This window comes from Chamaea fasciata, unplaced genomic scaffold, assembly GCF_029207755.1.
Source record: "Chamaea fasciata isolate MVZ Bird 193981 ecotype frontalis unplaced genomic scaffold, bChaFas1.0.hap1 SCAF_3, whole genome shotgun sequence".
In the NCBI taxonomy this organism is placed as follows: domain Eukaryota; kingdom Metazoa; phylum Chordata; class Aves; order Passeriformes; family Sylviidae; genus Chamaea; species Chamaea fasciata.
In genome coordinates this window covers 90,125,358-90,368,516 of record NW_027094088.1, presented here as the reverse complement: position 1 = coordinate 90,368,516, position 243,159 = coordinate 90,125,358, and the positions used below count along the sequence as shown (strand labels likewise).

The 243,159-nt window shown below is 37.8% G+C and overlaps 2 protein-coding genes across 3 annotated transcripts; both read left to right on the top strand.

The window, feature by feature from the left end:
- Positions 1–4,459: 4,459 nt before the first annotated feature.
- On the top strand, positions 4,460–108,651 carry MLIP (muscular LMNA interacting protein). Of its 2 annotated transcripts, XM_066179770.1 has the most exons (14): positions 4,460–4,599; positions 47,533–47,691; positions 49,667–50,035; positions 55,947–57,578; positions 63,098–63,169; positions 72,395–72,460; positions 72,543–72,626; positions 72,722–72,781; positions 74,483–74,527; positions 77,026–77,070; positions 83,063–83,188; positions 98,717–98,770; positions 106,214–106,248; positions 108,340–108,651. In XM_066179770.1, exons 1-13 carry the CDS (start codon positions 4,537–4,539, stop codon positions 106,238–106,240), a joined length of 2,802 nt encoding a protein of 933 aa, XP_066035867.1. In that variant the 5' UTR covers positions 4,460–4,536; the 3' UTR covers positions 106,241–106,248; positions 108,340–108,651. The 2 variants fall into 2 exon arrangements, with proteins under 2 accessions (XP_066035867.1, XP_066035866.1); XM_066179769.1 differs by lacking the exon at positions 55,947–57,578 and having other exon boundaries at positions 4,464–4,599.
- Positions 108,652–116,248: 7,597 nt separating this feature from the next.
- TINAG (tubulointerstitial nephritis antigen) lies at positions 116,249–155,002 on the top strand. Its single transcript, XM_066179768.1, has 11 exons — positions 116,249–116,692; positions 120,902–120,965; positions 121,986–122,075; positions 123,553–123,667; positions 129,177–129,300; positions 131,044–131,194; positions 136,670–136,850; positions 137,300–137,345; positions 141,677–141,782; positions 152,555–152,600; positions 153,723–155,002. Exons 1-11 carry the CDS (start codon positions 116,323–116,325, stop codon positions 153,837–153,839), a joined length of 1,410 nt encoding a protein of 469 aa, XP_066035865.1. The 5' UTR covers positions 116,249–116,322; the 3' UTR covers positions 153,840–155,002.
- Positions 155,003–243,159: the final 88,157 nt, after the last annotated feature.

The following is a 243,159-nucleotide window of genomic DNA, read 5'->3' as shown; positions in this document are numbered from 1 at the left end:
CATCCATCGTTGTGGAGGAAGGCATGGCAAACTGTACCAATCGATATGGGAGGGAAGATTTTTTTTTGTGTGTGTTACTAATCTATTGATGTATACTTTACAGCCCAGGATAATTTGGTTTGCAGGGATATAGCAGTAATATTAAGGGACATCATGTATATAGCTGAAACAATGACTATCTGACAGAAAAGAAGTCTGTTGTTCTATTCCTATCTATACTCCTGGAGGACGGTAGATGTAGGACCTTGCCAGCAGAAGGATTGTCCACTTCAAAACAACTGACTTAAAAGACCTGCAAAGAGAAGAATGCACGTACAGCTTCCATGGACTGCCATGTCAGAAAAGGCTCTGAGCTCTTGGAATCAATTTATTATAATGTTGAAATAACCCTCTTTGTTTTCATCCTCAGACAAACAAACAAACTTCTCCCTTTGGAGAATATTTGTCAAGGAGCCTTCTGCTCCCTGTACATGACATGAAGGACTCTGCTTCCTCACGTGCAAAGCAGAGACTTGTGGTGCCTGTGCTGTTTTCCTTTTTCCACGCCTGTTATCTCCCGCTCCGTGAGTGTTTGCAGAGCCAGCGGGGTGGACCAGGGAGTGACAGCAGCAGCTGTCGGGTGCTGCGGCAGGAATGTGGACCCATCTCTCTTAAGGATCAGCTTCCCGCCCTTGGCTCCTGGCTGCCTGGAAGGTAAGCCTGCTTCATATGCTCTCTCTGTAGCTCTGACATGCTCTTTGCTTCTGCAGGGATCCTGCCACGGAATACCAGCTAGAAACGCTGCTGGCGTCCTGTCGTTTCCAGGCGTGTGCATGTGACCTTGGGTGCATGTGACCTGGGGTAACATGGGGAATGCTTGCTGGCACGGCAAGTGGGCTGGGAGAGCACCAGAAATAACCTGGAAAGCTCGGCTTGTGCCACCTGCTGGACTGGCACTTACAAGTGAGGCAATCTGCCGAGTTTTGTGCTTGTTGTTCCTTTCAACTTTTTGATTGAAGTGTGGGACAGAAATGCTTATCACATTAGAGCTTTAAAAATCACTGTGAGAGTAATTTCTGTATCAGTCTCAGGGTTTTAACTGGTAAATGTGATTAAGTAAATTAAGTAGATGGTTTTCAGCTGAGTGTAGTCTCATTTACCACATCAGGGGCAGAATTAATACTTCTGTCGAATTCCTGTGATGTGTCTGATACTGAGCAAATAAAAGCTACAGGCTTAGGAGAGCAGTAGTGCAGATGGGTGATGTGTGCTGCAGCCATTGGCTGGCAGCCCTGGGCTACTGCTGAGCCAGGCTGAAAATGAAAATGTGCAAATTTAAAGAATTGCAGGAGCCACGAGAGTGAAAACAGAGCTGAGAGTGACACACAAACATGTTACTCACCTGCTTCCTTCTCCAGGAACAGCAGATCACATGAGCACAGAAAACCCATCTGTTTCAATGCCTTATTTACACAATACTGTTATTTGGGATATTCAGCACTTGCAAGAAAGTCCACAGCCTCTCTCCTCCATCAGCTTCTTCTCTTGGTCTCTTGTTTCTCTTCTCCTGCTCTGAGAAGAGAAACAGATGTCAGGAGATGAGTAACTGTAATAAAAAGAAGCAATTGGAAATAGCACAGTAATTTAGGCAATGTCTAGAACATGCTTTTTACTTAGCACCTGTTTGCTATGTTTCCCCTTGTGAAGTAAAACAGGAAATATAGAGTTACTAACAGAGTCTTAGAAAGTTCTTGGAGTAGAATAACCATTTTTTCTCTGTAGGAATAAGAAATGTACTCTCATGGTTATATAAAACCAAATTCTCAGATGGTTAGGATCATGGTCTTTCCTCAGGTTTGGTGATGAAATGTCATGCTGAGCAAGGTGTGGTAGATAATAAGGTGATGTCAGCTTTTCTATGCTATCTCCAGAGTCCTTATATAATAGCATACAGTCTACAGAAGAGCTCTGCATCCAGTGTTTCCTGGGCTTCTTGAATTTAGTGTGATGGCATGAAGTTTGGTGTCATACTCTCTTGCATGCATAGCCTTTTTTTCGTGTTCCCATCTCCAATGCAGTTTGCTCCAACTGTGTTGCAGTTGCACAGTCAGCAGCATGATGCATCCAGAATATAAATTTCCATTCATGAGAAGTGGAGATTCTCAAGTGAATGCTGTTAGATGCTGTTACAAGAATGTTAATGGGAAACCCACTTGTGAAACTACATACTCTCAGCACTATCATATGTTAAAATTATTGAGTACAGTTTACTCCATAATCAATTCTTTGTGTCTTTCTCTGGTGATTGTTTTTGATGTCAAAGGGTGAGCTGACACATGAAAACAGTATGAGACCCTGCAAGTAAATACTATAAACATGATTGAAGATTAAGTTTTGGGGTAGTTAGGATGAGTGCTAAGTTGCATGCAGTATAAACACCAGATACAAATCTGCCATTGCTTGCTTTATATATCTCGAGTCCTGCATTGCTGGTTTCTTGCACCACTGAGAGCCTGCTCTTTCAGTGACATGGATGTCTGTTCCCCAGCCCAAGGAGGAAGTGACTCCTCTGGGAGCTGCTGTTTGGAAGCCTGCTGACATCCAGGGTATCCCAGCCACCAGAGGGACAGGGCTGAGAGGGCACCGAGCCACACAGCTGAATTTACCCACCTGAGGTGCTCGTGTCCTTGTCTGCCATTTAAAACCATTGCAAATGGACAGATTAAGGGGACTGCAGGGGCTTCAGGTTCTTCACCTGCACCACAGGAATGGTCAGTAATGTAAGCAGCAGCATAGTGCAAGCTACTGTTTGGAGCCTACTGAAGACCTCCTTTGAGGTTTTTAAGTGGTGCAAAGCCATAATGAAGTCCCTTGCCACAGGGATAAGTTTCAGCCTCACAAAAAAGATCATGGAGATATGAACTTATTACTGTTTGCCTTCCTACTGAAGAGTGGAGAACTGCAGCTTTCCTCTGGGTATTATGTCACTTACTCTTGCTGCTTTTGTCCCAGCATTTCCAGGAGAGACAGTGGGGTGTATTTTTACTTCATGACATCAAGCTCATATTTATTTCCTCTGCTACATCCGCCCTTGCAGTTTTGACTGGTTCTTTGCATTTGCCTTGCCATATTTACTCTTCTGATGGCTGTCGTGCACTTCTAAAAACACAGGTAAAAAAAGAATAAAGAAAAACAGTTGTCACTGAAGTAACTTTTTGTTTGGTCTGAAGAATGTCTCACGACAGGAACAATCTAAGGTTTTATCAGCTTTTCATATATAAGGTATATAGACTGTTGGGAGATGACTGGCTACCTTTTCTTCCTGTCCAAGGCTCTAAAGATCACGTGAGTATAGCATGTATCAAAAGAGTGTGCAGAAAGAGTGTGCCTAGTTAGGGATGTTGAAAAATGATAGATGAAAAAGGGTTTGATATTTATTTATTCATTTATCCTATCTGCTTATTTATCTACTTAATGAGAGTCTTCTTTTACCAATGCGTTGACAGGAAGAGGTGGAATGGATGTGTGTTTACTGGGGATTTAGTGAGGTGCTTAAACAGCCAGTTTTATAGCATGTCTAATGAACCACACATTACCAGAGAGCACATTCTTATTTAACAGTAACAAACATTTTCTGTGTCACTCTGTGTCTTCATGCTTCCCCTTCCCTTGCTGGTACGTGCAGAGCCAGCCCTGTGTGAATCACACCTTAGAGAACATGAGCCCAGTTGATGTGGCAACAGAAGGGTGTGTTGTAAACCTTGGCATCCTCAGGAGAGCCGCTGAGAGGTTCCTCCAGCCCTGCAGTTTCTAATATTGGCCTCCTGACTTTATCGCTGTGAACCAGAGACAGGGTATTCTTCAACAGTCAACTCACAAACTCCACAAACACCCTTGTGTGGCTGTCAGCTCCGTGTTAGTTGTTCACTGGTCATTTCTTCACAGTGCCTGCTGGAAGTTTAGCAATTCTTCCTGCATTTCAAAAGTGCAGGATGTTATCCTGACATTAGGATAGGAGAGTACTCTCTGCTTGAGGGAATATGGGGATAGCTCAGTCCCAAACACTCAACAGGGAAAGACCAACAGTTATTGTCAAGCACTGTTTTAGTGTTTTTCTGTACACTTTCGTCTCAACATAGCACGTGTGGTGTCAGTGAATTATGTTCATTATTTTGCTTGCTTAATAATCCGTGTGAACTCAGGTTAGTGCTACTGAGACATAGCTATTAATTTTCATGGACTTTTTCTGTATAAGCTTTTGGGATAGAGGGGAACAAGGAGAGAGTGAATGAGGCTGGTAACCAAAATCCATCCTGAACAATTTGCTGTGATACCAAACCAATGTTTATTGTTATCAGAGGCAGCTGTCTGCCCTCTCTCCACGCTTCTATTTGTGGATTTTCGATGGCTATAAATGGAAACACATGCTGACTAGAAATCACCACAGTGCTCCTGATACTTTTTTCTCCTGACTCCAAAAGTACAGGGATATCTAATATGTAGTCAGGTTGAATCACTTCTGCTCAGGATATTAGGTGATTTTTATTCCCCTGGGAAATGGAGTTAGGAAAAAATGAAAGCAAAGCCTCACGAAAAGAAGCTTTAGAGGACAATCAAATGGTAAGATCTGTTGAGAAATGTTGATATTTTAAATTTTTTAAATGTAATTATAAGCAGGAAAAAGAAATAATCCATTGTACTTTATAGGAGTATTTCCTGGCTTCCTTTAACCACTGACCTTGTAGATTAAAAGTTCATTAACGTATATTAAGTTAATTATGACAGTACATTTCTGTGGAAATTATGGAAATTTGTGAATGCATTTTGTGTGCATGTGAAATGCAAAATTTGAAATCTGGTTAAACTTTGTTGTCATAACCCAAGCTGATAGATAATATCAGTGATTTTCTTGTATTTTTCTTAAGGGACTATATCTTTTGCACATTATATTCCATAACTTTAGATCAGTAAATGGCAGAGGAAATTGTTTGTGTCTAGAATGAGTCTGAAACCTACTGAAAAGAGGTATGACCATAACAAATTATTAAGAGAAAGTGAAAACAGTCAAAACACAGCTTATTCCTAATTAGCTGAGGCTTGCAATGCAATTTATAATTTGCCTTGCATTAATGAAGTTTATTTCTTGATATCACAGAAAAGGGCAGTTTATTCTTGGATTTGCAAAGTTGTGAAGAAAAGTGGTCATCACTCTTGCTAAGAAACAAATTAGCACTGAATTTTTTAGCACTTAAATGGTGATGTTGCGTTGATTTGGTTCCATAGTGGGCCAACTTTTACTCCTGTTTAATTGCAATGTTGGTCTCTACTAACCTCAATTAAGTTAGTTTCGGCAAGCTTTTGTGTTAGTTAACAAGTTTTCAATACAACTTCACCAAGGCAAGGTGCATTGGGTAGGAAATAAGGAAAGCACTCAAACTGAAAGTAATGACCTGGTCTTACAGCACTTTTTCTTTTAAAAAAAAGCAGTATTTATCTAAAGAGTAATATCTGAAAGATCATTGCTAAAGCTTCAGCGTTAAGTTCTAATGGGAATATTGTTTATTGTTTTAATTTTTCATTTTCTCATTAATTAATGAATTAATTCTTTAGACAGCGACCTCATTTTCAGTTTGTGGTTGATATATACAACATAAGGAAAGCTTTTTAAAATTAAAAACAACTATAAAATCCACTTGATCTTCAGGGAAGGTTTCAAAGGAAACCTTTGAAATTTTACTCTAGCTCATGCAATTTTACTCTAGCTCATAGCAGTGTAATCAGCCAGTATGATTATCTAATTGCAGACCATATCCTCATGCACAAAGAATTGAACAGCCAACCTTAAGTAAGGCTTTTCCAAAATGCAGAGTGCTTCATTTGGAACACTGATGATCTGCTGATGACCTTCTCTGTGTGCATCATTTACTAATTTTAAGAATAGCAAACTGGAGCAAACAGGGTCCCCACTGATGGGAGCCATGCTAACACCCATGTCAAGTCACACACTGTTCAGTAGTTTCAAAACTAAATCCTCTCAACACGCTGAGTGAGGGTGTCCCTTAGCATTCACATTCCTGTGGATGCTCAGTGAGGGAATAGAGACGCTTTGGCTCAGGGGGTTTCACAGCACTCTGTTGACAGTGGAGGAATGCCTTGGCTCTGTACTGGGCCTCCCAGCCCTGTCCCTGTCCCCTTCCTGCTGAGCCCCAGCCTCCTCTGTGTCCTACCTCAAACTGTCTCTGCCTGTTTAGTCTTAATGCCTTTTTTTCTGTTTGCTAGATTGATTTCCCTTTGCCCCCACATTTTTCCCCTAGTTTTGTATCTCCTGGATTTTTATCAATTCTGCCCCTTAATCTTTGTTACATGCAGGTCAGGTCAACTGACTGCATGGAGCAGTGTCAATCTGTGGTATGGATACTATCTGTACAGCTGTTGTTGATGTCTGTTCACATATTTAACTTCTGTAGAGAAAATACATACATTATTTCATATTCTGCTCCCACCTCCTGTGCTGCCTTTTTGCACTTCACCTCAGTTGCAAACTCTCTGTTTTGCCACACTGGTGTCCTGATTAGTCTGCTTGTATTCCTGAATCATGAACAGTCTTGCATGTGTTGTTTTCAAGGACATGATGGCTTTCCAAGGTTCTTTGTTTTTCCAAACTGCCTTCTACAGTATCCTGCTTATCAGCTCCTGCACAGGCTGAAGTCAGTTTTCCTAAAGCCCCGGGTGTGTGTTTTGGTACTTGTCTTCCTCAGTTCCCCACAAGGTCTTAGGCCTCACTATTTCAGTCACTACAGCCAAGCCTGCCACTAAGTATAACATCCACAGGCCCTTCTTCCTTGTTTATGAATAACAGATTCAGCAGTGTATGACCCTGCTTGGCCCATCCTGTGCCTGCATCAAGAAGCAGTCCTTGACACCCTGCAGAAATTGTCTGCATTGCTTGTGCTGTGCCATTTTGTTCTCTGCAGGTGTCACAAAAGCTTACGTCTCATGTGAAAAAACCCAAACAAACAGGGCATGCAGTCCAGATACTTCCCTGAGTTGTTTAAAGAAATTGTTGTGAGGAGCACTCTCCACTTCCTTACCCCTACCATGCTGTCTGTAGCCCATTCCCGCTGCAATGTCACGCTCACTGACCTCTCATCTGATCCTGACCCACAAGCACTCAACAAGCCCTGTTGTTCAGCCTATACAAATGTTCTCCACATTTTAGCTGCTGCTTCACACAGACAATTTCTTCTTTTCCCTGCCTTTCTGAAGAGCCTGTGTCCCTTGCAGCACTATATCCATGTGAGCTATCCCACTGCATCTCTTATTTCTGTACCGTTGTAGTTCCATGACCTGTATATATTTGTGTGTGTAAGACCAATCTTGGATTTGTATGCCTTGTTACAAATATTTTCTAGCTATTTTCAAAAGAACAAAGTCTGTGCCATCCTGAAAATACTTATTGTAGCATGTCAATCAAATAGAGAACGGTTCATGCTCAGAGTCTAACACAGAAGACAACCTCAAAGGGAGTTTTATGAAGTGGTGTTGTACCTCTACATTCACTGCTTACTGTGGATGAGATAAATAAAATTCTCTACCGCTTCAGGCTCTTTCACATAATATTTGTGAAATTTATTGTTAAAGAATTCTTGTCCTTGCTTCCTGGAGGAAGACTGCTCGGCAGCCAGAATCCTGAAGAGAGTCTTTGTGTGGAGCTGACTGTGAGAATGGAAGATAATGGAGGGCCCATTTTGTGATGGGAAAATAGAATGACTCACTATAAAATAGATTGGACTAAGTAGATCGACATACTTTTCCTTTTCCTAGCTTTGATAGCTCAGAAGAACACAGTAATTCCAAAGTTTCCCAACTGAAATGATTTTGAGGCTTACCTCAAAATAGTCTGTGTGCATTCTGAAGTCCTCATCCGTTAATGCATATTGCCTTATTTGAATTTATTTTAATTATATTTCACACTTGTCTCTTTCCTATTTGATCTGTTCTCTCCCCATGAAAAAAAGCACATAAATAATGGCATTTAAAATAATGTTTACATTTGTAGGTTTAATGGGGAACATTTAATCTTTGTACTTAAGTTTGCATTTTAAGGGTTTTTCTTTACTTTCTTCTTACATGGAGTAGCAATAAAGAGCAGTTCTATAGATAAAACAACCTAAATGGATATATGAATCAGAAAGGATGCCATGCACTCGTTGAAATGGTACTAAGGTTAGGTTTTGAATGACAGGGTTGCAGACTTCATTCAGAGAATTAGCATTTGCTTTTCACAAACTGTATGTGGGTACAGCTTATACAGAGCAAGGCAATTTGGATCAAGCTCACCCGAGTGAAACAATGGTTAATCTTCACACTCTGGTAGCGGCATCAAGAGTCCTGTCAATGTCAGGCCTTCTCCATGGGAAGTATGGGACGTAGAGATTCCTTGAAGAAGGCAGCCTGTTTCCTGAAGTTTGCCACCTAAGGGAGCCCAGACAGAATGGAGGATGGTGACTAATGAGGTGGTGGCAGGTCCTGCTTGCAGGTTTTGTTATTGATTTAACAACGCGTAAACCAGGTGAGAAGCGAGAATGAGATGGGAAGGGTTGTTTGAAAAGCAGAAGATAAGAGAGCTGGGTGGAGGCTGGTGGGAGTGGCAGGGCAGGAAGCACTGGGCACAGCCATGCCTCCATGACCTCTGCCTGGTCACCCTCACTCTTGTGCTGTGAGAGCTGGTGTCAGAGATGGCAGCGGTCCTTCTGGGCTTGGGCTGTCACTTCTTTCCCAGGAGCAGGACGGCACAGCCAGTGCTCTGACACGCTCCCTCTGGGAATGGCCAGGCAGTCCTGCTGGCTGCCTGGCGGTGCAGTGGCCCCAAAGGTGTGGTAAGGCCTCCGTGGGTTGCCACAAGGAAGGAAGAGGAACCGAGGGAAGAACGAGTGTTTCTTTGTGCAGATACAGAGAGTCAAGTGCCTGGACAACAGGATCATCTTTGGTACAGCAAAATCTCCGTGGCTGAGTAACAACAGAATCGCTCCATCTGCTCGCTGAGATGAGCCCAGCCTGTGTGACACACCGGCCCCTGAGCCGCTCCTCCTGGTGGAGGGAGTGAACCTGGAAAGGTCGAGGTGGGGGGGATGCAGTTGCTGCTCCAGGGAAGAAACTTGGAATCTCTGAGAGGGGCAGATCTGTGGGTTCCTTGTGTATCAGGTATCTGGTGTCCGTGTGGAGCTCAGGGTGCCCGCTCATACTCATCCAGCCAGGATGGTGGTGTAGGATCACAGAACAGCACTGCTAAGGTCATATCTTTCTTATGGGAGAGAGGAGGTGACGATCACGGCGTGTGAGGATGGCAGGTTTTCCGAGCGGAAGGAGCACGGTGGTGCAGCCCAGAGTGCAGGATGTGCAGGTGCCTCAGCAGGTTACACGCTCTGAGGAAGCTGATGGCACGTACACAGGCCTCCTCCTCTCTGCCTGCTCTCTCCCCTAGCAAAGAACAGGCTGTGGTCTGCTAGACTGCCAATTCACATTCAAGTGAGAGAGTAAAGGTGAGAGGTAAATGAGTTTTTGTTTATTTTGCACCTTGACTTTTCTACTTCTGTCTCCTGTAAGAACACACCTACCCATAAAATAAAGTCTTAAAAATACATTGCCTGCCTGAATCCTTTCCTCAATTTGATAATTCAGTGCTGAAGTTTGAGTATTATGCTCATCTCATGACATAGGAAATTAAATAAACACAAAAGTATAGAATCAGAGAAGGGTTTATATGTGTATATATTTAAATGATTCCTGTTTATCTAAGAGGAAGGTTTTAGTTCTTGCTGTGGAGGGTGTGTTTGGCCTCCGCTGGGAGATTTTTCATGTACCTGAGTTCAGGTAGGTGAGTTGACACAGTTAAGGCATTTTGTGCTGCTTTGTCCCGAATTACAGCAGCTTTGGCAAAAAGGGTTGTTTCAGAAGAGCCACTTTCAAATAACCCAGAGCTTTGTAGATTAGGATTGAGGCTTTGTAGTTACTACCATAATAAGGTCCTAACATGGTGGCAATTGCATCTTGTGTGCAGGTATGGGAAAGTGACCAAGGCAGAGCTCCAGCCAGAAGATCAGCATTTCCTCTTGCATACCTAGACTTGCATTCCAGCCTAACTGTGTGGAGGCATGGATTACTTTAGCAAGCAATCACCCAGAAGGAGGAGGAGGGAATAAACATGCAGCCTGCATTTAGCAGCATATTTTTAGCACTGTTGATGTGACATTAAACAGGACAAAAGAAAGTGGGAAGCCCTGAATCTTGGTCTGCCCTTCTTTCTAATCCTGTCACAGAACATAAATGCAATGAGGCAGGAGCTGCCTTTTCTTTAGGCAAATACCAATCTTACAGAGGCGTTGCTGGAACACGTGAGATAGGCTTTGTTGTATCAGTGGGAAAAGAGCTGTCTTGGAGAGGTGTCATCAGTGCGTTTTTGGTTGGAGGTTATGTGAAACAATACCATACAATAATCACACAGGGTTTCAGAAGGGGAGTGTAGCAGATTCCTGTAGGGTCTTGGATGTTGTAGTAAAACATGCTTTTCATGAACAGGTAGCAATTGCCTGTTTTAATGTTTTGGGATGAGGAAAGATAAGAACCCCTGTAACAGTTGGATCAAATCCTGCCACAAAGTTATGCAGGGCAATTCAAGTGATTGAATTTTGGGTGAGGCATCAAGAAAAAGAATGTTGGTATGGAGAGACAGCCCTTGTTAATTAATTAAAGCAGTTCTGGGAAACAGTTCCAGGAATGAAACTCACTAGTAATCAGTTAAATGGAAAGATTTTTCTGTTGTATACTTTTGGTTTGATACTTCCCTGAGTGATACCCAGGTATAACCTGAGAGTTAAAATGAGTGAGAGACCATTTCCAGAAATAAGTTTGGCTGTGGAGACTACTATTTAGAAAAAAACATATTTATATTCCTCAGGAATGTGTGAGTTATGCATGATACTTGTGAAGATGTTCACTGTCCACTGCTGCTGCTCACACTGAAATTCAGAATGAATTCTAGAAAAATTCCTTCATTAGAAGTATAGGGCAGCACTGGAACAACCAGAGAATTTGTGTACTATCCACTCTGGGAATTTTTCAGGACTTTACCATATGAAATCATGGCCTTGCTTTGGCAATAGTCTGAACATGAATCCATAAGGTGGAGTGGATGATTTTTGGAGGTCCCTTCCAAACATTTCTCAATTTAATTTTGAAGCTACACTACAGCATTTGTCATGAAACATGCTAATAGCTTTTCCCATCTGCAAATCTTTTACACATTTAGTATGGATACACGAGACAGTGCTTATCATTAAGGCATCCCCATTTTAAGCCTAATGTTTTCAATTCACTGTTCTTTGAATTCTGAAAGCACTCAATAATAGAGTTGCAGCATTAAATCTTTTGCTTTTGTATAAATTCCTGGAAACACAGATTTTTGTGGTTTAACCCTGGACAGCAATTAAGTACCACACAGTTGCACCCTTCTTCCCCTTCCCCACCCCACACTGTGGAGGAGAATAAAAAAAATAAATTAAAACTTGTGGGTTGAGATAAGAAGAGTTTAATAATTGAAACAAAATGAAACAAGAATAGTAATTATAATGACAATAATGAAACAGAGAAAGACAGAGGAATAAAAGCTAACAAAGACGTGTGATGCACAATACAATTGCTCATCACCTGCTGACCAATGCACAGACTGTACCTGAACAGCGATCAGCTCCTCCTGACCAACTCCTTCCTCCCAGTTCATATAGTGAGCGTGCTGTTCCATGATATGGCTCATAGCTTTGGCTGGTTCAGGTCAGTTCTCCTGACCATGCTCACTCCCAGGTTCTTGTGCATCTACTCCCTGGCAAAGCAAGGGAAACTGAAAAGTCCTTGATTTGGAATAAACACTAATTAGGAAAAACTGAAACATCAGTGTGTTACTAAGAAGAACTGTATCCCACCTGAAACCAAGACAAACTACTTGACAATGCACAGAATAAAAAGAGAGAAGTGGTTAATGAAAGGGATAAAGAAGGTGGATGTTAATGAAGCTGGACTTGGAGAGCAACGTGCATGTGGTGTCCCACCCTTAAGGGGAAGGGAGCACCCAAGATTCACAGGATGCCTGTGGTCAAAAAGGAATGACAAAAGTTAGAAGGTCTACAAAAACTTGCAAGGTTTTGTTAGTAAATTATACACGTGGCATGGCAAGTAGAGTGTTAGTCCCTTGTGGCGTAAACACACTGCAGTGGATTTTGAGTAAGGAGTAGGGTGAAAGAGGAAGGAGAGATTAAAGAGAGGGAGAAAAAAGGAGAGAGAAAAATATCACCAATCCTGGCTCCAGCATCAGTCCTGCTGATGGGGTGTCCAGGGTCCTAGATCACGTGTGCCTGGGTTTTGTGGGAGTATGTTTTAATTGATAATTTTTGCCTGTTCTGGAGCTAATTGTCTCATAACAAATTAGTTGTCATATGCAGCCCATTCTTCTAATCCTTCTGGAAACAGGTTGGAGAGCATTGGGGGTCTTTGGTAGTCTTGATCCCCCATCTACTGGGTTGGCCTTTTGTTGGCAGCCCATTCCTGCTTCTAGCCCTAATTCCTGCACTTGTGCTGTGTTGTGTTCGCTTATCTCCAGAAACCAGAACAATGATGTTTATCCCAGAAAAGTGCTGCCCTACCTCAGTATGACCTGCTTCTCCAGTCACATTAAGTGAGGCATCAAGCCTTCCTCAAGTAATGGTTGCTTATTTTCATCTCTCCTTGAGAAGAAGATTCCACTGGATGAGGAGAAGCGGGAGTAGGGTAGCTTATATTTCACTTTTTAGGCATATTATGCTGCACTGAGGTTAGCAAAGACAGGCTGAAGAAACACAAACTGTGTGTGGAATGAGTTTGTGCCACAGACAAATGATGAGGCACTGGTGAGTACCTGCCACTTCCTAAGAGGATGGAGAATGGAGAAATGCCTGGTGGTCCTTAGTTTCTAGGAGCATCCAAAATTTTTCGTTCCTGTTGCTTCTCCTTTAGAGGGAAGCACTACTCTAACCCTAAAGTTCTGTGTATGAAGGGAGCAAAGCTTCAGCTCTTAATTGAACATGAAGGTCATCAAGGAAACCTTTCTGCATTTAATACTTCATTTTTGAGAGTTAACTGTTACCTTTTTTGAAAGAACTGATGGTGACCTGTAGTACATATTGCAAAATAATTTCTGATGGAAATTTTGCTTCCTGGTAAAAAAGATCCATTCTTGAGGAAAAGGAACAAAAGCAGATTTTCTGAATGTAGGTGAAAAATTCATTTTTCTCAACTACTTTTAATTTGTTCAGGATTCTTAAAAGTTGAAAGTAACTGGTTGAAGATTTTCATATCTTGAATTGTACACAGATGAATGCATTCATACCCCAGAACTGACAGAAATCCCCAAAGCAATTTCATATTTTTCTCTATGAGACAGAAAGTGAATTATTGCCATACTCTCTTCACTGAATCATGTTTCTTGATCTTGAAGAACATTTGGAAACCAAACATGGGAAAATTACAGTGTTTAATAAATGTTATGTTTTTTAAATGATTTGAAATGAACAACAGGATTTGCCTTCAGTATTTAAAACTGAAGATTCAGTGAAGAGCATCAAACATTTTTCCCCTGTTGAATAGGTTTAAAATGGTTTTCATAGAAACTCCATGCATCTCATAAAATGTTACTGACAGTACATTTATCACTATGTTACTGCTTCTTAAAAATACAGCTGTTGGTGATGATTTTATATAAAATGAATGTTCGAAAAAGATCATTAGATTTTTCAGCCTCAAGCAAGAATTAAATGGTTTAATATTCTTCTTAAGTAAATGCACTTTGAAATATATCCAGATCAACTCCGAAATATCAACTGAGCTAAGTGATAATCAGACAAAGAGTAATTCTTAGCAAAGCTCCTGAGCCAAAACTCAGTTCTTTCAGTCTGAGACAACAAAAGCAAAATGCAAAGAATTTGTATTTAAAATTCCAGCACAAGATTTGTCTTTCTCTCTGCTTTTCTTTAATAGATCATGTTTTCACTAATGGAATGAACAGATCTCAGTTAAAAATAGAGCAGCTTTCCCTATGGCAATCTTATTTACAATCTTTTAGGCGAATTGACACTGATACTTACATATTTAAAAAAAATCCAAAGAAAATGTCAGTGGGTTTTTTTTGGTTGTTATGGTGGGTTTTTTTGTTTTGTTTTGTTTCATTTTTTTGTTTTGTTTTTGTTTGGGTTTTTTTTTTTTTTGTTTGTTTGTTTTTTTCCCAGGAAAAAAGTAGCTAAATCAAGCAAGAAAGATTTTCCTTTTTTCATTTCATTTTTTTCTTAATAACAATATATTCTTGTTTACAGTGTCTTTTTCTGAGAAAGTGCATGTGCTGAAGGATTATAATGATAAATGATTCCTGTAATGACTTTCAGTTCCTTCCCAGTTTCTAAGGCTTAGAAGGCAGGAGTGTGAGCCTCCAACCTTGCCAATGACTTGTGGTGACACAGTGCTGCATTGTGTGATGGATTGCCTGGGGTTTTCAGAGGCTCCAGTGCACTTTAAAGTTTGGGAAATAGGATTATCAGAGCAAAATTTATTTTCACTTTGTTTTATTTGCTTTGTTTTATTCATGAGTGTTATGATAGAAGTGTCAGTAACAGGATTACAGGCTATTTGTTCTCCAGTGGTGATTTTGCTTAGGAATCACCATGACCAACTACACCAGGATACAATGGGATCTGGGAAAAAAAGTAGTTACCCCCAGTGGTATTATAAGTAAAATGTGGTAAAATAAAACCTAATATTTCATCCTTCTGCTTCCATTTGAATATTTCTTGCATTTTTTCAGAACATGTGCTTCTTGACATATGCAGAAAATCTAAGTCAAATGGTTGAGATGTCGAAAGAAAGGGAAAGCTGGCATTTTCACCCTTCCACATAATGGCAATCAAAGGGATGTGTCTAGAAAATGGTTCTGCATACTGCAAAGTGCTCTCAGAAAGTACCCCCTGGCAGCAAGTGTGTGAGTAACACTTTCCAAATTACTAGGGACAAGTTAAATCAGTTTCTTAAAAGCAACTAAATTTGTAGATATTAGTAATTTTTAAGAAGTGTGAATGATCAGACCACTTGACTTCTAGGAGCACTGCCTCTGTGAAGTGCTCAAGTACTGCAGATATGAGTGTCATATAAAAGTATGGAAATCATTTTCATGATGCTCTGGGCAGTGTAAGGCTTGGGAGAAATGTGAGGTTGGGCATTGCAGAATTAGGATGTGCTTTGACACATGATGTAGATTTTCAGAATGTACTCAAATTACATATTCCTCAAAATTCAAATCTTATTTGAAATGTTGACCCCCAGTATTTTGAAGAAATCTCCTTGCTGTTTCTATGTTGGGGTTTCTTGATAGGAAACTCTATTAAGAACAGATTTGCTTATATATTGTTATATTTATTGTGTATTGTAGATTTCTTGTAAAACATTTCTGTGTATGAAATTGTATCCTATAATGTTCTAATTAATGTTCTTTTGTTCTGTTTTTATTACTATTTTTCATACAAAACCTTACAGCTTTAGACGTTCCTTCATTAATTCAAGAGATAGTTGCCTTCTTTCAGACTCCTTAAACAAGAACAATTTGTTTCATTAATAGAATTGTATTTGAAATAATGGCTTTTGCATAAAACATAAATAGTTACAGTAGTTATCTCACTGAGCTATCTCAGGGTGGTAGTGGTTTGGTTTGATAGTTGCTTGTCTCCCTTTATAAGTACAGAGATTGTCTTATATTGTAGCTACTATTTTTGATGTCTGTGAGAGGGCACAATTTAAATGAATATCCAGCAGCTTACATGTGTAGTCCAATAATTTATCAAATTTTCATTGCATATTAATGATTTCTATGTCATATGAATGACATAAAATATATTTAGGTCCCTTCAAAAGCAGATAGCCACTTTCAGTCAATGCCTGAGTGAGCAGATGATGATTTTCCAGTAAATCTGTTGTTACTTACATGTATATGTCTTCCTGCAAATAGACTATATTATATGTAAAGTGGTGATCTGTGTGGCATGTCTGAAACACTGCCCTACAGTAGAACAGATGCCAAACAATGAAGAACAGTATTTTTGTATTTGCAGGTGTGGGACATGCAGGTATCAGACAGAATTTGCAGCATAAGTGTGAAGGGATTTTCTAAAACAAACTTTCACTTTTGAAGCAGAATGCAGAAGTATTTTTAGCATTATTGGATGCTTCTGAGTTCAGTGCACCACCTTTTGCTCTCAAAAGAAGAGACCAGAACTTGTTCAGAGTGTGAGTGTGCCTGGTTCTGAGAGAATTGGGCCATTCTGGGAAGTATCCTAACCAAATACTCTTTTTATTATCTGAGAAGTGGAGGAAATTGTGAGAGGGATTTTAGTCCTCCAGCTTAGTGAACATAAAAGGAATCAGATAATATTTAAATTCCAAATTATTGTTTTGGAAACCAGTGGAGAATCGAAATCATTGCATAAGTATAAATAACATTTGCATCATCATTAGTATTACTAATATTGTAATTTTCTATGATGTATGTTGCAATTTCACCCACTAATCATCTACATAGGGCCTTTTAGCTCAAGGTTAGGAGTAACCAATGACTACTTATCTGGAGAACACACTGCACATGCTATTGTATTCTAAATTCTTCATATGAATTCTTTGAAAATGTCTTTCAAGTTCAGATGTTTGTTTTAAGCTGCTGTTGAATATGTGGAAAAAGCATGAACTCAAATGACCTTGAAGCAATCTTCAGAAGACTGACCAACTTTTTTTTTCCCATCTGATGCATGAATAAACATCCCAAACTGTTCAATTCTTGAATTCAGTGAATAATTCTCCAATTAAATGTGTGTAATTTAAAATATGTAGGGTTCATAAACAGAAAATTATTTCCATAATTTACAATGGTTTTATGCTGGAAAATGAGGCATGTTTTAAAGCAGTTTTAATGAAGTTTCAAAACCATAATCGTATAATAAGTTTAAAGTGTTTTCTGTGCTGTTGCATTCATTTCTGAGGAATGAACGTATCTGACAGAAAAATCATCGGAAAGTACATTTGTGTCTATTAGCTGTGTGCTGAAATCAGTTATTTAGAATTCCGCTGGCTGGGTATTATGTGGAATGGCAAATACTCAAGGTGTTTGGGACTATTAACCCACAAAGAAATTGAAAGTCACTTTTTAACTTTTAAAATAGACACAGAACAATGAATTATATCTCAGTGAAGTTTACTTGCACTTGCCAGTTACTTTTCAACTTTGTTTTATTATGTTATCACCTCTTAATTTCACATTTTTGGCCCGTTATTGTGGTGTGTCATCCCTGACTGTCCTTTTCCAGCTGAACAGCAACACACCACTGTCAGAAATGCCCCTGGTGCCTGGTTTCGTAATGTGGCTTTTCCTGAGCATTGCTGCCTGCCAGGAGATGTGGTCTGTGATATCAGAGTTATAAATCCCAGTCTGGCTTTGGGTGGGAGATGAACATCCAGGTGGATGTTGAGCTGAGCTAAGGCAGTAACAGCTTTGGATAAGCAACAGTGGCAGCATGGGTTACTAAGGACGTTTTATCCCCATATTTAAGCACATGTGAGTTTACAGATGTGGAAGAGGGATGAGGATAGACGAGGAGTAGGGGTTGAAAAGTTGAGCCTGGGAGAACTTTTGAAGCATAAGTGCTATTTTGAGTTACTAAATGGGTTTTGGTGGGGAGCTTCAGCACTTCATTGTTTCCTGAAGCAACGGAACTTAGCAAAATCAGCTTACTCTTTACTGCATATGTCAGTAAAATCAGTGCTGCAGGGAAAAGTACTGGTGAAGTAAAAAGTGGGGTGAATCTGGGGGGCTGTTTGTACTCACTGGTGCTGTGGCAAAATGTGGCGTGCACCACAAACTTTTTTAGTACTGCACACCATAGATATGATTGTAATACACACATTAGGCAAGACTTGAGAAGAAAGCTTATAACAAGACAGGAGAGGCAGGGAGTCCTAAAAATTATTAAAGGAAGGTGGAAAAAAAGTAATAGGAGTCTAAAATGGGAGAAATGAAAGAAAAGGGAAAAAAGGTAATTATTTTTGAAAAATGAAGTAAAAAAGGACTACACGTTGGTGGGAGCGAGAATTAAATAGATATGTGTGAAATAAAAAAGTTCAAGAGACATGGGAATAGAGATGGAGAATGAAAAATAGGGGATGTGAGTAGCTGAATTTTCAGTAAACTTATCTTCTAATAATTGATGTGTGAGTAACTGTATTTTATTTGTCAATGTAATAATTCTATCATTTTTAACCTACTATTAAGTTTCCTCACACTTTTGTAAATAATTGTGTTCACAGATTACTTGGGAGAACACCTGTAAATAGCTTTTAAGTATGGCTCAATAGCAGAAACTCCCTCTGCTAATGTATTTATAGCAACCCTTCGCATTGGTGAAGTTGATTCTCCCAGCGTCTGTTATTTCCCCATTAGACACTTATTAGCCTCTTCCATGAAAAAGTTTAGTTGTGTTTTTTCGCGTATTACAGGATAAGGGATTTCAGTAAGGAGACTAAAACCTTGTTGCTGTTGCATTTTTCTTGCTGGCTTCCCCAGCACAGCTTTCTACGGGGGTTGATGCTGATATTAGGGAAAACTCTTTTCCCGCTGTACAAACACGTTTTGCCATTGATTTCCATATCCGAGCCTAGCTGAACCATAAACAAGATTTCCCTCCTTTCCCTTCGGCGCTTTGTATAAAAGCACTTGACTGCACTTGTAATTCAGTCTTAACCAATTGTTTTTGTGCTGATCTATAGAAATAGATGTAGATAGGTATAAAGAAGACTTTTATTCCTGGGACTGCTGTATAACTAGAAGATATATTTCTACTCAGAAAGCTGGGAGTGATACTTTGCATCGTATCTTCAAGTGAGAATGCTTCAGCTCTTTGCGTGATTTATTTTGCTATTATTATTTCAATGGTTAATATCTCTCCAGCATTGCAGACAGTCCTCCTTTGCTGCTACTCTTTCAGTGAAGTGGTTGCTTTCTCACTTGACAGCACTAGGCAATGTGTCACATTTTTGGTTGACCTCTTGTTCTCCTGTATTTTCTGAAGTGTTTACAGGATTTGTGGCACTCCTGCTCACTGCACTCCAGGCATGTGAAGCAGTTGCTGTGCTCCAGCCTGGCAGGAGCTTTGGGCATTAAAACAAGAATTGTCCTTTTACAGCTTTGCAGTACTCTGCAGTCCCATGGTTGGTTCTTTATCTGAGTCTAGGGATAACCTTGCATTTTTTCAGCATTAGGAAGCTTGAAGTAATATCAGATAACATAAATTAGATTGTGCGGTTGCCCTTGTTTGTGGGCTCTTACAAGGTTGTATTTTGGTTCCTTTCTTTTCATTTTGGTTGTTTTCTGTCACTTACAGGAACAACAGACTGACTGCTATTAATTTCTGACTTATTATTTATTTTTTGGGCATCTGTTTGGCACCTGTTCCTCTCTTATAATTACGTAGGGCTATGACTTTGTGTGGATCTGTGCACACACTTCATTAGCAGCACTCCTCCACTGATTCTGTTTGGATTGGTTCTGTGATTTAATATCCACAGAGACTGGAGTTTGCAGTTGAAAAATTTGATAACTCCATGAAAATGATTGTTGTAAGCACTGTGTGTCTGGTTGCTAATGCTGAGATGAATCTAAGCACTGATTGTATTTTCCTTTAGGAAAAGCACTTGCACTGTTAATTGCTAGTGCTCAGCTTCATGTTGCTCTTTTTCTACAAGTCCAGCCAGTTTTGATGATATACCATTTGTTTTGATTGGAAAAAAAAAACCAACCAAAACCAGCAATAAGGCCCCAAACACTACAAATATTTTTTTTAAAACTTACCACCACAGAGTGCAGATTTATCCAGACAGCTGGCTTTCATACTGATATAGACCCTATTCCTGCTTGCTATTATGGGCTCTCTATACAGGCTTGGCTGCAATGAACATAGGTAAAATTTGGGGGAAACCCCTCAGACACACACAAAGCTTTTTTTTTAAAAGGATTTTCTTGAAAACACTTTTAACCATTTCCTGTTTTTAACAGCATTTTAATATTCCTGTTAGGGTGTGTGTGTGGGGGGGTGTGTGTGTGTCTATGTCTATTTCTACCCAGTTTTGAAATAACTAATTTACACTGATTGTGTAAAACAGTAGTCCATTTTTCTCTGGAGTAGAATGGGATGTAGGGAATGGTAGTTAAGTAGTGCAAAAAATATTTATGATTCCTGTGATTGTTTGGATTTTTCACTTTTTTTTTTTTGTACAGTGGATTTAAAAGTGCTCAAAAGAAATTGACTTAGCATAATATGACAGTTTTTCTTCCCTAACATAATTCTTTCAGTCATGTAAGAGATGTATTTAATACAAGAGACATGTGTCTCCCTCAGCTTGGCACAAGAGTTCATATTTGGTAATGCATAGCAGCAATGACTGCTGAAATACAGTAGTTAGCCTGATGGCTAATTTAAAAGTAAAAGGAAAATGGGATGTTTGGACAAAAGGAAAAAAATGTCATATGTAAAATATTTTTTATCACAAACAGGTCAGAGCTTATTTTCTGTTGAATCATAGCTCACTTCTGAGCTCCAAAATATTATGGGGAAAACCCCATGTGCCTGATTCTTCAGAAAATAGTTGAGTTTAAGAAGAGGGTTTTGAGCCATAGTTTGGTGTTTCACTGCCATTAAAAAAGGGACAAGGGGCAATGTAGTAAAAAGAAATATTACAAAAAGCAACCTTATCTCTTACTGTTCATGTTCTCCACTGAAAAGATGAAGGCAAAAATCCAATTAGCAGCATTATTCACAGGCTAAGATTTGAGTTGCCCAGAAAAACACTCTGCAGTTAAATTCTGCTGCTATTCTTAGCAGTTTTTCAACTTTGCTCGAAAAGATGGAAGATGAGACCACTGCTGGTGAGTCACGTTGATGACAGAATGGATAATATCAAGTAGGTGTTTGGCTCCAACACTAACTCTCCTCACCAGTAAATATCTCTACTGAAATAATGTGTCAGGAATGGAGGATTGGACCAAGCACAAATGTTTTGAAGTAATATTGTGAAAGCAGGTAAGGTGATGGCTTGCATTTTTTGTTTGTGCTTTGGGTGATTCCTGGTGTAAAACTGAGGCTTAACCTGCATTTGTAAATCCTGGAAAAAAATGGGATGAGTGAGGGAGGACTATAATATTCCTTGCTTGGCTCACTGCTGTAGGAACATTGTTGGCAATATGAGGTCAGAATACAAGAATGGATGACTGAATTGGAGGTCCAGTCCACCTAGCTCAGTGTGCTGTCCTTGACTGTTACTTGAGGTTCATGTTTATGGAAATAAAGGGCATAGTGAAAAGGATAAGTATTCCTCTATCTTCCTATTCCCCCTCAGCTTAGTGTAAATAAGTGGATCTCTACACTGTGGACATATTTTCTTGGGTTTTGATCTGTTTTTCTTTTTGGCATCTGGAACCTCCTGACGCATCAAGTTTCATAATAATGTGTACTATGAACTGCCACTTTTGTTTGCGTGATAAATTCATGTGATGCCTCATGGCAATTTTGTTCTTGTCCCAAAAATCCATGACATTGTAGTAAAAACTTAGCTTTATACAAATCTGATTTTCTATACAAATTATAGTAGTCATAGTCTTGTTCTAGGTACCCACTGGCTCATATTTGCAGGGAATCTTGTGCATGAATGCTCCAACTAATGGTGCTTAGACAGGAATTATATCCCCTCTTTGAGATGTCTATAATGTACATCTGAGGAAGAAACTAATCTGATTATTTTTATATCAGTTAAAAAAATGAGACTATGATTAATCTGACCCGTATTAAACATTTACCTTTGAGTAGGATGGACATCTCAGAAGTGCCAATTCCTCTTTATTGCACGTAAAGAGAATGTGACTTAGATGCAGATTTCTGTTCTGGACACTTCTGCATTTGGGAAGACGAATATTGCTTTTGGAGAGGTCATTCACTAAGGAGAAGAAATATACATTATCCTGGGAAAAAGCTGCTTTATGAAATCATTCACCATATAATAGGCTGGTAAAATGCATTTTATTTGCTGTCCTTCCTCAGATACTCTTAAGGGCAAGTAGTAGCTGGACCCTTTGGGCACTAGCTAGGGTGCTTTTGCAGTACAGAAGGAAATGGCAAGGAGATTTTATACAACGAACACTCTTAAAGCAGGGGTTTTTTTTTCTTAACGCTTGACATCATGGTGTGCCCACATTTTTTTTTTTTTTTGTGAAATTGTCTGTAACCTCAAGAGATCCCATTCCTTGGATGATGTAAGTGTTTCATTTAGATTGTAAAGAGGGCTCCCAGCAGAGTTGTCTCTTCAAAGGTCACCCAGAACATTTTGATTAATGTTATCTTGTGTCTGGCAGCTAGCAAAAGGGAGGAAAAGAGAGCACACTAAACAGCAAAGCAAGGTAAAAACCCCACTTTGCTCCTTTAACTAAAGCAAAGTGGCAGATAAATGTTATCCTCACAAGCACACGGTGTTCAGTGGGTTGGGGAATAAGAGATGATTGCGGGGCCAAGGGAAGAGAAGAGCTGGTCTCTGAACCTGGGAGATAGTGAGCCTCAGCTTGCAAGGGCCTTGGTGGTGTGCCTTTAATTGAGAGCTTGCCATCTTAATCCATTCCAAAAATTTGATCTCCCTGAGGGCTGAGGAATCTGTCGCTGCCAAACCGAACATTGGCACAAACATGCTGCCTTGCGATTGATGTTGCCCTTCTGACGTCAAGTCTTTCCTGATCCTGATGCCAAATCCATAGAGTTTGATTCCACTAGGCAATTGGAAATTATATTCTGATTTTAATCATTTTCCAATAGGAAAATATGACAGAAAAAATTATTCAAAGACTTAACCCTTGACTGAGCCAATAAGTAAGCTTCAAGAACCTCTATCATTTGACTTACCCTGTTTACACAGTTTCTGTAACTAACAGCAAATGCCATTTAGTTCCTAGTTGTGCTTTCTGGCATTTTAGCACTATGCTTTCTTCAAAAAAAAACAAAAAAAAGACCTTCAGACCTATTTCTTGATTGTTCTGGCATTCCAGCATTCATTCCCACAAAAATTTCATGTGCCACCATGATATTTCAGTACAGAAATTGTAAAGAAAGTATCAGAGTATCATTTTAAGTTTATTCAGGACCTATGCTATGAACTTTGGATGTGGAAGGCAGGCTCTAGGTGTTTAAGACCTACAGAAGATTTTGATATTTTACTTGCTAGTCTTCAGAAATAATTGAAGAGGAGAGAGTGGGTAGGCCCTAGGTTACAGTCATTTTTCTTCTACTAATTCAGAGTCTGACCTCGCTTCAACTACCTGATTTTCATTCCCTAAAATCAGAAATTTAGAAATTCTTATTTTAGCTAACAGGGCTAATCAATAGGCTGTGATTAATCTCTCCTGAATTTAGACAGCTACTTTTACATCTGAAGAGGTTGTGCAGGCTCCTGTTGCAGTCAGCAGAAGTAAGTAGGGACTTCTTGGGCATTATCCTCTGATGTTGTTTAGATGCCTATCTGCACTCTAAGAAGGGTCTATTCTCTTTCCTTAGGCCATAATGGAGCCTTGAACAAGCTCACATGTAGATTTGGTGAATACTTACATTTCCTTAACTGTCTGTACAGGAAACGTCCCTTTAAGTTTGCAGAAACTTTGGCTTTTCATATTATTACAATGCTATTTTTTGTCTGTCAATTCTTTTAATTCATTGCTCAGAGTTATATTTGATGTGGAACAGAGGTATCAGCAAGCACAACAAAACTTTAGATGTGAATTTCAAGATATACACAAGTGAAAAGGCAGGGAAAATGTAAACTGAAATCTGGGCACAGTCCCAAGAAACAGCCATTGACATTCCTGCTCCTGTGGAAAGTGTTAGGCTATATTAAGAACCACTGTTTTTGATTGATAGCAGAGGGGATTCCAGTCTGAAAGAGTATTTTCAGCATGTTAAATATGTCAGGCATTTATTATCTTGCACACACTCTTCTTGATGTTTTCTGAAGCTATCTTTTCCCCACAACCGCTTTTAATATTCTACTACACCCTATATATCCTTTCGGGTACATTGGGCAAGCTAACAAGGCTCTTCTCGTGTTTCTTTCTTGAATGATAAAGGATTAAATGGTCAGAAGAGCATTGAATTTGTACTGTTAATTATGTGTATGTAAGTACAGCAATTTCCAGGTTGTAATAACCATAACTCCTTCCTCTTAGGGAATGTTGCCATTTAGACATCACCACTGGAGTGGGACTGATCCACAAGGCTTGTAGATGCCTTTATTGAATCGTCAGATAAAATAGTCCTGGAAAGTTACTCTCCTTGCTGTGTTTGTAAATTCAGGATGGTCTCTGATGTAGTAGTCTCTAGTCAGGAAAGAAAAAAATTTTGAAGGGACATCACATGCCCTGAGAGAGGGCAATTACACTTGCAGAAAAAAAATGGCTGTAGGATTGCCTGTATTTTCCTTGGCAACTCTATTGTGTTTTGGGAAAAAAGAAACGTGGAGAAAAAGAATCTACTCATAGAATGATTTACGTATATCTAATAATAAATGCTTTTCACCCAGTATTAATTTGTGAAAAGGAGATTGTTTAACTAGTATGTATTCACTGAGATCACAGATACAGTCAGTGTATCTGCCTTCAAATAATTAATGAAAGCTTCACTTAGACTGCAGAGAACTTTTCTATGCCTTTGTCATGAAAGTGCAAGACAGAAATATGTGGAAATATCCCACTTCCATTGCTTGAACTTTGTTTAATTTTAGAGTGTAAATACTCTGAGTATGAATTAAAGCAGTAAAATTATGCAGGAACTCTGCAAAAATTCTTGCAAGAATTAACTGAAATTATAGCAACAGATGAACCACTTGATTGTTCTCATCTAGTCTTCTGTTTATGTTAGAAAATCACAATGCAGAAAATTTCAATTCTAGGAAAAAAATGCCTCACAATAAAAATCTTCACCAACGAAACAGCTTTTCTCATTTAAACAAGAGTAACTTTACAAAGGACACTCTGTCTACTAATAAAGAAGGACATTTGTAGGAAGAAAGAGGGTTATATCTCACCTGATAGACCTAATTAATATACGTAGCCAAGCTGTGCTGCATCACCAAGAGCAATGTGCCCAATAACAAAATAATAATCAAACCTGGCTTTTGCAACAGTGAGCTGAAGTGTGATACATAGGTACCTATAGACACATAGTGACACAGACAGAAATGAAATCCATGAGATTTATCAAAGATAGTGACCATGGTACCCGCAGCAGGTAAACGCACTTAGCACCTGTATGACTGAACCAGATACTCTGACTCATTGCATGTGGTATTAGATTAACCTAATTTCCTTTGTGCTTGCACTTATTGGACTGAAATCAGAAGTCAATGGCAGTAGCTTTTTAAAATTATTTTTTCTTAGGCTGTTTTGTGCAGAGAAAACTTAATTCTCCAGGGAAAAATTCTACATTGCCTGAGGCAAAGCAAAAATCTGGACAGCTGAACTGAGGAGACAAAGAACATCACTTGCAGACAAGCAGTTGGGCTGGAGGAGAGCTGGAAAGGGTGCTGCTCTTTTTCTCAGTCATATTGCTCATTGGATTACAGCCTCTGCAAATCAAGCTGGCTTAACTGAGCAATTGCCTTCAAGTTAAGTAGTATGAAATGGAAAAAGGGATATATAAAACTGTTAGCCTCAGTCTGCTTTGATCAGAATTGACTACCAAAAAAAAGAAAAAAAGAAAAAGAAAAAAAAAAAGCTCAGTCAGTTTTACTGAAATTTGAGGTGGAGTTATTCCAGGCTCTCCAGAAGATTCTGTACCTCCACCTGACCCCAAACACACATGAGACCATGGAGCTGGTTGCCTTCTGTTTGTTTTGGGCCCCCACCCTGCATTTGTAAAAAGCTGTCCCCATTTGTTTACTTTACAGACCCAGAGGGGTGTCTTGGAAGGACAGCTGAGGTTTTGTCTCCCTTCCCACCACCAAGCCCACTGTTCTAAAGATACTGTATATCTTAAGAGAGAAGGTCCCATGTCAGCACTGGGAGAGCAGTCTAGTTTTCTGACATGTAGATTAGTCCAAGAGACAGTGCAATATTCTGGCGTGTAGATTATTTTCAGTCCGTTTAGTCTAAAACAAATCTGATCTCTTCCTATTTATTTTCCAGATTTATACCACAGTTCTTGAGCTGGAGATGACAGAAGACAAAAAAAATTAAATGGCTCTTACTGACCATATTTCCAGCTAGCTTACTACAGTGCAGGGCAAGGAAGAAGTCTCTTTTGAGATGAAAAGCTTTTTCCACTGAGAGTAAGGTTCAGACATAATTCAAATATCTCAGTTGAAATTCTGGAAAAGGGATTTTTAGTTCCCTTCAAGTCATGGGCTTTCAAGGTTTTTGTATATCAAAATTTTCCAAGCACACCTATTTCAGCTTCCATGGCTTCACTTTACAGTATACTCTGAGTATTTTGGTGCCAGAGTGAAACCATATCTCTATCATAAATGCAGAAAACAGAAGTTATTTTGGTAAGTCCTTTGGTCCTATGAATTTGATCTGAGTCCCCTCTCACAGAACAGAGTTCCACAGCATGGTCATTTCTGTTTAAGACAAAGGGAAAGGGAAAAGAAAAATCATTGTCCCCTTTTAAAAAGCATCCTGCTAGAGTGGGGCAGGGGAATGTGGGTGCCTCCAGCATCCTGGAGACCCAGTCGCTAAATAATTTATTTAAATCAACCTTTAGATGCATCCCAGCCCCCAAATCTCACTCTCTATTAATAACATCCCTTAAATTTTGTTGGCCAATAAGCAATCATAAATACTGAGTATTTTCTGAATATAAAGCAGTGTAATAGAAGAGGGAATGAGCATTACCTCTTGCAAGAATGGCCTCTTGCCTGGTGGTTGGGGAGTGCATGCGTTTAAGTTTCTTCAGGCAGACTTTATTCGGAAAGCTGGTTTGAAAAGGAAGAACAACTGCCTGTATTACACACCTGCCCTTGTTTGGTAGTGTAATCATCTTTATATTGCCAGCCTCTTCCTAGTGTAATAGAAAGAATATTTGAGCATTTCAAATACTTAATAAATCAAACAACTTATAAATAGTTTATGGAGGATATGAATTGGATGCTAAACAATATTTAAGAAGGTATTTAGAAATGAGCTATATGCTAATGGAAAACATTGTGAAAAATAGTCCTTACTATAGATTAATGATAATATTCTATATAGGAAATACTTTTTTGTGCCTTACCTATTTTCCTCTGCTCCTAAAAGCCTGATTGCTGAAGTTTGGTACAGAATTTGCATTACTGTCCTGAGAGTTATTTTAGAGTGCTATATGGCACTGGAAAATGTTTCCTGATACCCAGCTGAAATATCTTCTTGCTCTGGTTTTTTCCCCCATTGATTGTGTAGTGTGGATCAGTGAAGCCACAGGGAGATACAGGGAGTGCTGGCAGTTGATATCAGCTGAAGAGGAAACCCACAGTCCCTTAATTCACCTTCATATGAGTTTTACATCTTTAATGAACTCTTCCTCAGATACTTCAGATTTTTTATGGTTTCCTGAAGCAGCAGGATTCATTCTTTACTATTGTACAATTTTAGCTCTTTATAAAACTTTCTTCATCATTATTGTAATGCTTTCTCATAGGCACAGTGGTGTCAGATTTTTTTTGTTTTGCTTACTATTACCAACATATTTAGACAGCTTTAAAGAAAAAGAAGAGACCTGCAATTTTTTATATGATGCTGAAGTGCTGCTCTCCAGCAGAATGTTCTACAGGAATGCTGCAACATGGTATGTAGTGTTTTGTATGGAATTATGCATCAACAGATAGTACAGATGTTAAAAAGTCAGAAGTTGGTCACTAGGTGATCTCTGGTTTCACCAGGACCTGTGTTGATGCACAAAGCTTTGGGTTTTTTTAAGAGGTTCTCCACCCCAAAGGAACAAATATTGTGGTGATTTTGGTGATTAGAAAACTATTTTCTACTTTCTTTGTCACGTTTGAAGTACAGTTTAGGATTTGCCTGCAAGTTGTGGGGACTGTGTTAAAGAATATGGTATCATTAGCTTTCCCTTTCCTCAGTGTCATGTCCTTGTCAATTTTAAAGCTATTTGGTTTAATTTAAAATGGTGTTTCACTGCGGTACTTACTGCATGGATCAAGTAGGTTTTTTGGGAATGCTTTTAAAGAATTAGCGTTTGACAAGGTGCAGTGATGTTTATATAAGCATGAAATTGATTTGTTTTGAAGATAATGGATAGGCAGATCCCTGAGGCTATTGTCTTTGTACCATTGGTTTTCTCTGTCACTAGAAATGAATTTGGCTGGCTGTCATCAAAAAAACTTCACTTCCACAACACGCAGAGAAATGTGATTGCTTTTGTAGAATACCACACCATAAGCTCAAGGGCTCTCTGTATTTTATTACAGTTGCTGTTGACTGATGGATATTAAACTCATGCTAATCACTGTAGATGTAAAACCTTCTGTCTCAGATAATGTTTACTACAAAGATTACTGATGTAATTTATTCATAGAAACAATAAGAATTATTTTTTGGTTGTTTAAAAGCCATTTTAAAATCTAACAAACTAATACATTACTTCTGACCATCTATAATATTTATGGTGTACGTCCGGTCATACAAGATATACTGCTCCTGAATCTGAACAGCAGAGAAGAAATATCTTCCAAGCTGACAGCATTTAAACTCTTTAAAGAATCGACTTTGTGAAGTAATTTTTCTGAGTGATTCTTCAAGTATTTTGATCCCTATCACGTGTCTTGCTAATGAGATGACTATTCAAGCCAAAAAGAATAATAACACAAAGATTTTTGTTCTGGAGACTCATATAAGGAGTAAGATATAATGTATGTTTTATATTTAGTTCTGAATTTTGCACAGTAACAATACTTAGCCTTGTTAATGGTGTGGTCTTCTGTCTAATGTTTTAGCACAGGATTAGACTAGGTTTCCATGACAGAAGATAAACCAAGTCCACCCTGTGCTTTCTTTTCTCATTAGAGAAAGTAAGAGCAGCACATTTGACCTCACTTAAACATTTTGATTAAAGTACTCTGGACAAAATTTGACGATGTTTCTTCACTGAAATCAACAGTGAAAATCTCAGAGGCCCCTCTGGTCCTAAAATTCCCATCCCACCTCTCCCCACCTCAGTACTCATTAATTGGTTTGGGCATATACAACACTACATTGTCCCCCTTCGGTCTCAGTGAGCCATGGACACGCTGGTCAGTGGCTGTGACCTGAGCACCTGCTGCCACCACTGCAGGTAGTGTTTGCCAGAGCCTATGCGAGTAGGAGTGAGCTACAAAGGACTAACTCCCAAGTTGCTGGAGATTTAGGGATTAGTCTTTCCTGAGGGTGATACTTGGGCCCAGAAAAGTTGCTGTCATGCATATGAATGTTTCCAAGGAGTATTTTTATTTTATGAAGGCTGTCACAGCTGGGAAACAGTAATTAGGCTAAAATGATGCTTCAAAAGGTTTTTTTGTCTCCTTTATTGACTGTGGAAAATGTGACATATCTCTTGTATATGTGTGTGCTGTGGTCTCTAATGAAATCTTCACTGGGAAAAACCTGTAAAATGATTTTAAGGTCTTCTGTAGGTAATCAAGCATTTCTGTTATACTGCCATTATTGTATTACTAGATGGTATATGTGGTACTAAAAAACGAGGTATTTTCATTATATAAAAGCTATTAGAATGTCCAACTTCAATCACTGTTGGCCTTTTATAATATCTACATTGGCTAAACCTTAGTTTGCTTGTAATGCTTGAAAGTTTATTACTTATTCATCAGCATTTTAAATTAGACAGCCTCAGTATCTCAGCTCTCTGTAGCAGGGCATGTTAATTAGTGTTTCTAGAAAGATTTGGCATAAGTTAGGTTGATGCTGGCAGAGAGAGGTGGGGAGCATATGTAGTGCATTATCATTATACGTTTTCAGTGTTGACAGGAACAGAAGGAAGCTGACATAACACGTCTCGATAAGTAATACTGCTATTACCACTGTCACTTTTATCACCAGCTACACAAAACATTGACCTAGGACTCTGATTTGATATTAAAATAACATTGGCATGTATTGACATATATATCATATTGATTTTGTCATGATACTCCTTGGCAGGAGTAAGATTATTATATATTGCGTCAGTTTACTTGTTAGCATTGCCTTTAATATCTCCTTCAGAAGGCAGTAGTTATTTTTGTGCCTTTTTTTCCCCTAGCTGCAAGGATAGCACTTATTGGTTTAGATATGAAATGCTTATAGGTAAAATTTTCTTATTAGGAGCTGTCATACAATTAATTTCATTTCCAGCAATTCAAGTAGTGAACAGATTCAATGTAATTAAAAGATTTTTTTTTTCAGAATACAAATCCATTTTTGTGACTTCCATCAAAATTAGATATCTGGAGCAACATACTTTTTCTGTTCAAAAATGGAGTTTTACTATTACTTATGTAATGGTTGATGCATCTTTAAGATGTGCCAATCATTTGATTGCAATTGAAACTTGATTGGAGGTTGCTGACTTCTGAATGTGAATGACTGGTATCAAAATACCAGGCTGATCTAGTGGAGGTAGTCTGGAAAACTATGTGCTGCAAATTGCATAACCCTCCAAAGTACAGGAATTTTAGGGTGATATAACTGGCATGGACTCTGCATGGTGGAAACCTGAGCTGGGAGGCATTTACTTGCACAAATTCATGATGACTTAGCACTCTAGATCTCACTGGAGTTGATTTGGCCATAGACTTTTATTTTCACCATGTAGGTACTATGGAAGGGTACAGAAAGTGTGGGTTTTGTCTAGGGCTCAGCAGTGCACATTTGGACAAAAAAGATCTTTTGTGAGAACTGAGAGGTGCTGGCTGGAACCTGAAAGTCATGAGAAGTGGGACCACAATAGCTCTTAGTCCTGTGTTGCCTTTGCAGGACTCATCTGGAGGTGCTGTGTGGTGTTTTGTCCATGCACACAGGCACATCCCCTCTAAAGCCTGCAGGGCCATGTTAAAAGGAAAGGAGGCACCACCGTGCTATGTCCATCTGGATGGGAGCCACTTTGGTGTGGAGGATGAGTCATTCGGTTAGCACAGAGCCGTGCTCTGCTTATTAAATTAGGTGACGTGTTACACAATTAGCCTGTATGTGCGTGGCTGGTGACCCAGACTGGCTCAGGTCTCCCGAGCTCTGGAGCTTAAGGAGGGATAATTTGGATCTATCTGTAGTAATCACCCAAGAAAGTTACGACCCCGGAGTTGTGAAGCTGCCTCGGGGAGCCGTCAGGAAAAGCCGACTGTAGAAAAGAGCCCAAGCCCTGGCCCTTGGAAGCGGTAAGGATCTGACACAGAGCCATGGGGGAGCAGCTTGCCTTGCTCGGCATTCTCAGCTGTGTCTCTTTCCAAATTTAGGCCTCTCAACTAGGTATCAGTTTCTTACGAGAGTGAGACTATAAAAACTGGCATGCTGGATCAGTCAAAGTCCCAGCTTGTGCAGTGTCTGAGAGCTGACACCTAGAGAACCGTGTGAGAAAGGGGCCAGCATTATGAGCTGAACTCACATCTCTCCATTTGCGAGGCAATTACAATTCTTCATCATTAGGCACCGAGTATGTCAGTGAGTTTCTCCTAATGAAAGTCTTTCATGTTGTTTAACTAATTGAATATTCACTGGGCCAGAGCAAGGGACCTAAATTGTCCATTCCATTCCTGCGTCCTGATCAACAGCTAATCCTTAGTTCCTTCTGAATTGCCCTAAATATTAATTATTTGTATGGATTCTTTTTGTGGAATTTCTATGTATTTGTTAAATGAATCCCTCTTTGTTACCTTATATTAACTTAGTATTTTTTTTCCCTTAAATATTCTTATTATGGGCTTTTTTCTCCCCCCTCAATGATTCAATTGTCCTCAGAAAATTTCAAAAAGCTTTTAATGGTTCTCTGCATTCTGAACACAATTTAATTGATTGAAAATTCCTTACATTTGATGTCAAAACCTAACAGCAAACCAATTCTTGGTGACTTTTTTGTGCACCTTCCTTTGCTGCTACAGGAGTAAGTTACGTTCTTTGTATATTCTTCAAAGATATCATGCCTATTTTTAATTTTATTTTAGATTTAATTTTTCAATAATTATACTGTAATTTTATAATATTAATAATAATGAAAAAGCCTTTGCATTGAACTACATCTCATTAGGCTCTCAGAAGTTGTGTTTGATAATTTAGTGAGTGCATTTTTACAATTCCTAGAAAAATGTGCAGTCAATCTGAACAGAGAAGAAACATGAAACTTTACCAGAGGGTTTATCTTACTGATCAGTTGCAATGATGGATGCAGCATATAAGAATTCTTTTCCAGAATGTAGTTTTGTATTTGTGTACCAGGTGTTTTAAAGTGATGAAAAACAGCAAAAAAAAAAAAAACCCCCAAAAAAAACCCCCAAAAAACCCCCCCAAAAAACCCCCCAAAAAACAAAGGAAACAAAAAAAGGAAGATAAATATCTTAGAAGTGATGCAGAATTCAATGTTGCTGACTAAGAAATGCTGCAAAAGATTTTTTCATGATCTTTCAGGCTTGTTTTACCAGGTATGAAAGGCCACATGACTGCAAATGCTTGACTAACACATTTGAATGTGTTATCCCCTGTTAGCAGAGACACATTCTAATGCTACCCAGGGAAGAAGTAATGGTAAGCATTTAAATAAGTCCATTGCACCATAGTATTTTTTTTAATCTTGCAGTTGTGGATGTCCAGCAGTTCCTAGATAATTGGTTCACTGTCTGTACCTCCACTGACAGATAATAACCTTTAAAAATAGTCTTGCAATCAGGTGCACACGCTTCAGGAGAGATAAGCTAAGTTTGGATGAGAAAACAACTTCTGAAGGGTGCCGCATGGGTAATTAGGGTTGAAACAAGCTGATAATTTAGAATTTGGTTTTCTGAAGTGATATAGCATAATTCATATGGAACTGTTTCTTTCATTAGTCCTCATGGAATGAAGTGTATTTTTAAGTAGCAGGTACAAATGTATGAAAGCCTGTTTTATTTTTTATTTTGATGCAATCTCAAAAACATCATAAAATTTTGCTCAAGTCTAAATTTTTTCATTAAAAAAATTTCCATTAAAAACTCTTTTCATGTGAGCAAGGCCTAGTATATTGTAATAGGACAAGTCTGCTGACCTAGCTATTTGCAAAAGCAAATCCCAAATTCTTGACACTTCACCTCCACCCACACAGCATTCTCCTGTCTTTCATTTTATGAACACACACGCACAAAGACATGCACTTTTTACAGAAACCATGCCAAAGCCTCTTAATCCTGAATGCTCTATTGAATGTTTGAGGTTCTAGTAAATTGGAGGGAAAATGCAATGACTAAGAAATAGTTTGTGTCCTATGTAGCAGACAAGGAGTTCTTAAGCAGACCTGATCTGTTTTTTTTAGAACAAATTACTCTCCATAAACCTTTTTGCTGTTGAATTTTGCCAAGAACTGCTGTGGGTCCACACAGCCTTAAATCTTGTGTTTATTTAGCATTAGTGAGGAGCTAAACAAAAATGTCTGCCAATTGCTTCAAATCTATGACCATGTGCATTTTTCAGATGCATTGTTTTGGAAGAAGAATAAAGGCATCTGACAGACCAGATGTGCAGATCCTTCACTTGCAACCTTCTGGCTTGTTTGTGGCCATCAAGTGCTGCAGTGGCTTTTGGCTGCTTGCAGGCAAAAGGCAGGTTCCAGTGAGTGCTGCAGAACAAAACCTGTCCCCTCACAGTTACCAAAAACTCCTTTCTTGCTCCTCAAATCCTTCTTCAAAGGCCTTAGTGTCAGGATTTTTTGAGTCAAATACTTCCCCTTCTCTGGAAGGTTGTGACACCAGTATAACATTCAAGAATTGTGTCTAACAATTCTGACTAGGAAAAGACTTTATCAGAAGGAGGGTTTCAACCTTTGGCAATCTGTTTTCTGATGCTAATGGTGGAAGACATCTTTCAAAGCTTATGTTGAAAAACACATCTGAGAAAGAGACATCTGAAAATAGTCTGGTAGCTGGGTCATTCATCAGCACTGTAGGAAACATGGGGTGAGTTTCCTTCCTGTCATTCAAAGAGAGACATATTCAAAAGCAGTTCTGTTTCTCCTTTCTGGTGCTTCCACTAATCATTCCCTCCTTGATTCAAGGCACCATCCAGATCAAACGAATAAAGCCAAATATGTTCTGTTAAAAGGTTTCGTTCAAGCAAAATAACTTTTTTAATGTGGAAGAAAATACTTAAATGAAAAATTCCTGGTCCACTGCAGAACTGCAAAGGAGATGGGATTTCCTATGTACAGTGGCAATATAGAGTCTGTTGAGGCAACATACAACAAAACTGTTTTGCAACATGCAACAGAAAAGCCAGCATATGACTTCTACTGAAATTAAAGGCAACCTTTTAAATTAATGGAATTTAATTTTCTACTAGTATATTTGGTAGTTTTCTAAAAGAATCTTTCTTGGAAAGCAGAGAAAAAGTAATTTCTTGGTACAAGAGGGGTTTTAAGTTACTTCCAAAAATAACTTCATTCATTTCCTTAACTTTTAAATTCTTTTCTCCATGCCAGTTTCTGGGTATTTAACAAACAAGACCTAATAGGCAGGGCAGATGCAAAGCCAGAGATGAGCTGTGACAAATACTGCATGAGGGAACAACTTTTTGGGAGAACACATGTCACTGATTAAATTTGCTTTAAGAGTCAGAGAATGGGTGTTTTAAGGAAGAGGATTGGGCCTGTGGGTATATCTGCCTTTTGCTTTTCTTTGGCAGCTGAGCTCCCCCCTTGACCTGTAGTCTCTGCTGTAATCAAAACGTCACCTGGATAGCCATGGCAAGACTGAGCTCCTCATCACTTTTTCCTGAAGTAAAAGCTGTAGTCAATAGGTACATAAAGTCTAACACTATGAAAAAGAATTTGACATAAGTAGTACAGCAGTGCCTTTTTTTTTTTGTAAAAACTGAGTTAAGAATATTTTAAAATAATCCAAAGATTTAGTGAAAAGTGTCCATGCCTAAAATTTTATTGGATTGCCAATACATTGCTGTTAGGATGGTCTTGATATATGACTTAGAGTTTTAGGGTTTTTGATTAATTTTTTTTTTTTGAGACTAGATATGCTTCTGTGTTATGTAAACCAATTATGCTGTTCAGAAGACATTGATTCTGAAACTTTCACAGATTGCATGGTGCCTTGTGCAGGCAGATAGGAGAGCTTTATTAAAAATGCTTGTCATTTTTAATATTGTTCACAGGACATATAATCTCTGGGATAAAGAATACTTGCAAGAGTCATTTGCTGATGCAAAACAAGGACTTTTATTAAGTCCAAATCTGTTTATTATCTGTAAATCTTCTAACTTGTCAAAACATTGGATGAAAAAATAATGCATGAGTTATAGGGTCTTTTCTGTTGAATTTAAATGAAGGATATGTATTTGATGTCTGGTTAATAATCCCTGCTCTTGAAAATTAAAACTATGACTGATATCTCCAACTAACAAACTGATAACTTAAATGCTTTCATTTTTTTGGAACTATATATTAACCTCCTATTTTACTTAATTTGAATTTGAATTTGAATCTTCATCCAATATATATTTTTTCCCTTTTCAAAGCTAAGACCAAATACAGAAACTCAGAATCATACTCATTTTCACTCAGTTCTCAGGTAAAAATTGACTTATTTCAAGTAACTTTAAGAAAAAATGGTCCAAAGTGATGGAAAAAAAAAATCACCATTTCTTCTGAAATCTTGCAGGACTCTCCTCAATCCAGGCATTTTAGGGCACTGCAGTAAGCAAGCTGAATCTGTCAGCACTGCTTCTAGGAGACTGCAGATTCATCTCCCACTAAGGCAAAAGGAGCAAAGGTCTCTTTGAATGGCTGAAAAATTTTGGACTCTAAAACCTAGAGTTTGAAGAGGAGGACACGTGTCTTTAGCTAATAGAAAACACAGCACAAGAGAACCTTGACTTATGAACGCTCCTGACATCATCAAAGTGCTAAATGTCCTTTACAGGAGGAGAGACAGAATCCATCCCATGTAATGTATGTCAGGAATGTCACTTAATGCACAGCTTGAGGGTATTGGCTTCTCCCTGGTGATGAGGGTGGTTTAAGAATCTGTATGAAATACAGGGTCAACCTTGATTGTACTGAGTTTATTTTGGGGTATTATAGGAAATACAGGCTTTGAACTACTTTAGAGTGATAAAAATATTTATAAAATCTCTTATATTGCAGTTCTGTCAGTAAATTGATTCAATTGTTTCTTTAATCTAAAGCTATGATTTTTACATTCATGCCTTCCTCCAATTTCCTAGAATGAAGATACAACATGACAGTAGAAATGCATAGGAATTAAGTACTGAATCAACATTGTTTCTTACTACATGCGAAAGTGTTTTCCATTGCATTGTCACCTGTATTCTAATATTGGGAACTTCTGAAAAAAGTATCAGTAGATAACATGTAGATTTTTGTTCATTTCAATTAGGTTGTCGCCCCTTTTTTTCCTTATATTTTGATCCACTGATAATTTTAGATAGTTTGTAGCATCTATGGAAAGAGTGTTATTTGTACATTTTCAACTGAAACTCCAAAGTATTCTTTATAACAATGACAGAGTTTTGCTTAAATTTGGAAGATTCTTCTTTAGAAGCCTGACATTAGTAGCATATTTGGTCATGAAGTGTTTTCTCACTACCCAGATTTGTTGTCTAAAGAAGTTATGCTTGTTCTTGGTGCAAAATGTACAGTCTGCTGTTCTCCTACAGTTCTTCTATTCTTTCTCCTACACTCTAAAATATCTGAGGAATGGTACATGACTGTATTTAGTGAATTATTATGCCAAAGTGGAAAAACTAACTTTTTTTTTTTTTAATGAGACAAGTCAAGTTTGTGTGTATATAATGTAAAATCATTTAATAAGTTAAAGTTCTTTAATTGGAATGAGTGTAGCTATTTTTCCCAACAGATAAAGTCATATGAAAAAGACCCTGGTACTGTTAAACATGCAGTGTTCTTGATATCTGGGAAAGCTCAAGTCGAATGTTTAAAGACAGCTGCTTTTTAATGATTAGCACAGAGAAGAAAACAAGATTCTAAGTTTATTATTGTGCCCTCCTGTGAACGTGCAGAAGAAGCCAACAGCCATTCAGCTTTATCCTATTGTTTGCTAGTAGTTGAGTGCCAGAATAATTACTCTTTGTAGCCAGCATTCTTCTGGGCCCACACAGACCTACTCAGAAAATAGCTCATTAAAAGGACCTCTGAAAATCCTTGCTGAGAAGGGGAAAATATGACCTCTTCTTCAGTTTTATCACAGACATTTTGTCGCTGCTTTTTTAATGTTCATTTTTTATTTATCTTCCAAACTGTGCTCTACATACTACAGGCAGCAGTCTGCAGGAGACATCTGAATTATCAGACCTCTGAATTTTACTGGTAGGGGACAGGTAAGAATGCTTGTAGATAGGCTTGTATTGATTATTTGTTAAAAGCCTGGCATAGGTGACTGTAAAGAGTGCAGCTTCTGAAGGGAAGCCTATTGCTGATAATACAAGATGAAATAATCAATTTCTTAGAGATTAAAATACTAACTGTCTTCCCTTATGTGTACATTGTTTAAAAGCTGAAAATTTAGCAGCTGATATTTCCAAACTACTCTGTGTATCCCTAATGTGCCATCAATGAGAACTCTGTTCTTTCTTTATGGAAAGGAGCTGAGCAATATGGGCTAGCTGATATTACAAGACTTTCACTGCTTTCTGCTGGAATGAGTAGAAAAAGAATGGTGGCAGACTAATTAGAAGCCCTCAGTCTGGTCATACATGATTAGATAAAGACTCAGGTTGTAATTTGCTTGTGTTGAAATCTATGACAACGTTATTTTTCTTTTTTTCAAAATACCCTTTTGTGATGGATAAAATGGATTGTTAAATCCAGAGGCCAGATGGCTTTTTGAATATTGAAAAACATATTTGAGAGTATGTCGTGATCATTTAGTGAGATAACTCCAAAACATGAAAGATGTGCCATTATCTGTCATTGGCATGTAGGTGGCAGCTGTATGGCCTTTTGAAAATTTAACACAACTCTTTCTTAATATTCTTTGGATTCCTGCTCCAAGAATATAGTTCCTCAGCAGTACCACTGCCCAAACACAAGTTATAGCAGTTTGGGAAAGGAGATATCTATTGAAAATGTGATTCTTATTTTAAAATAATAGGAATAGCAGAGTCCAAACACAGGAAAGAACTTTACAGAATCTGTGCTGCCAGAACCAAATCACATTTGGTTTACTTTCCTTCTGCTAGATCCACTATTTTTAAATGAAAATTTATTTTCCAATTAAACAAAATTTGTCCAAAACATTTTAACGATCAAGATGCCTTACTTTTTACTCTTTTAAAAACTGAAAATATTTTTATAAACTAAACTGGTAAAGCCATCAAAAACTTAAAAGTACTTTTAACAAGTTTTGTTTAGCTGAGAACAGACAGCAGGAGTAAAAGAGGAAATTTAGAGGAAAAGGAAACTTTTAGGAAATCAGAAAATCAAAATGAGGAGGCAGCTGTCAGTGGAGATATGCAGGTAGTAGCTGCTGGTCGTGTATGAGCATATCACTGAATTTTGCTGTTTTGATGAGAGCAGTTGGAGCTGGTTGGTTGTATCAGGGGCAGGAGGTAATGACAGATCTGTTAACCTGGGGCATGAGAATGGGCACAATAAGTCTTACAGAAGTAGTCTCTGAGTGGGGGGTGTTGAAAACTGTCTTGTATCCTCTCCTGGAAAGAATTTTCTTTGCTGAAAGTGGTGGCAGTGAGAATGAATTTGAACCTGAAGCTGTAGCCCTTTAGGTTTGACAACAATTTTTCTTAGAGTAAATGCTACAATTAGCAGGTGACCATGGTACAAAGGGCCATGGTTGTTCATTTCTTCCTGTCAGACTTGGATGACTGGGTGTTCACACTGTGTTGAAGTGTTTTCAATAGAGTTATACCCAGGGAAACACCGAGAAAACGCTGTTGTGGAACAAATGATGTTGTGTTTGCCAAAATATTGCTAAAGCGCTCATGCTAACAGCAGACTTGCCCAGAAGCACTGAGAGCTCTGACATCCAGCATATCCTCATCAGGGTCCATGAGGGATTTCACACACAACTGTTAACCTGGAGAAGTTTGAAGTGTAACTCAGAGGCTGTACCAGTCCTCCTTCAGCTGCATCTAAGCAAACCAGCAAGACAGTGCTTCAACACTTTTTTTTCAAACCCCCCCCCCCCCTTTTTTTTTTTTACAGTTTTTTAAAAACTGTGCCTTGCCCAGGTGGGAAATGCTCAATCTCATCTGCTGCATGCAAATCACTACCAAACCTCAAGGGTGGTGAAACAAGATACCTTGTGCAACTTATGCAAGCTAGCGAAACACGTACAGAGATGAAAAAAATTGTAGTTACTCTAATTGAAAAATTAGCAGTCTAATCACAGAGTTATGATGTTATTAATTCCCTTTTCCCTGACAGGAACAAGTTGAAGGAAGCATTTCTCAAAAACAACATTTTAATGAACCCTTTTGCTATTCAAGATCTTATCATTAAGAGAATGAGGCTGTTGTTATTAAAGCAGATAATTTTTCACAGGGTGTGTTTGGTTACTCAAGCAGCTTTCTCAAGCCCTCATGCACTAACTCATGCCCAGCTGTCAGGACAGCCCTTTGTGCAGAAGGAGAAGGCTTTACTACTGTGCCTTTGGCTTCTAAGAGTGACCTGTATGTGTAATCCTGCAGTCTTTGTCTATGTGTGTACAGCAGATACAGCTGTCTTGGGTGGGGTTCAACTTGTTCATTGCTGATTCCAGTGTGCCCTGGTGGTCTTGTGCTGATGCTTGGTATTGTGAATTTATAATTTATTTTGTATTCAACTGGACAACTAATCCCCTGAATTTATCCATTTGAGAAAGACTTTTGTGTACTACCTCTCACACCCTCTCTTCAATCTGTTTTGTCCCAGCACTTCCTCATTGTACTGTTCACCCAAATGCACACAAGCTCTCACATACATGGGACTTATGATGTAGTCTAGGTACAGACATACTCACACTTAAAGTACAAATGGTGTTGCAGCTCATTCCCAATGATAACACCATGAAGGCAACCTAGACAACTTTTTCATTTCTACCACTTTTATTTTCTATGCATTATTATGGAAGCTGCCAGCATCTCCAGTTGCTTGCAGGAAGGTGGACAATGTTGATGGTGGGGCTTACCCTGTGCTTTGGGCCCACTTGAAGCTACTTTACTGTCTTTGTTAACAGTTAACTTGCTCCTCCTTCATCAGCCAGCATATCCTGTATCTAAATTTGATGGTGCTTGATGTTTTATGTATGCCAGATACTGGTTCTTTGCTTCCTCTGTTTTTCTTAATACCAGCACACAAAGTTGCATTTCTGTAGTGAGCAACATTATTAATGATTTTTACTTATAACCCTAGGGCTCCTATTCCACACTTGCATTTTCAAGGTTCCTGCTATTACCTTGTGCTTGTAGTTTTGGAAGCATCTTTAAAATCCCTTGTTTTTCTTCAACAGCCTTCAAGCTATGATAGCATGACATGTAGAATTAGCACATTTCTGGAGTCACTATGTGGTTAATCCGTTGTACAGAATCAATGGTCTGCTAGGATATTATCTCGACTGGTTAAAGCACATGCAAAGAATGGCAAGGTTGTGGGTTCGATCCCTGGCAACTCACTTGGAAGCTGGACTCGTTGACCCTTATGGGTCCCTTCCAACTCAGACTATTCTGTCATTCTATCAATAAGAGGGTGCAGTTTTCAATACATGCAGGGATATGTGCAGGCACAGCTGTGATGCTGGGCACCACCTGCTCCCAAAATGTATTGCTTGCAACAATGTCACTGGTGCGTTACCAAACTTTCTCTGGAATGTGTTTTTGAAAGGAGAACAGGGGAGATGCTCACCTGTGCTGGCAGCACCACTGGGCTTGAATCTCCTCTGGTGCCACAGGCAGGACTGGCAGTGCTCAGTGTGTGGTGGTGGAACCTCAGCCTCAGCTCTGTGGGGAGGGAGCTGCTCTGGCTGGAATCCCTCTGGCCCTCAACCCCTCAGACATTTTGTGACACCAAAAGGCAAATGCCTGATGTGTGATACTATAAAATTGAAGTTCCTTGCTAGCATCACCCACAAGACTGATGTCTCAGCTTTGACAGAAGTAAGCAGGGATCTATTTATCCTCCTGGTGCTTGATTTGAAAGCTACACTCTCTTATTGATAGGCACAGCTTTTGGGAAAAGACAATGAGAGGAATGATGTCATATAGATTAAAGAGAATGTGCTTCAAGGTTGCTGTGAGGGTGACAGCAGCATTTTGGGACTCTCTTGCAGGGCTGAAATTTCAAGAAACTCTTACAGGAAAAAGAATAAATTCTAAGTTTCAATTTCTCACTGAGTAATTAAGATGGAATTGTTCAAAAATGGACTGGGCCTCACTGCTATACTAATGTGACTAACCAGTGTGCAGCCTTTTTTGTTGGGCAGAGGTATCATGACATTGCATAATCGTATATTATGTATATCAGTTCTTAAATGTAACTATTAATGTGCTGGTATGGATGTTCTACATATCAAGTCCTATGACCTTGTAAGGACTCCAGTTTCAAGGCAGTTATTTTTCTTTATCTACAGTCTCACATTTCCCAAGGAGTCTTCTGACAATGAACAATATAAAAATATTTGATAAGCAGTCCATGTGCATGTTTGACAGCACCACCTTTTTGTTTTGTTTTGGTTTAAAAAAAATATTTTCAAACTTTTTCAGTCTACTTTTGTCAGTCCTTGACTGCCTCTATGGAAGGCAAGATGCCAAGCGTGGCCACACTAGTGCAAAATCAGCAACAGTATTTCAGCTTAATTTCTGGCTGATCCACACAGCAAAATGAACACAGGACAGCCAGAAGGAAGTGGTGATTACCTGCTGAGGGAGATGCTAGGGGCAGTCTGGGTATGGGACTGCCTAGCTGTGGTTTTATGCATGGGTGATGGACTAGAGCAGCTTGGGGTGTTACTACACAGTGTTTTAACTTGGGAGATGTTGCTTCTTAGCTAGTTTCAGAGACTGGAAGCAAATAAGGAGTTTAAGGGTGTCAGTGATACTATAAATATGATTTAAAGACCCAGGTCGTCCTAAGGTCTAATATTTTATGACCATTTAGTCACACTGCATTTAATTAAGTTGAGTAAGCATAACAGGCAAGGTATTTTACTTGCTCTTTGAAAAAGGAGGAAATTAAACGTTATTTTTACTTACTTTCCATCAAACTTAGCTGCATATGTGTAGAGCAGTATCAAAGAGCAATTATAGTTGTATAAAGTCTGCTGGGCTGAAGGGCTAATTAAAATGATGTTTGAAAAAAACCACTTAATCTGAATGAGCTCTTGCATTTTGATTAGTAGATTAAAATTTTTTACTATTATTCATTTGCTCTTTCTAGTGATTTACACACATCACACATTCATTTTCAAAAGATACTTGTCTGCATTTTGAGTGTGTGTTGATGTCATGAAAGAAACACAAATGATTTGCTGAAGGTGACAAAATAGGCACATCATAAAGCTTGGGGAACCTTCTGGACCACAGCTGTCCTTGGGAACTTTGGCACAAACTTCATCTTGACTGTAATTTCATTCTGGACTTTTGGAACAGGTTTAGCTTTTTCCTCTGAAGTTTCACAGAGAGAAAGTTGGTGTTCAGATGATCATCTGCTGCTGTTTGTAAAAGGTTTTAGAAAAGCCAGAGTTCATATTACACAATAAAAAGTTAATCCATATTAGGTTACTGTGATGGCTATAAGTCGTCCAGATATGAAGATAGGCTGAAGATTCTTACATCTCATTAACTGATAATTCCATCTGACTAGATTTTTTTTTTTTTCTCGAGGAGGAGACAATGTCTGTGGTTTGACTTTAGTCTGAACATAGAAAAGGAGTTTACGGAGAGATTACAGAATCTGGGCTGTATTTTTGGATGGCCCCTCTCCCTGGCTGGCTGAATGGTGTTAGCTGTGCTCTCTCTGACTGTCAGAGCTATATTTATCACTTTGGAATTGTAAGCATGTGAATTTGTGCTCTGACCAAAACAGTGCTTCAGTCAACACGTTTCCATTTCAATAACACTTGGTATTTTGCTACTATTTACTCATAATTTCCTTTTCTGTCCTTTAAACAAATAAATATCTTCAAAAGAAGAAGAAGATGTTTCAAGAATGAGGTTTTCTCAGGGTGTTGTTTTATTAATGGAATGACTTACGTTAGCAAATCAGTGGAAGAAGTGGTAACGTGAACCAGCATATTGAATTTCACTTTAGCAATCTGTATTCCAGAAGGAAGTCCCGAGAAGCAATCATTGACAATGGAACCTCAATTTAAATTACAAAATAAGCAGTATGCTGAATGCATATAGAGCATATGAGAGATTAAATGGAAGTGTTTGTTTGTGTTTGTAAGGTAACCAAGACAATAAAAATGGGCTCTACAAGTAAGGACTACAGAAGCTGTGGTAATGAAAGCAACAATTAATATAATTTAAGTTACTATCCCCAGGGCAGCTGTAAATTGATGGTATTAATTATAATTATAATACAACAAACCTGTTTGTAAATTGATGACATAGGAGCTCATGGAAATCATCTAGAATAAATTTTTTTGTTTTGAAGCTTTTTGTCAATATGTTATGCAGCTGCCAATAGCCACCAATGGATATTCAAAGGTTATTTGTATTAAACTCTATAATTTGTATTCTTCAAAGAAATAATTAATGCAAAGGCTGCATTATAAACAGTTATTATAAACAATCAGTTATTTCATGGGCATAAGACTGATTATATAATATAAACCAGAATTCCTTAGTTTTGAATTCAATAGATGTCACATTTGGTATTTTTTTGGTATTTTTCTGCCACTGTAACTGTATTGACTCAAGTGAATTCCAGCAGCAGGGAATGTATAGTATTGAGTTACCTCTACTGTTACTACTGATTATGGAGAAAAGATGATAAGTTTCATGTATTTTTTAATATCTATTTTAATTTTGAATTTTAAGCTTTTTTCTTTATTGTTTACCTCTACATATCAGAATGGCTATCAATAGATGTAATGAAGTGCTGGAAGTCCATTTCTTTTCAGTTCTTCAGGGTTAGAAACATCAGCCAGAGAGAGAGAGAGATGGTAAATTAGATGAGTATTTGAAAAAAGATGCAAAAATATTTTTTCTACCTTAAGAAAGGAAGTAGTATGTAGCAGTTCCTTCTGCTTCACATTGTTCAATTAAAATTTAAATTTTAAAATGTCGAAGTATTTTTACTTATTTTTTAAAAAATCTATAAAATTAAAATAAGCACTTAAAAAAAATTAAAGCAAGAAATACTTCTCTTTTGTTTTCTGCCAGTGTTGACTGGCTAGTCATGTGAGATTTGCTTCTCTAGGTTTCTGTGAAGCAGCTTAGATTGCATGACCAGTTTTACCAGCTGGATGTGCCTGTTTCTCAATTGCTATGACTGAAACTAAGAGGAGCACAGTCCTGTCACTGCTTACTGCAGTCTCTAGCAACTTAAAATTGTCAGAAATGCAGTAGTTTTATTTGCTTGTGTATGCTTTCTAAACTCTAAGAAAATAATCTACACTAGAGGAATATAAATAGTGCCATGATTTAATGACATTTCCCATCTGAAAAAAAATTCTTGTTTGTCCATTTTTATGTATTTTCCAATCATAGTTTTAGCTTGCAAGCAGTTTTGGTGATTATTTCCACAATGTCTTTAGGCCAAATACAGCAAGGTTTTTTTGTGTGTTCTGTAGTTGTTCCACCAAAGCAATAAAATTGGAAGTGCAAGGTAAGACACATACAAAATTAGGTGATGTCCAGATATCTCCATTACTATGCAACAGCCTGGAGTCTCTAGTCTGATTTCTTTGTATTTTCTCATTACAAATACGCAGATAAAAGAGTGGGAGTTTAGCAATGCTGCCACATTATATTGGAAGTTGCCATAAATCTGTTTGGGCTTGCTGTTTGCACGCTTATTCCATCTCTTCCTTTTTCATTTATAAGGAATATTTTGCTCCCTGACTCAAAAATGTTTAGTGATACAAAACAGCCTCTGTCGAGTGTCAAAACAAGAGCATGACTAGAGGGTGAGGTAGAGGGGGAAGAGGTTTTTAAAGACAACCAAGGTAGTCAAAGTCACCAGCTGCACTTCCTAATTAGATAGAGAAGACGAAAGCAAAGCTACAGGTCTTCAGGAAAGAAAAGGCCATCTCTAGCTGATTTTAGCGTAGACCCAGCTACTGTGTGAAACTGCAGTGAATTGTGTCAGCTGTACAGAAATCACTAATGCTGATGTGCTCCTGCCTCTGTGCAGGTAATCCTGCAGCTTGAAGGCACCTTTGGGTGCAGCAGGTGCTCAGTTGTAGGCTGTGTCCCTGGCTGGGTTGTAGCGTACTGCTCGCTGGAGAGTACGTCCTTGAGGACTGATGGTACTCTGCTGGCTTTTATCAGATGCAAGGACTAAGTGTTTAATGTGCTGGCTAATAATATTTAAAAATTGTGTTTCTCTTTCATGAAAAGCAATGATCAGACTCAAGTACCTTAGCTCCTGAGAGAAGGACAGAGCTGTTGTGTCTCCTTCGCATAAAATAACAACCCGAGCTCCTGGCAGGGTGCAGCAGTTAGCTGTTACTCTTTCACTGTTGATTCAGGCTATGCATTATATATTTCAGTGCTTGGTTACTTGTGTGAAATGGAGGGGGAAGTAGGGAAGCACCTTGTACCTGCACACCTGGACGTGTCTGAGAGCATAGTTCTTCCAAAATGTAGAGGAAAGAGCAGTTGACACCATTTCTACAAATAACCTGCCTCTGTTTTGCCGAAGCACTCCAGGAGGCAGCTGTTAGTAGAAGTAACTGATCTTTTCCTGGAGATTTTTAAAACTGGAAATCTGTGTCCATATTTTAATGTTCCAGCCACAAGAATGATGAAGTAATGTAGCCATAATTCCACTCTGTTCCATAATTGCTATTTACTTTTGGATGCAAATTACAAAGAAGCATAATGAGAGGCATAGCTCTTCAATTTGTTTCCCTTTAAATGAGCAAGCAAGCAGGCAAAAAAAAAAAAAGAAAAAAAAAAAAGGACCTAAAGCAATAAAGCAATAAGCCTGTTTTCCTGTATGATTCAATACAGTTCAAGCCTCTGCATATTAGGGTTCATTGAAAAGACAATTAAGAGTCGTAAGATTTACATCAGATGATATAACAAAGGAAAATCAATGTACTCCATAGTTTTGGATCAGAATAAAGAATTTTTTACACTGAAAAGTAGTGGGAAAGCCAGCATGTCAGGTTCAGTGGTTTGGGGTGTGGTTCCCTCTACTTACCTTGCGAAGGCATGTGCAGTTCCTCTTTCTAATAGCTGGCAAAGCAACTGAGAGTTTTGTGATTATATGGACTTCTTTCCCTGTTCCAACTCCTCTGAAGGGGATTCAAGTGAATGGAGAGCACTGTGATAAAATTGAACATTTAGGTGAAATTGTCTTTGTTTAGTCTCTTTTGTCTTTGGTGCATTCAGGCCCTATATACACAGACCTACTGAGGTTGGGCAACAGGGGGAGGGAGAAATAAGCAGACAGACAAGCAATTAGTTGGTGTATGTGGCTGGAAAGCCCAAAGAAAATGGAGAAGATACTTAAATCACAATTTATTTCAGATATTGCTTGGACTCAGCTGCATTTGCATTAGAAAATGTGAATTTTTTTTTTTTTTTTTTTTTTTTTTTTTGAGCCAAGGTTTTTCCAATTTGGTTTTTGTTATGCAAATACTCTAGGGGCTGTAATTTGCCCAGATACACTGGTATAATTGAATTGTTGTCCTACTAAAGTGGAGTTAAACAAAGATAAAAACAGCCTTGAAATGGATTGAATATGGTTTTCTGATTTTGTTATGGAAAATTGAAAGGATACCAAACTATCAAACAAAAGTTTTCCTGTCTGCTGTGCCACATCACTAGAATATAGAGAATGTTGATGAGTGTAACCAAGGCAGTATTTTATCTATTAAATAAGGCTTTAATATACAAGTAGCCAATTAAAAAACCCCACCAAAACAATGGCCAGTATAGTTAATAACAGATATGCAAGTTATGTAGATTAATTATTTCATGTTATTCATCTTATCTCAACTCTGATAAAAATATTCTTTATTTGGATAAAGAAGTTGAACTAATTTTGTGTTTTTTAGGTATCTTCTCAAGAACCTGGAACCAAACCATTGACCTTCACATTCGTACCATCCATTGGACAACTTCCAACTCATTTTGAGGTTGTGGATATCTCTAAGTTCCTTGTGACAATTCCAGAGGAACCAGAGGATCTGAGCAACCAAAAAATTTTAAATAAGGTAGATTTTTGTTTGCATTACTTTTTCCACTCCTTCAAAAGATAAAGAAAATTTTATTCTGAGCATTGCTGAACTGAAGTTCTTTCCCTTGAACGGTTTCTTGGCTCATGCTTGGTTTAATTACCAAGATGTGGAATCATTGTGCAAGAGAAAGCTCAATAGCTTGCTTTGCCTTTGGCAGACTTTATGTTATAAGGAAACCCTTGATCATTTCAATTTTGTCCTCTGTCAGTCATACAATGGCAGATGAGGGGGATTCCTTCTAGATCTTCATGACAGCAAGGGTGGTGTGTGAGGAATGTTATCACATGGAAATTGACCAGGAGTTGTTCACTGGATCCTGGTTTCAGCAAATGCCAGTGCTGTGGTTTCCAGAAAGGTGCCAGTTCCTTTCATAGCTGCATAGTAATGCATCAAAGTGGAAGTGAGCTTTTGATTTTTGAAAACTTGTCCCTGTGATTTCCTGCAACAGTGAAGCCAGCAGCACAACATTACTGGCTCTCCTTCCTTTAGTCAACCCTTTGTTCATCATTCCTTTCCTGCCTCTCAACACTTAATGCCCTTTTATTTTATTCCATGCTGCTTGAAAGGCTACCACAATCCTCAGGTTAATATTAATGCTTATGGCAATTCTGCTTTTGTGTAACAGCTCCTTCCCTGGGACATTGCTGGGGCTGCAGTTCTGGGTGCTTTTCCATGTAATAAACTTTTCACAGAAGTTCACAGCTGTCTGACCTGAACATGTTCTAGCATTTCATTGTCCTATCTGTCGAAAAAGGGGTTAGGTCTGGGCAAAGGATGGATGCAGTTGAAGAGACATTAACTGGAATATTATCCCCAGGCAGTTTAACTCATTAGTTGCATTCACAGCTGCTCAGTATTGGTTTTGTTATAAGTAATGCCCAGGGTAAAGCAGAATCAGGTCCTCCTGTCATCCATCCCCATATGTTTCCCTTTGGACAGAGGAAACTTTTCTGGCAATTCATGCAGTTGTGAGGCCTTCATAGCACAGATTAGTCCCTCTACTAAAATGTCTAGAACTTGAACAATATTTCAACAACCAACATTGGATAATCAAAATAACACTGTCAAACTCATAATGGTGATATCCCCCTTTGTGGTCCAAAATTTTTTCAGAGAACTGAACTCCAGGACTCATGAAGCTGCAGGTGAAGTGGAAATTTGTAATTACTGCGTTCCTCAAGCAGCATTCAAATATGAGCCCCATCTGGAGGCTTCCTCTTGCAGTACACAATATTTCTATTAATTTACCTGATTTTTCCTCTGAGAAAAATATGATTTACAATAGCAGTTTCGATAATGAATTATTTACTGATATGTGTGTCATATGTGCAGACAGCACTATTCCTGCTTTCATCTGAAGCATGCTTGAGAAGTGACATACTGGATGTGGAAATTGCAGAAAATATGAAGAACAATTGTGGTCTGTGCTGCGAAGCTTGAGCATACAGCAAAGCTATCTGACCTCTGCGTCTGTTTGCTCTCTTTGGAGAATGCCTTGTCTTAAGGGCCTTTGTTTCTTCATTAATATGTATAGGTTTTGTCCCAGATTTGTCTGTCAGACTCCTGTGAGGAGTATTGTGTGCTCCGTGGATCCCACGGTCGGGGTGCCTTCCCACCGTGTCTGGTGTAGTGTGGTCTGACAGCTCATTTGGCTTCACTGCACCCTCCTTTTGGGTTCTCGGCCATGTCTCGGGCCCTTGCTGTGCTCAGAGCCCCTGTTGCTCCCTGAGTTGCTGGGAAGGCAGCCCCCTCAGCACTGGCTGGGGGCTGGAAGCTGGGACTCCCTGGGGAAGTGGTTTCTGCTGTGTACTCATGCCTAAATCCTTCATTTGTCTACTGCGCTTTTGGTAGTGCAGAGACAGCCACTACCTAAAGCCAAGATTGCTTCATATTTTGGGGAACACAAATAAAATGCATTTGATTTGGATCTTTTTCCTTGTATCTTTTGCAGTCTGATGCAGTCTCTGATGAGCTGGTCTTAAAGAGTGGGACCAAACAAGACTGTGTGTCCACTGTCTGCACAGACAGCATCCGAACGGCTTTCCAGTCCCTGGGGTGTAATTCAAGCAAAGGAGAAATGCAGGAGAATGACCTTTTCAAGGCTGAGTTTATCCTGATTACGGACTCTGGTGATGAAGATGAAGTAGCTGCTACCTCCAACAACATTCATCAGCCTTCCAATGGCTACAGTCCCATCAGTGCTCAGCTGCTGACCACATCCCATGTTTCCCCTGGCACCGGGGCAGGGAAACCTCCTGGCGATGGGCACCTTCCAGGTGTTGCACTTTCCCACAGCACTACTGATCCACAAAAACATCAGGTAACAAGCTCTTTAGAGATAACCTTTGCCTTCTACACCGTTCAGGATATGGGGCCAGTTTATACAGCAGCTTGGTCAATTTCCTCTTTAACATTTTCATTGACCATTTCTGTGACATTTGATCCTTAAGGAGGTGGCCCAACCCTTCTGACTTGCTGCCTCTCCATATGATTCTGGTGAGTATGTGGAGCAGATGAGGCAGATATATTGTTTCCTTTAAGAGCAGCTCATCATGACAGCAAGTTAATGAAATGTTAGATTCCTATCTAGTCTAAATTGGGTAAGGGCATTGAAATCAATGGAGCCTTGAGATCATTTGAATTATTAGCATCAGACTTCCTGGACCTAGATTCCTTTTTCTCCTTGTCACCTCTTGCAGTCCTTTATGCAAGAGAAAGAGGCTGTAAAAATCCTATTATTCTGACTGTTGGTTGGTACACCTGACTTTGCACAGGTGTAAAGAACTAATGAAGATGAAATTTCTATTTTATGTGGCTCTTTTCTTTATAGGTGCATTTATTGACTTATAAAATTCTCAGTTCTCTCTGGGGCATTTCCAAAAAGAGTCTTTGAAATGGTTTCATTTACAAAATGCATCAATCCAAACTACTGCATGAAAAGTTAATGTCTCCCATCTTGGGAAGAACACTGATATATGTTGAAGGGTATATATGCAATGGAAAATTCCACCTTTAGCAAAATAGCAACATCATTCTCACATGAAATAAATTCATGTATTTCCTTTGACCTTGACTGTGTTACCATCACTTGAACATGCAATTCTTCATTGATAATTTAAAAACAAATGTTAAGCATGGCTACTTTGTTTCTGAAAATTAATAGGATTTCCTATCTTGTGTTGAAATACTTTTGCGACTCAATTTTTCATCGATTTCAGTGACAATTTTTGATTGAAGACATTGTGAATAAGAAATCCAGTCTGGTTTGGGATTAACAGTAGTATGAAATGTTCACTTCTTCTGAGAAACTTCCAGTAAAGTTAGTGAGAATTTTCCATGAGGAAGGTTAAAGTCATAGGTAAGCCTATATAGAGGAAGCAACCTGTAAGAGAATACTTGTCCTGAGGAAATACAAATTTACTTTAGCAATGTTCAGGCTTACTTGGGTATTTTTAAAAAAAGCTTTTACAGAAATTGGGTGAATTTTGGAATACTATACAGAAGAGTTCCTATGTTGGATCTTACTTAAGCTTCTGGTGACTTGAGAAGTAAGAGGGGTTTGGCTGGTGATGTCACAGAAGGTAAAGATTGCACAGAACAGGAAATTAAGCCCAACTTTGCTAACTATTCACTGGAACAGGAAGAAAGGCAGTATGTAATATGGGTAAAATGGGTAATGTCATTATTCTTTACTCACAAGTTTTCAAGACTGTACTTCCTCAGTCTTCATTATCTGAGTGTCTTTAGCCATCTCTATTGCTTCATAAAAAGGTGTTTTTACTAAGCTGCCTTTTACCGTTGTTCTGGTTCCAAGGTGTTTCCTTAGGCATAATTCTTTCTGACTTGTTATCTAATGAAGGATCATCACTTTCTGAAATGAAAAGTACGAAAAGATTAAAGAGAGGGCATGGTTTGTCTGTTGGTACATTTCCTTTTTACAGAGGATTCCATATACAGGCTACCTTTTCAGTTCTTAGATTATAAGGGCGGTATCATGTCCCTTTTAAGAGTTATTGCATATAACATAATGTTAACTTAAAAGCATAATTAGATGATGAGTCTCCTGTTAGATGTGAAAAAAACAAGGACCAGTATTGTGTTGCAGAAGAGATCACTTTAACTGACCCAGAGGCCTCATTCAGCTTCATTCATTTCTGACTTTGTTTAAACAGAAGGAAAAAGGGAAAGCATTTTTAAAAAAGGAGATTTCTGTTCTGTGAGACATAGAGGTCCTGACTGATGTTGGAAAATGCCACGCTATATTCAAAGTCTGAAAAAATAATCTGTTATTCTGGTCACATTTGGAATGCTTTGTAAATAGTTTAATGTTTATATATTGTATTGGGGATTTTTTCTGCCTTTTTTTTTTTTTTTTTTTAAATTTTAGAGAGAGTCTAGCCATGCAAGAGAGTCAGACTGACTCCTGCCTTTGGGAATTTACCCTTTGGGTTGAGCGGGATGTCTCTGTTCCTGAATGTCAGGGCACAAGCCCAACTTGGAGAAGTTTCTTGACTCGCTGTGAGGGGTCAGTAGCTGGAAGGATTTTTAGTTACTCAAAGTCACTTGGTGTTCCTCTGTCCAGTGAGTGCCATCTGGTTTGGCTTTTTCAGACAAATAAGTCAGGAGTCCCTACAAACTCCTGCCACTGCTTTGAGAGAATTCAATTCCTTGTTGGGAGAAACTGGACTGTTCTAAATAGCATTTATATTAATTGGGTCTCAGCTCACAGTCTGATTTACTGTGTTGTCTCCAGGGATTTTTTCAAGTTTTCTGCAGTTCCCAGTGTTTTCTTCTGACTTTCTGGTTCTCAGGTTGCAGTATTTGTAGGCAATTTGTTTTTATTTTTTTCTATCTATAAGCTGATTCTACTGAGATCAAGGCATGATTAACAGGGCCCAAGATCAGGTCTAAATTTAGGACATGATTCACTCAGACATGATTTCTGCCTTTTGGGCTCTCATTTTGCATACTCTTTCCCTTTTCCTGTTTGACCAGCACATCTTTCAGGGTCTTGCTGGTATAACTAACCACATCTTTTGTGCCCTTCCAAAACAATGTGACCTCACCAGAATGAGCATTTGCCTTTTGTCCAGCTCAGTTCTGCCATTTCAAATGTGCTGAAGGTCTCCTGGGCAAGGCTCAATACTAGTATTATGTTCACTTTGATAACTCTGGAATGATTAACTACAAGGCATCAAGATATTTTTCAAGTGCCTTTATCCCTTTGTGCTAATGTAACCTTGCCACCTCTTTCCACTTTCTTTACACATTTTTGGGACATGTATGAGGTGCTCGCGAGAAGAGAAAAAGGCTTGCAGTTGAATCACGGACCAAAGAAACACAAATCTACTTTGGTCACTCACTTCTTCTGTAGTAATCCAATTCACCTACAGGAGGGTTTTAAACCAGTAGAGAAACTGAACAGAAAAAAAATCCAGTGACTGAAGGAAGTTATTATATCTCACCCGGCACTCTTGAGGTTGCAACTGTAAAGCCATACTCAGTTTGGTGGGCAGCAACCCTCAAATTCAAGAGAGATGTGAGGAAGGGAATGGAGTCCAGCACAAAAGTGTAAATATGTCTGGGACACATGTGAGCTGAGGCTGAAGGAGGTGGCTTTGTTGACTCCCACCAAGAGACAGCCAAGGAGGCATCTGGGTACTGCCCAGAACCACTTTGCAGGGCGGTTATGGACAAGACAGAGCCCAACTCTTCCCTGCAGGGGCAGGTGAGGCAGCAATGGCTGCAAATTGCATCGTGGGAGATCCCACTGGGACACCAGAAGCAGCTTCCTCAGTGGGAGGTGGTGCAGCACTGGCACAGGCTGCCTGGGGGTGCTGAATCTCCATCAGAGCTCTGGGGACTGAGGAGACACAGCCACAGCTGACCTGAGCCACTGGTGCCATTAAAAGCCCTGCTTTGCGTAGGAGGCTGGACTAGATGACCTCTGGAAGTCACTTCCAACCCACTTTGATTATGATTTCCTGATCCTGTAAATAAGAAGTTGATCATCTATAGATGTGGTTATTAATACTGTGTTTCAATAGCAAAATCATTTCTGAAGACTTGATTAATAGCTCAATTAGCTCAGCATGTAAATGTTCAGTGGCATTTAAACTGGAAGAATACTGAAAAATGTCCTTATCTTACTTGCAGGAGCATATTTTTCATCTGTTACCATGAACATTTTTGTAGCTGCTTATAAATCTGATTAAGTTTTAACCAATTAGAAGTCAGTGCAAATCCGGTGCTTTTTTTATGAAGTTTCATATTTGTTCCTCACTTTCTTTTAATCTGTTTTCTTTGTAAAAGAAATTTATCTATTCTATTTTGAAATATAGAGATTTCATACTGAAGTTCTGTTTTGGTAGTTGATTAACTTCCAGAATTCATTATTAAATTCAGGAGGCTGCTCCAAATTATCAGATTTATTACCACACTGCTTTTCAACTCGTTAAATAATTTTATTTTTCATGACATATTTAATAATATTTTTTCATAATGATTAAATACTGGTAAATTATTCTCAATTTCCAATATTTTTTGCTTCTTCTTAATTAGCAGCATTTTCAGCAAGAGTCCTAATTTCTCAATCCAACAGAATATAGGTACAATGATATAAACAACATTAATTTTTATATTCCAATATTTGCCCTGTATACATCAATTGAATTTCCACTTTGAAATGGGACCCCTTAACACATGTCTGAAACAAGGGGAAGTTAGTGTTGTTGTAAAGGCATTTGGATGTTTTGTGTTTATTCCTAAAAATCAAAGCATTAACCTGGTTTTTCTGAAGTTACCTTATACAGAAAGTGTCTTTGGTTTAAAAGGCTTGCTATTCACATGGTATCATTTAGCAGGAGGAGCTCACTGTTTTCACTATTAGCCCTTTAAGTTATAAGGGCTAATAGGGTTTTGAAGTGTGTGTTTAGCCTATATTTAGGCCTAGTTTCACCCTTGAAAGCTTTTAAGCCTTGCTTTTCTGTTGCAGCTTCTGCATGTTCTTTCCCTTAAAAATTAGCTGTTTTGTTCTTATTTTTGTTTTGTGATGTATCAATACTATATTGCATCATCCTCATCATCATCATTATTCCTCTCTGTTATGGGTATGACATATGAATTAAAAATATAATTCGTAGGCTGAGCCACAGCCACAAGCAAGTCGTGTGTTGAAACTGAATAGTATAATTGTCCTTTATAGAGCTGAATAATATTTTCAGGATATCTAACAGTAGTTAAATAGGTGTTCTTACATTTCCATCAAGTTTGATGAAATTAGAGTCAAATTCTCTGCTTTCAAATTGCTCAGTCAAATGTTAGGTGACAATTTGTATCCTTTTGATTTTACAGTTGACTTTAATCACTATTTCATGTTGGTATGTTTTATTCATATTGTGTATAACTCAGTTTTTAATTTCAGCATTATAATAACTTGGAAGATTTTGAGAATTCTTTCTTTAGAAGCATGAAACTGTGTAACAGGTTGATAATATACTTGTATGCTCTAATTAGTTTTGACAAATCCTAATTAGAATAGACCCAAGAAAAAAGACACTCATGAAAGAGTTCATTACTGTTTTATTATTGTATCAAAAGACTGTGGAGAAGGGGATAAGGACTCTTACATGCCTGCAAACTGTCAAAGGCTCTGCTCTGTGAATGACAGGAGAAGTGAAAAGAAGACTGGATGTCTGATTTAAGTAGTTCCAAGCAAATTTCTCATTCTGATATCACAGTGCTGCAGAAGGGGTTGTTTACTGAACAAGAAAAAGAACACTTGACTTGAATCCTATTTTTAGAAAGGTTGCTTTCCACTGAACTGGCAAAGTGAGATGGGACACTATTGCAATTTTCTTACCTTCCATTGTGTTTATATAATGTGGATGGCATCACATGATTGTAGACACTCAAAGCACTACTGTCTTGGGTTTTACCTAAAATGAAAAATACTGTAGCCTTGAGCCTTGTTAATATCAACAAAACAGAGGTGTCATAAACCCAAAGTATCACATAGCTTGTTTGCCTTAGTCACCTCCCCGTGAGGACCTTATCCATCAAGCAATATGTCCAAGCTTAAAACAGCCCTGTGCTTCTAACCCACACAGCAGTACTAATGGAAACCCTATACGCATGACTACAGGACTAAAATGTGGGGTGTTTAACAGTTCCACAAGTTCTACCTATTTTAACTATTCTGTTGTTTTTTTTGTTTTTGTTTTTCTCTCCAGTTAATTTCTACTCTTTCCACCTCTGATCATCTTTCCTCTAAACAACCTGCTGTCCACTTAATTTCTCCAATTAATCAGAAAGTAGTGTGCGGTACCATGGTTAACATGAAACAAGTCTCTTCGCTGGAAGATTCCTGTAACAGCTGGCAGTCAGCAACTGAGTTTTCTAAGCAAGATTCATCTCTCTACTTTCAGTCTGCTACCCATAGTTCATCTCCCTCAATATCTAAAATATCCTCTTCTGCATCAAAGAGTTGGTACTCCACTCCTCGATTGTCTGATAACCAACAAACACCAAGTCTCTATAGCCCTGGATGTGTTTGCAAAGTGGGAGCCTTCACCACATCCTCTGTTCTGGCAAGGAGTCCAAGTCTTTCCTCCAATCCTCCATGTTCAACTGAAATTCAAGGATCTTTAGCTCAGTCTGTATCCCCCAGTTCTTCCAAAAGCTGGAATGCTCTGTCTCCTCTCCCTGTAAATATAACAACACATTCATTATCTCCTAGCCCTAAACCTTTGTCTCCGCCCTCTCTTTACGGGTCCTCTTCGACCATATGTAGTATAAATGAGCCTTGCACACAAACATTATTCAGAGGAAATTCAGCCAAGTCAGGAGTCAAATCCCCTCTGCCAACCAGGCTGACTCTCTTAACTGCTATTTTGAGATCAGGCTCCTCTCAACGGAGACCACTTTCTCCTGCTTCTTGTCCCACATTTTCCCCTAGCTCCCTTAGTTCCTCAACACTTGCAATAGATCAAAAGTTTAAAACAACTCCCCCAACCCCCAAGAAATCTGTTTCAAGCCCTCCTATAAGGCCAGATTCTCCCAGCAAAGAGGATTATTGGCTTTCAGGATGGGCTCAGCATCTGTCTTTACCTTCCAAGCCTCATCTCACCCCTCGAGCAAGGTCCCTTTCTCCTAAAAAGCACCCTCCTGTTCAATCACTTCCTCCAGACTGCCGAAATTCTTTGTCATCCCCTGTCTCCTCCCATAGAAGATCAGTTGCCTCTCCAGATTTGCAGTCTTCACTGCCTCCTCCCTGTGCCCCAGCTCCCTCTTCTTTTCCTGCATACCCCACCTCTCCTTCTCCAGAAGGGCTTGGGCATTCTGTCTCCAGGTCCCGGGCACCTCAGAAGTCCCAGAGAGTACACACTTACTCGCCCATCTTTACTTGCCAGTCATATCCTTTGCTTTCTTCTACCAATCTTAGTGGTGCATTGTCTTCCACCATAGAAAAACACACATCTCCTTCCCCAAGTCTTCTGCACTCACCTTCTAGATCTAAATCAGATTCACCCCAAACATCTGTTCAGGAGATCAGTGCCTCCTCTCCTACCCCTTCCAGCATATCAAAGCAGTGGTCTCTCCCACGGCCTCACTGTACTCCACTGGTTCCACAAACTGGTAATATTAATTCCCATCCACTGCGATTTAATTCTTCATTGGTGCAAGAAAATTTTAGGTCTAAGTCCTCCTCTCCAAGACCTGAGCATTTTACCACCTCATCAGTGTTAAAGTGCAGATCTCCCATCTCAGACAAGTCACCAGGCACACTGCCATCAAGACCCAGAGAGCTGACTTCACCACAGTCTTTTTCCCTGCCTCCTGACCATGAAAACATCAAACCCAAGGTACTCTTGGTGCATGCTTATTTTATAATAGTTCTTTGTCCCTGCAGGAAAAAAATCACATCCATGTTGCAGAATACTAGTAAAATAAATGGGGTGTGGAAAAATGTGGAAAAGGAACAGGTTTTATATCAATAGTGAAGATAGTGAAAATGGAATCCTACCTTTCAATTTGCTAGCACTGTGTTCTGTATTATGGAGAAGATGTTTTAGGAATCCTTTAGCATAGAAAAGAAGATACTTTATTCTTGAATAACACGATTTACTACTAAAGATGGATTTATGTCCAGTGGCTCTGATGTACATTTGGTACACGTATTTGTGAAGCTCACCTGTATCAAAAATTGACCATGAAGGATGTTCTATTCACCCCATTCTAAAGTAAATCTGTTGAAGTCCGGGGCATTCCTCCGGATGCCCTGGCAGGTCACAGACCTCGGCATATGTGTTCCCAGGGAAAGTAATAGAAGTGTGGTGATCTTAGGTGCAGGGCTGAGCAAGAAGCAGTTTAATCTAATTGATACGAATTAGCTGTTCCACTGATAAGGGATTCCCAAGCACACTATCCTACCTGTCCTTCTCACTTCCCAGGAGGCTTTCCCCACCCCCGCCACCCTGGGACTAACCCAGAGGCGATAATGAACTCAGATGAGCAAAGACATTGTGGCCAAGAGCCAGCAGGGGAAGATGAGGACAGTCTCCTGGTTCTTCCCTTTCTTTTATACTCCTCTGATCTTGTTGTGCTAGACAGAGGATGAGGGGGAAAGAAAAGCCAAGCTTCCTACAGCCCGAACTACTGCAAATACAGAAGTCTCACACCTGGCAGATCAGCCATGCTCCTGCTGTTTGTCATCCCCCCAGAGGCGGGAGAACCATCGAAGAGTGAGAATGAGCAATGATGGCAATTGCTGCAGGAGGGCTTGGGAACCAGCACCACTGCAGATTTAAAGGGGAAGGGAAGGGTATCCAAAAACATGCAGCAGGTAGGTGAAAACAAGAGGAACTGCTATGCAAAAAGGAGGAGTTAGTTGCAGAAGGCAGCAGAGGTGCAGGAGGCTTTCCAACCTCTTTTATTTTGTCTTTGCACTCTGTGCTGTGTTCCCTTCCTCTACCTCATATCTGAGCTCTGTCCATCACACAAAGTCTATCACAGTTTATTGATTTATTTGCTCACAGCACAAAATTACAGCCTGGTCTGCCAGATCAAGTTGTGTCACTTTTGCTCCTAACAGCTTGGCCATGACAGGAATTACTTAAAAATGTTAATTAGAAATGAGAGGTTATAATCAGCACAAAGTAGCAATTGTCATGAATGGTTCTTTTAAAATCCAAACAAGCCAAGAGGAACCATTGTGCCTAGCAGAGCTGTACAGTGTTGTTACACCCTGTCAGTATTAGCTAATGAAACAAAAAAAAAGATGGAATTGTAGAAATAATAAAAAAATCCCATGAGACCAAACTGACACATGACCAAGCCTGCAGATTGCAAAAAATTTGCAGTTCCTGCTAGCTGGTGCATTGAGCACTGTGAGGTCTCTGACAGTAAGGAAATTCTCTGCTTGTGACAGAGCTATTGCCTGTGTTTGTATTTGCAGATGTTATTATACTCCTTCTGTCTTTCCTATTGTCCCTTTTCCTATTAGTTCTGCTTTATCATGCAATATGGTGGTACTTATGAAACTGCCCCAGCATCCCATGGAGACTGGGAGAGTGTCCACCAGTATAACAGACTTGGAACATTAGTCCAGTCTAATTTTTAATCATGTAGACAAAGCTGACTCAGCTGGAGATGTGGAAGACCTAAAATATCTAAATCTAGTGCAGATGGATGTTCAGTGTAGGGAAGGTCTCTCATGGCTTTAAAATGTGAGTCTGAGACTTCATCTACTGTTAATAATACTGTCCATTCAACCCCCCTCCTGCTCTCACTTATTTCCATCCCTAGATTATGGTATAGCTAAATGAACTTTGCTGATGTGTTAATGGTAGCAGGTTATTCTGTGACACTCCAGCCTCAAATCTCAGTATATTTCCAGAGGAAAAAAAGAGAAAAGTTTTGAGGAGACAACTTTAATATCCTAAGCAGAATTTAGGTCTATTTAGTAATGATCAGCTTAACTTTATAACTAGACAAAAAAGCAGATTGCTTCATCTGATGACCGTTGACACATGACAAAGTGTTTTCATGTATGGATGTGCTGAGCGAACATCAAGGGGAAAAAGAGAGCATCTAGCAGTGCTTGCCTTTGGTGGGTATAATCTGGCATGTGTAATTTTTCAGCCTTAATGTTGCTTCAACAGTCATTGCAGAAATATTAAGACACACATTAAATGAACATCTATTAAATCAGAATTCAGAAATGCACCAATTAATGCAAATTAAAGGATAACCTATTAATTTGTTTAACTGTTTGTATATGTCTACATAAGCATGTGCTTTCCCTTGGTTTATATTTGTTAATGATTTAAAAATGGGAATGGTTTGCAAAGTGAATATAAACATAAATCCACAGATCAGTGTGAAGTGTCAACTTTGGGTGACCACAGGAAATAAAAGCCCTCTCCCTAGACTTTGTAGATACTTTAATAGTGTCCTCATGGACCTGATATAGCAAAATGGACAGTGAAACAGAGTAGGGACAGATAAATTCTGCAGGAACAGTTGTTAGAATAACAACTTCTAGCTTTCTGGTTTGAAAAAACTTCGTAGTGGTTTCATGGGGTATCATTGTTCCATATTATTTGATTTTTCCTATTTGAATGTAGCTCAGGAATGCATATGGATCTACTCGAAACAGTTGGGGAACAAACTGACATTAGCAACATGGAGCTCAGCACAGCTGCAAAACCTATCATCAAGCAGGAAAGATTATTCATGAGAAGCTCTAGGCTACAATGCTTGGTCACTGATTTTAAGCTTTTATAGCACATCTAGCACATTTTTCAGTGCCCCATGGGTGTCTTAGGTGTTCATTTGAACAAAAAAACCCTAGGACATATTCCCCCAAAATTCCCAGACTGACATTTGCCCAAGTTCTGATGTTGAAATTGGTTTGCTTTTGGCTTTTTTGCCGTGGTGCAGACCAGCAGACTTAACTGTCCTTGGCTGCTCAAAATTACTGCTGGATTCTTATGAAGCAGATTATTAAATGTATTTAATAATGTACTTCAATAAATGTATTATTTTTGAAAAAATAATTTAAAAACCCATGAAATAATGTGTAAAGAAACATATTCACATAGATGAGAAACCGAATTTCTACTCATCTCAGACCTGCAAAAACAGCACATTGCTCACAGGTTCTACAGTATTTGGAAGTGATGAAGCATATGAAAGTAGTATATAAACTTCTACATTTTAACAGTCTGTTATGTCTTTGTTTAGTTGATACAATAGTACAACTAACCTCAAAATGATCAAAGTTCTCTTTTCATGTGGGATGCACATTTCATCATATGTAAAAGCCTTTGCATACAATGGAAGACATTGTATTTCACATGTTCAATTATACAATTTTAGTTGGATATCAATTATAATCAAAGAAGGATACATTTTGTGAATATGCCTATTTTAATATTTGGAATTTAGTCTTTCATCTCAGTGATCAGTATTTTATTTTTAGTTTAAAATAACTAAACATAGGTTTAGTTATGCATAACTAAACTTATGCATATAGATTTTATATGTGTGTATATGTATAAATATATCTATGGATATATATATATATATATATATATATATATATATATATATATATATATATATATATATTGCTGTCTAAATGTTCAAAGGGCAGGATTCAACTCACATGACTACTGACATTTGAAATTTACATATCCAAGCACAATTTAGGTGATTCTATTAGAGCTAGTAGAGTGCATATGGTGTATTGGGAAGATGATTTTATTTTACCTTTCTGTTTGTGTACTTTGGGATAAGATTAATTCTGTAGAAAAGCCTGTGATTATAAAAAAGCTTTAGTGTTGACTGAAGAAACTGAATTGTAGACATCCAAGTTAGAATCACTAAATCTCATATGAATTACTATCCCATGCTTTAAAGCCTTACCCACCAAAAAATAGAAAAAATCTCAGTTCCAGCATTTGCATTCATCTGCTTTGTGTAGCTGTTAATTCAATATGATTACTGTGATTACTGGCTTCTTGAATGACTCATCCTCCAGTTTCCAACTAAGAATGGGTGAAGTCAAAAGCAAATCATATTATGTATAGAAAGAATTAAAAGGTTGTGCCCTACACTATTTCAAGACAGGTGTGTGGATCAATTTTGTATCCGAGTTAAAAGTTTGCCTACTCTGCTGTCATAGAGACCTTTAGTCGATATAAAGAAAATAAAAAGTAAACAATGATCCAAAGGGCAACATGCTGTTTCAGACTGTTATCTCATAATCACCAGTATTTACTGTTGCAGGTAATAGTACATTAAAAAACCTGACCTGATTAACAAATAACTTTATTTCTGGCTGACTGTCACAGAAATAATCAATCACTAACTTAAAAATCTCTTGTTGTATGAATTGATGACTTTTTTGTCAGACTGTTGCTTAAAGGGGAACAATATAGCAAATATATATTTAAAATAATAATAATAATAATAGTAATAATAATAATAATAATAATAATTCTATCATTCATGTGATTAAGAATCCTACCTCTTGAACTCCTATAATTATAGAAGAATCTCATCAATCTTTTAAAAATTATTGAATTCAGCCTCTATATTTGCAAGGAAAATATAAAAAATATGGTTTGTAAAGATTTAAAAATAACTGGGCAAACTAATATAGTCTAAAATATAAATTATTTGAAAATAATAATTTTTAAAGTTGATCTTTGAGTTTTCATACCTAAACTCATACATTTTTTATGGTTTAGATTGCCAGTTCTGTTAGCTTTATTAGAGTGTGAAAGTTCCTATACTTAGTTTGTTTGGGTGGTAGAGTTAATTATTCAAGAGATGAAAAGCTGCATGAAGATTTAAATGATCTATCCACTCAAACAAGCAATTCAGCATTTAAGGACCATAATCAGTCTCATGAGAGCCAATCACAGAAATCCCTCTGATTTCATGGTTCAGGATCACACCACTCAGCAACAGTTGTTGAGGTGGATGTACTGACAGAAGTAGCTGTGCCTTTTCATATCAAGTCACAAGAAAACTTGGAAAAAACTTACAGCCTTTCCTGATATTCATTTAAGTGTGGTAGTCAGCAGAAAGTGGTTAAACTTTGGAAGCTATAAGGTAGAGGGAATTTGCTTTGTCCTACTTAATTCCTAAGAACAAAACATGTACATTACATTACCATAAAACCTTAACAGAAACTCTAGATTTTTAAAAGGAATAGCTTTTCTAGGAAATATGTAAGCATTGTTTTGTTGCAACGTGTCTGCAAGATGATTGTAATTGTCTTTCATTCTGTCGTACCTTTCCCCTGTCTTCCCCCCCCCCCCCTCTTCTACCTGTTTTACTTTTCTTCCTGCTTTCTGGTTTACCCTTTTAGCAGTACAAGATCAAGACAAGCTACAAGGCATTTGCAGCAATCCCTACAAACACATTGCTTATGGAACAGAAGGTTAGTGTTTGCTCAAAGACATGAGCATTGTATTGTATATTTGGGACCATTCAACTTCATGTACAAATTCTGACATTTCTGCAGAATGTAAATTCTGGGAACTACTCAGGGTTGTAATTCCAGACATTTTTCAGGGTCAACCACTTTTACTGAAGATCAAAGACTTCACTAATCTGAATTTCTGAAAATCAATTTACTATAATAAAGGAAAAAAATCCCAGTGTCCTAAAGGAATTGCCTTTTATGGCAACATCTCAAAATCTTTTTTGTTACTGGAAAGCATCTGAAGTGCTGCTCTTCTGGGACCTTACAATCAGTAGATCAGTTAACGATTATTGGGCAGCTGTGCTTATACCCCTAAATATACGATACCAAAATATGCAATTTTGACCAACTGTCTTGTTAAACGGTGAGAAACATCCTGGCCATTGTTCTGACCTCTGTTAACTTCCATTCTTCTGAACACTGTAAGAGCTAGCCAGGGGGGCATTCCCAGTATGCAGTTTGTGGTAACAATAGTTTTCTCTAGGAGAGGCAGAGAGATTCAAACTCAGACTTCAGTGAATCGATTTAGCACCAAAGTCACAGTCAACAAAGGCTGGGCTGTATAGTCTTATTTAGCCAATTCTACTTGGAAAGTCAATTGAAAATTTAAGCTTTGCATGAAGGGTTCAAAATACCCATGGATATTTATTTTAAAAATATTTTTCCCAAATTATTTCTGCTCAAAAGAATAGCTAAGTTTAACAAAAATGTTCTCTGATAATCTATGAGCTAAGTGTCTTGCATGTTTAAAGACATGCTTAATCATGCTAACATCCAGTTTGTAGCTTTATCAGAAAAAGCTTTCTGTTCAAGACCTAGTTGAGGAACTTAGCCTCTCATTAATTTCTTTAAGCATTCCTGATTACACACCTGAATATTTATTCACATATACAGCTCAGTTGATTTCACCAGTAGTTTACAAAGCCTCAAGTTATTGGTTAGGGTGAACTTAACTGTGTACAAAATTTGAAGATGATATTTTTTCCTTGAAATATTACTGATTGTGATCTAGTAATTATATGTTAGGTGCTATAAATCAGATTCTTTTTCAGAAAAAAAGAGACATTCCTTTGTTTTTCAATGTTCTTTTAATCTTGAATGATTTTTTTTAATCCTTTGCACAAAACCTGATCCTTCCCTTACTTAAATCTTGAATGCACTAATGAAGGTTGTGTTTGCTTTAGCTTGCAATGTGGTGCAATAGAAACGGCTCTGTAAAGGAAAATAGCTGATGCAGGAGATTCTACACCCCTACAGAATGTATTTTGGGAGGGTTTTGTTTGAGCAGAAAGCCTGTTAGCGGGTGGAAGAATTTGGTGGACTCCTGAAGTACCATTTCATTGTTGACTTCACCTGAAAGGCACTGTTTGTGCACTCTGAGACTGCACCACTCTGCAACCCAAGCCAGGTAGGTGACTCCGAGCAGGGTACTACTCACTCTAAGATCACACTCCTGATGTGAACTACTGGGTTTATGTCAGCTGTCTGGTTGTACTTTTTCGTAAGAAAATGGATTTCTTTTGATGGTCTTGCTGGTGCTCTCTGAGGCATTGACTCACAACCTGCATGTCACTTATCCCCAGTACATAAAACTGAGTTGTGCAATCTAATGCCAGCATTAGTAGAATAAGTAACGACTCAAAAGAATCTTTGTTTAGCTAGACTTTTGGTTATCCACTGATTTACAGAAAATTGCAGCCTTGGTGTATCCTTCAGTAGTGAAAGCAGTCATGTAGTGCTAATAAGAAATCAATTCTCTGCTATAGGATTTGCCTTCAGGAGAGACTCTTGACTAAGTAACTTTGTAAGTGTATGTTTCAGCATTGCCTGAGTACAAGCTTTCTCCCACCTCGGGAATTATGGATAACAATCTCCTATCGATCTGTAGCAGCAGCTAATTGTAGTGCTCCTCAACTAGTCCCGTTGTGTTAGCTGATAAGAGTTTAGAGTATGACTCCTGTGAGAAAGCATGAAGTAGTCACATGGCACACTTGGGCCCCATTTTACCAAGCCTTAATATCCAAGTATTCTCCTTAAAAGTGTTGGGTGGGGAACTCATGATACATTCTAGCTCAACGACAATAATTATGTTGTTCCTATTTTATGCAAAGCATTTTATACACAGCATTAAAAAGAGTGAGATTTAGGACAATAAGATTTTAACTGCATAAGTGAAGTTCTATAAACATTAAAATAATTATTATATGATTAGAAATACAACATAATTTTAGATACATTTTTTAGCCTAAGGTGCTAAAAAAGTGTTTTGTTCTGTGATTAAATTAGAAATGCACATTGTCAGAAGTCAACTTAGTCCCACTGTGTGAGTAATTATATTACTTAATTTAAGTGCTCATGAGAAATAAAATTAGTCAGAGTTGTGTTGTGGGTGATCTTAGTAACAATTCATCTGCAGTATTAACTAGGTCCCATGACAAAAAACTGCCACTCACGTGCCATGTGAGGTGCAATGATTTGCCTGCCTCTAAATTTTCTCTTGGTGTCTAACTTTCTTTCTCAAGTTTTCTTTTATGTTTGTGTAGCTTTAATTTAAACTGGCATTTTCCAACTTCTGCTCATGAAACCATTAGGCTGGCATCACCTTAATGTTTCTTATAGAACATGTTCTTCTTATCCTCCAGTACTCTAACTCAAAGAGAGTTGTTCAAGTATGTGCCCATTAGTAGAGAGAAAAAGGCTGATTGGCTATATATACATATACTTTGAGAAACCCAGAAGAGGCTTAACCTCATCAAATCTCCTCACTGGCAAACTTCCCAGCTGTTTGAGTTTGCATGAACCTGATATGTCTCACATCACCTGTTCTCTGCTCACAAAACACACTATCCAGGATATCTCTGGGAAGATTGGGCTGTAACTTCCTTCACAGCCAGAAGAACAAAACTTGATTTTGAGGGACTTACCCTCAGCGTGGTCAGGCTCTGTCAGGGAGCAGCAAGAGGAGGTTGCTCCACAGAGAGCTGAGATGGCAGCCAGGATGGCAAGACAATGTCCTCGCCAGCAAGTCCACAGCTCCACAGTGCCTGAGCAAGGATGACAGAAATGCTGGTAATGAGTTGGTGATAACCACGGTCAGTCAGCAGTGCCATCAAATCCACAAAAATCCAGAGCTTTGAGGCAGGTTCACAGGCTGTGATACTGAACTCTTCAGCCCAGTGGATGATAGGATCCACTGGCCAGAAGGGAGAGCTGAACAAACTTAATATAGGCTTAAGGCAAAAATTTGACAGAAAGAATTAATTAACCATTAGACAAAATTGCTGGAGACTGAAATAGGCTTTTTATCACAAAAATTGAAATATCAGGACAGGACCATTCTCTGGGTCCTCATATTCCAGATAGTCCTGAGGTTTAAAGACGTCATACTAAAGTGAGCACTGCCATTCCTTCTGGCCTTATTAACACTGAAACAGTGAGTCACCCTTCTGCAGACACTCACTCTTGTGTAGGTTCTACAATTAAATGGATGTGGTCACAGTATAATTCAAAATTCCCTTCTGAACTGGGTATTATTTAAAAAGTAATATGTCTGTTATTTAGCGGTTGCGTTTATCAAATATTTACTACAATGTCTTTCAGTCAAAGTGGATAGATGAAGAGTTTATTTCATCTACAGGAGCTACAGAAAAATTCATGACTTTAAATACCTCGTGTTAAGAGAAAAAGGCAATAATTTGTGCAGTTGTAGAGTGATAGAGGACTTGTTTGTCTGTAATAATAACCAAATGTGCCAATGTAGGAGAAGCCTATGAACTCCTTCTTTCTTTCAAGGGCCTTGAAAATTGTCTCTTAAAACAAGTCCAACTTCATCTTCAGGATGATGTAAAACTTGAGATGCAACCCAAAAACTATTGTAGGCTTTGGATTTATAAACCAAAAAAGTATTCTCTTAACAATTCAGTAGGTTTTGGTCTACGGCAAGGTCTATGCAGGAGAATATTTGTTTGCAGTATTTTTCCAGCTACATGTCCCCTCTACATACTGATTTGTGTGAATTTCCCTTGTCTGAGCATCATTTTGGTGGAAAAGAAACATGGGCATACAGACTTGGTGCCGCAAATATTCTGCTCAGACTTCCCTCAGCCTGAAATGGGGATGAGGTGTGGCACAAGATGATGGAATGTGTCATTAAAAAACTTGCTTCACTGCTCAGGCTGATCCCGCACTTCCCAAGTCTTCTGAAAAACAGTAGGTATGACTGGCTATGGATGGAAGAGGTGCAAATGTTGTCTCATCTGGATTGCATTTATCAACTAATTACAAGGAGACAACAATAATTTCAATTCTAAATGGAAAAAAATTCTAAATGTAAATGTAGAAAAAGTAAAACAGTCTTTCCATATTTTGCTACACTTCTTGGAAAACTCCAAAGACCTGGTAATTGCATCCCATTGTCTACAAAAACAGACTGTAGGCAGTGCAGCATATTCTCCTTGTGGAAGAAAAAAATAAAAAAAGGTATTTTCCTCTGTATGCAGAAGGAAAAAGACAGTATGTTGGGTTTTGGGTTTGGTTGGGTTTTGTTTGTTTATTTGTTTTTGTGGTTTTTTGTTGTTGTTGTTGTTGTTGTTGCGTTGTTTTGTTTTTAATGAAAAGGAAAAAATGCAACTGAGGAAATATGGCAGCATTCAGCTACACTGAAGACCCAGCTTTAAGTTCTTGCCTTTAGGAAACTACTAGTTATTGTCTTATCAAAAATCCAAATGCAGGTAAAGGTTGCTCCTTGAAATCATACAGCAGGAGCCTGGAAACCACTTTTTCTCACTCTCAGATGACTGACCCAGCTGCTGGACAATTGGCTATTATCAGGCCTGTCGGAACTTTCTAGACCTGTGTCTCAGTTTGAAGAAAGGCGTCTGCTAGGGAGGGGCAGGGCCTCCCTTCTGAATGGAGAATTCAAATCCCCTCCCTCCAAATTATTATAATCTAGAAAATTAAAGGGGTTTTCAGGCAGAGGTATGGGGGTAGGAATAACAGTTCTTTACTAGTATGTGTAGCGAGGCAAACAACAACAACTACAGCATTAATAATAACAGAACCAGGAACCTCGAGGGGCTCTGTTTCACAAAGCCCGGGGCAGTTTGGTCTCTCGGGACTCCGAGAACACCAGGCTGGAAAGCTGGAAAATCCCGGGCTGGTGGACAGGATCAGAAGCTCTGTGGTGGCGGCTGGAATGTCAGGGATGTCCCGGCAGGGCAGGGCAGGGCGGTGCGGGGCCACAGCGCAGCAAAAAGCCTCAAAGCAGCGCCGAAGAAACGGCGGCGGCGGGACAGGGCCGGCCCAGCAGGGCAGGAGGAGGCGAGCTCAGAATTCCGGGGCACACGAGCAGATGATGGCAGATTTCCCAGGGCCGGACCCGGTGGGGACAGCGAAGCCCTCCCGCGGCGAGCAGCAGCCTGGCCGTCCTCTCTCCGATGCCGAGAGCAAGAAGCGAGAAGCTGCCCCCTCATCTCCCTCTCCTGACTCTTGGCCACGTCTTTGTTTTGGTCAAACACCCATAAGCACCCAGCACGCAGTCTCCTAGCAATTTATGGGGAAAAATTCTATAGCTATAAAGGAACAAACCTAACCCCCAACAACCTGGAGAGCATTTTTGACAAGACTTCGTTGAGGATATTTTGATAAATATAGGTTTTAATTTTCCCCAAATATGTCTCTTGTGCACTTACTAGGTGAATTTCTTGCATCCAGATTATGTATTCACATCAAAGTGTTTCTCAAGGCTAGAGACAAATACAGCATGGTAAGAAAGAAAGGCAATAATTTGTGCAGTTGTAGGACTAAATAAAAGACCTAGTTTGTCTGTAATAATAATCAAATGTGCCAATGTAGGAGCAGCCTATGAGCTAATTTTTCATGGGTCTCCCAGTTTTCACTGTTAATTATTTTAGAGGGCAGAAAATTGTCAGTGTAATTTCAGTAAAATTTTCAGTATACTCCCCCTGAATCTTCAAGAAAGAAGATAAAGGTATCAATGATATGTGAAGTTCCATTATACAGTGGGATTTCTTTGCGTGTGCTGAGGGTTTAGGAAAAGATAATGATGGGAAAATTATGCTCAGTCCAGGGTTTTCACAATACAGTAAGAAGACAGCCATGGCAGATCTAGGTCACAAAATTATTTTTTCTCTTTCTGTTGGTATGGTCCATTGGTGGATGAAATTATGTTCTGTATTTCCTATATGTTGCCTGGACCTTTCAGTCTTCTAAGGAAATACTGGAGGTTGTGTTTGGGTGATTTACCAGTATCCTTTCAACTCTGATAGAATTTTAGCAATCAAAAAGGAAAAAAGAGAAGTGTTGTAGTCATCAGTGATGTCAATGGCACAAATGCATCACACCCCCAAAATTGCCCTTTTCAAGGAAAAAAAATTGTGGTTCAGCGACTGGTTATTTCATTTAAATTGCTTTACATTTTCATTATCTAAATTATAATGTTCTTTTAAATTGTGGTGCAACTGTTGTTTTATATATAATCAGAAATGTGAATGTCTAGATAAAAATGTTCTACTTCTAATATTGTTAGACCATCAGCATAGGAAGTGAATCTTGAATACTGTTGATAGTGCTAATCAGCAGTATGTAGATAGGAATTAATCATAGCATTTTTTGCATGATAACACCAGTAATTTTGATAAAAAGTAGTTTTACATTTTTATCTCAAATTTTCTATGTGGAAATGTGAAAATAAAAAGAAGGCATGCTGGAAAAAAAATTGAGATGTGTTTTGAAAATCTAACAACAGATAAAACAGAATCATTTACCTTTGTAGAGGTGATAGGGATAGTTTTGGAAGTGTAGTTTCCTGTTTCTACTCTTTCTTTGGAGAACTCAGCTGTTGAAATAAGAAAAAAATGAAAAATAGGAAAAAGAAAGAAAAAAAGAAGAATTAAAGAGGTGTAAGAGTGAATGAAATTAGATTAATTGGTTTGAACATTAAAATTTTCTCTTCCCAAAGGTACAGAAAGGGAGAACACTGCAGCTTTTTCTAGCATGGCTTGTGCATGATGGTTGTATCTCAGAGGGACTGTGGAGAGACCTTGGTGCTCTGCTCACCTGAATTCCTTAGTCACTGAAGGCTCCAAAATAGAAAGATATTTGGGAACTCAGTTTCTGAAACTGATAGATTCTTAAATTAACCAGTCTTGATTCTGAACAGAAACTTCTGGATATAGCTGTAATTCCTCTGGAAAGATTCCCCCAAATCTTCAGGGTAGTTGTTTCTTACCCTTGATTTTGTTCACCCACTATTCTGGTGAAGTGAATATGAAACAGAAACATGTAGTTTTTTTTCTTAACAATCCCTTGATAATGTTTATTATCTTACTGGTTTCTTGAGGGTTTTGAGAAGCTTAGATATTTCCCCATTCCAAACCGATGATTGATGAAAAGTTTTCTTTCTTCCTAACTCACATTCAAACTCATCATCCCTCTACATGAGGCTGCTTTGTCAATCCTGATGCAAATAGGTACTGAAATGACTCTTCTACTTAATTTTATTGAACCAGGGTCACTGTGTTTGAGTGCAGTGCAGAATTCTCTTTGACTGACCCCTCCTCTTCAACAGCACTATATGTCTTATTGAAACTCTAGCTGGGTGACTATGATGAGACTTCAGAGATGAAAAAGACTGTTTATCTTTTCGTGGTCTGTCTTGGGATAAGATTACATTAATTTCTGGATATCAAAGTGAATCACTTACTTTTTACATTTTGAACTACAACTACTCTAAGGCCAACACATTTCTCAAGAGATAGAAAGGAAGGAAGAAATGTTTGGGAATCAACTACTTTTAATTTTAGTAGAAAACATGGTGTTCCATAAATGTGCTTTTGTGCAAGATCATTTGTGGGTGGTATTATAATGATATTAAAAGTAAATTGTCATTAACTTTTCGCTTAGGTCTACACAGATGTATGTTGCCAGTAGCTGGACAAGGAAACATATCAAATGCACTCAGCAAAGTAAAACTCAGAAATAAGTATGCTTCTTTTCTAGTTTTTAAATATTCTGACATTTCCATCACAGGTCTACATATGGCTCCTGCATTTGGCAGCCCTCATATTCACTTCAGTGGGACAGTCCATTAACGCAGAATCCCACATGCATGAAAAAGGGCTTTATTGGAATGCTCTTTTTTTCTCTTATACTTAAAGCCCCTCAAAATTAACAAAATGAAACCTTACAAAAACATTATGTGTTAAACAAAAGGACTCCACAAATCCTGCAATTCCCTTCCCTGTAGATCAGCTTCAGCAGACACATCAGCAGGCTTCCAGAGTAATTTTTGGTCTCAGCACGGTGTCTATTTGAAAATCACTTCAAAGCAGAAACGGGTGATGGCAGGAAGAATGTGCTTCACAGATGCTGGATGAAGATGAAAAGAGAACTGAGCAGTGGATTTTGGCTTTTCAGGGTGTTTTGTGACCCTTATAAAGTGAAAGGTTCGGCAAAGTGATTTCCACTGTTCTCAAACCTGCTTCAGGTACTGGTATAGGAAAGTGAGTGATATAGCCAATCACAAGAAGCTTGTGTTTTCTTTTGGAGAAATTGCGTACCTGATTAGTGTGAGTAAATACATATATTTGTTCCATACAAATTGAGTATAGAACATATTTTGACTCATGCATTTTTGATTTCAAGCTAAAACTCAAGAATGGCAAACACTATTTTTGTTGCAAGGTGAAATCACCATCCTCTTTAAACAGGAGATACTTTTTACAGAAAACATCTATTGAAGGAAAAGACAGGGCCTTTTCTGTTTTTGGGTCTCTGCCTTGTTCACCTGCTGAGAGGTGGCTGTCTGTTGGCACACAGCAGGCAGCTGCCAACACCTCTGTGGTACACAGTGCACCCTCACCGTGTCACATTTACTGTGAAGGAGAAGGCAATTTGAACTGTAGTTTCTGATTTTTCAGAAGTGGAGATGATTCACCCTGCTTGAATACTCTCTTCTCTGTAAACCCTTATCTACATTCTGAATCAGGTTTTGGTAACCTAAAGAACATCACTAGACCTGTAATTTCTCTTTTTTTCCCCCATCTTTCCATCGTGAAAGAGAAAGTACTGCCTTTGGAAACAGTACTGGAAAAAAGTGTATGTTTGTTCAGTTTTCAAAAGTTTCAACACAGTGTCACACCAATACCTCTTGAATTGCAGGCATTAGAAGAGCCGACCAAACCTGCTAGTGGGACTGAAGGCACTGCTTTGGACACTCATTCAGAGGTAGTGATATTATTTAGCTTTCAGATCTGTATTTGAAAGCAAAAAGCAAAGTTTAACTGAGTGATCCATCCTCCCTTTTCAGATGTGCTCACCTGCCCAGCTCAGACAACAAACGGAAGAGTTGTGTGCTGTCATTGATCAAGTCCTGCAGGACCCCTTGACTATGGTAACCCATCACTATGTGGAATGGACTTATTCTCTTCCTTTCCTTTTGTCTCTTGTCATTAATATGTCCATTCTCTGTTGAAAATAATTTTCCAGCGCCGGTGTGAGTCTTCTCCAAGTTTTCTGCAGATGAACACAGAGTCAGATGTTGGCAAGGTAGGTGAATAAACCCACCTCTACGGCAAGGGCTCTCTTCAAGTAATTATAAAGGCAGGCAAAATCAGTAGAGACTGCTGCAACAGTAAGACCAATGGCAACTCAAAGCTGCAGCTGAGAGATGCAACAGAAGTGTTTGGTAGTTAAAAAAGCATGGAAAGACAGAACTGTAGCCCTGGAGCCAGTGCAGTCTTTGCTGCAGGACACTTTCCTGGAGTCAGAAGGAGATACATTGTGAAAGAGAAAGAGTATATTAAGGCTTCAGAGACTACAAATCTCTCATACCTTGCCTGCCATATGGCAGGGTCTCTGGCCTTCTCCCAGACTTCATCCCATCCATGTGTCCTTACTACAAAGCGATCAATGTTTCTAGCTTTGATGGCTGGAAGCATCTTTCAGAACATAAGGCTTTTTTCAAGTTCATTATCTTTTTTCAAATAATGGGAGTATTAAATTAATAGTTGGATTGCCCTGAAGTTCTGATTTCATTTTAAGTCTCACCACTCCTAGAAGGAGGATGTCTGCGACATCTCTTTCTCCTGCATAACTAAGAAATAGGTAGTGAGAGGCAGGATTAATTTTCTATTTCTAAACTTCTAGTTTCATTAAGTTATACTGATGTGCCTTCTGGGTTCAGAAGAATGGCTAAACTAGGAAAGAAGGTCATGTATTCAGTTTGCTCCAGGTAAATTTAGGTTACTCATCGTAGCTATAGGAAAGTAAAAATGGAAGAAATGCAACAAAAAATGGGAGGAAAAGAATTTCTGGCAGATGTACTCATCAAAATGTTAATCCATTCAAAATATCCTGCTGAATGTCCAGTCCACCATGCAAGAACAGGGCACAGGTCCAGAATTTCTCAGTGGCTGTATTGAATATACAATTCAAATTTAATTTTTGTTTTTGAAATTACTTCTGTCAATCAACATGCAGTGGTGAATTGAACTTCAAGAGGCTGAAAGACAGAAATGTGATAGCAAGAGAAGGACGGGCGGGCAGTGTTACTAAGTGTGTTTTCCAATTCCTGAAGAATCTGGAATGGTGAAAATGCTGCTATCAAGCTTAGTTAGAGTATCCAAAAACCACTTCCTTGGACAATTGAGAATGGAAGACATCTTTTAGCAGTCGTGAAATCAAATAAAGGGGAGAAAAAGGTGAGATTAACAGGATGTAGCATAGGGACCAAGCTAAAAGTGGTGAGGATCTCAGAATGATGTCAGAAAGTGCTTAACAGAGGGTAAAAGTAGGTCATAGACATGGAAGAAAAAGAGAGCTTGGTACCAAATGCCTTGGTATTGTCATGGGTTAGTCAAATTAAAGCAAATTCTTGCAAATGAAAGCATGGAGAAGTAATATTTTGTATTTTGTGAGCAAATATGACTTCAACTTCATGGGGCAATTATACCTATGGCTATCTCATAAATAAGAATTTTGTTATGAGAATTCTCATATTAAATGCCATTCTCAATAGAGCAGGATCAATGTTTTTGAGCAGTAAAATTAAGTAGTATTTTATATAATAAACATACAAGCAAAACTTAAATATGCCTTAGTCTCCTGTATGGTGTGAATCTTTCTGGAAAACATAAGTTTTCCTGAATTTGGGCAATTAATAAATTCTCAGAATGCTGAAAATCTCTTGGAGTTACTATTCAGAGTGTCTCAATATATTGATTATATATCTATTTGGTTTTTTACAAGATGTCAACAACACTGCAGCGAGCAACTGGGCGTGAAACCAGATATGTAAGTACATTTCCAATTGCTTGATATTTTGCATGCAAAACCGCTTACTTTGTTTGCTCCTAAACAATCCTGGGTGAGTCTGAACAAGCATCTACGTGTGATATCAGATATTGACTAGCACATAGACAGTGCATATATCAGATAGACAAGCATATACGTTACAATGCCAGTGCTGGCATTTGAGACTTCAGCTGTCTTCCCACTGTGGTAAATCCATCCCAGCTGGAGTCTCTTCACTGCTGTGTCTGTTGATAATTTTAACTGTGGGACTATGACACTAAAATTAATTTCCTCACACAGTTCTTTGTTGTTGTTTCCCTAAAGCCTGGGGCAAGAGTTCAGCTGTTTGGTAAACAGACTGTTATGGGTGCTGAAAGGTGCATTTCTTTGGACTCAGCCTGCACTGTAGAGGACTTGCTTTGGTAGAAGTCCTGTAGTTCTTGCTTATCCTTCAGAATCTGGGGTTGATCCAAACTTTGCTTTCCAAGATACAGAGCTGGCTGAAAACCCACAGTTTAGGTGACTTGAAGCTGTTTTGTCACATACACAAACATTCTAACACATGATGAAAATACCTATATTGAGCCATTTGTTCAATTATTGGAACATTAAACCAAATTAACATTTTAATTCTCTCTAGCATACACAATTACTGCAGGTTCCACATTTTACTTGCAACTCATTTAGTCATGTGATGAGAAATCTCAGCTTACGATTCATCATTCAGCATTTCTATTGAACCTCAAATCAAAGCAGTGCTGGCAAAGCAACAGAGGTCTCCCAGTTTTATGCGAGCACAATGCTTGACTGATCAATTCAATTCTGCTTCTCGAATGTGGCAGTATGCATATTTTATTGCATACTGTGATTTTTGCTTGACAGATTGTGCTGGCTCATACTAATTAGGAAGAATATCAGAGGAGAGCTTTTTAATGAAATAAGAGTGTGTACTTCAGAGGTAGTCTTTGAGAACAGAGTGTATTTAATAACACTCCAGTGCAGATCTCCAGCTCCCAAAACAGGAATATGGACACATACTATGAATTCAGGCATCCAGCTTAAGGAAGCCTAAGGCTGGCGTGGAAAATCACCCTTACAAACACTTTTTTTTTTCCATTTCCACCAGAATTTTCTAGATGAATGAAACAAATCAATATTTAAAAATATGTTTGGGAATATCACAGGGTTTATTGGAAGGCTAATTTTCCCTATAAATTGTACAGGTGTGTTGAATTTTTTGTGTGTCACGAGACAGACTGGGTCCCCAGGCTGGGCTGTGGTACCTGAACTTGATGGGTCCAGCCATTGCTGTACTCTGTGGCAGAGTCTCCTGAGGCACGTATCAGGTGTCTATAACAGCATAAGTGCATCACAGTTCTTTCCTCCTCTCTTGCTCTGCTTCCTTAGTAGGACATAAAAAGGCTATTTCTGCCCCAGTTAATAATCCAGGTGATGGTTTGTCCTCTGGCCATTAGGGAAAGGGCACACAGAAGTGGTTTTCCATAGAGTTATCTTCTATTTGTATTTACAATAACTAATATTGAGATACTTGTCAAAATGTTGCTTTGAGGGCATTTTTGGTTAAAAGAGGAACTTACATTTGTTTATGAGTAATGCTAAAGTAAAATTTATAACCACCACATGTAAAGCTATAATTATGCACATATGATAATATTGCTAATTAATTCAATAGGTTATACAGAGTAGTATAGAAGTATGTTGAAATAGCCTGCCATTTAAAAATTAAAATGTTATAGATTTGTCTTGGCCTCAGCTACCTTTTATCTTCTCATGAGCTTCAGAACCTTTTAAGGATGTACATGATTGTATAAACAACAAGGGAGTGTATTAAAAGTGTGAAAACTAACTTCAGTTTGTAACAGCTGACAACTAAATACTACAGTTGTAATTTAACAGCTTCTGTAACTGTATGGTCTTTGATATGATTCCATTCACCATTTAATAATAATGCATCTTTGTTGGCTTTAGGGATGATACTGCCGATTTTTAATAATAATACAATGATTCTCTAGATAGGAATTTCTCATGATTAACTGGAAAAATGAATGTCCATATTATTGACATATATGCTTAAGTAGGATTGTTCTGGTTCACCTACTGCAAAGTGAGAAAAGGTTGAGAAGGTACTCAACCCGGTACTATTTATGATGTTAATAACATTGATCCTGCAAATTAACAGATAATGGCAGACTCAGAAAAATAAGATTTAAATTTCAAGATTAGATCAAGATGAAAAAGGGAAATTTTGTTGCACTTGGGAAAAAAAAAAACCAACCCTAAAATCTTAACAGACATTTGATTATATCTAGAAATAAACTGGAAATGAGAATGTTTTATATTCTCTCATACCACTGCATCAGTGGGGAAAGCTTCTGTAGCTAAGGTAAGCCTAGTGCTGTACCTGGATTTTTTTTCTGTTATCAATATAATCACAAAGATATTGCATATAATACTATATATATTCATCTTTTTTGTAGGCCAACCTTTACAAGTCGGTGCCTATGGTAACTGAGAGTCAGCTGGTATGTATAGCACACTGTGATACACTGTTTTTCAAAATTTGCACAAGCACAAATTTTTATTACTTATTTGCTTTCTTAGTCCTTCGAAAAAATCTCCAGTCAATATCTTTTTACAAAGCTGCATTGCTTCTACAGGGCTGTATTGCGTTTTTTTTTCTACGCTGAATACACACCTGTTTTAAGTAGCTATAAATCCTGAGACTACTTGTAAACCCATGGGCCAAATGCCAAACTACAGAGTCATGCTGAATCTCGAGGTGTATGGCAGCAGTAGAGTCAGCTGCTGGTTCTTGGACTCTTTTAATATTCCACTTGTACAATTTTGTTTAAATACAAAAAAAATTCTAGCATGTTTCCTTCTTACACTCTTTTATACGTCAAAGCTGCTTTAATGAATGAAAAGCAAGGGTAAGATCAAATAAGAAAGGAAGGTTATATATCAGATGTTCATTTTAGATAGGAAGGGAGATTATATATCAGATGTTCATTTTAGCTCTGATCACAATTTCATCTTGTTGGAGCCAAAATTTCTGAGAAGAGACAGAAGAGAAATCATGGAGCCTGCACAACTGACAGTGACCACTAATGAATGCTTAGGGAAAAAAGGAGATGTGGATGGAAATTTTTTCCCTTGTATTTCAACTAATGGAGTCTTAAGGACTTCCTGCATCAATTTCTTCTCCTAGCAATCTTTGACTATATCTTTTTTCATGATTTTTTAAAATTATTTTTTGAATTTTGTTATATTTTGGTCTTTGTAACTTTCTCTAGCAATAGGCTTTACTTTTAAATTATGCATGGTGCAAAATAGTACTTTATTCCTTTGTTTTCAGCCTATGACTTGACCTCAGTTCTTGTACTGAAATAGCAAATAATTTTTCTTTCTTCACTTTCTAAATAACATCAATTTTTTTCTAGGTATTAACAAGAATACCTAGACCTAACACTACCAGTCATCTCCGTTTCATGTAGAAAATTAAAAATTACTTGGTCACTCTTTGAAAAGTGTGGGTACTGTCCCATGTCACTGATGATCCTTCTTGCCCTTTTTCATATCTTTTTCAGGTTTTTGTTTTTGAGACTGGGGGACTAAAACCATAAACTGCGCTTGTATAGCTCTGAATACAGAACCTTCTATTTTCATGAGGATGTGAGAAGGTCTTTATTGCTATTTCTATTCTTTTCTTAACGATTTATAGTATCTTATTTAGTTCTTCTTACTTATATTGAGCGGCAAGTCAATGTTTGCACAGAACAATACACAATAAAGTCAACATATATTTCCTGAGTAGTGAGAGCTGGTTTCACAGCTAATTAGTTCCTTGGTGCATGAGCAAATTGAGGATGTAGTTTAGTTTTTTGCTGTGAAATGTGTCAAGGCTGAATTCAGTTATGTTTCACCCGCCTTTTATCATTTATTCACTCAGTTTTGTAAGATCTCTCTGTAACTCTTTGCATCAATATTTTTAGTCCCCTAATTAATATTACCAGCAAACTTTTACACCTTACCAGACATTCTTTTCTATCTGACCTGCATCCATAATTCAAGGCCCAGATTCCCATTCTCTGAGGAACTGAGAGACTGTCTGTGACTTGTTCTACCCGGCTGCTGTGTGCAGGGACACCTTTAACTAGACCGTGTTGCTCAGAGCTCCATCCAACCTGACCGGGGCTGGGGCGTCCACAACTTCTCTGGGCAACCTGTTCTGGTGCCTCACCACTCTGACAGTAAATAATTTCTTCCTAATACCGATTCTAAACTTGTCCTCTTTCAGTTCCAAGCAAATCTCCCTTGTCACTAATGGAATGGGGTTGCAACTGGGACCTGACCCACCAGTTTCAGCAAGATCTCAGGGGCAACCAGTGTCATAATAACAGGGCAGAAAATTAGAGGTGAACGTGCCCATGCATCTGCCAATGTTCAGCCTTCTGACTTTTCAGACAGATATTATGCAAGGTTCATTTTCCTGCATAGTATTTTCTGTTCCTGAGGGAGAGTGGCCCTGTCCATACTGCCTATAGAGCAACACCTGGCCCAGCCTGTAGCTTATTTCTAATTGTGCACTTGCTGACCTGTGCCAAACCCATGCCAGAGGATGTCCTGGCACTGGGTCAGCATCACTGATTAAGAGTCAGCTCTGGAACTTGTGCTTTGGCCCTTTGTAATTTGCTGAAAGTTCTGTACACATATGATGACAGCCCAGCGCTACCACAGCAGCCTGTGCCATTTTTCGATATTGTTGTAGGAAGACCAACAGTTTCCTTGGCAAAACTTAGTTTTAGATCTCAGCATGTCAGCTGTGACATTTGTCATCAAAGAAAGAGTTCAAGTTCTTAGTTTTGGATCAAAGATTTTATGTAGCTTGTCAGGGTGCTAATAAAGTGTTTAGAATTCTGGTTGCTGGCTGATATCTGTCACTCTTTTAGCAGAGTCAGACATAAACATATGACTCAGTCAGCACTTGAGTACATGATGTTGTTTAGAAAACGCTTCCTTAAAAACTGCATGCTTTTGGAAGAGGTTTCTTACAAAAGGAGAGTAGCTTATCCTTGATGATTTCAGGTCACAATGGGCTTTTAATTGCATGGTTACATGGTGTGGAGGAGTGCCAGAAGGCCACATGTCCTTTGTCTGCATAATAATGACTTGATAACAACTGCACCTTTCTTTTTAAATTTGTACTTACCTTTATGCTGAAATCCAGACATTTTACCGATGCTTTTCAGAAATGTTGATAGAAAAATAAGTATCTTTTGGTGAATCCTACAAAGATATAGTCATGAACTATGGACCATAAATTCATTAAATACGCACTACATCTTTGAAAAGGTTGATCTTTAAATGAAAACATTTTTGATGCTGCTTTACAGTTGCTACTCTTAAAAAAAAAAATTGGTATCACTGCATGGCTGATTTTTTTTGCTCTCAGTTGAATATTTTTCTTGCTTGATGAGACAAATGAAAGGGCCCCAGTCTGTGGAGAGGAGGCAGAGTAGAAGACTCAAATCTAAGGGAAGATATTTTGCTCCCTGGGCCTTGCTCTGCCAGGGTGTGTTGGGCTCCTGCCTGCCTCTGCTGCCTTCACCTCAGATCCCAAGCTGTGCTCTGTCCTTTGCCAGGGCAGAAGCAGAGCACAAAGCATCCTCTGCACCCTCCCTCCAATGGACATCCCTCTTGCCTTGTCCTTATTGGATGACTGCAGATCTTGTTTTAAGGTGATCCATTACTCTGTTTACACACTATGTCCAGCAATCTCAGCTACATCATTTTAAGCTTACTTTCATAGTAAGCTTCTCTTTTTCCATACTGATAAAGTGTATTGCTCTTTTAAATAGGCAGAATGTTGTTATTAACTATACATATTTATATTTATAAGTAAGTCTAATAGTGGATCTAGTTTATTCTCTGCATTTTTATGTCTGGCTGGATACTGAGGATGGTGAGCTGTGACAACACTTATTTCTCAGTCCCGTCTGGGCAAGCTGCCCCTCTGTGCTGCAACCACAGAAGGAGCTCAGCAGCAGTCCTGTTACCTACATAAGTTGTGACAGAAACCACTTATTTTCTATGGGTTAGTCATAGCAGAGGAGAATACAACTGACTCATTTAAAAGTTTAAATTCAATCACAGATCTTTGAAGACTTGACTACTTTTAAAATTCGAGTAAGAAAGTATACTTTTTCTTCCTTTTTTGGCTCACTGAACATGTCTATTTTAAAATTATCCCTTAGCCTCCATTTGCAGTTTATGTCACAATCCATCTTGTCAGTTTTGCTGTAAGAATTAAAAAAAAATCACAGATATACTAAATTGAGAAGTTAATAGTCAAATTTTTTGGTTGACTGGTTGCTAACCAAGGATGTTTTTCTTGATTAAATAATCCAATTTGTCTGAAATGATGGGTATCACTTATCCATGCTGATCAGATTCTCTAAAATTGTACTTTTCCCACTGAACTCTTAAAGATACTGTCGCAGTCACTGAGGTGAATGGCTCTAGTGCTGGCATGATTGGCAGTGGAACGCTCCAGTGGGATGCAAGACAGGGGAACCTCAGAGGGAGCTGGAGAGTAAAACTGGCTGGATGGCCAGGCTCAGAGTGGTGGTGAATGGAGTTAAATCTGGCCAGTGGCAGTCACAAGGGGTGTTGCCCAAGGCTTAGTACTGAGACCTGTTCTGCTTAGTATCTTTATTGATGATCTGTATGAGAGGATTTAATGCACCCTCAGCCAGTTTGCAAGCTAAGTGTTGATCTTCTGGGCAGGAGAGTTCTGTGCAGGGGGATCTGGACAGGCTGGGTGGACAGGCTGAGTCCAATTGTATGAGATTCAACAGGGCCAAGTGCTGGGTCCTGCCCTTGGGTCACAACAACCCCATGCAGAGCTACAGGCTGGGGACAGAGTGGCTGGAATGGGGCCCAGTGGGGAAGGACCTGGGCATGCCAGTCAACAGCAGCTGTACGTGAGCCAATGTGTGCCCAGATGGCCAAAAAGGTCAGTGACATCCTGGCCTATATCAACAATAGTGTGGCCAGCAGGACCAGGGCAGGGATTGCCCCTCTGTTCTCAGCACTGCTGAGGCCACACCTGGAGAACTGGGTCCATTTATGGCCCCCTCACTACAAGAAAGACATTGAGGGGCTGCAGTGAGTCCAGGGAAGGGCAGTGGGGCTGGTGAAGGGTCTGGAACACAAGTCCTGTGAGGAGGGGCTAAGGGAGCTGGGGGTACTTAGCCTGGAGAAAAGGAAGGTCAGGGTAGACCTTATCACTCTCAAATGTCTGAAAGGAGATTGTAGTGAGATAGTGATAGGACAAGAGGAAATGGCCTCAAGTCATGTCAGGGAAGGTTTATACTGAACATTAAGAAAAATTTCTTCAGGCTGCACAGGGAAGTGGTTGAATCACCATCCCTGGAGGAATTTAAAAGATATGTAGATCTGGCTCTTAGTGAGCCACAGTCCTCTGCATGAAGCTGTAGGATCACTTTGCAAAAACACGTCTTGAACTGTGCTGACTTGTATGAGCCATTATCTCAGAGAAACTCCAGATAAATGGCTGTGACAGCCTTTCCTCATGCATTTGTGTTTGTGTGGATTTTTGGGAAAAAAAATTACTGGTGGACTTGGCAGTGGTAGGTCATTGGTGGGACTCTATTATATTAGAGGCATTTTCCAATCCAAACAATTCTATTCTACATTTGTATAATTTACAGTAACTGAAATCAATAGTATGTCTCCACTTTTGGTACTCTTGTCTTAAAATTTCCACTCATTGGACATAATATTCTGTAGGCATTTAATCTGAGTCCTCCGTACATGGTTTAATTGTGAACTTGGCAGTATTAGGTTTATGGTTGGACTCAATGATTGTAAGGGTCTTTTCCAACCTATGTGATTCAGTGACTCTATAAAATCCAGCATGGAATCACTGGTTTATTCCCCAGTAAGACTTTTCCTAACATGCCTCTGCCTGGGTGTAAGATAACAGCATCACAGGTTGTCCTTCCTTGTTTCACAGTTACTGTTTTGAGGAGCCCAGTGTGAAAGCAGATGTGTGGCTGTGCATAAAGTGTGACTTGAACTTATCAAGCTGCAGCTGAACAGCCAGAAATAATAAAAAACCAACATAAAACAAACAAACAAACAAACAAAACCAACAACAAAAAAAACCAAACCAGCCAGCAAAACCCACAAACCATGCTCTGACAGCTCGGTAGCTGTTTTTTTGTCAGTAATAAACACATGCCAATGATGAAGTTCTGTGCCTAAAAGCAGCTCTTGGCACTTTTGCCCACCATCTGTATTAGAAGTAGTCCAGTCAGCATGACACCTGAATAATTTTGGGGGTGAAACATGTCATTAATAAAATTTTTAAAAATGTAGTCAGTACAGCCCCACCAGAATTGACTAGTCTAACAAATATTCTGTAAATTGTAAGGTGTTTTATGTGATTCTTCTTCCATCTCTTTTCTCCTGGGTGTGCTATGGGTCAAGACAAAACCTGGTGTCATTCGTCCCGTGCTGGTGAAAGGAAAGAGTGCACAGCAAAAGGAGGAGCCCTATCAACCCAATCCTTTTAAAAAGTACCTTGAAGAAATCAGTGATCAAAATATTGAGCAGGTGAGTAGTTCTCACTCTGAAGGATTTTGCAGCCTTAGCTAGTTTCCTTAAAAATGAAGGAATAAAAATAGATCCTTTTTTCCTGGTCTCTCTCTCTTTTTTTTTTTTTTTTTTTTTTTTTTTTTTTTTTTTTTTTTTTTTTTTTTGCAAAGTTAGATGATTCCCCAGGGGGCACCTGGCTCCTAAAGGAAAGTCTTCAAGCTGAGATGAGCAGCTGGGGTTTCTACAGGGACATTTTTTTCTGGTGATGTAAAAACTTGTATGTTGAGGAGAGGACCTTTTCATGAAGTTTGCAAGAAACATTGTAAAAAAGAGGGTTGAAGTCCTGTGCTTCCCTGTCAAACAGATGCCTAGCTCATACCTCCTATAGAAAGTGCTTCCTTCATCTGGGCCCCAGACCTGGATCCTCTCTGAAGAGAAATGACAGCAAGGACTGGGCAAGGTTCACAAATTCCTCTCCAAGGGAGACTGCAGAGGAGCCCCAGAGTGTTTGTGTTCCACTTCCAGCACGTAGCTCCCCCGGGTCCGTATCTCCCCCCAGGTCTATGTCCATGTCCCTCCACAGACTGAGGGTACAGTTCCACCACATGCTGGGCAGCCCTTGGGGCAGCAAAGATGCTGTCTTCTCCCACAGCCCTCTGCATGAAGCTGTAGGATCGCTTTTCAAAAACACATCTTGAACAGTGCTGTCCTGGATGAGGCATTATCTCAGAGAAACTCCAGACAAATGGTTATGACAGCCTTTCCTCGTGCATTGTGTTTGTGCGCGTTTTTGGGAAAAAATCCTTAAATATGATACACAATCTGAATGTCCCTCTGAGAGTTTGTTATTAATCTATCCAGTATGTTCTGAATCTTCCATCTGGAGGGAAGTAAAATGAAGCCAATAGTCCTCTTGTCAGTCATGACGTGAATAAAATGCCTTACAAATTGAATTTCTCTTATTCCTGTACCCCTCTGCTCACATTAGACATTTAGCAATGGCAGCCCTATCTTCTTCCTTTTAAAACAGAATTTAATTAAGAATTTAATTTTAGCTCCTTCCATTCCTCTTCATAGCTCTGATTTGATGCAGAAATATCCAAAAACTCCTCAAAAGTACTGCAGCAGTAGAGAGGAAAATAATTGATGAGTGGGTTCCAGCAACACGTATGGGTGGCATCAAAAGGTTTCCACAGAATGTAGAGTTTATATAAAATACAAGAAAAAAATGAATAAAAATTGTGATTTACAATTTGACTTTGAACTTTTGAGGTTGACTGTGAATATTTGAGTTCAGTGACTACAGGAGAGTTGTCGGTGAGTTATTCATGCTTTAACTTACTGAAAACCTTCTGATACCAAGGTACTGTGCTGCCATTTTCCTGGCATGAAAGAGCAGGAGAGTTATATGGACATGTTGCTAGAGAGCTTTTGCCCTAGGCCAACTCAGCAGAGCCTTTCTGCAAAGGCAGGGGCAGTTTAGACCTCCCTTTCATCAGGGCTGGGCACTGATTATGCTGGCTATAGTTTTACTGATGAAAGGATTATGTAATCACCAAACTTCATCTTTTTAGACAAATACAACCTGGGGTTATTTCCAAAGCTTGAAGCATTATGACATTTGAAGCTAACTGTGGAAACCAATCAACTTACACTTCATAAATTACTTGTGGCACATATTACTGAAATACTGACAGCATAAAAAGTCTGACGTTGTTGTTGTTACAACAGAAGGCAAAATTGTTTTATATAAAAGCTACATATTAAAATGAACAAAACCAATACTGGTTTTTAATAGCTGGAAAAGTTAATTTCACAATTAATAGGTTCAGTTTTTTTTCTTTTATTTAAACGAATTATGCTGTATGCTTTATAGGACTGATAAATTGGTATTTTTGTCCTAAGTTAAGTAATATTACAAGTGGCTGTAAAATATTTGTTATTTTAGAAGATCCTTATTAAGACATCTTTATTCTGAAAAAAGAAGTAGTGACTTGTATTCAGATGGATTCACTTAACTAAAACTGTTTTTGTTTGTGAGGGAAATGACTATATGATTCTCATTATGGTCTCATAGAACAATTAATAGTATAATAATATGCGAATCTAGGGAAAACGCTATAGTGCTAAACAAGACAGCATATGCTCTTAATTTCAGCTCCTGCCTCTCAGAATAGGTTCATGGTGCTGATATTATATCCCTTGTGGGATATAATAGGAGGAGACTTGGATAGCCAAGTGAGGATGTTCACAATCTTACAGCACCTGTCAAACTTTCCTGAGGGGATTTAGTACCTGTAGGAAGGCTTCAGCACTGACTGTCAAACTGGGCTTGGTGCCAAGACAACAGCTTGAAAATAGCTCTGGTTGTCTCTAACCTTGGGTTTTTTAGCTTGTAAAGACTAATGACTCATTCTCCCCCTTCACCTGTTTTCAGTAAAAGCATTTTTTGCTGTACAGTGGCTGACTTCCAAAGTGGGAGAGTTCTTCCTACCAATATTCCCCCCAAATTGGGTAAATTTACTGCTTTCATGGGATATAAGAGCTGGGCATTAAAACTAGGAGACTGGGAGCTAGGCATTCTGCTCTCTATGGAAGAGCCTGTGCTAATCTCTCCTCAGATAAGAATTTAGCAGGCATTGACTCTGGCTGTGGGCCAAAGTGCTCATACTGTTACAGATTTTCCCTGTTTTTCTTTGAAGATTTTCCCAATCATGCTGGGAGGTTGAGCTCTTACATTTCTACTCTCTCTCTCTCTCTGAGTTTTCTTTTCCTTTCTTTCTAATACCGTTGCCAATAACAACCTCTCTAGGTAACGTTGCTGCCTCTCCTTCACGTAGCACATCTTGAAAGGACAGACCCTTTCAGACTGCATCTTCGAGGAGGGTAGAGAGGAGATGAGATTTCAAATGGCATCACTTTATTAATTTATCTCTTTTGATATTTCTTACACCTCTGCAGTACCACCCTGCCCTACCAAACCTCTCAGTGTGACACTGAGCACTGGTGACTGTGTGGGTGACATTCAGTTTGAGACATAATGATGCAGCCAGCTGTAACTGCTGACCTTCAGCTTCACATCCCTCTGTTGAATACACAGTGTTTTCTGCACACCAGCGAGTAGCTTGTTTGCTTTTCATTTCATTAAGAAACGTCGTTATGTGGAAAAGTCCATTTCCTTTAAAAATAAATAGTAGTTTTTCCCATAAGAGGTAGATGATCTCATGCAGATAATGCAAAGTAACTAACAGAAAAAACCCCGTCTAAATTAGTAAAGATCATCTGGAAAGGATATAGTTCAGCTCACAAATATCTTTCATCATCTGTGTTCTGGGTATAGTGTATATAGATTTACACTCATGTGCCAATAAAATTTAATAAACCAAGGAAAAACCCCAGTTTATTTGAGTTTATTTTTTTTTTTTAATGTTAGCATATGGTACCACCTATTCTTTTCCCCTGAGGGCCTATACAACTGGTATTACTGTTACCTAGTGGATATCCACCCCTCAAACACTTTTTACAGACAGAGTGTAATATTTTTGAGGTTCCAATCCAACAGCATTAAGCTTCCCACATTTTTAGATGCCTTTACTGGAGATTGTATTTTTCCCATCATGAGAAAGAATTTTTTTTCCTCTTAGTACATTTCAGTTCCAGGAATTTTCTAAGTGTGTTCCACTTTGTTCAAAAAAGAACCATGAAATACACTGGAACTGGATAAAAATCTGTAGCAGTGCTGATATGACGGCTTTATGAAGATTATAATTTGAAATTGGAGAAACAAAATTTTTTTGGAGGAAGATTAAGCATTTTGTTCCACAATTATATAAAATGACTCATAATGAATGTTAGAGAATTCATGTGCTTGCAAATATTTATTAGCAGGAATGTTTACAGACCCCTTTGTCATTTAAAAAATAAATTACTTTGGGCAATGGAAGAAGAAAGATAAGGACGAACTAAAGAGACATTAGCTACAATTGATGTGGACCTGTGTGACCAGTTTGCAAAGGTTTATCATTAATAGAAGCAGGTCTGGTGCCTTTGAAGAGGCACAGCAGGAGGCAAGGCTGGCCTGAAGTAGCTGGGCTGCTGCCGGGCTCTGATCTGCTGTTTGCTCATGCTCACTCGTTTGGTGGGTGATGTATTAGCTTCTGCTGGAACCAATCACAGCTCTTGTCGCAAATTTTCTGGTTCTTTGGCTCAAAGGCACAGCACAGTGGAGTTTCCAGTCTAGACAGCCAGCCAACTGGGTGAGAATCCAGGATGTATTGTATGAACAGCCTTGACAAAATCTAAGTGCAAGATGTGTGCCAAAACCTGGGTATGCCTCCTTGACTCTATCCCAAATATTTTGAAAATCTCCTTTTAAAAAGGATTTTATCCTTTAGTCACAAAAGGGTATATGTATTAGATTTTCTTAGCCAGAAACACTATTAACTACTGACAACTTAGAGCAGCAAAAAATATTGTGTATGCACCTTCACTGGTTTAACACTTAAACGTCTCAAAAATCTTGTTGGAATCTTGCTAAAAATCCTGGAGTGCTCCTGCTCAAATATAGCTGTCTTTTCTACCTTTCAGACGCTGTTTTTACATTAGTTTTGTTCCTGTTTCATTAAATCTCCCAAATACAATAATTTTATCCTAGCACAGGATCCTTTAGGGATTTCCTTTTCTGTCACTTGAGTACCTGTTGAGGTGCAGGAGGAGATGCACTGGACCCCAGTCAAAGTATAACTGGTTTACCGGGATATATACTGCAGGTTTTTGTGTGTACACTTCCATGCCAATGGAAATGCTTAGTGCAGATCAATTGTATTGGCATGAAAGTTCGGTGCCTTTCCTGGTTAACCATCAGGACTGATGACACAAAAAGGTGCAAGACAAGCACTTTGCTTTCTGCCCAAACTTCTTCTTTTGCACCCATTAATTTGTTTCTGTTACTTTTCTTTTTTTCTTAATTTTTTCTATTCTTCGTCTCCTACACCCTCTGTATCCGACTATACTGGTCCCTTCAACTAAGTCCCCTTTGTGTCCTCCATCCATCTCCCTCACTAACTCTATCCAAACCCTGGACCTTTCAGCCACTTCTCTTCCATTGTGTGTAATGTCCATGAGAATCCTTATAGTCCTTACAGACACAACTTTTTGTACAATGAGGTGAACATCAAGTATAGTGTGATTAAGGATCTTTGTAGGCTGTTATCCTTTTAATTCTAGGCAGAATTCAGCTGAGTCAGTAGGATTCAGTGCTGGCAAGTGCTGTGCATCTCAGATAAGCCTGTGTGTCCAACTTCCCTGGGGATATTACAGCTTTTCCTTTCCTTGATGCAGCTTGTGTTGGGTCTTTCTTTCTCTAGACCAGCTAGGACAGGCTCCACTCTTCATTCAAACTACTTCTTCTCTAAAGCAGAAATAATCTATTTCATCCCTCATGCTCAGATTAGTTTTAGCATTTACCCACACTAAAGTAATGGGGTATTTCTTTTTTTCTTGGTGATTGAGCGAAGGGAGAATAATCCAAGAGGAATACAGATTTTCCAGTGGCTCTGTCATCCTGACAAGCAGTTTTCTCTTGCCAGTTCAAAGTGAATGATGTTATTGCTGACATTTTTATTTTCTTTGAAACAGCGTAGGAGGGTTTGGACAAAAATCTCTGTATTCCAAGGTGTGTGGGAAACAGAGCTGGCTAATGAGCTTTGTAAGGTGAAAATTGTGTCCTGTGCCTTAACTGAAGTCTTTTTGATGAGCAGCTGACACAGGGTATTTACAGTACCTTAAGAGAGCCCCTGCCCTAGAAAAGTGTCAGTTGTGGAAGTTCATGAAAGATGCTGTTTGGAACATCTCTGATGCATCCCTTCTATTTCCTCTTTTTCTAACACAGAATCTGGCTGCAAATGATCAAACCTTGTTTCCAGGAGTGACTATCCCACTCTGAGGTCTACAGTGTACTTTGTTTGGGATGCAAGAGGTTAAAATGTAGCATTGGGTGCTGTTTCTTTAGGCTTTGCCATGGTTTTCTCTTCAGGGGAAGTACCAGGTTGAAATATGTGTCACTAGTTTCAGGCACACTTGACAGGGAGTCAAGACTGCTTTGGAAAAATGTATCATCTCTGCAGAGAATACATGTTGCTCGGCAGCCAGACTCTAAAGAAATATCTGGAAATGCCTTTCTCTCTCCATGCTAGAAGCCTAGTTTAGGTTAATAGGCAATGTCAACAGTGTTTGGTATTGACTCTTCCCATCCTGTGGGATTTACAGAATTTACAATTTTATCCACTTATGAGGATGAACCAGAACTAAAACTAAAATCAACCTTCCATTCTGTCTTTGAGACATCCTGAACAAAAGCAGCTTTTCACATCTGAGAGACTGGTTTAATCAGAACAAAAGTTCTGTTTAAATTTTTACTGAACTGGGCTGACATATTTACTTAGGCAGAAAAGATTTTATAATCAAATATTTTTGACAAGTTTCCTGGTTCATTGAAGGCATTCACATGAACAGGTAGTTCATATGACCAATAAACCCATTTTTAATAATGAAAATATGTATTTACTGTTGCTAATTAAAACAATGCTAAAACATCAGAAATTTGAATATAAAAGAGAATAAGTCAGGAAAAAGTTGTTTCAAGATAGCTAAGATAGTGTAATTTTTTGGTATGTCATGTCAGCTGTTCTTTGGCAAACAGAATAATCAGATGTCAATAGTGAGCTATTTTAAGACCAACAGAGGCTCTTTCACCCCTGAAGCAAATATTCACCAGTTATAATTTTTTAATGCTTCTGTTTTGGTTTGTAATATTAACATTCATTGAAAACCAAAGGAAGATTAATTTTGATTTTTTTCTCATGATCAATGTTTAACATTTGAATCAGTATATGCTGATAAAATTCCTAATAGTATTTGCCTATTATTTCCTGTACCACCCAACTGAAGTCTGAGGTATTAATTTTTTCAAAAAGAAATTATTTAATTTATTGTCATAAATACTTGTAGTAGCAAGTTAGACGCATTCTTTAAAAAAACATGGGAATTTATTTCTGTTCTCTACTAAACCTGGACTATTTTCTCTGTTAGTTCCCTGGAGTTTCCCCTTTCCACTTCTCATCTTTTAGGATAAGGAATAATATGCAGTGACTCCACTCACTGTCTCTCCAGCCACCCAGTAAACATGTGGTCAGTGTCCACAGGATCAATTGATGAATTAGTTTCTAATTATATGTTGTGTTTTGCTTCACCTTCCACTAGAGGGCAAAACCTGCTGGTATGAACTCATATAACCATTCTTAAAATACAGTATTGAAAAGGGACAGGAAGTCACAGTGAATGAAATTATTCTTCACCTGCACCATTGTTAAAAAATTATCTTAAACAAGTGTTCTCTCAGAAATGGGAAATGGAAACAATCGAAATGAATACCTATGTCTTATATTAGTGAGACTGGATATAGTTAAGACCTAAACCCAGGATCATGTCACAACCAGCAGTAGGAGAGAATTCATCTTGTTATACGAGATAATTTTTTTTTTGTGAGAGGGACCAATCACTGAAACAACTGCTGTAGGGATGTGTAGAGTCCCCACCACAGGTGGTTTTCGAGATGTGTTTGAACAGGGTGCTAGGTAACCTCACCTAGGCTCTCTTTCCCTCAAAAGGCTGGGCTCTTTTAAATCTGCTTTTCTAAAGATTCTATGATTTATAGGAGGCATAATAGATGTAAATACCCGTCAGGGCAGGGACCACTAGATTTTAGAAAATCAGCTATTTTTTGGAGGAGAAAGGAATTATCTGCCCAAGCAAAGAGCAAGAAATGAGTGGGTGTAGATCCCTCAGCCTCTGAGTCCCTAGTGACTTTCAAACTTTTCTTTCTGTCAGCAAGGCCTGAGTACACGATTTATGAACACCCCTGTGAAAATCTCCCTGTTAAATATTTAGCAGCACAGACTTTGAAAATGGATTGGAGGGAGCTGCCTCTTTGCAAGGGGTGTGAGAAACGTTTAAAAATTACCTTTTCTGTCTGGTCAGCCATTACTTATAATAGTAGCAAGCAGAGGACAAGTTCTCGTTAATCTCCAACTTTGTTCTTAAGACAATGAATTTTTTTTCCTAAATGGTCAAAATGGAATTTTCTTGAAACCACTAAATATAGTCACGCCGACAGTGTCAACTTTTCATAATCACTTGCAGATCTCCAGGCTCACAGGTAAGCAGAATATTTAAAGGGAATCTTCATTATTTTTTAAATGAAATCTGTGGTATTTACTTCATCATCCAATCTCCTACTCATTGGAGTTTGTATTTGATTAATAGTAGCATAGTGGGAACTGACGTTCTGTGGATACAGCAGCCTTTCAAGGTTGCTATGGAAAAGCACTTTCCTCCCAGACATCATCCCAACAGCTTTTATTTTCTAGAAGACAGTTTCTTTTTCTCTTTTGAACTTTAGTATTTAAACGTTGCACTTGTGTAGGTGTGTTGTGGTTGATCAATCTATCTGTGACCCAGAAAAATTGCTTTGGTGTGGAGAAAAATATCAGAGGTAAACAAATCAGTTCATTAGTGCTGATCAACAAATTGGACCTCCTCGTTGGGAAAATGTTAATGATTAATATTGCTGTATCTTCTTTATGTATTATTTTTATGGCATTTCTTGGCCTTAATTATTTATTTTAATGATATCACATTTAGATATTCCATCACTTTTGACTTGGTTTGATATCGCCTTCAGAAAATGCATCTAGAGCTCCTGCTCAGCTTGTCTTTAAAGAAAGGTTTCTCTTGAAGCACTTTTTTGAATGATCATAGCTTTCTAAACATAATCAATTGCTTTCTTCAAAGCCATTGAATTAGCAATAGAACTTGAAGGTATCTTAGGTTCAAAAGGAGACCCAGGAACATGGACTTAACATGGAGGTGTCCTGAGTCTGGCACCACCTGGAATGACCTCAGGTACACATTTCTCTGGAGACAGCTCTTCCAGTGAAAGAGAAGGGAATTGATTAATGTGTCACTGCTTTTGGCCTGGGCAGTTAGACAAGTTTGAGGGCCTTTCTGTCCTATTTCCAGTAGGACAAGGTGCTGCTGGCAGGACCCTGGCATTTCTTTGGTGTGCTTGTGTTCATTTAGAAAACGTGCGCACAATGCAATAGGATTAAGCCCCAGGAGGCACTTTCTGTGCCTGGAAACCAAAACGTGGTTCCCAGTGAGCACTCACAGGAGTGTTCAAGTTTCCTCTTGAAACATAGTTACAGCCACTTCTGTTTCTTTCTGCCTTTTCCTTTTTAGAGGCTGTCTCTGCTGGGACAGATTAAACTAGTCTTAAACGCCAAATAGTGCTTTAAGATGCTTTGTCTTCATTCTTAGAAGTCTCTACATAATAAAAATTTGAGTTCATCCTTATATCTGGCTTTCTAGGGTGATGACATCTAGTCTTCTGCATAGTGGATTTTAGTCCAAAATTTTTTATACAATAAACATTCCCAAATATAATAGAAATTCTGGCCCTGGTTAACAACTCGCTTCTAAAAACAGAAGCAACCCAGAGGTAAAGGCTGTTATTAAAAGCATTAGCAGAAATACGTAATTGAGTGAAGAATACCAAACCAGATTTGGTTCGTATGAAACCTCTATGAGAAACAAAAATTATACTTGTGCACTTTTTATTGAAGATAGTGAAAAAGCAGTAAGGAAAAAGAAAATCATAATTAATGGAAACAATCCCAAAACACCCGGAGCTATACAGACATTTTTTATTGCAAGTATTTCTATAGTGTATACTCTGAATACAGTCTTAATTCACTCCAATTTCAGTTATGTTAGATAAAAGCATAAAATATAACTAGTTCTGCTGAAATTCCAAGGATGTACTCAGATCTTGAATTCAAGAAGTCAATACTTACTGACTTAGATGTTGTGAACTAGCCTTTTCTTTTTCTCAGTTAAACACTAGATGTAATTTTAGTAGTTTTATTATGGGCAGAATATGATCTTAATGCAAATCTTTTAAATTATATACAGGTGACAGTTACAGATGTGCAGTCTTTAAGATTCATTCAAAGTTTCTGGTTTGAACTTAAAGTAGCTAAGGTAAAAGATCTCTTACATCAATAGCTTGCTCAGAAAACAGATTTTTTCAGTTTAACAACTTTAGTTTAACAGCTAATCTGGTAATAGAATATGTGGGGGAAAGTCAGCTCTGAAAATTAAATCCAATTCATTTCACAGTGTCACCTGGAAAGCAGTTAGAGTTCTTTGGGTGTTTTCATTCAATTAGAAAAAAGCCCCTTCCCTGGGCAGGAAGCATCTAAGTAATGACTCTATTTCCATGAGTCCATGAATAGTTCACAGTCAATATGCTGAGGGAAATTTCAAATACTTGTGTTGTTGGAAATTCTGACATTTTCTTTCCAATACAGATTAAATTTTGAAAATATTTGAATACTCCAGAAACCAATATGCATCCTTTGGGCTAAACGAACTAACTCAGAGCAGATGGCTCTGATCCATGTGATTAGAAGAGATTTGTCTCTGTTGCCTCACCTTATGGATGTGTAGGTTGTGGTTCTCATGCTGCAAGCCTTCATCGTGGACCTGGAATCCTTGCTGGCCACTAGCTCCCATAATCACCAATAGTGAAATTAGTCCTGCAAGGGACTGAAGCTCTTTATTAGCCCACAGCAGAAAATACATATTCTTAACATGATTGCCACAAAGTGGATAGTGAAATGCACCTTAGTATTTTATGGAAGTTATCCAAAATGAAACATTCAAGACAGAAAACACAATTTTATAGTTACCGATGGGCTTTCTTGCAACTGAATACTTGATTTTAATTTTCTAAATTATTAGCAAGAAAATTACTAGCAAGAATTTGCAAGAGAAATCAAAGTATTTTTCAGAAAGCTTCTTTTTTTGGGAGGGTTTTTTTGTTTGGTTTTTTTTTTTTTTTTTTTGGTTTGTTTCTCTTTTTTTGTTGTTGCTAGTATTTTTCAGTGAAAAATAATTTTGTCAGAAAATCCTCAGTCAAATCCATCATGGGCTGGCCCTGCATATGAAGTTGAACTCCATCTGGGAAAAAGCAGCTCAAGGAAAACTGGTGCACTGCTGGGCTTGCATGTGTCTCCCTCAAACTCCACTTATCGATAAGGAATCCTAACTGCAAAGCCCTGTAACTCTTCCAGTCTCTGATATTCTCTGGTATTAGGTTGCCCAGAGAAGCTGTGGATGCCCCCTACCTAGAAGTGTTCAAGGCCAGGCTGGATGGGGATTTGAGGAAGCTGGTCTAGTAGAAGGTGTTTCTGCCCATGGCAAAGAGGTTGGAACTAGGTGATTTTTAAGGTCCCTTCCGAACCAAATCATTCCATGGTTCTATGATTCATTCTATTTAGATTCAGATCTCTCAGTCTTTCTGCACTCTGGTGTCTTCTGTGCCTGTGTCTGGTAAGAACCTGTCAGGAAACCATGCTTGCTTGAGAATTGTTTCTTTTTTTCCAGGTACTTTCAGTACCTGGAAAGGATTTGCAGGTCTGCTGGGATGTTTTACTGCATAAGTCTCAAGGAACATTGTAAATCTATATTGTGATCGCTATTTCTACTTTACTTTTCCTTTTCACAGTGGTACAAGATGCAAAAGAATTTGGTGCTTAAGGATGGAATCTTTGAAATAGATTTTACGCTGTGTCACTTCAAAGAGACTAGAGACATTATAATCATAAATTGCCCCTTTAAATTATATTATTTTCTTTCCCCTTAGTTGAAAGTATTCTTTGCTCTGCTGCTGTGGGTGTTCTACCACTTATTGTACTGAGTATTTCATGTTTATTTTCACTCAGATAAAGTGAAGAGACATAAAACTAAAATAAAACTATTTGCTTGTTGTACATGCTTAAATAAATGTTTTTACTCTTTGAGAAATCAGCCATTTCTCCTATTGTGAAGGAATGTATCTGTGTTTAATAAAGGTCTAGAGTACCTTATTTATTTTCAAAGGGGATTAAAGACTTGACAGAGTAATGTAAATGTGAAGGTTCTCTGATGACTATAGTTGAATTAGTCTTACTTCTTATGTATGTTACCTCTCACTGGTTCCAGTTTTAAGCCAGTGCCTCAATTAGCAAAGGTTGCAGACCCTCCAGAGATTGACTTAGATTTATGAAAAATGTCTTATACTGAGAACAATTCAGAAAGCTTTATATTAGTTCAGAGGCAGCTGTGATTCATAGCACAATAAAGATCAACTGACCTTTTAAAGGCAAATATATCTTGCTCATAACAACTAAATGAGCAAAGATCTAATGAAGAAATTATATAACCACCTCTTTCTAAGCCTTGTCTCAATCTGTAGGAGGTTATTTTGGGCATGTGTAGAATTTTTCTTTGAAGTTACATGCTGCTAGTACTTATATATTGTAAAGATATTCTGCTCTCCTCAGAACAATTTTGCAGCCACAAATGCAAATTTGTCTAGTTTGCTTTTTCACTGTTCTTAGAAATAATAAAGAAAAAAATGCCACATTAAGAGAAATCTGAGTAACATCTGGAAAAGTTAAAAATTGTTGATTAACCTTGTAAGAGTAATGCAGAATTTTGTAACTGTCGAAAGAAAAAAAGAGTAGTAATTATAAAAGCAATATTCATCTCCCACCATCAACAGACCCAATATTTTCACATTTGCGTAGGAGGTAGGGCTTGCCAGCTGCTTTGACCTGGAGATTAAAGAATGTCAGTGACAGAGTTTGATGAGGTCTCACTGAAACTACACACCCATAAGAATTACAAAGTCGCAGTTGCATTCACACCTGAGATCTGATGGACACAAGTACATTCCTATATGACTCTAAGGGGTGATAGTCACACAATGTCTAGTAAAAAAGGGCTAATCCAGCCTCATTCTGTGTAGTTCATATTCTAGTACTTTTAAATTGACTGTGTAGTGTGCAGTCAAGAGCACAAAAAATCATATTTTTAAGGAAAAATCAGGAAGGAAAGAACAAGATTCTGTAGCCTTTTAGTTAAACTCAGGACAGGTATGAGATGTTTTCTACAGCAAGGCAGACACATTTTGGTTTACATGGACACTTGATGGAAATAACACAGATAATCAGCCTCTGGGTCTTTGGGGTGAAATTACCCAGGCCAACGGATTTGTTTCCTTTAGAGCTGGCAGAGGCAGAATGGCATGATTTCAGGCAAGATCCAAACACCCTCCTTTCAGGGAACTGCAAGACTAAGAGTTATTTCAGCAGAAAAAGGGTGCAGCACTTGATTTATAGGCTCTGTATTCACTAAAGTACTACTTAAAGTTCTTTATAAATGAGCCATATATGACTTCATTAAGACTAGACCCACCTGAGCAGTAGAAAGTATAGACTCTTCTATGATAACTTCAAGGGTTTTTGGTCAGAGAAGCCTTGTGGAAAAAGAGAGAACTCTATATTGTTGATTATTTTTCTTCATTATTAATTGGTGGATTCCTTTCCTTTCTTTAATTAAATCTCTCCAAAATAATATTGAGTGTCTCTCCAGAAAATAGAAATAATTTTCCTTTCTGTGGAGACTGTCACACAGTTTGGCTCTTTAGTTTGAAAAGAGGACGCTGTAAAAATAAGGGAAGCAAATGCATTTCTTGGACAAAAAAGGGTAATTACTTTTGTCAGGTCTAAGGACGGACTTGAGACCTCATACTCAAGAAAAAAGGTAAGGCAGAATCATGACTCAGAGGGGCATTTCAGGTTAACCTGCAGTGAATACCAGCAAGAAAGGCCAGGATGAGATAACACAATAGAAGTGTGTTCATTGATTTGCTCTCTGGGTAAATTTGGAAAAAGAGCTGTTGCATTCTCCGATCACTGTCTGACTAGGGAACTTTCCTTTCTTGTGAGCAGTGAAGAACTCTTCTCAGAGGGCTTAGCCATACATCAGAAAGCGAGCAGAATATGAACAGTACTTTCCTTCTTCTCTTTGTGGTTGACCCTTCTTACTTTGCCTGGGATACAGACGTGCCATATTCTGATGAGGCAGTGAATGTCTCAACTCTAGGGTTTCTTTCAGTGGAATACACTTGCCAAAATGCCACAGGTGTTGCTAGGACTTTCTACCTGTGTGTCATCAAGGACTGCCCAACCTTGGTAATCATGGGATGCTGGGTTTGGAAGCATAACTTCTCTTCCACGCAGACCATGAACCACCTCCTGTGTGTGCTGCAGCAGGTGAGGGTGTAAGGTCTGGGGGATGCTTTGGCCTGATTGACACTGGGAGCCACATAAGTGTCAGAGGGAGGGATGTTGCCACGGAGAGGATCTAGGTACCTTACCTCTTCCTTACCCTTCTTTTGCCTAAATTTATTCCTTTGTAAAATCTATAGAATAAATAAACTTGTTGCCTAAAGTTATTCCCTTGCCTTTTCATTTTTGGGAATAATAATCACAAAAAAAAAGAAGTTAAATGGTTCAAAGCTTCTGTTTTGCTAAAGTAGATTCCTTCTTCTCTGGAAAGGAATCAGGGCAAATTTAAAAAGGAAGAGAGAAATATCCATAAAGTAATTGCAGAAAATCAGAGTAAATTCCACTTCAGTGTATTTCTTTGTGTACAGGGTTGGTTTAGCAGATCAGTTTTGCTTCTCAAAAAGCACAGTGTAAAAATCATTTTTCTTAGAACAGCAATATTTTTAAGAAACACATAATTTACTGAGTTACTATTTGATCTAAATGCCAAACCAAATTAATACCTTTGATACACTGAAAATAGCAGGCTTCTACCAATCTTTTGGAGAATTCTCAAACACCCAAATCCCCAAACTTTCAGCAACCTTTTCTTTAAAGAAGTTTTCTCTGTGTCACTCAATAAGAAAATGTCACAAGCTTATGATCTTAACATTGCCTTTATAAACTCCAGCTGATCTATTTACCTGCATTCTAATTAAAATCTCATTGAAGTTGGTATGGTTCTTCACTCGAGTCACAGCCATCAAACTTCACTACTCAGATGCAAGATATATAATAATCAAAACACTGGAAAGTGACCAAGATTGAAAACAGTTTTCTGCACATGCTAATTACTGTTATACAGCATTTTTCAGTGAAGTGTTTGCATGATTTATGTCTATGAAATTTCAGATTAAGGAAAGCTCTTTTGGAGGGGATTTGAGAAGACAGATATTCAAAGTGACGGAAATATGGTTGCAGTTTTAGATAACTTTATGTGCATTATCTCATACTAAATTTATCATAAAGTAGGTGCTTTTGCTCTGATTTTTACTTGAGATGCCTCTTTCAAATTCGTAAGGTATTTATCCCTTCCCCACCCTTTTAATTATGGGAATATAATATAACAGAAAACAGGCCATTCCTTGAAATAGATTTTAATACAGAAAAGGAGTAATAAGAGTCTGCTGAACACAAATTAGTATGTCTGAGGTTATTGGCTTATATTTTAAATTTTAGTGATATTTTATATAGAAATTGAACTGATAATGGATTTCTTTTTCCTGTGTTTAACCTCATGCTCTCTCCAACCTCTGACATCATGGCTCGGCAGCCCAGTCTTTCCATGGTGCCTATTCCAGAAAATGAGGTGCTCATATCCAAGGAGGTAATCAGTTGACATTTAATGGGTTTAAGCATTTGCATGCTAGCTTTATCTTTTCTTTGCATAGCCTGTATTGTTGATCAGTAAAAATGTGCTGAGCTTCCAAACCTGCTTTTTTCCAGCGCAGAGACTACATAAACACTAATTGTTCTTAATGATAAATGAAGAAAAAAACCCAGAGCTGTTTTACCAACTGTCTTGCTTATGTGAATTTGAAATAACAGTAACATTTATGCTTCAGGTTCCTGATATGGGCTGTTGGGATGTTAGCAAGTGGGAATGGTTAAATTGTGCTCTTTGTTAAATTATGAAGCCATATTTAAATATCACATTCCACAATTTTCAGTCACTGATATGGCTTTTGTTTTAAATACCAGGTACTACAACAGCTATCAAAAGCACTCAGGATAATTAGTTATTGAGAATTTCATAAAAGACAGTCAAGAAAACACAATACTAGTTTGGCTAGTATCAAAATTTAGTGCCAGTTGTTTTTTTTTTACTTTGAAGAAGAATAAAAAATTTATTGAAGCCTAAATTCAGTGGCCAATTCCCTACTACATTTATATGTCTAAACTCTAGGACCATAGTGGTTACCACCCTAGACAATCCATTCAGTGAAAGCAGGTGCAATCTATTAGTCCTTATCAATTTTCTCTTGAGACAGAGCATATGGAAAATTAAAAAGGTTCAGCTGGCACTGGCAAGTCGTTTTTTCCAACAAAATCACGAGCAGGAAGATGAATTATAGCCTTTACATATGTAATTCAATTAATTATCACACTATTTACTCTGGCTTTGGAATGTAATAGGACATTGCTCATTACATTACATTTTCAATACTATTTTAGAAATTCACCTATGAAGGCATAACTTACTACCAATAATAGCAGTATGAGAACATTTATGACACAAGAATGAATTTTTTACTATTGAGACCTCTTTTACCAGGTGCATTCTCACAATTATTTCATTAGTTTTTAAATGAATGTGAAAATACAAATAGGAATGATAATTACATATTTATAAACAGTTTATTTTTAATTTACTATTTCAAAATTAGATTCTAGTTTGTCTGAAAGCGGCAATTGATAACTTAAATAAATGAATTTGATGTTTGCCAGTCATTTCTACCCAATGAGTAACTTCCTTTTAGTTTTGAAAAATATTGTGGGAGTCTTGGGGTCAAGCCCTTCGCATTTTGGAAGTGGAGGATTTGCCTGAATTCTGAATTTGTTGACAACATATCAATATATCATCACAGTTCATCTCAGTTTCAACTGGAAAAATAAAAAAAGGGGGGTGGGGGAAAGATAAAAATGAAAAGAGGTTGATATCTCACTTGTTGGGTGGATCAGCAGACTGCAGTTCTGCACCAGGGGTACACAGGCATGACCGTAGTCTCTTATTATCATGTGGATCTCTGGCCTCTCTGCACAGGGTGCCAGCGACTTGGAGCTCTTTCATAACTCTTTTTGCTTGAACCTCCATCACAGCCCTCCAAATCTCCTCCTTTGTTCCTTGCCTTTGACATTTCTGCTTGTTTCTACACCATCAATCCTCTTTGCCTCCCAGGAGCCACTTTTTGATTGTCTCAAAAGCAGGTGTTACAGTGTCTGCTGTGGAACTATTCAAAGAAAGACCCAAAATGCCCTCACAAAGTGAAGTTAGACCAAGAATACCTTTCAGATCTTCTCAGACAGGTTGTTTTTTTCCATCTCAGCAGTAAAGTTTTGGAAATATTATTGAAATAATGGTCTATCATTAGAAGGCAGTGAGGGAGACAACATAGTGCTGAGGATAAATTTGTTTTTGAGATTAATCAGATTTTCAGTACACCAGGAACTCTAAAATGTGTATATATACATATATGTATACATGTGTATTTGTGTAAGTGTGTGTGTATGTATTTTCAGCCTCTGATGATGCAGATGATTTTCATGTATTTGAAAACCGAGGGAAGCAAACAGCTAGATCCTTGTCTCTCATCCTTCTGCTTTACAATTTGCACATTGAGGAAGAATTTTGCAAGTCTAATGGAAAGACAGATATTTTCAAAGAGACAGCAGGCAATTCTGACACATAGTTTAACTAATGCGTTGTTAAGATCACTTCAGAAAGTGAAGGATCTTGTACTGACATAGTAAAGTCAGACACAAAAAAGTGCAAAATTTCTTTGGTTAGAGGCCAACTTGGTCTGTTCCAAGACAGGTAAAATATATTAGAACTGTCTTCTAAAAGTTCCCTTATATTTTAAATAAGCACTTTGAACAGGATTTCTGTCTACATTTTTTAAAAAAAGCTTAAATGTACTACAACAATGGGAGAATTTTTACCATGACCTGTAGAACAAGAACATGTATCTCATGAAACTGTGGTTGCATTTATGAGGACCAGAGACAATCAATGGGAAAGAAGATTTATAAGTGTTGTTATCAGTATACTTTGTATTTCCTTTGATTAATGTATTATTGGATGACTTAAAATAACATTAGCTAGAGACAAATCATTAGCTTTAAAGTTGAAAAAAAAAGTGTCAGATACTATTTTGTACAGCTGAGCAAGCTGACTGTGCTGGTTCCCTGGGCTCTGTCACTAAAATGTATTTTGCAGCTATGACTATGCAGGTGGACTCCAGTCCATGTAGAAATATCAACAAGAATTGTGTCAGGCTCACCACAAGCTGCTTGGAAAGTAACATCAAGAGATGACACATTTACTATTTTCTCTATTACAAATCAAAGAAAACATTTTTCATAGAACCGTTCAACTCACTTGTACAGAGCAAACAATCTAATATTTTCCCCAGTTTTTAATCTGATTTTCAGCAGGAGGAGGTGACCAGGGCACATCATGCTGGCCGCATGAAAGCTGAGAAATCTCTTTGTATGTTTAATGGGTGTCAGAGAAGACACAAATGCATCTGGAGATGATCCCCTTTTCTCATTGTCAATCAAAAAGGACTGAACAAAGGCATTTTGAGATCATTGAGATCTACTGCTGGAAATGGAAGTATACAGCACTGATACTCAGAAAGAGATCAACATATATGCTGCTTTGGAGATGGGCAGGAGAGCAACATAGAACTAGGAGCAGCTCAGGTTATTTGGAACAGCCTTAGCTGACCTGAGGGTAGTGGCTTCTTGGAGATAAGTCGTTGTCAAGCTGTCTCTGAAAAACAAACACATTTTGACCATTTTCTTCTTTATATGGTTGGGTTTTCAGAATTGCATGTTATAATACTTTCCCTTTCCAGTGCATTAAAAAAAGCAAGGTAGGTGTTGGTTGATGATTTTTAAAATCACAACATCTTTCAGACACCTGCATTGTTCCTTTTTATTTGGGAACATATCTTGACTCTAGGAACAGTTTATACCAAATTTCCACCTTATGAGTTTCATAACCCACAAATCCCCACCTAATTTAATATGCCTTTTTTTTATCAGTGAATTCTGTTTCGATGATGAACTGATTAGGAAAAAATCTGCCAAGTAATAAGCCAAATATTACTCTTACTGCTATCATAAGACCCTTAGATCACTCTCCTATATTATCTAAATTATTATCTGTTCTCTTTATCTCAAATTATATATAGGCTCATACTTAACTTCTCCTGCAATGTTCTTCCCTCAGAGTGAGAAAGTGTGATTTGTGCAATTTCAAAAAACCCCAAATGGATGGGCAGATGCTCTGTGAGATGTAAACACCTCTAAGAAGGAATGAGAGAGGAAATGAGGGAAACATGTTGCTAGCTTCTTCTTAGTAATTTGTGTTGTTTTCCTCAAAGTGAAGTATTCACTGGAAATAATAATAAAAAAACCAGCCAGCCAACCAACAAACAAACAGACAAAACAGAGGTACCTTTGTATTCAGATGAATAGCATTCATGTAATTTTAGCATCATTCTGTTACAGCATGTACCAAATAAGACCTGTGACTTCCCTGAGAAAGTAAGAAAATAAATAAGCAATATTCTGCTCCTTGAGAAATCCTCTTCTGCAACCAGTGCATTTTAAATGGAGGAGGTCTGAAGGATACTCTTTGAAACATAGACAAGCAATATACCAATAATTTCTGATACCTACTGTCTCCCTTTCAAGTAAAGCTAGTGTTTGCCCAGGCTATGATGTGTGAATGGTGTTATAATCAGTCTCAGAATTTTACTGAGTCAGAACCTTTAGAGAGAACATGGGGCATATGTACCTGTATAATCTGAAAAAAACCCATTGTGTGCAGGGGCTAAAAGTATGTCCTCATTGCCCTTATTTATTTGTGATTTACAAAATCCCAAGTCTACAATTAAAATTACTAATAAATGACTAATTACAGTTACCAATACAATTACTTCAGGTTCATGTAATCTTTTGCTGCAGTTGAGTAATTAGTCAGTTTTATCTGTTGTTGTTCATGAAAGATCTGCTATATTTACTTGAGAAATCAATAGCATTTCTAAAGTCAACATTCATAAAAAAAACCCATGAGAGAAAGCTGATTCTATCGACTTCAGTGGCGACAGGATTTTACTGACTTTTTTATGCAAAGTAACAAAAGTTCTTGAAATTTGAAATTCTATGAAAATGTCAATAAGGTCCAAAGTCTGTTATACATTGCTCTTAGTCTTTATTTACTTAAGGAGTGTTCCTGCTCAGAAGTCAACAATAGCATTAATCATTTATAGATTCTACATATAAGAGGAAAATGTACCCATTTTATGGAAGTGTCCTTGTACTAAAGAATTTATGTAAAGGGTTTAAACAAAAGTTCCAACCTAAATGGCATTATCGCAGCAAAGTGATGTTCTTCCAGTTAAACACCCTCCTCACTGGACCCTGAATTATTCTGTAATGATTCAGCTCTTGCATACTGCTCAATACCTCTTCAACTTATAAAGAAGATTCCAACTTGTCAAAACAAAGCAAGGACAGGAATGAGATAGATACCTAATGAAAGTAGGGGGAACTCTACTGGAAACACTCCCACTCAAAGGTCAGCCTTATGCAAGCACCGACTTTTTCCATTTGGCACTGGGATAGATCTTTCCATGCTGGGAACAAAGATGTTGTTGCTCCTTGTGCTTTGCTAGGAGACAGAAACATGGGCTCCTCATGTGACCCATCACGGGCATACTATTCACTTTCTGCTTTCCATCTTGCACAAGTTTGCAGCCTTGTTCCCCAGACAGTGGAGAGTTGGTGTGGCAGAACATTGCTGCCTATTTCTCTCTGGAGTTGTGGTCTCACTGCCCTTAGATTATTTTGACCAAGCCAAGGACCGCAACCCTAAGATCTCTCCACAGACTTATAGCAGTTCATTTAGCTGAAAATTTAATAACCCTGAAAATGAACATTAAAAGTAGGAATAACTACTGCTTTTTTTCTTTTACTAAAGGAGTAAGATTTTCAGGTGTTGGCTGTGACAAATTATTTAACCTCTAAATTGGATGGGCCACTGAAACAGTAAACTGTTGCCTTCTGATACTTATAAATAGAAGGGCAGGTCCAAACAATGCACACTTCTGAATTCTCAAATAAAAACTTTAAATATCAGCAGACAAACTTTCTAGTTACTTTATACACAACAATGCTTTAAATTTTTTTCTTTAAGATTTTTTATGTTCAATAGGAAATTTATATTGCAACAGATATTTGGGAAATACTTAAGTCAGCTTCAATTACATCTTCTTGTTTTAAGTAAAAAACTTTCAGTTATAGCCTACTGACTTGAAAGGGCATATTAGATCACCATGCTGTGACAAGGAAAAGTATTATATGAATTTATAGAATTTTATTTGTAGGTTGATGGCATAAAAATAGTTACTGTGAATATATTAGTTTTATAAGTTTACATTTAAAAGTCTGAAAGAGTAGTAATTTAAGAATAAAAAGAGAAAGTTTGAAATATCAATATATGATTCAAAATGCAATTTGAATCTAATTCTACCTGGCATTAAGAAACAGCTGTTGTTATTGGTTCCCTTCAAAGAATGGTAGGAGTTCTGAGAAATAGTTTTAAAGGAAAAGAATTTGCTGTGAATAGCTAGTCAGAACATAGATGTAGGCTACAGAAGGTTTTTTAAAATTATTCAATACTTAAGTAATGCATAAGTAATTAGAATCATAGAATCAGATTAAAATGAGCTATAGTGTTTGACCACTCACAATATAAAATATTCTTCCTTACACCTAATTAAAATTTCCCCACTTGCTGCCTTGTTTTCTTTCACCATGAAAATCTGAGCTTTCTCAGATGGCTAGAAAAGGAAAATAGATAACCCTTAACCTACTCTTTAGGTTTAACAAGTGCTATCTGTAGCCACCCCTCATCTGACACACATCTTTCCCAGAAATCAACAAACACTTGTAACCATCCTGGTAGTTGTCCAATGTTTTTTTTCTGCTTGCTTGATAAAGCAAAAAAACCTATTTTTATTGTGAGGGCTCAGAAATGGAAGCTATGTTACAAATGCAGCCTCGCTAGAGCCCAGCAGAGGGGAATAACTTCCTTCAACCTGCTGGCTATGCTCTAATTAATGCAACTGTATATGAGGTTATCCTTCATCACAAGAAAACTGGACTGATGTGCATTCAGTGTGGTGTCAGCTAGACCTTATGTCCTTCTCAGCAGAGCTGCTTCCCAGTCTGTCAGTCAGTCAGTCAGTCAGTCAGTTAGTCCTGTGCTATTGCATGGGTTCCTCCATCCCTCCTTGCCCCTGTGCCATGCAGGATTTTGTATTTGCCTTTGTTCATGAATCTTCTGCTAGCCCATTCCTCCAGTCTGGCAAAGTCCTCCAGAATGGGAGTCATACCCTTGGCGTATCAGTCTCTCTCGCCCTCCAAATTAGGAACATCCACAGATTTCCTGGATGTATAGGCTCTTCAGATCTCTGATGGAGGTATCACCCTAGCATCCTCTGAAATACCACCTGGGACAGAGATTTTGAACAGTTGAATACTATCTTTTTAGACCAGTGTCCCAGACAGTTATTGGTCCACCCTGAAGTCCATCCTGCTCCTTGGTTTGGTGCCAGGCTTTTATAGGAGACTGGCAAAATCCTTGCTGAGGGGGAGGCAAGCAACACCCATGTCATGTGAATGCAAGGGCGGCCACGTGCTCTATCCTCCCAGCATGAGGTTCAAAATAGAAGTGGAAAGTGGAAAACCAATGTAAATCTGACATGTCCTGTGATGTGCAGTTAGTCAAGGTGATGCTTGTCTTGAAATTTGCTCTGTGCAGAATTCCTCAAGAATGAGGAATCAATGCATGAAAAAACATTCTTGGTTCGGTAAACAGAGTTGTAAATTAAGAGTGCAGCAAACCAGTGATTAAAAAAAAAAAAGAGAAATGCTGTATGAAGTTCTCCCCCAGTTTTTACAACTGTTCCTATATAACATTTGGCAGTTTTTATTCTTCACTTTGTTTTTGCTTTTTATTTTCATTTTTCTGTAGGTTTCCAATGAAAGAGGTTCTGTTTAGATATGATGGTGAGTATTACTATTTTTTAAAATTTGATTACATTCAAAATTTGAATATGTAACTACTTTGGTGTCACTTTATCAAATTTTTATAATTTTATTTGAAAAGATGATAGGATGCCTTAGGTACACAATTCAGTGTTTGGATAATAAGATGGCTATATTTGGTGAATGATTTTCTATCAATAATTACCAATGCAGAATTCCAATTCTTAGCATGACAGAATAAAGTCAACAATAGAATTAATTTTAAGTGGGATGCAATCAAATGGTTGGAAGAAATTGAGGTATACTCTGTAATTAGATTGTGAAAGGATGGCAGGGAAATAAGATTAATTTTTTAATATTTGCGCACATAACCACATACTGCCATTGAATGAATGGTTTGTTAGAGTTAAATAATACCACCTTGCAAACAATGTACTGTGCTGAGAGCTGATTTAATGTAGTACTTAGCAAGAGAGGTCAGCAAACAGGTGATACTGAAAAAGCTGAAAGGTTCAATGCATTTTTTTTTCTCTTTCCTTGTTTCAGTCTTCACGAAAAAAAGAGATTAATTATGACTAAAAGTTTATTTCAATTATTATTAAGAATTTGAGAGTAGGATCATAGGGAGAAATTGAAAATAACACCTGAACGAATACTGAGGTAAATTGGAGTATTCAGGATGGAACAGCCTAATGAAATTTACCATTAAAATATTTAGCCTAAGCAATTTCTCAAACAGTAGTGATTAGCAGGATGGGTAAGTTCCCAGAAAACTGGAGAAAGGTAAACACAGTGTTCCATCTAAGCAAAAGAGGAAAGGAAAATCTAAAGAACTACAGAAAATTCAGTCCTAACAGCATTTCTAAGACACTGGAAACAAGGTATTAAACTACATGTTTGTGGGCATCTAGAGAATGGTAAGAAGATAAGATTATTTGCACAGGGACACGTCAGAAACAAATCCTATCAAGTTGATCTCATTTCCTTCTGTGACAGCAAAGCAGATACAAGGATGTGTTTTATACAGTGTATCTTTAATGTAGTCTCACACAACATCCCTAAGCAAGCAAAGCAGATATGGACTAAATTAAATTCACATAAGGTAGATAGATACTTGATTGGAAAGCAGGACTCTTAGAAGAGTTATCTGCTGCCTAAGTGAGAGAACATCTCACAGACTTTCAGAATGCTGTCTTCTAGCTCTAGCACTATAAGATTTTACCTTTAATTACTTTCTCAATGACATGGACAATTGGCTTACCCCAATTTACAGATAATGCTCACTTGGGAGGACTTGCAAGCAGCATGGAAGCCAGGATTTTAATTTAAAAAAAATTACTTTCATTACAGAGTGGCTTGAAATAAATATGATAGAATTAATTGAAGAAAAATGCAAAGAAATATGAAGGGTACAGACAGAAAAAGAATGACAGTAATACTGCAAGTGAGAACCTGAGGATTATAGGGGAGGAAAAATTAAGTCTGAGTAGAAGAGATGATGCTTTCAGGGAGATGTTGGAAGGAGTGCTTCTAATATGATGAAGATAATTACTCTTTTTTCCACTATTAGTGCAAAATCAGTGGCATAGGATGTGGGAAACAAATGGGAGATTTAGAAAAGATGTAAAGGCTTCAGTGTCTTCACACAGAAGATAAGAAATAAGGACAGAGTAGAGGCACAGCAGCTTCTCTCTTCATAATGGACTGCTATAAAGGGATATTAGTCACTTTTCCATCTTTCCTGTGAAGAGAAAAAGAAATGGGTTTAAATTTCAGAGAGAGATATTTAGTTTGAATTTGAACAGTCACAGCTCTGTGAAAATTTAAGTTCTGAAAGGAGTTTGCCTCAGGCTGCTGCAAAGGCGGGCAAGCTTCTCACAAGACATATCTGATCTGCCAGCTCTCATCTTCTCCCACAGCTATAGAACAAAGGAGGTGGCTGAATGTATCTTTAGGGTTGTTTTTCTTTTTCTGTAAAAATATGAATTCTATTTGTTAGCTGGATCATCAGGTTGTATAAATTAGGAAAACTAAGTGACCTCAGTATGTGCTATGCATCTTACTAATCTATTTTTGACAAATTGTGTTCATGCAAAAATCCTTCTTTTGCAGCCCCAAATTAGGATCAAGAGCTAAAACTGAATTTTGAAGCCTGTTTCTATATTAAGAAGGAATCCACAGCACCAGTCTTATTTAAAGCACCATTTAAAAAAATATTGCTTCTTATATGCTAGTTGCAAGGCAGTGATAACAATCGAATATTCTTTCAAGAAATAATCTTATGTAATAGCATAATTAACCATGGAGATACACACATGAATACACCATTTCTTGAAGTGCTTGGCAGTTTAAGAGATGCCCAATATAACACAGCATATTTTCTTTAGAAATAATATAAATGTTGAAATCAAATAAAGCTGTATTTTTGTTGCAAAGTGGTTTTTGTGATTCTTGATTTTCACTCATATAAATATGGCTCCATGTGTTTCAAAGAGCTGAGAACAAATGGCAGCATTGCTGGGAAAAGAATGCTCCTGTGTGCTTAAACTTGGTCACATCTTGCCACCACACAGACACTTGTATTTTGTGAAGTAGTCCAGGAATTATTCATGTTTGTGTCAGCACCCACAGCAGTGAACATGCACAGTGATTTTCCCCTGTCATGCAATATTCAAAGTCCTTTTGACCAGGTGGAGAGCACAGGCAGAATTGCTGTCTGCGCTCCTGGCACACCAGGAAGAAATGCTGCTTTCCAGTATATGCTGCTTCGTTTTTGATCTTAGGCTGCTTCCACATGATGCTGTCCGAGCCTGGATCTTAAAGATTTTGCTTCAAAATGCATTATGAAAGTGGGAAACTGGTTGTCTATGTTTGCCTGAGCTACCTCAGTTCTCCCCAGTGTCTTGGTCCTTTGAACCACAAGTCATCCCTCAGGTGACTCTGACAACCTGTTCAGGACCTTTGCATTGCAGTCCTGTCCCAGAGTGCAGTAGCATTTTATCTCATGTGTTGTGATTAAGACTGATATTTTAATGAGAATCCCTGCTGTTTTAATTAAAATTAATGTGATTAACTATTTTATGAAATACCACCATAAGGAAAAACATTAAAATTAAAACCAGCTCAACTGGAATAGTCCATAGGCTACTTAGCCTTTTGCCCTATTGGACCTGGTGTAACTTCAATCCAGCCTGCTTTTAAGCTGTTGAACTCTGTAGTTGTGAAAACAGAAGGTCAGCAATCAGTAAGTCTTTCTCTCTGTAGGTAATACATAAAATTTTAAGAATATTGTGAAAAGATTGCTACACATTTAAGGGTGGTGTTTTTTGTATTAGTTTCTTTCTCAATAGAAAAATAACAGAAGTTAACTGTATAAATCTTGTGAATGGCATACCTATTAGCCAGGTGGTGGAAAAAAAAAACTGAAAAAGCATTTCAGTGAGTTTAAGAGTGATTTTGTGGGGACAGAAATCAAAACATACAAATAGAACAAGAAAGTATAGAAAAATTTTAAAAATAGATAAAAATTCATACATATAAAAACATCTATAACTATAAATGTGTTAAAAATACTGTAGAAGCTGTAATAGATCACCCACCAAGGATCTAATAGTATTTCTTGGTTTCAGGAAAGCACTGAAGTGGGAAAAAAATAATATTTAAAGCCATGTGATCTGTGTGATTCTCAAAAGCCTTAGTCTGTTTTCCTGCCCTTTTTTTTCAAGGCATTTGTTTTGTTCTGAATTTGTTCCAACCCCAGATTTCTTTTCCTCTTGATTTTCATTTTTGTAGAAACCAAATCCATTCTAGCATGTCTAGCTGAGACAATTGTTCACATGGCTTAAGTTTAAGTTAACCCATGAGATAGACTGAAGCCCATATGTGAAAGGAACACATGCAAGAGAAAGAACTACTGGGATTAGAGGAAGGACAAAGGAGAAAATCTTTTGTTTACCTCTGACTTTGTGATTTTGTTCATCTGTGCATACTTTAAGAAACAGTTTCCCGCTCTGTTCAAACACCTTTCATCTATGAGATTATATTGGCAATTACTGCCTAGAAATTCTGTCCTGGGTAACCAGTGGAAAAAGTAATAATAGAAAAAAATCTTTAAGGAGAGATTATAAAGAGCAAAACAACATGAAAGTGATTGCTTTTTCTGTAGTAATAGAAAATAAATGGATGCTGCTTATTCAGTAGTGTAATATATTTAGCCCAGGTTCTGATGCCTGTACCCTGATTTTAGTAATGATTTTCTGGTAAAATACACATTCCCATCAGGATCAAAATGGCTGTGTATCTTCGGTGAGGGCTTATGATGCCCTTTTTTGCCTCAATTCTCTTGCAGTCTGATATGCCATGTTCATTCCCTTCTGTGCATACTTGTGGTGTTTCTTTTGTGGCTATGTGCTACAACTCAGGTTATCAAGAAAATGACTTATTAAAATTGGCCCAAGTGGTCAGAAGGGAAATGTGTCCAGCACAATTGGTGTATTTGGGCAGTGACATACTTGAGAAAATCTGGATGCTGCATCAGAATGACAGCCCTTGGCCCCAGAGTTCAACTGGCTGGCATCCAAAGCCTGGTTTGGTAAGGCACAGATCTGTGGCCTTGACTCAGTTTTAATGAGAAAATTGCTTAAATTTCAGGGAGTTCACAAGCTAAAGCTATGCAAAATGAGAAAAGTCAAAGCACAGAGAGAAGGATTTTGTTAGGATGGTAAGAGTAGCAACTCAGGGATAGAAAAGGAAAGAAAAATCTGTACCTTAAGGTATAAAAAAATCCTTGTAAACAGAGAATCAGAAAGTGGCAACTAGGCAACACTGAGGACCAGCCTGTTAAAAGGATTAAGATACACACTTACTAGAAGCATCTGAAGGAGCTGAGGGTGTTTAGCCTGGAGAAAAGGAGGCTCAGAGGGGACCTTGTCATTCTCTATGAATACCTGAAAGAAGGTTGTAGCCAGGCAGGAGATCAGTCTCTCCTTCCAAGTAGCAAGTGATAGCATAAGAATGGCCTCAGTTTGTACCAGAGGAGGTTTAGATTGGATGTTAGGAAGACATTTCTTCACTCAAAGGGTGGCGAAGCATTGAAATAGGCTGCTGAGGTTAGTGGTGGATTTACCATGCCAGGTACTGTTCAGTAGATGTGTGGATGTAACAGTTGGGGACGTGGTTTAGTGGGGAACACAGTGATGGACTCAGTGATCTTGAATGTCTTTTCCAAAATTAATGATCTTATAATTTTAAGATTCACTTGTGGAGAGTGTGACTGATAACTGGCTAGCTGCAAAAGGTCACGCAGACATGAGAGAGCTTTGCTGAGCACACAGGCACTCTCATGAAAACCAGCAAGGCAGTAAGCTTCGCATGTCCTTGAGCACAGCTGCTATACGATAACAAGACCTTGTAGCTGAAAGATATGAGGGAGAAGCACGGTAAAACTAAAACTTACTCAAACTATGTAACCACAAAGAAATGTAGAAAGAGGCGTAGCTGACTTTTAGTCTGAGCACCAATCCTGAGCTTAACTTTTGCAATATGTATGAGCTGATTATAGAAGGTATAAAGTGTGTGTTACTTGAAATAAACGAGATTTGCTGACCATGAAAGCATGAGGCTCTTCTCCTGCGGCTCCGGTTAACCCAACATTCACTGGTAGAATCAGGTAGGGGCACACAATTGAGATGAACACCAATATGTGCATGACTTCCTTGCAAAACCAGCATAATACTTTCTGAGAGCTCATACTGTCAATGAAATACAGTATAATCCTTGTCTCCTTCATCTCTGACTGGTTGATGAGGTTTGGGATTGGCAAGTTCACAGTAAACATCACCTCTCTGAAGCTAAATGCAGCCATGCACAGGTTAATATGTTCAAAATAGTCTGCACTGATGGCATAATGAAGGTGGCATATGGTCCACCCTATTATGGGATCACTGCCAAAATTTCCACACCTGATGGTGTTTCATGAGAGGTTTCTGTTCAGGTATGATCCACAATGACTGCTGCTACCTGTTATGTAAGTCCTAGTGAAACACCCTTTCGGAAAGCAGCTGCAATTGTATGACTATATAGACACTGTGCTGGTTCATGCACAGAGTCCACCACTCTCCACAGGCTTCCCTGGGCCGAGCCCAGAGTGGGCTGACCTTGGCACAGTACAAGAGCATGGCTGGCAAGAAGAATGAGATGGCATCTACTTCCTCCCGGTTGACCAAGTGATGCAGCTGGCACAGGAAATATGCATGGTCAATTACTGTGGTGGGTAGAGCAAAAAGGCTGTGAGGCCATAGCAACCACATATTGATAATGATGATGGTGATGATGATGATGATGATGATGATGATGATGATGATAATAATAATAATAGTAATAATAATAATAATCCATGTAATCTATATATGTAACACCTATAAAGTAATTTCCTTTTACCTGTGGCTGGTGACTCTGAACTCTTGGGCATTAGTGTGTGTGTGAGGAATGGGATTTCTTTGCCATGAACAGTTTGGGTCAGTGGCTCTTTGTCTACCTCTGGCCCTAAATCTGTTGATTCAAATATATGATGAACTGGGAGAACTGATGTCAGAGACTGTGAATAACAAGTCACACTGTGACAGGACTCTGACATCTGATGAAATTTGTCACATAAGTAACCATTATTCTGAGTCACATGTAACTTGGATTAAAATCATGAGACTCGAGATAAGCAGCCCTGAATTTTTGAATTAAAAGTGGCTCTGCTTGCTACCACAGCAACAGCCCACAGCAGTGGGCTGCCAGGCTCTTGTCAAACAGGGTGAAGGCACCCCCATTCTTATGCCTGCTTCAAACATACAAAAACTGAATTGACAGTGAGAAAATCACTTTAACACACAGGTTGTCTCTGCAAAAACACATCTAAGAGCTAGTCATTCACAAATTGGGAGGGAGAATCCTATTCTGCCATTAGTACAAAGTAGAGAGAACACATTGTGGGATAATACTTTTGTTGAAGTAATTTTGCACTGACAACTTTCACTGCATTGCAAGAATTAATAAAAAATATTAGTAAGCATAAAGTATTGTGGTCATAAAAATCAGTGATGTGTTCTGTGCCGGGGGTCACCAGTTAAATTTCCATCTGAATTCAATGAAAGAGATGGACCGTATCACTGCAGACTTTAAACTGGAGATAAGCAATTACTTGTATTCAATGATGCGCTGAGTCCTGGCAAATGACTGACCTGGGGTCTGGCATTGTGATTTCTTCCTTAACTGGCCGAGTGTCCCTTCATTTTCCTGGCATAAGGTCATAGTGCTGCAATTCCCCCTGCACAAGGCTTGGCTCCAGTCTGCTTGTGGCAGCCGGGGAAAGGAAGGGTGTTATGGTTGCCTGGTGGGGTGGGCTCTGCTGTCCATCCTGGGAGTCACCTTCAGCACCGAGTCACAGCCATTGCTATCCTACCCTTCTCTGAAGGTGATGAGATTTTTATTATACCCAGTAGAGTCAGTCCGACAAATTAGGACAGCTTTTGAAAGAAAGGCTGTGAGATAAGCCTGGTCCAGCTTTAAGGAGATCCTTAGACATTTTAACACTTTTGTTTGTTTGGTTGTTTGGTTGGTTGTGGGTTTTTTGGTTTTGGTTTTTGTTTTTTTGTTACTCCATCAGTCATTCAGTAGTATTAATATTTGAATTTCTGCAAAATGTGTGGTGTTTCCTGAAGTTCAAGTGTAAACATCAAGAACTACTGAGAGAGGAACTAGACAAACGTTTTTGCTCTTAACTGTGCCGACTAGAACTACTACCAGGACCCTAACTCAAAATCTTAGGGCAGCTGTTATGCTTGGAACAGGCTAATCTTCGACTGAGAAAAAGGATCACGTCAAGCTGTTTCTAAACTGTTACAGATAATTCAGTGCATGCTTTCACACAGTGAAGACAGAGCTGCTTGACTCACTGAAGAAAATACTAAAAACAAAAAAATCTATTTGCTGAAGCACAATGGAATAGTTTTGTGAGTTTTTTAAGGTTTGAACAGAAGCCATCAAGTGGGAAAAATGGGTTATATCAACTTTGCTGCAAAACAAAGGTGTTTAGAACACAAGTTGATTTTTGTGTTCCTTTAAAAGAAATCTAACTCCTGTGTAAATGATTTCCAAGCAAATTCCTTGCCTCTGGTTTATCATCAGCAGGTCTTTAAAGTTAAAAGGAGATATGTCTCTTCACTTAATCTGACTGACAGAGATTTACCACATAGTCTTTCTTATGCATCCAGAGCAAAGAGATATCTAGATAAAAGTATTTCTGAAGATTTGTAATACAAAGGGGATTTGAATTTAGCTAATGTCAGTGCAAATCAGAGGTCATTCTCTTGGAGCTAACAGAGCTGCACAGATGTAAGGAAAAGAAATGAATTATAATTTCCAGAGAGCACTTCACTGTTCCCATGAACACATCCTTTCTCATCTCCCTTATATTTGTTGCATCATTGCAGTCAGTGACAGAATTAAGGTGGTCCAGATTTTTAAATTATGAACAAAACGATAAAAAAATGCAGTGCAAATTTCAAGTATAGATTTATGTACTATTAATGTGATGGACAGTGATTGCCTGTTGCTGACCTTGGCCTATCTGTTATCTTTCACACAGGAAATTGCCTGCAAGAGAGAAAAATAAAAATTGTGTGGTCAGATGTAATTTTCCCTCATCTGCAGCTCCTTAGTTGCGACAAGGACAGTGTAGGAGGCAGGTCCAATAAAAGCACTGCTGGCAAGAAATTGTATTGAAGACTTCAATATTTGGAATATAAGCCCAAATATATAAAGATACACACTTTGCCTCTTAATGTCTCTATAATTCATGGCAATGCATCCACACCAGCTGTGCTTTCAGAAGTAGCTGCCCTTTGATACTGTGCCTTCCCAAGAAGCCCAGCTGAAGTCACAAAGGGAAAAATCCCCTTAACTCCCTAGGAAACAGCCCACCATCAGCTTCTCCAGGCTCCTCTCACTTACTGAGAAGTGGAGACAGAAGGATGACTGCTTTTTACCTCTGCTTGTTCAGCTTTGGAGAATTAAATTTTCTTGTTCAGATTTGAAATTGTGCGTGGTGTTTTTCATTTCACTTAAGCCTTATGTCCTATCTCTGATAGGAACTTCAAAGTTCTTTGGTACTTTTTTCTCAAACTTTTTTTGGGCAACAGTACCATGTATATTTCTTTAAGCCCTCTGTTCAAAAACCTGGAGACTACATATCAAGTAGCAAAGGATGTTAGACTTATCCTTGATATCTGCTTTTATTTTTTTTTCAGGTTATATAAATACATCCATTTACATTTTAAATAGCAATGACCACTTATCAGTGGGTATTCATTATGTTAATTAGAATGACTGCGAAGTTCATTTTGACTACAGAAATGCAGACCTTAAAACAATACCTTTGAGTAATAGTTTATACTGAGTATCACCTGATTTTTTTCTGATTTTGCCCATAGTAAAACCAGTGAAAAGACTGAAGTATGTAAGCTAAGCTAGATGACTGGAAATAAAATTGAAATGGGGGATGCAGGATAAGTTTACTGTGATAAACTTATGTCACTTATAAGTGATGTCACCCTGCTGATCAGAAAAGAAAATTTAGATGAGATTAAAATCTAAATGTTAAAGTTTTTCTAATTATGTGGAGAACACACTGGTTTACAGGTGCACGAAAAGAAAGAGAGTTTCCTTTGACACGTACTCATTCCTCACATTGTTTTGATTTTAGAAGTCTCAAGTATAGAACTAAAATACTGGATCATGTATATTTTGTGTATGTTGAAACTGCTATAAACTTTCTCACTTGCAAGAGGTCATCAGTTTCATAATGATAAATACATAGTTATGGCTCTGTTTCCAGTCCCTCTGTATCTTGGGCAAATAAATAAGTTTACAACATATCTGACTAATAATTAACATATGCAGAGTCTTCCTAGAAAACTGTAGTCAGCAGCTTTCTGTTCAGATTTCTTTCTGATTGCTAACTGGAGGTACTACATCTAGAGTTAAATGAATATTTGCTGAGAAAGTGAAGGACAACAAGCCCCCAAAAAGGCTCCTAGAGGCATAAGAATGTGGCGAAAAATTCAGATATTGCTCTTATATTGCATTGCCAATGAAGTTTTGATGGCAAAGCATCTTGATTCTAGAAGAAATGTCTCCCAAGGACTTTACTCTGTAGAAGTCAGTGGTTCTGCTAAGTGGAACAGGATTAAAAGGAGTCTGTATCATGGAAATTCCTGCAGGATACGAGGCTGTTGCACAGGAAGAGATGATGACTGCAGCTTTACCATTGTCTCCAGAGGAGCTATATGTTACTGTGACCAGTACTGCACCTCAGGCTCTCCTGGGCCTGTAGACTGTTGTGCTGACTACTGGGATGTCTGCAACCACCCTGTGGAGCCCACCAGGTCAGAGGAGCCTTGGCCTCCTCCAGCATGGGGTAAGTAGAGAGAAAATGATCAGTTCGAGTTAGTCCATAGCAGTGAAAATATAGGTAGAAGTGGAATTACTGATTAGAGTGTATAAAAGCTGAAAATGTGACTGAAGACATAGTGGACAAAGACACTAAGTATGAAACTGGAGTGAGAATTATATTTGCTGTTATTTCTTTGTCTCTAGGACATTAACGTTGATTTGATTGTATTTCTCTTGGACAGAACTTCTGTTTTACTTGAAACTTCTCAGAGAACAACCTCATCGGGTCAAAATTACTGTAAGCTGAAAAATTTCAATAGAGTTGCACAGATTAACATGAGGTGAACAGTAAGCTCTAAGTATTTGTGTCCATCAGTACAAACAAATCATCAACAAAACTGAGGGTTATCCTGAATGGTACTGAGGTGTTCTCTCAATGATTTTGATGCAGCATAGCTTTCCTGTGGGGCAATGTTTTTCTGATGACAGCTCACGTCTAGGACTAAATGAAGGGATGTGCTTAGAACAAGGAGTAGGTGAAGGGATGTGTCTAGAACAAGGATTTGTGGCATATTTTAGTTTCTTACTAGTTAGTTTGCAGTGGAAGTCCCTTCAGGACTACTCTAAGCTAAGCCTAATTGTTTTTAGCATTGAAGATTGAGAAAAAAAAACCTCAAAAAGCTGGCCCCTCCCTTGACTTTTGAGTAGGCCAAAGAAAATTTGGTGTTGTGGATTTTAGGACTATATAGCTTCTTACGGTCAGTACACCAAATCTGGCCAAAGATGTAGAGAATGTACCAAAGTTTCAAAAGCCTAAAATCAACTAAATACTACTGTGACTTTTTAAAATTACTGTCTCTTTGCAGTAACCTTGCTGCTTGCAGTGCAGCACTCAGAATACAAGCTCTTCACACGGCTGTACTCTTAAGCACACAGCCAAAGTCTGATAAGTGGGAGTGACAGAAATGCTGCAAAACAAATTTTATTTTCCAAAGTGTTTCTAACCATTTAAAAGTGTGTTCTAGGGCTCTTTGTAAATAAAGACTTTTTTTTTTCTCATTTTTATTTGGTGCAGTGGTATATATTATTTTCAACATGAGGTTTCTGTTGCAAGCTGTACATAAACATGCAGTTGTATTTGTGTCCAGAGCTGAGAGCTGGTGAGTCTACTTTGGCAAACTGTCTCATGGAATTGAATCACTACAAAACCTGCAGCAGTTTGCCACATGGTCACTGTCACAAGTCTACCTCTAAAAGATAGAAGTGTAACAGAAGGTTTAGATAAGGCAATAGGTGAGAGGTAATATTTTTACTGCTTTCTTAATCCAATTTTTTTGCATTTGTATTTGCTGTTTAGTAACTCCTAATATACCTGCCAGGGTTAGCAATTATATTTAGAGTACCTTTACTTGTCCTATAGATGAACTTATACTATTTTTAATATGTCATCTCACAAAAAGTCCTGATTCTCTTATCTTTAAAGTGATGGAAAGTCCGCCAGTTTTAAAAATCTCTTTATTGGATATTCATAATGTAAGTAATTTAGAGGATGAACACGCAAATAATAAAGCCAAAAATAAAGCAGGGGGAATAAAGTAACAAACAAAACCATGTCTAAAGAATCTTTCTAGAACTGGAATATCTGAGGAATTGGAATGAAAAAAAGGAGAAACAAGTAGGAATAAATGCCTGAAGATTAAGCAAATTAGGAAGCATAATTAGAAATGACATAAATATGTTAGCTGACTTTTAGCAACTGAACTAGACTTCTGCCTTAGGCAGACAATTATTTAAAGACCACATATGCCAAAGTACTTTTTACCTGGAAGATCTTAATCTTTTGGTTGCCAGAGGTTTTGCTCTCAGAGCCTCCTGAGTCATACTTCTTTAAAAAAACCAATAAACTGAAGCATTTTACATGGGCTAGAATGTACAGCAATAAAACTGCTCAGAGGTTTATTTCTGGATCCCCACATATTCACTGACAGTGTACAGCAGAAACAAGCTGCACTGTGACTTCTTCCATGGATATGCACCATGCTGGGGGTCAGTATTGATTTAAATGTGTGGAACTGCTTTGCCTCTGCCTTTATAAACCCAGCCTTGGGTTTTTTTCTATGGCTTTCATGTGTAGCTTCAGAAGAAACTGCACATTCCTGCCTTAGATACCAAATAGAAGTTCAGGGTCTTTTTATTATAGTGGTATTTTAAATTTTGTTGTTAAAATAACTTTCTGAGTTTTATCTCAGGACTTATTACTTATTTTATCTTTCTGTTTCAGTTATACTGATGGTGAAAAAAACCCTGTTAAAGTCCACACCAACAAGGTCTTACCTTGTTGGTGGTGTAAAAGTGACATCCAGTGAGTTTGCTGATTGCTTTTACAAGACAGATATGATCTGACCTACAAGGGAGTAAACCTAAAGATATTTCATTGACAGAAATATGCCAGTTCTGGAGACAAATTAAATAAGAACCATTAAGGGTATAGGAATATTGGACTGTGAAGGAAGTCTCCATTTCTCAAATTCTCTTCTTTCCATTAATGATTTTCACATCATAAAATCCCATTCACAAAGTCATCAAGCTGCATCTTCAAATTAATTCATTTCCCACTTAATGCATTAATATTCCAACCTAATACATTCAGAACCAGACAACCTTGATGTATTCTCATGTGTCTCTCAGATATCTCTGTTGTCTCACTGCTGCCTCAGACAGTACTCCCGGCCCGCAAAATATTAATTTGGCTAGGCTAAAGAAACTGCATGGTGTTAATCTTCAGCTCCTTAAGCATTCATCATTATAAAGCTGCTTCTGTACTAGTCCAGGTTTGCATTTTATCTTGGGCACAGGCAGTGTGCCCTGCCAGCAGAGCTCCAGTGAGGGTCTGTTCATCTCTCGAATGCTGCATCAATACTTCCTTCTCTTGATATTTTTAAAAAAACTTGCTTGATTCCCCCTTCTGGCTACTGTCTGATGCTGACTTTGTGACACACCGTGACAAACTGTGGCACTATGGCAATTTGCTTTGAGTATTCTGTGAAAAATACCTCAGCTCTTAGCTGAAGTTGGATTAGAGAAGACACTTGGGGCCTCAGACTACCTCGGTGGGATCTATTTTACCTGTGCTATTTCCCATGGCCTGCTGAACTAACAGGGAAATAAAGGCATTTATAGTTAATACATCACCTCTGCCTCACTTCTGCACCTTGTTATGAAATTATGTAGGGCTTGGGGTGCGTGTTTCTGTCCTGGAAACAAAGGAGGTGCAGGCAGCTGAGGCCTGGGTGTGTGTGGATCAGGGCAGACAAACTCCAGCCCACGCCATGAGAGGGTCATGGCCTTCCTCACACTTGTGCTGGGGAGAAAACCATGGTGCCATGCAAATTTGCAAGTCAACACTATACTAAAGCTTCTTGAAAACAGAGGAAAAGGGAGTGGGGGAAGAAACATGGTGTCTGTAGGCTTGACTATCAGAACAGGCAAAACACAGACTCGTGTGATAAATGTACAGTGTTTACTATTGACCAAATCCAACTTGTTGTGCAGGCATTCTGGATCATTTTTCCACCGAAGCTTTGACAATCAAATGCACCAATGAAACAATTTATGTGGAAGATGCTGAAACACACAGAAAATCTTTTCTCAGTCGAGTATTATCAAACAAAAAAAAAATAAGAGAGGAATGTATTTTTTTGAGAATTCATAGCTCAATTTACATTGTATAGTGGGTTCTGGAGGGTGCATGAAACATACATTTGCCTTGAAGTGCAATTGAACTGCCTGTTTCTCAAAGAGGAGCTAATCGGGCAAGGGAAAATAAAACAATTTATTACAATAGGTTTGGAGTATTTACTAGTTTTTTAAATTCTCTGCATGTAAAAAATTATTTCTATTTTAATTGCCAATTAGAAAATATTTTTATTAGAAGTATTTTCTTTTTACTAGTTGCCTTTATTTGAAGATTCCTTTTATTTATATGTAAGATAGTAATTTTTCAGTGGGTGTTTTGAATCTGACACTGAATTTATTTACTATGAATGATAATCTATTTCCTGAAAAAATAATATACCTTAAACTGCCTTCAGTACCTGGAAGAAACTGGAACCACATTCTTGACTTTCAACTAAATTATTCAAGCATACTGCATAAAACCAATTAATGCAAGAGTTTTCATTAATTCACTTATAGAATTATTTTATTTTCACACATCTATATGTTATGTTGGCAGGTTGTTATAAAGATGGCCGATATTACGGAGAAGGAACAATAATTAAAGACAACTGCAATTCCTGGTAATGTTTCAGAGAACAGCAAATTGAATTTTATTTAGCACATGTCATGAAACAGGAATTAAGGTAGAGAGCATCTTTATATTTATATTAAACTTGTAATCAAATCAAAATGGCTACAAAAGCAGTGCTAAGTATTAAGGTCTTGTAGAAGTAGATTGCAGTCAACTTAGAAGAACAGCAAGAGGGAAACTGGATTTCTAAACAAGATATGGATATTTGACTTTTAAAATCTCCTCCTCACTGGCCTAATTCTGTTCCTGCTCTGTTCCTGCTCAGTCAAACCTAAATTGAAATGGTTTCAGTCTAGACCTGGGCATTGACCTGAATCAGATCAAACAAATATCATTAAACTTTGTGGAATCCTTCCTCCTTCATTTTTATTTACATTTTTTTTTTAAATGATTAATGAGAACTTACATTAACCTGTAAGGAAAGTATATGTATATGTGAAAAGGGGTGAATTGTTTGAGCACTCCTTTCTCTGCCTTGGGGCAGAAGCAAACAGTGTGGGCAGGAGAGATTTGCTGTCAGCCCTGGAAGTCGGCTGCCTGAGATTTTCCTCTCCAAAAACCAGCCCTTCACTGGAGGGACTGGAATCCCAGAACTCCAGCCCCACTCAAATAGGGCTGGAGCTCTCACTGTGCTGATTTTAGCCCCAGGTCTTTGGAGCATGATATGTGGGGCCACAAAACCCTTTCCGGGTTTCCAGAGTAAAACTTCCTCAAAACATCACATGTTTTCAGGAGTTCAACATCAACATTACATTTCCTGGTTTGATCTCACAAAGATGGAAGCAAAATTTTACAGATATGACCTTTTTCACAAACTGTAAACCTTTCCACCTTGTTCCAAGTCATTAGATGGTGAAGCGGGAAGAAATGATACGATGTTTTCATAAACACTCTGTGACAATTGTATTGTTCACACTTTTTTCTTCCTCCATCTGCCTTCTGCTGTTAAAGTGCATATTTTTCCTTTGACAATTCCTTTTTTTGTTTAATGATATTCTTGTCCTTTCAGCAAATGTTTCAACAGTCTCTGGGAATGTTCAACAGACGTATGCCTTGTTCGCCAAGACTTAATTCAGCACATCAATTCTGGAGATTATGGGTGAGAACCCTTTTATTTTAGAGTTTTGTTATGCATCACAGTATTGTTCATTCTGTGTATGTGCAAATTACAAGGTACGCAGTCTTCCCCACCCCTTCCTTCTCCAGATACATTACAGGATTTTGACAGTAAGTGTGCATTTGTGAAACTTTCCTAAATCACTGGCAGATTATAAAGCTTTAAATGGAAAGATACTGAACATTTTGTGCTGGTAATAATCCCCAAATTCAAAACAATTTATTTTCCCTCAAAACATGATTTACATCATCTTCCCCTATTCTTCACTGTGTTTATTACTTGGGATAGATATTTAAATTATTTTTTTCTGCTCCTTTGAGAGCACTGTTCCATGTAACTGGACTCCAGGTAGCACTGGAAGAGGAGAAGATGGGCACAATGAGGATCAAGTTATCAGAACTTTGGGGGCTTGGTGTTTTTCTTGCTAACAATCTCATTTCCAAGGATAGTACACAGGGATTAGGGACCCCAGTACTGGATCTGTGCCTTGAGAGTCTGCTGGCTGTTTAAAGGCAGAGATACAGAAGCAGCCTCCCTAGGATCTAGGGTACCAATGAAGCTTGTCCGGGTTGCAAGCTGTCGTGAGTACTGAAACATTTTGTTTCATGGGAGACATTTAAACCAACTGAATTGGGATAAATAACCAAGTTAGGCCCCTGGAGCCTGAACCTGTCTCTTGTCAGTGGTGACTAAGTGAGACCAAGAGCAATGAGGCTTCTTTGGGCCTCATGAATCCCACTCCTTGTTCTTCATACAAAAGCAAGAAAGGAAGGAGTAAAGAGAATGCTTGCTTCCATCACTTAGTCCTTATTGAGTAGTAGATTTCAGTGTGTTCTAAGTGTGCATGGCTGCAAAGGTGGTTCTTTTGGTGTTGTGCATATAGTGTGCAGCAATCTGAGTTGAGGCCACCTGGGAGTAGCAAGGGAATACTTAGGGAACCATGGGGAGCCCTTTCTCTCACAGTGGCTATTGGTGTAAAACTTGGGCAGAAGGTGTCAGCTGGGCTTTTTGCTGGGTTTGCAGTATCTCTCTTCTGGTGCACCAGATCTTGAAGGTGTACTGTAACTCACTACACGAGGCTGCTAGTCCTCTGTGGGAATCTGGACTGGAGCACAACTTGAGCATAACTTCAAGAGAACAGTAATGTTTTGACTGAGTGTCTCATTTGCCAGCACTGCTCTGAAGTATTGCCCGCTCATGTCCTGCAAGCTGATGTCATGCTGACTCCAAATCACTACTATTCATATACTGCTGTGTTGCTCCATCCTGCACTTATCTGCAGTGGAAAAGCCCATAGCAAATATTTTCTCATGCATATTGAATGCGAGTTTTTGAAATGCAATTTCAAAAATTTATTTCTGCATGCATTTGCTAGTTGTACTCTTAAATGAGTAGTGTGTTAATGTGAGTGATATCTCTAACCTGGGTCTTGTATTTTTGATTTTCATCTGTGAGGAAGATGGAAAGCTGACAACTACAGTCAGTTCTGGGGAATGACAGTGGAAGAAGGTTTCAAAAAACGCCTGGGCACCTTCCCTCCATCTCATTCTTTGCTGAATATGAGAGAAGCTCCTGTAAGTGTCATGTACACTTGCTAATTTTCTTAATAACTTCATCACGTGGAAAAATAAATGTGGACAATTCTAAGAGTATGATTCAGGGTTTTGTCATTAAATGTTTCCATGTTGAATGTGATGTCCCTGGAACAGTTCTACAAGTCATAAAATGTCTGGCCTTATTGACAGAAATCAAACAAGAAGGAGCAAAAGAAAATCCTAATCACTGTGAAGCTCTACAGCAATATTAACTTATCATTGTAATTCACTTCCTTAAGAGGGCTCCATATTCTCTCCATTTGCTAATTATTGCACGCATAGCTGTAACCACAGAAAAATACATCTGGGCATAGCTCATTAAGGCTAACAGCTGAGACTAAACAGCAATCTTTGACAGAAGCTGTGAAAGCTTTTTTGGGTTTTGAACAAATGGACAGCAAAATTATGGGAATCATTGAAAAATGAAATGGTTCTCTACTAACAGATTTCCAAACCCCTTGTCCTTGGCAATTTTCATGACAGCTAAATTAAATTTCCTGTCATTTATTTATGCTGAAATTAGTTCTGCATCAAAGCAAATATACACTAACTTATGTATGTAGGTTAAGCAATTTAAGAAAAATACAAGTTATTGAATCCAGAGTGATTTTTCCAATGCTTTGGATCAGTAACTTAGCTTCTTTCTTAGAGAACACAATTAACAGAATCCATGGACCAAAAAACCCCCACGTAACTAGCTCACCAGAGTCAAATTAGAAGTGAAAGTATAAATAGATCCAAAGTTTGCAAAAACATTAAGTATAACAGGTATTTATCTTTGCCTTCAATATAGTTCAGGCAAGTGATGCCATGTGATTATCTATTAGAAGTCAATTGTTGATGCTTGTTTATGTGTTGTGGTGTTTCTACCATCAAAAGAAAACTTTCCAAAGAATATTAAAGGTGGTAATATAAAGAGCAGTCCTTTAATGAAAGCTTTCGGGTGCACCAAATATCTTTGCTCATGTCCAATATTGGATTTCCACAAATTTTATGAGTTGAATTAATTAATATATCTATCAAGTACCTCCTACCAGAGACCAGTTGCCCTGGTTAGCACCCTTGGGCCTGCTCCTTGGAGTCTCTCCAAGGGGTTCTCAGCACTATATTTTATTATGTCTCCTGTGTGCTGGTGTAAAACAGGGTGTTCTTGTTAGAAATGCTTTTCTTGAAAATAAGGCTATTTACTTAAACAGAATTTCAAGAAGGTGGCATAAATATGTGAGAAGGGGTAATCTAGCATTCTGAAGTGTGAGAAAGCATGAAAAATTATACAGCTGTATATTAAAAATCAATGAAGCTGCAAATATATAAATATATATATATATAAAGCTAAAAAATTTAGTTATCAGTGGCAGAAGGATTTCCACAAGATAGAAGGCCCTGTGGTGACAGTAGTGCAGAGCTGACACTTGAATGGGTTTTGGGGAAAGAGGGCATGGCCTCTGCAATAATTTTAGCAGTCCTAACCCTTTGGCTTGTTTCAGACAATGTCAGCTCCCTGCAGCAGCATGGCGAGTCATTGGGCTCAGGCCTGTACTGGCCAGCTCAATTAAAATTACACTCTGAAGGATTACCAGAGCAAGAAGTAGACAGGAATTAAGCTTTGGAGTTTTGCCTTGTACGATTTTCTGGACTACTATTTGCAGCCAAAGAAGGATCATTTTACTTGAAGATGGCAGGTCAAAATAAGACAATGGCATAAAAGAATTTATTCCAATATTTAGTAGGTGTCTGCCTTAAGTTACCGGTGAACTGCATTGAGGCTCAACAGAGTTGGATTGATTTGTTGTTTTTGGTTGTTTCCTTGAGGGATACAGTGTGAAGCTCATATAGCATCGGCAAAAAAAGGATGTCATGTACCCAGCCCAGAGACTGACACCTCCATTGCTAGGTATCTAGCTGGGTGATACAAATCCCACCTAGGAAAACAGGAAAGGGAAGGTTTCAAGAAATTCTATATATTTCCCTTCCTCCATCCAGTTTGTAGTAGCTGTTTACTCAGTAGGCCTGCATTATATCCAGCTTATTGAATTATTGTTTTTAAGATTCCTGCAGCTACTTTCACTGCTACACTTCTTACAGCCTTTTTTCCACAGATACATTTCTCAGTTATATTTTTTTGTCTGTTGTCTTCTGAAATTTGTGAGCCACAACCCAACTCCCTTTGGCACTGCCAGACACCCAAGGAGATTCAATGCATTTTTCTCCAGAAATCCAAGTTGGCACATTCATGCATTTAATCATCATGAGACTTCCTTACGTGTTGCTGGAATCACATACCTTTCACAGGATTCTAGGAAATCTTTCTACTTACAAAAGTTAAAAATATAAAATTATACTCTCTGTATGACTTTATCAGCTTCTACAAAATTCTTAGGGAAATCACAAACTTTCTGAAGTCACTCATAGAGCTTTTAAAAGTTCTGCTATTAATAAAAGACTTCACCTGCTCAACAAGGTGATGCTTTTGTCTGGAAGGGATGTTTGACATGATGACAGATTAGAATACCCAAAAGACAATGATCTGGAACAAGAACCAAATCTGAACTGAGGACCCTTTGTTGCACAGTATGGCTAGACCTGAGTATAGACCAACAGCTAAATGCACCACTAAAACTTTTTGACTCCTGACAAAGTTGAAGCTCTTGCATCTGAGAAGGCATTTTCAGTGCCGGAGACAGTGCAATAATTCTTGAAGTTCTATGTAGCACACGACTAATTGCAACACCTTTAAAACCATTGTGATACATCTGATGGTATTCTGTCAGCACAAGTCCTGGCAGGAGGTACATTACAATGGTAACGTGCACCCCCAGCAACAAGGTGCTCACCTAAGTGTCATCTTACAAGATAATGAAATACATAATTAAGTAATAAGGCACCATTTTTAAACTAAATATCAAGAAACTCATAAGAACAATTGGAAAGTAGACAAAGTAAACCCTCTGTTCCATCGATACATGGCTTTTCACAGTAAAAACCCTCAGCAGTTGTAGGTCTCTTGCAAATTGAAGATCATTCGTGCCCATTTGGTCTTCACAAAGCAAATGATGTCCAGAATCTTTTTGCTACATTAAAAAAAAATTGCTTTCCCTCAGGGAAACTATTTCCACATTTGCAAATTCACTTATCTTTGACCTTTTTACTCTTATTGGTCATCTATCTTTTCTGAAGAAGTCATTGTTGAAATTTGAGTGCACTTTCATATCCTCTTACCTTCCTGCTTTGGCCAGGCTGCTAACTTCGCTGTAGAGAGCACATATAAAGGTTTAAAAATAGTTCACCAGTCATTTTGCTGATTGCCTTGTGCTGTCTGGTGCTGGTCCATGGAGCATACATTGAGAAACAGTTGTCTAGACTTGATATTTGCCACAGACCAGCAGCACTCCTCAATATCAGGGTAACAATTTTTTTCAGAAAAAAAGCCGATGTTTCTGGCTACAGATCAGTCCTGGATTTCTATATGGCAAGGCTGAAGGTTAATGAGGAATTTGCTCTGGGATTTACAATATGAAGCAAATAAATACATTGGCAGTAGGTTAGGAATACATAAAGTAAGACATTGTCAAGACTGGAGATCTATTTAGAACTTTGCTTTTCTCAACTGCCTCATTTGTAATGAGAAATTATAATGAGCATTTTAAGCAGCCATTACCCACATAATTGGGCTAAACATTTGCCAAATTTTGCTTTTTTACTGGTTGGTACTGAACAGTCTCATCATATAAAAGAAATTCTATTCATCTGGGATTTCTCCCATATGTTTCATCTTCAAAGTATATCTTGAGCTAGTGCTTACTCACTAATAATGGACATAATGATAATTTGTCAAGGTATTCTTTAAATTAGTTGCTGCTTCCCGAGTGTCACTTGATGTTACAAGTCCCATGTATATAAAATTCTGAAAAACAGGCTTTTGAAACTGATTAATCAAAATATTAATATCAATATTTTAGCAAGGTTTAAAAAATTACTGGCCTTGTTCGTGTGGAGGTGAGAATTTCAAAATCATTGAAGTGACCTAGCAGCTTGCAGTATCCCTTAATGGATTCAGGACTTGCAGCCTGCATCTAACCTGCTCAACCTAGAACCACTGGGTCTGGGAATACACACAGACTGTATCAATTTGCCTGTTGGCGCTGTATCCCAACCTAAGGTCAGATATAAACCTGAGGTACATGATTCCTTTTTTCTTACCCACTTTTTCTCAGCTGGGGATTTTCTGTGCAAATCCAGGTGTACAAGCTGGATGAAGGCACTGCTGTTTCACAGTGTACACAACAAAGTGATCTTGATACAGTCAAAAGGCTAACATTTGGTTCTCCAAAGAGTCCTAAAATAGTTTGAAAGAACTGGCCTCAAATGTTTAAATCATCTCAGCAAAAGGCATGCTTTATGATTATAAATCAGAAAAACAATTTAGAAAAATGTTTTAGCAAGGGTACCCAGAATTAGAAGATAAGTAAATTGAAGTAAAATAAAAGAATTTAAACAGGATAGAAGCCATTTGGCTTCACAATTTCAGCCTACTTATAAGGAAGAAACATCAGTAAGTGTTTTGCTTAGGAACAGATTATCTTATTTTGTATATTGTATTTCTTTCTGGAACTGAGGTTATCTACAATTTTTTGAAACAGACTGATTGCATGGCCTAATATTGCAATTCTCTGTGGCCATTCCTATTTCCTTGCACAGCATAATCCGTCATTCCATGAAGTTCAAAAATAATAATAAAAAAGGGTCAATGCTTTTTATGTGTTGAACACACTCAGATTATTAGCAGTTGTACCAGATGGCTCTTGCATATTCAAATATCTGTTCAAAGCTTGGAGGACTTTGAAGGGGGACGTAAATTAAGGCTGAGAGATGAAGGTGCCAGAAATGGCTGGCCAAATTGCTTTAGAGACCAGACCATGAATTTTCATGAATTCACTATCAGATTGAAAAGCAGAAGAAAAATCACTGATTTTTACTCTGGAAAGGGAATAATTCCTTCAGATTGAATAATGTCTATGTAACAGACAAATCAGTGATTCACTGTACTGATTCCTTTCCCACAGTGACTAAAATTTCCTACCTACCGCCACGTCTTTGGGAGAACAGGGTAACAGGTATTTAACTTCACTGCTATTTGTAGCAGATGGCTTTTCTTTCCCAAAATGTCAGCTGGGTCATACTTAGCAAATTTAATAAGGAATTATTGTTTGAGTAAAAAATCAGAGAGGAAGTGGTCAGGTTATTCAGGTTGGCAGTCTTGAAGCTCAGCTTTTCAGCTCAACTAAGGGAGTGCCAGAACCCTCCTGCTCTCGGGGGTCTGCAGCACCCAGCCATGGGAAACCACCACAGAGTTGGTTGGGAAGACACAGGGGCCAATACTTTAGGTTTCCTCAATCTAAAAATTAAGAATTTTATGAACAAAATTATGGTAAAATTTATGATAAAATGGGAAATTGAGCATATACAGATTTTCTACATTTTCTTTTAGGGAAAGTCACTTCCAGAAGAAAACTTTCCTGCAATTTTTTCAGCCACTTATGAGTGGCCTGAGTGGATTCACGATCCTTTGGATCAGCGAAACTGTGGAGCATCCTGGGCTTTTTCTACAGCAAGTAATATTTCTTTTTACTCCCTTTGAAAGTATCAGTGATGTTAGATGTGTAATGAAAATTTTAGTGGTTAGTAACAAAATAATATCAGCTCGCTTTTCACCTTTTATTACCAAATAGGAACATTTTAAATTGCTACGACTTTTCCTCTATTTTGTCCCAAAATCTTTAAATGTCAGTCTAAGCTGCAGCACTTTGCTTTTCATAAAATTGTGCAACATAAGCATGCGATCAATCTTTATGACTTAATTTGGCCAGTGGGTCCTCACAGGTGCAGGTTTATGCAAATTCTTCTTCAAATCACAGCAGTAAGAGAAGGAAAAGAGTATTTAGGCCGGCTAATCCCAGCTCCCTGAAAAAAACAGACTGAACATCCTCTTTTTCTGATATATCTTATCCACTGCAGTTTTAAAAAGAGAAAACCAAGAGAGCTTTTAACAGATCTTTTGACAGATTACTGCAGAGATTTACAGAGATCACTGAGGGAAAGAGTTTGCAGATGTTGTGTCTAATTTTTCCTTTCCATAACAAATATTTTCATTTTAATGCACATAATTATTTTCAAAGCTGTGTAGAGTGAGATGCCTTCACATGTTCTTTAGGTGCATCTAACATTTTCAGTCTGAATTTTCAAGATTAATTGTTGCTCAATGAACTGACAAGCACTTCTATAATATAGAATAGCATTTTTTTAATAATTTTATAATTATAATAGTATAATTTTTTCTTGTTAATTACTTTCTGTAAGAATTCCAACACTTTACAATAAAAGGCTTTTATACCTATGAAAATAGATTCATTATCATGGGACACCTCACAAAAGCACAAAATATAGTTGTCACGTGACGTCAGCAAACTTTCTTTTTTGAAGCCCTCCTCAGAGTTCACCAAAGTTTGTATTGATTTTAATGGGGATTTAGATTTCAAGAGATTTTTAAAAAATTAATTTTAAAATCCAAAAATGTGGCCCTAAAAGTAATACAAAAAAATTTAATCACAAGTAATGACTGGCAGTGAGGGTTAATGATTTTTTCATTGTCATTCGATAAAGAAAGTAGAAGCACCTTAGTTTCACCCACAACTTAGTTAACCTAGTCAGCCATTAAATCAGTTCATAAATACATAAGTACTAAGAATCATGATTATCTGATTGAATTCAGATAAGGTTTCTATGTCTGATGAATAATTTTGTGTAATAAGGGAAGGAGGAGGTACGAAGAGTCCTACATTTACACTTCAATATAAACATCTCCAAATATTCTTTGCAATAAAACCAATATTTCAGTCTTTAATTTTCTTCTTCATAGGACTGCTCTTTTCACATTTTTTTCCCTCACATAAATGAAAGAAAGGTAGAAAAGAAAACAAAGAGATTTGGAGATTCAGCTGCAGAAAGCTGGGAAGCATTTGTTTCTTCTGCTGAAGACAACTAGATGTGAATATACATTTACAAATATGATAGAGACAATTATGCAAGTGTCTCATCTGATATTTAGATATTTGGGACTTTATAATAGCCAGTAAATCTAGGAATTTGTCATATAACGGCAAAGTTGCTCATGATGCTTTGCAGTTTCACAACCCTCTTCACAAAAGTCTGGACAGATGATATCAGTATTGTTTAGTGAAGATACTTGCACACTCAGAAAATATTGAGGTTGTATTTTTGTCCCTTTTTCACAAAAACAAATGCAAACTTGTGAGTAATTATTTGATTTTGGTAACAGAAAATTTATTTTCAAACAGGTGTTGCGGCAGACAGAATAGCCATTCAGTCAAAGGGTCAGATCACAGACAATCTTTCTGCTCAGAACTTGATCTCCTGTGATACCAGGAATCAACATGGATGTAATGGTGGAAGTATTGATGGTGCTTGGAGATATCTGAAAACGCATGGGTAAATATTTTATCTGACTGTTGAGGTTATTTTAAATTGAACCAGTTGCTTAAGTTTCAATAAGACAATATGGAAATGTCTTAAACATAAAATTTCTGTGTTTCTTGGGATACAGTAAGCAGCCAGTTGCATGAGGCAACACTGTGAATATTCAAATGAATCAAACATCTTTTCTCTATAAAGCAACTTGTAATCATCTCACCTCAAGGTGGTTTCAGAGTGAAACACTCTCTTAAGGACTGTATCTAGATCCTTCTTCCTTCAGATCAGACTAAGCAGAGTTAAGAGCTATCAAATTCCCCATGAACAGCTAGAAATTTTAAAATGGGATGTAATCATTTAAGGAATCACAAAATTATTTTGGTTGGAACTTTGGAACTGGTTCAACATTCTACTCTAAGCATGACTTTGAAATTAGATCAGGCTGTTTAGGCGATGTCCTTGGACACATTTTGAGCATCTTCAAGGATGGTGGTTCCACAACCTTTCTTGCAGCAGGTCAGTTTGTTTGGGTTGTGGTCAAACAATATTTTTCTTATATCAGCATTTTCCTTGGTAGGACTTGTGACTGGTACCTTCCAGCTTTTCACTCTGCATCTCCAAGAGTTTTGTTCTGTCTCCTCTATACCTCCCTTTATGTGGCTGAAGACAGGAACGATATACTCTTTTGGCTTTCTCTTCTCTAAACTGAACAAGTCCAGATGCCTCAGCTCCAGTCCCCTAAGTGCCTTCCACTGGACTTGCTCAGTTTGTCAGAATCTTTACCAAGGAATACATAACTGAAAATACAGCTCCATCTGCCGAGTAGAAATTTGAGGGGAATGTTAATTTTTCACAATGTCTTGGTTATGTTCTTGGTAATACGGCCCAGTTTTGACTGTCCACGTTTACCAAGAGGGTTCATCGCTCAACTCCATTCAACTTTCTGTTTCTCAGGACCTCATGTCCTTTGTGAAAGGACTTCCTACACCTGCAGTGCCCTGCCAGTACCTGGGCAGTTCTGGCTCAGAGGCAGGATTTGCCATCTGTCTTTGCTGAAATTTGGGATATTTCTGTCAGGCTCATTTCTTCAGCCTATTAACACTGCTCTGAACAGCAGCCATGCATACTAATCACTTCCTAAAAGTTTTACATTCTCCACAAACTTGCTAAGGGTGCCTTACATCTGGCTATCCAGATTGTTAATAGAGGTGCAAAAGTGTTGCTTTTGTGTTGTCTCTTGGGAAATGCCATTAATAAACAGACACCAGTCACTTTGTTCTGTCGACTTTGCAACATGCCAGTCCACAACTGACCTTGTAAGCAATTTACCTAATCCAATAAACTAGAGGAACACCACAGAAATCTATGCTGAAAATGTCATTAAAGACAAGGTAAATGATAGGTACTGCTTTACTTATTCTCTATGGAGCCAGTCATTTCATCATGGTCAGATTGTCTCATCATATCATCATTACTTGTCATGGTAAATCTGCACATCCTGCTTTCAGTCAGCTCCTTGAAGTTTGAATGCCTGGAAATGGCTTCCAGGAGAATTTCAGTAACTGCATTTTAGATACCATATAATTAAATCCTGCTGTTTCTCACATTACCAGATATTTTTGTCCTTTCTGTTCCATACCAAAATCTATTTCCTGTCTTGCTTTCATACCATCTCATCCCTTACTCTGATATATTTGAAACTGACAGACAGAGAGATCTCAGGTGTTCTCTCTGTCAACTTTTAATTTTATTTATTAAAAAACAAACAAACCATATCAAGAGCGAAAGAATGTCAGACGTGATGTGTCATAGTTGACATGGCACTCTGGGGATCCAGGAGAAGACCTGTCCCACTATAGAAGTGATAATTCTGCTTTCTGCAAGTGTATCAAACTATTTCTGATATGACAAGGATTTTGTAATGTTATGGGGAGAGTTTATTTTGAATGCTCCTCCTCTGTCTTTTCTCTCAGGGGTTTCAACACTAAACCAGCTTTCATTTAGGTTTTAAGCAGGAGAACCTTCAGCTGAGTGATTCTACCCAGCAAAGACCCCTCAGCATCTTGGGAACTAAGGGAAAAGGCTTAATTCATGAAGAAAATAAAGTTATAACTTGACATTTTAATTGTAAGCATTTTTAAATACAGTGTTTTTCTGTAACTAGTATATACTCGGTCCTATTACTGAGTATACTATTATACTCAGTAGTTCATGTTTTTGGGAAAGTAATTGAAACTTTTTCTCTCTGGACTGATTTCTTGCCTGTTAAAAACAGGATCACAAGGATTGCTGGTGTAGGTGAGAGAAGTGAGAAAATTTTTTATGAGCATTATCTCCACAACAGTTGGGGAGCATGTTATTTTTAGAGAAAAAGCTGTAAAGAATGCAGTGATAGCACTGCATAGAAATGATAGGACAATAGAAATCTCTTAGTTTTCTATTTCCTCTGACTGTTACCCCTGTACAGGCAGAACTACCATGAGTCCCATAATGATAAAATTCTTCCTATGCCAGCATGTAGTATTATTTTTTCCTTAGCAGTGTGGTTAGTGACATGGCCTGTTATGCAGAAGCAATTTAAGCATAAAAAAGTTATCTTATTTTTAAAAGGAAAGCAAGGCAGGCTGAAGCTCTGCAAGACACTTCATTATCAACCTAGCTGTACCCTCACAGGAGCCTGTTCTGGTGTGAATGCAATGTTTGACCTGACTGAGTAGCAGTGCTGAACAGGCTTTCTGACTGATGTGAGCCTGGAAACATAGAGCCACAGCACCTCAGCTCACACAGCACACCTGGTAACAGTCTTTTCACCTCCACACTCCCAAGTACTTGCTTATTTCTCAGCCTCCTGTATTCACCAGCCTCTTGCAGCTGATCATCTCCGTAAATAATCTGAAGGGCAATTGTGAAAACCATCATGAATTTTTTGTTCTCTACAAAATGATGTACATCACTGTGCTTTGACAGACCTTTGCTTGCTATACATTTTTATCCCGGATCATTGATTTGTCATCAAAGTACTATACATGAAAGCATCCCTACTTACCTATTTTTATAAACATTTCTTCATTCTGCTTTCCTTTCCTCAAGTTCAAATGATATTTCAAAACCCATTCTGACATTTCCAGGGACAAATAAACATATTAAGGCAAATATCCAAATATCTTTCGAACAGATACTGGAAGAACACAAGAACAGCACTTCTGGGTCTGAGGAAAGGTTCATCTAACTCAATGTCAAGTCTCTGACAGTAGCCAAGAGCAAATAATATCAAGAGCAACAATAAGAAAACCAACAAATTCAAAAACACAAAACCAAAAACCCACCAAAACCCCACCAAAAACCCACACAAACTCACTAAAAGGCCCCCCCCCCCCAAAAAAAAAAAAAAAAAACCAACCCCGTTTTCATTCACTGGACTCATAATTTAATCAGTTTTGTAGCTAAACCCCATAATCCATAACTTTTTGTCTGTGACAACGAAAAAAGTTGGAAATTTCTGGCATCCAAGTCAGAAGTGTCCTTTGAATGACCCTGTCAAATAGCCCTTGCTTCCTCATACTTTCAGGTGCCTTATATTTAGGAATCGTTATATTGCGATCATTGTTTCATTGTCTCCATGCCCTGCAATAGGGAGAAAACACATTGATTTTCTGTGGGGCCTTGTAAATTATCACAGCAGCTGTTCAATGCTGTTTAAAGTTTCTGCTGTTTTGATTCCTGGAGTGTGCTTAGTTCAGGTTTTTGACAGTTCTTAGTTTCTTAGTTCAGAAAAATCAAGTGCCGACCTAAACTATCCCCAGTGAAGTCAGAAAAAATTTCCATGAAGCTCCATGAATGTTGGCCAGTGCTGAGACCTGACTTTTCAGAATCACTAAACACCTAATTAACAGTGAAATCTGCTGTAAGTGGAGCTGAAACACTGTTTAAACATCACTTTCTCTTTGTCTTCCTCCATTAATTAAAGAATAAATATCTATTCTATTACTGATTATCATTAGTTTTAAGTATTTCAGTTAGAAGTCATAATTTGGGAGAAGTAAGTGTTCTTTGAAAGCATCTATTTTAACGAATAAGGAAAAAAATGTTATATTCATCAAGAACGAGGAAGAAATACTTCATTTTTGGGTGGTATAAAAGTTAGATATGAATGTAAATAGTGCTTATATTCCCAGTAGGGATTAATCTGATTTGTACCTTGGGCTCTTGGCAGTTGCAGGGTATGAGAAAGATGTTACTGTTATTAGCCAACTTGCAAATAACATAGTCTAATGTTTAGGATTATTTTCTTATCTCACAATTCAAACATGTAAATGAAATAAATCCACAAAAATTTTCATTAGATTGAGCATACAAATGTGACTTCAAATGAATTCTGTCAAGAAAGTATGAACACACCGCAGAGTTTCCCTGGTTGGCCCTGGATCCTGCTTGTTTCTAACATTATTTTTGCATGTATGTATCTATATTTGTGCATATAAACATATTCACATCTATTTCTGTTTTTCTTCTATAACTCTTTTGGAAGGGTCTTCTCCTTGAAGCGTTTTTAATATTTACTGTTGTGCTGATGCTTCAGCACATACAGAATCATGTCTCAGCAGAATGCTGTTCAATTGTGCTAATCAAGGCTGCAGAAACTGTGGTTGGTGAAAAGATTCTAAATGTGACTCTCAGCTCACAGTGAGAGATCTTATCTGGGTTACCATGCAGCTCCAGTGTGCTACTGTGTGTATGTGGTCTACATTGGGCAGAAATAAAAAGATGTTCTCAGGTTTTCTATCACCAACTGCTAATGGTAAAATGCCATCTCATATTCAAAACAGCTGAGGCACATAAGGGCTTATCTTGAAAAACTTCTGACAGCTAAGTATACACAGGCAAACATAGTTATACTCCATATTGTGTAGTAATATAGTTTTCAGTTCCTCAGGTTCATAAAGTCCAGTATAATTGATGAGCTATCTAAATAAAAATGCTTTTTATAGGACTGACTATTTTAAATATTCTGCTTCAGCAAAATATTTATTTGTACTCTGTAAAAGAAACCCTCTCATAGGCCTGTGTGGCATTAACACAGAAATGTGTATATTGTTTCAGAAATGTCTAAGTATTCCGTGTATTCCATTTCACAAGCCATTTTTGATAAATAAAGGCCATTGACAACATTGGAAATTTATTGATCTTTTCAGAGTGAACTTTCAAGCATCATTAATGAGATGAATGTACCAGGTGGCAAGTGCTAAACACATTTTTTACCCTCTCTCTTTGGAGAAGGGTGGGGAGAGGACTACTGTAATGGAAACTTAATAATAAATATCATGTATATTAGTTGAAGGAAATGCTATCCAGTGGAAGATGTGTCATTCACACTTCTGAAGAATATTACTTGAAATACCACTGTTGCAAATCAAAATCTTGAAGTAAAATGGCAAAAATGTTTAAGCAAGCTTCTTACCAACTTTTCTTTTTTTCTTTTTAATATATGAACAGGATTGTATCATATGCTTGTTATCCATCATTTTGGAACAAACACCTGGGGCCATCAGCTGAAAATCAGTGTTATGTGTCAAGTGAATATGGCAAAAACCATACAAATGGGCCATGTCCCAATGCTTTTGAAAAATCCAATCGGTTATACCGGTGTGCCTCTCACTACAGGGTGTCCTCAAAAGTAAGTTCATGAAATTCATCTGATGTCTCAACAATTTTACTCCTCTGTGGTTTGACTATTATCTGGCATATTAAAATACATTCACCTAACTCCAAGACTAGAGCTGTAAATTTTCATTTATGTTGCCTTGAATTTTCCTAAGAGTTGAAATTCCTTATAGTTTCTCTGTACAGTTGTACATCATCTCTTTAAAGCTGATACTTTTTGGTCCAATAGAAATTAGAGGTAGAAAAAAAGTATGCAGTCATAACAGTGCAGTTGGTCTTCTTAAACATGTTTCTGAAGGGTTTTTTTGGCAAACGAAATATTCTGCAGCAGAAATACAAGTACAAAGATATATTTATACTATATATATGTCCACACAATGATAAATTAGTATGAGTTTTAATTTTATTTAATAAATGTTATCTTCCCTTGCTCTCTCTGTTGCTGCTCTCACCTCCTCTCAGGAAACTGATATAATGAAAGAAATCAAGGACAGAGGACCAGTGCAAGGTACGGTAAGTTTAAAGGACCATAACATTGTTGAAGTAATTAGACTGTGCAATAACCTTGTATCAAAATATTAGAAAATGCAAATTATATGCCACAGTGAAGAAACTGGTCATATGCACTGTAATTCATCCAGGGACATTTGGTGGGTAAATAGTGGCCCCAAAGGCAGCATGACTGCATCAGAGCCTGTAAAGAGTAAAATGACCTTGGGCTGGATATGTTGAAATTTTGTGCAAAGTCTGTGTGCAGGAAATTTGTGTCCTTTTCTCATGACAGTTCTTTGGTCATTGGTGAAATGGCAATCTGTGGCTGTGCAAGTGGAATTAAATATTAGCCAAACTGGATTCTATTGGGCTGGGGTTGATTCCCCAACTGGCTAAGGCCAGCCCAGCAGACCTGCTCTTCTCTGAAGGTCCTCTGAAGGTAATGCTGAACTATATGGGCCTTCCAGAAAGTCATTCAGTACTGAAAGTACTGAAATACCCCAGATTTTCTCATTTCAGAGCCCAAATGCTCTTGTTGATGCCTATCAGTTTGGAATTTTTTTGCTGATCTCTGCAATGAAGATCCCTGACCTTGCAGAGGTCAGAAATAAAGAGACTTCAGCATTGAGTAAGGAACAGCAATATTTTTTTATTATTATTATTATTTTTTTCTTTCCCCTGGAATGGTGCTGGCAACAGCTGAAAATGCAGGTTCCTGCTCACAGCCCAGGCCAGTGTAACTAGAGAGATTGATGGATGTGAGGCTTGGGATGATGGAGGAAGGTTATAGTGCAGTATCTCCACCTGTCTTGCATGGCTGGCTGATGCAAAACCAAAGAATTTTACTTCAGGGGACTTCTGCATTTCTACTGCCTTTAATTATAAAAGGAATTACCATAATCTTCAATTTATTATTCAAATAGTTTTGATTATTAGATAGAATTAATTTTGGTGCATTGTGGAGTTGAAATTACTTCTTAAAGCTCTTTTAAGAAGTGGCAGCTGCAATTAATCTGAAGCTCAGACTTAACAAGATCCACATCATCAGTCTTTTTTTTTTTTTTTTTTTTTTGTTCTGTCCAAGTTTGTTTGCTCAAGGAAAATATTATTTCTCACACTGCACTTGTTCTAGATGTAAAGACAGTAATTTATGGTGTTTTTAGAAAATCATAAAAATTAGGATCCTCAAGATAGATTTTCAGACCTCAAATATTGCATTGATAGTCGTGTATACACAGATTTTGCTGGATTAATCTGCTAGTAATAAATTTTACACAATAAATAATCAATATTCAGCCATTTGTTAGGATTTAGCCACTCAACAATTATTATATTTTTAAAAAAATTTTAATGCTTTTTGTGTATCAGGTTAAGGTATTGCTGTTTGTAGAAAAATCAAGATCTCCATAAGGGCATATAACCAAGAGTGTGCATCACTGAGTGAAATCACTTGCTGTTTTCTCTTTTGGCTATAATACAAATTTTAAATGAATCACAGTTATGACCCTGTAATTTGTCACTGATCCTCTCTTCCATCTTCCCATATTACAAATGCAACCAGGGAAAAAGTCTAATTTTCAAACCATATCATACTTTTTTCTGCAAATGAGCTTCAAATACTGAGGGAGGTTTTCCATTATTCATTCACTTGTCATTCCTGAAGAACTTATGTAGTGCTTAGTGACAGCCTTATTTAATGTACTAAGTAATGTTTAATAGCTGGGAAACGTTGAAGATCCTTTCAAGATCAAACATGTTGATGAATGGACTTTGATTTTTGAGCATATCCAAAGTTAAGAAAGAAATATTTTTATAACAACTGTGAAGCAGTAGGTTTAGGAATGTAATTGAAGATTTCATGTTATACAGCTTTCAAGTTTGAATGACAATTTCTCTCTGACCTACATAATTGTCTTACATGGCACAAAAACTGAGCAATTAGCATTTTTGGATTCAAATGATGAAATACTAGTTTTTTAAGAAATCCATTTTCAAGTAAACATAGTGAAATTTCAGCAATGCCTTGAAAACATTCAGATGGACAATCTAATATTGCCCATTCATCTTTTTTTTTTTTTTTTTTCCCCCTTTGTGGACTTTAGGAAATACTCTGACAGTTATAATGCTGATGTAGGAAAATCATCCTCTCTGACACATTAGTCAGTCTTGATTAAAAGAAAGGCTCAAACATTGTTGGCAATACATCAGAGTTTTGACCCAAAAAACCTTATAATTTCAGTTGTTATGATCTTGAGAAAAATTTTTATATTAGCTAACACATGAAAATGATCTGTAGAAAGCACTTGGCTATATCAATGTATAGAGCTAAACTTTGTTTCCTTTTGTAGCAACTAGTCTTCATTTCTTGTGTCTTTGTATGATTAAAAAGACAAAAATCCCTTTTAAAGAATTTTATGCAAGGGAATTCATAGTGGCATCAATCTTTTAATCTTCTGCCTCTATGTGCATAGATCTGACAGTCTCAGCATTACTGAAGTAGCTCAGTCAGCCTCATGAAAATCTCTGCCTTTTCTGATTCATTAATAATTAATCCATTCATTTTGGGAAATGCAAAGTCTCTTCTCCTCTGTGTGAGGGAACAAAATTAGGTGGTGGACTGTGATCACCTTGTCCTGTCCAAGTCACAGTCTCTATCAGGGCCAAGTCACCGCATAAATAAAAATATCTCAGTACTAGATCTAGAATTGTCATCATCTTTGTCCATCTTGTACTACATGCACCCAGACCGCTCTTACTCCAAAGACTGTACCATTTTTTAGCTCCTGATTGCAAAGTATTTAATATATGTAGGTATATATATGTACACATATATACAAATATGTGTATACGCACTTGCACATGTGTGCAACGTATATATGATATCTAATAATGGATAAAATCCTATCACATAAACTAAAGTTATTTTGAAAATGCACTTCAAAAATTTCTACTTCGTTTCAATGGAACAAATTTAGGTATGATATCTCTTCACAGACAAGAATGTGTCTCATTTGGGGCACAAGGTATATTCTCCTCTGCTCAGGAACAGCAGGTCCCATTGGCAGAGCTTCAACCAAGATGTGATGGGGAAGGGCACAGTATCAGGCTTGTCCATGGCAAGGCAAATGGCCTCATTTCACCATGTTTTGAGAGTTCTCTCTCATCCCCTAAAATTTTTGACCGTTTTTTTATTTTCAGCCAAATATGATAGAGGTTGTTGTAAAGATAGTTAATTTCCTTCAAGTTTATGAAAATATTCAGGTAGGAAAACGAAATTTGTAAGTATGCCAGACAGAAAAAATGGCAGCATGACCTCAGCTTACTGGATATTGCAGATCTATACCAGGCACATATGCTGTAAATAATCCAACCACATAAAATATGGTCTGTGAAACTTGTACTTTATGGGACTGCCACGGTGCAAAACTTTAGGAAATTTGATTTCACTAATTCTCATGTTCCAAGATGTGTGGCACTTAAAATCATAAACTAAAAATAAGATGGAATAAAGCTTATATTTAATGCTTCTAATTCACTGGAATCTAAAGGTATCATAGACCTGAAAAGTATTTTCATTTCCCTGGATCTGGTAGACCACCGTAAAACAAATGGTACTAAGGTGGCAGAACATAAATGGAAAAGAAACCCAGAATTATTTTCTTAATAAACAAATGAATGATGCTCCTAAAAAAAAATAAAATAGGCACATTACTTTTAAAATGATACTTGTAATATTCATTCTCTTGCACAAAATTTTCAGTACATCAGCTCTTTCACCTTATATTTTTATGAAAAAAGAGGTGATTTTTTCCACACTTTTAACTATCAATCATGATTTATGCATATACAAACAATGTAGTTTTCTTTAAGGGGATTACTGTGTATTTGATGAACTTTAAGTTTCAGAAAAAGGCATGTCACTCCACCATATTTCACAGAATATACATTTTCTGTTAAATACTTTTCTTGAATATGAAGATCCTAGTCAGAACTGAGTAGTTTATATGAACCTTGGGGAAAATAATTTTATTGAATTAGATTTCAAAATTTATGGAAGCCTTCATGAGGCAATGTTTCTTCTTACTGTATTGGAAGTCAATGAGAGAGGGTGTCCATGACAAAGAAAACCAACAATCTTGATAAGAGACCTTAGAGAGAATTCTGCTGATGTATTTCTATTGGTTCACTCACAGCAGGGGACTTCTGAATTGATGTTTTTAGCAGAATTACAAAGTACGCTTAATGCAGTCCAACACACAACAAGAATATCAGTGGTAAAATGCAAGGAGCAAAGAATAATAGGAGTAATGTTTGCTGACTGTGGTGATTTTTCCTGTTGTTTTTCAGCTATAATGAAAGTGTATGACGATTTTTTCCTTTACAAAGAGGGAATATATCGACACTCCCAGAAAGCAGGATCTAAATGGAAAACTCATTCAGTCAAACTCCTTGGGTGAGTAAAGCACATTCTTTCACCCTTTTTCTCTGCCAGTTATGAGTGTAATAAAATGTCAATGACCACTTTGGAACACAAAGATTTGACTGTAACAGATGGAACATTGCTAGGTCCCAACATAAGACCGATGTTTCATTTTTGCCTTGTCTACAGATTTTAGAGAGAATTGAAAGGTGGTGTAGACCCATCATCTTTTGATCCAAGATTTGTTGAAAAACTTCAAATATAATGTTTATATAATAAGCCATTAAATCCTATATAAATATAATTAAACCCCCCCCCCCCCCCATACATACACACACACACACATATAAGCATGTGTATATGGTTGTATATGGTATGTCTCTACACGGATATATATATATACGTATATAGATACATACATGTATATATGGTATACATGTATATACGGTGTGTCTTTATGTATACCTATCTCTATATCTATCTATCTATCTATATATATACACATAAAGACACACCATATAAAAATACTTGGTTGGGTAATCACAAATATTCTAAGTAAATAAGTTGTGAACAAAATATATTATTTTCTTCAGATGTGCCACCAAACAGAATGCAAATAGGAACATGGAAATTGGCAGCGACCTGCCACTTAAATGTCATAGCTTACAGGCGCAGCAGTCTGGGCTCTCTGTGTCCTGAATAGAAACCAACTGCTGCTGAGATGCTGCTGGTTTTATTTGGGAAGCTTCAAATGCTTCAGAAGCATGTGTGCAGTACACCACTGGATTTCCTCTCAAATGTAGACCAGAGCCACTATGTTAAGAAGGCAACTATCTAATAATGCATATGCTTAAATTACTGAACACACCACAAGGCTTTATTCTTTGCCATGGAGGGAATATGCAAGGATGAATTTATTAAATCAGTGAGTGAATACACAGAAAAATGACTGTGTAATCCCAAGCAAATATTTTATTGGTAGTCTAGAATATCATATCAACAATAATTCAATGTGTGCTAAGAAGATTACTGAGACTATTTTCAACAAGTACTTCAAAAACATAAAATTGCAAAATAAGGTGCATTTTGTGTTTGTGATCTTAGTGAAGATGTCTTCATGAAGGGCCTGTGGTTGTGGAAACTGCTAGCTATGGATTACAAGAGTGTGCTTGATAGTAGCATAGGAGCAAAGAGAAGCAGCAGGCTTATGCAAGATCATCTTTGACACTGCTGCAAAAAGTACTGACTCAGGCTATTAGAGGAAAAACTCCCGAATTATCATTATAGAGAATATTGTGAAGCATAAAAAAGAGAAACTGGAATTTAGTGTAGAAAAATGGAGCACTGAATTACGAAGATGTTTATGGAGGACAGATGGTATGTGTTGGTTTTCGTGTGTGTATTTAAGGTAACAGCTGTGAGAAACCAATAACATTAAACAGTAAAATTTGCAGTGCAATTTGAGTACTTTAGCTCCAGGATGAGCTGCTGTGAGGCTGTGAGTTCAGGTGTTGGGAGGGCTGTGAAGTATGCTTGGTGCAAGCATAGGGTGATGACAACTATTCCCTGAGAAAAGCTGCTCCACATTTGTGCAGAATAACCTACCCAGATGAGTGATTCTGCAAGAATGGCACCAGGGGACAAAGTGATGGCTGAGGAGGGAGAGAGGAGGACATAACTAATGTGCCAACCATATGGACCAACCATATGAAGTTTAATAAGGGGAAGTGCCAGATTCTGGACCTGAGATGGGGCAACCCTAGATGTACAGACAGACTGGGAAATTAGATTCTGGAAAGCAGTGCCACAGAAAATATCCTGCAGATCCTGGCTGATTGAAAGTTGAATATGAGTCAGCAGTGCCCTGGCAGCCAGGAGGGCCAACCCTGTCCTGGGGGGCATCAGGCCCAACATGGCCAGCTGGGCAAGGGAAGGGATTGTCCCCTCTGCTCTGCACTGGGGCAGCCTCACCTCAAGTGCTGGGGGAAGTTTGGGGTGCCACAATATAAAAAGGACATTAAACTATTAAAGAGAGTCCAAAGGAGGGCAACAAAGACGGTGAAGGGCCTTGAGGGGAAGCTGTATGAGGAGCAGCTGAGGTCATTTTGTCTGTTCAGCCTGGAGGAGACTGAGGGGTGACCTCACTGCATTTACAACTTCTTGTGAGGGGAAGAGGAGGGGCAGATACTGATCTCTTCTCTGTGGTGACCAGTGACAAAATCCAAGGGAATGGCCTGAAGCTGTGTCAGGGGAGGTGTAGGTTGAATATTAGAAAGAGGTTCTTCACCCAGAGGCTGGGCACTGGAACAGGCTCCCCAGGGCAGTGGTCATAGCACCAAACCTGACAGAGTTTGAAAAGCATTTGGACAGCCTTCTCAGGCACATGGTGCGACTCTTGGGGTGTCCTGTGCAGGGTCAGGAGTTTGACTCAATGATCCTTGTGGGTCCTTTGCAAGTCAATATATTCTGTGATTTGGTATTTCTGTGCTCAAGTGCATGCTGATTTAAATGGGAACTGACAGGCTGTGCAAAGAAAAGATAGCAATCCTTAGGCAAGGGGCCACTGAGCAAAATCTGAGTGCCTTGACTGAGACACAGGTTTGTGTTAATTAGTCACTGCTAAATGCAGAGTAGGAGGAAAGACGAGTGGCCTCAGGTACTGAAAAAGGACATAAGAAGAAGGAGAAAGAAGAAAACTAAAGATGATATTAGGAAACCTCAGACTTGTTCAGAATTTAATGTGGGGAATGCATTTGCTTATTAAAACATTTATTAATTTGAATATTGCTGAAGTATCCAATGGATCTAACAATATAAAGAGTTACCAATCCTTGAATTGTTTAATGTACAAATGTTGTGGCCTTCACGTTAGTGCCACATAAAAACGTTTGCAGAGCTGTTTAACTGTAAAAAATGAATTAGATCTTGACAAAGTGGAGGCTGTTGGGAGACTTAAGCTAGGCTTCAATGATAAATCCAACCATAAAAAGTGATTGTGCATCATGAACTTTAAAGCACTTCTTTGTATAGATTTTAATGTCTTCAGGATTAAGCCATCACTTTTTAATTTAATTTATTAATTTCAATGAATTTGAATGCAAAATATGGGTCATGGATGTATGTTTTTTGTCACTCATATATAGCTTGGGAACAAAGGAAAAATTTAGACTCCTTGACCTCAATAAAAAACTCATGGGAATCTCATCATAGTTGTACTTCAGATAAAAATACTGATGAATATTTGCATTTTGCTTAGCTGAGATGGCTCCTGGAGAGACAAAAAGAAGCAGAGACATGCTGATAGACAGGATAAAAAATGGAGTTTTGTGTGGGTTGGTGCTTATTGTAGGCTCATTTTTTATTCATAATCCCTTCCGTAAAAGAGATTCAATACTTGTAAAAGGCAGCCATAATAATGACTGACCCTATTAAGCTGATGTTTGTAATATCTCAGAAATATTTTTGAAAATGCCTTAAATTGCCGGTGAATTGTGCAACATATAAGGCAATGGAGTGATAAAATGTGAATACCTTTTGGTGATGCTTGAAAGAGCTATTTGTACAAAACCAGAAATGCACATATAAACTGCCTAATTGATCACTGGACCGCAAGGATTTTAAATGTTTAGGCTGGCTTCCCTTGTTCTGCAACATGAAATTGCAAGTTATTTTCTATCATTCAAAGGCTTATTTATAAAATCAGCTGTGATAAGACTGGGAGTCTATCTCCAGTGAGGTACTGTGTGACCTCAGGCTCAGGGAGAGAATATAAAAGATGGAATAGCATGGAAGGAGGAGAGGAAAATGTGGAACAGCCAGGTGGAGGCTGTTGTGGGTAGCAGAGTGTTTGGGTTTAGTCACAGTCTCTCTAGTGAAATAGGACTTTCAGTAATCTGAAGGCAGGATGACAGACCCACTGACACTTAGAGAGAGCAGGGTCTCTTAGGCAGTTTCTGTTTCGGTATTCCAGACAGAGAGGTAAGCAGAAAAAGTGAATAATGGAGACTGGGATACACAACAGCTAAGTGTTGACATAGAGAAGTTAAATTCCCATGCCTCTGCACATTTCCCTTTATCTTTTATAGATATTCATCTGCTCTAGTTTAAGTGTCTAAAGGTGAACTGAATTGTTTTGTTGGATCTGATTTCTTCTTGTAGACTATAATAGAATTTGTGGGATAAAATCACACTTAAATAGCAAAAATGAAAAATTCTAGATTGGATTAGAGAAATCCCACGTGCAGGGGCATTTTAAAGTTGCTTAAAACCAAAATGACTGGTGCATAATATTCATAGTACGACAGTATTTCCAGAATGTCTTGCATATGTATGTGTGTATGTGTATATGTCCATACATGCATTCGTGGATCCATGCATACACAATTGCAGCTGTTAATGATACCAGAATGAACATCAGTTAAAGAGGCACAATGAAACAGCAAATGGCAAGTGGGACTAAAGAGGACAAACTATTAGTTTGGTAATTTTCACTTTCTTATCTGCACTCTCCTATTTTAAGAAGACTGAAAAATGACATACAAAACTGTCATTTTAACCTCAAGGTCTCTCAATTAAAAAAGGACTAAATTCACATCAAAGACGGACTTTGTGGTAGATTTCTTTCAGATCTGTACATTTAAGCTAGGATTTCTGATCAAACCTGTCATATTTATTCTATACCAGATTATCTGCAATTTTGATTATTTTTTGTGTGTGTGGTTTTCTTTTTTTTGTTGTTGTTGTTTGGGTTTTTTGTGTTAGTTGGTTGGCTGGGTCTCTTAAATCTTATTTTCTATTCTTTCTAGTTTTCTGGCTTTCTTAGTTCCATCTAGGAAAAGAAATGTAATGTCCATAGGAGAAGAAAACCTGGGGCAGATTTGTTGGTATAAAATGCCATAGTCTGTTTGGTAAGGAAAGTACAGTTCAGTCGAGGAAGTACACTGGATGGAATAGCTGTGGTTCTAGTTCAAACAAATTGCTTTTCAAAGTTAGTGAGGTATCCATCATGAATGCTTGCAGCTTGTTCAGACAATTCTCTCAGACTTTTATTTCTGAATCACTTTAGTATCAGTGCCATGCCACAGGATATGATCCATACCTCACTAAAAAGCTGCAACTGCTGAAGCCATGACACTGAAAAATCCAGGAAGGTTTCAAAAGCCCATGCCTTTGGCTGCAATTAAATCTATGTACTATCACTTTAAGGCTTGGAGGAAATAAGAAAATGTTATTCGAAGCCTTGATAATCTTTCATGAACAAGATAGATTTTCAGTGATTGGAAGGAGCTCAGAATGACAAAAGGCTTTAATAAGAAGACACTGAGATGTACATTAGCTGGAAATGTATTTCCCCTCTATTTTAATTAGCATTCACTGAAAGATTTAAATGCAAAAATTCAGCAGATTAAATGGCTTAGGCAACTACTAAACTGAAACTTCTATGCCCTAAAGAAACATTGGTTGAGTGTTTAACCCAAAAAGCCATACTAATGGAGATAAAATTGATATGTGAGGCAAAGAGCTTGTGGTTTGTTGTTGAGGAGACAGCCAGACAGAGCAACAGCATTCTAAGGTTTAATACCTAATTAAATGATTCACCTATCCAAAGTCTAAAGTCCAAAGTCTTGACTACTGTTAGTGATATCTGGAGTTTGGGCTTTGGAGACTGTTTTTCTCTATATTTTTCTGCTTAGTTGCCCTCACTCGAGCTTACACTCAGAATAACTACAAACAAGTAACTTGAACCACCAAAAGTCATAACCTCTTTTGTTCCTGAATGAAGAAACCTGGGCTTGAGTCCTCTTTTTCTTTCACGGGGAAAAAATAATTACTTTTTCATTGTCAGACAATCAACATCAGGTATTATAGTTAAAAATTAAACAGGAGCACAAACATTTTACAGCAAAGAGAAATACATGAGGAGATAATGATGAAAAGATACAGTGTCTGATGATTCATGCAGTTAAATCCATGAGACTGTCCCCCTTATAATTCATTACAGTAGATCTGTGGGATCTGTGGGAGTGATTTAACTGTTGGCTCACTGACTCAATTTGACTCACCTCTCATGTTGAAAGGTGTATGCAAAACTACAATTTCAAATTCCAGCAAACATTTTCTAAGAAGCTTTCTCTTGTGGTGAACATTAGTCAGTGACCCTAACCTTCTTATTTTTAAAACAAGATTAAGAATTAAACTTTTATCTATTTGAGTAGATAAAATTTCTAGTTTTTCTGATCCAGCACTAATAATAGGACATGACCCACAATAGTTACACCTTTTTTTTCTCTGGTAGCATCATGACAGTTAACAATCAAGTCCTGGGAAGAAATTGAGATGAGAAGTTTTGGATTGCATATATTTCTGTCCAGCAAGCAGTTTAAATCCTTGGTTAATGCAAAGCATTGACTTCTACTAATAACAACTAATCTGCAGAAATTAGCTCGAGACCTAAGACCTGCCATTCCTCTTAATTTTTAAGGTCGGTTTTTTTTCAGTTCGTATCTTTAGTCTTAAGGACACAGTTTGTATAACATTATTTAGCACACTCTTCAGAACTCTTCACTGTATTTGCTGTTAAGAGTATTTTACCTACAAAAGTGAGTGTAAGCACACTTGAATCAAGTTTCTGTTATCTGCCAAAACACCTTAGTTTTGAAGCCACTGCTGATAACCCTTTTTATTGTGTTAGGTCATATTTCACAATTTTTATTATTTTATTCAATAACTAATTATCAGCTTACTTTTTTCCTGATAGCTTTCTTTATGCTTTTCTTGTGAAGTCCACCCTCATTTTATTGGTGTAGCTTATTGAAAAACAAACTAGGAAATGTTCAAATAAAACCAATTTCCATTCTCTGTAACACTACTGAAACAGTCTCTGTATTCTAGTTTTTTTACCTGTCGGGCGGAGTTGTGTATTCAGGGCTTGCTCCTAGAGAGTTAATATCAAGGGAAAGTTATTACTGAAAAGGACAGTTAAGGTGCCTCTACTATATAAAATTGGACAGAAAATTATGAAAATCATTTCATATAAGACTACAAGTACTCATCCTTTTATCTAAAAGAGCAACAGAATTCTTTTTACAGAGTCATTTGGAGCAGGTTTCTTTGGAGTAAATGGAAACACATTGCTTAGTTTTTTTTTTTTCCTGAAGGGGACTGAATGCAGTTTTGTGAAATTACTTTTTTTTAATTCAAGGTTATTTTGATTGGAGATCATGATAGTTTCTTTTGGAAAAGCTAAGTGGAGTATTTCCGACAGAATATTCTTGCCAGAGAGAAAACTCCCTTTTAAAAGTAATTTTCAGTAATTGATAGACAGACCTTTTAAATGATTTCTTAAAATCTCATCTTTTTCTTCTGAACAAAAATGGAAAGTTTAGATATGAAATGGTGTCACGATTTAAGCCCAGTTGGAAATTAAAGAGTCGCTCTCTCAACTCCATCTCTCCCCGCACACACTCCAGTGGAATGGGGGATAAAGTCAAAATAAAACTTGTAGATTGATTTAGGAACAGTTTAATAATCAAAAATAATGTAAAATACATTAACAATGGCAAGTGATAATAAAAAAAAGGTAAAAGAAATGCTGTACAATGCAATTGCTTACCACCTGCTGACTGACACCAGAACCCCCCTTCCTGAACCCAGATTGGATGTGTTCCTGGGTAACTTCCCCCAGTTTATACACTGGGCATGAGTTCTATAGTGTGGAATATCCTTTTGGTCACTTCCAGCTACCTGTCCCAGCTAGGATGCCTCCTAGTTTATTTTGCATTCCTCCTCAGTGTTAGAACATGAGACAAAAGGAAAAAGTAAGTCCTTACTTAGCAAAACCCAAAACATCAGTGTATTATCAACACCACTGTCATTCCAAATCACAGAAATGTAACAGCTACTGAGAAAAATATTAACTGTATTCTAGCTGAAACCAGGACATAAGGTTGAAAGGTTTCCTTAAAAATACCAAAGGTAAGAACATTAGTGATCTAAGGCTTTGCAAAAATAACGCTGAGAAACTCCCTGTCTCTTCAAGTACAATGAGATCCAACATCTCTTTGCTTTTAAACTGGTATTCATTTGGAGCAAATATCAAGCTGGAGTAATACCAAAAGAAAACAAAAGAGTGTGATTAGATTATTTTGGTCATCTTCCAGAAAATACAATATTGCTATCTAATGGGTAGATTATTTTGATCATCTTCCAGAAAATACAATATTGCTATCTAATGGGTGTTGTCCAAGAATGTGTCAACTCACTCTAAAGTCTCTGTCAATTCCACTTGGGAAACTAATTCCTTTGGGAGTTTAGTTTCTTCATTAAACTCTTTCAGGATTATGCCTTTTGTTTTTACTGTCTTGAAGAATTTGAGGGACCAATCAACACCTTCTCTGAACTGCTACTCTGCAGGGAAAAAGATCTGGAAATCTGTCTAGAGTAAGCTGGATGCAGCCATCAGTACCTCCACTGGAGATTAAGGTTCAAGTAGGGGATGTGGAAGGGGAGCAGTGGAGGGACCACCAAAATGTATCAGGAGAGTCTGTTCTATCTTCTCTTTACCCACCCTTTGCAAAGAAGAAGACAACAAATATATCTGTCCTGTGCCTTTTCTCCTGAGGGCTGAAGAAAACCAGCTCCCTCTGCCTCTGCCCATACATCATGTGCTCCAGACCCCAGACATCTCAGTGGACCCCTGCTGTTCTTGTTTCAGACTGTTAATGCCTTTCCTCTTCTGGGAAGCTCAAGACTGGGCACTGGATACAGAATGGCAGTCCCCAAAAAAGGAAATCAGTCACTTCTCTTGAACTTCTGGCTGCACTCTATATTTTAATTTAATATACTTTAATTTAGAGTATTTGATGAATACTCATAAGCATTGGCTACTGAGAAACCAGCTCTTCTTTCTAAACTGTCAATAAAATGCATATGTCAAATGCATATGTATCTATGATGACACAAACTCTGGGAAATGAAATTCATAGTTATAGTTAAGAATACATTATAGTCAAGGATAAAAAATAAGTTCCTTTTCTACCTTGGCTTCCAAGTCTTCTTTCATTTAGAAACATTTCTGAGAATCAATAAATTCCTATCAAAGTATGAAACTCGAAGTTGACTCTTTTAGCAAATAACAAATGTTAGAAAAGAATTTAATCACGGAAATGTGACCCTGTGGGAACTGGTCATCATCATGCTCAAGCAAGTGGGATAAATTATGTGTAGTACAAAATGCAGGAATACATGAATATAAATTCAAGGCAATTTTTCCCTGTCTTTGAGACTGATGTAAGTATTGGACTTTCACAATACAGCAAATGTAAATTTTTTAGTAAAATGTCCATGAGTAAAGAAGTAAATCTGAATCTGATATGAAATTCAACTGCCTATAACTTTTTTTAAAATCTATGATCATGACAGATTGTATCAGAAATATATTTATCAAAGACATGGCAATTATTGGTTATCCCTGAACATTCATGTGGTAATGAAAAGAAAATGCATAATGAGGCCTCTTTAAAAAAAAAAACAATAATTGCATTCCAGGGTTATTATGGCAAACATAGTTTTATGATTCCTCAGACTTAATGATCAGTAGCTACAATTTGTGCTTGCAACTACAATCCACACTTCATCTCTCTGCTAGTCACGAATTTGTCTTCCTTTACTTTTTCCCTTTGGCTGAAAGTGCAGGTATTCCATATAAATGATGGCCCACTGTTAACCAAGGAGAGTTGATGCCACTGTTGCTGTTCAAATAAAAGGGCGACAAAAAAATCCCAATTTCCCCATTCACAGTGTGGGATTTGTCATCATATTTTAGCTGGTTGCCTTTGAGAATGACTGGAGCGCTGCAAATACAGCTGAAACATGTGGTGTTGATGGGATATACACCAGAAAACACTCTGTCAATGGCATTTGATATATCCTAGGATTAACTTTACACTGGGGAAAACCATCTAAAAGTTCACATCTTTGGTTTGCTGTTTATTTGTGCCCTTTTATAGGCACCCAAACATCATGACCTGTGAATAGTAACTATACAAGCATTTGTTGAATAAATTCAAAGCAAGACAGAGCTCTTTAAGCTCCAGCAGAAAAACCATGTGTACTTAACTACCTAATATGTGTAGTGCAACTCTTGCTCACTGAAATACATCCAGGTGATTGGGTTGGAACTGCCCTGTCTGTAAAGTGAAGCCTAAAAATCAGAGTACTAAGCAGTTCAGCTACAGCTATACCCCTATTAAAATCCTATTCCTTGGCAGATATTGCCAAAAAAACTAGCATGCCCTCAAAGATGACAAAAACATCAACTCCCACCCCCCCCCCCCCCCTTCCGCCACACACACACACCATGCAATAAAACAGATTAAGCTGTCAGCAGTTCGATTTGATCTGAGAAAGGCTAGGAATATTTTCAATCCCAGCTCACCAGCTATTTCTGTAAAGGTGCTGGATGAGACTTTTAGCAAAAATGTTCCTAGGGATCTTCAGATGAGTTGAAGAAAGATGTTCACGTTAGTTTCAGCACTCCTACAAAGTTCAGCTCACAGGCAAGCTCTCCTGAAGAGAGATTCTGTCAATGAAAACAGATTTTTGCAATGAAAAACTAAAACTAGATCTGTGTTAAATTTTTGTAATCAGTAATGGTGATTTGACTTGTGGCTAGCAAGTCAGCAGGTAACCTCATTGAATCATCAGGGTTTGTTACTCATGCTTTGTTCTCATCCTGGTAATTACAACAACTAATGCTTTTATTTTCTGATTGCTTGTTTCATCAAAGTACCATTTTTTTCTAAAAGGTGGGGAGCATTGCGTGACAAAAACGGACAGAAACAGAAGTTCTGGGTAAGTGAATACTTCGGACAGTGTTTTGAAGTAGAAGAAAAAAGATCTCAACAACACAGATAATCTAAAATCTGCTTCTTTACTTTCATTCACTCTCTCTGCATCTATTTTTTTCCTTCACCTAAAAGCGTCCTGCATAATTTTATTCCCTCTCTGGCAACTTTTATCACACTGACCCTCAAAGTATAGCATCACCTACATCAATTTCAAAGGCTGTTTCATTCCACTCATACCTGTGTTTTTTTCCTACACTGCCTTTTTTGTTTCAAATGTCACTAAGTTTTTCAAATGTCATTAAAAAATCATATGATGAGTCAATTCTTTTTGATGCCTGCAAATGAAAGTCAGTAAAATTACTCAATAATATTTGTTAAAATATTTCGAAAAGACAAATTTTCTGTTTGAACAGTGTTGGCAATTTTTATCCAGACATAAGAATAGGTCACCATAATTAAAACAAATCAAACCAAGAATATTTCCTTTAAGCCATTTAGAGTAAGTCAGATTTTATCCCTTGGATTATGACTAACAGCTCATCCCATTATTCCTGCAGTTGTCTGAAGGTACTTTGGTACATAGCTGATGGCAGGGCTTATGGTAGGCAGTTGCACTCATATCAAAGGCAAAACCTACTGAGACTACTGAGATTTCATCAGAAAATAAATAGCTCAATGTGTCAATAGCTACTTGAATAAAACTTCCTTTTTCAAAAGTCAGCTTTCTTTTTTTTTTTTTTTTTTAAGATATCTTTTGTGTGTCTTTAACAGGTTGGTTGTAATTGGAATTCTGACATTGTTGTTTCAATAACCACCTTTACCAGCAGAGAGCTGAATATTCATTTAATGATTTCTGCTTCAATTTATCAAACAGTCTTGTAGAAATACTGTTCTGTTTTTATTAACCCTGACTTTGGAACTGAAATTTTGATCAAACCAAATAAAGGAACAAATTATTAGAAATCAGAAAAAGATACATGCTAATTCTCAGTACACCCTGAGAGACTTTATTTCTTAAAAAGGAAACTAGCACAAAAGATTCATTTTGCAATTCGCACCCTGTGCTTTTAAATAATATTTTAAAATTAAAACTGATAATTTTTTTTTCTGTTTTGTTTACTTTTAGATAGCTGCAAATTCCTGGGGAAAATCCTGGGGAGAAAATGGTTATTTTAGGATTCTACGTGGACAAAATGAGTGTGATATTGAGAAGGTGATTTTAGCTACTTTGGGACAGCCATAGTTTAACTGTACCATACTCTGCTTGATGTATCTATTCTTTCCATTGTTGTATATCGAGTCTTTATGGGGAAATAATAATGTCTGCTCTCTAAGTTGCCTTTCTATTAGCCCTCGTGTGGTCTTCCTGGAAAACACTGCAGACATCACAGCACTCTTGGATCTCACCTAATAAAAGCACCCCTTCAGATTAAAAGCATGTTGTAACCAGGACTGCTGAAAACTTCGACGGCTCACAAAGTAGGAAGTTCCCTCCTTATTGAACAATGCCTGAAAAAAATGGAGTTATGCAGTTAGCATTAATCTCTTTACAATACATAGTCTGATCAGAAATTATTTCAGAAATATTCTGTGCTTTTCCAAACAAAATCAGCTCACACAGCTCATGGTCATACTGGATAATAAATTTCAAAGAAATGTATGTAGTTCTGATCCTGTAGCTGAAGAATATTTCTTATCCACCTTACTTACTACTAAGTAGATAAGTTGTATCTATGTATCAATATCTCATCCAGGAAATTAATTTTCTTCTAGTAGATCCCACAAGGTTGATGCATTCAGTGTAATACAAAAACAGCTTGCAGTGAAAGAGTGTATTCCTGTTCCTGCAACAACAACCAAAACTGTACAATTTTAATAATGTTTTATATAAAATAAAATAAAGAAGAAAATGTAATTTCTCCTCAATTCAGTCTAGACTAGACTAGTTCCTGAACTGCTTGCCTTCCACTCCCTGTTTAACCTGAAAACCCAAAAGCCTGTTGCAAACAGAGAAAAAGATGGAAAAGATATTCTGCTGTTTGTCTCGACTGCCACATCTGTAATCCAGGCACGATTCGTGGTGTTGCTGATCTGGATCCCTAGTGCAAATGAGACACCCAGAACTCCTAATGCTTCCATAGCTTCTCCTGTCTGAAGAAGCAGCTTTTTGACCCAAATCCCCTCCTATAAGCATTGCTGCAAATCTTGACAAGTTTGAGGACTGTTTTGCTTATTTTCTAAATGAAAGATCAATATTGAAACTACTGACATAAGAAGAAATTAAATACTTTCTAACCCTTTCAGTTTCAGTTAATCCAAAGGCCAAATGCCAACTGGAATAAAATTATCTATGAAAGAAAACATGGCATGTTAAATAAGTTGGGGGGGGGGGGGGGCGAAGCTGCCATGAAATATCAGTGAACAAAAAATTTCCAGGTATACCTATAGTGTATTTAAAAATTTTCATTCTTTCTAGAATAAGAACCTGTAGTCTAATGTCATCAGCAAATTCCTTCAAGAATTTTTCATGGCACTGGCATATAACAAATGCTCATGCCTCCGAAATAACCTCTCCTAAACTAAAGTTGGTTGACAATTTATGTTGCATCACTTAAAGGAGCTATTGTTAAAATGTCAGTACCATACTGCAGCAGTGTGGCCTTTTGTGTCATACAGTAAAGTGAATTTAGACACAAAAAAACCTTTATCACTTGAATTTGTAGCAAATTTTAACACAAGCAATTTTAGAAGCTCTAAATGTTCTGAGAGAAATGACTCTTCTACTTTTAGTGAGCTAAGCCAGTACTTGAGAGGAAAGTGTACTGAATCATCTGCACACCTATTTCCCAACCTCTTGCTGTATATTGATTCCATGAATGTCAAGATTTCAGAAGAGTATAATTTAACTTTGGAATGAATGACACTGTAATAATGTATTCATTAAACTCTGAGGGGGACTATCTATTTCAACTTCAAATTGGTTTGCACTGCTGTGGCTTTTACTTTTGCCAGTGGCTATTGCTGCTCCTGACTTCCTTCTGAGACCTTCCTAAGATCTGGTCTGTATGTTAAGCCTCTTATTTAGGATGTTTGCTCTGTCCTGGTTGCTCAGAGATTCCTCAAGGAAAGCTTCTCCTGGGCATGCTGAAATTAGGGAGGCTTCACAGCTTCAAGCTGGCAGCCAACACTGTGACTCAAAGCTGCAAAGCTTTATGTGCAGCTTAGTGCAACGTGTTTTATAGGTACACAACCTGAAACAAGAGGAAAGAGAGCTCCCAGGGACATATGGGATTTCCATCTAGAACAGGGATGAGACAAGTCCTGAGAACAACAAGAGAACTGTTTTCCTGTAGTTGTAGGGATCATGGAAAGTTGCGAGACTAAGAGCAATCCTGAAGAGAAGAGGTACACTTCTAGAAATCAGAATAAGAGAGAAATATGTTTGTAAATCTTTTCAGGGTAGTTTTTTACTAGAAAATGACAGGCACTTGCACTTGGGCACTTAATGCTACACTTACCATTTGGAAGCTGTTTCCTATATGAACTTGCATCTTTGCCCCCATTCCTCACTGCAAGGACCAAGCCTTTATCAGGATAGAGGCTGTGTCTTTGCCTCAGTAAACAGCAAATTATATCATTGCTTTATTCTAAAGATCTCCTGCATCCCCTCAGTCAAGATACACCTGTATCCACTTACCATGTTTATTTCTAGACAATGTGGAGAATCCCAGCTCTTAAAATTTTCTTGGTCCCATGTTGTTCAGCAGTCACCCCCAACCAGGGATGGTGGCAGAGGTCAGTGAGTGAGGGCCGCAGAGCAAGAACCTCTGACGCGAATAACTTTTAGTTAGGGCATATTAGAGACAGAATGAGTGCAGTGAAAGGAATAAATTTTCTCTTTTCTTTATAAGTCTAGCTGTCAAATACACACACCATAATACAGTGAATGTTATTGCTTCATCTATAACAATTTATTGTTTTGTCTGGAAATGTTTATCATGGAGCAGCGCTGGGCAAAGCTTTTCCTGGAGAAGTCAGCTAAGGAAGGAGCCTGAGGCAGGAGGTCAGACCCTGCTCACCATTGAAATCCTGTGTGCTTTAAAGACTTTGGGGTTCTTGAAGCTGTGGGTTGCCTCAGACTGTATGAAATATTTTAAGCTTATCTGGATGTTTCATTCAGCTCTTCCAACAGTGACAGCCACACAAACACATAGATAGAAACTCATTAATTTAAACTACTGCCTTAATATAAGCACAACTGCAATTCCATTGCAAAACTCTGGAGTCTATAATCTTTTATTTCTCACTGCAGAAAAATTAGCATAAAAACACAAGTATAGTCCATTATGTCTATCAAATCATGATACATAGCCCAGTCTGTTATCAAAGAAAAATTTCTAGAAAACATGAGTAGAAGACAAATATTTAGCCCTAGTGTGCTGTACTGTCATACTGTGAAGGACTCAGCTGTTAGGCCAAATTTAACAGCAATATTGCTATTGCATGTAGTTGTAATAATGTTCTCACTCAGAATCATAGAATTGGAAAAGACCTCTAAGATCATCAAGTCCAACCATTAACCTAGCACTGTCAAATCCCTATCATGCACCCTTAAGTGGCACGTCTACAGCTCATTGAAATACTTCCAGGAACAGGGACTCAACCACTTCTTTGGGCAGACTTTTCCAAGCCTTGAAAACCCGTTCTGTGAAAAAATTATTACTAATATCCAATATTAGAAATTATTCCTAATATCCAATCTAAACCTCCCCTAGGACAACTCGAGGCCATTTCCTTTTGTTCTGTCACTTGGCAGAACAGACTAACCCCCCAGATTTTCAATAAAGTGCCCCTCCAGCCTTTTTTTCTTCAGGCTAAACAACTCCAGTTTCCTCAGCCTTGTAAGATTTGTGCTCCAGCCGAAGGGCTTCGCTTCATCAAGAACTTGGAATCAGCAAAACTGGACAATCAAAGTTTTAGAAACTGGACATCTTCTTTTTTAGAAACTGCATGTCTAATTTTTTAAACTACACAAGAAGTTTTTTAAGAGCACTGTGTACTACTAGCTAGCAGGATCCACTACATGTGAAAAAGTGTATTAAGAGTGTGACCTCAACAGAACCCAAATTGTTCAAGTTTGTGAAAATTTTGACATCAGAAGAAAGGCAAAAAAGGGTAGAAGAGGAGGGAAGGGAGAAGTAGTTTAATAATTCTTTCTGGTTTCCACCAGGCATGGAAGCAAAAAGTAATTGTACTTTTGTCTCGGAAGCAAAATTCAGTACGTTTTTCTGGGCTTCAGCTCAATCTAAAGCAAAAAGTAAGGCCATACTTACAGATTTTTCAGCAAGTCTGGGCCAAGCTTTGACAAGGTCTAAAGCAACAATGTGTTTCAACTGGAATCATCATCTTCTTAATAGTTCCACTCCACCCAGTCTGGTGTGAAACTCACCCCTGTTTCACTTTGATTTCCTTCTTGGAAAGCTAACCAAAATCAAAATGGACTGTAACAGGAGGTTATCTCAACTGCCCTGAAGGAATGCACCAGAATTAAAATAAACAAAAAACAAAAAACAAACAAACAAAAAAAAAACCACAAAAAAACAAAACAAACAAAAAAACAACCCAAAAAAACCCAAACCAAACCAACCAACCAACCAACCAAACCCTCACCACCACAACAAAAAACAAAAACAACAATAACAAAAAATCTTTGATGTCTAGTAAGTATAGATCCTGCCAAATTTCGTACAACACTGCTACAAACAAAAAAAAATACTAGAGCACCATAGTGATGGCTGCCCTAGTGACATTTTCAAGGTAAATAACTGCATAGAGGAAAAAGTACAACTAATCACTCATTTTTTCCAAGTCCTGAAGAATTTATTGTTCCATTAAACAGAAAACCTTCCTTCTCTGAGTGAAGTTTGGATGAACAGATGGCATTTCACTAATTGGCTACTTTTAATGTGGATTTTCATTCACTGTTCTGATGCTTCTCTGTCCCTCATGGTGGGCTGCCTGTTAATATGTTTGCATTTCTTATGTTACCTTTGTTATTACTGACATGCTATTGTTTGGGACACGAAAGGTGATATTTAAATAAGGTTGCTGGCAAGCCATCTGTGTATACTTAAGAACCTGGGTTCCCATAAGTTTCCATGGTATTTTGGAAAGGCTGCTGGAATTTATTTCAGGAGAGCAGAAGAACGAGAAATTTAATGTCATTTCTGTGTACTGCATTTTCTCAATGGACAGACCTCCCAAGGGCTAATAGCAGAAAGGGAAAGAATATAAATGGACAAAACAGCAGCTTTGATTTCAGTCTGATTCTGTTCCACTCTTTCATAGAATCACAGGATCATAGAACCATCAAGGCTGAAAGAGACCTTTAAGATCATCAAGTCCAACAGTATACCCAGCACCAACACTGTGACCCCTAAATAACTAAACCATGTCACCTAGAGCACTATCCAGAGGCTTCTTAAACACCTCCAGGGTTGGTGACTCCACCACCTCCCTGGGCGACATAACAGTGAAAGTTTTTTCTAATATCTAATCTGAATCTCCCCCGTCTCAGTTTAAAGCCATTTTGCCTTGTCCTCACTGCAGACACACTAGAGGAGACCAGCCCTCACCTCACCACAACCTCCTTTCAGGTAGTGTAAACAGCAGTGAGGTCCCCCATGATCCTCCTCAACACTTAAAAATCCCAGCTCCCTCAGCCACTCTTCATAAGACATGTTTTCTAGACCTTTCCTTCATCTAAGTGTGCCACTTTTTCACAGAAGGAGATCAGGTTGGTCAAGCAAGACTTGCCTTTGTAAATCATGTTGGCTGGGCTTTATGCCCTGGTTGTCCTGCCTGTGCTGTGGGATGACACTCTGGATGATCTCTTCACTAACCTTGCCTGGAGTAGAGGTCAAGCTGGAAGGTCTGTAGTTCCCCTGATCATCCCTCTGACTCTTCTTGTTGATGGGCATTAAATTTGCTAATTACCAGAAAACTGGAGCTTCTCCAGTTAACCAGGACTGTTGGTAGATGATTGAGCATGGTTTGGAAAGTTCCTTGCCAGTTCCATCATTACTCTGGGATGGATTCCATCAGGGCCCATAGGACAGACAACAAGCAGGCAATCCTGGTGCAGGGCTCACAGCCCTGCCAGGCACAGGGCGTGGTAGCACACACTACCAAAGAGAGTATTAGTGTCAGAAATGGTACTACTTCACACCAAAACTGCTCCTGCAAAAGTCAGCTGACGAGTAAGAAAGGCCTTGAATGGTCTGTTTCTAAAACAGAACATAACACTGGGTGTGAAAGGTAAAACCTGTGAATTTATGTGAAAAACGTGGCAACAGAGTTCTGCTCAACAGCAGGACATCATGTGAGATGAGCTATCTGGGAAGTTTTTGTTCCTGAAGCTAGAGCTTGTGTCTTCTGGGTGTGGTCCCTAAAAGCCCCAGTCACCAGGGAGTCATTGTGACACCTGTGACAACAAGGCTTTTGGTTGCATAGGGCCAGCCTGAAGGGCCACAGTGCCTGGCCTCCTCCATCAGGGGCAGACATCCACTTGTGTGCTTTCTAAGGGCGCAGAGCAGATTTGCTGGACAAGGACACTGGCAGGGCCTGGGGCATGTCTGTGCCTCTTTGGAGAGGAGTGAACACCATCAAGGGGGACCACCACCTTTGTTCCATTGAACTGCAGGAGACAAGGAGCCAAACCCCAGGGTGGTCCCCCAGCATCTGGCACCAAACACCACAGGAGAAGCCAGGGAGGATGGATCGCAATGTGGATCAAGCTCTAAGGTCTGAAGCGGATATCCCGGCGTCAGGGAGGAGCAAACGCCGTCAGCGAGGACGCCGGGTCTCTTTCAGCGAACAGCAGATGTCAAGGAGCCGATCCCCACAGAAGTCCTGCAGCACCTGGCACCAAACACTGCGGGAGAAGCTCAGGAGGATGGAACGTGATGAGGGACGAGCTCTAAGACTCGAACGGGACATCCCAAGCTCCTCGGGGTGGAGTGAGCACCATCAGTGGGGGCGCCGGTTTCCTTCCACTGAACCACAGGTGGCAAGGAACTGATCCCTGTGGAGGTCCCGCAGCCACGCTGGGCACAAGCCTGGTAGCAGACCCTACCAACAAGGGAACTAGTGTATGCCCTGTTACCAGTGTCAGGAATGATACTACTTTAGACAAAACCAGCCCCTATTAACAATTGCAAAAATAAAGTCAGATCCAATGCTCAGGCTTGTGGCCAAGTATCTGTTCTCCATCAAAAAATGCATCTGAAAATCTAAAGACACCCTTGCAAGGCCTTTTTAAGTTAAGAAGATAGCAAACATGAAACTTGAGTGCTGGTTTGTCGTCACGTTCTATTTTACGCTGTTCTATAAAATGTGGTACTGAACATTTTGTATGGGACTGCCTTTGTTCCCTATATTCCATTTCCACAGTGTTATCAACTGAAGATGTTACCACTTTTTCTCCTTTCTGCCCTGATATCAACCACACCAATGGCTTATTAGAAGAAGTTCTTGTCCTTCCATACCTCTTTTCTCATGCTTCACTCCCAGTATCACCCAGAATAACTTTCCTGTTTTTTACCATTCTTCTCACAAGGTAGCAGTGAAAAGTGAAGTCAATTCACAATTACTCTGTCTCGCACTGCCTACAATACTAATCTAAATCTAATGGCATCAAGTCTCTGAAAAGCATTCTCTTCTGCTTCCTTAGAGACTTTAAAAATAACCCCCAAAGTCTTCAGAGAGAAATTTGCCCCCATTGTATGCCCTGTACAAAGCCTCAGGTTTAATGCCTGGAGTGGCAGTACAGGCTGCAGGCTCTTCTGACCATGGCCAAAGACTACCAAAGTCATCCAAAAACAGTGCTGTGCCAAGAACTGTTACTTTCAAGTAAGACTGGAGCAAAAAGAGGAGTCTTCTCAAAAGACAGGTGTTACAATATATTAATTACTGGACAAAAATACCCTGTATTCCATTTTTTATTTGATTGCAGTTGGCCTCTATTTTGTACACTCCTTGTGTCACTCCAAGACTAGTACCACCACAGAACAGAAGCTTTAAGATGCTGCTGTTGTAATAGATGTACTGTATAAAATTCGCGTATTAAATTTTGTATGTGGAAAATTATACATTGGGATTAAAAAACCTGGATTCTTGGAGACAGTCAGAGGGCATCTCCAGAATTCCAAAGTCTTTTTTTAGTTCGGAGGTGCCGCCACGACATCTGCAACATAAACAGAAGAGATAACGTGAAAATGGCTCATTAATCAGGGGCAGGCCACATCTTCGCAGCTACTCAAGGATCTGATATCGATTGCGATGGAAAATCTAGCAGAAAACTTCATCAAGTGCCCCAAAAGAAGATTCAATGACTCTTCTTGGACTTCTTTTCAATTCCTGAGGAAATCCTTTCAAAACATCCCTTGAGGAATGAAGGACATTGAAGCAGTCGTGCCTTTTACCTGCAGCAGTGCTTTTTGCCTCAGGGCAGAAAAACCTTATAAAGTTCCTACCCTGGGACTCCAAATTTGTGGCCATACCTGAGAGCACCATTGTTGCTGCCGGGTTGTCCACCCAGCATTCAATCGATGTTGTCCTGATTTATTGTGGCGTTTCGAAATTGATTTTTGAAATTGCTAAATAAATCTTTGGACTTTGAATTGGCTCATGATCATTTATAACACTGTAAAGGAATTCAGATGAAGATGAAGCTGCCAACTTCTGGCTCACGGATTTGAGGTGCAGCAAGTTGCTTCCATTATAAATTGTGATCTGCTAACCAACAGAGAAAATTATGGTCACCTGCTACACATGCTGTGATAACAGAGCCAATGATTTTAGAGAGATTTTCCTCCCATTGCAGCCCTCATAATTTTGTTTATCTTGTTAGTTGTCTATGCAGTCACTAATAAATTCCCTGAAGGGAAAAAGTTAGGATGTGTAGACCTCATGGATGACCAGTTTCCATGGTGCAGCTTCCAGCCTGGAAGCAGCAGTCTGAGCCCTTCCTCATAGGAGCTGCTCTAGCTCTTTCATTGTTTTTGTGGACTTTTGCTGGAGGCTCTCCAGTATGTCCATCTCTCCTTGTGTTGGGGAGCCCAGCACTGGTCAGAGTACTCCAGGTGTGGGTTCACCAGCACTAAGCAGAGGGGGAGGATAACAACTCCCCTCTGATCTGCAAAGCCTGCTGAGTAGTAAGAAATGCCTTGAGATTGTTTGTTTCTTAAACAGAGCAGAGTGCTGGGCATGAATGTGAAACCTGTGAATTTGTATTAAAAAATAGGACAAGAAACACTCCTTTTCCATACGTCTTCTTAAATACAAAGTACTGATGATACTTGTGGTGCCGTAATTTATTCACCAGCTTTTTTTCCCATCCAGAAATGCATGTAGAAATCCACAGAAGTAGTGTCAGCATACTGAGCATGCACAAAATTTATTCTTGGACTAGACTTCAGTGAGACAGATGACGGGACTTCAAACCTAGCTGAACCGGGAGAAAACGTTGCTTTCTCTTTTTTTTTAAACATCTTTTTCTTCAAGCCCTTGAAACACTTTTGATTAGTGCTGCTCAGTACTCATTTTGTTTTGAAAGGATTCAGTTATACTGCCTTAGAGCAGTGCCTTAGAACAGTGACAGTCTGGGCAATAATATTTGTCTTTATTCAGAGGAGACAAGCTCTGTATCAGAAGCAGCTGTAACAACCTCTAAAGTTTGTGTACATCTACACATGCAACAGCTGTCTCTAGGGGAATGCTTTAAAGATTTGTGTATCTGATCAAGGAAGTTAATAATTTTGTCCATTAAAAAAAAAGAAAAGAAAAAAAGAAAAAAAGAAAAAAAGAAAAATTCTTCATCTCTTCATTTTACATCCATCAGAGCAGAATGTACCAACTTCCCATATGCATTTAGCATCTTTGAAACAAGATGCAGCTTCCAAGGAAACATCAGCACTGTGTCATCTTTTAAACCCAGACAGAAATTAGGGTACCATGCAGCCATTCGCTCACCCTGCCCCTCCCACTCCCCCATCCTGGTGGGACAGGGAGAAGAATCAGAAAAAGGTAAAACCCATGGGTTGAGATAAGAACAGTTTAATTATTGAAATAATAATGACAACAACAACAATAATAACAATAACAACAATGATGACAAGGGAGATAACAAAGAGAGAGAGAGAGGAGTAAAATCCAATAAAGAGAACCAATGCAAAATGCAAGTGTTCTCTACCCACTGGCCAATGCCTATTTAGTTTCCAAGCAGTGACTGGCACCTCCTGATAAGTCTCCTTAGTTAATAAACTGAACATGATATTCCATGGTATGAAATCACTCTTTGGCCAGTTTGGATCAGGTACTGTGGTTATGTTGTGTATCAGCTTTTTTGTGCAGATCCTCACTGGCAGAGCATGACACACTGAAAAGTCCTTGACTTTATGCCAACACTGTTCAGCAACAATTAAAACATTAATGTGTTATCAACATTATTCTCATGATAAATCCAAAACACGGTACTACACCAGCTACTAGGAAGAATATGTCCCATGTGAAACCAGGACACAATATAGCAGTATGGCACAAGACACGTCAAACTGTAATTGTTGAATATGAAACTGTTCCTGACCCTTCTCTGAACAAGTAAGCTTCTCTGGATGTCAGTATGCTTTTCTTAGGCTGACCTGCTCTCCTGTAATTCTCCCCACCCTTCTCAGGGTTAGGTAATTGAACACAATTGTCAGAGATGCAGTAAAACTTTGGACCATTCCAAGAGTGAGGTAAGGAAGGAAGTACAATCGCCTTTTGTTAATTTGATTTCCAGGGCTGATATTTGCTCTGAATAGGGTGAAGTATTGCCTTTGCTCAGAGCCTGAGCTGGGAAAACTTGACCCTTGCTGTAGTGCCCCTTTGAGTTGTAAGGGATGGGCCCCCATTTCCATTTGTGTTTTGCACTGACCAGGTCTGTTGCACTCCCAGGTCTGATGTGTTGAAACACCTTTTGGAAGCTGGGGAGTGGTGCATCTGGCAGTGTAGACAGAGCTAGCAGACCCAGAGGCATCCCAAATGATTATCACATTTGTCAGATGGTCTTTTGTTATTCAAGTACATTTTCAAATCATCTGCTTTCAACAGAGAAGGTCTTTGTGAGTCATTGATTGTCCTTTTTTTTTTTTTTTTTTCCCACCACAATGCTGTTTTTCTTGCTCCTGTATTTAGAAACAAATGGGCTGTCTGTAGTATAACTCAGTCATCATTGATATATTCAGTACCAGACATGCAGGTAAGGTTTTTTGAAAGTGCTTAAGAAAGCTTCAAGTCAAGTTCTACTGATGCACAGGAAAGTTGGGTGAATTATTTATGAGTGCTTATGAAAAGCCCATTATGGTTATTAGAAAACTGATTTCTGTTCATAAAATTCCACTCTTTGCAGACACAATGTAACTTAAAAGAGCATTTTAATAGAGTCTAGCTAGAACCTAAGATCAATATTTCATTTATCCTAAAGAGAGCCTTTACTTTCCAAAAGGCACAAAAATAATGTCTAGAATAAGGAATTGAGAGGTTTTGCCTGATAACATCATGCAGTCTATCATCCACTGGAATTATCTGTGATATCACTCATTTTCTTTACTTTTTGATTTAAGTGAAAATTTTGATATCCACAAATTGATAAACATTTTCCAGCTTATAATTAAGCATCTGATTTGAACTTTGAGGTACACAGTTTTGTGTATGAATTTATGTAGAGGTTCTTGTTTTAGTGGTGGAAATTTAGATTGGGTTGTTCCATACTTGGTGAGTTTAACCTCAGATCTCCTGTGATCCACCAGAATAACTGTCATCTTCCACAGACAGTGGCAAGTAACCATTCATTTTGTATACTTGTGTGAAGGGGTATGTAGGACTGGTTAAAATGAGGGATAGTAAAGGAAATTTGTCCGCATAATGTTGACATTATTGTGTGTATAAAACTCCTCTTGGATTATGTGTCATCCCTGTTTACCAGGGGCACACAAGGCACACACTTTTTCTTTGTTTTTACTTTGACATTCCTAGGCACAGTAAATCTGTATGTCCTAGATTCTTTCACCTCTTTACTTGTGGTCTTTACTTTCCAGATACATACTTCTGAAAATTATGACTGTGCCTTTTGGAAATTCTTGTCCTGAGAAGGAGTGAGATTGATTTCAACACACATGTAGTGTGCATTCACCTAAGCTATGTGCGGCTGAGAGAGAAGACAGACATGTATGCAGAATCAGAAGGTCCTGAGTGTGATCTATGAGGTTGGAATTGTTTATTACCTGAGCCTGACAAAAGTAAATTGTTTAAGATTATAACCATTCAGAAAAAAAGTCGTCTCATGGAGGATTTCAGTTTCCAGAAGAAATGAAACTACACAAAATGAATAGTATGGAATAAATTATTAAAAAAAAAAAGAGAGAGAAAAAAAAAATCTGAGTCTAGAGTAGCACTTTGTTCCCTTTGCAATTCCTCATGTTAAGTCCCACATGTGCAAATCCCATAATGGCAACAAGACACACACAGGGATTTAACTTCCTTTTCTTCTTTCCAATAGATAAAGCTCCTTACCACAGAGAGGTATTGAGGGTCCTTCAAAATGGTTAATACAGATTTTTTGAATACCAGAAAACATTGTATTACATTGACGTCTTTCCAAAAAGTACTTGTAGCTACATTTCCATTTCCTTTAGCCTCCTCAGAGGCACAGGCATTACATTTGAAGCTGGGGTTTCTATTTTTAGAATGGCAGTAAGTTTTATTAGCCGTTTCTCCAGGCTGGCTGTCATTCTGTCTGAGCTAAATGGAACTGAGTGAATGAAGCTGTTCCATTCATCAGTTTCTTTGCATGCTCATCGTTTAAAATGGTGTTGGTTTGTTGGGCTTTATTTAGCTTCACTGCAGCCTGTACTCCATATAGCAGCCATGGAAAGACAATAATGAACGCCATGTTTCAAAGTAAATGCAACATTCACCCATTGCATTCTTACTCGGATATGTCTTGCAAAATCCTACAGCTAAATATTTGTAAGTCAGGTCTCATAGAATCAAAAGATCAACGTAAATAAGTCATCAATTTTAAAACTTTGAAGAGCTTTTTCAGTTTCAAGACTTTTGGTTTACATGCAGACAATATACTGAAACTCTTCCGCTCTGGATATGTGAGCTTTGTAATAAATTGAAAAATGGTAAAAAAATTATCTAAAACTCTCCCACAGACACGTAACTTCAGGAACATAAAACTCTTGCTAAGTCTCCAGGATGTAAAATAGAAAATGTAAAGCCATGTATCACTCCAGATGTCTGCATTTATTATATACATATTTATTTTTTAGATTCAGTAAAGATAGTATTTAGTGTTAGTGAATATAGTATACTCATTATTCCTAATATTGTAGTAGGCTGTGGCAAGTTGACTTCTGTCAATTGTTATTGGCATTTCCATTTATTCTATTACTAAAAGATTGAATAAATAGGATTTTTCAAATATATTTTTGCTTATTTTGAGTGGCATCACATTGCCCTTTCTTCAAGACAAATTAAAGATGAGGCACTGCTACTAGGAGTTCGTATATGCTTGGAGCTAGAGGAAGTCTTCTTACTGAATTAGAAAAAGGCTTTTTTAATCACCATGATCATATCTTCCCTATTAAAATATAATAATACTTTCCTATAAAAATATAATAATCAATTAGAGTTGGAAGCTTCATTCCCAACTCACCGTAATAAAATGATCCTGTGACAGCTGGCTTTAGGTGGCAAGGTGAGTTACATTTCAGTTTAGAAGCCAAATGTATAGTCCAGTTATCAGCCAGAAAAGCTTGGAATTCATTTCTGTCAGTGCTCCTTGTGTCATGCTGTGGAAGGTTCTGCATTCATTTCCAATATATGGGAAGAAATCCTTATTGTCTTACCTCACAGTGCACAGATACATCCCAGGTTATAATCCTTGCTCATAATAGTCCTGGTTTATTTGAGAGAGGTCTGAATGATTCTGCTGTCATCCAATTGAGCATAATTTCTCATTATTGTAATTTTGACTAAGTAGAAAAAATACTGTAACATATAAATCCAACAGCTCTGACATATAGGAACAAGTGGTGTTTCTTGTTTAATATATATTTTAATATTAAACATTTGACACTTCTGTTTCATCTTACATCAAGGTCTTACAATTCACACTTATAAAATATTCATCAAAATGAATGAAACAGGATCTTGCCAAAAGGCACTGGCTCATTAAGATGTATTTCCTTTAACTTTCAAAATTCTTAGTTAGGAATGTAAATAGAAAGTCCTGAAACATGAGGACATGTTATATGAAACATTTGTACTGGTTCAAATGAATTTCGTCTCTCATAAAGGTAACATTATGTGCCTCGGAGGGACATATACCTATATATATATATATATTTTAGCTATGTATTTTTGAAAATTTATTGATTGATATTTTTGGATGTAGAGCTGGATATCTAAGTATTCAATATTCTCAAGAGGAGTTCTTAATTCTGATTATTAAATGTATTGAATTGCAAAGTGTCAAGGATATATTCTTCAAAATATCTTGAAGATCTTAAAAAGTTTTGGTGAGTAAATGTTCATAAGGTACAGAAATATAAATGTTATTTCAAAATGGAGGAAAAAGTAATGAAAAGTGATTTCCTGTCACCCAGCACTTTGGTAGAAAATAGATGATTCTACTCTATTGATATGGGAAAGTACACTGTCAGTAGAACATCCCTGGAATTCATCTGGCAATTAAAAGAAAAATAGTTGTACCTTATAATGAATTCTTAATGTTCAGTTAGAGTTGTGTTTTCTTAAATAGTCCTTACTTCTTTAAAGTACCATTCTCCTGTAGCTGATTTTACCTTGGTTTCTTAAGTAATAAGCTTGAATCCTTCCTTAATAATTTCCTGCGAGCTGTAGCCTATTTTAATGGTAGAAGATCCACAGAGATATTCATTAAATATGTAGGAACTTAATCTAAAGATGTAAGCAGAAGCAGACCTTGCTTTACTTAGCTACTTTACTGTTAGGGTTGAAGAACCCCTTATTGCACAATGGATAAGTGGCACTGGGGGGAAATTATAGAAAATGCCTTGAGATCTTTCACTGAGTATTTGCTGGACCTCACACATACTTTAAGAACAACTTAAGACACACTCCCCTGCCACCCCCCCCCCAAAAAAAAAAAAAGGAATCCAAAGAAAAAAAATAAATGTCCTTAATTCGATTGTTTACACTGAGTCCACCTGCACAGATATTTAGTGAGTTTCTGACAAAAGAGCATGTGTCTAAGACACAGCTCACTGAGGTGCTACCTGGCATGTTAGCATTTGCATTTAAATAATAAACCATGGCACAGTAATTCTGTGGACAGAAGTCTACTGCTGGCTGAGGCCCAACTAGCTGCCTTTCTCCCTCTTATTATACTGTTTCAATCACTTCCCATCCTACCAGTCAGGCATTTGCAAAAAAATCCCAGAGTCATTTTAGATACCTGAGCAAAGTTATGTTCAGTGGACTTCTCTCAGATGTAATTTTCTGTTTCCAGCCACACACAGCTTCAGTTGCAGTGTTCCTTTTGCAAGCTCTGTTAATCCATTTTCATATAGTTACCCTTCTTACTGCATTTCCCGCCCCTCCCAGCCCTCCTTAGTTCTGAGTTCACTCCTAGGTGTTGATCACACTCTGCTTGGAAAGCCCAGTTGTGCAGTAAGATTGCTCTGTAGCCAACGGTATTTATTAAGGTTTATTCCTGTGTTAGAACCATTAATCTAGTGCAGCAGTTTCTAGAATACTAACGGCATGCTTTGCTTGTGCTCTGAGCTGTTTTCCCACCTTTCTTCTAAGAGAGGAGCTTCATAAAGTCTGTTCAGACGTGTGGGTGTGAGGTTTCCAAATTGTGTAAGGCTGGTCTGTGTTTCTGTGTGGGCACAGGTCAGTGTAGCTGAAGCACTAACTAGTGTGCATCAGCAGTGCAGCTGCTTCTTCCTAAACAGTTGACTCAGGTCTGAAAATTATTTGGATTTAGCTCTTTGTAGTTTTCCTTGTATCTGAACATTAGTTAGATCTGAATCACGAGTGTGAAAGTACAGATGTCTCTCTTCCAGGGTGCATCTGGAAGGAACTTTGAGGGTGCTTCAGAAATGTTTGTCTTTTCTCACAGACATGACCAAGCGACATTACTAGTCACTGCATTTCCTTCTTTCCTGTTCATTGATGTCTGACTTGTACTGTTGTATCTATGGAAAGTTCCCTAAGGAACCAAACATCCAAGTTTTATCCCTCTCTTGCTTTTACAAAGGAACTCTCCGGGCTGGTGACAGTAAGCAGAAGACTCTTCTTTTACATAGCACCTGTTGGAAAGTAGTCCTAAGCTAACCTGAGCATGTTACCACACCTTGGCTACTCTGAAAAGTACTACTGGTAATGTCAGAACCTTTCCCTTTTGATAATTTCAAAATCTAAATCTCCTGCAAGACAGTTTATGGCAAGTATAAAGGATGTAATTGAAAAACTAAATACAGACATCTACCTGGCTGGGAGATGGCAGCACTTTCCTCGTTCAGCTGGTGGCTCACGTTCCGGAGGCTCCAATTACAATACCCTAATTGTATTAAAACCACAAAAAAATGAAACTTTTGTTGTCTCTTCTTACACTGAGAAGTTTGACTTTAATTCAGATAATATTCCTCTCCTTTCCAGTAATGAGTAATATAAAAGATAAAGGTTTTCATGGGGCATTCCCTCCCACCCACTGCTTTGCAACAATTGTTTCTTTATAAAGGGTGTACTTGACAATCAATTATATAAAAAAAGAATATTTCTGAATATAACTATAATAAAATTAATAAGAGGAGAAAGTATACTAAGAGGAATATACTGTTTCTTATGCTTCTTCCTAATGCACCTGTATTGGAACCTGCCAGACAAGATGCTGCATTAGGCAATCTGCTGAGTCCATTAAGAATGTGGAAAAAAAAGCATATGGTATTGCTAAGTGATCTTCCATTATGCATTTCCTGTGGCTAAGTGAAGCACATACATTCATCCTGAGCATCATTTTCTTTTTATACCTATGAAGGCTGGAGTATTCTTTTGAATAAAAAGTGAAAGGGAAAATTTCATTGTCTTAGATCATGCCATTTTCTGCAGCATGAAACGTGAGTCAAATTATGTCAATGAATAATAGTCTAAAGGTTTTGAACAAATATGGAACACTATTCTTTCTAATTAAAAACCAAAACAATGTGAAGCTCTTTCTAATGAAATTTCCATGAAGACAAACACATTAGAGGTACAGAAACAGAATTCACAGTCAAAAAGCAGTAGCTGCCTGCATGCTATTGAGGTAACAAAATAATGTTTCCAGCTGAGTGACCATATTTCTTTGTAGAATATAGATCCATTAGACAAGCAGAATTTACAGCTCATTCCAAACTATGTGTACTTCCAGTAAAAAAAAGCAAAATATTATGTCAAACCCAGGAAGTCACAGATGGCCTTAGTCCAGCACAGGAAGAAGTTCAAGTGGAACTGACAGTAATAGAGAATATCACTTTAGACCTCAAGGATACTTAAAGCAAGTAGAAGTCTTTTTGAAAACATTTGGGATGACAGTGTGATTCATCAGTTACGCTGTATAAGCCCTATACTGTACTGTATGAGAAGTGTTATCAAACTTTCAGGACCACAAACTGGGTTGTGCTAAAAGGTTGGAGCTGAGCAGTTTGGAATATATGCTGTAGACCAAAAAATTAATGTTGAATTTTAAAATATGCATAAGAAAAGTAAAGCACACATATTTTAGCAGGAAACAAGTATTTCCTCTAATGACACTGACACAAGTTCTCCAATCTAGCCTACTGGTTTTAAATTGTGTGGGGTTTTTTGCCTTTTTTTTTTTTTTTTTTTTTTTTTTTTTCTTTAGAATTTTTCTCAGAATCACAGGAAGTGAGATGGGAATCAGAAAGTCCATCTTATTTTTACTCCCCAGTTTGAGGCAAGACTGGCTGTATCTATACTATTCCTGACAGATGTCTGGTAAGTTCTTAAAGCCTGCAGAGGAAGATGCAGTACATTACTGCTAAGCAATTTACCCTGGTACTTACCTGTCTTTCCCATTAGATATTTTTCCCCCTGCCTGATGTGACCTTCCACTGCTGCAATTCTAGTCCATACTACTTGCTTCATCCTCAGCAAACACGAAAAAAGCTTTTCCCCTTCCTTCTTTTTCAGCAGCTATTTAAGCTTGCCATTATGCTTCCCCACAGATTTCCCCTGAAAAACCAAATCACATTTTAATGTTTCCACATTTACTGTCTGATAATTCTTAACAGCTCATCTTTCTGAATATGTAACGTCCAAATTGGAAATGATAGTACCAGGGAGGTCATACCATTGCTGAGAAGACTAGAATGATTACTTCCTGTGATTCATTTTAAACAATTCTGTTTCTATTTTTCAGTATTTCAGTAATATTATTCAATTATGATTGATTTTTTTTTGTAAATTGTAATTATTTAAATTCTTATTTGCACTGATATGACATGCCATTGACTGCTATGTATACTTGATTTTGATTGTCACTATTTCCTGTCTAGGACAGGGTTTTTTGTAGGTTTTTTTTTTTCCTATTGTTTGTCTTGGTATTTTTGCTTGTTTGTTTTTGGTTTTGCTTGTTTTGATTGTTGCTGTTTGCTTTTAATTCTTTTATCAAGATCCTTCATTCTAATATTACACTTACAGTAAGCTCACTACCACTCATGGCTTGCACATTTAATGCACTGTACTTTGTTCATGTTCCTAATGAAAATATTTAAGAATATGGAACCATAAAATCCCCCTGTAGTACTTATATCCTTTAATTTTTGACCTATTAATTTTTTTTTCTCCAATTACTTATCCATTTTGTGAGAAGCTAATCAGGAGTGTGCTTTTGGAGAAAGTCAAGTGAATATCCTGTTGGACAGGGTCAAAAGTCCAATTCAAAATATCTGCTTTCACCCAACTCTCAGGTTTGCCATCATGTCAAAAAATTTAATTGTTTCATCAGGATTTCTTTTTGACAAACCCATATTGATTATTACTTATAAGTTTGGTGTCTTCTAGACGACAAGTTTTCAAGTTGTTTCTTTCTAATATTTCTTTGAAAATTGAAGTTACAATTTTTGCAGAACCTTTTAGGCCTCTCCTATTGTTTGGTCTCCCTTTTTCCCTAGGAATGAAACACTGCATGATGTTATGATTAATGCCTTCCATATTGCTAGTTCTCCAAAATTGTTCAGAACTGAAGAAAACTTTATTCTTTGACTGTGTCTTAACTTCCTGGATCTAAAGATATGTCCTGCTTGCCTGTTGTATAGTCTTATTCTCTTTCTTCAGTGTATCAGGAATTATAATCCTGCCATTGACATCAAATGATCAGATGATGGGGCTAACACTTTTTCCATTTTGTTTTTTTCTAAAGGTTTCTTCCACTTGATCTTGTCAATTTCGAAGCCATCAACAGACCATACCTGATGGAAAAATTCTTGGTTTTTCCCTTCTATTATCGTGTAGAGATTTAATGAGTCTAAATGTCATTGTACTTCGGATTCAGTGAAAATACAGATAACCTGGATTATAAAATTCTACCTCAAACTTCTTAATAAGTGGTATTATTCACAAGCATTCGTGTTATAGAAATAATCAGCTGAGTGATAGTTTTGGTGCTGAAATAATGTTGCTTACATTTGCATATGTGTTACATACACACATTTTTTGTTCTTAATAGTTTGCTATAGCTCTCTTTTCAATGTATTTGAATCTAAAATCCTGCTGATACTGCTGCATTTTTCCTGCCTAACCAATTCCCCCTTCACTAGAGATTTGTATGTTCATTATGTTGATAAGCTCCTGGTCTTCCTTGAAACTCATTAACCTAGAATCATTCAAGTTCTCCCAGTTGATCAGTCTAATAAGACACATCTATCATATCAGATGATCTTCCCAACAATTTTTCTTAGCAAAACAAAGGAAGACAAACTGTGTGAAATGTGGGCCAGGATACAGTCTGAGGATTCTCCCTCTGTCAGACAGAAGGCATTTTGACAATACAGCAGTACACAGCCGGTTTGCTTCTTCCTCCTGGAGTCCTTGCAAGCTTGAATGTTTGCTTCATGTGTTATTGTTTCAGGATCAATACACAGAAAAAAATTAAATGCATGTCCTCAAAAGTACTGTAAAGGAATTGAAGGCAGTGTATTAAGTACTTGTGTAACATCGTGAACCTCATTGGAACTGTTTTAATGAAAGTCTGTGTTGCATAATAGGCCAGAGGGGGAGAATAATCTTTTCTCAGGAAATTATGAATCCAGATCCACAGACAGTGTTAAATTATTTTTTTAGACCAAATAGTGTTAGAAACAATGTTCTAGCCAACAGTTCAAATCCCCATGCATAAGATTTAATTTCTGAAACTACAGAAAATCAAATGACAAGAATAACCAACAAATGTGTAATAACTGAGATGGATCGCCATTAACCATGATTTACTCTCAGCAAGAAAACCAGTCTCCTTATCAGTTGTAGCAGTTATAACTCATGGCATAAGAGACACCACCTCTTTACAAAGAGTATAATTACTCTTTTTTTTTTTTTCTGATTGTAGAAGGTCTCAATAAGATAATTTCCCTCGAAAGTCCCCCAAGAAAAGCACCTATAACAAATACGGTTTATTTTAATTTTGTTTTCTGAGGGATGTTTTAGTCTCTAAATTTATGGAAAATACCTTTAGGACTTCTCTGTAATTTTAAACTGTACAAATAAAATTTTATATTGGAGGGATGATTAGTGTTTCTTCATTGTAAATGCATTAAAGTAAATGCAGTAAATTTTGGTTTTGATAGTAAAATGGTGTAAACAAAATGTAACAGAACCTGTGGTCTGATTGTATTTAACCCCTCATTACAAAATAAGAGCAAAGGCATAAAATAAGAGCAGATCTGATTGCAAATTTTTATGTTCTAACAAATAACACAGATTATAACCAAGAAAAATGCATAGAAGAGCTGCTTGTAACTGATGAAGAGCACAATGTAAAACATCCATTGATGTTATAGCAGAGAGAAAACATGCTCCATTATTGGAAATAGAGGTCACTGAAGTAATAATTTCAAACAGGCTAATCTATGTCTTAAAACCTGTGGGATGTGCCATGCTTTCATTGATGCCAAGGTCAAAGATAAGAGCTATCCTCAGCAAGCATACATCAGAAGTAAAAATTACTGCAGCCACTTATTGGAGTGATTTCTGAATAACTGCCATCATCACTGTGTGATAGGTCAAAACAATTATCATTTTGAGCCCCTCAGATAGCTGTTATATTACTAAGTATGTCTTACATATCTAAGTGCCAGACTCAAAAACATACTTAAGTCTTAGAGGAAAAACAAGCAAGGAATATGGATCAGTGAATTAGTGGTTAAATCTTTTAGATGGCAAGGTTGAGTCTTGCATACAGGTTGAGCTCCCAAAGCCATTACTGTTTCTTGCTTTTCATCCACTGCTAATGTGAAATGTATCCTAAGGAGTCGACCAGGGCTCCTTGTTTCCTGCTTCCTCCCCCTGTTATCACTGCCATCCCCCTTTAACTCTCCAGAACAGGATCTGCAGTTGGGAGCAAAGATGTCTGGCTCCAGAAACTTCTTGATGCGTGCTGTAGGCCCCTGAGTGCTCTTCCCTTCTTTACCCAGGGACCACAACAAGAAGGATGGAATATGCACATCTTCCTATTAAAAGCCTGCATGCTCCCACTCCAGGAAAACCAGGTAACAAGTTATTGTGAAGTGTTAGTGCCTGAATCGTGAGTCTAATAGGGAAATCTGGATATAGAAGCTGTCCATGCACTGCAGTGAGTTGAAAAGCACTGGTTTGTTATATGCTCTAAGGGCAACATCTCAATTTTACAAGTAATGTTAATCAGGAAACTGTTAAGGGAAAGAGCTGAATTGTTATTAAAAGTCACTGAAGCCTATGTAATTGAATTTAGTTAAATCAATGAAAAGTCTTCTAACTAACTGTGGGCCTTTGAAACGAGCCCTTACAATGGTTACAAGCCGTGGCAATTTCTTTGTGTCTTCCCAGAGTGTTAAGGCAGAGTGAAGACTTTTCTCCACATCATGGAGAAGAATCAATGAAGCAAGAGGCCAAAATTAATACTGGATTTCAGATGAATTTGGAGTTAGGCTCCAAAACTGATCCTGAATATGTCTTGGGGTTTTTTTGGCTGCTGCTGGACCCTGAAGAGACCCTATATGAGACAAAAATGCTGACTTCTTTGGACAAACAAAACTGAACTTTTTAAAACAACCGCGAGAAGTTCTGTTTCTGGTCACTTGGGTATTTGCTGACAGGAGTTAGGAGTTTGGTGCCCAGATTCCAGACCTCATCCTGCTCTGCAGCTGTGAGAAGGGGCTTTCCACCCTGGCCCACCAGGTCACCAGTCTCAGCTGCTGCCAGAGCACTACTTGTTACAGACATTCATAGGACTGGCATTCAGAACAGAGTGGTATCTCCACTGGAGCACAGAAAGTTGACCTGACTGTAAGAGAATTGAACAGTCATTCAAAAACAAGCAATCCTAAAAATCAAAACCCCATTCCCTCAATTTTACATATCTTATCTGGTGACCTTTTCAGTCACTGGCCACTGGGTTTTATTCTAGCACATTGTTGTCCTGGCTCTCAAGGGTGGCAAACAAAATCTGCTATCTGTAAACTTCCATTTCTATCTATCACATAATGAAACCCTCAGTATTTCAGAGGCATTGTATGTAACTAAGTTTAATAAAACTGCTAAGGTATTTATATACATATTATATATATTTCTGTGGTTGAGGGAAGATAATTGTCAAAAGCAACAGGAATGGAATGGAATGGAATGGAATGGAATGGAATGGAATGGAATGGGATGGGATGGGATGGGATGGGATGGGATGGAATGGAATGGAATGGAATGGAATGGAATGGAATGGAATGGAATGGAATGGAATGGAATGGAATGGAATGGAATGGAATGGAATGGAATGGAGAGGGGTGAGTGAGAGCATGGGACGGCTGATAGAGTCACAGAGCAGTGTAATTTAGTGAAACAGATGAAGCAATAGAGACCAACCTACTCAGCTCAGGGAGCTGCTGGCAGCTTGCTTACCTCATGCTGAATGCTGCTCATTGTTTAATTAATCAAGATTTAACTCCCCTGACTGTGTTTGGGGAATCAAGGGAAGAAATATTGAAAACATATTTTGCTGCATTAATTCTAAGGCTGAATTTTGGCACTCCTTTAATACTGTTGGATGTGACTTCTATGTGTCAGATCAACAATAATGCACTGCCATTCAGTCTCAGTGTATTTTTTGACAGACTTACAAACTGAAAAGGGAGTGAAAATAAGGAATCAGTCATACGACTGACCAAGCAGCAGTTTTCCAGTAGTCTGACAAAAAATACACTGAGACTGAATAGCAGTGCTTTATTGTTTCAGGAATATGGTTGCACTGGCCAAGTCTTGTGTGCTGAGCGTGCAACCAACACTCCTAGCTCTTCTTGGGTTTGCACTTCCTGGTCTGAAACCCTATATACATTTTGCTGCCTCTGCATTGGAGTCGCGTACACAAAATACTGTGAGGGATATTAGAAAACTCTCTAACAGCAACCCAGCAGGAGAGGGGCTCCCACTCCTTTTGTTCATGCTCACAGGGAGGAAAAAAAGTGATCCATCAGTTGTGGGACATAAAGGAATGAATGGAGTGAGGAAAATGCCTTCATTTCATTCTAAAACTAAAACTCTGGATAACTTTGTTTCACCTCTGGTTAATTTAAGACTTTGATTAACCAGGCCTGGCTTTTCTTTAATAGAAACTGGATAATAAATAAGCTGGCAAGCCAAATGAATCAATGTGGGTTCTTAAGTCCAGGTCTTTACAGATCATGGCAAAAGAAATATTTATGCAGATTTCAGCCAATGTATTCCTATCCTAGTAAATTCTAATTACTTCACCTTTATGTCTTATCTGATTCTACTGACTGCTTTGTCTCACAAATGGAACAGACACATCTAGTTAAATCATAAATACTCTCACCCTGTGCTTTCAGTGCTCTTCCTCCCCCTCCAAAAAGAAAAGACCAAAGGCTCTTTCACTTAAAGGCTACAAAGATCCTAGGTGAAATCCCAGTTTTATTGAAGGCAATGTCAAAACTCCCACTGAGTCCAATCAGGTCAGGATTTCACTGCTTGGTTTTGTAAAGCTGATGAGTAAGAGGACGTGGGATATGGCTGTATAAACCAGTCACAAATCACGGAATGTGAATCATACACTGTAAGAGCTGAGCTTTTATAATACAAGAAATAGGCCATCCTGGGAACAGAAGAGTTGCAAATCTAAAGCTGATAAAAGTGAAGTGCTTTTATCTCACGCATAGTCACTTTTGGAACATTGTAGCACAACTTTCTCATTTCTGACTGAAGGGCTTAGATTAACCCAACATTAGCCATGGAATAAAATTGGGCCTAATTTAAAAGGGGCTATGTAGTAAAAAATAAGCACTATAAATGTGTACGATCAATAAAAGAAGATTAAGAAAAAAAAACCAGATGAGCTTTGGCAAAACATTTAGTTGCAATCACACACTTCTAAGCACCAGGGAAGGGACAATCATTGCAATACTTTCTCATAAGTTGTTCCTACTTGCTATCTTAACTGAAGGACGCATCATACAAAGAGATTCCATAAATTCTGTTGAAAATTACTGATGTTGTGAGAAGAGATGATTCTGTAGAATTAGTCAGTGTGTTATATGCCCCAGCAACAGCTACAAGAGTTTAACATTGAGTAATCTCATGTCTCTCTGTGTGGACAGGAACTGAACTCTGTGCCCTGCCTCTTACTGTCCCGTCTTTGCAGAGTGGCAGCAGCTTAAAGGAAAAAACAAATTTACTTGAGGTAAGCAAGAAGCAAAGTCCTAATCTGATAGCTTAGAAAGAAAATTAAAAAGAATGAACAAGGTGGGAGTAGGGGGGTGGAGAAGGTGACCAGAGATTCTTTCTGAACTGAATTGTATTTTTCTCCTGTGAAAACACAAGAATCTGCAAACTCAAAATGCACAAGATCTCGACCTGTTTTCAGTGCAGGAATGGATTTCTCTGATGCATTTATGGGCTGCAAGAACCCAATTTGATAATCCTGCTCCTTACATCCTATCTGCAGGACATCCTTATTCATCCGCTAGCTGGTACTGCTGCTCTTGTTCAGCTACCTAGCACTTGTGAAAAGTTTAGTGGTTGCTCTTCAGATCATCTGAAAATTAATGAGACCCTCCTTTCCTTAATGCTAATTTCTCTATCTATATAAACCTTTTTCTCCTAGGAAAAAAACTGAGTTGAAACTACAAATCCACAGCTGCAGTATTTTGGAAATTATATATCTGGGAGGTATGTTCTCTCTTCACAGTGGTCTTTCCATCTACTGGCTTTTGCACATGAATTCATATATTCTTTAGAGGCACCTTGTCACAATATAGTATTGGTCTCTAGATCAGTAATATGTTAAGAAATTCACAGTGCTAAAAGACAGATATTTGGAGGTTTGGACAAAACTCCCCCCCCCCCCCCCACCTCCTCCCCAAATAAAAATAACAGCAGCAACAACAACAGTATCAAAACATTTTCATTAAAATTTTCATATTTTTAAAAATTTGATAATTCCAGCATCTTGCAAAAGTCATTGATGAGTCCACATGATAATGTGCCAGTTACCTTAATCAGTAATTGCATTTATTGAGTAATAGCTCTCACCTTTCTTTTTCCATTCTTGCTGGATTATTTTCATTCTGTCAGAGGAGGAAACAAAAATGAAGACTTTCTCTCTGTTTTACCTTCACTTAGAAACTAAGATGTTTTTCCAAACTGGGCACTCTAGTGCTTGTTCCTGCCTTATAATATTCTACAAAGGAGTTCCAGCACTGGGGTTTTACCTAAAGACTTTGGGCCAGATCCTGGAACACAGAGCCTGTAATAGCAGACTTATTATATAACTGATGCAGCTTTGATTTAGTTCAGAGCATCTGGCTTTTAATTGCATAGAAATCCATAAGCCAGGAAGGAAGGAAAGAGAATAATTGTGACTCATCTAAAGGCTTAAATAGAAATAATTTTTGTGGATCTTTGGATCTTTTCCACATGAAATTAACCTTTACACATGTGAATTGATATAATCCTCTTGCCAAAGTAAGTCCTCCTCTTTTAACCCAGGGAGAACCATAACAAGTTATGGACAGCATCTCCACTGCAGATAAATTCAGTAATGGAAGCTATCAACCACAGTTATTTTAATGTTTAAGAAAGAAAATCCCAGAAGAGCCAACATGAAAGAGTACATAAATAAAATATCTCATTTGGCTACAGCCTCATTTTTGTATTTTTGCTTTAAAAACTTTGATGGAGAATATTCCTTTAGGATATCTCCCTCCTGCAGTCAGATTGAAATAATTTATTTTACAAATTAATGATGACCATTCTTTTAGTGTATTATGGATAGGGAAATATCATGTGAGGGTTGGGAAATTTTGCTTAGAATATTTATGGATCACTTGAGAGAATTTGTAAAAGAGAGAAGTATACTGATCTTACCTGAAATTATGACATCAAAGCAAGTATTAAAGAGATATTATTTAAAAGAACTCCACTGTTGACACTGCTCAGTAATAGGTAAGTCATTCATATAAAGAAATTAAAATCTGATTAATTTCTTCTTTTTCACAGAACCAGAAATAAGTTTTTGCATGCTTTTCTATAGTAATTAATGGCAAGGAACCTTGATTTAGCACCTTAGGCTAAAATTGGTAAGGACATTTTTATTCCAGAATATTTTTGAGCTATAATATAATGTCATATAGACCAAGGTTTTTACAATTTTATTTGTTATTGCTTAAGACATGACTAAAATTTATCATTTTGACATGCCATGCTCTCACAAAAGAAGCCCTAACCCTAAAACTACTGAATGATTCATTAATATCTCTTTGTAAAGAAAAAAGTAGTACATTTCATAATTTGTCAGATCCTTATAAGTTTATCTCCTCACAATGTCTTGAGCTAGATATCTCACATATGTCTAGTGTGGCATTGTCTTGGGACATGTACTTGCTGTCAGTTCACAACTGACCAAAAAATGTCCAAAACTCTACAAATAACCATTTGTATTGCTCTGCAATTTGCAGTGACAGATATATTAATTTGAATAACCCAAAGAGTAAAAGTAAGGTGAAATGAGAACTACAAAACCTTCTTTCTTGAGTTTTTATAAATGCATTTGCAAGTATTTATGTCCAAGAGTATTAACTCCTTTGAAACTTTAAATTGGATTAAGACATACCATGAGCCAGACAATATAATTGTAGTCTCATAAAATAAACAAATAAAATCCCAGTAACATCATCACCATTTTAGTCTCTCCCAGAATAGCTCTTATCATGAAAAATTCAAACAACAGTAGATACTAGCTGAATTTCAGTATAGGAACCAGCTAATTATAATAATCTAGTTTTATGAGAATAAATATTAAAATTTTATAAAATAGCCATTTATAATTACCTTGCTGGTAGCAACTATCCAAGTCAGATGCAAACAATCTTGGATATGTCATCTGATAAACAAGAGGTGGAAAGGGTTTTTTGGGAGTTACTGGTCTGACACTCATACCCCTATTTCCTGATGTAGCAAGGATGGTGCTCCCTTTTCTCACATCATGCAGTGTCAGACCAGCCTGAACTGGCTGAAACAAAACTTGCTGTGCTTTCTCTCACTTTTAAAATATTATTCTACTGTTGTTGAAATGTATAAAGCTCAGTATATGCAAGTTTAAAACAAATACAAACTACAAACAGTTATGGCAGAACAAAGCCAAACTTTCTCTTCACCATTTTATCTAGGCATTCATCTTTGCCTTCTGCAAAATTTCTTCAGCATTCACAAGTTATGGATGTGTTCAACAGGTACAGAAATGCTGGTCATCTCTTTTGTTTCTGCCTAAGCTCCTGAAGTCACTTTTCTTTCAGGAGAAAGAAACACCTTGGACACCTTGAAATTACTTATTTATCTCACATATTTTAGGTCATTTATCATGCTAATAACTAAAGATATTAATAGCATTGTAAGAAGATATTCAGCAGTTTATTCAAATGTTTCAAGATTCAGTGTTTAATCAAGATAATAAAAGTTCTTTGACATTCATGCAGCAAGAGGTTTGCAAAAGCAAGAAACTGACTTTTGAAGCTGTATAGGGACCCTGGGCAGCTCCTGGTCTTGCTCCAAATCTCCTTGGTGTTTACCCCTGTTGCTGCCAGACATTATTTGCCTCTGAAAGAAGCTAAGTGTATATTATCCCTTCAATTTCTATTTGAATGCCTTGTCAATTATGAGCAAACACATCTTTCAGCAAGGTTTTCTATCAATGTTTCTTTCCTTCCAGTGCAACCGACTTTTTTACCCATGCTTTCTAATAGGAAACTGAAGGGTCCCAGATACAGCAATAAACAAGAATCTAAGTGTGATGGTAGATGCAATCTGTTTTTTAATAATTTAATTTTCACCTTAAATCCTTTCTCTATGTGTTATTTCCACCGAAACCTGGTCACTTCTTGCTTCGAAGACTTTTTGCTGCTCTTTATTAATTTCTTTTAATTTTGCAGCACTACACAAGGTAAAATACTGATACCAGCTAAAATTGCAGCCATGAACACATTTCTGATATAACTGCATGGATCTGGTCTATACTTAAAAAAGAGAAATCTTATTAATTGTAAAAGTAATTATAAAGAGCAAAATTCTGCAAATTTCTATTTTCTTAGTTACTAAAATGAAAAGAATATGAATAATAATTTTTGATGAATTATTTTATCTTTTTCTGCAAAGAATGAAACTTTGCCCTCTAAGTGACTGTACCCTCTGAACTAATACCAGACCATTTTGATGTTCTAGTGGGTTTTTTGTTTGTTTGCTATTTTAGACATTTTCAAAGAAAAAAGTGACCCAAAATTTGGGTAAATAATAAGGGGTTTGTAATGTATAAATGCAGGTACAATTGTCATTCACTGAGGGGTATCAAATGTCCTTGAAGCTTTCTTTTTAAAACTCTGTTTTAGTGCATCTCTTTTATTAGGTATATCTTGAAAGCAAGCCCAGTTCTTTAAAAACACCTTTCTTCCTGCAGCTGGAGTTCCAAGACTCCCCATGCTTGTCAGTGGGCACACTGAAGCCCAATCTAGTAGAGATTTAAGCAAGGCAATGAGCGCGGGCAAATTGTTGTTTTCTAAGGTTCTGCCAGTCATCACTGCCTTAGCAAAATGAATATATTATCTTTTTCCCTTGCAAGTGCCCTTTTTCTCATGTGCATTGCATTTCAGATGTTTATACATTTAAAGGCCAAATTCTACCTTGACATGCAGCTCGTACAGCCGTGACTCGTGAGATCCATGTGTTTTGACACATTTACTACTGTTTGCCTCACTTGCTAAAGAATAATGACAAAAAGAGTCATCATTTTAAGGCAAAATATTGCATTAAAAACCCCCCAAATCTTATAATGTGCAGAGAACTCATGACTGGTATTTGGTCACTCATCAGAGAGCATTCAGCTGAAAAGCAGCAGTGCTGACTGAGTCTGTCTCTGCCAAAGAGCATAGAACCATGGGAAGCAGAGGCAACCTCTCCTGAAAGAAGATTATACCACAACATAAAAATCCATTTCCAGTGGCAGAAGCAGAAGGCCAGTCAAAGTAATCTATGCTTTTAACTTCAGCTTGTTTACAATGATGTGAAAGTTGAGATATTGAAATTCCCATGGCAGACTGGTAAGCATAATGAAACATCAAAACATCAAACAGGGGATTGAGCAGTCAAAAAAGGGTTGTGAGTGTCAGCTTTCCACTTGGAACTGAGATGGACATGGCCAGGCAGCTGGGGGGAATAATTCATGTCTGCCAGACTATCCAATAGGTGAGCACAGCACATGAAGACAAGATGGAAAGGCACAAATGCGGGAATGAATAAGACTCCTGAATAACACACTGGGTGGGCACTGATTGTAGGTTACACTCCCTGAACATGATTCAGAGACAAATATCTGAGCTTTGCAAACAGGACACTTTTTCAACATGTTGAGAATAATAAGGATTGAAATGTCTTTGTGCTGTTATACCTACTCAGCAAGGGCTAAGAAAAGCAAAAGGGAAATTTGTATGGTTTACTCTGAAATGGTTTACTCATTTATAAAAGCTTTTCTTACAATTTCTAGGCAAAATGAAGTACCACTGTATGCTGAAAGTCATTCTTACATGCATTGTGCTCCTCAGTCAAGTCTGGTGTCTTATTGAGAGTTGCTATTTAAATTTTTTAGTGTTAATGTACCACTAGGGATGCTATGATCACTTAAATTTTTTTCACTGTTCTCAATGGTATCCTTTTTACTTTAAGTAATTTTTATAATGAAGACTTTCCATTTGATTAAAAGGGATTAAAATTAAAGGTATTTCATTTACATTTTTGTACTTTATGACTATAGAACACACTTTAGGGATTGTATTACAGTGACAAACTTATAGCCTTTGTTTTCTACTTTGTCATCAAGTATCTTGGTTTTAGAACCAGTGATTTGTGCCCTCGTTTGTAACCCCAGAGAAAAGTAAGTCTCAAAAGAACAAGCTAATAATGAATATATATGAAACAAAGGTAATTCAAGTTTTCAAGGAAACAAAGGCTACCTTGTAAGTCTGATTTCCTACTGTAATAAAAGCAAGTGGAAAAAAGATTGCAAGCAATAAAAATCAATTATATCAGATTCTTAAATAGACCAGAACCTGTCAAATATTCTTTGATGACTGGTGACCTGGAAATCCTATAGCCTATTTTATCTCCATTGGTTTAGCTGCACAGTACTGGAAAGTCAATATCTGTGTTCTAATTCAGCTTCTCTATATTGTTCCTGTTTGTGCTCCTGGGTCTGCAATGAGCCACTGCATTTTACAGTAATTTATGAAAGAACATCCAGATCCTTAAGTATATCTGGTTGCTCTATATTATGTCAAAACAAAGCAGGTGTGGGGGCTGATTTTTTTCCAGATAATTTATTTGTAAAACCTGTCAAAGATGGAAAAATGAACAGTTTGGGGTTTGGGGTTTTTTTTAGAGTATTCAAAAAACAAATTTGCACAGAATTGACTCTCAGACAATGAAAAGACAAATAAATTGAATGAAGCAGAAAAAACATGTCATTCTTATATCACAGTACTGGAAAAAAACCTGTAGGTCGTTCCAAAGATTGGGATCTCACATTCTTAAAAATAACTGGATTATTTATTTGGGCTGTCAACCTGACTGATGATCTGCACAAAACCTTGTACTAAATTTTACATTAAACCTTTTATCAGCAATTCATTTGTTCTTCAGAAAGATATATTGATTTAATTCTTATTTTGTAAATGAAAATGTATTCAGAGAGATGCATTGAGATGAAAATGTTTATTGTTTTATTTTAAAGAATAACACTTTAAGTGGGATTTTTTAAAGAATAACACTTTAAGTGGGATTATCCTTTCAAAATCTCTTAATTTATTACTATTCTATTATTTTACCTTTCTGATTCCTTGTGACAGTATGGAATAGCACATCCATCAGTAGTAATTCACAATATTTAAAAAATATTGTTGGGCTTTCTCATGTCTCAAATTTTAAAGGGAAGCTGGTACTTAAAACTGGTTGAAACTACTGATTTTCTAGAACTTAATGTCTCCTGTGTTCTTGTGAGAAAACACTTTGGCTTTTCAAACCCAAAAGAAGATAAACTGAAAATATACCAATTACATGACCAGCAACTTTCAAAATCTTTTTTTTGGGGAGGATTTTTTTTTTAAATAATGAAAACAGTTCAGTGATTATTTCACTTCCTACGAGGTAACAGGAGTACTCATGCCATGTACCATTAAGCCTCTGAGTCTAGTATCTCTTTCTGTCAATATAGGTTATGGACAGACATGTTTAACCCCAGCCAGTAAGAAGACAAGATTAAAATTATCTAAAATGCTTCTATCTCCCTACTTGCTGAAAAGAAGTCACTGAGTATAGGATAAACAGGATAAATAGGCTGCTAGTTTAGGGATCGAAACTGAAATGCTTAATGTAGGCAGAGTGAATACCATCTTCAGCCAGTATTGACAAATACCTAGAAAAAATACTTTTAAAAAAATTAGTAAATAAAAATAATAACTATATTATGCCACAGTATATTATTGGAGTTATATTGGGTTATATGGCTCAGAACAGTGATATTTAAAAGGACACATTGTCCAGTCATATCAACTATAGACAGCCCAAGAAGGATTCAGAATAAAATATTCTGCTTAAAAATAACATCCATTAAATGCTAGGAGATGTTTTATAGGGACAGTGCAGTGGAGTCCTGGAGTAGAATAATTTCTTGTTGCTGTTTAAGAGTAGCACAAAAAAAAAACTGGTACTGCTGATCAGAAAATATAATCACAAATTAAAATCAGCTGGTGAAGTTATTTTAAACACCTTCATCAGCACAAATATCTGCTTTTAAGCTGCATTGTGGCTTTTGATGTTTCACAGGCACAATACACATTCAAATGCACTGCTACCCACAGTAGACCAACAGTGCTTTGCCAGGCAAAGGCCACACATCCTCTTTCACATCCTCTTTTAGAATAGAAATAGTCACCAAGGTATCTATTTCAAAAATAACTAATTTAATGTTTACATTTTTTGTGTACATTTGAGTGGGTGCTTCTGCTCTTCCAGTATTTGATGTGTCAGTGTAAAATGTGAGTTGTCAGAGAGAGGATGACAAACCAGCTCACATCTTAGTTACTATACTCTAGAGTCATGAACACAATCTTTACACTGCATTATGATTTTCACCCATAACCACCAGATTTCCCTGCTAGCTGTTCCTCAGTAGATGTTTTCTTGAATCATCATGGTTTATATGAAAATATGGAAGCATTTTTAAAAAAATTTGCAAGCACTAATTTCTTCTTAATGTAGCATGATGTTTGGAAGCTTTTTCTGCAGGCACTGAATTGTTTTGCCAGAAAATAATAAAATCTGTCTAAGTATTTAAAAGACCTATCAAGGAGTCAATAGGTGTGTACTTTTCATGTTTAAGAATAAAGAAAATTATTTTATTACCATTGTAACATACTGTTCTTTATACCACAAGACTGATGTGTACCAATTTGTAATTTAGGAAAAAAATTATTCCTTGTCAAGCATCTGAAAGACATGCGTTGTAAAGTGTAATATGAACAGGCATCTCTTTTTAATATGTTTGAAAAACAGAAACCATACATTATAGTATTATTAGATTGAATGGTTACTATTGTGTAGACAAGAATTTTGGCCAATATCTAGTGGAATTAAATGCTTTCAAACATGTCTCATCCCATCATTACTTCATATGATTTTCTTGAGTATTTTGTAATTCTTCTGTATATTTAACATGTCAATTTGTAAACCATTACATTTTTCAAACCTTGATAACTCTGAAAATGATCCCCACAGAACTTCTGAGTACCTTTAATTGTACACTGGCAAGTCCATTAGCATAAGTATTTCTTAGGAGCCATAGTCACTAATATTTTTTTCCACATTTAGCATCACATTGAGGATACAGTGGTTGTTGGTTAATGTACATTTTCTGCAGTGATGACTGGTTTTCTATCATAATCATAATTATGTCTTTTATGATCAGCAAGACTGATAGGTAAAGTCAGGTTGTGAATAATATCTCTCAATCCCAATTCAAACAGATGGTCATGGTTTATTGGAGATGTGTGAGATTGAATCAGGAAACACAAAGCAAATAATCCTTATACACAGTCAAGGCACTGAAAAAAGACTGTAGATATGGCTGTTAGATTGCAAAAGAAAGGAAAAAGAGGGTAAAGTGGTTTATCCCATTTAAGAAATAAACACAATACTGGGATCAGTACTTGTATATTGTCTTAATTAATGGCCTAGATAAATGGAATGTTCCCCTTTTGGCAATTTTGGGCAACACCAAGTTAGAAGAAATAGTCAATAAGTGGAGGCTGGAGAAATGGGCTGACAGGGTCCCATATCCTGCAGCTAGGTAGGGATAACCCCCACAGCACAGAAGGCTGGGAAGAAACTCTGTGGGAAAGGGCTGGAGGTCCTGGTGGGTTGCAAGGAAAGCCTGAGCCAGCAATGAACCCTGGCAGCAGATACGGCCAACAGCACTTGGGGCTACACCAGCAGGTCCACAGGATGATCTTTGCCCTCTGCTCAGCACTAACACCCTATTGTGATTCCTACCATAATTTCTCAGTAATCTTTAGCACTCTGAATTTGCTGTACAAACAAAAACCTCACATTTTTAGCAGACTTTTCTCCATTTATTTAAATGTTAAAATTCTTCTTCCTTCATAAATCCTTGTCTAGAATTCTGATATATTAATTGAGTTTTGGTTTAGGGTTTTTTTGCCTCTGTGTCATTACATTGTCACTCTATCTTGAGTTCTGAATTGGCTTATGTCACCTTGTATTCAGTCTCTGTTCTGCAGTCTGACAGCTGTCAAGAACTCTTTTTTTCCAGTGTTTTGAATATTTGTATTAATTTACTTGCTTTTTGTTTCCTGATTTTGCCTCCTACCACCACTCCTATAAAACATCATCACCTTCTCAGATTGGAAACAATCTCTCACAAACCATTAAATTTGGGGTCAGTCTTGCTGTTCAAGGAACAGGTTCAGGATAAAGTCCAAAATGTATGAACATAGAGATGAACTTCTCTGGCCAATATGCTCATTTAAAAAGTGACATATAATACTGCTAGTTAAAATGAAAAAACAAAAAGCTAGGAATTTGTATGAGGTTTGAATATCCTCACCTCTCTTTCCTTCCAGTTACTAACAGTTTCAGTTACTGAGATGCCTTAGGTAAAGCTCTCTTACACTGCAGTTCACTCCTTTAAAGCACAAAGCAAACAATACCCCATCCTTGCACAGAAAGGGAAAGATGACAACAGACCAGGATTTTCCAGTGACTGCTTAGAAATCTATCTGGTTAAAAGCAGTTAATTTTAGCATCATTCAGGTTAGGTTTCCATAGTTTTGACTGGAAATTACTTCTATGAAAAGTTCAAAGGGTTAAAAGATGCAATATAAATAAACTAGTACATAACTGTGTAGCACTGCTGAACCTAGAGACAAAATCTAAACCTAAATACTGTCCTAAGTACTTTTGCAAGATTTTATTATTTTGTTCTGGAAGGTATGTGTCCTGTAGAAATTAAAATTCACAACATAGTGGAGCAAGTGATTGCACAGTAGCAGCTACTAAAGTTATGGAAATATTTAAAAATGTATCTTTTGACATTTCCATCCTCCACTTTTTCTTCAGAGAGTCACACAAGGCAGTAACAATTTTTAATTTTCAAATCTTGCTTGATGTTGGCTGTCTAGTCCAGTGGAAGCTGAATTCCGCCTCCATTTTTGTGTTTACAAGGCAGTGATTTGCTCTGCTGTAGTGGATCAAGTGGAAAGCTTCATAGCTTAAACCTCATTGTTAATATTCAATAATTGATTACAGTCCAAAAGTATTAGAGATAGCTTTCAAATATATATAGGAACCAATTATGTACTAGTGACACAGTAGTAGTCATCTTTGAGTAAAATACCTTTGAAAGGCTGCCTCTAGACAGAGTATTTTGGATACACCAGACTAACCAAGACAGCCCCAAGATAGGAGATGGGTGACTCTTCCAAAGTGTTTGAATGAGAAGAACATGGATACTGATAGCAAAGATGCAGGAAAAAAACCCAAGAACAAACCCTGGCAGAAAAGTCCCAGCAGTGGAAGATGCTACTTACCACTCACTGTAGCTACTTATAACACATTTACTCAAACTATACCTTCATACTACTCTGTACAGATGTCACACAGTATTTGTTGATGTCATTTTGCTGGTATTACTCAGCTGTTGATAAAATTTAGAAGTTTGAAAAAAGCCTTGAAAGAAACAGCTGCAGTTGCACCTGTGATGGATGGAGCACTTCAGAGCCTGCAGGGCCATCAGGGACTACTGATATGAGCTAGGCTGACTCCTGAGGTGCTCAGCACAGGGCAGGAACCAGACCATGAGGCATCCCCAGAACTCAGTGCAACTGCAAAGGAGCCCAAAAAAACAACAGACCTCTCGTGATTCATTAACAACAAGAACACTGGGTTTGGGTGTATTTAGCATTGTTAAGAGCATTAGGACAGAGACAACAGAGAGAAATAAGAGATAGGGGTTTGGTACGTATTGAGCAGCCTTTTTTAAGGCTCTGTGATCAGTGGTACTCAGAGGGGCATTGGAGTAGCAGTGACATAAAACTGCTCCCAGCCAGGCTGATGCCAAGCCTGCCCTGCACCCTCTGTGGGCTGAATCATCCAGCCAGGAGAGCAAAGTTTACATGGGAATGGATTAAGTTTAAAAGGGATGGTTTTACACCTTGTGGAGAAGGACAAAACACCGTATTTCACACAGTGCCTGCTATGTCATGTAGCCGGAAAATGACAGCTGTTTGGATTGTAAAATGCCCATTTGAAAAGAGACCAGACTGGTATCAATCACAATAGATAATTTCCTTCATTCTTTGGGTAGACAATGCACATACGAATACTATAGAAACAGTCCAAATTTACCTGAAGACTTATCCAATTTAGTTTTATATATTAACCATACAATCATTTTTTATCACCCTTCCAAAGACACAAATCTGTCTAAAGGATAAAGGACCAGGTGAATATTACTCTGTTTTTCTGAAAGATGGAGTTTTCTGCCTTATTTTTAACACAAACACAAGGCAACTACTAGTTTTTCTATGCCCTCTATTTCAGTTCTGTAAATTACTTGACAGCAGTGTATCAAGATGAATGCAGAATCTTGTCTCAACTACAATATCCAGAAAACTGAAGAGCTAGACTTAAAAATGCATAGTAGACTTTCTTTTGAGGCAGTATAAGGGATTTAAATTACAGTGTTCCACTTAATGAATTTCTGAGGTAAGCCAATTTCTTCTGTAGTTTAAATGTTTCTCATTTTACCTAAATTTATTAGGAAAAAAAAAGTTATGTTTATAATTTCTTTATAACAATAAACTCAATATATATAAAAAGTCAACAATTAAAAAAATCTTAGAATATAAAAGTTCATAAATGTCAAAATTTAACATGCTTTGGGGGAATCCTGAGATAATTTTCATCTGAAAATACAAAACAACACATATGCAAGCTTCCTCCACCTCAAAATAATAGAACATTGTCGGCCTCTTGTCTTAAAAACAATTAATTAACCACCAGACTTCACCACAAATAATTGATACATATTAAATATGGTGGTCAGAATACAGATTAGAAGCTTTTTATTAAAACTCATGTTAGTGTTGCACTGAAAGCAGTGCCTTTCTCTTAATAAAGCATTTCAGTCAATATCTGAATATGCAATAAGCGCAGGAGTCTTGAATACTGATAACAAGAGTATTGATTAAATTTTTTTGGAAGGCTTATTTCCTACTGAGACAATGTTAATTTTATATGCCCCAATTCTTGCTGGAAACTTGAATCAAACAAGGGGCCAGATCCAAAGAAAGGCTTTCTTTAATTAAAACAGAACTTAAAATACTTTAGGAATTCATTTCTAAAATTATGTTACTGAATATAAGCTCATGAGCTGCTTAATTTAGAATGTACATTTTTTTTACACCAAAGTGAATGAAATTCTCCAGTGTTCATAAATGTATACAAGCTCAGACCAAGTCTGGCTTAAGAAATCAGTCTCATTAGATTTTATTAACTTAATGCACCTAAATTCTCAAGGGGCCAAATTCATCCAGCACACCCACAGAACCAGTACCCTTCTTCTCCTAGCACCACCAGTGTTTCTCTTTGCACAGCATAACGTTACACCTTTGCCAGAGAGGGGTGAGGTGCCCAGCCAGGAATCACCACCTCTTGCACCTGTGGGGCATTTGCGGAAGGAGAAGGTTGGATCTGGCTAAAGCAGGAAAAGCTGAGGACTTGCTCTTCCCTTCCCATGCAGCTAATTACACACACATTGCAAAATGGGACATCTCTGACCAGTTCTTTCAAAGAGCTGTTGATGATACTAATAGTTTTGACTGGCTTAGGGAATTTCAGGGGTCAAGTTCATGTGGATTTTATGCAGGAAACATTTCACTCTTTCACTGAACTCCAGAAGGGGGCAACAGCTCAGGTATATCACTGATGAGCATTTCCTAGCTACAGGAATATCAACGTGATCAAGGAAGAGATTTGGCATTGGTCTCCCATATTATAAACAAGAAACCTCACAGTGTTTTTCAACAAGGGTGAGGTTCTTGCACTGAAAATACTTAAAACCCCAGATCAGCCCCTAGAGCTTAACTAGAAGCAGAAAAAATGAGCACAAACCAATGGGATTCCAAACAGTATTTCAAACCACAGTAGCGGTGCGGCTTTTCTTTCCCTCTTTGTCTCAGGGACATGAGATCTTATGGACATATAGACAAGTTGGGGTGAATTTCATGTTTATTATCTTTGTCATGGACTCATGACCATATGATTTAAAGAGCTATCAATTAGGATTGACTTTAAATTTGGATAAGGAAGCTCCATTTTACATTATGATATATATATACTGCAGCTCCTATATACCAGACAATCCCACTGAAATTAATGTTTTAGCTTCATATCCATCTCACCAATGACAAAAATTACAATGTTTATTAATATTGCTTCTTCTTCCTCTTCTTCCTCTTCTTCCTCTTCTTCTTCTTCTTCCTCCTCTTCTTCTTCTTCTTCCTGTAGTTCATTTAATGTTTAGTTTTGTATGATTTAACAAAACAGAGTGGTTTTAAACTCAGCTGGTGAGGACAGACCCACTCAGAAAGAATAGTACATCCTCATGTATAACAGATCTCGAGAAGCTTCTGGCTCATTACCAACTCCCCACTATTAAATTACAATTGAAATGGGTGAGGTTAAACAAATAAGCGAAGAAAAAGCAAAACCACACAAACCCACATATTGTGTGAGAATTGTGCTAACAGGCCATTAGTAGCCCACTGTGAATGTTTACTTAGACACAAAATAAGGAGCTTAGGCTGCATCAATTAACATGAAACGACACGGATTTTCAGGATTTTGCAATATGGCAGAAAGCCTTTCTCTAGATTTTTCACCTTTCTCATTCCTCTGAGCACTGGTCAGTGAACATACTGCTTTGCACAAAATTACCTTAAAGGTTATTGCCTTACAAGAACATTAAATCAAAAGCTAAAATGCACCTGATACAATTTGGAAGATTTTTTGAAAATAAAGGGTAACATTCTCTTGTTTCTGTCTCCGAAACACGGTAGAAGTTGACCTTGACAATTACAGCATTCTGAAAACACTTGTGAAATTGAGAGCAGTTGGAAGCAATGCAGTACGAATACATGAAATGAAGAAAAACATGCTTTTCTTTACACACAGTGCTATTGGCATCATACCTTTCTTCGGTTTCTTCAAATCCATCATGAACTGCAATGCAGCAAATTGATAGAACCTCTGACACTCATTGCAATGCCTGTGAAATGGAAAGAGGATTTAGAGGCAAGCTTGGAATGCCCTTTAACTGAAAACTGATCTGATAGTTTACTAATTAGCTCTTTAAAAAGGGATTTGGGGAATGAAAGCAAAGGCCTTCATAGAAGATGAGAGAAAGCTATTCTATTCTATTCTATTCTATTCTATTCTATTCTATTCTATTCTATTCTATTCTATTCTATTCTATTCTATTCTATTCTATTCTCCCATTTTTCTAAGTTTACAGTCATTTATGCTTTTAAAAAGGTGCAATGAATATTAAAATTTGTATCTGTGAAGAGCATAATTTGTGAGCTGAAAAGTGCTGTTATTTGTACTCAAGACTTACGAACTTTCTTTATTGTGAGAAATGCACTAAGCAGGAGATTTTACTGACTCACTAATTGTCACTGCATTACCATAAGAAATTACTGGGATAAAGATTTAACGCAGATTATGATTCAAAATGAATGCAGCCAGATTTTCCCAGGTACATTAAAAACTTTGGAGAGAATTTGTTTTATTTTTTTATGCTTTTTGCTGCTGATGAGAGATAATTCTTGGAGTGAAGTAGGTGAGAGGGTGGAATAGAACACACATTCAAAGGGATTCAACAGAAATAACCCTGTCACATCTGCCTCATTATCATCTTTACTTCTGAAGCATCTGATGTCTGATTTATGTTCTAGGTGGAGAATCTCAGTGTTAAGTTAAATGGAATTTTAGTGAACAGCATAACAAAATCCATGTCTGTGTCAGTTCCTATAGTCATAGCAATCATCTCATAAGTAACTGCCAACAGTTTTGTTTTAACTGTGAGCTTGTCACAGTCTTTCATTCAAAAAAAAGCAATTAGCTGTTTGCATGCATTCTGTTTATAAGCTGACATGGTAATGATTCATAGCATGGATGTTAATGAAACCTGCCTTGTAAAAATAATTTGATGGAAGACTCTCAGCTGTCATCCCACCCTTTCCATAAATCTTGTGCAGTCTGTGCCATCATGAACATGATGATCTCACGTATCATGGAGTAAAATGAATAATGCAAAAACCCCCCAACCATGATTATAAGCAGAGATTTTACAACCCTAGGTTGTACTACTGTATCCCTTGATCAGCTGCAATGTTCAGGCACTAAATCAGGTCTCAGTTATGCTTTTGCTGTGTTAGCAACCATGTGAAATATCTGAATCTCCATCCCAATTTTTCTGTTTCATTGACATCTGATCAGGGAATCATAGAATGGTTTGGGTTGCAAGAGGCCTGGGAAGTCATCTGGTTTCAACCTTTGTGCCACAGGCAGGGACACACTGCACATATGTGAGAGGCAGCTCCTCCAGCAGCTGGGCTCAGATACGCAGTGTGACCCGGAGTTGCCCCTGTCCCCTGTCCCAGATCCCCAGCTGGTGACACACAGACCTGCAGGCTCCAGAGCCTGCAGCCCTGCTCCAGTTGCTGGTACCAACCATCACTCTGGTGGTGACTTCCTAGGTAAATAGGAAGAAGTAAGTAAGAAGGACATTACAGGGCAATAAAGGGAGGGTGATGAAAGCAGTTGAAACACTAGCATAATTCGAGTTTTTTAACAAGAAAATGTTGTTATTTGACAAGATAGCAAGGCTTTTCTGGCTAGTGTGATAGAGTGGTTGATGAATAGAGTTGGAAAATTGAGATCATGGGGATTGGGCAGCAGAAGTGTCAGAGTCACCACAGTGTTTTCTACACCACACTATGTAACACAACAATGTGGAAAGAACTTTTGGGAAATACTTTTGGTAAACTACTAGAAAAACCTAAAGCTGACCCAGAGCTGAGAGAAGGCAAGCCCAAGGCACACAGGCAGCCCTGATGGCTGATCTCCTAGAAGACTAAGTCCACCGAATCATTTATTTTTGTTATAGTCATATCTGAAAGGTCAAGATGTCCACAGGGAGTAAAATACAGACCTACTCAGAAGTATAGTCATTGTCTTCAAATATAAAGAAAGCAAGAGATTAAAATTTATCACAAGAGGGCAAAAAATCTAAAAATCTAGGACAAAATTTCTTTATTTAGGCCGACAGGTCTTTCACATCTGTCCCTGCCTGCATAACCCACACATGGAGAAGGAATAGCAAATAGCATGTTTTCCAAATAATGCAACTTCAGTAATTTTGAAATTGTTATGTGATATTAGTTACTATTGTTTATGTGGGAACTTAAAATACTATTTATCTAGATTTCTTTTCCTCAGTTAAGCATTGGTTACATAGATTCATAGTTTTATGTAAGGCATAACACTGTACTGAATTCATTTTTTTTGCATCATTTTGCCAGCACCCTTTCGTATTACCAATATTTGCTTCTCTGTATGTTTTTCCTTTTTCAAGGACCATTACTCTTGTCTAAGAGCCCAGAAGCTGATCTTGATAGGCATATAGAATGGTGTATTGTGTATAATGAAGGCCTGCAAAACCACTTTTTATTTTCTTTCTATTTTCTTTTTCTGTTGCTTACAGAAATAACAACTAAACTATTAGTTTATTGCTTTCAAAGGCATTCAGAATTAAATTTTTAAATACAAAAGAGGCCTAAACCCAAAATTAATTTATTATGAATATATTACTTATGCCAAGTATGCCTGTAGGATAAATGAATAGTTCAGACTGGGTGTGGATAAATGGTGGGTAGAGTTAATCAGAAGCAAATGGAAAAATCCTTAAGGATTTGAAATTCCCCAGTCCAGTCACAAGTCTTCAATGGTATTTATAGAATTCACATATCTGTTTTCTAGTTAGCTTTGAGAAATTACACTTAAGTGTCTGTTGAACCTACTTCTAGTCAAGAAAACCTATGTTTGTGTCCATAATCTAACCATAAAGGAAAACAATTTGGGATTAAGCAAAAATGGGGAGCTGCTGGGGGAGCAGAATGTATTCATGCATACTACACAGTTAAAGACTTGTGGAGAATACAAATAAATCATGGTGAACTAGAAAACTCCAAGGCATGATGACTTATAACCAAATTGTATTTAAAACCTCAGGTACTTTGAGAAAAAATGAGAGCGTTACCACACAGTTGTACAACTTCCATTGTGTGAGTGTAAAAAGATTGAGAGAAAAGAAGTGTGAGATCATACAAAAATAGTAGGTTAGAAGCTAACTTAAATGTGATAAACTAAATAAATCTTATTAGGAAATAAGCATCCTAAAAGCTTTTAATCACTATACAACACCTCCAATATAATGTACTAGAAGCAACATAAGTATCACAGTATTGTTAAGATTACCTGGCAACTTCTCTGTTTATTCCTACAAAAGATAATGAGATCCCTCTGCGATATTGCAGCCAGTATGCCTAAAATTCCATTTCTCTTGTAGGTATTTAGAATTGATAAAATCTATGTATGACATTGAAATAGAAAGGATTCAGAGCTTCCATATTTTGTATCTGTCTCTTCTGCTCTAGCACCCCCCATATTTGTGCAATAAATAATACACTACGCATTTGTTCTAAAGACCAATATTAAAATAATCAAGAAAAACCAAATCAGTCAAAAAGTGCACATTTTATGAATAAATCTAATTATGGGTAACAGTAGTAAATTATCAGCTAATAGGTCAACTGCTAGATTTCAGAATTAATATAATCATCATTGCTACCTTTTACTGTTTTCTCCAGCAAATGCATAGACAAACTTAGAGATCTTCACTCCTCCCAAAAAATACTTCTGTTTGAAAGGAATGGTATAGGTGAAGGGGGGAGGTTCCATTACAATGCTGAGTTTTAAAACTGAGGGAGACTTTTAGCATTTCAATATTCTAACTCCTTCATATGAAGGAGTTGTAATTTATAAATTAAGGTTGTATTTTATAAATTACTAGCTTTGTTTACTAGCACTATGATAAAATTCCTAGATTAGTGTGGCTCTGTTTTATTTAACTAAAGTACTCTCTCTACTTTCTTACCTGTGTCTTAATTTTAATGCAATACAATTCAATCAGGGATGTGTTGTTCTTCAATTCTTTGTCATTAAGAGAGTAGGATAGTATCTAAATTTGCTTCCCTTTATTGGTTTGGACTCACTGGAAGATGATGTCAATATTCACCTTTCTGATGTACCATAAATTTAAGAAATTGAATTGAAGATGGTCTACTTTTTTAAACTCTCACATCAATGTAGAAGATTTCAAAGAGCATCTGGTTTTATGATGCATTAGGGAATAAAAATATAATGGGACAAGCTGAGCCTGTGTAATTATACAAGACAAAAATTTCTTGTAGAAATTGTCTCATCTTGGTTAGCTATTATAAAAGTTGCCACAAACCCCACTCTTCCAAAGGCAATGACTCCTCTAGAGTCCTCCTCAGTCCTCTAGTCTTGTCCACTCCTTGTCCATCTTAGTAATGGTTCCTTTTGGGGTACCATCCTTGTACTCTGAAATGCTTTAGATCTCGCTATAAGATAAACAACTGGCTAAATATTCATTTATCTAGGCATGCATTCTAGTTTGTAATAGTTGTTATGTTAGCATTATAAATAAATGGATAACATATGACCATGGGTTGTATATATGAAGATATATTAATTTAATATCCATTAAGAAATATGGTATTTATTTGTTAATTGCCTTTCAGGAAACTGTTCTTTATTTCTTTTATCCTCATTTATGGAAGCCTTGCCACAATGAAGTGCTGTGATCTATATAGATCTATATAGCAAATATATTTCACTGCCCACACAGGAAAAAGTATAAGTGAAAATACCATTTCCCTTGAAATTTTCTTTTTTACATGATTTCAAATACAGAGTCTAGTAGACTAAATAAATTCACACTGGCTGAACAGTACAGTGTTGTTTGTTTAAACAATACTAAGCATGATAAAACACAATTTACTGTCATCCATACACACATAGAGTAAAGATTCCCTTGTTTCTTAAATCTGGTATACTTATCATTTAACAAATAAAAATTGATTAACCCATCTGTTGCTTGTTTTTCTGAAAACATTGGTGTCTGTTCTGACAGAAAATAGAATACCTTTAAGTATATCAGCAGTACCTATTTTTAAGGCTTTTGGGAAACTGAGATTTAAAGAACTTTGTTCCTAAAATTTGATATGGCCATTAGTGTGAAACTAGTTAGTGTTTGAAGAAAACATCACTTAGATTTACATGTTTTAACAAGTCTTTCTAAATGTGATAGTGCTGCAAAAGAATTAAAGATTTCTCATAATGGAGAAGATAAAGCAATAAAACCCCTAGTCAGAGTGTTGAGGGGCACAGATTCCATTCAGTGCCCGTATCTCGGTGAGCAGCTGCAGTGGGAGCTGCAGGTTGAGCTCTGGGAACCCAAAGCAAAAGACTGGGAAACACTGACCCTTTGCACAACAAAGGGCCTGGGGACCTGTGGCCTGGTCAGGGGACCAGACACTCAGAGACACGGCAGGAGCCAAGGACTTTCCTGTGTCTGTGAGGATTAGGATTGTGAGGGGATAAATGTCCGGAGTTTCTTTTTATTGAGGTCTCTCTTTGGAGGCACCAGCCTGAGCTGGTTTTGTGTTATTTAGTTATTGCGCCAAGACTAAATTATTTTAGGGAATGGTTCATCCGAGACTCTGCTGTGGGAAACCTGGGTTTGAGCCAGCTCAGAAGCCTGATGTGACTGTGTGTGGGGCTGTGGCTGCCAAGGCACCCCGGTCCCAGCTCAGGTGTGTGAGTGTGACTGACAGAGTGGCTCCTGGAGGGATGGGCAGGGATGTTTCCTTAACAAAATATCCTGCCTATTTAATAGATTGAATTAATATATTGAATCATGTATCATTCTGAAATAAACAGATGCCTTTTAATTACTAAACTCAGAGGGGCAAAGTTTCTGCTGTTTCTCCTGTTGCCAAGTAGTGAGTATCTAGACAGCATAGTTCATCTTCTATTCAGTAAAGATTTTTTTCTGGAAAGGTGGATGAAGAAATTAAATAGAAAAAACAGAGTAGAAAGAGAGAGTGAGAAAGATGGAGGAAAATGCAATCTGCAGAACCAATGAACACAGCCTTCCCTTGTGCCTGGCTTGTTCTTTATTTTTCTCTATCAATTACAGAGTACGTTCCTGTTGCAACAATGCCCTTCTGGATTCACTCTAGAAATATTTATGTAGAAAAGCTTATCTTTCAGGCATCCAGGCTAAAAGATAAGCATTGACAAAAATTCAGTTTAGTGAATAAAAAGTACAGGTTACAGCAATAACAAAAAATAATGATCTTAATCAAAACCATGAAATTGATGTTTGTGTCTCAGCTTTTGGGAATTTTAAATGATATAAAGGTACTTGTGAATAATATCCTTGTGTTCATAGAATCACACAATATCCTGAATTGAAGGGACTCACAAGTGTCATCTAGTCTGACTCCTGGCCTTGCTCTGGACACCCTAAAATCACACCATGTGCCTGGGAGCATTGTCCAAATGCTTCTCGAGCTCTGTCAGCCAGGGTGCCGTGACTACTTCCCTGGGGAGCCTGTTTCAGTGCACAAACACCCTCTGGTTAAAGAACATTTTTCTAATATTGAACCTAAACCTCCTCTGACACAACTCCAGGCCACTCCCCCATGTCCTGTCCCTCACTGGTCACCAGAGAGATCTGTGCCTGCCCCTACTCTTCCCCTTACGACGAAGTTGTTGTTTAAGATCGCCAGTATTTTTGTGCTTTCATAGAACACAGTTCTGATAATGTTACTGCTCCTTACTCCAGTTTAGGGGGGAAGGTTTTAGGCACATTCTGTAGAGGAACATTAACACATAGCAGTGTAGGAAAGGAAAGTGGTGCATTTTCATTCAGATAGCACATTTTCTATTTAATAAAGAGCTGTCAAATCCTAATACCTAACAATATCTACTTTCTGATCAAAATGTTTTGTCACAATTTCTTTGTGCTCTTGAATCTTAGTGCTTACAGCTTTTCTCTTTTTTGAAAGCTGCAAACATCAAACTGACAATTCAAGCTAGAATTTTATGTTTGTTTCAGTATTATTTGAATAAAAATTACAGTAAGTAGATATAAACAAGCAGCAAAATTGTCTGCAGTGTTTCTTACTTTAAAGGGACCCTTGCACAGTCAAGTGGATGATGGTTTTAAAAAAGAAGCAGCTCAAATCATAATTTTAGATTCTCACAGAACTGAAGTCTGCATAGAATTTAGGGGTTACCTATATGCAAGGCATAAGTAATAATGTTCATGTAAGTCTCCTAATATTTCCCATTTGTAAAAATCCAAGCAATCTTAGAAACATGTGACTGTTGTTCCCTCTGTCTATAGAGATGTACTCACAGTCACTGTGACTGTAGGACACAGCAAGCATCAGGCTGTATTATTTGATGTACTGGGCTGCTACAAAGTCTCCTAGTCAGCATGAAAAAAAGGTGCTGACCTGTTTACCAGGATGGCAGGAGTAAATGTCCTGTGTGAAATTCTGCTGTTGTCAGTGTTGATAGTAAGACCTCCATTGACTTAAGTAAGGCCAGATTTCACTTCTTTTCAATTAGTCTGCTTGGTGAACTTTTGACTAGTAATTAAGACCTTAAGGGGGAGGGAGTCATGGAAAGATTCAAAGTAGCTTTTTCTGTTAGCCTCTTTAAAGTTTTATTGGGCTGTGATTCTTCATCATTATAAACTCTTCCGAATCTGATGGGAAGATGGGAAGCAGAAATGTGGGTAAGAGGCTAGAGAGACACTAGGTTTGCCTTTGTTTCTTTGCTTTTACTTCAACCTTCTTCTCCTAGACTACATAGGGCATGGTGGGACACAGTTCTGCACAGAGCTTTTTTGAAAAAACTGGGCTTTAAAAGATGAACTTACTGCAGATTTTGGGTTTCATGTAGGAAAATTTTATTTCCTCTGGTATCCTTGAAATGTACAACATAAATAAACATATAGCCCTTCTGAACCATTAGAAAATATATTTTCTTATTATTATTTTAAAAAAATTGGCATCTTCAGTTGGCCATTTTTTCTTGAATTACTGCTTAGATGCTTTTTCTCTGAACAGCAGGACAGGCTGCGATCCTATGTCAATCAACATGGTGTGTCCTCAGAGAGCAGCAGCAGAAAAAGAGACTGCAGTTTAACATCTGCTCACTGTCTCTTCCATGCATCTGCAAACTCCTCCTTCTTCCTTTCCTTTCCATGAAACTCTTCTTGGTTCTTTGGGGATCTTAGAAGGAAGCTGTACATGAGCCCAACACAGGGAGGAGATAATTTATGGGAGGGAAAGGTTGTCTTCTCTGAGAGTGAAACCTTTTGCTAGATAAGCTCAGGAGACCAACTGTAAACAAGAAAGAGAAAGCTCATTTGTAGGTGACCTGGAACGTGAAAGAGAGACTGGATTTCTTGTCTGAGTAGATAAATAACATAATAACTTCAGCGAGGTTTGGGTTAGTCCTTGGTTTGTATTTAGCTCATTTAATAGGATTGGGAAGGTCTCATAACAACAATCATAACTAAATTCTAGACAGAATCTCTGTAGTAACTGTAAACACTGATTTCAAAGGATGTGCAAAAAAGAAATCTGTCATTGTTCATGTAATTTTATGAAATCTCTTCACCATAATGTGCTGCACCAAGTAAATAAAATACTCATCTCCCAAACCAGAACATTCTCCAAATATTTCCCAGCTTGTAATTTTTATTAAATACTTGCCACTTGTAAAAATAACACAGTGTAAAAAGAAAAGCTTTTTCTTCATCTAAATATCTAATCTATACTATTAGATTTAATGAACAGGAGTTTTCTGGTTTGGTTTGGTTAAATTTATTTTCCTGAAGGAAGAATCCGTTGATTTTAATGCTGTTATTTTCTAACTGGTTTTGCTGATAAACATTAATTTATTCCTCCTCTCCTTCTTTTTGCAAACTTGCCAGAGATTAAACAGATATACAGGAGATGGCAGAAGATGCACACAAAATTTGGATGGCGTGCTTGGCATCGGCTAAAACACATGGTGGAGCAGATGAGAGTTAAAAGAGAGTATCCTAATTATTAGTCAGTGGCAGATGCAGAAGAAGTTTGAAAACTGGAAACAGAGGAAATCTTTAGGAAACTTGGGTTAAAGAAACAGAACACTAACACTCAGACAGGCAAAATTCCCACAGAAGCTGAAGTCTGCATTGTAGCACAATGTATCTGCACCAAGTTTTCATGTTAACATGTAAAAACCCAATATGTTAAAGCATGGCTCTTTCAAATTTGTAACAACCTATTTTTAGAACGATGATGCTTTCACAGAACAGCAATGGAAAAACAAATAGCTTGCTTCTTTTGAAGAAAATGAGCTGCCATCATAGCTGCACCTTTGAGATCAACTTAGTTTGATACTTTGTTCCCTTTCTGCATATTTCTGAATTGAGACTCTTGCTTTCAACTGAAAACTTAATACCTCTGGGAATTCACCAATATTAAGCGCTATGGGCATTGTTTCAAATAGATGCAGGGATGTTTTAAAAACACTGACAAAGTACTTGATAGCAGAGTGGACAGTTTAAGACAAAGAAAGCATGGGGTTTTTTTGTCAAATAATGAACCAGAATCCAAATATAAACAAAAGAAAAAGTTGAAGGATATGCAAAAGATGGCCAAAAGCTTGCACAAGGAGGGAAGTGGGAAGCTCCTGCAAAGTCCATGGTGATGTTCTAAGCAGATAAGGAATGGTAGTTAACAATAATATGGTCGCATTCAAACCAAATGTATTATGCAAAAAGGGTCCAGTGGAATAAAGCAGGTCCATGGTCATAGCCAAAAAATGAGCTATTAATTTAACTTTTAAAATAATTTAAATGTCTGCAGCTTTATTGCAAATTAAAACACAAGTGTTTCTGTAAAAAGGTTATATACTACCAGCATTTTTAGGTGTCCTCCAAGGCTCTTGGCAGTGAAGCTCAACATTGCATGTGAAAAACATTTCTTGAGCACCACAGCCTGCACAGTTTTATTCAGACACAACATTTGCTTCGTTTCTTTCATTATAAAAGAAAACAAGGAACTACCCCCCCCCCCCCTTATTTGTCTATTATGCATGTTCCTGTTTCATAAGGAAACCAAATCACCTGTGGATGACTTTGGTGTGTGCTTCGCTTTGTCATCAGTCAGTGAATCAGTAACTAGGAAATACATTTTATCTGAAAAGTCCTAGACTCTTTTAAGTAATATTCCACTAATAACTTTTGCAAACTAACCAGCTAACTATGTTACTATTTCACAGAACAGTGGGTCATCATTAAAATCACCTTTTGAAGCTCCTGTTGAATTATGTTGGGTCAAATAGGTTTCAAAGGCCATACTATTGTAAGACTTATTTTTTCCTTTCAAGTTTGCTTTTCCCCTGCAGATCTTAAAGAGAAGCACCTTCATTTCTGAGCTGAAACCTGATACCTTCCAACTTTCTGTTATCTTCTCTTTTGTGCTGTCAATTGCTATAGAAGTAAAAAAAGAAAAAATCAAACTGAAAACTAAAAGAAAAGAAACGATTCTCTTGATAGATCTAACTGGGAAGTTCAGTGGATGGTTAACAGAAAGAAGTTGCCTGGTTTGACACAAGATATCTATGTTGTGTTAACAGACTCACTTTGATGTGTTTAGTTTTTTGAATTGAAAGCTGTTTAAGAGCTCATTCTAGGATTCTTACTAAACACGAGAATGAATGTCTTGATATCAAGTATTTTGACAGGATAGTTTGTGAAGCCTTTGATTAAGGAACACAAACAAAACTCCTACTGTTGCATCAAATACACAACAAATTTAAAGAAAATTAAAGAAGTTTACCCAGAAAAATAAAATGCCTCAAATGTATTTGGGAGGTACACACAGGAGTGCAAAACCCACATAAAATACAAATGTGCTTAAGGAGCAGGTTCATGCTCATTCATGTAGTATTTTCTTTGTCCATCCTCTCAGATATGGTAGAACAGAAGGCAGCACAAAGTTTGTTGTATTTCAGAATGTTTATTTTCGTCACTAAAAACACTAATTCTGTTTAATTTTTTTTTTTTTTTTGGAGTTGGTAGCTTACTGTGAGTCATTGCAATTGTGTCAAATCAGAAATAACATGAATTAATTCTTTCATCTAACCTGACAGTCAACAACTCTTTGCTCTACCAGCCACCACAGACTTTGGCCTTGCACATAAATCTTTTGTTCTTGAACACTTATTTGTTTTCCAGGCATTGTTTTCAGCAGGTATCTGCAAGAGTTCAGTTATACTTGAAACTCTGTTTTTATCTGTTTTTCCTTCAAATACCCATTCTTCTTCAGCTCTATCCCTTCTTTTCAGAGCACAAGAAAATTGAGCATGTGTCAGGTGATAGCTGATACACAGTATTAACATGACACTTTACATTTTTGGGTGGCTGCCTTAGTTTTCATCACAGCCTTTACTTCATTGCATTACTTGTGACAACTACCCTTCCTGTTATTGCTCTGTTTTCTGGCTTCTCCAGTTGCCCTGCTCATCAGCTTGACTTCAAATAATGCTACCTATGATATATCATTCCTTATTTGATTAAACACCATGTAATCAAAACCACAGACTTTGGATAAAATTAATTGTATGATGATTGACTTCATTATTTCGTCAAAATTTAACAGGAAATAAATAATTTTCATAAAGTGAGTCACACAAATCAGGAAACTAGTTCATGATAAATAGATAGTGAGAAAGCAGTATCTGCAAGAAGTAAGGAACTTGTTATATACCACATGGGGAATTTCAACAATGACTCAGGTCTGGAGGAAATGAGGGGCTCTGAATGCCCAGTTGGGCATGGGTGGGTCTAAATCTGTCCCTAGGGAAATGTGATTGTAGGGAGTAAAATACCTCACTTTCTGTTAGAAATGTCTCAGATTAAAAACATCAGAAAGAAAAATAATCTGTTGATTAACCTTTGTTGCGGTGTGTGAGTCCAACTTCACCTGCCTCGGCCAGCCCTGGCATCCACGACAAGTGAGGTACATTCCAGTGTGCGGGCACACCTTCCCGATCCTGTGGCTTCTTTGTCCCGCACCAGCGTGAACACGGCAAGGAAATAAAGAGACGGACTCTGTCGAGGGGTCAACTGCTTAAGTTTATTGCTGCCTCGCAAGGGACAACATCACCTCCAAAGAGTCTGCCTCGGCAGAGCACAGACAGCCCTGTGACAACAGGTTTTATTGGAGGGAGGAGAAAGAGGAAGGGTAAGGGAACGACCCAATAGGAATAGGTCTGGGAGTGGCTCTGCAGATGAGGGACTTCTCCAGGGACCAGCCCTGGAGGGGAAGGAGGGAACCCCTTGGAACATGGGCAATCCCTCGATGCCTTCCCTTGAACTTTCCAGACGTGGGGAGAGGCCCCAAGGAGACTGACAGGGAATAAATGATTGACACTTAACTGAACATGGGATAAACGAAATAGGGAGGAACTTAGGGGTACATGGAACAAACCATTTAAACATGAATATAACAAAGGAAAACCTAAAAACACACCACTACAAACCTTTATCATGTTTCTTCTGATAATACATTTCTGACACCTCCAACTTTCTTTGCAATGTTGTATGATATTTTATATTCTCTCCTGAAATGTACTCTGTGAACTTCTGTTACAAATCCCTTTGTTACTATGGAACCTGAAGGCTGTAGAAACCCATTCCTCTTCATCTTTCCCTTCTTTTTCTCTTACCATTTCAGATGTCTTGACCTTAGAGAGGATTGGTTTAACACTTAAAATTACCAATAGATTAACCCTAACTAGGTTTTATTAATTAGTGAAATATAAAGGACCCGAAAAAACAGACATCGTTGGTTAAGATCTATCAACCTCCATTTGGATGGTGAATTCTAAAATGAATCCTAAAGAATGAGAATAATCAATGTATTAGTATATACATAAGTCAACAAAAAATCTTATGTCTCTGCCAGCTGCTAACATCCTAAAGTCTGCTGTCTGAAATGTAGCACCCCAGAATAGAGTAGGAGAGAGACTGTGGGCATATTCTGTTGATTATGGACTGCTATTATCCAACAGTCTTTCTGACTGCTGAAGCACACGGGAGCTCTCTCAAGTACTTTCAGGTAAAATCTAGGCTGTTAGGTGTTGAAATTACTCTGGTTCCCAAAACCTCTTCCACAAAGAACTATAAAAAATGAATTTTATCTCCCATGTTACTCAAACCCTTCCAGAAGATCTTTGGGAATTCAGGTATGATTTATATGGTTTTAGCAAGACAGTAAGTGCACTGGAATCATAATCACCAAACTCATGACACTACAGCATGGGATGACTTCTGGCGAAAGAATAAATGCCTCAAGCCATGTGGTAGTGAATTGAGTTTGTGCAGCCAGGTTTGGGTGGTGAGTGGCTACAGGGGTGGATTCTGTGAGATGCTGCCAGAAGCTTCCTCCATGTCCAGCAGAGCCAATACCAGCTGGCTCCAAGACGGACATGCTGCTGGTCGAGGCTGGGCCAATCAGAAATTATGGTTATGCCTCTGTGATAACATAGTTGAGAAGTAAAGTGATTGCACAATTGTAATTGAAACCAGAGAGGAGCAAAGTGAGAATATGTGAGAGGAACAGCTCTACAGAGACCCCGGTCACTGGAGGCGGAGGGGCAGGAGGTGCTCCATGTGCTGGAGCAGAGATTCCCCTCCAGCCCATGATGCAGCCCATGGTGAGGCAGCTCTGCCCCTGCAGCCCATGGAGATGCACCCACAACCCAAGGAGAAGCCCCATGGCAGAGCAGCTGGATGCCTGAAAGGAGGCTGTGATCCAGCCTGTGCTGGAGCAGACTCCTGGTAGGGACCGGCAGACCTGTGGAGAGAGAAGTCCACACTGGAACAGGTTTCCTGGTAGGACTTGTGGTCATGCTGGAGCAGGCTGTGCCTGGAGATTTCACCTAATGGAGCAGTGACCCATATTGGAGAAGATTGTGGAGAACTGTCTCTTGTGGGATGGATTCACATTGGAGAAGTCCATGGAGATCTATTTGCCATGGGAGACACCTCACACTGAAGGAGGAAAGGACTCTCCCTGAGCAGCAGCAGAAACAACCAGTGATGAACTGATCATTGCCCCCATTCCCTGTCTCCCTGTGCTGCTGGGGGAAGTGGTAGAGGGGAGGAGGGAAGAGTGGGGGGGAAGGTATTTTTAAGGTCTAATTTTACTTCTCTTTATCCTGCTCTGATTTTGTTAGTAATAAATTCAATTAATATCTCTAATTAAAGCCTGGCTCATGACAGTATTTGTTGAGTGATCTTTCCTGGTGTTTATGAACCCATGGACCCTTCGTTATATTTTCTCTCTCCTGTCCAGCTGCAGAGGGGAGTGATAGATTTACAAGGCAGTGGAGCCCAACTCTCTCTGGTGCTAGGTACTAGATGTGAAATAGGGATAGCCAAAAATTCAGCATGAGTTTTCCCATGTGCTTCAGATTTGGGGCAGGAAAACCAAAAATAATTAACCCAAGATTTTTTTTGTTTGTGAGGACAGAAGGGCATATCTATTGTTAAAAGCTTAGATATGATGTACAAGCAGACTATAAAAGTACCAAAATAGCATGCTGGTTTAAAATCCTGGCCAAGTTCACTTGTATTCACTAGGGTCTGAACATTCTAGCTTTTGTTTGATTTCAATCATTTCTGAAAATACTGTATAGATGAAAATAACAATTAGGTATCAAATTTATTAAAAATCAGTGAGAATCATTCTCCTTTTTAATATCTGGATATTTTGAATCTTCCCTTTTTTGCTGTATTCATAATTTTATGTTAAAACTATGCTGAAAAATAGCCTAAGGACACAAGAAATGGTAGCAAAAATAGAATTCAAGTACCTCTTTGAATCCAAACTTACCTTAGACTTCAATTACATGACATATGCAATACTTATTTTATAAATTTAACACACTAATGTATTAATTAAATCCTTCCACTGCATCATTATTAATAATTGCAGAATAAGTTATTGACAAAAAGCATCTCTGATAAATAATTTTTAATTACTTTATGTGACCATTTTCTGATAGAGAATGTTCGGAGGTAATTTGCATGTGTGCTTAAATATTCAAGGAAAACCAAAACTAACTCAATGCATCTAGATTTTAGTACATAAAGGCCTTCACAAAAAACCCTTTGCCTGTTCAGAAAATAACTGACTTCTACTGTTTGATTAACTAACATAAACACAACAGAATTTTAGCTGCAGAAAGGATAATAGAAGTCACTCGACATTGAAAGAATAAAATTATCAGCATAAAGCTCCATCCCTCCTACTCACTGTACTCTCTTACGTGGTTTAACCTGCTGCTTTCCTCTGCTCTTTTCAAAAGCTGTGTTTTAAAATAGTCTACTTCCACACAGATGTAATATTTGAAACCAGCACCACTAAGACATTACAGGTTTAAGTTTCCACATGCAAAAGTACTTTTCTTAGTATTGAGCTCATGATAACTTGTCCAAGTATGTTAATGACCACGGGTAACAAAACAAGCAACACTTCCCATAAAGAACCTAATTAATACACAAAACATAACAAACGACAAGAAACCAAAGAGCCAAGTTAAATAGCTTCAACATCAAATCGTTCTTTTTTCCCTTTTATTAATATAGGCTGTGTCAGGCACCTAAGCTCCTTCTGTGATCAAGACAGAGAAAAGAGGATCTGAGAGGTGCATATAGTACATGACATTAATCATCTTCTGGAAGGGTCTTCGAGGTAATGTCACTTAGATGGGAAGCTTAACTATTAGATTGCTGCAATGACTTCAAATTAATCCCATTATTACAGGCTGTGTACAGGAATTCCCAGGGAGTTTCAGTGACAAGATTTAGTCTACTCAAATACAGACTAAACTTTACTTGGCTGCTATAATTAGTGTAAGAGATGTTTGAAGTCAGGACTGACATCTCAAAGAGAATTGAGCACATGGGAGCCTCACCTGAATGCCAAATAGCTTTGGGTAGAGTAAGCCTTAACCTGTGTAAAATGCATCCAACAAGGAAGCACTACTGAAGGTACTCACTAGCAGTGCCCAGGGACTCAAACACATCATTCAAGAGGAATGTGGTAGCCTTCAACTGCTGTCACAATGAAGTGGTGTTTCTCTAAAAGAGGGAAGGAAGACTGGTACTTAAATCCTGCCCTAACCTGAGCCTTTGATCCCTGGGGCAACATCTGGCCACTGGGACCTGCACTTTCCACCTGAACTAGAGGTGGACTTGCTGCTGCACGTGAGTGAAAATTGATACTGCTGATTGGTGCTCTATTGTCTTCTTTTTGTGTGTCATGTGTGCTTCAAGCTTGGTTTTGTCTTTAGTTTTATGGATATTTTATTAATAAATAGATTCTAAAAAGAGCTAAATAAGTTCTAATTCTGATAAGACTGAATTGAAATTTTACTGCCTTATGTTCTCCTTTGTATTTGCAGATAAAACAGAATTTAATATCAAGTGTTGACCTTAGTCTAAATATCTGAATGTGCAAGAATCAGGAAATAAAACATTTGAAGTTGAACATTATACTTATTATTTCTTGGTAGGTCAGTAACCATGAGGCCTGTAATTAACACCTCCTCTCCTTCAGTAGCATGGGATTCTGCTGACTTCTTTAATCAAAAGGTTTGTGTGCTTGTTATTTGGCACCTGCTGTTTTGTGTCACCACAGAATAAAAAATACGCAGAGCATTATTTCTTCCACACCTATTGGTAGAAATGAACACTAAATATCTTGAAAAGAATTATCCTTTATTTTTTCAGGTGTCCAAAAAGGTTAAAATGATGCAATTTGAGCTAATTCAAGCAGTTGTTTCTCAGGTTGGTAGGTCTTTTTTTGAAAGAGACAACCTACTGAAATTGGTGGACATGTAAGAAAGAGGTCCTCCAGCTTTGGGATGCACATTCTCCATGTATGACACTCTTCATGTCTCTCAGTATCTTTAATAAATTCAATAAAAATCCAACTATATTCATCCACTTCAAGTATATCTAATTGAAAATGCAAATTTCTTTCCCCCTTTATACAAATTTTGAAACTAAGTAAGATGAATGAGTGGGTCAAAGGAGCTCTTCATAAGTTTAGGTTACTCTCTTTAAAAATATTGCAAGGTTATGATTGAGTTAGCCATTTAAATTGTTATTGTCCCCTCCTACCATCATACCCACAAGGGGAACAGATGTCTTAGTTTAAAAAAATCATCTCACTTACATGCATAAATGGCGTCTTTTCTCATTTCATTTCTCTCTCCTGGAAATGGTTGATTGATACCTGCTGGCCATACAGAGAGCTCTGATTTTGCTCCTTGAAGTTCCACAACGTTTGCTGTAATTCTACTTTATTCAGTTGTAGCCATTCTGATGAGAACTCTCTTCTTAACTGAGTATGGGCCTGCAGAGACAACCCTATCATGCACATGGTACAACAGCTGTGGGTGCTTCATTTCAACCGATTCCCAGTGGTGAGTAGTGTCATCACTTAAAAATTGAGAGTCATTAAAAATTTTTGACCTTTGTTCAAGGAAGGAGAAATCAGATTATGGAATGACATGATTGACTAAGTGACCTTATTCTGATATCAAAAATGGAATACGAAGATACTCTTTTCCTCTTCAAAAAGAAATTATTTGAAAAGCATAGCCCATAATGGACCCAATGTCTACTCAGTGGCCTGATTGTCATGTGTGTAGTTTTGATCCAAGCTATATAGATAAAAAAGGTAGTAACAGTCTGGGTGGTTGTCAGGCTGCATAGAAATATTTCATTTTTTACACTAAGATAAGTGCCCAAGCTGCAACATCATTGTTATATACTCATTATAAACAGGATTTTCTTCTGCTGATCATCAATTTTTGGGTGGAAGCTCAAAGAAAGGCTTGCATTTTTTTTTCTTGTTGCTGTACATTTTAAATAGGAACTCCACATTGATGCAGAAATTACTGTCTATATGATCTTTTTCATACGTATAGGAAGACATATATTCTCAAAAATACCCATCCTCTTGGTCACACCTTGGATTTATGAAATACTTAGAGATATTATGGTTGAAGATGGTGTGAGTGATATTCAGCCAGTGTAAAGGCAATGTTGACGTAACTGAGGCAAAACGTCACGTGTTCCGTGTGGACTCTAGTAAGAATTATGTCTTTGCATGGTCTTAAAGAGGAGGAGAAAAAGTGTGGAAGCAGCCCAGGCTTTTGACTTCCTCTCCTAGGAGGATGATTAGGACACTTGCAGGACCAAGTGCCAAAAGAGAAAATCCCCACAACCTTGTTTTTTGGAGGGAAAGAATAACCCACTTGCTGGATGCCATCAGCCATGAAAATGTGGTTTTTTTCAATTCATACCCATCCTTCTTGTACTTGCTTTAAGAATGGTGCTGTAGATTTTATTTCCACTCAAACAGTACTGATAAATCCCTCTATGCTCTAGTTCTCTTTTCTATAGTGACAAGACACTTGCACACAGCTTCAAGGGCAAGCAACAGGGCAATCTCTCTTTCAGGTTGCTATTACATTATACTGAGGTCCTAGCCATGTTCTTCTCTGGTTTTCATCTTATATCCTTAATGATTTTGTAGTCTTGGGGATCCCCTGTCCAGCTTCTTCCAAGCTGGTAAAAGGCAAGCAGACCTTCTGCTCTACCAAAAGCTTAATGGGAATCCTTGTGATAACATAGATCTATATAAAAAATAGGGTCTGACATGGCCCTTAGGGAAAGTGTAATAGCCCAGCTTGCCGCAGCTAAGCTTCCCTTATCCCACATGTGTCCAGGTTGTATAACAGAAATAACCCCTGGCTCATTCAGCTCCTCAGATTTTCCTGGACATTGTCCAATAGTTGCTATAGCCTAAAAACTAGCCTTGCCCGGAGGACTGCTGGGAATGAATTGATATGGATGGTAGGAACAGTAATGAGCCTGTGTCCCAGACACCTGTTATTTTTAGCCATTTTCACTTGCCTTTGAGTCTCCTGCAGGTCCTTTGCTCTCTTTTACCTCCAGGCTGGCCTATAATATTAGGTGCTTCAATGCCTTTGTGAAAGGATATGTGCAGAGGAGATGTACCTGTGATTTATTATTTCAAAACTCTAATTTTCTTTTTCTATTCTTCCTATTTATCTTTCAAGCCATTTAGTTTAGTCCTGTTGTTTTTCACAAACTAAGATTCATTAGTTGCCCCCAAGATATTGTGACAAACAGTGAAGTATCCATCCCTACTCAGTTCCTCTAAATCTCTTCTGTTTGTGATTTTCTGGATCTTTTTCACAATCTTTTTGTTGCCTTCTGCCAATGAGTTTTAAGCTTTTTAGTAACTCTTCAAGGTCTCTCACATCTTCAGATACTGTTTTTACCCTTTTGATTTATACTGTTAATATAGATGGTCAAGGTCAGGATTGTACTGATTTTTAAAATGTGTGGGAACATTCACAAAGTGACAGAAAATAATGAAATTTCTGTTTTCTCAGTTCTTAATAGCCCTGAAAATCAGCTTAACAGTTTTTGATATTTATTGAGGGCTTGGCCCTCCTCCACTTGACCTCTTGAGTATAATCAGTGTAATCATTTCCTAATTATTTGTGTTCTGTTTTTTTTTATATCAGAGTTATGAAATTATGTTTTACTTTGATTTGTGTTTTTTGTTTGTTTGGGGTTTTTTTTGGTTTTTTTTGTTTTTTGTTTTTTTTTTGTTCTGTTGGGATCTTTAGTCATCTCTCGCTCAGATGCTTCTTGCAGCTGATAGTATTTGGTGTTTTGGGAAAGGTTGTTTATTGTAATACTTTGAGAAATAGTCACAGCATGTCCTGAAAGACTCTACTTAGTAAAGAACATTCAGATTTCACTACTTAGAAACTGCAATTCTGGGAAATAACATTTGAGCATAATTTGCAAGAGTTTAATTATTTGACTTTGCAATCTTTCTAAATCAATTATTTGATTTTGCTATGTTTCTAAATCAAGTGGACCAATGAAATGATTTTCAAAGTGAACTGCATCTTTTTTCTTGTAGCATCAATCCATCACATACTAAAGACTGAAATCTAACATGCCCTAATTTTCCTTATTTTTTAGTAAATCTCATTTCTTCCTTTTATATTTTAATGTAGTGAATTGTAACTTTTTTTCTTTCCCTCTGTATGCAAATGTCAGACTTCCTGCTGAGAGCTGAAAATATTTCACCGTGGAGAGTGAAGAACGGAATGCCTGCAGCAAGTTATTTGGGTGGTTTGCTTTGCATCTCACATGGTTGCAAAGAACTAAACAATATCCAATGGAGAGAAACTACCTCTTGCATTATATTTATCAGATATATTTTGATAACATTTATTCTTAAATCTTCCTGTGTATTTTCTTCATTTATATAACTTCATTTATATAAGTTGATGTGCACATGGTATGTGTCACAATTGATAATTATGTATTTGTGATTAATTTTAATGGTTTGGGTTCAGTTCCTAAACTTTCAGCATTTCTGCAAGAGCAGAATGCTGTATTCAAAACCTCCTGCAGGTACAGCACACCAGGTTAGCTGGATTTGCCACTGTAATGGTTCAGATGAGAGCAGGATTGAAGGAACTAAATTGTAAAGATAGATGCCACAAGTAAACCCAAACAGGTTGATGCTCAAACATGATCTGCCTATATTAAAACCTTGGTTTTAATTTCCAAGACTTCCCTCCTGTAGGGCCAGAAGGATAAGGATGTGGATTGTTTTGGATATAGTCTAGGTGATATCAAAGTTGTAAGAAACAAAATTTCTGCGCATATCATAACAAAGATGAAGATTTACTTAATCCAAGAGTAAAGTTGTCAACTCATGCCCTAAGCCAGCTAGGTGGGGAGCTCTTGAAGGGTCTATCTCAGGTCTTCTCTGCTTATGTAACTAAGGCTCACACAACTAAAGCTCACATAAATAAGGCTTTCCTAATGCCTGTCATTTCAAAACAGATCAAGTAACCTCTCGTTTGAATTGTAAATTAATAGAGGTCTCTTTACCTTTCCCAGTACAAGAAGATCCTGCCGCAACGAGGGATGATGAGTAAAGCACTCTTGTCCTGACCACGCTTTTAAAGAAAGAAGAGGAACACAGAGAAAATGAGCTCTTTCTGCAAGACTACCTCTTCAAATCAAAGAGTGTTACAGTTTACGTTCCTAAGTATTCCTCAGCAATAGCTGTCTGCTGGGAATTGGCCCTAGCTTGCTTGGAAACATTTGTGATTCTGAAATTGAAGTAACTTGGGATTCATTCTGGGATTTTTGCAAAACTGAGCCCTTATTACTCTCTCTCTTTCTGGCTAAATGCTATCTTCAGTGCTAACAGCTTCCACTGGATGAAATTCAAAGTGAGAAGCTGTTTTCTCAGTATCTAAGTGATATAGATATATATACATATATATATACACACTATATGAATTAGTACTAATTTCCACTCTGCCTCATCCCAAGTTCCCCAAAGGGACTTATTTATATGACTGCTATAGCAGAATCAAAAGATAACCATATGTGCTTCCAGTCTAGACCAACAACAGCATTCAGTAGCCAGTATGTGGAGGTCTGGAATTAGCCAAGACAGAAAATTTCAAAGACAGTCTGTTTGCAACATTTATTGGCCAGTCACCTGCTGATAGAAGGTACCTAGTACACTTTGGATTTATAGTACTATAAATGTCTTCTCATTCATAAAAATTGAAAGCATATTGTTGGTGTTTTTTGTTCCAAAATATGTATCAGGAAGTCTTACTGTCTTCCCTAGTAATACCTAAATGGCCTTAAAACTATCATCCAGAAGTGAGAATACTCTCCTTTGTCCAAAAGTATTCACATCCACATTTTCCCCTCTCCAATTACAGCTGTTGCTGTGCTGTGAGCTGTCAGTTGCCCAGTACAAGGCTTCTTCCTGAAGCCCTGCCACTTCTCTCTGTAAGGACCCAGGCTCTTAGAGGATGTGCTATAGATGCAGAAAGAATTTGGGATCCAGGGGGAATCAGACTGTAGGCTGATTATATATAAGGTACTTGCATTCCAGAATTTTTGCTGGAGCATAGGCTCGGCAGGCACCTGAGGAAAGGTGAGCAGCAGTGTGTTTGGGATATAGGGAAATGTGGCTTTGGTAGCCCCATTTAAAACATCCTCCTGTCTTCTCTAGTCCAGACCAGCTCCTCTGGTGCCACTCATCCTACTGCACCTGTAGCAGCAGTATCTTCATGCTGTTTTGGTCTCAAAGGAAACAGCCCATATCTTGCCAAGAAGTCCCAGAGGTCCAGGAAGATGGTCTGAGTTTGTTCCTAATCGGAACTGTGAGAACAGGAAGGGGGAGCACTGATCTTATGCCCTAGAAGAGCGCAAAAGGAGGAAGTTGATGAGTAAAGGAGGGAAGAAAGCATTCCCTGGCTTTGCCTCTCCCCCAGACATAACCATAGTCTTCCACAGAAATCTCTCTCAGAAACTATACAGACTCCTCTCTTCTACCCAGACATTTGGATGTGCCTGGGCCTTTCTAACTCCTGTCTCTTGTTCAGCGTCCCACACAGGTCTCCTCTGCTATCCTGCTTTTAAGAGACATCTGCTGTGTCACTTCGCCCTCTCTTCACTCAAAATTTCTCAATTCATCTCTCTCCCAACCCTCTCTTTGACCTCCCACATACAAGTGTGCTCCTTTTAGTGCCCCTCCTTCCTCCAGTTCTGCTCCCTTCTCTAAACAAATTAGTAACAATTAGAAATTTAGCCATTTTCAAACTAGGAAGTGACTTTGTGGAATATATATGCAACATTTAACTTTAACCATCGTTCCTATGATTTACAAACAAATTTTAAGCAGTATTTAAGTTTTTGTTTTGTTTTGTAAATGCTGGCATAGACATTATTTTTGTACTCCACTCAGAAAGAAACTCCTGAAAATGTAAACTGACTAAAAAGACAAAAAAAGCGTGATATAGATTGAGAGACACATGCAAAGAAACATTCTTATAGATGAAAAACTTAGTGTTATTTTTCTGTTAGACTAGCAATGAAACTTAAAGTTAGTTTAAACTAATTATAATTCAATTTCCTATGTAATGTAGTTGACAATGAAACAATAGCATGCATCAGAGGGATGCAAGTTGGGGTTTTTTTAATCTCTATTTCCACATCTTTGGCATTTTAAAAAAAGGCATGTTTTTCCTCCAAGACTCAGAACATTTTGATTTTTCAAGTTATCTGTGGAATTCTGCCTTGTGAGGTGCAAAATGAACAGGGGAAATCACAAGATGAGATGGGAGTCCCCATGGAGTCCACTGTAATTAACTGTGTATCCCTGAAGGATCCCCAGGAGTGGAGAAAGACACTTGTTAAATGAGGCAACAGTTTCTGTGGAAATGGAAAATAAACTGTCTCTGAAACTTCCTTTAAAAAACTCCCAAAAAAAATCTGGGCTGGTTTTATGAATTATGTTACATTTGGTACATCTTTTTAAACTGAAAACTTGACTCTCTACACCAATAATGACTAGCAATGCTGTTAGTCAAATTCCTTTATTGTATTTGGGCAGATTTATTAGCTTAGCTTGTAAAAGAGATAACTCTAGTGGATCCCTCTAGTCCACTTGTGCACATGACCACAGTTAGCTAATCGCATTTAGACATCTTGCTGCCTTTTAGCATGTAGTGCTGTTTAGTTACAATTTATTTTAATTTTGAATGTCTATTGATGGATAAAAATACGACTTTTTAACAGCAGACTTCTTTGCAAACTGCAATTACACAACCTATTCTGTAACACAGCTGTGAAAATATTCAGGAGTCAACTGGCCAACAAGTTTTCTTTCCAATGTCAGTGTCCTACCTGACAGTTATGAGTCCGTTGCAAAATTCAGGTCATTGAGCACTCAAAATCAAGCTCCAAATGCAAAACTATTCAAAATCATGGATGGATTTTACATCTGACTTTTTGCAATAGTAGCAGAAAAGCATGTTTGAAATTCTGCAAATATATGCTATGATGAATGGAGACCAACGAGTTCTTAAGCAAAAAACCCAGAGAAAGTATAAATATTAAATATTTTATGTTCAATTTAAACCATATCTTTTCTATTGAAATAAATCAATGAAAAATATTTCTAAAATAAATTATGGAATTTGGAAAAAAGTAGCTAAGCATGAAGGCTTGGACTTTGGTCTCACTTTGATGTGTTCTTTCAGCTTAGAATAAATTTTTAGCTTCAATGAAATAGGACATAATTCCTGCTCCCTTCAATGGGCTGGGACATTGTCTGTGAGAGAGAACTAAATCCTCTAGTTCTGCCAGACGAGTAAAGCACTCTGTTTTTATATAATGAAAAAAGATATTGTCAGAAATACCCTACTCTCTTCTTCAGAAAGAGATTAATCTAGCATCTAGCACCCTTGAGAGTGGCAGCCTAGTTGCAGAAATGACACAAAAATACCAGGCAGCTTGGATTCATCATAACTTTCAGAGCATGGTTCTCTGGATTGGCTTCACATAGTTCTGGCCACATGGAAATACTGGGAATGGTGGATATAAATTAAAGACAAAAACCAAACCAATCAAACAAAAACCCCTATTCAAATTTCATTTGTCACTGCAGCCTTACTAGATGATCTTCTGCTCTTTGAGCAGTTCCTGTTCAGACTCCTGCTGTGTAACACACAGGAGAACTCATATTTCTGCAGCATTTATTTTAATCAGAACTTGTGGAATGAAGCCCCACCTAAACCAGAAAACTGCATGAATGTTCAGCTCTTGTTCACATATTTTCTGCTGCAAAAAAATTAATTCTGAACAAACGATCTCTGATTTGCAACTCACCTCTTACCTACTGTTTGGAAGAAGAGAAAGAGAAATCAAGCAGTTGTCATTATCAATTCTCCACTGATGTTGATCACAGCAGGTTTGAAAATGAAAGAGGTATATTTTATCGCAATTACTGTATTTAGTTTCTGTGGCAAGGTTTTGGTAGTCACACAAGTAAAAAGAAATGTTTATTGAGTAGTTATTGAGATGATGAGCCTTTTATTTTGAGTCATAACCTTCAATTGGAGAGGATCTGGCATCTGAGCAAGCTGTTTTATGTCAATATAAATATTTAGATATTGATCAAGGGACTGTGGAAATAAAATAAAAATAATGTTCTATAGTATTTGAAAGACTGAGTTATGTTACCAAAGAATGTCAGGCCTGAAAATTAGTTATGAACTGTGAGTAAAATGACAAGATAAGTGGATCTGACTCTGTATCAATAGAAGGCTAGAGGATGACAATAAAATTAATACAAATCTGCATTATCAGATGCAGTCTCTTGGCATTTTTTTGACTATTAAACTATTAAACTATTTTATTAAGTAATAATGAGAACATGTCACTTGGGAGCCAGGGTGAGCACGTGTGTAGGGGGAAAATAAGCCTGAATTCCTCCACCTGCAAGAGCAAACTGCAAGAAGATCAAAGACAGGGCTTTGACCCAGCCACAAGGGCTTCCCTGGCAGCCCCTGTGTTGATCTTACATCTCCTTATAAGCTCCTCTCTCCCTCTCCTCCTCCAGTGCTGACAGCATTTTGTGGATAAAAAAATAAAATAAACACTTTTAATTTTAAGAGAGCAGGATGTGGATGTTGGGAGCTGAACTGCCACAGACCACACTGTTTGGAATCAGCTATTTTCTTTGTTGACTTGTAATAGTGATCAGTTAAACTTAGTGGCTGAAGGAAGCAGATCACTGTCAGACTCTTTGGCTATATATGTGCTGCTAAATATAAGGTGCAAGAAGCTGTCCTTTGGTCCTGCATGCAAATGGCACATCATTCATGGCTTAGAGCTAAACATTCTCCACCATTGTGCATGCAGCAGGGAATACACAAGCAGTTGTGTAGTGTGTGCAATCACACACTAGTGCTTGATATCTATGTTCAGATCTATCTAATACTCTTGGCTCTGGATGTTGACTAAGCAAAGCACATTAAGGTGATTAAAGACAGCTAAAATCCCATTTAGTGGGTCAGTAAAAGTGTCATCGACACTCTTTGGAAGCACATAGGCTGATGGATACATAAAGAACAATCCATGATCTAACTGTAAATGATGAATGCTGGTTAGTCAGAAAATGGTCTTTCTGTCAACATATGGCCTTGCTCTTAACAAAGCACAGTCAGTCACCTATACGTGCGCTGACATGAAACAAGAAATCAGAAATATTCAGGGAGACAACATTCTGTGCAAAATACTGACATTTTTCTGAAAAAGATGAGACCCAAAAACCCCCACCCACCCAAAGATGTTAATCTCTGAATGTCCTGGGGTGGCTTTATGATGCTTGCATCCCCAGTTGTATGTTCTGTTTATGCTGAATATTAAGGCAGCAGATCCAGTCTTACAAGTTTTTGAGGCTAATGTAACCCACTATAACAGGCTAAATCATGAATAGAATACAGGCCAAAGCTCATGGCTTTGTTGAGGAAACCCAGAATTTACACTTAGGGAAGTAGTTACACTGTTCAGAGAAATAAAATCACCCAGTCTTGACAGAATCTTGACCTTTGACGGCACAGGATCAACACTGACAGACAAAGATACTGCAGTCAGAAACAGATTGAGTCATGAGAAATTAAAAATCTGAGTTCTCTATGAAGAACCAGAGCATCATGTTCTGCCCAAAACGTGGGCAATTCAAGCATAACCACTGCAACCCTGTGAATCAGGGGGAAAGATACCAGGAGCACCATGAGAGCATGTGCCTCATGGTCAAAGAGGTCAAAGAGCAGGTGCCTCCTGACAGCACTGTTGGCTAGCAGGAATTCCTTATGGAAGACATAGTTGCAAACAACTAACAGATTAGTTCCCATGAAATCAAATGGTGTATATTAATTTTAAAGTGGGGATATGTACATGAATTTTATATTAGAAATAGCAGGACCAGTACTAAAGGAAGAGATACAGTGACTGGAGGTGTCAGAACTTAATTCTTCTGAGTGTGTTAACTAAATCATATATATTAACCACACCTTCCCCATTCCTTCCTCTCCCATGCATTATGACATAAGACATACAGAACTGTCCATAAAATGCACAATAAAAAGGTCTTGATACTAAAAGGTTGAACTCTGCCTGTTTCTATTTAAAAGTACCCATCTCTTGAGCAAAAACTGGTTAAATAGGACTTTTGAAGCTATGAGGAGAGAAGGTACTAAACGTACTCGCAGGATAATTAATGTCCTTGCTATTATCTGTATTTTTGTTTTATCTAGTTTTTTCAAATCCTCCATTACCCTGACAACTGAGTGATGGCTGTGTATACTTAAAGCTCATTGCTTAATGACAAAAGTTCATTTCACAAAAGGGCTAAAGACCTAAACACACACCTTTGTGCAAATGGGAAAGCTGTAATTATGGTACCATTGAAAAAATGGTACCAAAAAATGGTTTGTCACTGTAATGACTTGCATTGCAGTGACAAACTTACTTCTTGTCAGTGATCCTCTCTGGTCTGCAGCTCTGTATCACAGTGGAGCTATGGGAGTCCACAGCATATATTTTTCCTGTCAGCATTCCTAGAGATCACTTTGAACCTCTTTGGAAGTTACTACAACTCTGTTGACTGACATAAAAGAGAATTTAGGACCATGGTTCACCTCAGATTTGGGCTCACTTCACCCCTAGTGTAATTCTGTATTTCTCTACAATGCTACTGTGTTGACCAGAGTATGAAAGAGAATAGTTCATCACAATTTTCCTGAGGCTTTAATAAGTTGGAGTTTTTACTGAGAAGTTACTAATTCCCAGTGTCCAGGTTTCACATTCCTGTAAATGTTTGGAAGGGTTCCGTGTCATTTTGATAGTAAAATGAAAGCTGTGTTCCTATACTACACACAATGAGACACATGGATATTCTTCTAAAAGCACAGCATACAGAGAAGTTGAGACTGTCACTACTGAGGATTAGCATTATGTGATGGCTTCCACTTGGATAAAATATGTATCTATATCTGTACTCAGGCTTGTTTATTTGCAGATATAGTGAGAACTGGTTTAGCGCCTTGTAGCATATCAATGAAAACTCTTTGCTCCTGCAAGCTGGAACTAGTGAGACACACCTTGAGTGGCATGAGAGACTAGTAGGCGAACAACGTGCCTTTCACACATTAATATGCATGGCATATGTTTGCATTATGTTGAGCATAGGGTACATATGTCTTGAAGGTCTAGGTCCTGCTCAGGAAGCAGGTTTTATAAGTTGGAAATACAGTTTTGGGTAAGGGACTGTAATGCAGACTACTCTTAATCCAAGTGTCCTGAACATGCTGGTTAATTATGTGTGGGGAGAGCTTCCAAGTAATTTGAAGAGTATCATTAAGGAAAAACAGACAAAGTGAGGCACCCTGTGCCAACACTGCTAGAGCTGGCTCTTTCTTAAACACCTCCTACACAGTTGATGCTGGCAAAACCATTACAGCATTCCACCCCTACTGTGAGCTTCATCTCAGATTAACAGTTGTTGACAACAAGCCATAGAATTTATAAAGGGTGTGAATTATCTCTCACTTAGCGTTTCTGCACATTTAGCAAATACAACTCAATCTATATTTTCAAAAAAATCATACTTGTATTTCAGCTCTTGCTGGGGTCTACCATAATGCTATTTTCAGGTTCATAAAAATGAAAGGGAAGGCTAACACGAGAAAAAAAAGAGCATTCTTTCTTTAAATCTCATCCTCTCCTTATTCCAACCTCAAATTATTCTTTCAAAAATAAAGACTTAATAGAAAAAGACAGCTATTATATAGAACCTCATACCTAAGAGTTATTTCACTGTTTAAGATATGACCTAAACTCAAATTAATATTCCAATTTTTTAAAAAAATTCTATGATATTTTCAGAATAATGTGCATGATAGTTCTTTTTTGGTCTTTGTCAAAGGTTTATGTGACAGGATTTTGTTATTATATGCTGCAGTTTCTAAGATTTCTGATAGACCAGTTTTTAAATGGGTTGATGTGAAGTCCTAAAATATGATCCACTTTCTTATCAACTTTTTAATATATTTTTTGCTCGTATTTTTGCCACACATACATCCAAAACCTTAGGCCATTCTTTTAAAAAATCAAATTACATTATTTAAATAAGTTTTCCAAATGTAGGATGATAATTTCTGACAGTTTTGAAAAGAAATTGAACTGAAATGGAAAGTTTTAAGGAAAGATTAGGCAAGAATACGTCAGGAAGACAAGCTGTCTTCTATAGACAGCTATAGTGTTAGGCTCAGAAAAAAGGTGTGTTGTATGTATACAACATTGAGGTTGAAGGTCCATGCAAAAGTATCTTTTAATGATTTTTATTTCATTATAAGCATAAGCAACCTTATGCTAATGGTATCACAAACTTACCTTGAGCTACAAACTCAAGTATAATATGTGAGGCTGTTCATTCTCAAAAGATCAATGAAATATTTTAAATGTTTTGCTCAAATTGTTCTGTTTATTTGTCTATTTGTTTTGTTTTGGTTTTTTTTGTTGGTTGGTTGTTACTCTTTTTTAGGGATATATTTTAAATTTGGAAAATAAACACTTTTGTCATAGAAAACTTTATCTTAAAATTCAGTATTTGCCAGAAAAAAATTAATTCATTCTAAAATACATTTTGCAACTAAATATACTGTCATGAGAAACCTGACATACCTCAAGCACTTGTCATGTGTAATCTTGATACTTTATGAGCATTAATTCATTATCTCTAGAACACTCTCTTTTAACAAATATACCTCATCTGTAAACATGGGAAAATTGGTGTACAGCACAAATAGAGCATCAAAATTATGCAGAAGTTGTGGTTTAGCTGTTAATAACCCTTGAGTCTGCAGATGAAAAAACCAAGAATTTTCCCCCCTCCTACTAACAGGGATTACAGATATCTTCTCTTTCTCCAGATAGATTTTGAATACTAAGCCTTTCCAGACCCCATATGACCACCCTTAATGACTCTACAAAGTAAAACCACCAGGGATCTACACTTGCAGCAGGGATTGTCATTCATGGTACTGCAAAAACACTGTGATAAACAAATTTTGCCCAATGCACCTTCTGATGAATAGATCCCTAAGAAAGTGGCACAAGCAACTAATTTAACAACAGGAAAGCTGTAGGCAAGTTAAAGGTCACGGACACTAATTAGAACTTGTGTATTTTGTTTTCATTTTAGCCCACTGCATATTTTGCCCTTTTTTCTTATTTAGCCTTTACAGGTCTAGCTACGGAAAGTAAATGTAAAGTAACACTCTAATTTATATGAATCAAACACTGGATGAGAGCCAGAATAGAAAATATTTAAAATTATGCAGAAAATATTGATTGGGAAAGGAACAGAAGATCCTATGAAAACATTAGGTGCTTTATCCTACATTATGTTCCAGTCAAGAAGGGTTTATGAACATAAAATGAATCAGTAAAGTGCTCTCATATAATGAGGAACGGAGGTGGATGCTTAGACAACCTAACATTTGTGGAGATAATCAGAAGACATTATTTTTCCCTGTACACAATCAATATTTTTCATCTCTATAAATATTCAATATGCAAATGTTACTTTAAAACGATCCTGTTTCCTTTATTCTCCTTATTAGATATCTATCTACATTTATTTAAAATCTATTGTTTGGCCTTTTTTAAAAAGAGCATGAGAACCGCCACTTTTGTTTCACAAATGCATATATATTAAACATAGTTAAATAATCCAAATTACACTCTGGAGGAATAGTTTTGAGCTGTGTATGGTCACCTTGCCTTCTGAAATATAGGAAGCGGCAATCATTGCATTAGTAATGAAAATCTTGAACGAAATGAGTGAGTAAACATGAGCTGGTTGTAAAGATTGTCTCCCAAATGCAGGAGGGGAACCTCAGATCAGTCCTCCCACCAAATTCTCTTTGAGCATTGCTCATAAATGTAATCTGAGGAAGAAAACATTTATTAAAGACTTCCCTGTCTCCACAATCATCAATAACAGAGCTCTGGGGAGGGAGGGGGGTGTTCCGTTAAGTACAACCTGAGCTTTTGGCATCTCTGATGTAACTCAAATGAAACTTGAGCAAGGCAAGCCTAGTATTATCCATAGGCACCTTAGGAATATTGAGACAGCAGCAAAACCTGCTTAACCTGCTTGCTTTCCCATACTCCTAGGCTTTACTTAGCTGCCTTATGCCAACCTCCTGCTTAATTGTTAGATTTAATTGTTTCTCATAGAATAATTGGCTTTATTCTAACCACATCAACAGCAGTTATACCTTTCTGGTTTTTTTTTCCTTTCATTTATAGTCACCTCATTTTGTTTGTTTGCTTTTGACATTGAAGGGGTTTTAACTCATCCTCTCCTTAATTTAGGGCCCTAATGTTTCTCCATTCTCTGTGTCATAGAAAGAGATTAGGAAAGCCAGAAGATTTCATGAGATGAAATTAGCTGAGATTCTTTCAATTCTGTCTTTCCATTGTGTTGAAAGAAGATGGGATCAACAACCTACAAGGATTGTTTTTCTTTCAGATCCTAAACCAAGAAAAGTGACAGAAATAATGGGACAGGTCAAATTGCTCCTTTGAACGGATAGGCACTGCAACAGGAATAAAGCTGTTGGGAAGCATTGCAGGCAGATACTCAGCCCTCCTTTAGTTCTGACAAGTATGAAGAGAATAAGCATGAAAATGTAAACATTTGTGTAATTTCTGTGATTCATTCTTTCATGAACATCTGCAGCCATAGCAGTGATTAAATTTAAAAGCCCAAACAATGAAAATCAGTGCTGTGCTGACAAAAGACTGTTTTTAGGATGCCACTCTAAAAAACTCCTTCATGCAAGTGATGGTTCCTTTCATGTCACATCCCATTTCACAAATCCAATTCTATCGACCTTTGTTCAAAAACAGGAACAACAAAGACCTTCCTTTCATGCATCCCAGTGAGTACAGTACAGCACTGCTTTTTTTGAAGGATATCTCTTAACTTGTTAGAACTTGATTGTGCAAAAGCACACACTGTTGCATGTACTTGCCTGTTAACTGCTAAATAAAGGTCTTAATTGCTGTATTTCCAGCTTTTTTTCCATTTCCCAGGAGTCATAGCCTATGTTTTAACTGCTTAGCAGCAAGCTGTTATTCTGATCACATTTTATCCTATCAGGACTTTCTCCCTTTCCTCCTCAGTTTGCAAACAATTCAATTGCCGACATGACTATTTTCCAGCTTTTACTGATACTCAGTGGAAATCTCGTTATTTTTGCTCTGCCTGGTTCACACAGCAAGACTGCAAAAGCCTGCATCCCCAGTACCTGGTGCACAGGGAGGTACTTGCAGAGGAGCAGGGCAGTGTCCAAGCCTGTGGTACAGTCCTGTGTTCTGGAAACCCACAGCTCAGTGTTTGACGGTCCATGCAAAGCTTCTGTCAGCACAAAAAATCTTTGATTCTTTAGCTCCTATCTGTCTCTACTGGGGGCTTAAGCTAGAAAGTTAAGCTGCAAATTTTTCAGAGTGAGGTAGGCATATGTATTTTCTACCACTCCAGTGCTAGCCTTACTAGATCAGTGGCTCTGGCCTGGAAAGTCTTGATTTCTGGGCATTTGCCAGGCATCTTGATTGCAGTTTGAACAAACTCATTAAAAGCCTGCATATGCTCAGTTTCGGGTAGTTTCAGTGTGGCTCATGTGGTGCTGCCACGAATTGCCACTGGGCTGGCTACCTCCAGCCCACAGCCAGGGGACAATCCTCACATCCCAGCCACAACTCTGACAAAGCTAGACTTTAAAAACAAATGTAGGGAAAACAGAAGTTTGGGGCAGAGTACGATGTCTAACTGCAATGTGGGAATGATCCTTGAAGATGAAGAGAGAGAGTGGATGCCTCTGAGACAGAAGAATCAAGGCTCAAAACCAGAAAAAATGTCCCTACTTCAGAATTCTAGAAAATTCCCTTTAGCAAAGTTAAACAGACCCCCAGGTAACTTACCCTCCACAAGGACCTGGAGGAGCAAGTGATTCTTGGTTGCAGAAAGGCACTTTGCTACATTCAGGAAACAGCACCTTTCCCACTTTTGTGCTGGTCCTTCCTCACAGAGTGGCCAGTTGCTGAGCACTGGGCAATTGAAATGATAATCCAGTTCATCCAGACCCAATTGCATCCTGGGCTACATCAAAAGCAGTGGTAGCCACCACTTTGAGGGAAGTGCTTCTCCACCTCTGCCCTGGGGAGACCCCACCTGGAGTGCTGTGTCCAGTTCTGGGGTCCCCAGCAGAGGAAAGACATGGACCATTTGGAGCAGGTATAGAACAGGGTCCGAAAGATAATTGGAGGCCTGGAATAACCCTACAGTGATGCTGAGAGACTTGTGGATGTTCAGCATGGAGAACAGAAGGCCCCAGGGAGACCTTAGGCAGCCTTCCTTCCAGAAAGGGGCTTGAAACAAAGATAGGGCCAAACATTTTAGCAGGGCCTGTTGCAATAGGACAAGGGGTAATGGTTTTAAACTGAAAATGGGTAGCTTCCAACAACATATAAGGAAGAAGTCTTTTTACAGTGCAGGTGATGAGGCACTGGAACAGGTTTCCCAGAAAGGTGGTAGATGCCCCTTCCCTGGAAACATTCAAGGTCAGGTTTGATGGGTCTCTGAGCAACCTGTTTTAGTTGAAGATGTCCCTGCCCATTGCAGGAGGGTTGGACCAGATGATCTTTAAAGATTCCTTCCAACCCAAGCCATTCTATGACTTTGATTCTAAGTCTGGCCTCAGGTCTTTTCCCTGCATGAAGGAATATAGAAGTACAGCCCATCTCCTAGTTTCCTTCAGCGGGCCCTTAGAAGAGCTAGCTGGCTTAGATGAGCCTTGTAGGACACATGAGAGCAAAGTGGGATGCAGCCTTTCTAGAGAGAGAACTTGCACTGGAACGAACTGGATACAGGGTATGTTCAAAAACTTATTATTTTCTGTTAAGAAGAAACTAAGAAAGATGTGTAAGTGAAATGGCATTTTCTCACTCTTGTTTCCTGTTTTGAATCAATATGATCCTACCACCATGACATATGCTCACACCAGGTTCTGTGCACAGGTTTGAATGAAGTGGCAAGACTGGTTTGAACCAGGACTGTTTATCACTTTGGAGACATAAAAAAAATCCCACAACCCCCCCCCAGAAAACAAAACAGCTAAATATAAATTGCCCTTTTGCCTCTGTGGCCTCAACAACTAGCATGTAATTCATTTGCAAAGAGAATTTCTCTTTTGAAGGCCTGCTCCTCTGTTTTCCAGTATCTATGGCCTCACACTTCAAACTTACTTTTCCTTATGGAAATATTCATTTTTATTTTGTGTATTTGTTGAATAGCCTACTCACTACAAGCTCACAAAAATATTTTTCTGGAGTTCTGCAATATGACAGTAATGGGGCCAATTTATGAAATGTTGATGCTTCTTCCTGCCAGACTGCCTAGCTCAGTACTTTTGCTATACTTGTCAGTCATTCCAAATACAGGTAATTAGGGTCTATGGACGTAACTTTAATTGACTGTTGTGTCCTATGTTGTGTTTTCCTCTACAGTTGTGATGAGTTTTCCTCTACTGTGCTCTTAAAAGAAGCAAGGAAGAAGAAATACACTTTATTAAACCAAATAAGACACTTGTGAGTTATGGCAAAGGTACCCACAAATTAGTGTGTTTACTCCTCCCTGAACAGATCTCACCTACCTGAACAATGCATTGTGAAATTTCCTCTTTCAAGCTATTTAGAGTTTTCAGTTTTAAGGTGGGGGTGCAGAGAGGATTGCCATGATAATAATGGTTACAGCTTTTACTGCAAATATTTGGTGAATATGCTGCTTATAACCTTTATGGAGCAATCCAATTCAGAACTATGTCACCAGGTCTGAACATGCACTTAGGAAGGATGTTGCTCATACTCTGAGAAAACTCAGATCAGTTTCGTACAGTAATCTGAGTAATTACTTGAGAATTCAGGATCCAGAGATGGATCCTCATGAAAAATCTTATCGCTTCTTTGATTTTTGTGCCACTGGTTCAGATTTAAGCTTTACTAACTGGTAAACTATCAAGTTTGAATTAGGATACTAGAGCCTGTCTGGTTCTGTCCTTCAGCCAAACAAATGCTTTACTTTACTTAACACACTGTGACTCTTCCTAGCTCCTAACCCAGTGCTTCATACATTTTGATCAGTTTTGATCTGCTTTCCTGTGAACAGCAACACGCTGCACATTGTGTCACCAGACCTCAACCTTTGCTACTCCATTTTTACAACATACTCAAAGAAAAATAGAGGACATAACTCCTAGTTTCAGGTTCTTGCTTAGAATCATAGAATGGCTTGGCTTGGAAGAGACTTCAAGGATCATCTAGTTCCAGCCCCTCTGTCATGGGCAGGGCATCTCCCACTACACCAGGTTGCTCAGAGCCCTATCCAAACTGGCCTTGAACTCTGCCAGGGATGGGGCATCCACAGCTTCTCAGGGCAACTGTAAGGAACTGTCCTTCTCTTAGGATGTGTTCCTCTGTGCAACTGGATGTTTCAGGAGAGGAAAAGACAGAGACATCTGGATTTTCTTACCCACAGTCCTGTAGTTATAAAAATAAATATAAAATGTACCTGTTTATTGGAAGGAGCGTTGGAAATTCTGAGTCTACACATTCAACAAATTGGAAAACTGCTGACAAATACATTTTGTTAAAATTCTGTTTGTAAAGACTTGGTACAAAAAGTGAATTAATTTCTAAAATTTGACATCTTCCTATGGCAATAGGACTTCTGTTATCAAAATGTGTCATTTTTAACCATAGAATTTGAGCTGTCTCCAACTGCTGATTACTGGTAAAGGTAGGGACAGGACTTGCATCCAGCGTCCTTTATACTGAGTTATGTAGAGGAACTTAATACTGTCAAATGCATTATATCTATTATATATATTAGAAATACCTTTTACCATGTTCTAAGATGGATAGTTGCTGCTCTCACTACCACAAATATTTCTCATCACATGAGTTTTGTGTTTATGATGTTGTATATCAGATAATTTACTTTTTATAGCATATATTCAATAAATAAAAATATTTTTTTTCACTTCTAGAGATAGTAATAAGTCATCTGTTGATGCAAATATTGTTTTTAACTAAATGGAAGTGACCTTTTGAAAACAGATTTACTCTCGAAAACAACTTTACTGCCAAGGTGGTTTGATTTGTTCACTCTGGGGCCAATTCAAATGATCATTCTGCACAGCATGCACATTAGTTCATTCCCCAGGTCCAACTTATAGCAATCCAATTATTTCCCTTGATTAAGAAACCTTTGGGCAAAAAGAGAAAAGTTTGCTGACAGCTGAGTCAGGTCTTTTATTCTTATATGTCACATCCCAATTTACCTATGACATAGCTTTAATGTATAACAAAATAGCTAAGTGTGGCAGGTTGTGAAGCAACCATTCCATTATTCACCTGTTTGTCTCTTTGTGCAACATTTTCTATGGAGGACAGAGCTTGCAGCTCTTCACACCCTCTTTTCCCAGACCATTGCAGAGAATTTGCTGGGTTATTTGTGAGAAAATCAGCAAGCCTGCTGTGCATACTCAGGTATCCTGGGATTCCATCAGTTGAAGCTGAAAATTGCAAAAGCTGTCAATCAGTGTGTATTTACCAGTTTCTCTTCTTTTTCTAAGACTCATGCTGTTGGAGAAAACAAAAGACTTTGTGATGAAACAAAACCCCAGCATGCTTAATGCACAATTTAATCAGGATGTCTTATTTTTCCAATATTTTGTCAACTCCTATACTCTTTTTCAGTTGCCATAATACCTGATATGCAATAAAAAATAAATTTATACATAGTTCACAATAAAAGGGCACATACAATCTTTGTATTTCCAAAAGAGTTCTCACCCAATTTCCCCTCCTTTACCCAAATTTTTCAAGATATGTTTGTGATTATTTATGTTTAAATATGATATCCACTTCCCTAATGGAATTTCCCATTTAAAAATGGGAATTAATTACCATTTTAATTAATAAATTAACTAATTACCACTTCAGCCTGTTCTTACAGTACTTCTTATTGAGATATTTGACATAACTCTTCAAGTCTGAACATTAAGTCTTCTTAACAGTGGAATTAAGTCTTTCACCCAATGATGTAGTTATTCTTATCCCAGTTCTTGTTCCAGTCATTTATTTCACACTTCTTACTCTGCCCTATTGCTTTCTACCCATTTATTTTCCCACCTCCCTTGCTGAATTGTGAGGATTGACATTGTAACTATGAAAAGCATGTCTATTTTTTTTCTTCCAGACATGAAACAAAATGACTGCTTGTCCTGACATTTCTGTCCTTCCACTTTTTTTAGCTGCACTTACAAGAAATAAATCCCAGCTCCTGTCTCTTGGAAAAAAATTAAAATATTCAGGAAGGACAGCAGTGTTTGCACCTGCTGACAGTAGGTCTTGTAGGAATACATAATACTGTTTTTTTCCTGCAACCTTAAAGAGAAAAAAATAACTTCAACCATCTATTTCTATCCTTTGTATTTATTTCTCACACCTTTCGCTATTTAGGGTAAACTTCAGGTTTTAGAATTTCTCCAACTAACAGACTTACACTACATGTAAGGTGTTCTTAACTTTTAAAAACTTTGCATTTGATCAGCTTTCAGCTTTGAAGAGATAAATTGTACTGCACGAGACACTGTCTTACTTTAATTAAAACACAAATATTTGAGGTATCTACCTCTCAAGTGTAAAATGATTTTGAAAGGTAGCTTAGCCACAGAAGCCACTCCTCTGTTATGGCTGCATTTTCCTGTAGAAAATGCACTTAGAATTATCTTTATCAGGCCGAAACACCTTTCCCACTTCATCTATTTCCCTGGGAATATTTCTGTTGAAAGGAAAAAAAATAGGAAGATGGGACTTTCCACCAGAGTAGCACCTTAACCTATGGTAGTCTGGTGTATGGAGTATGGATATAATATGATAGAGTTTTACTCAGTTGAAAAGGGCTCAAAAGGCAGGAATTAATAAAATTAACAAAAGATTAAAGAAGTTTGGACTCTTTGCTTCATAACTTTTCTGAGCCTCTTAACTCAGAAATTTTTTGTCTATGTGGATTTTAAAAGGACCAAACTGGATATATTTTCCCATAACTTCTATAAAATATCAATTTGGAAACGACTCCTACAACTGTTGCATTAAAGTGACATTCTAAAAAAATGTTTCATGAGGAATTGCTATACCTTGAGTTTTCATAGTGCTAAAAGCAACAAGTGTCTGATGCTAATAGAAACTTTTAGACACTACAGTAATGGTTAAAACAATTTTATTTTCTTTTTAGAATGCTGTATATAGTAATCAAGTCAATAGTTTTCTCACCCATATCCAACTCAGTTGTTCATCAGCTACTGCATGTGGTTTAAATGGAATACTTTTTCCACAGACTTTGTTGCTTTACAAACCTTTGCCTAACTGAGAAGCTGAGGCAGCTGAGCTCGTTCAGCACAGCAGAGGGAAGGTGAAGTAAGTTCCTTCAGCAGGTGGCAACGACTTGAAGGGTAGCTACAAAGATGAAAGTGCCTAAGCCTCCTCAGTAGTGGTGGTCAGTATGACAAGAAGGTCAGAGGAGACACGGAACCTGGAGAGGTGCATGGCAGAAACAAAAACACACACAGCACAACAAAACCAACCAACCAACCAATAAACGAAAAAAACACTGGGAGACAATGCAACTTTACAACATCTTTGCAACAATGCAACATTAAAACAGGTTGTCCCATCCTTGGAGGTTTTCAAAACTCAGAAAAAACCATAGGTGAATGACTGTAGGGTTAGTGACTGTGCTGCTCTGAGCAAGAGGTTAGACTACATATTATCGGGAAGTCACTTTCAAACAACATTTCCATAATCTAAGGACTCTGTGCAACTTCTGTCTCACCAAACAGTCCAGAAGTTAAAGGGATCACTGCATTACCAGCATTGGCATATGATGAGAAAATTCACAGCATCTCCCTCTGCCACTCTAGCTCCACTGAAAATGTTAAAAATTGAATGTGCAACTCTGTACAAGTGAAACACTGCAGTTCATTTTACACTGATTTCTGTAGCTACAATGCTGTCCTTGTTCCTACAAACTACACAGGCTTTTGAGGTTGCGTCTGTATGAAAATTACTATCTCTCCCAAAATTCCACCACGTCTACCACAATGTCAAACCAGGTGAATTTATTCCCTCTATCAACAAAGGTCTTCAGTAGATTAACTATTCTAAAAAATTCTTTAGGCACTTTTACAGGACATTTTGCCCTCCTGTTTGAGAGAATGGAGCCTCAGAATCAATCATTAATAAACTAACTTAGGTTTGTGTTTTTAAACCTGTGTAAATCAGCAAATGAGACCTTTGAACTTTCAAAGTATTGCAAAATTTATTGTGCCTTTTTTCCTATATCTTTTTTTAAATAAATGCTTGCACTAGACAGCACAGAATGTCCTAAGCTAAGCAAAAACACAGAATGATGGCATAAAAGAGCAAAATTCTTCAAGGCAAAAATCAAATACCTGCAGATATTCTCAGCTTAGCTGAAAAGTCATACCTTAGAAATTGCCCAAGTGACTTTTCCACGGTTCATTTTAGAGCTGACATCAGTGTGGGCCTCTTCTTAGATGGTGCCGCTGTCCTTTTTACAGTTATGTTTTCTAATATCAAAATATGTCAAGTGCCAGGACCTGGTGGGGTTGTTTGGTTTTTTGTTCATACATTAAAAATCTCCAAGTACAACTCAAACAAAAGCCAGAGACAATGTAACAGGACTTTAAAAGCATTGAATTCAAATAACGTAAGCTTATCTGAGTATGAATTTGTGAGGACAAGTTGTCTGACGTGTATTGAAATCAGTACTATGCTAAGAAAGTAAATTAGGCACTGTACAATGTAGTATTTATTTCAAAGCATATTTTAACAAAATGCATTAAACGCTATTAAAAAATAGGAAGAATAATTACATTAATTTAGCTTGAGAATCCAAACAAAACTGGAGGATGTGAAACTCAGAAAAAACAGACATTGCAAAGTATTAAAAAATAGCTTTTAAAGAATTGGAATGAAGAGGTTACAAATACTATTGAGAAAAAAGAAAAGAAAAAAAAAGAGAGAAAACCTGAATACTCAAGAGGAAACAATATCTAGCATCTTTCAAAAGAAGAATGTAAATTGTGGTCAATTATTGAAAAAAAAAAGGATAGAATGAGGACAGAGTATAAGAATGAACCACTCTTGAAGTAATCAATGAAATATTTAATTTTATCTTAAAGAGGGTTTTGTGTAGAGATAAAAGCATGTACTACAAGTTAAAGATCTCAAGCATGATAATATTCTTTGGAATTAAGTCTCAGAGGTGTAAAACTCCATCTCAATTTCCCCTTTGACTTTCACTAGATAATGACTTAACTGAAACTTCATTTCATTGCTTTTGTTTTATACAGTACAAGGACAATTAAATACTTTTGCAGTAAATATATTTTACAGAGCCCTGGAGAATACAACAATAGTTACTCAGACTGCAATGTTTTGCTCTGAAGCTGAAGGGTGAAAATAATTATTCTGTAATCACCTTTTTTTCAGTGAATACCTTCTCTCTTTCAATGTCCTCTGTCTCTCTTCACACATCCACATCACCCAAGTGGTATTGAATGTGTGGCTATATCAAGAGAACAGACAACAAGTGTCTTTAAGTGACATTCACAGTTTTCCGATTCTAAGTGAGTCCAAGGGCTGTCAATATTATGGAAGTAAATCACACCTCCAGTTTGGCTAAATTGCCTATCCTAGTTGACACTAACAAAATCTCTCCATAGTTAAGGAAGATACAGCCTCAGTCTTAGGCAGATTTAAATCATCAGATTTGAAGAACAGATAAATGCTTGCCTTTAGCAGATGGTCTACTAGGATCATCTTACACTGGTCTAGGTGTCTTACCTCATGGAAAAAATAATGTCAAATGTGAAGATGATGCTATTTGAATATCATTAGAACCATAAACAGTTTGGGATGAGTTTAATACCCCAGAATGTACATCAGCACAGAAGTGACTAGGTGGGTCCTCCCAGTGGAAATGAAAGCCAGATGCTTTCATGGTATATATTACTTGTTGGCCACTGCTATGCAGCTTCTAAGTGAGCAGAATCTCTTCTGAGTGTACAACATTTGCCTTTCACATGGATTCATAGTGCCCTGTTCCAGCCTAGAGCTCAGTTGTAGAAGTGAAGAACAGATTTTCTGTTTTAGAAATTGTATTTTAAAGCACAAAGGATATCACAGAATCACAGACCAGGTTGGAAGAGTCCAGAGTGGGTCATCTAGAGCACGTTGAACAGGATTGCATCCAGATTGTTCTTGGATATCTCCACTGAGAGAGACTCCACAACTTCTCTGAGAAACCTGTGCCATTGCTCAGTCATCTGCACAGTACAAACATTCTTCCTCGTATTCAGCTGGAACTTCCTGTGCATCAGCTTCTGCCCCTTGTTCTATTGCTTGGCTCCACCGAGATGCTGGGTCCATTGTCTCATCTTCATCTTCATATTCAGATACTAATAGAAATTGATGAGCTTCTCTTTCAATTGTCTCTTCTTGAGGCTGAACAAGCCCATCTCCTTCAGCCTTTCCTCCTAGGAAAAAAGCTTCAATCCCTAAAATATTTTTCCACCACCTGCTCGACCTGCTCATCCCGAGGAGCCCAGAACAGGACACAGAACCCCAGATGTGGCCTCACCAGGGCTGAGTAGAGGGGCAGGATCACGTCTGTTGACTGCTGGCAATGCTCTCCCTAATGCACACTGGGATACTGCCAGCCCTCTGGGCATGCTGCTGCCTCAGGGACAACATGTTCTCCACCAGGACCCCCAGGTCCTTCTCTTCAGAGCTGCTTTCCAGCAGATCAGCCAAAGCTTGTCTTGGCGCCTGGGGTTATTCCTCCCCAGGTGCTGGACATTGCATTTCCCTTTTTTGAGTTTCAGATGATTCTTCTCTGCCCATCTCTCCAACCTGTTCCAGTCCTTCTGAAGGTCTGCACAGCCCTCTGCGGTATTAGCCAATTCTCACACCTTTGTGTCCTCAGAGAACTTACTGAAGTGGCCTCTGCCCTTTCATCCAAGGCATTGATGAAAAATTAAACAATACTGAGCCCAGTATTGTTTTGTATATCTACATATATGTACCAAACAAAGGCTAATTTTGAGCAGGTTATGACAGACAAAGCATAGATTACATGGATTGCCAAGAAAAGCTGCAGGAAATTAACTCTGACAATACATCTAAAATGAACTGAAACTAAATATAGAAGTTATGAAAAGGATGCTCTAGTAATGGCTAAATAATAATTCAGAAATGTGTCACAGTCAAAAAGACAGTGGTATCAGATAGTTTCAAATCTAGCCACATACATCTTAATGGGTGCATCCAAATTCATGTGTTCATAATGGGACAAAAAAGAACAACAGAAAGTTTATATTGATATGCAGAAAATAAAACTCTGTACTCATTTATACATCATTGGTAGATTTATGAACTAAGTGCCTCATCCAAATTCCATTAAAAGCAAAAAGGAATTTAAATTAGGTCCCTACAGGGCAATTAATAATTTTTTCAATTACCATTGCCAATATGCAAACCAGAGAGAAATAAGCTTTAATTTTATGTTTTCATGTGACTCTGAGGGTTGTAGTTACATCTTCTTCTCTTGCTGTAAAAACAACTTTATCCTGGAGATATTTCCACAGAGTTATTTCAATAGGTTATTCATCACAAAAAAAGCCTGAAACAGTTTCAACATACAATAAAGTCGTGTTAGGGTCCTTTCTCAACTGTCCAGCTCTCAGTTTAGTCTCTGAACCAAACATAAAACCTTTTTATTTGTTATTAGCATGAACACTTCAGAGCTCTTTGTTGCAAAACCTCTTTGTTTTTTAACAGTAAACATGACACAACTATGGTTAGACTGTTGCATTGCTCAGCAAACATCTAGAGCCATTTAGCCATGTCTTTGAAAGGCAAATATATTTTCAGAGTAGGATGCTGTGAGCTGTGCAGTCGTGGAAAGGTGTATTTGCACTTTCCTCTTTTGTTTTCTCCAACTTTTCTTACACAGGCACAGATGTGCTGGAATATAATATGGATAAAGCAGAGACCAAATATCCTGTAATATAAAAACAGGCAAATACATTTTAGAATAGGGTTTATAAATGCCAGGAAAATCCTCTCATACAAAACTTTAGAGCAGAACTTCATATGTAAAATAGGTGAATTCACATAATAAAGCAGCTTATGCTCCGTCAGGGTAGACGAGGGAAAGAATTTTCTTTAAATACTGAGAGCGCAAAAAAATTCAATTTCTTGTACATGTATTTAATAAGCATTTAATTTAAATGGAGGTTCAGAAAAGGTTAAACACAATTCAACTAGATAATGAAAAATGTCATGGTGAAGGTCCAAGGGTAGTATCTTTTAGAGAGATCCCTATGCTAAATCCACTCCTTCAGAATGTTGTATTATAGTCCATCTTCAAGGCATTTTGAAGATGTCTCTGGCATCAATGGTGCCAGTATGCAGTCTCCAATGACCAGTGCACATCAGCACTGACTCAATGAGCACTGAATTAGAAAATACAGACTGAAAATATCCCTCAGAGAATAATAGAGCAGAAATACATTATTATAATGACAAGAGTTAGGTACATTATATTTATGCATATATGCAAACTCTATTTAGAAACAAAATTTTGTTACATATAAAATAAGTAAAAGTTCCAGTTAAAGTCAACAGATGCTGCTCCCGAAGATGTAGTTGAAAGTATTCTAAAAGTTCCTGGTTTAGATCACCTTGACTGACACCTCAACATGATAGAAACCTCTGACCTTAAACAACTTCTGTAGTTGTTTTCTTACCAGAAAAATGAGTTAATTTGAGTTTTGTGGGGCTGAATGAATTAATGTTTGTGAAACACTCTGACACCCTAGAGGAAACGAATAATTTTGCCTTACAGAAGTGTTTGAATAATCTGAAGCAAATAAGGTCATGGGGTATACAGTGAAGAGTAAGAAGCAAATAAAATATACAACTTCTCACTGTTGGAGCACTGTCTCTTTTCATGCTCAGTGAAGCAGGTGACCTATGTAACTGAAGTGCCATAGTACATTCAGCAAAAGAGGCTGAATTAAGGTTTCCTGGGCAATCTTAATTCTGGCACTTCCTATCTTTTGAGTACTTGACTCTGCAACCTTGACAATGTTCTATTGTTTACAAGATCATTTGTGTTTTAAAGACATCAGTCATTGCAGTATCCAGGCAACACCAATGAAGAACAAACATCAAATCCTTCATTACAGAGGAACTTGTTTGCTTTCATTACAGGAGAAAATAACCCACAGCACAGTGTATCCCACAGCATGCTCCCAGTAAGGCACCTACAGGAAGTGGTCTTGTTTTGAATGCTCCTTTAGGTTCGAGGACAAGCTTATCTCTAGCAGCAGAATGCTCCACTGGGTAGCTCTGCCTTCACCCCATTGGAGCTGAAGCATTTGTGACTTCCAGTGTCAGCATCCAACGCAACAGCTGCAGGAGGAAAGCAGTGTAAAGGAGCAAGCTGGAGCAGCTGAACAGACAGACTATACAGGGATTTTAGGGCATCACACTGAATCCAGTGTTCCATAAGTAGCCACTTCAGAGCAGATTAGGATTCAGCCTACTTTCTTCCATCCACGGTAGCTGCTGGGTCACTGAGCAGCAGTAAGAAGCTGTAGCTTCTGCAGAGCTTTTAGATTTCATTGGAGTAAATTATAAAGACCATTTCTGTGGTAGTTAATGCCATGATTTGCTCCATCAAAAGTTTGACTGACACAAACCAGATAAGGTAGGATTTCTGAAGAACATATTTCTACATTTTGTGAAGAAGCCCTTTAGACCACAGTACACCACAGAATGTTAATCAGAATACACTGTGAGAAAGACACCTGGCCAGGCAGACCTGCTGGGTCTGTCTCTGAGGGAGGAAGCCACAGGAGGGCTTTGCAGGCATGTGCCCACAGCTGGTTAGTACGACTACAAAGTGACCCTCTGCTTGGGAGTGCCTGAAAGGAAGGAAATTTAAAATAATTTTGCTTCCAGTAGACCTGTGCCTGAGCCAGACACACTAGTGAGAAAACAGTTTATTTTGCTGTGTTACAATTTAGGTTTTGGCTCGAAGCGGTAAATGCTTAAACAGAAATGCAATAAATATTAGTATATTTTGTTGCTTGCCTAGATTTCTTCAGGAAAAAAAGTCACAACCAAACTGAACTCAAATTAAAAAAAAAAAACAAACCCCAAAACCAGTCCTGGCATTGCTGAAATAGTTCATTCTCCTATTGGCAATTTATCACATTTTTGTAGTTGTAACACAGAAGTTTCAACTTAGAGCCCAGTACACCCATCTGGAGTTGAGAGGAATGCTCCTGAAGACTTTAGTGGGAAGTAATGATTTCAAACACTAATTACTGATGAAGATTGAAGCTGAAGCTGACATGAAGTTGGTGATGAAAGTAAGGAGAGGGGTACATGATTACTTAACCTCCCACACCTGTGTAATGGGAAGTTCCACATAACAGGTGAACAACTGCTGGGTGAGCAGAGTAATTTTGTCTCATCTCTCCCTCTAGGTCAAGCTATGCTGGGTCTGCACCAGCCAGACAGCTGAGCTACTCCTGGAACAATTCCACAGATACCTTGACATGCATTTCCAGGAAGACATTAGCTTTACAAATCTTCCTTCTGTTAGCAATAGAGAAAAGATTTTATGGCAATTCCTTTAGACATATTTTAGAAGTCTAAAAGAAGTCCATACTTGGATTTGTTATGAATAGTGCATGAAATCTGAAGTTATCAGGTCCTAATAAGAGTCATTGGGATTTACCTTGTCTCTGCCACATTATGCCCAATCCTTATGTAACTTGAAGATAATGACAGATTATTAACGTTTGTCGAACATTCAGGGTGCTACAGGTCTGGCTGAATGTTCTAATCTAAGATGAAATCTCATTCTTGTGCAAACTAAAATGTCAATACCATTTGCAAAATTAAACGCAAAACATTGATTCCTATTTTTCTGGCACAAAAGCTTAAATTAATTAAAAGCCCCCCAAACTTACAGAGGCAAACCCTGGTTTTCTTGTATTACCTATTTCTAGCATAAGAGTACTAAAAGTTATCCATTGAGAGTATACTGGGCAGCTAGGTACTGAATAAATTGAAAAAAGATATTTCCTCACTTGCAAAAGCAGAAGTCTAAGGGAGGATAATTGAACTGACTTTTTTCCTCATAGCCTCATCACAAGAACCTTTTTTTTTTTTTCGAATTCAGACAGATGTGAAGGACTGCATATAAGAGGTATTTCAAAGTCTGTATCCTAGTCCTTTTAAGTAACATTTTGAAAAGTTCTGAGCACTTTCAAATTTTATATTCCTTACTTAACTTTGACGTATTTTATCTTTCTCATCACAAAAAGGCAAACCCTTGGAGGTGGAATGTCTCTCAGCCTTTTCCCCATACCTCACTGGAAACAGAAAGTTGAGGCAAGAAAACATTACTGAGGGGTCAGCTTTTCAAGATTTCCCAGGTGGTTTTGTTTGCTTGTTTTTGGTTTTTTGGGGTGGGGTTTTTTTTTTTTTTGGGGGGGGGGGGTTTGTTTGATTTGGGATTTTTTGGTCATTTTGTGTTTTTTGTCCCCCTCTCTGTTTTATTGGGTTTTTCTGGGATGGTAGTGGTGTTTTTTTTGGGATGGTAGTGGTGGTTTTTTGTTTGTTCTGTTGTTGTTGTTGCTGTTGGTTGGTTACCTGGTCGATTGGTTGGTTTTTTGTCACAGAAGTGCAGGATTACACTTGAGCTGGTTTATAGGATTTACTAGCCTGCTGATGAAGCTCTTGGGGCTTTCATGGTATATAAGCAAAAAAAAAAAAAAAAAAAAAAAAAAAAAAAAAAAAAGGCAAAGAGCAAACAAGAACATCTAACTAATATAGGAGACTTCTGAAGAAGCCTGCCTAACTTCCAAACCCTCACCCTAGATCTGGAACAAACATGAGACTTTGCAGAGAAAGCAGTTCTCACTCTTTTTCTGTTTGTTTCTTTCTTGAAAGAGAAAGGATCAGAAGGAGACTAAGAAAAACCAACCATGCACTGATGCAAACAAACTGACAGTAACCAAAAATTACAGAAATTATAAGTATCCTATATCATAACTGGTATCTGTACATAAAAATACTATCTCATATTTTTAATAATACTTTGATAATTAATTTTATTGTGTCTCTTCAAAAAATCATAAATAGTAGAAATTAACTCCTGAATTAGATTTTATTAACTTGAAAACAACAAAATCTTTCAGTCTTTACTCAGTGGATGAAGGAACTTTTTTTTTTATTTAAATACTGTAAACAAGAAGTTTTCCATTGAACTTCAACTGTCACATTGTTTTGTCTGTAAAAGTGCCTTATTCTCATTTTGCTGTGGAAAAAATGAATTGTCAGTAGTGGTTAAAACAGTACCATTTGCATAGTATGACGACAACAACAACAAGAAGATTATATCACAGTATACAGTCAGACTATATAAGAGTACTGCTCCATTTGGCTTGTGGGTTTGATTTTAAATGTCGAAAATATTATTAGCATATGGGGTTAACCAGCTTTAAAAAAAAAAAAAAAGTTGATTAATAGTTAAAATGACCAGAGGTAAAGCTCTATCTTCAACACAATTATCTAATGTAGTTTTACTCCTCACAGTTTCTTGGTGAATAGCCATTGTGATTTATTACATTTTTACTGCTGCACGAATTTGTGAGACTTTCTATGTGTGTCAATGTGACACAGCTAGCTTTCAAATCCATTTTCCTAAAACAGAGACCAGTGCTGCATGATACAGAATATATTAGTCTAGTCAAAGGGCAAAAGGCAATCAGAGGAGCACAGAAATCTTAAACAAAGCAAGATACATTAAAAAGAATGAAACTAGTATTAGTGTATGACTGTGTTAGTCATACAATTGCATTTCAATAATGACTAGATATGTTGCTGTGTCAGACCTAACAGCTATAGCACTATAATAATGCAGAAATACTACTGAGATTAGGTACCCAAATACTTTTTTTTCGTCAACTGAAACACCAAATCGCATAAGTTGTCAGCTTTTATTTTGGCAATTTGCTGCTTTTTATGGTTTTCCAAGCTCACAAACTGTTATAATGGATAAGGGTGGGTTGTCTTGTCAGCTTTAATCTTATTTTTCCCTTTAAATTTTTCTTCTTTAACTGTAATACTGCAGGAAGGAGTTTTTAATGCTTGGCACTCTGTCAGAAAGGTAAACATCATTTTCCTGAGAAAAGCCAGAACCCTAAAGGCTCTAGCTGTGTATGCAGCCAAGACATTTCTTTTCAAGGGCCCTTAAGTATGAGGATGATCATCAGGTATGAGAAAATGCAATTGGAACAGTACCAATGTTACTGAAATATTTTTCCCATGTTGTAACATGAATGTGAAGATTCTTTGCCTAAGCACTGAGTTGCGCACGAGAACACCGTGAGACAGCCACCCTCAAGGCATAATACAGCTGAAGGTGCTGGGAAGTGAACTCCCCAGAAGAGTCATGATTTATTGCTGACCACACCTACAGCATTTATAAAATGTCAATACAGCACATCTTGGTGTGGGAGAGGAAAATGCAGCCAAGAAATATTTCCTTCAAGAGTTCTTTTCCAGGGTTAATGTCTGCTGCATGTTTTAACTGAGCTTGAGTTCTCTTTCTCTTTCAAATTAGAATATTCATGGTAACAGCATTTGCAAACCAGCTGCTGTATACAACTCCTCCAGAGGGATTTTGAGAAAGTTTTCCAAGTCCTTCTTTCTTTATGTATTTATATATATGGAAGAAGTTATAGTATTTGTGGATAAGAAAGAGTTGGAACTGCTTGAATCTAGATGCCTTTTATTATCCACAGGGAAAACCTGGGTGGGTATCTAGGCCTTGTTATATCATTTGACTCTTTCTTTGACACTAGGGCTGATACAGCTTCCATGAGGGACTGTGGTGTTGGCATGAGATCTCACTGTCAAAAGGAGACAATCCCATAAAGGAGATACATTGAATCTTCTAATCCCACTGGAAAAAAAAAAAAAGTATTGGAGCTACCTGTCCATGATCTGTGTGGTGGGAAGAATATCAGACAGCCAAGAGATCCCACTGGAGAACAGTGTCACTTCAGTTACTACCTTTTAAACAATATCTAGAGGGCAGCAGTTTTTCCTGATAACAGCCTGACAGATGAAGTGGTGAAAGGAATCACTACTTTGTGGCCTATTTCTCACAAAATAAACACCTGGCCTTCAATGGACACCTCCAAGGTACTGTCTGCAAGAGGCTGCGAGTGCTGGACCTTTTGAAACAAAAAATGTAGTGTGAAAGTTGATAGTTGAGGAGCATTTTTTACTTACTGAGCAAGTTTGTTTCTCTGTCAGAAATAACCATTGTGTTTTACAGGTACCCAGCAAGGATCTGCACAAACATGTTCCCAACATGCAGAGTCACACCCTGCTGCAAAGGGTGTGCAGCATGAATCACAGACGGAAACACAGTTTGAAAGTTTGACCTAGATTTTTTTTTATTTTTTTGCAGAGTGCAGATGTCCCACAATAGTTGAAAAATAATGTGCAAAATTTACTTGGAAACAACCCAAGGAGCAGATTTCTTTTTTTCTGCAATGTCCAGCTTCTCAGAAAACATTGTTTTTGGGGTGCTACACAATTAGTAAAT

Excerpts from the sequence above, each read along its gene's own strand:
- MLIP (XM_066179770.1), top strand. The coding sequence starts at position 4,537 with ATGGAGTTAGGAAAAAATGAAAGCAAAGCCTCACGAAAAGAAGCTTTA. Across the intron at positions 50,036-55,946 it reads CTGATCCACAAAAACATCAG|TTAATTTCTACTCTTTCCAC; the intron begins GTAACAAGCTCT and ends TTTTCTCTCCAG. Across the intron at positions 63,170-72,394 it reads CATTGCTTATGGAACAGAAG|GCATTAGAAGAGCCGACCAA; the intron begins GTTAGTGTTTGC and ends CTTGAATTGCAG.
- TINAG (XM_066179768.1), top strand. The coding sequence starts at position 116,323 with ATGTGGCGAAAAATTCAGATATTGCTCTTATATTGCATTGCCAATGAA. Across the intron at positions 116,693-120,901 it reads TTGGCCTCCTCCAGCATGGG|GTTGTTATAAAGATGGCCGA; the intron begins GTAAGTAGAGAG and ends TTATGTTGGCAG. Across the intron at positions 129,301-131,043 it reads CTGGGCTTTTTCTACAGCAA|GTGTTGCGGCAGACAGAATA; the intron begins GTAATATTTCTT and ends ATTTTCAAACAG.